The sequence below is a fragment of the Drosophila teissieri genome, chromosome 3L, assembly GCF_016746235.2.
Source record: "Drosophila teissieri strain GT53w chromosome 3L, Prin_Dtei_1.1, whole genome shotgun sequence".
In the NCBI taxonomy this organism is placed as follows: Eukaryota; Metazoa; Arthropoda; class Insecta; order Diptera; family Drosophilidae; genus Drosophila; species Drosophila teissieri.
In genome coordinates, this window is record NC_053031.1 from 12310147 (window position 1) to 12585172 (window position 275026).

Here is a 275026-nt window from a genome sequence, read left to right on the forward strand (position 1 = left end):
GATTGTTGGGTTTCCTTATCGCACAAATGATGTCCGCACCAGACTTGTGAACCCCGTCTAATTTGGCATTTTTCTTGCATTTTTTGTATGTTGCAGCTATGGCATGGATTTGAATGGGGCCAGAAGGAAGAACGCCACCCGCGAAACCACCTCCACATTGAAGGCCTGGTTGAATGAGCACAAGAAGAACCCGTATCCCACCAAGGGCGAGAAAATAATGCTGGCCATTATCACCAAGATGACGCTGACGCAGGTGTCCACGTGGTTCGCCAACGCGAGAAGAAGACTGAAAAAGGAGAACAAGATGACCTGGGAGCCCAGGAATCGCGTCGACGACGATGACGCCAATATCGACGATGACGACGATAAGAACACCGAGGATAACGATCTGCTAGGTAAGAGAAGAACTGGATTTCAAGTGTATCATATAAGCAATGCGACTGAAATCGCTGAAAAATGAGATTCAAATTGCACATAGGACTTTTAACCCCTACATTAAAAATCCCAAATATAAGCCATTTACTTTGAATACATAAGAAGTCTCTTAAAGACATTCAATTAACTATTTGCTAAATATCCAATTTTAAATATTTAGTTTTATTAAAGCGAGTAATGCGTACATGCAGTACTAGTACCATAACATTGCAATTACACTAAATATCCAATAATTTTTAAAAAGCTCCGAATTTTTTGTACAGGCCCTAGTAAGTAGGCAACGTTTTTTGTCAACAAGTTACTAGATAGCAAAGCATTTCTGGTACCATTGTTTTGTTAGTCTAAGGTTTCCATAATTATTATTCAGCTATCTTGATATGGTTTTAATGTACCCCTACCCTCTCCACTCTTTGCAGACGCCAAGGACTCCGGCGTGGGTTCCACGGACGACAAGGACCGTTCCGGTCGCCTGGGCGACATGATGGCCGACCGTCCCGGCGAAAGCAACAACAGCGAGTGGTCCGAGTCGCGGCCAGGATCGCCCAATGGATCGCCGGACCTGTACGACCGCCCTGGCAGCATGCCGCCGGGCGCCCACCCCCTCTTCCATCCCGCCGCCCTGCACCACCACTTCCGGCCACCGGCGGGATCCCCGCCAGACATCGCCGCCTACCATCACCACCAGCAGCAGCTGCTGCAGCAGCACCAGCAGGCGCAGCAGAACTCGCTGCAGACCGCAGTGGGCGGCACCGCGAAACCGAGGATCTGGTCGCTGGCCGACATGGCCTCCAAGGACAGCAAGGACTCGAGCTCCGGGCCCAAGGATAACCACCCAGAGCTACCGCCTGCGCATCCCGGCTTCTATGGCCACCCCGGTCAGCAGCCCTCGCCCGGCAAGATTCTATCGCCCCTGGCGGCCAGGATTCCCAACTATTCGCCCTACGTGCGTCCGGATTTGTATCGCGGATTCTACGGACCAGCTGCAGCGCATCTGAGCGCTCCCACGCAGGAGTTCCTCGAGCATCAGCGCACTTTCGGTGCCAGCTTGGCGGCCCACAATGGACCGCTCGGCATGAATCCGCTGCTGTGGAAGGCGGCCGTATCCGGAGCCGCCAACGGGCCCCACTTTGCGCCGCTCAGTCTGACCACCACGGGCGGATCGAGTGGGGCACAGCAGGTGGCACCGCCGCCGGTGGCCTCGCCCTCCGCCTCCAGTTCGTCCTCGTCGATGGGCTGCGATGTGGTGCACATACCCACGAGCAGCGGCCAATCGGCTGCGCAGCACATGATGGGACCAATATCCAGCAACTCCACCGCCTCGTCATCCAGTTCGCACTCCGGCAAGATATCGCCCGGCGTGAATGTGACCTCGCTGAGTGCAAAGCCATGACATCCATCGGCGGCATCTCCGGATCCGGAACTGGGTGCGGCCCCAGTTGCCTCGCCCATCTCCGCCTTCCGCTCGCTGATCGCCTTCCGGGAGCAGCAGAAGCTCACGCTCCTGCGGCCGTAGTCACTCCCAGTTTCGAGTCCCATTTCGATTTCAATATCGATTCCGATTTCGATTCCGATTCAGATGCAGATGCAGATTTCGAGGCCCGGGCTTGAAAGGTATAATTACACTTTCGGACAATAATTTACAATGTGATTATTCGGTATTTTGATTAACGCCGCTTATACCAAATAGCAAGCAAACGACAAACAAATAACCAGCTGAAACGCAGCGGTTCCTTCGGCATGGGCCCCCCAAAAAAAGAACAAAAATTTGATTAAAGACACTGCAAACAAAACTAAAAGAAAAAGGGAAATACAAAAAAAGGCAAATTCGACAAGAACAAAAAATGAAACACACCCAACCGCTGCCCCAGACGTTGTGCAATTTTGTGGAGAAGATAATCCAAAAACCATTCGAAGATACGTTAATTTAATTACATACAACTTATGCAATCAGAGCTTATAGGATGTAAATTGGAAGATATATAGCAGGGCGACATCAATGAATACATATACATACATACCCACGACCACTAACATATAACCAAGAGATGGCAGATGGCAGATGACAGGTGGCAACTGGCAGATCCGAAAAACCCAAAACTAAATTATAGAAGCACAATTCCTGGCAGCTAGGTCCACTTCTATCCTGTAGATTACGATTACGTCATTGCTTTTTTGATCGATTTGAGTTCGAAACTAGCGGAACCAGAACCCTGAAAGGCCCTGTGGCAGGACCCCCAAAAACATATCAACCCAAGTCTGCTGAACCCAATCCTTTACCATCCATATCCATATCCAAATCCTCATCCAAATCCTTGATCATTTCCCGAACGAGCGAGCCCAAACCCAAGCCAAATGTACACGAGCAATCATTGATTTAGCTGTTATTGTTTTTATCGTCTTAAGTTACCAATTTGTTCCTGTCGTTTATAAATTTAATTTATTTTACTTCGTATGTACCATAATTTTCTACGTGTGTAATTATTTCCTAAACTAGAGATCCATGTACGAGTATTGCTGTACTTTATGCACAAGTTGTAAGTATGTAAGCTCGCGTAATTGTAGCGCCCTAAGCGTAGTGTAAATTAGTAAAACTGTATATACTTATAATAAAAGAACGATAATGAGACACATTAAACAAAAGCCACAATTATTGGTATAAATAAAACGAAGAAACTGCTTTTTTCTTGCATTTGAGGGAGCATTTTTGGGGTTTCGTTGAAGGAAATAAAAATGTAGTTCGCTGATCTTGTATGTTTACTCATTTATTAGCAACAAAAAAGAAACAAATATGTCTAGACATTATTTAATGGGACAGCTTACCAGTGCGTTTCGTTTTCTTTTTTCAATATCAAATGAATTCGAAGTGCAAATAAACGAACCTAAACAAAAATTTGAAGTTTCCACTAAAAAATGAGAATGATGAGCTTTGTATTTGCTACCCATCACTGCAATGTCCATAAGTGAAAGAAAATACTTTAAAGCTCGAGGCAAAAAATTCGCATTTAAAAAAGTGCAAACAACAGCTATAACAATTGCATCGAAGAATATATAAATCGAAAAAACAAAGAGGTGTTAATAAAGTGGAACACAAATGAGAACCGACTTTCGTTCGCCTCGTTTCCTTTCGCAAAACCAAAGTGCAGTCTTATTTTTATTGGTGTTTATCATAGACAGTGGTTCGAGTTCGAAGTTGTGGTGATTTAAGGGCTCGTTGGTAAGCGATGGTGTACGATAAGGCCGAAAACAAAAGCAAAAACAAAAGCAATATTTTGCTATAAACGTGTTTTCCTGTGTGTCGCTGACCGGAAACGCATTCGCCGACATAAACAGAACAAGAGCAAAGTGAGCAGAAAACTTATGAATGGAGTTAACAAAAGGCGGTATATATGTATACACATATGGCCAGAGTGGAAACTTGACTGGAGTGAGCCGGGGGGTTAATAAACCCCACCAGTTATTTATGGTCTTCCATTATCGACTATCGAAGCGCGATTTGCTTGAGCTCATCCGCGGTTAAGTGAGATATCGCTGCAAGAGAAGTGGACTCCCTTTTGAGCTCAGCAAAGGGATAGCAAATGGCTGGGATGATTCTTAGTATTTCAATATTATTAAGCATTCCCTGTAACACTGCAGCTTCTTTTACTGCGTACTTTTCCAACTGAAATTGCATAATTTCCCCATGTAACACCATGGCAAATCACCTCCCACGAAAACGATCAAACATTTTAATGTAGTTGTTCGACAAATGTGAATATTATGAATAGAGCCCATTTATGAACACTGCATTCCTGTTTGGATTTCTTTATTTTTTGGATCCAACTCAATACGAGTAGCGTAATCTGGGCTATTGAATAGACTGGAGCAAAAACCAAAACCAGTAGCACACACAAAAGCGGTGCCCGAAATTTTAAGCTGACATCTGTTTTTATGGCGTAGATTATTAATTCACGGGTCGAGCACTTTGTTGCATTGTGCCCGTGATCGTGGACAAAAGCCTTACTCAAAAGTATCAAATCCATATTGTCAGCGCCGTTAAGACTCAATCGTCATTCGAAATTGGAACGGATTTGGCTTGTCAGCTTAAATCAATCGTGTATCTTCTTATAGTTTTTAGAGGCGGAATGATTTAATTATTGTGAAGCGCTGCGCATAATTTCCATCACAAAGCACCAACTTTCCACCCAACAAATTGTTTATTCCCTCAGCCAGCTTAGGGAAATTCCAATGTTATTGGAAGTAGTGACTCCATTTGGACCACGCACCTCTAATCGGTTTACAGCATTCTAAAAAACCCGATCAATAGGTGATGTATATATACCCACGACTTATGCGGCAACTGTCGACATTCGAAAAGTCACGGCCTTTATGCTTTGCCAGCTTAAGCGTGTTCTCCATTGTATAACTAAATTTGTTTAAGCTTACACTGGTCTCGCAAATTAGGATTGGGATCATTGGGAAATACATGCTGAACTTTATAGGGAAAAGGTACTTCAGGTGTCCTTCGGGGTACACATCAAAATAGAATGCATTTGAGGTCGAAAGTTATATATAATATTATATGTATATGCTTATATCATGAATAGAGGTAGGGTGGATTATGAATATTATTAATAATACTTGAACTTTGAAATGAAACCAGAAATATATTGATATAGTGCACAGTCGTAACTGATTATTATGTTGACTATAAATATTATTTACAGAACCTGAGTGAATGATTATAGGTGTCTGTAGGTCTCACTTGATATCTCTTGATACTTTCGCGAAATCCACAATTATGCTAATTTCGGCAGACACACTTAACATAAGAACATGTGTTTCGAGCATTTAGCACATTGCCTTTTTACCTTCTGCACACTACCAAATATGTATATACTGGCCATAATATCTGGCTGGCTGGAGATTCGCGGCTTGATCCCGTGAAAGAGCTGAGCTGGCAAACAAATAAAATGATAATAACATGTTATTATGCAGACAACGATCACACTGAAACTGAAACTCAAACCTGGATCCAAAACAATGATGGGACTGAAACGGAGTGCAGCAGACGGGTTGTTTGGGTTATTTTGGTTGTTTGGGGCTTTTTCCAGTCGATAGGTGATGTGCAGCCTTCGCGAAGAGGTAAAACCCACATTTCCGCATTTAGCCATGTGGAACTGCGACTTAAAAACATGTCCAGCTCTCTCAACCATCTCAGCCAAAGACAGTTCATTGTTTTTCGAAATTAAATTTGCCAACATCTCCATCAAATGGATGCATGTGTGTATGTTTTGGGCAACCCAAAACAAAAAAACCAAAAAACTAAAACAGCAGAGTGATAAATAAATTAGCCCAGCAAATTGTACGCATAACTAATTTTGGGTCAGGAAAACAATTAGCTTGGCTCGGCGTTGAGATGATTTATTTAGTTCGCAAGCGCACGACTACAAAGTAGTTTTTATCAGGAAATCCCATTTGTTTTACATGGGGGGAAACGTGGGTGTGTCATCTACCTCTGCCGTATGGTAATTATATTGCACTCTTTCAACAATAATTTCGTTAATGCTGTCGCAAATATTGTGACACGTGGCCGTATTCCAACACTTCAGCGGCCTCCCTTTGATTTAAACTGTATTTTTGCGGAAAATTATGAGATCAAAGCGCTTCCTGACACATGCAACCGGCTCTTCTGCCTCACCTCAGATATGTACATTCCCACATCTGTATCTGTATCTTTATCTGTATCTGTAGCTATGAAGTGCGCTCTATAGGAACCAATACAGCGCCTTATTGGGGCAGGAAAATCTTTCGAATAGGGGTGACCAGTAGGTAGGACACACCCCAAAATATAAATTGCAAATGCAGAATAATCGAGAATTATACCTATAGAAGGAATGAGTATACTCAAATGTGTTAAAGTGATGATTTTCTTGAAAATCATAAGTGAATAAAGAAGAAAGTCTTTAGAAGTCGTTAAAGCATGATGATGTTATGATGATTTTACCCATTAATTAATCCTAAAGATAATCCAATGATGAATTGTTATAACTATATTATATAACTCCTTAAAGCATTTTTTGATGCTGATATGATGATTTTATCTATTAAACAATCCTATAGATAATCTAATGAAGAATTGTCATAACTATATTATACAACATCTTAAACCATTTCTTTTCTCCTGCTGTATATTTACCACTTTTTGTTGCAGAATTGACAAACAGCTCCCACAGTACCGCCTCCGCGGGAATGGGTGCACCTGGGTCTGGAGCCAGGATTCAGTGGCCATTTCGGGGAGATGAGTGGCAAGGAGCAAGGAGCAAGGAGTCGATCGCCTGATCGTCTGAACAACATGAGCTCTTGTTTACTCGCATGTGGGTGGAGTGCCTGGTGGTTCAGGCTGTGACTTGGTGATTGTGCTGCTGATGGTACTCGTACTCGAACTCGAACTCAAACTCAAACTGAAACTCAAACTTAAACTACCAAGTGGTGCTGGCGAGGAGTCGAGGTTCATTCAACGAGACTGCCACATTTCAATGGCAAGCGAGATCGCTGTCGCAGATACCACAATTCGGATGTTCCTTATTGCATGTCGTGATTGCGTCAGCTTGTCTCCAGTGCCTGGAGCTGCTGCTCCTCCGGCTCCACCAGCTCCTCCAGCTCCTTTGGCTCCTCCAGCTTCTCCAGCTTCTCCGACTCCACCAGTTCCTCTGGCCGATGCGAAAAATTAAGCGGCAACCAATCATTGTTGTGTGTAATGCTCGGCCCAATGTTCAAATTGAAAAGTTGTAAATTATCGAGCAGCACCATCGGAACGGTTCATTCCAATTAAATTTGAATCCACATCCACTGTGGTGACAGCCCATCGTGACCCCATGGAGCCCACCTCTTCCTGGTTAACTTCACACCTAGGGCTTTGCCTTCGACAGGAACCACCTTTCAAAGATCAAGTGCAGTTACAATTAGATTGCTATACTTCTGTTGCAGTTCCGAAATATAAAACTAAAGGCAATAACTACAGAAATAATATCATTGTAAATACCACTTACCAAGAGTAGTAATATTAGTGTATCTTCGCTTTCCCTATACAATTATCGCACTTTGAATTGCAAACGGCGAGTGAGATTTGTTTCTACTTAAAGTTAATTGAAAGACACATTTTGTTTTTTTGTGGCCAGCACGTTTGATTAGGCCATGTTCGGATTGTTCGGATGAACACTTTGGGGCACATGGCTGGGGCGATAGCTGGGATAGCAAATTGTTTTACGCTCGAATAAGTGGTACATGCGGCTACAAGTTCCTCATGGGGATTTGAGCTGTTGTCAGCGTGATCGCGCCACATGAACACGATGGTTCTGTTGATGTGGATGATCTTAATCAGTATCCTCATCCACTTCCACATTCACAGCCACATCCACTGGCCTCGCTAAGTGGATGCATACCCATATCATCGCATTGTCGTTGTCGGATCGCAGTTCCTCTGCTCGTATGTATCTAGAGGGGCAGGGACAGGGCCAGTGGCAGGGTATCTAAGGGATCGGCAATCCGTAGAGGTGTGCGTCAGATGCTTAATTTAAATTACCCGAGGGGCGGGACGAGCGAGTCTTCGCGAGCAGCGCACAGCATGAGTAGCTGCGATTTGACACCTCGACTGACAGCTGGAATTGGGGAAAATTATTGAGCGCACTGGAACACAAGGGGCGCCCATTAGATGAAGATGACTTGGCCGTAAGAAGCGAAAAAAAAAATGGAAAAACAGATCGTCTCAGTGCTAAAGACCTGGCACAGTTGGAAGTTGTGAACGGGAGAGCTCGCAGCAGAGCACTAATTTATTCCACATAAATTAGGCGTATAATTAAAATGTTTAAACAAGCCTGGGCCTACCATATATAAATTGCATCCACAAGGCGATAATCAAATATTTTGTAACTCAATCCGCCCATCATTTCGAGGCGGTAATGCCATTCCCATCCAATTGACTGAAACTCAAGCTTTTTAATTATTATTATGCGCACTCTGTCGTTATACGGCTTTATAAATATCTCCTAAATCGGAGGGCTGCGTTTTTCTTTCAGTCGTATCCAGTATGTAGTTTTGACCAGTATATAACCATTAATAATTTCGAAATCATGTCTTTTGTCGCCAAAACATTTACCGCATCGAAATGAACATAAAACTGTCATATATTTGATGACTTTATATTTATGAAGGCCAAAAATGTTGATCGCCAGCAAAAAACCAGTTGTTTTTACGACTGCGAATTATGATGAATTCATATTCCCCAATGCTGAACGATGAAAGATGGACAAGGAGTTCGATTGAAGTTGGAATTGGAGTTGGAGCTGGAGTTCCTGGAGTCCCAGAAATATGAACGTCGGACTGTCGGAACACACAGGCGGTACGTGCTTTACATTTGAAATGATGTCAAGTCAGGCGCACTAATTGATCGCTTTTGGAGCGTGGAATCCTTGGTCCGCGGATCGCGGGTCGCGATGTTTGGACCTGTGCCCATGTCCCTTGTCAAAGAACTAGATTACCGCGTCCTGTCCACCCGTCCACTTGTCCACCCGTCCATCGTCCAGCTGTCCAAAATGAGCAAACATCCCGACTTTTGCCGATCGGATTGCCCATCACTGCCTGTCCGGGAGTAATTTTGATGCTCCACTCTCCGATCTGCGCTCCACATTTAGCTTTTCCAATACCCTTCTGTTCCTTCTGCTCTTCCCCATTCACTTAAGATTTATTAATTTATGTTACTTTCGGTCTGGTCCTCTTAAGCCCGCTCTCGTACTCATAATAATAACGATGTCGCTGTAGGAACTGAAAGCTACAATAAAAAAATAAACAGAAAACGATCAAACAAACAAACAAACCAACTAAAAAAATATGAACAATAAAACACGAGTAGAAACATGCGAACATCCCAGGTCGAACGCATGAGAATATTTATTGTCTTCCACCAAAGTACAACTTGTACAAATGTATATGAATTCCATTGTTTTAAATTATAAACGGGTTCCGCCAAATGAATTGGTATAAATATGAGCATCTGACAGAATGGCTTGTTAATGCTTGTTATTTTGTGGAAAGAAAAACATACTCACCATTAAGTATCTCTCTATCTTGCCTTGAAAATCTTGGATTGTGTCTCCTTAATAAAGAAAAATGATTCAAATGCGTTCTATGAGCATCCGGTCGTTTAATTTGATATTTCTTTTTTTTGCACGAATTTTCACTCGTATTTATCAGCAGCAAAAACTGCGATAGCCACAATGGAATCGAATAAACGTTTGTTCTTCCTAGTATAGAAATACATATATTACAAAATATTTTATAAAAATAAGTAATAATGTCTTATTTATAAATCGTTTATGGGTATTTATTGCCCCTTATACTAACTATGTTTATTGAGCATCCAAATATACATAGTTCATTAGGCATTATAATTTTATAAAAATTATATGATTTATATATGTGATTATATAAATCATTATTTGTACAAAAAAACTGCCCAGCTAGATCCAAAAATACTTTGGCCGACGTTAAGAACACAAATCACAGGCTGTACAAAAAATAAAAAAATAAATAACATGCGGCAAACGTTTTTGCTGATCGCCCAGAATTCAAGCGTAATGTCAACACCGCTGTTGTCGTTGCTTACCGCTTAGCCCGTACCGCTGCCCGTACCGCTCCCCGCACCGCTCACCTGTACCGCTCACCTGGACGGACTAGGACGTCTCTGGTTTCCAGACTGGCCCTGCTCCCGTTCGCTGTCGCCGAAATCCGAGTAATCCCAGAGTGCTGAGTGCTGACCAGCGGATTTGGGCTTTGGCTGCTTTACACCGAATTCCGGTACATTTTCTCGGAACACATTTTTCCCAAGCATTTTTGCATTTTGCAAACGCGCCACGGACTCTCCCCTCTCGAATGATATCAATTTATATGTTTTTCACTGCCTCGGAATACCTCAATTGTTGGGGCGAAAAATAATGCTATCAGGTGGAATAAAATATGAGCGGCTAACATGGGGTATATATTATTGCTTCCTGCAGGAGTTACGCCCAAAGAATTGAATTTGTGATGAGGTTAGGTGTTAAAGTGCGGTAAATGCGCCGAAACATGGCCAGAATTCGAAAGTATTCTGCACTGCATGGTGTTGAAGATGATGATGGTGATGAGGATGATGATGATCAATAATGCGCACTCTGTGAATGGGTTCACACAACCCCATCGCCCCACTAAACTTGCTATATTGAATATGTATATGGGTATGGGTATGGATTCGGTTCTCGAGAAAGTGGCAAGGCACTTATGATTACTTTGATTATGGCGGGCCGAAGCCATTTGTAGCACGTGCTGCTGTCACAATCAATTTCACTACCCTTTCCCCCCGCCGACGAGCTGCAAAGTTTTAACACTGTTCTACATTGATTACCAAAACAGTGGCTGTAGTGGGTGGCGGCAGCTTCTTGGGCCCCTTCTTGGCCGTTATACTGCCTCAATGATTTGAAAGCGGCAGCACACATCGGCGTACACTGAGCGAAACGAAGAAAGCACACATCGGCGTACACTGAGCGAAACGAAGGAAGAGTTTGTTGCTTTCAGATAATAATGGAAGTGATAGGAATCGAGCTCGCACCTTTTGAGTATTTTGTTATAATTGAAACTAGACTTTAAGCACTAGAAGAAAAGCACATTAAAGAAAATTACCTATTTATTACATCATTATATTTTATATAATTTACTTTACATTTAATAATATTTACTGTACAACATAAGTATACAATAAGTATACAATATAAGTATATAAAATATAATGTGTACCTATTTCACATTTATAACTTATTCCATGCAAATGTTTACTCATATTAACATATATTCCCACAGGACAATATACTATTTTTTTTATTTTTTTCTCCTTATAAACCTTTCTTGCTTGCAGTGTACTCCGCACTAAACGCATACACTTGTGCAGCTGAGTAAAGGATTGTTGCGAACCGTTGTAGCCACGCTTTCGGGGAAATGTCGAAGCGAAACAATCTGCTACATTGTGTAAAATGTTCAGACAACCGCCATCCGCTGGCTTCGTCAGGGAAATCTACGAAACACGCCCCTCGAAAGCGCCCCCAAACGTTAAACATCCAAACACACAAACATACAAACTTACATACATCCAAACATTCGGAGCAGCCAAACAGGCAAACAGCCAAACATTCAAACAGCCAAACATTCAAACATCCAAACATTGAAACATTCAAACATTGTCGTGTTGTCGACTGAAACGGAAAACAGAAAACGGCGAGTGAAACGACAAAGGACAAACGACAAGCGAACAATGTCGACAAGCGAAAGGGCCCACAACTGGAGGCCCAGGAGTAAATGGCTTAAAAGTGTAATGATTATTGACGCTCTTTATGTTTTATGTTTTAATAATGTGTCAGATGGATATATTCTTATTTATATATTATTTAAGGGTTAAATGGGCCACCCACGTCACAAGCACTCGTCGCGTTCGGCGCAATAAAACTTTGAAATTCGTTTTAAAATGTCGCCGGCTGTTCTAAATTTATGGCATCCATTCTCGGGCGACAGGCGTCGGTCGGATACATTTTACAAAAGTACACTCTTAATATGTCTGAATAATAACATAATAATAAGCAACCCTCCGGAAAAGCAAAGGGTTAGGCCATATTTTTCACTTCCCTTTCAATCACCTTCCAAATTTTCCCGCTTTCCCTGCACATTAATGGGGGGTTAATAAAGTCGTGACGCAGTTTTGAAGTTTATGAAGTGCAAATGGGCTATACTCGTATATTCCATCCAGTACGGCTGGTCATCAGCTTGACCACAAATGTGGGGACCCTTGTTAGTGGCTAATTGAATTTCATGGTCCTTCCTATGGGCTTGCATATGAATTGGTATAATATACCTATAATTCCAAACGCTTTTCTATCATTTTGGTATACTAATTTAAAGTCTAAACTTATCACTTATTTAAGTAGAACTATGTAATCGTAAAATGTCTGGCAAATACCAGCATGTAGAAGGACAATGAATATATTGAACATTTTATCTATTTCTCATCAATCAAATAAATTTCCCAATAATTCAGTGTTAATCAAAACATTACCCTATTTATTTTAAACATTTAACTATGGTCGTCCAGCTGACTAGTGTCAAATGATTCTTACACTATTTATATATTTTTGTTCTATATTTTTATATATATTGCATTTATTTCTCATCAATCAAACTCGTTGCCCATAAAACTCTATTACTTAAAACATTACCCTTTCATTCAAAATTTTAGTCATGGTCATCAGCGCGTCCAGCAAAAGTGGTGACCCTTTATTGGTGGACCATAAAAATTTCACGGACAATTCTGTGGCCAGTCATTTGTTTTAGTGACTAAAAGCCTGGTTCATAAATGCCCAAAACAAACATAATGAAATGCTGTTGCCCAGAAGTCGAGGGGGACACGGTGTGGCGTTTTTAATTCATGTTCTTATAAGCCGAGCAGAGGAAAGCAAATACATTTGTCATTTGTCGCCAGGAACTGGCCGTGATGGACCACCCGTGGCCGTGGCCGAGGAGCACACATCCTGTCCTGATTGGCGGCCACCCGGCCACTGGACGGACCAGCACTGTGGTCCAGCACTAAATTCTGGTTTTCCTGTCCAAATCGCCACAATATCCTCTGCGACAATGAGCCGAATGAGCAGAAGGCAGCCAGCAGGATGCCGTGATAGTGTGGTGTCCTTGCAAAATGGATACGGGGACCCACACAATGCCCGGCCCATTTATCACTTTGGCATATTGTCCCACTCTGACTCCGACTCCGGCTTCGAGTCCAAGATTGGCATCGCATTGAACCCATTTCCCGCTTCAGTGCCACATCTTCATTTGGATGGCCTGGCCATCAGTTCAACCTCCTTTCGCACTATCATAATAAATAAATACCATGCCTGGCTGGCAGGCTGCTCGGCTATTCGGCTGCTCAGATTCGATTGAATGGGATGACCTTTTCGCTGTCATTTAATTTCGAGCATTGTCTACTCGCATTTGGGAACGGAAACCCCTAATCTGGCCATGATGTTATTCGAAGTGGTATCATTAGGGCCGTTCGACAGTTCAGTTTACTTCGATTCAAGGGATGAAACTGGAATCGAATGAAGGAGAGTCCAAGTCTGAGTCCGAGTACGTTTGTCTTATTTTGTTTGCTTTTCCCGTTCAGGAAAAACGCATTTGGAGTCAAAATATTTACTGTCAGCATTTTTCTTCTGCCTGCGAAACCTTTGCGTTTCTCGTAAGTAACCCTTGGAGGTGGAACACAGCTTCATTACATTTATATTAACGAATGCCTGGATTCATCATTATTTATGACATGCGTTCCTTAATCCCGAGACTTAATTAATTGTCAAGACGTCGGGTTATAAGTAATGTAATTCCAGGGGTAATACTTCCCACCATATACGTCATTATTGCGCAAAGGAATATTTTGGTGTGCTTATTAGATTCCTTGCTGTTTAATAACACACACTTAAGGATGATTAAGTTGTGGTCCAGCATTTAGTTGTTTTTTTTTGTATTGGCATTACCTTAAAGCTAATGGGAAAACAGGAAAACCAGTCATTTTATAGTCGAGAGGCACTCAAAGTTGGGAGTCGCACATCTTGTCGTTGTGGTTTTACAAAGCCATTGTTCCTGGTGGAGGTGGGAGTTCCTGGAGTTGTCGGGTTAGGAGTGATTATGCCCGGTTGGACAGGGACTTCGTGACCTTTCGCCGCTGCTGGGGATAATCAAAATTATAATTTGATAATTTGACTGATTACCCAAGCATGCCTCTCAATGCACACGCATGAATTGGCAACTCGCATAAGCCGACGTACGAACGGCTTCGTTCTAACACACATTATGTTTACGTGTATGCCCACGAAACCGTGCCAAATGCATAGTTACTCGACTAACTGATACCCTGCAGACTCACTTATTAGTTGGTATCAATCTATATATTTACTGAGCGCTTAACTAATTGTTTGAATACGTTTTTTTTAATTTTTTATTTTTATAAACCTATTTATTATAATAGAACTATAACGATTCTGCGTATTAAATCACTCCTCAACCCTCTACCCTACAACTAAATGACATGACATTTTTGTTTTTTTTTGTGTTCTGCGCATCTGACATTTTAAGGGGTTGATTTCGCTTTTTCCCAATCCATCCATCATCATTCGCTGTTCTTGTTCAAATTTACTTACCATATACGAAATGCGAAAGTAACAACCTCTTTATTTATCGTAAAAAGCTAAGTAATAAGTAGCTGTAAATGAAATTATAAACTATAAGGTTTCAAGATTTTAAATATAGAATTTAATGCAAAAGATGTAAGCTAACTTAGTAATACAACTGTAGGCATGTCAGGACTTCAAAGCCACGATTATATTTAATGGTAACACATAAAGACAAACAAGGCGAAAAACATGATTTGCATTTAGGGCAAATTAGCCCTGTGTTTGGTAATAAAAACAACTAATATCCGTCACAAATATCGGGCCATAGAATTATTCGGGTACTTGCGCCGAAAACGTGTCCAAATTCTGTCGGCACGTGCTATTCGAGCCCAAAATGTGTAGCTTATTATGCAAGCCATGCCCTACAGCCGGTTGCTGTTTTTGCAAATTGTGTGTTTGTGCTGGAAAATACGTTTTCCTAGCTAATTAGTACATTTTGTGCGGTTCGATTAGGCCGTGGTGGACACGTGACGTCAGATAATCCCCTTTTCGCCTGGCCAACTAACTTCTGTAGTTGGCCGGAAGTTGCCATCCAGCGGCATCCACTGGCATCCAGTGGCATCGTGTGGCATCCAGCTGAATCCTCACCAGACGGTAACCAAATTCGGCGCCCTGTGACACATTCACATTCGCAATCTCATTGTTATGGCCGCAGCCCAATGATGTTACATCCTCGGTTGCCGCGGGCCATTCGAAAAAAGCGCTGGGTGTGGGCAACTTTGCGACTGGCGCACAGAGTCGCCGCCCCGGGGATAATACAAAACATGTGTTGACGTTGCCGCAAATACTCCCAGCCCATGGAACCAGGATCCTGCACCACCGACAGGTTTGCACCGAGAAGTGGGTGCGGGGTGGGTGGAGTCTGTGGATGGGATGCACCTCAGTGATGCCAGGGACTCCAAGCCAAAAGCCAGACACAGCACATTAAACTTACAGCTCTATAAGATCTATAAGAACTTTATAAGATCAGCATATATCTGTTTCTTATTTGGTAATTTTTCATTATTTAACTAATGATTTAGGACTTTCCATTACTGGCATGTGTGTGCTTTAGTTATGCATCTACTTGATTACTTTTCAAATTATAAACACCTGCCTTTCTAATCTTTATAAATTTGTTTCTATGAAGAGTCACAGATTTGGCTTAAGCTAGTATAAGAAACATATATAAGTTGGTTATAACTTATGCTAAAGGGACACTCCCTGAGCTGTCTGGAAAAAAGCCAGCTTGGCATCTCTGGATGCACATGCACATGTGGCCGCGGGACATTCGGGTTCATAATACTCACAATTTGGCCGGTCGACAGGCTGAAGGCTCATTAAGGCGATCGGTGGCTGTGGCGGTGGCGAAGGCGGGAACCGCGATTCGGTTGCAATTTCCATATGGAAATTGAATTTCCACCGGCCTTGATGTGGTTAGCCCCAATGATGTGGGGGGGCGTGGCCGGTGGCCGGAGGCGCGCACTTTTACGTGGGCAAACAGAAGCGGCTGAAACGATGTTTTAATGCCCCGCTAGGCACTGTTGACACTTTGCAGGACTCACTGTCCGCTGTCCGCTGGATTAAATGGCAAAGAGAGGAGAGAAGACGGCATAATTTAATTAAAATTGTAAAATATTTGTCGGATTTAGCATAAGCTTGTAAAATCCCATTAATTCACAGAGCAACCCATTGTTGACCGCAACACAATCAAAATATGCAAATTTATCGCATTAACTCGAGAAACTCCAAATGGCCGTCGCCGCCAAATGGGATAGACAGTCGACAGTCGACGGTCGGCGAAGAAATCGCGAAAACCCAGGACTCCATTTAATTGGGAAATGAGCATCCGCCTATATATTTAAATACCTTCCCCTTTCCCAAAGGATCTGGGTTTCGAAGGAAGAGTGCGAATGGCGGTTGGCGGAAGGATAATGGAGATGGGCTCAGTTGGCGGTTCTAAGGTCGCTTGTTTCAGCCGCCATGATTTGCATTTTTAATACCTCCAACCGAGGAGTCGGTGGAAAGGCATTGGACACACCAAGATGAATCCGGGAGTGGCGATTCACTTTATTTATATTATGTAGTACACATTTAGGCGTATCAAATGGCCGGCTTAAACTGTCGAAGGACTCTCCTTTGATTGCCACATTAAAAGCAATGCGGAATTGCGTACATTACATTATCAAACGTATTCTTGTGGTGGCCATAAGAAAGCCAACGGCTCAAGTTCCGGTTATTTATGCTGGCCAATATGTCACTGCAAATCCTCTTTGACCGTCTACACGACATGGCTGGGAAAGGTGTGATTGACCTAATCTTCAGCAAAGCGTAAGGATATCACCACCGTGCACTAATAAGCACATCAAAAATCCGCACACACACGCCCCGAATAAAAAGTCAATCCTGTTTAAAATTTTCCATGCTTCACGGAATTCAATGAGAAGTAAAAAGGAGCATTGTCGTGTAAAATCCCAACAACCACTCAAACCCATTTATATATATACATCAGTTTATGTATATCCTTTTTCAGCAGGACGTGTGTGTAACGCCTCATGTGTGAATCCTTAGCTCTTAAGGCAAACCTACGGCCACAATAAGTGAATGTTCCCATTCTTCGCCGAAGTGTTTTCCTTATTGTTACTTATACGTTGCCATAAAATGGACAATGGTTTTGTACGGCAGCTCGCATTTCATCGATTTATTTAGAGTCCCGAAAACATATTTTTGCTACTTTATGACAGATCCATTTGAAAAACACGTGTGCGCACGCATACATTTGCAATACATGAGGTGTGTAATACCTTCCATAAACTAAGCTCTTACATTTCCTTTCTTTAAAGTAATAAAGTTGCGTACTATAATATCTTGGATAAATATTTTAGATACCAATTTATGGTATAGTATATAGACCTTCATCTAGAGCCATTCTTCTGCGTAACGTAAGAGTTACATTTTACTTTGAAGATCATATTGCAGCCCTACGATTTATGGCAGCTGCAGAAGTTGTAGAAGTTGTTCTGAATCAGATTTCTGAATTGCCCACTTATGAGTGACAAACCTTTGTTAGCAATTAACATTTGACGGACATGTTAGCATGGGGATAGTAATTCCTGATTCCTGATTCCGCAGGTGACACGCGTCACTCCCAAGTCCCCAAGGTCTATCCAAACTTCCCGACTACGAGTACATATCCCTTCGGTTCTTCATAGTTAGGGAGAGTGCCAAGTATGGCATAAAGTAGAAACACTTGTAAACTAAGCCCTCTGTCTGAGTGAGGAGAGACGTGTATTTGTCAGAACCACATGTTCGCATTTTCAATGGCACATTTCTGTATATTCAGAGTGCTATAGCTGTAGCTGTAGCTGAAGTTGAAGCTGTTGGTATGGGGCTTACAGAATGCGTGATATAATGTAAATGTAATGAGAAAGCATCATCAATTTCGAGCGAAAAGAAAATCCCCTTTAAAGCACACGACGACAAATGAAATTGTCTAGTTGGCCCTTCCGAAGCTCTACTTCCATCGCCTAGACTAATCCTTCAGTACATATAAATGAAATCAAATCCGAAAATTGGATTGCAAGGCAACGCCCACACATCCGCCGTTTTCACATTTCCATTTCCACATCTACAGCCCGAGTTTTTCCAACCCCCGGAAAACTGTGCGGACACTTAATGTGGCAGCCAAATGTTCAATTGCGGTGTCGCAGGACATGCCGAAGTGAGCGGAGTGCGGGATTTCGATCCTCCGCCTCCATCTCCTCCTTCTCCTCCTCCACGACTCCTTTGTGTTGCCGGCAAAGTGGCGATGCTGCTGGTGCCGAAAGTGTAAACAGAGCCAAATGGAGATCCAATTACTTAAACGGTTAGTCCATTGTGGAATACTCGTACACCAGCATTTGCATATTTCTTATTTGTTTGTTGGTTTAGGCGCTTCCCTGAAGGCCGCCAAGAAGTGCCAGCACCTTCTGCTGCTTCAAATGCTGAGATTTATCGACGCGTACTCGCCTTAAATTATTGGACAATAAATGTGGTTTAAAAATACTTGAGAAATATTCACTATCTCACAGGCTTATCGCAAAGACCTATCTGAAGTATATAGTATCATATTCGCACGCTCAGCCAGAATTTCTTCCATATAAAGTGAGGAAAGTTATTGTTGCGTTAAGGATTTTTAGATTGCCAAGTCCACCAAACAATTGACATTCTACGAGCTCTAAAAAGAGAGCATTCCGGACTACCTACTTACAAGCAAACGTGACACTTGAAGTGATTTCACCCGGACACCCAGAGAAAGTCAAATGGGGACACAAGTATTTGTTACATCTTTCACATTATTCCAGAAAGGCTGTTTGTTTGCCACAAACAGTAATGATAAAAAAAAAAGAAAAAAGAAAACGAGCTGTCGAAAATGAGTTGGCAATAATTCTTCGGGTCATTCAGGAAACATGTGTGGCAGTTGTCCCCGAAGGATCTACATCCATCCTGGTGGTCGTGCACCCAAAATATTGACTCTTACAAGCGTTATTACATTTCATGCCATTCACAATACTCCATACGCTGTAGACCATAAGTGGTCTTTAGAAATCACTTTCCATTCAGATCACTCCGAGTGTAAACTGTCACGCGGAGAATGGAGTTCGCACCGATTCTCAATTCTCAATTCCCGATTGTTGATTGCTGATTGCTGATCCCCCATATTGCAATTTATTTATTTATTCCACAGTCGCTTTTCACTCGTGCGAGCAGAAAAGGAAGTATTTCGCACTTTGTAAACGAGTGCGTGAATGCGTTGCTCATCGGAATCAGCAGGCAGTGTGCACTGGAAGAAAAGCCAGGTACCTAATGTAATTATAAGATAAATAGGAAGGAAACTGTAATACATAACCATCTACTTTAATATTATACTTTGCTCAAAATGAAGTTACATTTCGACCAGTGTATGTACGAAGTAAGTCGCTACAACTTAGTACTTCGTCAAAAGGAACGCTCGAACGTATCTGTAGGAAGCATGTATCTGAGCTGAGCAAGTCCAGTTCGGAGGAGGATGCGCCTCCGAGGCTCCACTGCCCAGGGGGTCCGCGTCCGCTGGTCGAGGATGCGAACTAATGCCCCTGGCGAGAAGCCAAAAGCGCGATGCAACCCTCTTGTCAAGACCATTGTTTGGATGTTTGGATGTTTGGCTGTTTTGATGTTCGGATGTTTGGCTGTTCGGATGTTTGGACTTGCTCTGGCGAAACAATCCCGAGCCACAGCAAAGCAAACTAAAACTAAAACCAAAACCAAACCAAACCAAACCGAGCCGATGGCCGCAATGGAACAAGAAATGAGACAACGACAAACTGGCAGCATTCGCTGTAGATTAGCCCGCCTGATCGCCGCAAATAAACAAGTTCACAAATAAGCAAGTCGAGAGCAAAGAGCATTGTGTTATGTCCGCGGACCAGATCTCTGCTGATTCCGAGGATGAGGATGAGTATGAGGATGCGCCGGGTTGGGAACTCAGCACTCAGAACGCGAACCCATAATCCGCAATCCGCAATCCACAATCCGCGAACCAAAAGTCAACTAGCGCCCGCTGTGCCATCGGAACTTCGACTTCGACTTCGGTTTTCCTGCTCTGCACGATACTGGATCAGAATCGGTCCCAGCTCAGCCTATTACAATTGCAGAAACAATAAATAATTATTATGTTTATGCCGCGGCCTTTTGTTTGCCTTATTAAAACATTTTTCACGCAGCGCCCAAATCTCCCAGGGAACTGAGGAGTTGGGGGGCTCAGGCACATCACAGTCATTCGATTCTTTATCTCACTAAATATATTGTTTGGTAAAATAATACAAAACTACACACATTTTTAAACATTTTATATTAAGCTAATGAAGAATGCACACGTGATTACTCTATCATAATAATTAAATAAGTTAAAACTCAATCCGTGCAAATTAAAGTACATTTGCATTAGGGGGTGAATATAATCCTAAAGGTGCCATATTTTATTGCATACCTTGGGGGATTATCGAGGATTTTGATTAGGAACACCCCTTATTTTATAGCAGTATTATTCCTTGAGCACTTAAAACTCTGTTTATTATTTATTATTATATATAGCACGATATGAGTAAGGTTTCACTACTTAATATGCTGCCCGACTGTTTTGAAAGATATGCGAACATAAAATCAAATATTATTGTGCCCATGCCCCAGAGTTCGCCACTCGGATGCGTTGAAAGGGTTCGAGGTGCCAGTTTCAACTCGGGGAAGTTATGAATAGCCCTGCTGGAGAGCCCTGAAACACGTGCCGCTTGCCATATTGTTACCGTTGCAGCCCAAGGCAACTGGCCGAGGTTGAGGAGGTGGACAGGATACCCATCCACCCATCCACCCATTGGGGTGTTAACACAATCATCGTCTGTCTGGTGGCCACCACCCCCGAAAGGAAGCGTTCGATGCTGCAGTGCTGCAAATGATGAGTTGTGCCTAATTCATAACCACATCGAACGAATTAACTCGCAGCATGGAACCGCCCGAAAGATTTCGAAGGGATGTGCGGATGCCTGTGGGACACAACCATATACGAGTATACGAATATACATTCATCTATAGGATGTGGGATCGGATCGGTGCGTGTTTATAGTGAATCCGGCTTCTGCTGATACACGTGTCGCAATTCGTCTGGGCGAGATATTTACAAGCGAACCGGGGGCTTGAAAGTGAAATTAATTACGGTAACGAAGGGTAAGTGTCACCAACCGGATGCGTACCAAATGGATGGCAGAAGGACGAGCTCCGTCTTAGTATATTTCGCCTTTTGCCTTTCGCCAGATAAGTATCTCTGCCCAATGGCTGTTCCACACAATAGAGGCCAGCCTTTTGTAAACACCCATTAAACATCGTCGCTCTGTTCGTGTCGTTAAAAAAAGAAGATACTTTTGCATCTGAAGGTTGCACAATCAGAGGTTGAATTTAATTTATTGTGGGAGCTAAACTCATTTGGGATGAGCTTCAATCTTCAATCTTGCTATCTTAACTTTTCAGCGGGCTATTATCAACACAACTTCTTGAAACAATTATGATAATAATTAAATTATAATTTAATCATATTCAAATCTCTCTGTGTTGTTTAAATCTGAAGGAGATGTGTCTTTTAAGGTAAGCCTTCAATTGGCTTACCCTAACCTTTCAATATTTAACTTTGTAGTAAAATATAACACAAAAATGTTTAATATTTAAAAACCTTTTCTGCATTATTTGCTGCACTATTGTATCATTACTTTGGGGTCAGCTTCATGCTGCAATTATGATGTATTAACAAATAGTGCGTATTTTTGCATATCCCTACACATTTGTAGGATCAAAGGCATCAAATGCGAGCAGTGGATGTTTATTTGCCAGCAGTCGAGGGCACGAATATTCATTAAGTTTAAATGGCGGACAACCCGAGCCGGAACGAGTGTTTACATAAGTCTTGAGTTTTAACTGAAAACATCATTTTCCGTCTGAGGGCGCCGTGAAATCAAGTGGCTCCCGTGTCGCCGTGCTCCGCATTCAAAACTCGGATTGCTGGACGTGGATGCCCGGATGGCTGGCCGTGAGTGAGTTTCCGTGCAGCTGGCAGCTGGTAGTATTTGCGAACGAAACGCTAATTAATTTAATGAAACCTGTCTGTTGCCACAAGCTCAAAAGAGTCCTTCGCAGCCCTGTATTTGCCCTCGTATTTACATGTGCACATCGTGCTTGTTCACTCGATGTGTAAAATATATAGGAGCACTTGTGAAAAAGCTAAAAATGAGGATGCATATAATAAGCTGAAATTAATTAGCTGCTTTTTAGTGATGTTTGCTGTTGAACGTAAAAGGTTTTTATTTTGAACTGTGCAAAAGTGTTGACAGTAGTTTCTAAAAAACCAGTGTCTGAATTGTGGATAAAAATATACATTATATATTATATAGAAGGAATAACCTGCATTTGTGTGGACTTTTTAAATGTTCAAATTTCTATAAAAAGTATATACGAACATAATTTAATTAAAGCCCTCAATTGAGCCATCGGCAGCACGAAGGGTTGGCCAAACATCAAGGCTACGAGTTGCTGAAGCTATCAAAATAGTATCGCTTTTATTTGAATTGCACCTTATCGCAATGTTAAAACGCGCCACGTGCGCCGCTGAAATGTCTCTGTTCGAGTTAAAAACAAATCCATGAATATATTACAGAAATAATTAACATTATCGCCAGTGAGAACGGGCAATAGTCGAACGCGTGCGCAAACTGCGCTATAATCATCGTTATCTAATAAGGGCACCACGAACCGTGGCTCCAGTTCAAATATTTGCCTACTTCAATCCGTCATTTGGAAGTCACATGCGTGAGAATGGTAAACAGAGCGCTGAGGGAGGAGTTGGCACCCAACACCCTAACCCTCTAGAGGAACACCACCACCCTTAGTGGAAGAACGAACATCGAAATCGATGCACGGAGGCTGACTCAATTTTACGTTCAAAGATCTGGGCCGAATCCATTGGCCACCCGGAAAAGTCAACCGAGAAGGACAAAAAGTTACACAGCATTTTGGGCGATTCGGCTGTGTGGCTGTGCATTTGGACGGACGGTCCTCATCCGCAGCACGTGTCCTTCCAGATACGCAGTGTACACAGAGTGAGTCCCACAAGGCTCACATGGAAAGCAATAAACTAAAATTAAGTCGGAAAACGTGTCAAAGTCAGTGCCCACTGCACTCACTGTACTGACAGTGATGCAAAGACAAACATAAACAGCGAGCGTTGGTCCTTGTTTACCTTAATAAAGCCGGTTTCGATTCTAGTCAGTTCAGTTCGGCTGGGTTGGCAGTACACTGCTAAGTACGGTTTGTCCGGGAACCGACTTATATCGCAACGGTGGGTGCGCTGCGATTCTTTGCTCTATGGATATGCCCTGCTGCGAATTATCCTGCGATTGAGTTATGACACCAACTTAAAATAACACCGTCAGCACAGGGAAACATTTTTCAAACGGGGGAGCTTCCAGGGTACAGTGGGATTTATTTGCCTGATATGTTGTGAATTTATTGTAATCCTAATATTGTAATATATAAATATTAATTATGATCCATACATATAATATTTATGATAGATTATTTTATATACCTATTATATGCGAAAGGGAGGACTTTTTTTATGCATTTTAGGGAAGGATATCCAGGATAAGGTTCCTTCCACAATATATTTTTTTTATTAATTCCATGGCAAGGTGCTTACCACCGAATTAGTATGATTTTAGAAAGACAAGCGATTTTTCCCAGTGTGAGCTGTTAACAAAAAAGTGCCCATAAATGCGGTGGCCTGACATTTTGGAATTAGAGATCGAATAAAAAGTTAGACATAGTTTAATTAAGTTGTAAAGAAATGATGAAATAATATAAGATATCTCAACTGAAGATATCTGGTTATCTGCAGTGCGAGATCAAAGAGAGAGAGGGGGGCAAATATCATTAAAAGATAATAAGTATGGCCGAAAGGACATACTACAATCATTTATTATTCCAAGTAAACAAAGATTTATATCGCAGATCGAGCATTGAAACTCAGTGTTTGTATCCAGGTCTAGACAAACACTGTAGCGCATTCCACTTCAGTTTCAGTCGACTGCAGGAGGTGGATACTTGACAAAGGCACTGTGTGGCTTAAGTGCAAACATTTGTTTGTCTGACATTATGTCAAAATTAATTTGGTTGTACCCAGTGGATTTTATTTTCTCCTATCTTAAGCAGATGCTTATCTTGTTAATTTTGCGATTCATTTTATGGCAAAAGTTGCTGTCCAATGCGGAGCGCGGCCCTTTTTGTTTTATAATTTATTTTGATCAAGCCGCGGCATGCATTTTCGATTGATATTGATGGTTCCTTCTGCAGGAACATGTTTTGCTCATCAATGAATTGGCTCTGAACCTGTTTTGCCCTGCCTCATTTAGTCTAAGGACCTTAAGCAAAGACAAGGAGGCGATACAAACTTTCACATGCGTATAATACAGGCACTAAATTACGAATCGGCTTTGTTTCATGCCGAAGCATCATTATTTAACTGCATAGTTAAATGAAAGTCTTTTGGAATGTCCATTACCTTTTTCGATAAAATGTACATCGCACTAATTTGATGTTGTGATTTATATTCTTACACAGTATGTCACTTCAGCGAATGATTCTTAAGTTTTGGGTCACAAAAGAGAACTCCATGTTTTTAGTGATTTAAATAAAAGTCTAAAATACACAGTTCCTGCCTATATTTTTCTATTATTTGAATGTAAAATAACATATCGCCTTGCAGCTCTATCTGAAAAGTATTCCATTTATACAACTATGCAATTTTCAACACTCAATTCACTTACAGTGGGTAAACATTTCGAAATGTAGTGAGTGAAAATCGACTAATAATATTTACTATAGTATGATTGCTGATCTGCGATCGCCTGCGTATATAAAAGATAATATTTATTACAATTTATAATCCAAAAATGTGTTTACCGCAGCTCACGAGCCATTGAATGAGTTCTAGCCTCAACCATTAAAATCAGCCAATCGATTGCATTGGACTTGGAAATCTTCAATGTTGTTTGAGGATAATAAAATCGAAAGGCCGCATTCATCGACGGTCTTTAAAACATACAGAACACCGGATCGATGGGCTTTTTCAATTCAAAAGAAGTCATATGTTCTAAGAATAGTTGGTTATTTAGCGAATTAAAAAATATTAGAGCCCAAGTACCTCCGCTTTTTTTTACAAGGAAATTCTTTTTCAAAGAGCATAAGCAATATGAATTGAGTATTGCTAAAAGCAAAAGTATGAACAAATATATTATTGGCCGGATGTTAAGATGTTAAGAAATGTATTTAAATATAATTTAAATGTATTTGAGCGCCGGTAACAAGATGCTTCCAAATAATTTCCCATTATTTTAGTAACCCTTATTTCCGCAGGGTGTAAATTTACAGCCAAGTACTTTCAACCCTTTTTTTGGGGTGACTGAATTTTCGCTAATGGATTTAATTAGATTATCGTGATTTCATGACTTACTACATCCATCATATAAACTCGATGTTCCTTCGGCACAAACTTTTTCCTTATCTGCCTGAATGCAAATCGAATGTAGCAGTGGCATCGCTAGATAAATGGGTACTGAGTAGAGTAATCCGAATGGAATATACGAATATATAATTCAAAAGAAATGGATAAAGTAATCGAAAATATAATAAAATAATAGAATAATATTTAGATGTAATGCATATTTATCTTAAGAGATTAGGAGAACTTGATTTTTGCTTAAGTCATCTTGAGATATTTCATCGGCGGAACATCCTGCAATTTTATTTCTTAGTATCGGCACTAATGGATGCTGATTGATTTCATTTTGCACAAATGCAAAGCTTCATTTGTAATACAAATTTTGTATCCATATGAATCTAAATCCAGTTTACGAGCGTTCTGAGATGAAATATGTTTGCTGCCTCTATAATAATATTTTGACACTTTAGATAAATTGAAAAACAATGAAAGTAATGCACTCAAAAACAAAAGCAAGGGAAGTACAAATAGCAATAAAGCGTCGTGTTTGATGTGATAGTACTTTTTCAAGTCATCGCCTTCCATTGATTACAGCGCAGTTTTCTTCATTTTAATAGACATTCATCAAGTTCTGCTAAACTGCAAAAATTACTGTTATATATTTCTTTACCAATTGATAACCAGAACCATAGGAGGTCTTCACGAGCACTGAGGTTTTATTAGTTTTTCATTGCATAAAATAGCAACTCGATCCGGCAGAGCATCGGCTTCCTCGATTTGATAGGTTCTTAGTATCACAGTACGACACTGTTTTTAGGATTCCGTCCAAAACATTCCTCTTTGATTTTCAAGATTTAAAATTGATAAATAAATGGCGCCAAACTCTTAGCGAGCATCCGAACCCGAGCACCGATAACTGATCGGAACCAGTTCCACAAGCTTTCATTTCAATCTATTATCGGAACCGGTTCAACCCGCCTTTGCACATTTTATTTAATTTACTTTCATTAACTTTAAAATGTTTAATTTTAAGCTGCACTTACCTTTAATATAAATATGGTTGAAATATTATTCAATATCAGAATCAAGAAAGTTGATATAAACCATAAGAGGTAGCGAAAGAGTCTGCAACATTCATTAAATCCACTTGTTTTTTGCTCTTTTCCCTTTTCATGTGCTGTAATTACCAAATAAATGTACAAAAGATCAAAAAATACATGTTTAAATGGTATGTTTGAACAATTTGAATATTTTTGAGTTTGGCTGCCACAGATTGGTCGTTTGTGTGCAATGGAAGTACTTTTGGAGGAGTTTCTTTGGCTATGGCTTCCAATAAGTCACTAAAAGTAGAAAGACATAAAACAATATAGATGTATAAATCCGTTTTTACAAACTTTCAATCATCTTTAATTATAATTTAAAGGCGGGAATCTTCATTAAAATTGTTGCCAAGTAAACACATTTCTCCTGAGCTACCACACAAAGTGATTTTTAACAATATATGTACATATTCAGTTGGAGTTCCTTAACAAACTGAAGACATTTGTCAGTTGTTCGAACATAAATGCATATATTATGGAATTATCCAAAGAATATTTGTATTCTATATTTATCGAATATTGTTTATTAGATGTAGCTGTTACAAAAATTAACGTCGGCCTGTAGCTCGGCCCCTTCCGCGACCCCTTGGGCCACCTCGTCCGCGGGCGCCTCTGCCCCTGCCGCGATTTCCCACGCGGCCGCTGTCCTTCTTTTTTGTCTTCGACTTCGGGGTGTCGTCGATGAGAAGCGTCTCCAGCGGCAGGCTGTCCGGCAGTATGAAGTATCTGATGTTGTTGCCGCGAATGCTCAGCGTCTCCAGGTGGACGGGATCCCGGTTCTTGATCGTCATCCGAACGCTCTTCAGGTGAGTGTTCATGGCCACATCCACGCCGGTGATGGTGCCGTGGATCTGGGTGCCGTTCTTCAGTTCGATGGTCACAGTCTCGTGACTTAGCTTCATAAGGAATCTGCAATGTATAAACGGGGAGATATTAAAGTATATATCGTTACTATGTCTTAAAGAAGCTCCCTGTTGCATACACTTTTTCAGATTATGGGACAAATTAAACATCTTATTGGGCGATTGGAAAACGGGATATGAGGACGCGTAAGGAATCTTCTTCTGTAAAGCTATAGTTACACTTGGTATAATGCCTTTACTTCTAACAGATGAGGAGATCCTTAATGAAATGGTGGCCGTAGATTATAATATTTATTCGAAATGCTACTTGAAGTGTATGCATTGAAGCCAGATACATGCATACAATGGTAGACCAGTATAATAACAAATTAATACAACAATCTTATTGAATTAAATATTGTGTGCAAATACAACAAATGGGAGCATCGCTTTTGCATGCATACATGTGTACACTTGCACGACTCTAAAACTGAATGAAACTATGAAGCACACGATTGCTAACAGGTTCGGCGATGCAATAAGTAAATGAAACATAGCATACCTCACTAATTTCATGTTTTTATGTGTTTTTTGGTAATTTTCTGCAAAAAAACGCGCACAAACAATGCCGGCTAGTTTACTTGGGATTTGGTGGTTGCGGTGAAATGTTGTATCGTGTGCTAAGATAGCAGCGCTCAATGAAACAGAAAAATATATCGGCTACCAAACGGAATTGAAACACTAGTGAAAATAATATAATAAATTAATTAAAGCATTCAATAAATATATAATATAAATTTGCAGCCACTTACTTTATTGTGCTCTTCGTGCTACCCCATAATTATATACTTTTTATTCCTCAGAAAAAGAGTCTAAGTTCATATTTCAATTCTGTTGTTCCAAATCGCTTGGTTACCAGAGCCAAGGGTACATATTCGACTGACTTATCGATATCGCCGCATATCGCGAAAAAAAAACAATCCAGTGTTAAGAAAATAACGATTAACTCTTCTTCGCGGTCGCCGTCTATTAACTGGTTTTTTTTATAAAACACATTTTTCGGTGTTTTGTAGTTGCCGCGACATTAGCTTAACGCAGAAGACCTTTTTTACTCAACGCAGACATCGAATATAATTTTTGACATATGTATTTATCCGGCTCGGAGTGAGAAATTAGCAAGCCATGGCGTTACTCTACCGACGCATGTCGATGCTTTTAAATATAATCCTTGCATATATTTTCCTTTGTGCGATATGTGTGCAAGGAACTGTGAAACAAGGTAATGTTTCAATAGGAGTTTCTTGCATTTTAAGGCTGAAACCCAGACGAACAGCATAAGTGGTACATGCATACGTACATCGATGACCGTTTTGTGGGTGTCAACAAATTGCAATGTCTCATTTTTGTTGTGTTGTTTTTGCAAATGTGAATGAAGTGTTGTACATTAAGTTTGGAACTAGAATTATCAATTGAAATGTTGTAAAACCAGGCGATTGCATAGTTTTCAGATACAGTAGCACTCGAACTATGTCGGTAACGCCCAAAGATTACGCCGATGGGGTGAGATTTCAATTGGGGCTAAACAAAAGTAGTCGCGCATACATATGTACACACTTCCCGGCACATACATACGTATCGTGTCTCTGCGTACATACTTATATACGTATGTGCATCACTCCGATTTATCTGAAATATATACACGTATATCTATTTGTAATATTTGTGCAGCTAAATACGTGTTGATTCCGAAATTACCGCGGATTACTAATGCGAATGTTATGGCCCATATTGTGGGTGGAGTTTTAAATTTATGTCTGGCTTTGCCGCCCACCAAATCCCCAAAAAATACCCTCTTTCCATTATAAATTCTTTAATTGACCAGGAAGCAGTGAGGTAATACGAATTTTCTTTCAATTTAGTTCAAATTTAAATGTACTATTTGCTCTCTACTAAGAACTTATAAAACCCGGAAGCTATAATCAGATTTATATGCAAAAGCATTAATGAAACATAGGAAAATATACTATAAATCTAACATATTTTTAGGCTGAGACATACATATCGCTACTGGATCAGTGCAATTTCTATAATTATGTCTATATACAAAACTGAATTACAATAAATCTGAAATTTATTTACAGAGTGGGCAGAAATAGGTAAAAACGTATCTTTAGAGTGCACATCTGAAAACGAGCCAGTAGCATGGAAACTGGGAAACCAAACTATTGATAAGAATCATACAAGGTAAGCAACTCATTCCACAAATATCTAAAAACATTTTTACCCCAATCATGATTGAATAATTAAATAATCTAATCAATTTTCGACATTTTCAGATATAAAATTAGAACTGAACCATTGAATTCCAACGACGATGGCAGTGGAAACAACGAAAATCAAGATTTCGTCAAGTACAAGAATGTCCTCACGCTTCTCGATGTCAATATAAAGGACTCGGGGAACTACACCTGCACCACCCAAACGGGGCAAAACCATTCGACTGAGTTCCAAGTTAAGCCATACCTTCCATCCAAAGTCCTGCAAAGTACCCCCGCCAAGATCAAGAGAAAAATCAAGCAGGATGTCGTGCTGTATTGCTTGATTGAGATGTACCCGCAAAATGAGACGACGAATAGAAACCTCAAGTGGCTGAAGGACGGCAGCCAGTTTGAGTTCCTGGACACCTTCTCGTCCATTTCGAAGCTGAACGATACACACTTGAACTTCACCTTGGAATTCACAGAGGTATACAAGAAAGAGAATGGAACCTACAAGTGCACCGTCTTCGATGACACCGGAGTTGAGATTACCTCCAAAGAGGTGACTCTCTTCGTAATGGAAGTGCCACAAGTTAGCATTGATTTCGCCAAGGCAGTCGGTGCTAATAAAATATACCTAAACTGGACCGTGAACGACGGCAACGATCCAATTCAGAAATTCTTCATCACTCTGCAGGAGGCTGGAACGCCGACTTTTACTTACCATAAGGACTTTATCAACGGCAGCCATACATCGTCTATTTTGGACCATTTTAAACCGAACACAACCTATTTTTTAAGAATCGTCGGAAAAAACTCGATTGGCAATGGCCAGCCCACCCAGTATCAACATGGAATCACCACGCTTAGTTATGATCCCATTTTTATACCGAAAGTCGAGACCACCGGCAGCACTGCGTCCACGATAACGATTGGCTGGAATCCCCCGCCGCCGGATCTCATTGATTATATTCAATACTACGAACTGATTGTCTCCGAATCGGGCGACGTGCCCAAAGTGATCGAAGAAGCCATTTACCAACAGAATTCCCGAAACTTGCCATACATGTTTGATAAGCTTAAGACCGCCACAGACTACGAATTTAGGGTAAGGGCATGCAGTGATCTAACCAAGACTTGCGGACCATGGTCCGAGAACGTGAACGGCACCACAATGGACGGCGTGGCGACAAAACCCACCAACTTGAGCATACAATGTCATCATGACAACGTCACAAGAGGCAACTCCATCTCCATTAACTGGGACGTTCCCAAGACGCCAAACGGCAAGGTTATGTCATACTTAATTCACTTGCTGGGCAACCCCATGAGCACAGTGGAAAGGGAGATGTGGGGACCGAAGATTCGAAGGATCGATGAGCCCCATCACAAGACCCTTTACGAAAGTGTTAGCCCAAACACAAACTACACAGTGACGGTGTCCGCCATAACGCGGCACAAGAAGAACGGCGAACCGGCCACCGGAAGTTGTCTAATGCCCGTCTCTACGCCGGATACCATTGGCCGGACCATGTGGTCGAAGGTGAACCTGGACTCCAAGTACGTTCTCAAGTTGTATCTACCCAAGATCAGCGAACGAAATGGGCCCATATGCTGCTATAGATTATATCTAGTTAGAATTAACAACGACAACAAGGAATTGCCGGATCCAGAGAAGTTAAACATCGCCACATATCAGGAAGTTCACAGCGATAATGTCACTAGAAGTAGTGCATACATAGCGGAGATGATCAGTAGCAAGTACTTTAGGCCGGAAATATTTTTGGGCGATGCGAAGAGATTCAGTGAAAACAACGATATAATCCGCGACAATGACGAAATTTGCCGCAAATGCTTGGAGGGTACTCCATTTTTGAGGAAACCCGAGCTCACCCACATACCCCCACTAGTTTCACTCTCAAGTAATGTATATCAACTTTAGTTGTATATATTAAACTAATGTACTTTTCTGTAGATTCCGATTCTGAACTGCCCATTTTGGCTGAAAAGGACAACTTGATCAAAGGAGCAAACTTAACAGAGCATGCTCTTAAAATCTTAGAAAGTAAGTTACGAGATAAAAGAAACGCGGTGACCAGCGATGAGAATCCAATTCTAAGCGCCGTCAACCCAAATGTGCCACTCCACGATTCTAGTCGAGATGTTTTCGATGGTGAGATAGATATTAACTCCAATTACACCGGATTCCTAGAGATTATAGGTAAGTAATGCATAATCTTTAATTGCAAAGCAAATGTTAAAATCATTTTACAAATCTTCAGTTCGTGATCGAAACAATGCCCTGATGGCATATAGCAAATACTTTGATATAATTACTCCGGCGACAGAAGCTGAACCTATCCAATCCTTGAATAATATGGACTACTACCTAAGTATTGGGGTCAAGGCTGGAGCCGTACTACTTGGTGTCCTACTTGTTTTTATTGTGCTGTGGGTTTTCCATCACAAGAAAACCAAAAACGAATTGCAGGGCGAAGACACTTTAACACTGAGAGATTCCCTGAGGTAACTAGTAATTGTTAAATCCTTTTTATGAGTTTTAAATTAATATTCAACTGTTTCTTACTTTCATCAAGCAGGGCTTTGTTCGGTCGCCGAAATCACAACCATAGTCATTTTATTACGTCCGGGAACCACAAAGGATTCGACGCTGGCCCCATTCACAGATTAGATTTAGAAAACGCCTATAAGAACCGCCATAAGGACACCGATTACGGATTTCTTCGGGAATACGAGATGCTGCCAAATCGCTTTAGCGATCGGACAACCAAGAATAGTGATTTAAAGGAGAACGCCTGCAAGAACAGGTATCCTGATATTAAGGCATACGATCAAACGCGCGTGAAGTTGGCGGTCATAAATGGCCTACAAACTGCGGATTACATTAATGCAAACTTTGTAATTGGATACAAGGAGAGAAAGAAGTTTATCTGTGCACAGGGTCCAATGGAGAGTACCATCGACGATTTTTGGCGAATGATTTGGGAACAACATCTAGAAATAATTGTGATGCTTACAAATTTGGAGGAATATAACAAGGCCAAGTGTGCGAAGTATTGGCCAGAAAAAGTATTTGATACAAAACAGTTCGGAGATATTTTAGTGAAATTTGCACAAGAACGTAAGACTGGTGATTATATTGAACGAACCCTGAACGTTTCCAAGAACAAAGCCAATGTCGGCGAGGAGGAGGACCGCAGGCAAATCACCCAATACCACTACTTAACGTGGAAGGACTTTATGGCACCAGAGCATCCACATGGCATCATCAAATTCATACGTCAAATCAATTCCGTCTACTCCCTGCAAAGGGGTCCAATTTTAGTGCATTGCAGTGCTGGCGTGGGTAGAACCGGAACTCTGGTGGCTTTAGATTCCCTAATCCAACAACTGGAGGAAGAAGACTCGGTGTCCATTTACAACACAGTGTGTGATTTACGACACCAACGAAATTTTTTAGTCCAATCTCTGGTGGGTAGATATGGAAAAGCAACTTGTAGCTGTAATAACCTTCCTTTTTCTTGCAGAAACAATACATCTTTCTTTATCGGGCTTTATTAGATACCGGAACTTTTGGAAATACGGATATTTGCATTGATACAATGACCTCTGCAATTGAATCTCTCAAGCGCAAACCCAATGAGGGTAAATGCAAATTGGAAATGGAATTCGAGGTACATATAGTGTGATATCTACTTGCCGACGGTTTACTCATTATGTTTATTTCAGAAACTACTGGTCACAGCGGATGAGATAAGTAAATCATGTAGTGTGGGCGAAAACGAGGAAAATAACATGAAGAACAGAAGTCAAGAGATTATACCCTACGATCGTAACAGAGTAAGTAATAGGGGCCAAATTTTATACAAACTGTGATTAATGCTCGTGAATATTTGAATGCTTTTAAAGGTAATACTGACTCCACTTCCAATGCGGGAAAACTCAACCTATATTAACGCATCATTCATAGAGGGCTATGATAATAGCGAAACCTTTATTATTGCCCAGGATCCACTTGAGAACACTATAGGAGACTTCTGGAGAATGATCTCGGAACAGAGTGTTACCACCCTCGTCATGATATCCGAAGTGAGTATTGTCTTTAATCCTTAACCTGTTTCCCATTTAACTGAGTGCTTCAATTGACTTACAGATCGGAGATGGTCCCAGAAAATGCCCGCGATACTGGGCGGATGATGAGGTTCAATATGACCACATACTCGTGAAATACGTGCACAGCGAAAGTTGTCCATACTATACTCGCCGCGAATTTTACGTTACGAATTGCAAAATAGATGATACGCTGAAAGTCACACAGTTTCAATACAATGGTTGGCCAACCGTGGACGGAGAAGTTCCTGAAGTCTGCCGTGGGATTATCGAACTTGTAGATCAAGCGTACAACCATTATAAGAACAACAAAAATTCTGGTTGTCGATCTCCACTCACAGTTCATTGCAGGTATGTAGCGATGTTGTGATTCATTTGACGGCTCAATCAATCAATCAATTAAACCCTTGCAGCATGGGAACCGATCGAAGTTCTATTTTCGTCGCAATGTGCATTTTAGTCCAGCATCTCAGGCTGGAGAAGTGTGTCGACATCTGTGCCACAACAAGGAAATTACGATCTCAGCGAACGGGACTTATCAACTCATACGTGAGTACATATTGGTATATCTCATTTTCAAAGTATTAATTGAACGTAAAATAATCTTTTTAGGCACAATACGAGTTCCTACATCGCGCAATAATTAATTATTCAGACTTACATCACATAGCCGAGTCAACATTGGATTAAGTTAGATATGTATATACTTATACGAGTACATAATGCATGTGTTGAAACATCAATGCATCAAATGTGCTATGATAAATTATTTGTATATTTAAAAAATCTTTTAATAAAGTATTTACAAGGGCAAGCGTAATTTTTTTAACGAATTATGTTTGCCCGAAACATAATATACATACAAATATAAATGTAGTGTATACGTATCGTATTGATAAAACTACCAAAGGAAAATAAGTAACATATTTTATAAGATACAATGTAATAAAAACTGAGAATAAGAATTGTACTTTTTATGAGCCTGAGTGTGGCTGCCATTCTATTTGGTTGTGTGGATAAATGGGTTTTGTATTTTCGAGAGGTGTGGTTGAAAACGCCGTATAGTAATAATAGTTATTAATATTCAATTTTTCAGTTTGTAAATTTTTATTATAGTATTTAATATTTCACTTTGTAAAAATGGGACAAAAATCGATAAAATGACTTTTGTAAGAGCTACAACAATGTTAATATTTTTTTTTTTATCAATTATCATTTGTCCTTTTTTGTATACCACAGTTATAAACAACATATTCTTTTTTATAAAATAAAAAAAGATTTGAATTGTTTCACATTCCATTGTTTCAAATCAATAAAAATTTGTGACACTACCCTGACATAAGAACAAAAATCAATTTCGTATTTTATTATGATTTCATATTAGTTTTCAGATTAGTAGACATTGCTAAAATTTAATACACACAAATTCGTTGCATTTTTTAAATTGGAAGTCTTTTCACCATGGAAGTTTCTACGCAGTTATCGATAGTACAATAAACGTTTTACCATCCCTACCGGACTTATTGTTTATTATTATTTTGGCAAAACAAGAAGCCCCATTTGCCGTTTGCCGAAGATGCCGAGTAAACTAGATAGCTTATATCGGCGCATGCTGATAACGAGGTTCTTCGAAAAGGGATGGGGAAAGCCGGAAAATCTGCGCAAGTAAGTGTTTTATTTAAAATAGAGAATGGCATAAACTAAGTGCTCTCCATACTGATTCTTTACGTAATACTATTATGATTTCAATTTGCTCTAGGTTATTCCAATTGGCGTTAAAGTTCAAATTAAAAGGCTTTTCATCGGTTGGGAAACTCTTACTTATATGTTTAGTTACCAAGATCGTTTTAGTTAAATCAAACACTCCAAGTTTTCTTTATCCGGTGGGCTTTCTTTTCAACAAGTGCAATTGGATAATAATACAATATATATTAGCATATTAATAAAGTATATACACATTTTCATTCCCCAAAGTCTTGTAGATATGCATGTCCCTACTCAGGGCTTTACTAATTTATTGCCAAAATATATAAAAATGTAATTTCACTTATTGTAAAGGTCATCTTAATATAGGGCTATCTTACTACATGCTCTATGTTATCACTAATTCCTCCCAATCACAAATTACCATCCGATAAATAACCAAATTCATCTCACAACATTATAGTCTTATTAATTTGGCAACGTATTGAACTTCAGGTCAACATGTTCTGTTATATTATCGAGAAATTAATTTATGTTCCAAAAAAAGATGTGGTTCTTAAGTTAATTCAGTTTATTGTTTGAAACTTGAGTTTTTCAGAAACCTAAGTATGTAGATTATTTATTTTTATCGTTTTACGATGCCATTGATTTACATTGCAGTGCCCTTCCGCCAGTGGACACTGGATATGACCAGGTTAGTGGTAAATAGAACCTGAGCGAGTGAGGATCATACCAATAGATATTGTTTATCGTTCAGATTTTTAAATTGCCAAGTCGCTTTCAATAACTAAAGCTTTAAAAGTATGAATTATCCCTGAAGTTCAATCAATCACATTTAACTTATTTTGTTTCTCCCAAAAATGCTCATCATATTTTTTTAGTTGCGCAACATAATTTTATTACTTGTACAATTAAAGTGCGTACCCAAATTAATTGTCTCTGCCCACCGACCATTATTTCAGAGTATTTCAGTTCCGAAAGGTGATATCCAGTAGGGAGTCATGTTTCAAGCTAGTGCCCCGCGATTATCCGGTGGAGATTACGAAAAAAGAAATAGGTGCGGAGAGTACGCTGATAGAAGGCAAATTTAAGACCCCCATGGAGCTGCACATGCCCGGAGTTGTGCCAGAAGAGTCCCAGCAGGCGCACTTTCAGTTGTTGATCCCGAATAAGTGGAAAAACGAAAAGCACAAGCCCATATGCATTCATCTGGCCGGAACTGGTGACCATGTGAGTACCATCGCTAGATCCGTGGTCCAACTTCCGAGATTAATGTCTGTTTACTTTCAATAGAGGCCAGACGCCAGGCGACCGGCCTATCAGCATTTAGCTCAAAGTGGGTCCCACCAAAATAGATATTGTTTATTATTACGAAGCCAGTTTTAGAGCCCAGCCTTATCTTTACAATTGATTTGATTTCCCTAATGTTTAAACTCATCTGGTCACAGCTAGCTTAACCCTTTTCGATTCCCACATAGAAACCATTTTGTTTGGGACCATTTTCAGCCATAATTTCATATTATATACCAAATCGAACATATATAAATTGCATAACTTTAAAATATTGCAGTTCTTTTGGCGTAGACGAAATTTTATAGCGAAACCGCTTCTGAAGGACGCCAACATAGGATCCATAATACTTGAGAATCCCTTTTATGGCTCGAGGAAACCAAACAATCAAACGTAAGTCTATTTGGTTATAATGTGTTGTAGGAAATAATGTAAATGTTTTATTTTAGGCGATCCAACCTGCATAATGTGTCTGATATCTTTGTGATGGGTGGTTGCCTCATCCTGGAATGCCTGGTACTCTTTCACTGGTGCGAAAGGAATGGCTTTGGTCCACTGGGCGTCACAGGATTGTCAATGGGCGGTCATGTAAGCTAGTAGCTGTGAAAACCACTAAGAAAGTTCTAAACAATAATCTGTTCTTTTAGATGGCATCACTAGCTGCAACAAATTGGCCGAAACCGCTGGTTCTTGTGCCATGTCTATCTTGGTCCACCGCATCCGCTGTTTTTACAACTGTACGTGCTGCTGTAGTATTGCAAGAATATCGAATTAACATTTATTTATTCCATGTGTTTTAGGGAGTAATGAGCCAGTCCATCAACTGGGATATGTTGGAAACGCAGTACTTCTCTGACGGGCAGTACAGAGAACGGCTATCCAAAATGGTTACTGTGATAGACGATGCATTTTCCGCGGGCCAAAGCTTCATACAGAACTTTAATCAATCTCTGCAAGAGCTGAAGGAGGACATCAGCGATACGAGAAAGATCCACGAAACTGAAAACAGTAACACCTGTGGGGATAAGTACGAGACGCGGGGCATCTGTCCCCAAGAAGACAGTTCCATATTTCTATCCAAGTCTTTGAAGAACACCAAACTTGACTCCGAGAACCTGACCATAGATGCGAAGGATACGCTCAGTCAAAAGGTGGTCATTGAAACGGAAGAACCAACCAAGGATTCGGGCTCGACGTTGACAAACCTCATGAAATTCATTCTGCCCCTGTCTGCGCAAAGCAAATCCGATAAAATAGACATAACCAAGACGAACTGGTGGGAACGGGAGGCGTTGCAGTTCATGCGCGGCATGATGGATGAGTGCACCCACCTGAAGAACTTCTCGGTGCCCTTCGACACCTCCCTGATTATTGCGGTCTGTGCCAAAGATGATGCCTATGTGCCTCGGGAAGGGTGTTCCAGCCTCGAGGACATTTGGCCCGGAGCAGAGGTACGATACTTGGATGCTGGTCATGTGAGCGCCTACGTTCTGCACCAGAAACTATTCAGGTGGGCATACAGTTTTCTCCATATTCCTAAATCGAATTCTAAGCTATTTCTTCTCTTTTAGATCCTGCATTATTGAGGCTTTTGAGAGGGCGAAGGAAATCTATGAAAAGGACGTGGGCGAAGGCCTTAAATGTGATATAACCTACGAGCAGTTGATAAAGACATATGACAAAAATATTCAGTAAATATAAGCTAGAATTAAAAACATTAAAACATAATGATGAATATGTTGCCATTTAAAGAAAAAGTCTAGTAAATTTTACAAAAATGTAGTACTTTATTGGGGGGTAAAGAGTTTTTTGAGTTTGTATACAAAATATTCGAAATAAATTTAATGAATAAATATATAATATAATGTAAATAAATATAAGCGCCATCAAGTTGCGCTAGTAAGCTATCTCAAAAATTGAATTTTCTTCTTTCGCACTACTAATAGCTGAGTAAGGGGTATCCTAAAGTCGAGGAACTCGGATATAGCGTTTCCACCTTTTTAATATATATGTAAATTATTAAAAAAAAACATTTAAAAAAAGTGCCGGTAAAATAAGGCTAAGCTTTTTCATTAGAAGTGAAGAACTTTTCGTTTTCGAAGCTTGGTCACACTGGTTGCTAGCTTTTGTTTTTGTTGACTGAATTAAATAAAGAAATTGCAATATAATGGATCCAGTAGTACTTGTTTTATCCTATGGAGCAGTGCCTCCACTGGAAATAGTCGAAAGTATGTTTAGTTAATCAAATAAGTACCGAAAGTTCAACACGCTCCTTAATTTTGCATTTTGACGTTGACAGCTTTGTTTATTAGCGTTCAAGCCGAGACTTTAAATTTATGAGTAATACATGCTAATTAAATGTTTCCATTTGGTTGACATGAACAGTACGAGTTTATAAAAGTATGAGAGATGGCTTTTGAAAGACTAGATCCCTTATAAGTACTACCAGTTCCAATCTATAAACTTATCTAATGTTCGTTACAGACATTTTATCCGAAGTGAACCAATCGAAGGAGTCAACTTCAACGGAGTGCTCACTGGATTGCTATAAATGCATCATTAAAACCAAGTATTATGACACTTCTATCAACTTAATTCCATTTTCCGGAAAACTGGAAGGTGTTCCCGAGAAAATTCTCCAAGCAACCGAGGCGTTAATCATTTACTTTGACTCAAAAGATGTGAGTGTTTCATTAAAGCAATTATAATAGTATTAGAATATAGAGCATTATTATTTTACCATTACTTGCAGACTTCCTTTATCGACACTATTCCCAAGACGTTAGCGAAGAACGAACAGATTCAGTTGGGGTTTCTGCTAACGTCCTCCACTTCAGATGAAGGTGGATTGTCCTTCGGGGAAATAAAGGAGAAAACGAACTTCTTCTTCGACATCATCACATTGAAAAGCAACGCTGAGAGTGATCCAGATGAACCTGAAAAGGACTACGAGGAAGTTGTAGAGGGCTTAAAGAACGTAGTTTGGTCCAATGTCAAGTTTGGATCTGGTAGGTGTACCCTATGATTTGGATTGAGAAGCCAATAATCCTTTTCGACTTATTGATTTTCAGAGCACAAAGAAGAAATTAATGCGGACGAGCTGGACAGTCAGCTGAAGGACTTTGAAAACTTACTCCTTACTGCGCAAAACCTACGTAACGATACGAGCCTCACTCGAGAACAATTTCTGGATCGAGCTGAGCAGTTTGCCGGTATAGTTTCCTCTATTCTAAACGACAATGATAGCGACTAACTGATACCCAAACTAAGTGTACTGTTTGTTATCATACATAAAAGTAAATAAATTGTAAATTTTAATGTTTGGTCCGTATTATTTGTTTAGTTTCGAAGTTCTAGCCAGTCTAAATACAAACAGGTTTATGTTAAATATATTTGGTTTATTATTAAAAGCGGTACATATTTTTTTTGCCGAAATAACAAGGTATAAAACGTTGTTTATTTGCTAATGTATGCTTGAGAGCTTATGTATATTAAGGAATGAATAAATAAAGTGTGTGTTTGCTGTTAACTTTCAATCATAAACTTAAAGATTCCGTTGTGGGCGATGAACAAATAATATTTTTATGGTTTCGCATTCTTCTGCAACGTGAAATGGTAAGATTAGTAAACTGCACTGAAGTCTTTAGAATTCACAGCTCACCTCCTCGGAGAAGTCCATATCCTCCTTGATTGCCTTCGATCGTCGCTTTTCGTTTGACGTTAGCAGTTGTGAGACCTTCGTTTGTTTAGCTAGATCGTAGGCTTCTTTTTTACTCCGCATTGCACAGTCTTCCAGGGTTTCGGCTGCTTCAAACATGCCTTGACGTCGGTAAAGTGCTCCCAGATTTTTTAGAGTGGTTGTGACTGTGGGCGAATCCACTTTAGCGGCCTTATGCCATCCGCCGTACTCGCCATATGGAGTGTTCTCCCTGTTATCAAATTTGTGCTCTTCACGCTCTTCAGCCACCTGAAAATAATAGTAAGAAATGCTACTTTATAGTAGTTACCAAACAGAGCAGCATAACGCAATATTACCTGCCAAATGGGCTTGTTTTTACTGTCGATGGCGCCAAACTCACGTTCGTGGGCTCGCGTCAAGACCTGCTTATAGAGGATCTCAGCTTCGGTGTATCTTCCTTGCTTCAGATAGCAGCCGGCCAGATTATTTTTTGTCTTGGCCACGTTGGGATCATCGGGACCCAGTTTTGATTCGTAGATGTCGAGAGCTCGCTGGTAGTACTTCTCAACCTCGTCGTATTTGCCCTGATTCTGGCAGAGCAAGGCGAGATTGTTGAGTTGCTTGGCAACATCGGGATGATCCTTTCCCAGGACCTTCTCTCGGATCTCCAAGGCACGCTTGCACAGTGGCTCGGCATCTTTGTACTTGCCACGTTTGCCATAGAGGACGGCCAAGTTGTTCAACGTGGCCGCCACGGCTGGATGGTTCTCGCCCAGAGTTTTGCCTCGAATCGACAGAGCGTCGTTGAGTAAATTGGCGGCCTCCTTATACTTGTTCTGAATGGCATGAGATGTTGTTAATTAATGATTGCATAAATTAAGTTAATCAAAGCGTAGACGCACCTGATCGCGGTACACGAGAGCCAAAATGTTCAGCATGGTTGCTACATCGGGATGGTCGTGGCCGCTTGTCTTTTCGAGATCTTCCAACGCTTGTTTGCAGAGGGGAACGGCTACCTCGTACCTGCAAATACATTAAATTATTGCAATAAAAGTAGAGTTTGTACATGTAGACAACTATGTTGTGGGTAAGGAGTTTTTCTTTTTATGGATGTTGACTTACCTGCCCTGCGATGCATACTGAATGACCAGGTTGTGCAGAGTGCGGAGACGTGCTGGAATCTCGTAGCCGGAAGTCTGGTTGGCAAACTGGCTGGGCGGAGTGGGCGACATGTTGTGTCTATCCTCGTTTTCCTCGTCCGGGAATAGCTCCACCACGGGATCGGTGCGGGACTTATCGCAAGCGTCGTCCTGCTCCTGATTCTCGTCGTACTTCTTCACGGACGCCATGAACTCCAGGTGCTTCTTCTCCTCCTCCAGTTGGGCCACAAGCTGCTCGGATGCCTGGAACTTCTGCTGAGTGTTGGCCAGCTCGTCGCGCAGCCAGGCGTTCTCCTGGTGGAGGCGACGCACCTGTGTCTTAAGCTTGTGCTTCTCGGCCTCGATGTTCTGCAGATGGGATGTCAGGGCCATCATCACCTGGGCCTCGCTGAGGCCCAGTTCGATGTTCTCGATGTTCTTGCGCAGCATGTCCGACTTCTCATTGTCTTTCTGGACCTCGGCGATTCCGTTCATAATCGAAACATGCTCCACTCGCAAGGCTTCGAGGCCTTGAAGGACTGTTTTCGTATTGGTTATTATTTCGTCCTGCGACATTTGCGTCATTTTGCCGATTTTCTCGATTTTCTGTCTGCAAAACACATACGAAATACAGATTAATAGGTGCTTACTACCCGTTGGCTTCTTAGTGTGTAACAATATGAATGAAATTCAAATTAAAAGGTGTTTATCGAGGTATTTGATGTGTTTTACAGCCTGTATGATTTTATAGCTTTGGAGACAATCATTTTAACCGTATATAAAACGATTCAAGCTGCGTTAATCAATACGATGAAAAAGAAAATTCTGAGTGCGCATGTGCGCTGAAAAAGGTGGTTGAAAATCGGAAATGCCGCTTTATTATATTCGCTTTAACGATAACTTTTGGAAACTAACAAAATTATAAAAAGCAAGGAATTAACTTTTCCGATTAGCTTAATTTAAGTATTAGGATGCTTTAGGCTAATCAGAATCTCAGCTCAACAAAATCCAATTGAGTTAGAACGACTTTCCAATTGGAAAATAAGGATTCAAGTGTATTCGATTTATATCGAATGCGGTGCTTGCAAGCCTTTCACTTATTTATTATTTATCAACATAGCCGGTGGAATTTACATAAACATGACACAGGGTTAAAGAGTTTAAAGCGTTTACCATAGTTTTAATTATGGGCGAAAGTTAATTACACTTGGCGTCATGCAATAAGCAAAAAACGAATTGCAAAAGTAGCTGCTTACATCAACTTGCAGAAATTATAGTTTTTCTGCAGACCGCAGCTCTTAGTACCCTAATATAGTATTGTATTTCGTCATTTGCCTTTCGAATTGGAAGTCTAGATTGCGTAAAATAAGATTGTGAGTTGAATTTGAGTGGATTGCTCGATTCTTTATCAAGATCAACAAATGTTGTGATTTCTTTGGTCGGTCAAATGATCGAAAATATTGGGAAATGGTCGGATAGTCAAAGCATTAATATTGCACATGGGGTTACAACACCCCAGCTCACTTATTCCAGTGTATTAAAAAGTGAGTCACTTTATGTACATTATATCCGTGAACACTTAAACATAATAGTTCGTTGCATTAGAGATTGAATTCCGTATTTATCAGGCTATGCGATTACTTCTGACGATGAAATCACCCTTTATTTGTGTCGATTTCTGCCACACGAGATGCCGCCGAGCACTTATCCAACTAGACTTGATTATTTATGTAAAATGGCTCATATTTTCCAGCACAAAACTTTTCTTCAAGTGACAGTCACTTATATTTATGTGCAACATACACACATAAGCACAAGTAGAATTGTTTGTGTGTGCGTGGTTGGAAATTGTCTTTCGAAAGCCAGTTGGAAATGGTTATGCAAGTTATCGCGGAGTGCATTCAATTATTGTAACTTATTACCAGCTGTTTTGCTCTGCAAACTCCTCAAATAATCGAAATAGAGCGTAGATTTTCTATCAAAAATATCTTACACTGCAAAACTTCTAAAATAAAACTGAATGTGACCGTAGCCTGGGCGTTGAGTTTTCTTCGACACGATTAGGTATTCTTGAGCTTTGCAGTAGTGGTTACACTGTCGGGAGCAGAACGCAGTGGAAACGGAACACTATCCAAAAAATGAAAATTCCTTAACAAACGGATAGATTTATAACAATAAGACTTAGTATATTAGTTAAAATGTAGTTTAATTTAGTATAAATATAGTAGAAGTTCAAAAGTAAATTTGAGCAACATGCTGCTTGTAGGCATCAATAAAATGTTTGAAGAGGACAAACAAACATACTTTGGTGGAACAGGTATTGATTTAGTTCAATAATACATAAAATTACAATTTTGAAAACGAATTAAAAGTTTATTTTGAAGTAAATACACAAAAGTATATTAATTAATTTGTTATAAACTTAATGGGTTTGAAAACATCGTTATTATATTAGCAAGCTGGCATATTTTTGTATTCAAGATACGGTCGCACTATTCTTTTTGTAATAAATTTTGCAAGACTTTTTCAAGTCTCTGTTTTTGTTCTATATTTTAATTTTTACCGTATAAAACTGAACAAAAGAGTATGCCACCCCCAAGACCGAAGGGGATAGGATTTAATACAGGAGCTACCCAACCCAGATCGAACTCAAACACGCCAATGTCGGAGAGGCAGCAAATGGCTTTGCTCATCCAAATGACAGCCAACTCGTCGACAGGTAAATATGCAAAAGAATTAAGTAAATACCTAGTTTCCATATGTTTTAAGCAGGGCCTATGGCTTAGTTACATTTACACACACTTGCAAAGCTAAGGACTTTCGCTCTTCGGCTCGAATTGCAATTCATACTGGGGTGCTTCCCTGCATACATATTTACATACGTATACGTACATACATCTAAGAATGTACATATCTACATAAATGTATCTGAGAGCCAGGAATAATGTAAAGTATCCAAAAAACTGGTTTAGCAAAAAACGAAGTGAAAGAAGATTAAGAGATCTAGTAAAAGATGTCTACAAATGCTTACTCATTTAACTAAGCTTAAGTTACTTAAGTTACTTTTCGGTTGTGTTTCCTACAAAGAAAACTAAGAACACCACCGAAAAGATATCATTTTCCTCTCCTACAAGATCTTCCAAACTAAATCACACAGCCGTCAAATGTATTGTATAAGATTCTCGTTCTTGCAGATTCATCCCGCACCAATTTAAAGAAGAATGAATGCAAGAAAGGAGACACAGAGACTGATGAGGGCAGCCTGAATGAGAAGCAAGAGGTCCTGGACACGAAAGACAAATCTTCAGCGGAGGAAAGCAGTAACGATGGTAAAACCAGCGATACCAATCATCAGGGAACTTCGGGTGCCAAGCGCTGTTACTCAGACATAGAGGAGGACTACGAGGAATCTGGCGAGGACGTGAAGAAAAAGAAACGTAAGGACTCGGAGCATGGAAAGGAAGTGAAGGGTGCTTCCCTAAAACTCACCTCTCGCGTCGAGAAAAGTTCCAAGCTAGCTGCAACGAAGGGATCTCCATCAGCAAACAAAAGCAGTGCCTCTAATGCCGAAAAGGAGCAGGCGGAGACTAGTAAGAATGTAGACATTGAGAACGAAACAGAGTGCAGCGATGATTACAAGAGTAACGACAGCCTGTACAACGGAGGACTGAAAGTACCGCCATTGAAAATTGTGATTCCGCAACAGAACTGCTCAATCGACACCGAGGGCAATGTGCTTAGAACTGGCAAGGTGACAGCCTCCCGCAATGCCGCCCTGCCGTATGTGGTCAGCTCCAATAGCGATTCCATTGACACCGTCATAACCAATCAATCTATTAGCCCGCACGAAAGTCCACAGAAGAGCAACAGCATTTGCTCCACAGCCCTGGATGACAAGAATATAAAGCTCTTCAATGACGAAAAGAATCTGAGGGTCCTGCGAAGCTCTCATCGCACTGGAGTGACCAGTGTGGAGCGCAGTTCCAATAACTCCTCCCCGCAAATGCAGAGCAGCTCTCCATCACCAGCGTCATCCAATCATGCCAACGATCCTGCAGATGTAAAGCTCTCCTATAGCAACATGACTTCTAGTCCGATCCCACAAGGCCACCAGTTTGACCAGGAGGCAATCACCAATGTTCCGAGCCCGTCAACGTCGTCGACTTCGTCGTCCAAAGACATAAATCCCTCGAACGTGGAACTCCATCCGCGAAAGCGAAAGATTCGGCCCAAAAACACCGACGACAGTTCGAAGAACTCAAATGCGGCGGATTCCGGTGTCAACTCCGAAGAATCTCACCCCCATGACCATCCCTTCACCAATGGCTTCCAAATGTTCTTAAGCATCCGTCGTCAGATCGAAAAGAAGTGGAAAAGCTTGTATCCGGTGAAGCCAAGACCTCCGCAGGGATACAATGAGTATCTGCTGACAAAGAAATCGTACTTATTAAGGCGCAATGCTGCGATCTCAGTTCCGGACATTCCACGCACTGTTCCACAGGCCATGGAGAGGATCTATCAGGATCAGGAGAAGGCGAGACGGGACTTGATCGAAGCGCACACCGTGGAGAGGGAAAAACTATGCATGAACGTTGAGCAGGAGATAATACGGGTCCACTCGAAGGCGGCCAGGAGCATATCTGGACAGCCGGCGCCCTATTCCGTTTGCACATACTTGAAGGACGACGAGGTCTACAACATGATCACACCGGAGCAGGACGAAAAGGAAAAGAGTGCTCGGTGCCGCTTTAATGGGCGATTGTTACTTAGCTGGTTGCAAGACGTCGATGATAAATGGGAAAAAATCAAGGTTGCTCACCAAAACAAAAACATATTCTTTGCGTATTTTAATTGTTATTTTCTTTCAAGGAATCAATGGTGTTGCGGCATCATAACGAGGCGGAAAGTTTGCATGCCGTGCAGGTGATGGATTGGAATATATTCGCAAAACGAAATAGGCTATGTGACAACCCGATTGAAGTTAATTTGGAGCACGTTCCGATCGTTTCAGTTGGAGACGATTTTGACACATTGCCAACATAACTGACGTATTGAAATTAATGAATTGTTACAAAATTATAAATTTGTAAACTAGAGATACTGTCAAAGCCCTTTTTATTTAACCTATCATTTATGTACGTGAAAAATCGATTTGTTTTTAATGTTAATGTGCACTTAAGTTGTCCACAATATTTCTTGCATAATTAACCATGTCCTGTAAATAAAGTAGGTATGAAATTTGATACATAGCCATAGATATATAAAATAATCTTACTTCACACGTTTCCGACTGTTTGTTTTTGGAAATAATTTGTTCAAGCTTCGACAGGATTTCCTCTCGTTTCTCCGTAGAGAGTTTTAGCTCCGATTCCCGGGAAAGAGACGAAAGTGCAAAAAGAGTAGTTTCTTGCTTGATGTCAAAGTCTTCCACGGGCTTAAGGTTTTCCACTAGCACAGGAAACACGTCTTCCTTAACAAAATCATCTGTTGCGAATGGAAAATTACAGATTATATGTGCTGGCTTATAAATGCTATTTCTAAGTACCTCTGACAGACTTCTCGATTGAAGTTAACGATGCAATAAGAAATGCTGTCTTCACGTAGACATTTAAGTTTGTGGATTTTAGACAGGGTATCAAGGACCTGATACCCTGTATGCGTTTGAACTCTTCATAGCCAGGCTGAAAGTTCCTTATCAGCGATGATATCGCATACAAGGAGCACCGCACGGTGCTCGGATTTGAATGGCTCAAATTCTTTGCAAGTGCAGGGAGGATCTTGTCACTTATGAGGGCGTTCTGGCAAAACACATTATTCTGCGACACTTCAGCGACAGTATTGAGTGCCGATTCCCTAACTTCGTTATCTGAATGCGTTATGTAGCGAAGTAGAGTTGCGGTTCCGCCGAGCTTCACCAGCGTTATGGCATTGTCGATGTCATCGATGTGGCTCCTTATTACATCCAAACTTTCGATTTGGTCGTCCGTGCTGGCCTCCTCGCTATTTAAGATCACTAAAGCTGCTTTCAGAGCCGCCGCAGCATCCACCGTCATGGCATTTAGGGCATTGGCCAAAAACTGAGCCCTCTGAAAGATAAAAGATTTGTAAGTTTACATAGTTCCAAGTTACTATAGTCAATAATTATATTAATATGTACAAAAATAGGTTTCTTATACGTTGTAGAATCGAGGTGCCATAAAAGCACATATATTCCAATTAAATTTGAGTTTTAATTTGAACCTCATTCGGAGGAGCACATGGTCAAATAGGTTCTAGATGATTCGATTGACTCACAACGTAGGACACACTTTTGGAGTATATCTAGTTGAGGTGCTTTGGAAGATGAAGCTTAACACAAAAATGTTTCCAAATATTCTTTAAATACTCTAAATTTTTTGTGTTTACATACCTCAGGATCGTCTGTTTCCGACTTTGGGGCTGCATCTGGATTTGGATCGTGGTGCTGCACCGTATATTTCAGTACATTCTGAGGAATAGTTACATTTTATTGGACTTTTAGAAAAAAAAGTATATCAAAATTACTTACCTGCAAGCTTAAGGCTCCCCTGGGTGCGTTTGGATCGGTCATTTTAGAAATAGTCTCTGTTGCAATCACAATATAATTTTTTGTTTTTGACAATAATTAGTGATGGAATTTCCAGACTATCGCACAAGCCCGATACAATACTTATCAATCAGAAAGCATCATACATACATATTTCAAACATAAATAACACTCACGCCCTACGCAAATAAGACTAATTTATATTAAATTTGTTAATGAAATAAATAAACCTATGAAACCACCTGTTTATTCAACCACAATCCATTTCCACAACCTGTTCCGATTCCAATGGTTCCATTTGTGACTCGGCAATATTTATGCGGTGTAGATAGTCCCCAATCATATGTTTATAGTTTTGGTGTTAGGGAATGAATTAAAAACAAATATTTAATAGGATTAGCGTCAGTGGTTAATAAACAAGCATGTTACGAGACCTGATAACGTGGGTGCTGAATACGTATCTGGGAAAGTATCTGGAGAACTTGAATTCTGCCCAATTGTCGGTGGCCCTGCTTTCGGGTAATGTGATATAATTGTTTATCTTTATTCCGCATCGCATAAACAATATTTTCTCCTGCAGGCGAAGTTGAGCTCGAGAACATACCCATACGCAAAGATGCCCTCCGCTCGTTCAATTTGCCGGTCGAAGTCACCGCCGGCACAATCCGCAAAATCAAACTCGAGATTCCCGTCCGCCAGTTTAGGACCTCGCCATGGTGCATCTCCATCGAAGGCCTGTTCTGCATTATCTGTCCAAAGAACCTGGACAACTGGGACTACGAGAAGGAGAAGGTGCAGGATCTGGAGTACAAGCTGGCCGTTCTGGACACAGCAGAAGCGGGCTGGCGGTCCGAAAAGGGCAAGCAAATGGAGTCCTACTACTTCTCGTCCTACAACAACTGGCTGAAGTACGGCACCAACATGGCCACCAACATCATTGACAACATTGAACTCAAGATATCCGATGTCCACTTTCGCTTTGAGGACATCGTGGACACCGGCAAGAGCAAGATATGCACGGGGATCAAGATCGGATCTCTGACCGCCCAGAGCTGCGACTGTGATTGGACCAATGGGTCTTATAAAATGACCAATAACGAAATGAACTACAAGCTGGTGGAGCTCAAAGAGCTCTCGGTCTACTGGGATCTGTTGCACGAGGACATCAAATGTCAGTCGTACTCCAACCAGGAGATCCTCGAAAAAATGCACTCTACCTGCGAGCTGAGAGCCCACAACTTCATCATCAAACCCATTTGTGCAACGGCCAGGTGGAAGCGCGATAAATGCCAGCAAGTGATACGTACCAAAGACAAACCCAGGGTTTCCTGTGAACTCCTGGTTCCCGAGGTGGTCATAGACATCTCCAAGGTAACTAAACCCAACTTAAACGCACAAAAACATGAATGAGACGTTATTTACTGAGGTCCAAAGTTCATGACGGTTATGTACATATATTTTTACCAACCAAGCCCTAAAATCAACGTGTACACCAATAAACATAGTTGTACTTTCATGACGCTGTTGTTATCATTAAGTTAATTATGCTTATTATATGTTCTGATAAATTATTGTAATATTTCCAGGTCCAGCGACTCCAAATGTTAGATAAGCTCTCAGAAATCCGTCAAGTTAAGGAAGTTCGACAATACAGGCTAAAGCGACCCACTTGCACCGTAGAAAGTAATCCAACCTCATGGTGGAAATACGCCACCATTTGCCATGGATATGACTTTAAGAAAAATGAGGAAAAGTGGTTAATGCTCAAGGAAAATCTTCGTTACATGCTGCTATACAAATCAATTATATTAAATCCAAACGAAAATCTATCCGCTGCAGATAAAGAGTTTAAAGCCTACATCGAGAGCGATAGAAAGATCTCGGATTTAACCATAATGAGAAGGATATGCTTTGAGAAAGTGTTTACGAAAGGTTTTGCCTTTGAATCACAGAACGAGCAGGGAAAGAATATGCTCTTTCATTGGTTTCCAAATTGGATGGGTTGGTATGCAAACAGTCCAAGTACCCCAAATAATGAACAGGATGAATCCCTGAAACATTTGGAAGATGATATTCTCGTTGCGTTGGAAAACTCACTTCAGAACTCTTCTGATTTAAAAAGCGATGCTGTCTTCGGACACTTTTCAATCAAGCTCCTCAAAGGACTGGTTATCCTTCAGACCGAAGATAAATTAAATGATGGCAGAAATAAGTCTATGGAAATGCAATTCAATAACTTCTCCGCCTACCTTCAACTCAGCCCACAGTTAACTTCTTACACTGTGGGCATATCCCTGCAAGAAGTATACTTGATAGACAAAACCAGTAGTGATACGATGCACAATTATTTAATTAAGCCACAAACAGGGAATACAGCTACACCAAACCAAGTAGTAAAGAATGGTCTCCAGGAGGATACCCTTTTTCAATTACAATACGAAAATTGTAATCACTTACGCTTTCAGCTGAACATTAAATCAAAAGGTTTGGATCTTATCTATAATGAGGATGCGATCCAGTGGCTTTTAGATTTCCTGGCCGATTCAAATTCCTATAAATACTCACCGCGCAATAGAGCCACGGAGAAAACTGACTTTATGAAGAACTGGAATCAAATGTTTAGTGGAAATGAGGTGAGCCAGTCATTTTAAATTTTTAAATCCTTAGCTAACTCTTGTTTTTTTTCAGGTAAATCGAAAAATTTGGATGTTTGAAATTGAAATTTTCGCGCCTCGAATAATATTCCTGGAGAACTACAAAGTTAGCAATTCGCTTATGGTTTTGCTGGATTTCGGAAAACTGGAAATGAGGAAAATGGAGGTTAAGAGAGTTATACCTGTGATAGAGTCGGCTGCAACGGAAAACACAAGCGATGACGATGAAACCTATTTGACTCCATGTTCGACTCCGCCTGCATCGGAAAAAAGTGGTTCTGACTCTCCCACGCTGCTTGAAAATCCACAAACGGAGAGCTTTCTGAACAAAAATGTTCAATTGGAGTACGTTTTGCACAATAAGATTTACGATAAATACTTGATCAACTTTACAAACCTTCAAGTGCTGGTTTGCAAATACGAAGAAAGGTGGCAAGCTTGCTTAAAAACATCGTCGAATTTTCATCTGATTGATAAGTTTAATATTAACCTAACGCTCGAGCAAAGGAATATCTTCACCGTCGATCCGGAATATCCATCATTTATGCTCTTTGGCACCTGCCCAACCATATTAATTCACGGGAACGAGGAACTCATAAACAATTGTTGCAACATTATAAAACCCATCATAAAGGCTTCAAAGGAAATGGAGAACATTTACCGAGGAGGCAACACGATTTACGCAAGCGAAAGAATTAAAAACCTTGCGGAAGACGATAGAAGCCGAGTCGTCATAGAGTTCGTAATGGACCAACTGGTGATCGAGATGCAATCGACCGAAAGGAGTATTGCTGAGCTCCAAATTATTGGCGCACGAGCTGGACTAACAAAAGAACCGCATGAGACGAATATTTCCATGTCGGTTCACGGATTACTCTTAGTAGATGCCATTCAGTCTTTCGGTCCCGATTTCGAACTTTTGGTGGCTAGTCATCGTCATGTCGGGTATGTACATATTTGGAATCCATGCCAAATGCTTGATAGAATGCTTTTCTTTTCGCCCCTTCGCTTAACAAAGATAATTCTTATTTCGTTATTTAATATTATTTATTATACCGACTTTAAATATTTTTGTCTGTATGCATCTTGTCTGTGCCTTGCACGCCAAATTGTTAAATTTTAATGGTCTCGAACTATTTATGCATTTTATAGAATGGATAGTTTATCTGGCAGCCTAAAACATAGTGCAATTGTTTCGCCAACTTCGCCTGGATCGCCAAATTTTTTTGATAGGGCTACTAGTCCGCACATGATTACAAAAGCAGTTCAAAATATTAAAATGGGTATGTACTATGTAAGAAGAGAAACCCTTTTTCATTTCCATTGCGCGCTAACTGCATACTAGCAATCCCAGATTGCTATTTAAAAGCCTTGCTTTAAGCTAGTTCCTAATAATACATTTGATTATGAACATTTCTAGGAGATAGATCCACAGAATTCTGCGACGATGAGGACTCAACAGCGCTCATCTCGGTTGACATCAAAATTGTTCCACCCAACGAAAGCAATTCAATGCAACAGCACACCACAAACATCACATTCAACAGCTTGGACATAATTGGTAGGTGTAATGCACAATATTATAACCCAAGACCTATAACTATTTCCAACGTATTTATTTCAGCCAATCAGGACACTATTCTTGAAATTCTAAACTTCGCTAAAAGAACCCTTCTAGCACAAAATATCTTTCCAAGCGAAAGTCCTGAACCACCACAGGAAGCAACTGAAGCACCAGTTGATGTGGTTGACCAAGTTGATCATAGGAATCATAACGAGATATTCTTTGATTTCTTCCGACTAAATATTCTGCTTTTGTACACCATCAAGAGGGACAAATTTAATGTTGGTCGAAAAGTTGGAACTGTTACGCTGACGGAAGCTAAAATCAATGCATCGTTTCAATCGGACTTAAAAATTCTCGGATCCCTTGGTGGAATACAAGTTATCGACATTACTTCTGAAGCGTTTTGCCATCCAAGAATTCTTTCTGTTGGCCGCGATCAAATTTTGAGAGCTTCCGACACAAATAAGCAAACTGTTCTTAGTCAGCTTTCCAATGAAATATACTCAAATAATTACAACGAGGAAAAGAGCGACGAAAGTGATGCAATAGGTTTTCAAAGCCACTGGAGTGACAAGACTACTTGCACTTTCCAAATGCGAATGGCATCGGCTTCATATACTCATTGTCCCAGGTTTTTGCGGGATGTAAATGCGTGCATAACGTATTTTAAGAGGAGCTTGCGGTGAGTAAATGTATGCGTTTAAAATACATCTTAAGCCTTTTCAATATTTACAGAGAATTCGCCACCTCCATTGGTAATAAAGCTACAGATATGGCCAAGGAGTTTGTGCAACAGGTTAGGGCAGTCGAGCAAATTGGACCAGTTTACCCACAGCGAAATCGCCAGGACAATTGGTAATAATAATAATAATAATAAGCTCAAAATCAACCAATTCAAACCATAATTTGTTTATTCCAGGCTTGATATAATAATCAGTAGTCCCATAATCATTCTGCCCATTTCGAACACAAGTACAAATGTTTTGATAGCCAATTTGGGAAAGATAAGTTGCTCCAATGCAGTCAAATGCGATTCGGATGACTTTAACGAGTCCTACACAATTGAAATTAAAAACACATACGTATACTCCTTGAACATTGATGAAGGGGAGTATAGTTTCAATGTTCACCCTGCCAAAAATAAGGACGCAATTCCCATATTGCATGACACAGCAATTACCTTGCATCTTTATGCCGGATACAGTGACGACAATGATGAAGACAAACAACTAAATAGATTCTCAGTATGTAATAATTACAATATTTAAAATTTTCTAATTTTAAACAACTTTTATGTCTTTAAATCACAGATAAAAGGAAGTATGGTTGAGGCCCTAAAAGTATCGCTTAACCGGAAACAATATGAGTTACTTTTGGAATCCATTCGGTACGCAACTAATTTCTCAAATGAGGTTTTAAATGAATCGGAAGATCTGGACCAAAACGGAGATATTGAACCCACTTCGAATAGTGATGACGAATCCATTATAAGCACAACTATTCAGTTCTCAGTTCCCGTATTTCAAATTAACCTGCAGAATGAATATCACAATGATTTGATAAATTTAACATTTAAAGACTTTAATGTAAAACATGTTTCGAAAGGATTTGACAAGGATGTGGAAGTCGTATTGAAGTCGGTGCTAATGGAGGATCTAAAGTCGGATTTAACATCACCGTTTAGAAATATGGTGACTTCTGTGGATCTTGAACAGAAGATTAAGAAAAATGAAATGACATCCTCTTCGTGTCCTGACCTACCGAGCTATTGTAACTCACTAAAAAACCGATCCAGCTCCGTTCCTTCCTGCTTCTACAATCACATGCAGGTTAAAGTCTTTGGCGGAGACAAAAAGCATACATCGTGCAACAAAAATGAGCTGGGCAGAAAAAAAGAAAGTCAAACTTTGGTGATTTACAAATCCCATACCGGAAGACCCGCTCAAAATGGTAAACTGGAGCAAACAAGTTCCATTCAATTTAATTGCTTGAATTTGGCCATTTGCGTTGAGCGTTGGTATACTATATTCGACTTCTTTGGACTTGTTTCCGTTGAAAACTTCAATGAAAAGTACCCGGAGGAGAAGAAACTCGTTGAAAAACGTGAGTGCTGATGGGAAAAATTGATTATAATTATAACAAATATTATTTATTGTAGATATTGACAAACTTTGTAGTAAGCTGAAGGTGTCTATAAGGAGCTTCAACTTTACATTGATTCGGAATGAGTCCCTCTTATCCAGAGTCAATGTGTCCAATGCTGTATTCATGATTCTTCAGGACCCCTTCTCCAAAATCGTTGAAGGCTGCTTGGGATCCGTGTCTGTTAATGATCTTACCAAATACGGAAACATTTATAAACAGAAGTTTAGTACGAGTGGCACGGAAGCTTTGAACTTTGTTTATAAAAAGTAAGGCTAAATGAAACACTTGATTCCTCCCAAATAAATTATTTCTTTCTTTGTCCTGTCAGAAAACTCGTCGATCTGGATGCATTAAAGACTTTGGACACCGACTCAACCCTGAGAATTAACATGTCTGCAGTACATTATATACACACAAAGCGTTTTTCAACTGAACTACATGTTTTTGTTAAAGATCTACTGCAATTGCAAACGGTAATATCCAGATACTTTTATGTGGTCTCTATCTTTTTAATTCATTTTTTAATCTTTTAGCCTGTTATAAGAAAACTGAAGAAACATGGAGGTGAACAGAATATGCGTCCATCGAAAATGAAGCTAGTGATTCAAGCAGACTCTCCAGTTATAGTGCTTCCATCGTCCTATAACAGAAATGAAGTTATAATCGCATACCTTGGACAGTTTTCTCTGAAAAATAGTTTCCATTTTGCCAGTGACAACAATATAATAAGCAAAACGAGTGCACCGCAAAGCAAAGATGAAATCCTGGATGTAATGCGCATCGACCTGGTCAATATAAACCTATTCTCCGGAGAAAGAAGCTCAATGAAGGCTAAAGCTGATCAGGAGAAAAATCGAATTATTATCGCTGATATGAACTTTCTACGATTGGGTCAGCCGTTCTTTAATGAGTCGTGCTTCCTTCACCTGCAGTTGGAGAGAAACCTTTCGGCAGATGTTCATCGCGTCTGTCCAGACATCAGTGTTCAAGGAACCTTCTCCAAATTGAGCGGCATCATCAATATTCAGCAATACAAACTGATTCGAAGTTTTTTGAACAACAATATTGGAGAACAAACCGATGATATTTACATGAACTACCACAATAACAGTTGCACATCTATTGAACGTCTCTCTACCATTAACCTTTTACCAAAAACTGAAGTGTCTAAAATAGTGTCCATTCTAATTTCGATTCGAATTTTACTGGAAGACGTGTCACTGCTCCTGGCTTTGAATACTTCACAAAGTTCTGCTCTAGAACCTTTGGCATGTATCCACTTTTTGAAATCCACTCTGGAAATCGACTTGTTCAGCGACGGTTCACAGGATATAGATCTAATATCGAGCAACATTCTGATTGTTGACGAAAGGAATGAAAGCGACAAGAGCAACGGAAATGTGTTCAAAAACATATTAGAGCCGTCCAAAAAAGAGGTGCGTGTCGAGAATTCCGTGCAGGTCGAAATCCATTGCAGGAAAAAAGCCAACTTCTCCAAGTACACAATAATGCTCAATAACATGAGAGTGTTTGCTCTCTTCAGTTTTCTGGATCAGTTAAAATCATATTTGCAAGAAGACTCACCGGCACCAGTAGTAAATAATGTGGCAAATCAGATAACTCAAAAGCCTCCGACCGACACTAGCATTTCCACAGAATACGTGGTAAATATTACAGATTCGGAGATTATATTCGCAGAGGAATGCAGTCGCCTGGACTCGAATGCAATCATTTTGAAAAGTACAACTGTCATTTGTTATAAGCCGAATAGCAATATTGTGCCTCTATCCTTGGACATTAACCACTTGGAAATATTTTCCTGCACCCTGGACGCCGAAGAGGAAAGTGCTTTGTCCATAATCGATCCCTTCACGTTGATTATAGAACTGCGGAGTAATTGCTTGCACATACTAATTCAAAAACATCTAAATATTCGACTTTCTTATGTGGATGTTAAATTGTTTTCGAGAATGGCGCAACTGCTGCCCACACAAACATCGCGATCGAAGAACGTTATATCCAAGGCTGATTCGGATCTGGAGAAGGTGGCCCCGCTCGTGGCGATGGGCTTCGAGCTTTCCGACTGCCTGTACGCCATGCAGGTAAATAATTGGAGGATCAACGACGCTGCCATTTGGCTGTCCCAGCAAAAACAGAACACCCACCGAAATCCCGCTCTGGAAATGAAAACCGCTGTGGTGGACGCCAGTCTCATATCGGTGTTCATAATTGATGATTGCATGGACGCAGATGTGCCACTGCTAGAGGTTTCGCTCTCGAAGTTCCTGCTCAACTTTACTTTCCAAACCCAGGATCCCAATCCCAAGGAGACAAATATTCGACACTATAGCTTGGGTAATATCGACACAGAAGTGTCCGTGAACTATTATAATCGTCGTCTGAGTGGATGGGAGCCAGTGGCAGAGACGTGGGAGTCCAATTTGAAATGGAAGTACACCAAGGGTCACCTGGATAACAAAAAGCGATTTGAGATTGGCGTTTCCAGCAAGCAGATGCTTAAGTTGAATGTGACATCCACATTTATCGAACTGTTTCACATGGTTCGGAACAACTGGACAAACGATTTCAATGACAATGCAGCTAAGAACTTTAGACAACGTTCGCCATTTATTCCCTTCGCCCTTCAAAACCTCAGCGGAACACCACTTCTATTTAAACCGATTTACGCCCCACTTGGCGATTTGACGTGCTCCGACTTACAGCAGTTTGAATTGATTAAGAACTGGTACTCCGTGCAGCCCAACGAAACCAAAACATTTGATTTCAGCCAGAAAAGTAAACTCAGACACGTGCACTCTCACCAATTGAATCTACACCAGATTTTCGTACAAATCCACGGCTGGACATTGATCGGACCCATATCGGTGGACAAAGTGGGCATGTTTTTCCGAACCACAAAATTGGACTCGCAGTTTTTAACGAAAAGCCGGATAGTTTTCGATATATCCTTGATTGGATCTGCCCAGAAGCTCATCAAAGTGAAGTCATCGTTGGGCGTGATAAACAAAATGGATCGGAATGTATTCCTGAAAATGTCCTTGAAGGGCACTCACAGCGATGGACTGAGTTCAATAAGTGTTATAAAACCCAATGACGAACTATCTGTGCCGCTCAAGTTTATCGATGCCTCATTATATGTGGCACATAATACGAGTGAGAGCGACGCCTATGATGACACTGGTTTTAGCAATGAGGAAATCTTGTGGAAAGCCTGCGCAAAGGAGGACACTCGGCAGCTTCTGTTTGGCTACGATAATAACAAGAGTGTAGTGTACACTTTGGTGAACATAAGCAGGGAAATATCTCACCTTAAGGAACAGAATCTACCGGGTCACAAGATTACGCTTCTGCCACCACTAAAGATAAACAATATGCTCTGCTGTGACCTGATGTTCAAGATCCATGAGCATGCCACCGGCAGAATAAACTCATCGGAAAGTGTTAACATCTACAACGTCAATATTTACCAGTCCCTGAACCTGAGCATCACACTGGACAACTTTCAGCTTTCTGGCCAACTTAAGATACCCGTGAACCACAAGGGCGTTATAGAACCGAAATTGAAATTGTTTGACATTAAAAAGAGGGAGCTGCACTTGCGCGTCTCCATACAATCGGTGCAAGGCAAGGGAATGGAACTTTATATCAGTGCTCCTGTTTGGATAATCAACAAAACAGGACTTCCCCTCATTTATAAACAAGAAGGAACCAATCATACAGCAGCTGGGCAATTCGAGGAGCACGAAACTGCGCGGCAAGTGGCACCTCTAATGTTCTCATTTTCGGACCAGGAAGGATCTCCGGCACTGGTGCTGCGATTGGGAAATGCTTATGGCTCCAACAATTTGGTATGCCTAAATCTAGCTTAATATTATTTTCATTTAACTCTGTATTATTAATTTATTATTCAGTGGTGCAAAAGTTTTAGTACGCACAAGGATTTAGCCGACAGGGATTTGCGTGCAGAAAACACAAGGGGAAGCTATGCGATTGGTATCAGCGTCAGGAGGGGCAGAGGACTCTATGCTTGTACCACCTTTGTGACGCTGTCTCCCAGATTCCATCTGCACAATCGCAGTGGCTTTAAGCTGGAGTTTATGCAACTCTGCGACATTGCTAACTATGTGAGTTGTAAAATTACCACGAAAATCAAGCTAATGTCATGTATAATATTATTCCAGGACCGTCCGGATCCGCGTAAGATTATATCAGCACCTATCGATTGCAACTTCGCTTTCCATTGGCCCAACTGGGATCAGGAGCAGATTATTTGCGTACGAATTCCGGAGATCGAGTGCTGCTGTTGGTCAAAGGGAATTCCCATTAGGGATGTGCAAAGCTTGTACATCAATGTGCGAAATGAGTGGGGAGAAATGTTTTTCCTTCGATTGGAAATCATCTCAAAGGATGCTACTTTCATACTTTTATTCACCGACGCACGAACCTTACCACCACCGATTCGAATTGATAATTGTTCGGAAGTTGTCATCAATTTCTCACAGCTGCGATCGAAGCCCGTTTGGATTACGCCAGTTAGGCCGCAATCCTCCTTATCCTATGTCATGGATGATCCATTGGGTGAACAGATTTTGCTTATGGAGGCACCTGGAGGAAACATGATAGAGTTCCCGATCAACAACAAAAACAACACTAAGCATACATTAACGTACACCAACTTCATTTACATCGCATTTCAAGGAACTTTTGAGCGATCGAATGAGGAGGAAAACACGCACAGGCAATTGGTGTTGGGCGTACGTGGTAAGAAGGTTGTGATAGTTGAGAAAAACTCGGGCGATCGCTCGCAATTGTGGCTGATGAACTCGAATGGCCAATTGGAGCATGAAGGATCCACTCCACCGATTCAAACGAATGATGCGAATGCAGTGCGACTTGTACTGGATTTGGAGAAGGCACCGAATCCCATGGAGTTCACCAACTTGGTGGTCCGAACACCCAACAAGCAACGAGTTACAACGCAGACATGGAGATTTGAGAATGGCCGATTAATGTGCCACGCCAACATGTGTGTTCAGGTAAGGATTTGCTTCAGTTTATTGAAAGGGTATTTGTACGCAACATTGTTTACTTTTTAGTCTCGTTTTGGGGAGAGCGGTCTGAAGCCGAACTACGATGCAGTTGTGGGCCGAACGGAAAATAAATCAAGCTCCAGTAAGCAAATACCGATCGGGCAACACATTGTGGCACAGAAACTAAGGCCTGGATCGGGTCAGCTGGAGCTTTCAACGAGAATGGATGGACCCATATCCACGATCGAAATATGTGATATTAAAATTAAACAAAATTCAGTATTCTTAACACCCGACTTACTATGGATGCATGCGTCTCTGAATAATAGGCAAATTACGGATAACGGAAAAGTATCATTTGTGCATGAGTATCTGGTGAGTAAAACTATTAAAATTTCTAAAGTATAAAAATCTAAGGTTTATAACGTTGTAGATCAATGTGGAGCTCGTTAAGGGAATCGGTATATCCATCATAGCTCGTAAGCCTTGTGAAGAAATTATGTTTATCAGCCTCGATAAAATAAACTGCGATATAGTGCAGAGTGCTTTGGAAAATTCCTTAGATCTGAACATTGCCTATATACAAATCGATAATCAATTGCTGGATGCAGCAAGTCCAATTGCGTTGCACACGCAAACTTCGAATGAATACGATGCAATTCAAAATGCTGTGGTTCTCAAACTGAAAATGTTACCTTCCCCCAATAAGAACGCAATCATTTTCAAGTACTTAACCCTGGATTTGAAGCCCTCAACTGCGAGTCTGGAGGAGAAACTGATACTTAAAGTGGCTTCATTCCTGGGTTATGGCAAGATCAACCGCCAGAACTTAAGTGTACAATACCAATTTGAGAACACAGATGATAAACCTATTCTGCAGGATATGAAGAGATACTATTTTGAAAGTTTATGTATTGGCCCCACACAGGTAATTTTGTAAGATGGAATATTAAAGGTCTTATAAAACTCAAATATCTCTTTAAAGGTTCGTGTTTCAGCATTCACGTCTTCAAAGTTGCCGGTGGAATTGCATGAAACCAAAAAGGCACTTGGACTCACTCTTATAAAATTCGAAGATGCCTTGATTGAGCTGGACAGGTATTCGGATAGATTGCACTTTCAGACAATGGACGTTTATCTGAAGGAAATGAAGAAACACTACGTCAACCAAGTCAAATGGCATGCGGCTGCAATACTGGGCAGTGTCGATTTTCTTGGAAATCCATTGGGATTTGCCAACGATCTTTCTGAAGGTGTATCTGGACTGATTTTTGAGGGCTCTGTCAAGAGTTTGGTGAAAAATGTTACGCATGGCATATCGAATTCGACGGCGAAGCTAACAGAAACGCTGTCCGATAGCCTGGGAAAGGTTGTGCTGAATGATCACGACAATGAGACGAGGCAACGCATTCTGGAACTGCAGTCCAATACATCCGGAGGTCACCTTGCAGCGGGTCTGAAGGGACTGGGATTTGGATTGTTGGGCGGAGTGACGAGTATTGTCCGACACACTTACGATGGTGCCCAGGCCGATGGCGTTCCTGGCTTCCTCAGTGGACTGGGAAAGGGCTTAGTGGGCACTGTCACCAAACCAATCATTGGAGTATTGGATCTGGCTTCGGAAACTGCAAGTGCGGTTCGAGAAACAAGCCGAGATAGTCACAGAAATGCTCCAGAAAGGAAAAGACTTCCCAGATGTGTGACTGGTGCTCCTGGCGGTCTTTTGCCATTGTATTCCAATCGCCAAAGCAAGGGACAACAGTATCTGTACCTTATCAATCAAAAAAACTTTTCGGAAAAGATCATTTCATACGAACCCAATCTGTGGAGCGACAAGCAGGCTAGATTGCGCTTACTAGTTTCTACCGAATACGTACGAATATTTTCACTAAGCGACAGCAACCCAACCATTGTGCTTGAATGCCACGTTAGTGAGATCCTTTCGTGCCATCCACTGGTTACTAATGCCGGCACAACGCCATCTACGAGTAGCAGGGCGTCAGCGAGTCACTACATCGAGATATCCACCAATCTTCCAAAAATTACCAGGCCGAGGATTCGGTGTCGTTCTGAGGAATGTGCCGAGGCAGCATCAAGATGCGTAAGTAAAAATCTTTATTTAATTATTTATTTTGATCTAAGCTCTAAAATTTCGTTTATCGTATAATTTATTTAATTTTATAAATTTTGAAATGATTATCACATACTTGTTATTTTTTTTAGATAAACTACGCTAAGAGTGTCTTTGATGAACGTGAACATGCCGTTTTATAAAATGCAATAAGCCGGTTCGTGATAATAAACAAAAACCTTTTGACAACAAATGTTACATTTTATTTTCTTTGGCAATTAGTGCTATTTTATTTTCAAGTAGTAAGTAAAATAAACATTTACGAAATAATGAATATTCTATGGTGTAATATAAATCAAGGATCAAAAAGTGATCAAAACGGAATACTTTAAACATATAGTATTACGTTCATTCATTGTAGGATAAAATGACCGTAGTGTAAATATTGTGTGCATATTATTAGATATTATTTGTCATGACGGGCATTAATACAAAAAAGAATGTTTGTAAAGTTAGTAACATTAATAAATATGGTATTTAATAATCGGCGTTCTTGTAATGCTCCTTACGAAACGCTGAGAGTTTTAGTCGTTGCATTTGGAGAGCTTGTTCGGTTTCGAGTACTTTAACATGGATTTCCATTTCCATCGTTTTTATCTGTGATGGCGTAAGCTTTGCCAGCTCTATTTCACTTTGCTGCTCCAGTTGCGAGTTGCAATCCTTGACGGTGGCCACAAGAGTTCCTGTTGCCTGCGTTACGCTTCGGGAGGCTTTCGTTAAGTCGGATAACTTTTGACTATTACGTTCAGCCTTGACTTTGCTCGCAATAACCATTTGCGTCGTGCAGGCAGCAATTTCCTGGGCAGCCACAATGAGCTCAAAGTTTTTACCAGATTCACTTTCAATAGCCTTGTTTGCGGCTTCCACCAGATAGTTGGCTGCCTTTGCCACACTTTTCGAGGCGGATATCAAGCCATCTGACCACTGACTATTCCGCCTATAAAACTCATTAGCACTTGCATTTCCTGAAATAGTAAAAACTGATCAGTAAACTTCTTCAAATACCATAATATATAGCTACCTTTTTGGGAAGCCACAATTTCGTGTTGCAGAAGACGAGATTTTTGGATTAGAGCTTTGACACATTCCATCAAGGTGGTACACGCATCCACAATTTTTCCGTTCACCTCTAGATTTGTTTGGTTGTCCTTCTCTCGAGCCTTTGCAAGTAAATCTGTAATTTTGGAGGCTGCATCATCAATAGCAGCATCCATTTCGCGAAGCTCGATTTCGAGAAGCTTATCCAAATCAATCTTTTGTTCAAAGGAGGCCTTTATTTTCTCAATTAACTTTCCAATATCTCTCAGCTTTGTTTGTATATCAGTTACGATTTTCTGTTTTTCGTATTCCTTTGTTTCATTAATTAATAGGTATTGAAACAATTGACAGACATCTGTACATATCAGATTGGTTTTGGTGAAAATCTCTAAAAATAAAAGTAATACAAAATTAGTTTTCTGTCTGTGGTAGTCTTCAGCGTTATCAACTTACCCTGACCTGTCTCAATTGCAGTGGTTGTTTTGTAGATAACATCACATTGGTCGTATAGTTTAATGAATATGTAACCCAAATACATAACATCTTGCATTCCTTCTGTTGAAGCGACATAGCTTACAGCAGATGCGTTATTGAACTTATTCAAAATGATTTCCATTTCGTGTATTATGCTTGGCACCGCATCCAAAGGCTGTTGTTCCGAACCGCTTAACTTGGAGTTGCATATTTCCTTTACGGTTTTTATCACCAATTTTCTGAGTTCACTTAAATCAGTACTACAGATTTGGTACGAACTTGTCACCGAATCAATTTGCTGTGCTGCTTGCGTAAGTTTTTCCTCAGCAATCGAGAGTTTGCTTTGCAAATCCTCGTTGCGCTGACCCGCTGAAGTATTTTCCTGCTTAAGTTGATTGACAATTTCCTGGGTTTGCTAAAGAAAAAATAGTGGTTACGATATTGTTCTTGTTTAAATTTCTTTTTATTTTACCTGCAATGCACTCTCCTTTTGCTCCAAGTTGTTTAAAGTTTGCTGCAATTGAGCACTTTGTGCATCACTGTTGTTTTTATGCTCTACACGTAACTGCTCTATTTTAGTTAATAGCAATGCCTTTTCCGCCTCAAACGCTTTCAAATTGTTTTCAATTTCTATTGTCTTTGAACTAACTTGGCTTTCTGCGGTAGACAGCTGAAGCTTTACTTCATTGAATTCTTTATCCTTTTGCTCCAAGTTATTAATTGTTTGTTGCAATTGAGCGTTCTGAGCCTCACTGCTGCTTTTACTTTCAACATTTTGTTGTTCAATCTTCGTTAAGAGCAATGCCTTTTCCGCTTCAAAAGTTTTCAACATTTTCTCGATTTCCTCGGTTTTTTCATTTATTTGGCTTTCGGCGTTCGCCAGCTTTTCCAGGGTGTCGTTGAGGTTTCCATTGAGTTCCTCGACTTTTAGGCAATTTAACCTTAGGTTTTCGGAAGTGGAATTAATATCTAGTGCCTGAATCTCCTTTTGTTTAACAACATCATCGAATTTTTCCTTTATTTCGTTCCTGACTGCTTCAAGTTGTGTCATTTTCTCCTTGTGCTCTTCTATTTGCTTTTGCAGAGTTAAATTAGCTTTCTCTTTTTCCTCCACGTTTACTTTAATTTTGGAAATTTCATTGGTAAGCTCTTTAGTTTCCAACAATAGCTGTGAGTTTACTTGTTTCTCTTTATTTAAAGACTTGTTGCAATCACTTTGCTAATATTAATGTAAATAAGTGGTTATTAGTATAGGAAATCGAAAAATATAGTTTTGGCATACCTCTCTCAGCAGCTGAATGTGCTCATCCCGAATTTTTGTGTATAGGGTTTTGAGTTTATTAAATTTTTCCGATGATAACTTATGCTTTTCTTCTTCCTCCATTGCTTTTTCTGAAATATAACATATTTTGATATGACTTCAATACGTTTAATATGCATTTAATTACGTAAAAGAATAGGATTCTGATTCAGTTGCATCTCAAGATCGTCGTTTTGCATCCGGAAGGTGGCACACATTTCTCTCGCCAAGACCAGATCATTTGATAGCACAGTATTGTTCTGTTGCAGCTCCTGAACGTCGTGTCTGTAGCTCTGTCGCAGTTCATCGAAATTTTTTTGCATGGCGTCCAATTTAAATGACAGCTCCTCAATGCTAGCCTCTTTCTCGCTGATTATGCCCTCCAACATGGTTAACTGCTGTTGGGCTTGACTAAAGGCTTCCAGTTCGTGATTGTTGGTATCCACAAGGTCTTCAACAACCGGATCGGGCTCCTGTGGAACATGGACCACTGGCGGTACATAACTGGTGAAATCGTTTTGGGACTTGAAGTTCGGACTTGAGTCGGGCAATTCTGGGATTGTTATTAAGTCCTTGAAATACTGAAGCGGTCGCACGTTGTTGTAAAAACTCTTCAACTTTAAAAACAGACCGTGAAACCGATCTCTGTGTCCGGAAACAACGTCGTATGGTACACCATCATGTAGTTTAAACATCAACCGAACACTTAAATCGTACAACGCATTGGAATCCTGGATAAGGCAAACTATTGGCGCTAATCTACATTGTCCCTGCGGTGTCATCGACGACATTCTGTACTTTTCCATAGATGAAAATATCGTTAGCTGCAGAGCAATTATATCCTCCAGGTAGTCGAAAATTTCCACGCACAGTTGAAAACTGGAATCAAACGCTTTGTCTTAGTAGTTTGAAAGTTATAATTTGCAGACCCTTACTTACCAATAATTTAAGTCCCGATCCACTGCAATGAAGAGTTCGGTGAACGAAATGTTCAGAGTGCCGGGAAACATTCGATTTTTGTCGTGGAAATTTAGTTTTGTGGCCAGAAGCTTACTGTACGCCTGGATACAGCATCCAATGTCATCCTGCAGTAGGCCCCACATTTTCCCCACTTCCAGGATCATCTTCTTGTGGCTCTGCGAGTGCCTGATGGCACTTTCATGACCCTCCCGTAGAACCTTGTGCAGCAGATGCGAAAACTTCCAGGCGGTAAATCTGTTCTGCATCAAAGGCTGCCGGGAAATGATCATCCAGAAGGTTTTGGCCTCCTTGGCCTTGTGTATCATAATAATAATGGAGCGGGCATGTTTGGTCTTGAGTGGCGCTTCCAGGCCATTTAAAGCTTTGGATACGCTGACGTTCTGAAATGGAATGTATACATTGCAGTTTGAAAAGCTTTTCAACTTAATGTTTTCTGATATGAATTATCTAGAGCCATGTTTGGTTTTTACAATTTCGAAGAAATGACTGACTCAGCTTATAAGATATGGACGGATTTTGGAGGACGATATCTATACTAACTTTTAGTGGAATTCGTTTTAAAGGGTGTGACTCAGTGATAGACTATTTAGCTTGGCCTTTGAAAGTCAACAAAACATTTCGATTCCAAGCACAAACATTGTGTTTGATATGAATTAATCATTACCGAAGTTAATCTAAATACAAGTTTTGACTTCTTATCGTGCTGAATTCGGGTCGGTAATCACAAAATTTGAAAGGCCTTTGTTTGCAGATTGAACAATTGATAAAAGTGTATGTAGTCCACATATCATTCATTGCAGTTTCTAATTTTCTGGGTCATTCGAAGCGGAGAAACTTGGGATTAGCATGTTGTGTAGTCTCTGTGGTGTTGCAAAGCGTGTGAAAAGTGGATGATATTTAAAGCTGTTCCATATAATCTGGTTCAAGGCTGACTTCTTAAGCGAAATGTTTATGCAAATTTGAGCGGCGCGCCTGTAGTAGTTGTGTGCATAAACATTTAGTTATTTACACTATGCACATGATTTGGCAACACCCGTGCCTATAGTCTGCCGTGGATATTCTTGGCGGTTGGAATTCCTTGGGCTTACGTACCAGGTGGTAGAATTCCTTCTCGGCGTGGGTTGCCATTGTTTACTGACAATTCTTGGCGTACTTGCTGAACAAATTGGAATCATTCGCAGCGCGATATGTGTGCATTAGAGCAAAGACAGCAAAGACATTGGAAACGGGAGTTATCTTATCTTATCAACAATGTTGGCCATTGTTTTCGTATTGGCCGCACTCGTATTCATTCGGCTTGAGGTCGTGTGCGTGTATGAAACAATGAGTGTAAGAGTAAATTAGTCATATAAACAAATGTTGTTTTCCTTTATCGATAAAAGTTTATAGAGCTGGGCGGTGTACCGATAGGCGGGCTTTTTCCTATCGATGTTTTTTTAGTGCCGATAGTTGTCAACTTTTTGCATCACTATTCTGAGCGCGAAAAGAATTTAAAGCAATTTGAACTTTTTTCAATTATAATAAAGGCAATATATCATTAAATACGAACAAAAATATACAAATGTGGAATGTTTTTAATAGGACTTCAGCTTAGTTAATAGTATCTTCAAGCAGTTTCATTTGAGTTTTAAACGAGAGTTTTTAAAGCTCCACTTATTTTTCAAAAATGTTTAATTAAGCCATTGATAAGAAATGATTGTTTTGATACAATATATAACTCTGCTAACATATCTTTCTCATATATCTGATACTATACTATATTATCTTCGAAAACAAAAACCTTTTCAAGAACAATTTTGATATTTTTAAAAAATAATTTAATGTATTTTTTTATAACTATTGAGATTAAATTTGATATTCCGACTGATCATAGTAATCCGAATTTAAATTTTCCTGTGTCCAGAACATCGAGAGTTGATTTTGCATCTCAGCTGGGTATTGGTTCTGTGGTGGAATATAACGCCGGTTAGGATCTGGAACGGATGCCATCATCTGTGGCGGATGACATTGATTGCCATATGGACAAACTTGCTGTCTAAAAGTGGGGTGAAGAAATTGCGACTCTAGTGGAAATTCCGGTGGCTGAAAGTTGGAATCCATTCGTGCTATGTTATACTTGTTTACGGTGCGATCATAGAATCCATCTGGAAGCATTCTAATGTTCTCTTTCAGTTGTGGATAGTGGCCAGGGTTTCTGGGCTGAAAGGAACTTTGTGGATGATGTACCGATTCCTGAAAGTGATGGAGGGATCTAGGTTTGGGCTGATATGGTTCCTTCATTAGATAAGATTGCTGCATGGTTGGTGCGGAAGCTGGTGATTTATTGGTCATCCACTGATCTCGTGGATCTATAAGGAATTCTTCATCGAAAGGAGGGACATTTTGTGGTGCACTCACAGAGATCTGCGGCTGTAGCATATGATCCGGAGGCTTGATAAATCCTTGATGGTGACTTGGAGGAAGACCCGTGTAATGGTGAGGACAAGAGTTGCAGGGCGGTCGTCCACAGGTCTGGAGAAGATTCTCTCTGTTGCAGGGAGTTCTAGTCTCAATGAGAACGGTGTTCTCATTGCTATTAGCCTGGTTTCTGATTCCAGCACTTTCGCAACTTCGAAGTTTTCGTGGTTGCATCAGAGTCACCGTTTGCAGTGTTTCCACGTCAGTCGATCTCTCGGTGGCATTTGAATTGTGGAAAGCTACTAATTGGGAATTCGGAGCTGGATCTGTCCAAGTTAAGACAGTAGGTATTGATGGGATTTCAGAATAGCCAGAAGCTCCAGCTTCTGAGTTATGTATCCCTGTTTCAAACTGATGATTATATAGTTGACTTTGGTCACTTCTGTAATCTGATTGCCTATAGCGATTTCCGGATTCATCTTGTCGGAATTGATTTTCGTTATACACATTTAGTTGCTCAGAATGTTGGTTGCTAACCGAAATAAATCTTTCGCTATTCGAATTGTTTGAATCATTCTTTTGAATACCTCTGAGTTCTACGTAAGATGTCTTTCTTGGGGCTTTAGACCTATTTTCTGAGGATATATTACGTCGTGAAGAAGGATAAGCGCTGCTCAAAGAATCTGAATTGCCTGTTTGATTTATATTCTGCAGATTCCTATTTCTCCTTTCAATGGATGGCTCTTCGGTATTCGTCCTTGTAGGTGGAGAAGAATCTGGAACGTATACACTGTCCATCTGACCAACAGAAGAATTTGAATTTGCATTCTTGGTCCTTTTGGGTCTATTGGTTGGTAGTGCAACGTGATTTGTATTTGCAGGAGCCATTTGGAATTGGTTGCCATTAGGCATTGTGAATTTTAGACCCATCTCTCTCCTGAAATATGTTTTGATTAATATAAAGGATCATAATTGTCAGAAGTGAAGTAAACTCACCATTGTTTTGGTTGGAAAATGCCCAATTCTTCCGTGCCGCTCATTCGAAAAGGCACTTGCACCATTGGTGGTTTTTCCCTGGAATTAATGAGGTTTAAAACTATATTATTTATTTATATTATTATTTTGTTATACCTTTCCTGGTCCTGTTGTGAAATGTTAAGATCGTTCGGTTGTTGACTGTCAACAAGGATAAAGGTTCTTTGGCTTTGTGTGGGACTAATCGAGCTTTCCTCCTTCCTAAGCTGATTTATAATACTTGCATTTATGCTGTAGTCCGGAGTTTCGCATTGACCACAGTTCGCATTTAAGGTCTCATTTTCTGTTGAGAAATCATTGCATCTGACGAGTTCGTAGTCATCTGAATCGCTTTCGCAAGTTTCGTCCTGGAGTACAAGTACGTTTTCTGGACAACTCTGACTTCCTCGGCAATTTTCCGGTGAGTAAAGGTGTGATTTTTCCGATCTATTTGCTGGTTTCCTTTGGGGGAACTGAAGTATCCAGCATTCTGGTGCTGATTGTGAGCGCTGCTTGAAAGATACTCCTCGATTTCTATTGCCACTTTGAATTAAAGTTTTTGGATAAGACTCGAAGTTATTTCTTTGATTCGAGTTTCTACTGCAGATTAATTCCTTTGAACTGTCAGCTTTTTGTTCATTGTTTTGCTGCAAACTTGCTTTTCGGGTGTTTCTTTCAGAAATTAAATGGTCTGAAGTTTCTTGACATTGTTTCAAAGCTTTTGAAAAACTGTTTTTGGATGTGTTTGGAGTGTGTGCTTCAGCCTCCTCAGAGAATTCATCATGACCACAATCTATGGAGTCCTCTGGAAAAGTTTCGCCCCCAGAACTTATACGTTTCCTAAGTCGCCGTTTCCGTTTATTTCCAGTTTGATTTTGTGGCAATTCTTGACTTTTATTTTTGAATGGATTAACTTCGTTTTGTTCGGAAGATTTATTTGTTTTTGAATTACTCCTAAGTGAACTCGTACGAGATGTTTTTCTAGATGATGCAAGGGATTCGTTGCTGTTGATATTTAAGTTCATTTCTGGAGAAGAATCCTTTGGGCTTTCACTATTTAATCCTTCAAAATGACTTTCCCTTTCACTGAAATTAGTACTTGTTACAGTATAGCTTCTATTTGATCCACTCACAACAGAGGTATTATCAGAACTATTACTTTTCACGCTGTTTGAGGATCTAAAGTCGCTATTTGAGGATCTATCCACATAGTCACAATCCGTATCGGTTCTGCTGGAAGCATAGGATTCATTACAATGATACTGGGGACATTTATTTGCAGGTAATTCGATTTCAGTTGATTGGCTGTAAGTGGATACGCATTCCCTAAAGCAAATGTTCTTATTTTGGGTTCTATCTGCGAATCTTTGATTGGGCTGTCCAGATTCTCGTTTCATAATAGACCGTTGGCCCGTTAATATTGCGTTTTCACAATGACTTAAACAAGACATTGAATTACTATGGTTGCTCTTTTTTTGCAATTGCACTTGTTTATCCTTCATAGATGCAGTTTTAGAAGGTATTAGGTTTTGGTTTCCTTGTGTGTGGATACACTGGCAACGATGTTGACTTTGCCATCTCGGCATTCGACATCCATTCATAAAATGAGGCTGGCACACTGATCTGGGCATCATAACTCTTGTAAATTTTGGAATAACCCTTGGAAGCCTGCACATACAAATATATGGTTTTAGAATAGGTTTAGGGACATTTACGAAAACCGTTTCTTCATCCTTTGGTTTCTTCAAGTCCCCCTCCTCAGGATTTAAATTAGTTTCCTCTTTTTTTTTTGACTCTTTTAGAGCTTCATAAGATTTCATGTTAGATTTTGACTGAGTTTTGGATGACGTACTTTTCTTTTCCATATTGTTGGTCTTTGATTTAGGCTGCGGTAATACGTTTGAAGAATTCCTTGGTGAACTTTTCTTGAAACTTCCCAATGATGTTGCTTTTTGGGGATCAGAGGGCTTTAAATTCTCACTTTTATCATCATCTTTTCCTGGATCAATGGCTTCATTTGGAGATGACTGGTTTAATGTTTCCACACCAGCTTCATTTCTTTCGTTCTGAATACTCCCTACATTTGTAGATTTCTCGGCAAAACAGCGTGATACGTTTTTTTCTTGACTTTCAGGAGTTTTGCTGGCCAGTTGATTTCTGATTTGTTCAAGACAGCACAAAACAGGATCGCATTCTTCTTCGATTGTTTGCGTAGATGTTTCGCAGGGAAATGTTTTTCTTCCACGTCTAAGTCCCTTTTTCTTTGGGAATGTTATTGCTTTGCTGGATGAATTGATAGATTCCAAATCTGCAGGTGGAAGAGCTGGACGCATTGAGAAGTTTAAAGGCCGCTCTAGCTTACTATCCTTCTGTAACCTTCCTTCTGGGACAAGGGCTTTAAGGATCTGATAGTTGCTATTGCCTGGAAATAGCTGGGAACCAAATAGATTCTTCATGCTAATAGGAAAGGGAATATTTACTCGAAAGGGCACATTGCATTCAAACCTATTTACGATTCGTGTTTAAACAAAGGTTAAGCCACAAAAACCCTACTCACCATATACCATCGTCATCAAAGGGTTGTTCAATATTTCCAGCTGTTGACCTCTTAGGTGTCTTTTTACCTCTTCTACGTTTGGGTTTGATCTTAACGAGAGCTTTTTGATCCTGTTCAAAATTTGGATTTGACTTCTGAGTTTGGATTCCTTGCCTTGCCAAGGATTTACTTATGGATCCAACTTTAGTTAATAAGGGTTTTCCTTTGAAATCTTAAGTATTAAAATTAAGACTTAACATCTTCAATAGTTATTTACCAGTTAATAGATTTCGGGTAGAGTTATCTTTGCACTGAGCTTCTTGGCCTTTTGGCTTGCTAAATTTACATGGAAAAGTGACACCAATCTTTGGGGTTCTTGGGGCTTCTTGCCCAGACTTCCGGATACCCTCTTGTAAAGCCGTTCCAACTGATCCACCCAACTTATATCCTTTTCCCAGCATGGCTTTATTTCTTTCAGAATTGCAAGGATGCATTTTTTGACAGCAGCATGAGTTGTGATTCCTCTGAAAACCGCCGTACATTTGGCTTAAATTACAAATTCTTGAATTAAAACAAATGCAGTGGGGATGTCCCCTCCTCTGATTATATATTTAATAACAAAAATCTGTAATTTTAACAAAATGTGGCGTGCAGTTCTGATCCTTTCTTCTCGCTGTCTAAAGTTTAAAAAACTGTGAATTTAAAATGTGCTAAACCGAAATTTAAAGAGTTGACAAAAAACTCAAATATAAGGCTCTAAAATCCAAACTTTATTCGAGGCATTTCCTCCATTTGAATCAATTTTAAACGGAAGAATTGCACAACCTTCTGTTGAAAGTGTCATTTGTAAGGTATCTTAACTTGAAGAAACATTTAAATTGACTGTTCAAGGTAAGTTACGTCACAAATATAGGACTTTTCGAAATCCTTAGCGCAGCCAACACCGGGGCATCATGAATCGCATTTGGGCATACCGCTGGCAACAACAACTGGGACAAAATTGTGGGGTATGAGAACACTTATTGGACTGGGCTGGTTGACCAGATCTCATGGGCTGCTGCTGTTGCTGACAGGATAATCGCTGCAGCGGTTTCTGCTGGCAAGGAGGCGGCATTTTGGGCGGGCAAGGTGGTCCTGCTCTACAGGACTGAATCTGTGGACAATGCGTCATTTGTTGCTGTTGGGGCTGCTGAAAGGGAGTCATTTGGCAAGGAAGCTGTTGAGCATTCTGCTGGAAGTAGTTGTTCTGACCAGGCATCGGTAGTGGCACAGGATACAGACCAAACTGCACCTCTTGCTGTGACGACTGAGGAGCTGATGGCATGGCCCAAATCGTCTCCGACCTGGCGGACCCAATGGCTTGGCACGGAAAGCTAGCTGGAAATGATTGCTGATCCAATTGCGCGTCAAATACATGATCCTCTTCGACGGGCTGTATTGTTTCATCCGGCGGAGCATCGCCCACGTCCTGTTCCTCTGCCATAACGTCCATGAACTGAGTTTCTGGCGCCCAACGAGGGACCTCAGTGGCATTCTGGGATAGCACATGCATCTGTCGAACTCTCGTGGCTCCACAGGCACTATTCAACTGCAGTTGCACTTGGGCAATCTGCGCCTGAGCCTCGAGCATTTGCTTTCTCAGCTCCTCGGCCAGCATTTCGGTCAGGCCATAGTTGTTCTCCTCGATGCCATGCTGTTGCATCTGTGGCTGCAACTGCATTTGCTGTTCCATTTGATCACTGGCATTCACTTGCTGTAACTGCTGACAAGGATACATATTCTGCATCTGGGGAAGAACTGGCTGCTGCATCGACTGCTGCAGATTGTATGCAAATGCTTTGCTGGATTGCTGCTGATCCTGACACTTGCGACATCCCCTTGGTTTCGGATTGGGACAGGGTGCACTGCGTCCACAATTTCGTTGCTGTTGCTGGAAGCTGGATGGTTGCTGCTGGAAGCAAGGTTGTTGCTGTTGGAAGCAGGGTTGTGGCTGCTGATGACAAGATCGTTGCTGTCCAAACCAATTCCCATTCCCGTTCTGTTGCTGTGGACAGCCCTTGCACTTAGTGCACCTCGAAAGCGCTGGCGGTTCGTTGTTCATGATATCATCTTGACAATCCAGGCTCAGGAAATGTGCCTCGGTGACCTCGCAGGCGGTGACGATTTCCGCTTCACCCATCACTTGCTGCTCCTCATCGCAGATGGTCACGATATTGCCGCAATTGGGGAGCTCGGACTGGAACCATTGGCAAGTACCAGGACGATGTCGTGTGGGATACTCCCCTCGAAAGCAGGGAATTATCTTCGAGTTCGATGGCTTCGGTGGTTTTGGTTCCGTTTCTGGTATATTCACTGTGGGCTTCTCTTCCTCTAGACTTGGCTTTGAGTTCTCGGAGCTAATAGTCTGTAAATTATGCTGGCTAATCATTTTAAAATTTAACTGCAGTTCTGGTATTACGCTCTCCTGTGATTCCGGGATTGAACTATCTATGTTTTTCTCTTCTGTTTGCTTGTTCTCTTCGGTCAAACTGGAAACCCTGGAAGGTATCCTTTCGAACTCTTTTTCTCTGGCTTTGGCGACGGACGCCTCGCTTACCATCTCTGGTATCCTATTGAGCTCCTCCTCCCTGATTTTTGCCTTGACCGCCGGGGATTCATTACGTCGTTTAACTGAGGCCATCATGGACTGGCCAAGAGCCTTTGAGTTGGGTGGATCTCCGCCCAGCACATGTTTCACCGGCATGCCCGCCTTCAATCGAATTGTTGCCTTGGACTTAGCCTGCGATATCAGGGGCACCGACTCGGGAGTACCCATCGATCTGCAGACACTGGCCTGCCGGCGCCGACGAGGTGTGGGTGGGCAGGAAGATCGGGAGCGCATGGATTCCTGGCCAGAAGCTAAGCTCTGCGTCAGGGTTCGTAGCAGCTGCTGTCCGACTCGATTGGTGGTTTGCTCCGGTGATAAATTGAACTTGGGTGTGGTTGTCCTCGACGGAGGACTTGCATGACGCCAATAGGGACTGGGCCTGGTTGACTTGACCTCGCCATTGGGCATTTCTTCCTTTTCCCCAGATACAATTTTCTGTCTCAATTATACAATGCTTCCGTTTAAATTTGTTTTTGGCGTGACAAAGAATTTTGTAATGTCATTTTTTTGACCAAAACTTAAAAGAGCGTTTTGGTCGACAGCAATTATAAGCTAAACAAACCGGGGAAGACTTTCTGTCCACAAGGACTCCTTATTTTATATTAATTTCATATCACAAACTATAACACTGATTATAAGATGGTAGCAGCTCTTAAGCAAAGATCAGATCCAAATCAGATCTTGCAATTTTTTGAACCGAATAGTCTTAGTTTAGGACATCAAAAGTAATTTGTACAACTGCTACTTTTTTATTATTTTGACTACCGATGTTATGTTTGTGAATTCTTCGTAATTGACCATGAGTGAAGGTGGACTTTTACACAGAAGCAGGAGTTGTAGGTAACGCTTAAAGTTTAAAAATGTGCGATCCATGTCGATGTCTAAGGAGGTGCATGAGCTGCAATGGCGTGTAAGTATAAGAAAATAGTATGTATTCTCAATCCAATTACATTACTTGTCATCTGCAGAAGCTGTCCTCGACCAAGTGGCTGTGCCCGACCAAGTTGCTGTACTCGGCCAAGTTGCTGTCCCCGACCAAGTTGCTGCGAGCGATCATGTTCCCTGAATACGAGGAATTGTCGCGTCGTGTTTCCCGGGGAGTTCCAAAAGTTCTCGGACATGGTGCCACCCAGTTTTCTTCAAAAGTCGCCCAAGAGCCCAAAGAAACGGAAACGGTCGAAAAGTTGCTCAGCCTGTGAGGACAAATGTAAGGATGCGTGCTCAAAGGATGCATGTGTGGAGAGTTGTATGGATAGTTGTATGGAGAGATGTTTGGAGACATGTGAGGAAGGGAATGGAAATACGCAGCGGAATCCTGAAGATTGCGAACCAGAGGATGTAGCTAGGACTGGAGCCTACGGAACAGGATTGCAAAACTTTGCAGGAACAGGCTTTGGTTTCCAGCCGGGACAACCTACTATAATTCCGTGTTATGGAACCTACGGACCGACTGGCAATGCAATGATTTTTGGCATTCCGCCACCGACTCAATATGGAAACTTTGGTGTCCCAGGTCCCATGGTCTTACCAGTGGCTCAACCTACCTCAGTGGGTCAGGGAGATCCAAGATCTATTCCAGCAGCGGGTCTACCCACACAGTACACAAGTAAGTTCAATCCGTGCACCGGAGAGGTTTACCAATGCGGAGATCAGCAAATGCCAGCTGTAAGACCACAAGGAGCCGGGCAAGTACCTGCCTATGAGCAATTCATTCACAGTACAGGCATGGGTTTTGGCCCCAATAGTCAATGTAATCAATTTAATGTGACCCAAGGAACATTCCAACCACATCCAATAAGTCAAAGGCCAGTCACTCAAAGTAATCCCTCAGCTGGAAACGCACCAGCCTATAGCAGGAAAAATCCAGCCACGAACTGTGAGCCCAACAATCGGAATTATACCAATAATGTTCCCCAGTCAACAAATCAAGTGCGTTCAGGTGTTTCCAGATCGGAAGTTACGAACCAGCAGAGGCAAGTCACAATTTCAAGGCAAGTTCCTCAATTGCAGGCATCAAGGGAACAACTGCCTCAAGGTGCCACCAGATCAAAGTCTCTAAACCAACGAAGCCAATCCAGGGCAGATCATTCAGGCAGAGCTCCTAATCCAGCCAATAACATTGGAGCTAGCCATCTGAACCATCAGGTTAGTCCAAGTGCTCAGAGGTCCAAGTCGCTCAATCGCCGCAACGAGTCGAGAGAAGATCGTTCGGTTCGTTCACAAACCAGTAGAGCCCCATCTTCCCATCATTCTAATAATGATGGAGCAAGAAATGGAGATCCTAAGTCCATGCCCAAGTCAATGGCATCCGCGGCTGAAGTGCGTGCACGTAATAACAGGTCGCACAATTCAAGAAATCGCAATAAATCTGTAGGAGCTCCTTGCAATAGTCCTGTAGGTGCTCCTTCCAATAGTCCTGTAGGTGCTCCTTCCAATAGACCACCTGTACTTTATGGCCAGCAAAATGTGGGCATGGGCATCGACCCCTCCAATCAGTATTATCCCTATAATGATTGTGCTCCACTTAATGCCACATTTGTGCAAGACGGTAATCCTTTTTATGATCAGCCAGGTCAAGGTATAAATAGACCGAAATCCGCTAGAGCAGCAAACTTATCAAAGGAAGGACCCAAAAAGGATACAATTTCCCTCAAAGTTCCATCAAGCATGAAACCATCGAATAACAAATCCATTCAATGCTACTGCACTCGCTTTGATCCCAACAATCAATATTATCCTTATTACGTTTCCGAAGAATCAAATTGTCCACCGGGTGAAAACGCGAGCTCTGGAAAAAAGAAGACGCAGGAGAAGAGCTGCTCGGAGCTTCTCAGTCGGTGAGTTTAATGTCAGAGTTCGTGAGCTATTTCAGCTTTCGGATTAGGCTTACACAATCCATCATTCGGCACACATCTTTACCCGAACACAAAGTACTCTAAAGAGCTGTAATGTCTTCCGTATCCATTGCAGCATCACCGAGTCCTGTCCTCCGTGTGATCTGCAGAAGTGGTGTCACCTCCTGATGCCGAAGGACAAGGCCAAAAAGCAAACGAAACCGGCTGCCAAGAAGAATAAAAAATCGAATGGCTCCAGGGCCAAGAACAAGATGAGCGAGCACAGCGCCAAGGAAATAGAAGATACCGAAACTTCAGCACCAGAACCTCCAGGAGACGAGGATGCCGATTGTGTGCAGTCACACGACTGCAAGAAACCATGTCCGTCGCCTCCGACAAAACCAGAAATGCGCAACTGCAGCTGCTCCGCCAATTTGCCTGAGTAGGTATCCACTTCTGTTGAGAATCACATCAATGTCTAATGCATTCCGCAGGGAAAACGAACCATCTCCACCAGCAGGCTGCAATCCTGCTCCTGCTCCAGCTCCAGTGAATACCGGCTGCATGCCCTGCTCGAACCAATGCCCTTGGTCGTGGTACTATAATCCCTGCACCGGCTGTTACTACTACTGCGCGAATTGCTGCAATGGCTGTCGTAATTGCTGCAATTACTGCTGTAGTCCGTGCGGTCGCTGTTGCAGCAACTCCCCTGCTGCTCAGCTGGAGAAGATTCCTCCAAAGCCGAAGCAAAAGGAAAAGTCGCCAACCATCTCCTCTAGCTTGCGAAATTCCGGCGGCGCAGCTGTGACTCCAGGCAGCTGTGGTCCGCCTCCTGCGTTTGCACCCTGGAACTGTCCAAGGCAAGTGATCTCAACCATTCCAGGTTATTGTCCGACTGCCTCGCCACAGTTCAGTTCCCCATACAGTGGGCGGTGGGAGGCTGGCAGCGTGGACATTCATCGAAACAATCACCGGAATAACCAAGGTCCTTTCCGCATCAGCTGCGTGCGCCATCTCTAAATTATACGTTGAATATTTTTTACATTTTCACACAAGCCTATCTCTAAATAAAGATTTTTAAAATGTAAATGGGATTTCCGCTTTAATAATTGATAACAGGGAGATTTCTACGATTTTCCTTAGTACTTTTTATTAGTTCAAATCGGTATTTTGTTTCGTTTTCATTTTATACACTCTTTTATGTGTTTCTCTCTTTTGTATACCATATACATATATAGATTTTTTCGAAAGTTTTGTGGGCTTTGCTTGTAGAAAAACTTAAAAAGTTTATTTAAAATATAAATTTCTTGTCATAAAATTAAATACCTCTTTAAAGTTGTTTTAGAAAAGACCTAACTAAAAACTATGAACATAGCACATTGTAAACATGTTTGTGTAGTGCAGCCATAAATATTGTATGGTATGTTTATAATACTAGGTGTTGGAATTAATTCGTAGCGTTTCGAATTAATTCCAATACCTAGAAGAATAGGGGAATATTAGATTGTTAAATAAGAAAGTAGGCTTTAAAACTACGGAGAAATTCTAGCACATGATATATGGATCTGGGTTCTCCCGCTTCTTCCTTTAAACATAGATTTAAACTGAGTTTGGCTTGCATATTGCCCTTTACGTTATGTAATGTGGTTTGCTTGGTTAGCTTTCGTGTTGTACATATATATGTTAACATATATATAATATTATGGTTATCTTACGACTATATGGACTCTTATCTGCCCTTATTCTTGTTGCATCTGCACTCGTTATAAGCTTTAACAATTATGGTTGCCGCGCGGGCTAAAAATTATATAGAAAAACAAAAACTACATACATCTGCATAGCTCAAACTATTTACATTGGACTGTTTGTTTTTGGGGAACTTTGAACGCCAGAAATTAGGTGTGGGTGGTTTTTAAATTATTTGTCGGTATGTCTATGTATGGATAGTGTAGTTTTTGTTTCAATCACATGTTTGCACTCCCAACGAAAATGGTGAATAACTTAAGGAAATGTTGTTGATGTTGTGAAGATTGCCGGTGCTTCATGGTTGGAATAAAGCTCTTTCTGCCCAAGTAATTAAGCATTCTCATCCGTCATGTATATGTAGCCATGCTGCTGCAATATGCTCAATCGCTTCTCAACGGCATCGCGATCTATTTGAATATTAGTAATTATTAAGTAATTCATTATACTTTCTTTAGTTATTAAGAAGTGACTTACATTTGTTTAGCAGCATTTTGTCCTGCGGATGATTGCACTTTTGCACCAACGAATGAAGCAGAATATGTGCCGTGTTGTAACGCTCAAAGCAATTCTTGGTATTCTTCAGTAGCTCATCCAAAGCAGCCGCCTGGCACTGAAAAGAGTTAACAAATCATTAGTTAAAAGGTAACTATGTAGCAAAGAATTTCTTACCATATCCAGTGCGTAGTCATAGAGAATCTTGTCCGCCGTTATGTTAAATGCATTCGCCTTCTGCAATAGTCCGCTGCCATTGAGTCGTTTCGATTCGAACAGCATGCTCCGGTATTTGGCGTTCATTGTGAGCAAAGCTAAGGGTCAACCAAATACATTAAAGGGGATGTGGCTGCAATAAGCTAATCGTCTGACTCACCATTTTTCACATTGGACGACGGCTTTAGCTGGCCGTTGCTCAGCTGCTGAGAAGCCAGATTCATCCCGGACGAGAGGAGCTGGAGTCCGCGGACGAGCAGCACCAGGCGCTCGGCCCGTTTGCAGTGCTCAGGTGCGTGCGGCGGTATCTGCTGGGCATCCGCTGACGCCGCTTGCGCCGCCGACTGACTGCCGGCCACCATGAACGTGGAGAGCGGTGCGCATCGCGAATCGGCCACTTCCTGGATGCAATCGGTGAGTGCCAGCACAAAGTTCAGCTTGGACAGTGTCTCGTTGTGCTCGCGATCCATCAGCGTCTCTTCGGAGAGCTCTGGGGCCTGGAATGCATGTGGTTCCCCACCACCGCCGGCTCCTGTGTCCAGCAGACTATGTAGCCCACCAGTGGCCCCCAGTTCGGGCAGCGTAAAAGCTCGCGGTCCCAGCATGTGATGCTGGTTATTGTTCTCCGACCCCCTGCCCGCCGATCCAATCGAGCCCAATGATCCCGGCGCCACCAGCATTGTGGGACTGCCCAAAGTGGGCAACTTGGTAAGCGCTGCGGACGGCAGAACTGGGGAGCTATTGCCACTTCGGCGCAACGGCGATTGCGAGTGTCCTGGCGACACCTGCCATGTGCTCGGAGCGTGCGGCGGCGGTGTCTCCGACAGCGATCCTCCCGAGGCAGAACGCATCCGCGTAGGTGGCGTTCCAATCGCAAACTGCACCGCCGGCGGTGAGATCGAGTTAATGTCACTGCTCACACTGCTCTTGCGCTGATCCGGTCGCGGTTGCTTCACGCTAATTGGCTGCGATCGGGGTATCTGCTGGCCACCCAGAGTGGCTACCGTTAGCGGTCCGGGTCTGGCCACCTGGCGGCGTGCGGGTGCTGGCACTGGTTTGGGTTCAGAGATGGGCAGACTGCTGGGACGTGGCGGACTGGATTGATTTTGTTGCTGCTGTGGACGTTGGCCACCGGAAGCGGGCTGGGCTTGGACTTGGGCCTGTGCCAGACCCTGGCGCTGGTCCTCCGGAAGGTTCTTGGGCACCAGCACAAAGTCATCGGAGTCCTCGTGGGAGCTGCACGATCCGCTGTTGTTCTCGCTGTCGCACAGGACACCCACGTTGGTGATGGTGGCACAAATAGCCGGATTGGCCACCACGGACACTAAAAACGTAAAATAAGAAGCATTAAATTCAGAGCTCATTTTAAATGGTTCCTATTATTCATTTTCAATGATTAATTGCTTTTGTCGTAAGCAACTAGTTTGACTAAACTTAATGCTTAACATGGCACACTTTTTCGCTTTATTGAGCCTCTCTTAAAATTAACACAATGTTGATAAATAAAGCCAAAGTGTTAATTTCTGTATTTCCCCGAAGAGTTATCACCTGCTTTCAAGTTAAGTGAGTTTTTGTTAACAGGAGGCGGTTTGTGTAATGAGCCCATTGTGATTGACAATTGCGCTTGTTAAGTGAACCCTGATTGAGGAGACCGAATGTAACACCTACCCGTGTTCTCGTCCTCCTGGGCCTCCTGCTCCTCGCGCTCTTTCTGCTGCTGCTCGGCCAGCTTGACCAGCTTCAGTTCCTGCTCCAGCTGCTGCTGCAAGGGGCTCTTGGCCTTGGCAGGCGGTGTTCCGCCCAGCGGTGGCATGTCAACTGCAAGAACACCACTCTTAGAGACTCGTCGTCGCAGGTTGGCTGCTTGACTAGGCTCACCTGGCGACGCGGCCGCCTTCTTGCCCTGAAGGAAGCGGTGCACAAAGAAGCTCTCGTACGAGATGCGATCCTTGGAGTTGCGGCGCAACAGGCACAGCAGCAGATCCCTCAGATCCGGCGACACGCCACTTGGAATTCTTCAGAGAAAGAGGGTTAACAGTCTTCTTGGGTTTTAGCCAATATAGGGGATCTTACTTTGGTGCCAGGTTAGCATTCTGCTCGTAGTAGGATTTCAGTTCGTTGGGCGTTTGTGCATAGAATGGCGCCTTGCCAGTCAAACACTGGTAGACAATCGTTCCCAGCGACCAGAGATCCGCCTTCGAGTCGTACTGCAGCGACATGATCACCTCGGGCGCCTTTGGAAGTTAATACATCATATTATATTTAATATTTCGATTGTTGTGCGTTTTTTAATTACCATATACATGGGGGAGCCGCACAGAGTGGCTGCCATGGCGCCCTCGTTCAGAAAACGCGCAAACCCAAAATCGGCTGTAATAATAAAAAGTGGAAGATTGTATAAATATTTGGATATATCAAGATTTCCTAGAATAACCAGTTTTGTACATATAAACTTTCATCAGAGGTAAAATCTTCTTTTAGGTTGATATGTACTTTTGTTTAATGCACAACTTACCAATTTTCAGGGTTATTTTCGATGGAGCTGGCAATGTTTTGCCATAATTGTGCGAAAGCAAAATGTTTTGTGGCTTGAGATCACGGTGCACAATTCCTTTGGTATAAAGTGCCTTCATAGCACCAGCTGGAATTCGGGGAAACAAAAGAAAGTTGTATTATAGCTTGTGATTATGATATCAAAGAGGAAAAAGTTGAATGTAATTAGTTCTTAGGTTAATTCTTTAATTTCCACTGAAATCATTATTATTGTCGATGATTTAGAGATATTAGTTAGGACTACGCCTTATATGGCATGTTCGAATCTTACCTAATTGCACGAGGAAGAGTCTAACGGTATCCTCGCTCAGCGTCCCCTTGACACTCAGATAATCCGCCAAGTCGCCGCCATTGCAGTACTGTAAAGAGAAAGTCACAAGGAGAAAGAGCGTGAGTGGAGCTGATTGGAAAATCAAATTAAGAGAGACCCCCACGCCAAGCACGAGGCAAGAGTTCAGCGCGCATATAAATCTTCTGGGACCCCAAAGACCTCAAAAGCAGAATGCAACCCATGCAAACGAATTAAGTCCAATCAGTGCGAAAATCAAGAGCCCCGAGATTTGATTCAGTCGGTCTTTCCATCTTTCCAGCTTTCAGCTGCTCGACTTTTGTGCAAGTCCCAGACAATCACAGAAAACGTCAAGGTCAAAGCGAATATGATTTACGGCAATTTTCTGAATCAAGAACTGGAATTAGGGAAATATGTTTATGGATCAGCCAGCCAGCTGCTTTTCTTTTGTCGGTTGCCCAACAAAGGTTCAGTTCCGGTTTATGTCAGCAGATGCGGAGAAAGAGTTGGGGTAAAAGTATCCTATAGAATTTGTACTTTGTTAGGGGAATTTACACTTGGAAATTTTTAAAACACTTGCATCTTATATTACTTTGAAATGCCAACAGTTCGTTTACTCCAGTGAATTTTTCCTAATTTACGAATATTGATAATGGGGTTCAAAAAATAATAAACTTTAGAGTATTCAAAGTTTCCTAAAATTCGAAAAAAGCAAAAAGAAAATGTTGGAAAAGGGAAATAGAATTTCCAGATACTGCGGAATTTGAAAAGCAGCCCTCGCTAAAATGTTAATGAAGAGAACCCCTGTCTCTCCAAAATGCCGTTATTTTTTTGGCCTGAGCAAGTTGCCAAAAAGGATTTGCGATATTTGACCTTGAGGCCGCCAATCAAAGACATGACTATAGAATTCCTCGCGAACACACCACCAAAAACCAACAACGTAATGTGCGCGGCGAACATTTCTATCCATTTTTATGGACTTTTTGTTTTCCATGAGAAACTATATGGACCACTTACAGTTTAATGAGCAAACAAAGCAACATTAGGCAATTAAACAGCCAAATTGAAATGACAAAAGATTTCACTGCACTCGCGTTTTGTGAAATCGCTAAAATCGCCGAAGAGAAGCGAAGAGAAAAGAACATTAAACAACAAGTCATTGACATGCAAAGTACGCAAACATAAAAGTAAAAGTTGGAAAGAAATGGGGGGAACACTCGCTGGGACGAGGGCTGTTCCTCTAGGGCTTTTAACAATTTTTAATTTATTTTTTATTTATGCAATGCCAATTATTTCCCGGCAACAAGTGCCCATGAGTAAGCGATTTATTGGAAAATGCACTTGCGTAATTAATGGGCTTCTCTGGTTTTTTTCTTTTCTAAATATTATTTTGAAGAATCAAGTATGCAGAGAGAGGGCTTTGGAAGCTAAGAGAAGACTCTCCACAGTCGCTCTCTCAACATTTGATTTTGAGCTCGCTGCTTCTGCGGTTTCGTTCGCAGCTCATTCTGAAATCGACGGTGGCATGAATCGCACGTTATCGCGCGACAACAAAAAGCCAAGTTAGCAAATCCTGAAGGGAAATTTCAACGCGATACTCTCCATTCAGTAAAGTTCAATGAGAAAACTCCCCAGTGTAATACCCAATTTAGTACATATATTATCGGACGAATATCAGAAAGCGACGCGAGTCATTCGAAGTAAGCGCAGTGGACTAAAGGTCAACATATTGTAGGCGATAAAAACAACGCTCGCTATACATTGTTCATCGCAATCACAACACAAAGACCTAGAAACGGAATTAAAACAAGAGTTTAACTTAGTACTCGGTGAATTAAATATTCAAACAAACTTATCACTCAAATCACGTCCAATTGAATCGGTATGAATCAGCCCAGTGTTTCACATTTTTCCAGCAAATTATGTAAATAAACTGCGAAAGGTTCCCTTTTCTCATATCAAAAGGCAAGCCGACCGACTTGTAAGTCAAATCCAAAGCAAAGTTCACTACGATCGGCATTAATTCTAATCGGACAAGTGTGTAATTAATTTTATTATTATTGCAAGCCGGCTTAAAGAGTTATTTGTATTTCCAATTATTTTAAAAATATGGCAAGTGACTTTCCTATCGTCTGAAATTTAAATTAATAATGTGATGTAATGTTTATTAATTAAAATAAGATTACCCAAGCGATTAGGTTGCATTTACGGCGATTCAAATTAGAGTCTGACAATGAAGTATGCACTTTAAGTTTTCAATGAAAGTTATTGATATAATTAATATAATATATAAACTATTAATAGTGAAGCCTTAATACATCGATTAATAAGTCAAAAGTTGGTTAAAAGCTAAGTAGAAATCGCGAGGGGATGAGCACAGCAATTAAATATTAAAAACTGATAAGATAACCACCGCTAAACATTAAACTTAACATGAGAGAGAGTTGGGGAAAGAGAGAGATAAAGGGAGCGAGATAATATTTGTCGCTCTTTGGAGCTCTCACACACACACAACACACACCTGTTCAGTCCGTCGTACGGAATGGGAATTGTTGGCGAATTTTTTGCTCATTTGAGAAACGGCAGCGAGTGGAAAAGTTTGTGCGAGCGGAGTGAAAAAGAATTATTTAACTTTGGGCAAAAGTAAGCCGGCAAATGTAAATGGGTATTAATCACCGTTGAAGCTGTAATTTTAAAGCAAAACAGATGAACATTAAAAGTGCAAAGTGAAAGCAGAAAACGCTGCAAATATAGACCCCTAACACCTTATAAAATCTATTTTCAGCTTGAAAATTTCCACATCAAGTTTGGCAAAAGCGACGAAAATGCAATGAAAACCGTGAAATAAACACAAATATTAACGCCCTGAGGACGCAGTGAAAACAAAGCTAAACAAATATCAAAATATCAAAACAAATAATTCGAAATAATGCACGTGTACTACAAGTTTGGATTACTGCTGATATTTTTGCTAAGCGTGAGGTAAAAATCCAATTGCAATAAATATTTACAGATCTCGATATGCGAAGAAACCACATTTGTTATTCTTATCGGGCTGGAAAAGTAATCCATTTATTTATAGAAATCAGTAAACCCCTTTGCCAAAGACGAAACAGCAGAGACACGGGGCAAAGTTTCCGTTTAGCAACATTCGCAGTGATTAATTCCCACTCAAATCGAAATAACGACAGGTGAACCCGAGTAACGGGACTTTGACCCGCCCACAACTGAGATATCAATGCCAAATGGAATACTCACGCATGGGGTTATAAAAAAAAAAAACAGCAACTTTTTATTGATAGGCCACGGCAACCGCTCTTAATTGCCGCCTTTAATATATATAGGGTGCACGAATTTACACTCTACTTAATCATATCGCATAATCTGATAAAAATAATAACAATTCCCCGGTTGTCCGATAATTTATACCGTTACTCCTTATCAAATTGTTTGCTCAGCGTTTCGTATTTCTTAGCCAATATCGAAGCAATATTGCAAATGACATTGAAATTTACCACTGTCTCGGTTTTCCGTTAATTTAATTAAATTTATAGTTTCGATGTGCTTTAGTCATTTCGTACTTTGTAAATTACACATACAAAATATATTTATTGATGTAATAATAAATATATAAGATTATGTTCTTGCCATAGGCAATGCTTTTTGAACACTACTCTCTTTGAAAACTTAGTTTCTTTAAAAGTTTGTATTGATTTATTTTTGCAGTGCATTTATGCCCATTTCCCTATTGATTTTCGGGCCTTTACGAGCCGTTTCAGCCCCTCAAAATCAAATGTCAAAGTAGAGTGCTTTCAAGTGCGCCGCTTCCAATTTTAGTCACTTCATTCAAGTAGTCAAGGGAATTACTTCGACTAGGTCGTCATGCTTAGTAACAGTTTAGAGATCTTTCGTAATAGCCATTAACTTAACTCGGGCGAGCAGCTGAAGCTTGAAGGCAATTCGCAACGTTCGATAAATACATCTTTATTATCCGGTAGGAGTATATATCAATTAATGGTGCCATATCAGCACTTGTGGTTCAAGCATTCGACCCTCTAAAGTAGTTCGTTCTGTTCATTTAGGCACTTTTACGGATTGACAAGGCTCCTCAACCTCAACATCCATTGAAACTTCACTCAGAAGTCACGCAATTGAAGAGAACTCTAAATGGCAGTCCAAAGACTCACTTGAACTACTCTACCAGCCAATTTCCACCTTTTTCTAAATAAAAACCGCCACTAGAACTGACTTCGTCGAATGCAAGGATAACGAACGATTTAGAATCAGGCGAGCCAGTCGCAAAAAATGAAGAGGGTTACAAATGGCAGCAAAAAAATAAAACAAAACACTAAAAGTGAGAGTGAACGAAATCGTAAACTTAAACCGGTCGAGTTGTCTCTTTTGCCATGAAGTAAACTGGTTTTATCTGTGCTTTTTACTCAATAGCTACAGTACGTATCGGCAATGTAAGGCCTGTCAATGGAAACAAGAAACAGACAATAAAGAAATGTGTGGTTTCTAAATTTTCCTTACCTCGAAGAGCATTTCCTAATAGCGCTTTCTATTAAATTCTACTTTATTCCAAAAAACCCAAGGCAATCCATGTTTTTCAATAATTATATATTGCAATATATTTAATTTTAAAGTCGTGTATCATCAACTCAAGGGCTATCGTTGTGCCCACAACTGTAGGAAGAAATACTTTGTATATTTGCTCGCACATGTGAGTATATTCATTCATGCTCTTTCGTGGAGCAAACATAAACAATAGCCGTATAATGATAGTGGGGAAAACGAATGTTTCTGTGTGGCTATGGCGTGGTCATAACAAAATGGGTCAAGAGCGTTTTCAGGACAAATTAGCTGGGTGTGTTCGCCTTCAAGACGTGAGTGATGTAACCACATTCGGCTTAGAACCCAGCGACAATCTAAAGCCAAATATTGACAATTTTTGGCATTTGGTAAAACAACTTTACGTATTTGTCAAGCAATTGCTCTATCAGAAATGCGCATTCGTTTGAATTCTGTTGTAATTGCCCTGCGTTTTTCTTCATAAGCAATGAGACTTCGTTTAAAAACGTTAAACGCTTTATAAGTCGAGGAAAAAACCAAATTGGTGTACTATTGGTTTATTCAGTCGAGACAAGCATTAATTTACTGATTATTCTTACAGCATCAGCCACACAAATGCCGCTCCAGCGGGCAGTGAGGAGGCGAATCCCCTCGAGGATTACAGCGATGATGACTACAGTGAGACAACGACAGGCGAGGAATCGCCGGAGACAGCAGAAAATAGACTGATGCCACAATCATCCTCCACATCGACAACCACCACATTTCGACCAATATTTAGTGAGTACAAGCGTATGTTTATTTAGAAATCAAAAGGCTAAGGAAGACTATTTTTACAGACATACCACGACGCAGCAACCATGTCCTGGAGCCCAGTTGCCCGCGCAACTGCCTCTGCCTGGAGGACTTCAAGTTCGTTCAGTGTGCCAATGCCCATTTAACCCATGTGCCCCTGGACATGCCCAAAACGGCGGCCATCATCGATCTGAGCCACAATGTGATTGCCGAACTGAGGCCGGAGGACTTTGCCAATCTGTCCAGGGCGGTGGAAATCAATTTGAATCACAATTTGATCAGCAGCATAGACAAGGATGTAAGTGCACAAATAATTTGTATTGAAATTATGTATTTAAGGTATTCTATTGTATCTATTGTAGGTCTTTCAGGGATCAGAGCGTTTGAAGCGCCTACGGCTGGCCAACAACCGTCTAACCAAAATCGATCCCAACACCTTTGCGGCGGCCAAGGAACTGACGCTACTCGATTTGAGCAACAACACCATAGTACAGCGACTGGATGGATCCTTTTTGAATCAGCCCGACTTGGTGGAGTTCAGTTGCGTCAACTGCAGCTGGACGGAGCTGCCGGAGCAAACGTTCCAGAACATGAGCGGCCTGGAGGTGCTGCGCTTGAACAAGAACGATTTCAAACAGGTGAGAATCGCGCGCCAAAAGTGCGATAGCACATTGGTATCTGAGCTATCGCTCTATCGATAGTTGGCGCAGCTGCAGCCAAAACAGCTGTGTTTGCCCACAGTATCGTACTATACCAGTACTATATAGCCGTCCCGCTCTCGCTTTTCCATTCCGACAGCAAATCAATACGAAAGCTTTCACGCCGCTAACAAAAATAATTAAACTGAAGCTGCCGGAACTGGAGCAACAGAACATCGAGGAGCTGTGCGGCCTGCTGACCTCCATCGATACGATTAGCTTCCTCCACTTCGACATCAGCTGCTACGAGTTCGTGCTGGGCACCCCCTTCAACGGCAGCCTCATCTATCCCACGGAGCCGCCACTCAAGGGGACTTCTGAGCCGCCTAGTACTGCGCGGCCAGTTACCTCCACACCCGCACCGCCCAGAAGTGGTAAGCTATTTCCCATGACTCGTAGTTTATCATCTTGCTAACGTGGCTATTACTCTTGCCTATTATTCGCAATTAGCCAATCGCAATAGGGCCAAAATGGACAACAGCACGGAGTTGGTCAAAGCCGGAATCCTTAGCTCCGAGACCAGCACCAGCGGAGTAAGCGTGGAGCCGCCTGCCGAGCCCCAGACCAACCAGGTGCAGATCTCCCAGGAGGCCATCAACACGCTGCTCATCTGTGAGTACAACTCGAGGTCTAGGTTTTATAACTCCAACTACCATACGCCTCATTACCAAACCAAATGAAATGGTTAGAGCAGTTCTCGCTATTTCCCAGTTATTTTAAGCAGTGAGTCTCTACGCAAATTACATATCATTATATTTAAGTGTATGGTGGTTTGAATTATATACCTTTTACTGCGATAGAAAACCTCACTAATTGTTCGATTTTACCCACACCAGGCATCATGGTTTTGGCCGTGATTGGCATCGTGATCGGACTCATTTGCCGCCAGGATATTGGCGGCATCAAAACCAAATGCTGCCGCACTAGCAAACCAGAGCCAAAGGATCAGGTCCATCCCACTGAGGAGATACCACTGAATAAGCTAGCTTAAGAAAACTTTCCAAAAAACCAAACCAAACGAACGAAGATGAAGAGGGAATCCTATCTTCCTCCAGTTTCGAAAACTATTTCCATTTCCATTTTGCCGGCATTTTTGATAGATTATAAATAGATATATGTCACATACGTATATGGCTAATTAGTTAACTACTTTGACTTGGTATCTAGACTAACTATATTCTCGCCTACTTTGTTTCCCGCACGACAACTGACCCGAATCCGTTGTTAGATTCTAGTTGTTAGTCGGAGTAGGTTAAGTTTAGCTTAGGTTAGCCTTCTGTTCTTTAGGGAAACTCGGTAGATGGGATCCCGCACCAAAACTCCTGGCACTGTTCTAGTTTTAGATGCAAAATCAATTTCCATCGCAACACTTAAATTAATGTAACCCCTAGATACTCTAGTTTTTAGCTTTAGACTTTTGCCAAAATACAATAAAAGTAATTATTGTACATAGTAAAAAAGGAAACGCGTGTTTTGAATCATCAACTACAGCCTAAGCTTCCTGAAAGATAACACCTGATAGCCTTGGTTATCCACCCACCAACCCCCTCTTCATATCACATTCCTATCTCCAGACAACGAAATTAAGCACCAAATAAACACATCATAATATATTGGCAAGATAAATAAACAAATCTGATGAACGAATGGTAGCCAAAATGGTGGGAACGGCGGCATGGGATAACACGTGGCCGCGGAACAAATAAATATTCACCAACCACACGAAAACGAACTGATTACAATCCCTCTGCCTCTCCGGTGGCAAACACATTAGAATACAAAGCAAACAAGGCGAATGAGGCCAAAGTCAGGCGATCGAATGTGTACCAACTACTACAATACCCACCAGATGAAACGAAACACTCCCTTCCTATCGCTCTTACACCCCGCCAGCTCTATTCTGCTCCACCTATGGTGATGACATGCAATCGTGTGGCCACAACAATGTGGCGTTTTAAGGCAAACTCACAACAAAAGAGAAGCCCACAGTTTTCGTTTCGATTATAACTATTTTGGAAACACGCTAACTTGAATTCAAAGTTTTCTGTAAATACGCTAAACGTAGGTAAAACAACGGTTCTAAAAACAAATTAAACACCCATTACTTTATTAAAATGCTAATTTTAAAAATAAAACCATTTGAATATCAGATAGTGATCAACAAGCACTTGGAACCCATTACTGTGTCTTTTATAATGTAACATCATAGCATTAACTTTATATTTATTATAATAAACCCAACTAACTCCAGGTCTCCTCCTGGTCTTTTTAGAACTAGGGTATTTGAAGAAAACAACCCTATCCAATCTTATCAGTGACAAAACTCGCCAAAAAGAAGCTAATTCTCGTGCCGCGAGCATTTGACCTAATTTCAAGATAATAGATTGTTTATAAACAGTGCGCGCCAAAAGCATGCGAACACCTGTAACCCAAATTGAGTTGAACAAACTTGAGGTCGAGTGTAGGCTGTTGTCTTCAATCAAAGTAAATAAACTGCGTATTAAACATTAACCATTCGTAAAACAAAAAAGTAACAGTGAAAACAAAATTATATAGACAAAATATAGCACATATGGGATAAACTGTCTGCTTATTAATATACAAATAATCTAATAAATCTAATTCCACAGGATTTTGGATCTATAAGCCTGTTTCGTCTAATTAAGATTTCCATTATAATTTTACCTTAATTTCCTAAGCTAAGCATTTCCATCGTGTGCATTATTAAGTGGCAGACAATCGACGCAAATCGCTTTTACCATTCTATTCTCACTTTATTTCTGTTTACGAATTCATTTCGCAACTTCCGCAATTAATGGCGTAGCATTCTGGCCAAGAAGAGGAGGTCTAAAGGGGGAGGGACATGACGTGGAACTGGTCGACGTGCACTTTGCTTTGCAATTCCCCCACACGATACCATGTGTAGTGAATCACACACGTTTTAGCCATAAAAGCATTAAATATTTATAAATTTCTCGCTTCGCTATGCGGGTTAAAATTGTGTTTCTGGCAAAACTCACCTCCATGACCAGGCTGACGCAATCCTGGGACTCCTTGCAGTCCAGCAGAGCCACCACATTCTCATGGTGCAGCTCGGTGAGCTCCTTCAGGATCTTGATCTCCTTGCCGAGCAGATTCTGCGTCTTCAGTTGTCCCTTCTTCGTGATGCACTTGATGGCCACCGGCATGTGTTTCTGTAACAGCGAATGAAATGCACTTCATTAATATTTGATCGAGAGTTACTCACAACAAAGTCATTGAACGGCTATAGCCCAATTACGAATCAAAGTCAGCGCAATGACTCAATTTATTCGCATGGGAATTTAATTGACACAAAACTGGCAAAACAGAATGCGAAAGGGATTAACATTTTCCATTTCGCATTTGATCTGAAATGCACCACAAAGTAATGGCGCTCAAGATGATAATAACAATTTCATTAGCAAAATAACAAAACTGTTTATCGGTCAATTACCCTAAAGCCAAGTTTAGAAGCTTTGTGTATAAAGTTAGCAGCTCTAAATTTATTTATTATATGCCTACATTCAAAATTATAAACATTTTTTATTAGATTTCTTTGGCTGACTTAAATGAGAAACGTATACTTGATTTTTAATGATACCTTCATCATTAATTGCCACGAAACTATTAACTCAACACATGATTTGTGTCATTAGTAGTAAATCAATGCTAGTGTAAAATGCTTGATTTGCTCAGGTATCCAGATCACTAACCTTTGTCTTGGTGAGCAGCACTATATTCCCATGGAGTTCATCTGCCCATATCTAAAAGCCATAATCTTTGCATACAGCTGCGGCCATAAATTTGCCTTCCAAATGTTTACATTCTCCTTGAGCAAATGTCTTTGGCCTGCTTCAATTAGCAGGCACACCGAAACAAGGAAATGCGGCAAATGCAAATTCCCGGAGGCAAATTCCCGATGGCGAGGGCCCCAACACATTGGAGGGTCTCGCTCGGTTAAATGTTATTATTAGATACGCAAAAACGCATTCAACCGGCGGGAGGACAAAAGACGGCGGGAGGCAGGGGTCTAATTGCGGTGAATAAGACTGTTTACTCGGCCGCCGGAGTGACGAACTTGGCCGGGAATGGGAATGGCGGGTAAGCCAAGTTAACCGGTTGAATCGCCCCACTGATAAGGCCGACGTCGTTGACTGCACCTTCCGATTCATGCGACTCGTTTCGAGTTGCCCTGGATGTGGTCGCCTTATTTGCTTTCAACTTAGCAGGTGACAATGACTCTTTGTCTGGGTTTGCTCTTTCCGCCGTCCGTCCCTGGCCAAAACTCATTACAAAAGACGAAAGTGTAAACTTAAACAAGTTTGCCTACTACAAGGAAGCACACACATCAGATAGTGGTTGGTCTGGTAGCGAAGTGTCGACTGGAAGTTATCCTCTGCCCACCATGAAGTGTGCGGAGCTCAGTTTTCAAGATCATTAAAAAAGTTATGATGCTCTAAAGTTGGATTGGTAGTATAAATAGCATTAAAGTCCGGTTTGGACTTCTTGTTGTGTGTTATTTTGTTTATAATTTTAATGGCTAATAACTCCACCATTAAACTAACCAGTAAATAAAATTTATTTGAGTACGCGGCTGATAGTGCTGCTGTAAATTTGATTACTAGTCGCAATGCCCTTGCAACTTACAAACCACTGGGTGTAGATATGACCAGACATTCTATAGGTTTCCCCCTTAGAATATCGAATCACCTCAGGCGACGTACACGAGTTGTTTGAATGGCAAATGATAATCGATATGTTCCCTCCACGCGCACTTAATCTTTCACTGTGCACTCGCAGATGTATTTATACAATTTGCATTTTTATTTATTTCAGTTAACTGCAATGAATCAAGCGATTCCTACAGCTTCAGACCGATAATAAGGCTCCTGCACTTTTGTTTGTTTGAGCCTATCTTCAAGTGCTTCGAGTTCAACTGCACTTGTTGCCAACCATCTGGCAGTGTTTAATGGGGTACAGCCTCTGACTTCTGGCGAGATTACCAGAGGCAATTGGATCAGGTCAGTGAGAAAAGATTGTGTTATCAACAGATGAAACCATTTAGCTTTCTTTACTTAAACATGTAGAAGATACCTAGGAAGATACGTGTACCTAAGCTAGATTTTCTGAGAGTCGCATAGAATGGGGATAAGCCAACTTTTATTCCCCTTTAAGACGCTTAATGCGTATAATTCCATAATAAATGAACTAATTATTTGACGAAGACATTTGACGAACACATTTTTCAAAATGACTAATTATTGACCAGTTTTCATAAATTTGATTAAATATATTGGGCTCTTTACGTCACTGCCTTGTATTCTGTTTACCTTCTAGTCCAAGAAAATAAGACCGAACCAGATTAGATTACCCATTAAGACCATTGGGGTCTGCGTACAGCGGAAACCGAGCAGTTCTTGACCCAATCACCTCAATCAACGAAGCGCAAGCGAAAACTGTGTCAAAAGCGAATGGGAAAGTTGATCCACCACACCTGGTCGGTGAAAAACGGAAAATTGAAGAGGCGAGACCTCCGATCCCAGGGATTTCTGCAATTCTTCAAAGTCCTCCAGTCATGCAGCAGCATCAGGTTAAGCATTTTGCCAAAAACGCACACCCAACAACAAAAAATGGTTCAACGAACTGGGGAGGCTCGATAAGGCAAGTCAAATTGGCTGTTTTGCTGGGGGGCTTAGGTGCAATGGCCCCTCAACTAACAGCAAAAAAAAGGAAAACATTTCTTTTTGCCGAAAATAGCTGGCTGAATGTGATAATAATTGCGCAGAAAATGCGAGAAAGAGTGAAGCCAGAGACAAAAGCGAGTGAAAAATGAAGTGCAGCACATCATCAACGGAGGCCAGGCCAAAGTATCTGATGGATACAGGCAACTTCAACTGGTTTGGCGGGTGAAAATGTATCTGCTCATTGCCGCAAAGCTTCGCAAGCAGCACGCGGAAATTCTCGAATTTTTTTTGCGACGCAAAACATTTACTTCAATACCGCATAATTCACGCCCGATCGGATGACAAGTCAGCCGGCTAATTTATATAGAATACCATCGAACTGGAGCTAAACAGAACAAGACAAACTAGTTTCTCGTGAGAAATGCCTAGGTTAATGTATTATGATATGATGGCTAGATGTCTGGCGGCTTTTGCTGAATATAAAAAGCGTTAATTTCGATTTGTTTTGGTCTGCACGTGTTTAGCCTGTTGTTCCCACCATCACAAATGGGAAAGGTGATTTCGATTTAATAGAGTGGGTTTCTCTTCGAACTTGTTGCCTAACATTGGACTTCCGTATATTTCAACTGTGAATAAAACACAATCAGATCAGTTTAATAAAACTGGAGAAATCGTGTTACTTCGCCACTGATTTCTGATCAATGGATGAATGTAGACAGTCATCAAATAGGAAAAAAAAAAAACAATTTACACGTTTTTTATAGATCTACATATACTACTACTCTTATCATTTCTATAAGGGGCTTGCCCAGGAGCTATATTATACAACGATTTAAAGGGCTAACTATAGTATTTTGACATCTCGGCGATTAGATGCAACCCTAATCACGCTTTATAGGTTTAAACTTTGTCAAGACGCATTTTCGCAGCCAAATGCAACAAATGCAGTGGAAGAGCGGCGACAAAATCAAATGCAAATTGCCATTGCATTTCAGCTTTATGGACAAACAAAACGTATGAATATGCAAAATGCACATTGCGCAATGTTAGAAGCGGAGGGTTCCGAATAATACACAATAAACATTACACGCTTAGAACGTAATTTTTGCATGATCCGCCGTCGACAACTTATACAATTGGCGATAAAACGGATCGTTCGGTCGCTTCGGTGAATTATGGAAACACGTGTCGTCTGGCTTTCCACATGCCAGCGTATCCGCCAGATAAAGATTGATGGATTCATTCATGGCGATGCAATGAAAACTACCAGACGATTCTTGGCACTGCAGCTGTTTGCCGACGTTTATTTTTGGAATCGGATTCGAATGGAGTAGATGCAGATCCTCCGAGGAGGATTTCCTTTTCTGTCCGCAAGTACGAGTATCTTTCGGTGTGTATCTTCTAAAGCAGCACATGCTTGACTATTTTTAGCGCCTTTTCCGAGCACGTGTAGACAAAAGATACTCTTTTGGAGACACAAGCGACAGGCACTCCGCGATACCTTGTCCTTCGAGCGGCTTAAGTAACCCACGTGATTACGGCAGCGTTAAGTCGTGGAAAAAATCGAAAACTGCCGGACCACGAAACCAGTTACTTAAAATGGCCATAAAAGGAAAGGTGCGGGAAGTAAACTCAGCGCAGCGCAGCATTCCCACTGTCGTCGAAAAAATGTGAGCTCAAGTGGATTGAAACATCATAAATGATATATGTACATATGAGTGGATATAGGAGTATACATCTAAATATATATTCAGATTACATATAACAAAGAAAAAGAGGTAGCATAGCTTACAGGAAATACCATAGTTTATCAAATGACGCATACTATTTGCTTCAGGAAATTTTAAGTTACTGTTAAGGCTAATTATTTACAGATCATTTTAGGGATTTCAATTAAATGATTAACGATCGGTAGCGCGAAAGAAATGAGTTAAATAGAAATAAAAAATCGTTACCAAAAGAAAGATGGAGAAGCCATTAATGACAAATCCAAAATGTAGGAAAGAGAGGGTCCGACAACAATAGAAAGAGACGAGACGAATGTCTGGATTACGTGTGAACCGATTGTCCCATTGTTATTGTAACGCCATTGTAGTTGTTGTCACACTGCATGTGCAATTAATAATGTGATTTCATTTACTGACGAGACGAACTTGAGCAATTTAGAAAAGAAAACAAAACAACTCAGTAGTTGATAAGAGGTATTTATTTTGTATTTCGCTTTGTTGCACTAACAAAAACAAGAAAACAAGAAAAATTCAAGAAAAACACACTGAGCGACATGCATGAGATACAACTGGTCGACATAACAGCATATGGGTAATATTAATGTTATATATTGGCGTTAAGAAGATAAACACTTGGGGTGTGTAGGTGCGTGTTTTTAATGGATACAGAAATCAGCTGATGCAATAACTGGCAGCTGTTTCGAAAAACTTTTCGCTTCGAGCTTTTCACTTTGCGTGTTTTCAGTTGTTTTGGTTTGTTTTGTTTTGCTTTTTATACTGAATGAAATCCAAGCAAAACACAGCACTAATGCTAATGACCAGCAATTTAGGATTTTGATTTTTTGTGTTGACTATTTTTGACCAGTTTCGGTGGTTTTTTATTAAAATAGAATTAATTAAAGTTGCTTGACCTGCAGCATTTAAATTGCATATTAAAAGATCCTATTATGGCGTTTAAATAAGCATGATTTATGTGTAAATACTTATATTAATATTTAAATACTCGCAATAAATTCTACTGATTATTTGGAAATTAATCAAAGGTATTGAGCAGTTTATAGTTCAAACAAGTAGGCGATCTGCAACTAATTCAGTGTCTACATATTCATACTGTTTAATTTGTTTACGTTGTAATGCCAGAGGAATTTCACAGCCCTTCTGCTGCCCAACACGCGCCATTATTTCTATTATTTCTCCAATGGCCCTGAAGTAGTTCAACACACTCTTACCGCGCATAAGTATACTTATATACATGTATATAAATTCTATGTACGCTTGTATGTTTATCATACGCAGTGGTGTTTACGTATTTTATTTGTATCGCCAAAATAAATCGCACGTGCGTGTGGCTCCCAAATTTTGCTTAGAAATCTGAGGGCATCGAAAGGAAACAATGGAGAATAAACAAAAGCAAAACGCAAATTATTTTAAAGAAAACAAAAATGGAGCCATGCCTGAAAGCCCCCGAAAAAAAGGGCTGTGATTTTGCTTGGCAATTTTATTAGGCTCAGTACAGTGGGTCGGAATTAAATTTACTAAGCTAAATTATAAAGAAAACGTGGGATAAATAAATGAGTAAACAAAATGGAATTACCCAAGAATAAAATATATAAAAACAATTTATTCTGAATCTGTTTTAAAAGTATTCTATTTTATAATGCGAAGTGTCTACGTCAAGTGTCGGTTGTTTTCTCGAAAACTAAGTCATAAATGTTTCAACAGGTAAAATGTTCTTGAAACTAGTAATAAACAATATTTTGAAAATACAGGTAGACGATTTTTAGAATAGTAAAATAGGAAAGGTTATAAATTTTTCGAAATTTATGTTTTTTCCCTTAAAAGGAGTTTTTCTCACTTTCAATCACTATAGGGGTTTAATTTCGCTCTGTGTACTTAATATTTTCACCTGCACTGTGATCAGCTGATTTCTCGTTATATTTTGAGACACTTAGTTCTTTGGCTCTTGGGGCTTTCTGCGTGTTTACCTTTGACAATGGCGCATTGTTAATAACTTTGGGGCTTGTTATTGTATTATTTACAAATGCGACCAAGCCCCGCATTAAAATGAAAACAATAACAACGAATTAGACGTTGGGGAAAACAGGTTACTAACATGACGGAATTGTTTAGGATTTACATACATACATAAATATACCGTATGTATGGAAGATATTTATTTGTTTGGGAGAGTAGCTTTGCTTACCTTGCGATGACGTCCTTTGTAGACGACGGCAAAGGCGCCGTGGCCCAGCATATCCTTGGAGCTATATTCATATTCCCCGACAATATTCATTGCATGCGAAAAAGGAGGAGGATGCGACGCCTGGAAGTGCTGCTCTCTCCCACACTCTCTCTCTCGTACACCCCCTCGCGCTCCACACTCTCGCTCGCTCGTGCACGCACACTTGCTCTCCCCTTTTCTTTTCTTCTCTCTTCTGCTTTGCTTTTGCTTCCAATTGCAATTGTGGAAAATGGAAAATCAATTTCTTTCCCTCTTGGCCAGCCACTAAATGTGATTCTCTGGCCCTCGACGATCTCCGGAATTTTCACGTAACACCACCGCCGACTTTTCCGTCCACCTGGCCAGTTGACAATTATCGGGCACTCACTCTAATTTCACTTGTAATTGAATTAAACTGTTCTTTTCCGTGTGCGATTGTGTCGGTTTTCAGTGTGGTATTGCTTTTAATTTGCGGCCCCACACTCGCGTACAAGACACACACTTGCAGGATCGATGGCACACACTCTCTCACATACACACACACGCACACACGTATGATCAGCACAATTTCCTTTTGGTTCTTGGAAAATGTAGCTTTTTGGTCCCAGCGAAAAACTTTGCAAAACTGATTTTTCCAACTACTTCGCGAGAGAGACTAGTGGAAAAAGGCAAGACGAAAACACAACTAAGCGAGGTGGTGGGTTGGCCAGTGTGGCCGCAGGTGGGGCCAGCCAATACGCCCCCGCTCGAAAAATACGAAATTCTTAAAAATACCAATGGATTTTAATATTTTGCCGTTTTTCTTTTTGTGTTACTTTTGCGTCCAAGTTTTCAAAGACAATATATTAATAAATTTATACATTTATACATTTATCTAGTTTAATATTTTTTGTTAAAAACAATTATAAATATTTTATGATTCTTTCATTTCAAATAACATGTTTAATGCGTAAACCATAATTGAAAACTACCAATTAAATAAGTTGAATATATGATTAATATAATTAATTTGTTGGTTCAAATCTATTTTTTAGTATATTCCAGCGCTTGTTGAATACCGCCTGGTAACACTAAAATTATTGTATTGCAAATCAAAACAAAACGAAAATCAGTTTATTCAAACGAAGGCGCGTTTTAATTTGTAAACAAGTTTAGTTAGGACGAAGGAAATGTTTAAAATTAACTTAAAAACTTGTAACTCTAATTTATATTTAAGTTGGCCATTATTATTGGCCAAAATTTACGTGGATCAAACATCTGATTCGAAATTGTTGATAATGGGTGCTTCCAAAAAGGGAGGCCTAAAATCCGGTATGATGACTATATTTTTAAAAGTTTCAGTTTATTTACAAGTTATTAATGTTCTAGGAAAAAAATCAAAGCCTTTAAAAGGCGCAACGAGTTTCAAAGGACAAAGAAGTTCATCTATAAATACAAAATGTAAATCAGATAAAAATAATCTTACACAATAACTATGGAAATAACATCGCAAAAAAGAAGTTCAGTTAAGAAAAGTACAGAAATGAACAACCAAACAACTAAAAAGAGACGTTCCGCTAAGGATCAAGGTGATATGGCTACAAAAAAACCAAGAACCGATTGAAATATAACTTATAGCGAAGAAAAGTAGTTTGTCAAAAACTTAATTGGAAAGCAAGAACGCCTGCTTATAACGAGTTCCTAGATTATTGAGTAGAAGAAAAAAGACTCCAGATTCTAAAAGAAAAGGGAATTAAGACAGCAAGTATGTCTAGCATTCTTGACAAATCGTATACCAATGCATTCAGAGCCTTTCAAGATTTGTATAATCTGTGGCTGGATGGAAATGGAGATAAATCACATTATATAACAACTTTGGAAGATCGAGGCATCAATCTGTCGAATATGTCCAGTATTTTAAGTGGTTCAGGATCAAATGCTGCCAATTCTTTTAAAGATCTGTATGATCAGTGGTTTGACCATACAGGAAATAAAACAATATATCTGAAAGCGCTAGAAGACGAAGGTATTCAAAACATGTCTAGTATCGTCAGTAAAGCAGAACCAAAGGAGTGAATCTAACGAATATGTCAAGTATTCTGAGTGGAGCAGGAGTCAACGCTCCTAAGTCCTTCAATGATTTATATGATGCTCTTTTTAATGAACGAGGAAAGAAAAAACGAAATAAACGAATAAAATTAATATTCTGTATTTTATGTAAATACTTCTTCTAGTACTAAAAAAGAAATATGAATTTCATTTTAAAAAAGAACATTATCCGAAAATACCGTTTTCAGCGGATAGAAAATACATTTGGTATTTTCTCACATAGTTTATTTTAGTCTTTTTTTATGAACACCTATCGTTTAGTATTTCAGAGCGATAGTGAAGAATCCTTAATGTTCTAGATCTGGTAACACTTCTAAATCGAGCCTTGTGAAAAAAAGAGAGGAAAAACAAGGGAAACTTCTCTAATTCATAGAAAGCGCGGTAGAAAAAAATATTAACTTTGATTTGTTGCGCTTAAAGAGTGCTCCCAAATAGCATAAAAGGCAAGTTTATCTAACAAAAAGATCAAAGTACAGCCTTTCTCGGACTGTTTTCGTGTGCGTGCTTGTGGAGAGAATTTGTGGATACATAGTGCGCATTGATAAGAAGAGAAAGAGAGGGTGGTGGAGAGGAGGCGAAAAGCATGTGAAACGTGGAATAGAAGTCTGATGCCAAAATTGTTGTGTCTTCTAGAATATCACAAATCAAAGCTGGAACAATGAGTGCGCCAAGTGAAGGCGGCGCGGGAGGAGGAACGGTGGGCGGTGGAAGTACAGCTACAGGGCCATCAGGTAAGTTCGCCGATATCCAAGTGGAATTTTTATATATTTATCCACATACGTATATACGTATTAGCATTGTGCTCGTGTATGCGTGTGTATACATAACATTTGTGCACCTCTCTTTTGCTCTCCCATACGCGCACTGTTTGTTTCCTATTCCTCCTTGTGCTTCACCTTCGCAGCAACGGCTGCTCTCCTCTCTGTGAGTGTGTATGTCTTTGTTTTGTTGTTACTGTGCATTCGTGGCAGGGTTGCCAACGGCCCTGAAATTGTTCTTATTTTGTTGGAACTAAAAGATAATCTATTTCCAGTTATTTATCTAATAAATTGATTTGTTTGGTTTTTAAAAAAGGTCAGCTTTATATTTTGTTCATTTTTGATATTCATATATTATAATAACTATACAAAAAAATAAGTTTAAAGACCAAACAAATTAACTATTGTCGCTATATGTAGCACCCCAATTTCACTTGTCCGTCCATTGGTGTTCCATGTGGAGCTTTTAACCGAAATCTCACAGTAGCCACCCACTGCCACCCGCACAGCCCCCCTGAAAACCATTAAGATACGCACCCAACAACTGCACACCCATGCAGTGCCATCGTTGTCATTGCTGCCATCTATATATCCATCATCATCATCATCTCTGGCAGCCACTGGATCTTTATCCGCATCTGCATCCGCATCCTTGGTATCGCACTCACATCCGCCCCTGCAGCTGCGCGGCGTCATAAACAAGTACTCATTGCCATCCCATTTGCCATCCTCTGCAGCGCACCCGGCGGTGGCCGCCAAGATCACCCACGTGAAATCCGACGGCGGCGGTGGGATATCCATTGCAGGCACACCGATCCTCAGCGGAGGCACAATAAAGGTGGCGGCGACCAATTCAGTTCAGCAAACTTCCCTGGGAGGAACTCCAATTGCTCTGAATGCAGGACAAGCGACCACGGCGGCATCGATCCGTGCCATTGGCGCTGGTGGTCAGTCCACTCAGGTCCGGGTGGTGATGCCAATGATCAAGCAGCTAGAGAATGTTACGGCCACCGGAAGGACCCAGATTACAGCCATACCAGCTGCACCGGCGAGGAGTGGGGCAAATGCATCGATCACGGTTACCAGGCCCGTAAGCCAGACCTACTTGCCGCGAGCCAGTGTGACGGCCACCCAGATGGGAGGCGTTGGTGTTGGAGTCGGCCAGCGGCTAGTGACGCCATTGAGAGCCACATCATCGGCCACAGTAACGCCCACAGCCCCAACAGTACTGAGCTCAACCGGAGGATTTGTACGCGGAGCAACAGCATCGGTGAGCAGAAGTGGAGTGGCGCTTTCATCGCAACCATCGTCGGCTGTGATCTCGTCCAGCAACAGTGGTGCATGGATGCAGAGTCAGGGGCAGGTGCAACTGATCCGAACGATTCATCAGCCACGCCAGAGGATTATTACGACATCCGCGGGGGTGTCGAATGCCAGTGTGGTGACCACCACTCCAGTGCAGGCTCCAACAGGTACGTTGTATCTTTTCTAACGCTGCAACAGCATTCTAATTGTGTTTGCACATAGCTCTTTCCGTTTCCACTGGCCAGCCCTTGACGACACAACAGGCGACGGGACCGGGAGGAGGTCCTCAGGCCTATGTGGCCACTGTGTTGCCACAGAGGCAGCATCAGGCTACACTAGTTTACTCCTCCAATGTGTCTGCGCCCAATGCAAGTCAGAATCCCGGCCAGCAATTTAATCCGCGCTTTGCTGTGGCCACGCCCACAGGTGGAGTAACGACCACGACTCCCGGCGGAACGACAGTAACACCTCGACAGGTGCGACCAATTCCGCTGGGCAAGAGTTTTCCAACCGCAAAGCTGAACACCACCAGCATAAGTATCAGGGCACCAAGCATCCCGCAGCTGAATACCAGCGTCACGGCTTCTCCAACGGCCGTCAGTGTTTCCGGTGGAGCAACTGTGGCGCCCGGGCGGGGTCCCGGTGCCGGAGGAACTGCCTTGACGGCCACTAATATGCCCACCACACGGATCATCCAGCTGCAGCAGCCTGCGACGGGAACCACTCAGCAGATCATCGGATCTGGAGCTCGTCTGGCCGGCAATGTGATGTTGCAGCCATTCTTGATGAGCACTACCGCGGCGGCTAAGATGGGTAAGTTTATACTGATAGTTGGTCTACTCCAATCTGCTTACGAAAGAGCAAGTCATCGCATTTAGCAATCTGTAAAGCAATACTCGTAGATTATTCTACAACACTATATATTTACATTTGTATAAGACTGAAGAATCTGCTGTTAAAATTGAAACTATCGATAAACCACTGTCACTGTCATTCAGACAGCATAAAATCTAGTGTCATTTTGAAGCAGAACAAAAATCTCAGTTTCCTGAAATCCTACGAAGCTCTTGCCTCATCAACTACCTACAAACTATTCTTCGATTCAGTCTACATCTAACATCTTGGTTCTTAAATGGTAATCTGAACCCTTAACCGAATGCGAAAAAGTTTCGCAAAAAGGACCGTCAAAGCTCCATACCCATTGACGCTCAAAATTCCCGACTTGCTAGCACCCAAGCTTTGCGTATTTCATCCTGTGAAATGGCCAAACTCTCCGGATCAACAGCCATGAACAGCGTGCTGACATTGGAGAAACAGCTCAAGGAGAAGAATAGATATCTGGATCTAATCATAAATGAGTGCCAGAATAAGCCCATGGTCAAAACGAGTCTGTTTTTAAAGCAGCGTTGCGACTCCCAGGAGCAAGAGGATGACCCTATACTGGCCCTGCAACAACAAGTCAATTCCATCCGCAATCTAACTATCCATTGTCCTGCAGTCCAGTCTCTTGAAATCGAAATTGAAACCCAAGACAAAAATGGGATAAAAAAGGAAATCACACCACCGGTCTTAGAAATTGGCAAAAAGCGACGTTTTTGGAGCTCCACATATTTGAGGGACGACTATGTCGAGCAATTTAGGCGTAGGGTGGCTCAAAGAACCGAAATAAACATGAAACACTTAAATGAGGCATATCAGGTGTTTCTCAGAGCCAAAAATAGGCGCATTGCCTACGAAGGCGGTATATACAAGGCGCTTCTCTTAGAGGAATTCATGCCTAAGTCCCTCCATGCCATAGAGGAGGTACAAATCAGCAGCGAGTTAATTCCGCTGACCAAAGTGCAGCAGGATCGGCTGATGGAATTGTCTGAGGGTCCGCTGGAGCAGGTAATTGTTACCAAGTTCAAGTTGGACATCCATCGCAGCGAAATCAAAATCCTGACTGAAGGCGCCTGGCTGAACGACGTTATAATCAACTTCTACATGAACCTACTGGCCGAGCGCTCCGAGAAGCGTCCTGGTCAAGTGCCCAGCGTGTACGCCATGAACACTTTCTTCGTGCCCCGCCTGCTGCAGAGTGGTTTCGATGGCGTCAAACGCTGGACTCGCAAGGTGGATCTGTTTAGCAAGGACATCATACTTGTGCCTGTTCACCACAGCGGCGTTCACTGGTGCCTGGTCGTAATCGATTTGCGTGCAAAAACAATGCTATACTACAATTCAAAAGGCGGCGGCAATCCAAAGGTGATGCGAGCACTTAAAATATACCTGCGAATGGAGTCGTTAGACAAGCGACAGAAACCTCTGGACACCAACGACTTTCGCATCGAGCATGCCCAAAATGTGCCGCAACAGGACAACATGGACGATTGCGGCGTTTTCACCTGCATGTTCGCGGAATACCTAACGCGGGATGCTTTAATAACGTTCTGCAAAGATGACATGAACTATTTTCGCATTAAGATGGTTTTGGAGATAGCCGACGGCGAGCTGTGGAAGTAGGCGTTTAGACTTTATTTCTTACTTAACTTTTTAGTTTTTAGCTTACTTATAAATAAGTTGAGCGTGCTATACAATAAACTAAAATGAAAAACAGCGTTGTGTGATTTACTTTTAGCAATTTTCAGGATTGTTTTGTGGCTTGCTCTTTTGTAAGTGGACTGAAAAGAATTTTGTAATCCCCATCCTTTTTTATTGCCATAATAATCTATATGTTTAAAACATTCATTCGACAGGCATTCGTCCACCGGTCACCATGACCGCCAAAGTCCAGCCATCGCTGACTATCACACAGCTTAACCCAATCGGAAAATTATCAACTGGCGGAGGAAGTGGCGGACCAACGATGACACCACAGGGCGTGGCCAGCATCCAGGCGGTACCGGTGCCGAATGTCTCTGCCAGTGTGGTCAATCCAAGTTCGGTGGCGGGTGCCACTTCGGCGGCCGGCGGTGCCACTGTCCTGCCACTGACCATCAGCGGTAGGGGAGCGGGAGTGGGACCAGGCGGTAATATCCTAACGGGAACTCTGACGCCCATCAAGAACGCCAGCGGCATCACATTGGGCAAGATGATGATGGCTCCAGCCTCCTCGGCGCCTGGAGCAGATGGTTCCAGTGCTAGCGGGGCAACAGTGACGGGCTTTCAACGCACCTGGAATCCGGTAGTCGCTTCACAGAGCCAGTTGATGAAGGTAGGTTCAAACTATCTACACGATGTTGTTATAAACTACTAAACATAAATCTTAATAGATCGATGAGAAGGGAAGTGCTGCCACAATCTACTACGAGTCTATGCCAGCCTCCGCCTCCACAGGCGTTCTATCATTGACTACGACCACGGTGACGCAGAGCACCCAGGCCCAGGCACAATTGGTTAGCAGCGCTGGTGGCAGCTTGTCTGTGTCTTCGCTACCCTTTGCAAGTCACGCGACTGCTGGAGCGGGATCAGGTGGAGGCGGATCGCAGGCTACGTTTACGGTACTGCCCTCGGGTGCTGGTGGAACAGCTACCCGGACCATTGGTCACCAGCAATTGATAATACCAGCAGGACCAAATAGTGCGCCGCCGCAGCACATGGTTATTCCGCTGCATACGTCCGTGAAGGTGACAACGGGAGCGGGCAATCCGCAACAAGTAGCAGGAGGTGGAGCACTGGTGTCCAGCTTTATGCGCAAGCGGGATGCGGACGGTTCGCCCATACGGGCGGCTAAAAATCTAGGACCCACTTTGCTCTCAATGGCTAGCAATACCAGTGGACAAAATATGCCGCCGGCTCCGGGCACCACCTTCAATATTCAACCAGTATCCGTTACAGTGCCTCAATCAGTCGCTTCCGGACTGACTGTTGAGGCGCTGGCCAAGAAGGAACGAGAGCGAGTCACCCATGGTGTAGCAAGTAGCGCGGCCAGTGTGCCAGCCACAGTTGGCCCCGTAAACGCAACGAGCACGAGAAATTCGCGGGCGGACTCGCCGGCTTCGTCGGACGGCTCAACTACAGTGTCGGCGAATTCCTCACCTGGTGTGGATCAGCAATTACAGGACAGAATTGGCGATCCGCCAGCCACTGGAAGCTCTGGGGGACGCGATAATTCCATGCATTTTAATCCTATCAATGAGGTGGGTACAGAAAAATATATGCTTAACTTTTGCTTTAATGTTTGTTCCTCAAAAGATGTACTCTTCGCACCAATCGATGCAGCAGAACCTTGGTCACTCGTCCCTGGGAGCTCGCAGCGGTGGCAGTGCCTTTGTGGATGTGCAAGCACCAACGCCACAGCAGCAGCAGCCTCAGCAAGTGCCTCATTTGGTGGGATCGACGCAAATGCAGCAGGGTACGCGCATGAATGGTACTGGTAATAGCTCCAGCTCCAGCTATGACTGCTCCTCTAGGAAAAAGCCGCGACGATCAACGTGAGTTAATTGAGTAGTAGTTTTATATGCAATTAATTAATCCATTAATGTATTTGGCAGCAATGACAGCCAGCACTCCACGCAGAGTCAAGCATCGCTATCGCTGCCTCCTCCAAGCTCGGAACCAACGACTACGGCTGGCGCATCCTACATGCAGAAGCACAACAATGGAGGACTGCTAGTGACGGCTGCGACCCCGGGTGTTGTTCCTAATAGTGCGCCAGGCGATGCCAACCACCGGAACAGCACACCAGCTGTGACGGGCAACAAGGAGAACGCCAATCCCGTGGACTTTGTGATTCGTCGTCCGCGCAATTGTGCTTTGCTCAATGTAAGTTTATTGTTCAGCTCATTTTGGTAGTAGTTAACACATGCTTCCGTTGATCCACAGACGTATAAGCCCACACATAAGTTGGCCAACAATCATTTCCATCGGTACACTGATGTGAAGCCAAGGGAAGAGCGGCGGGCTACAGTTATTGACTTAGCCAATCAGCCAAATGTGCAGGGCAAAATTAATGGATGGAAAATATATCATTTACGCTCGCAAATGGAGGACTTGGTAAGCACTGCGCATGGAAATGTTGGTAACACATTGACTAAACTGATTTTTTCCAGAATGAATCCGAAGTTTTTAGCCTGGGCAGACTGGAGACCATGCTGCAGGATCTCGAGAAGGACAAGGAGAAGCACAGCGAAATTGAGCGGGTCACTGAACTGCTAAAGGTGCGCTCTTATACATCCATTATGTTTAAATTTTAACCTCAAACCAATTTACTTTGCAGGGCAATATTCAACGCAGCAAGATTATTACCGATGGCATCAATGAGGCACAGAATCAGTTAATGAAGATCTTCGAGCATAAGCCACACGTTTCTGATATAATCACCCGATGTGCTTCGAAGAGGAATTTCAAGAAGCGCGAAAAGCTCTAAAAGCAATTGACAAATGGAAGCCCAGCCAAGTGTATTGATAAGTTGTACATTACCTAGTGTAAGCATAAAGTATAGATTTAAGCTAATTACCTTATACGCGATCGATTTGTAAGTCGTACAGTTACAAAGAAAACCAGCAATATTTTTTCAATTTCCTAAGCTAGAAAGAAAAATACAAAGACCGTCGAGTTGTATTAAGTAGAAAATTGTTTATTCTTTGATTTGAATGACTGAATGTTTCTTTTCCCCATGTTTTTGGTCTTTAAGTAGAACCTTGTAAGGTCTTGAAGGAATCTCAGAAACAAAGTAGTTGAATTAGTTATTTGAAAGCATGGGCGGCGGTGGAGGAACGCCATTGAACATGGGATGCATAGCAGGACGTGGCGGTCCCGGCATGGGGAATCCGCCCGGAGGACCCAGTGCCCTATGTAGATTCGGCGGTGGTGGCGGCAGGATCTTTGGCTCGAACTTGAAGGCGAACTGAAGGAAGAACTGCTTAGTGTCACGGTTCCAGTGCGTCCAGAACTTGCCCTCGCTCTTCTCCACTTCTCGAGACGGCACCTTGAATCCTATGGTCTCGTACGGCTCGGCGGCAAAGAGAAGGTACTGCCACTTGCGGTCTGGCGGCTCGATCTTCTGCTCGTAGGCGGACATGAAGCGGTGACGCGGAACAATGGACTCCGTGATTTCCGGGTAGTCCACTTGAAAGAGCAACGACTGCTGGCCGTTGCTGAGCTCACGCTGCTTGGTCACCCGGTAGCCGGGTCGTCCGATCTTGACAAACTTCTTGGGCTCCACGCGGGGCTTCTCCGGCGCCAGCAGCGATGAGGGTGCCTCCTTAGCCTCCTTGGCGGCTCTTCTGGCCAGATTATCCTGATGCTTTTTGCCCTGCGTGTGGGCCAAATAACTGCCCTCGTTATTATGCAGCGTCAGACACAGTTTGCACTCGTAGGAACCCAGATGGTTCTTCATGAAGTACGGATCCTTGTTCAGATCGATTGTCTCCAGGGCCAGTTGACGCAGTCGCTCCTTGCGGTCGCGGTTCGTCTCCGACCAGGAGGCCACGCCTCCGCTGCCGGTCTTGCCGCCGGCGCGGTTCTGGAAGTCCATGCTGTAAGTTTTATCTTAGTTTTTACCAGTGAGAAGGAAAAACGTTTTGCGTTGGTAAAATCTCACGAAAATTTGTTGTACAGACCAGGGTTGTCACAAAACGCCGTTTCGGTTAGCGATGGGAGTTACTCAAAGCCAATCGATAGTTATGGTGCAGGATAAAATTAATTAGTAAATAAAAAATTGCAAGTCTATTAATGAATACAAATTCTTTGTTAAGTTTGTAATTCTGTCGCAACTGGATCTTGTTACTTTACGTGAAATAAATATACAGAAATGTATATATATGCTTTCTAGCTTTTACGATATATACTGATGACCTGCTTGTCTGTTTTGGTATATTTTTCAGAAGCTTACGGAATAATATACTTCGGTAAAGTGGTCATACTATTAATTCGAGTTGCACATGCTTGATCTTTTTTAGAATTTAAAAAGTGAAAAATGTCTAGACAGCGATCTAAAATAAAGTAAAATTAGTTCTGGTGGCCAGTATTAGACATCGAAAAGCGGGTTTTATGCGTGGATAACGTCGGATAAGAGAAAAATCAAGGCAACGAAAGGCGTGCAAACCAAACGAGTGTGAAAGAATTTCGACTTCTGTCGTCATTCTCATGAAATAGCTGTGCCAGTCTTACGGGAATTTTCAAGTAACCACGAAATGGATGACTCCAAAAGGCAGGTCATCATGGGTCCACCGGCGGCAGTGACCACCACTTTCAACCAACCGAAGCCCGGTAATCCCAGCATTGCCCCTCCTCAACAAGCCACCAAAAGTTCTACAGCTCCGCCCAAGCGGATAATTAAGAAGATTCAGCTGGATTTCAACAAGCTCAAGGAGGCTGGACTCGACAGGCAGCTGGCCGAGGTCCTCAGGAAGCAGAAGTTGGATGCCAAGGGGGTGGCCCACACATCGTCCAACACTCTTTCCACCTCTGCCGCAGCGCAGTCGACGACAACTGCGGCAGAGAGCAAATTGCAGTCGGCACAACAACAATTGCGTCAGCCTGGTAAAAATACACAAATATTTGCTTTTTAATCCTGTGGACCGCTTAAAAAACCGTTATATATTCGGGGGTTTTCCCAAGTGCTTCCAAAATCTTCTAAATCCATCTGTGAGTTTCGGACACTGAGTCAAAAACCAAAACGATGGCGCAACTGATTAAGATGTCGGCAGATTGTCAAAGAGTTAGTTTTTGCGATAATTGTTTCTGAGTTCATCTCACAGCGAGTGCCTCACCATCTCATCTCTTCTTCTTTAATTCCCGAAATATTTTATTTTTATTGTTTTTGTCATTCTAGTATATGTATAGTACATATTGCAACCGTTGACCGGTTTAAATTCAGGTTTTATATAACTAAGAAAAGGATATTTTTTTGGACTATTTTGTAGGTTAGTTAAGTTATTAAGCCAGCTTTTCAGCATATATATTTATTTATTTTCACTTGGGAAAGAAGACGTTAATTAATTTCAAAATAAATACAAAATAATTCATATATAAAGTGAATATTTATTTTATTATCAGTTATCATTCATTATCAAACATGGTATTTTAAAATTTAAAACATGGTATTTTAATAAAGCGTGAGAAACGTAATTCTTTCGGTAAAACCTTATTTAATTCAATTAAAAAAAATTTAATTTGTAAGCAAAATAACTTTGGTACTTTTCAATAATGCAAAATACTGCTAATACCAAAACCCTTAAAACGGGTTTTTCGAATAAATTTGGTTTGTTATAATTAAAACGTGAGAGCTTTTAAAGAAAACTTAATTCTAAATTTTAACAATTGAATTAATTATTAATTTTTTGTGTTAGTTTGGCTTCAGCCTTGAACCATTAATTAATAAAAATGGTTGCTTAAAAAGCAAAAAACGTACCACTAAAATACCAAATATGCCTAGTAAGCTCTTAATTCATAAATATAATACCCGTGCAAGGGTATATATTTTTTTTGAATACTTATCCGCCAAACTAGATTCAAGACCCACTCTTGCCACCACAGTTCGTATTCTTTCGGTGGTTCAACCGTCAAGTGCGCGCTCAAAATGAGGTTAGGGACGAAGCGTCGATGCGAGGCAACATAATTCCCTTTTTGGCCCGGGTTCAAATCCCGGTGCGGTCAAACTGCCGTTTGTGTGTGCGATTGTTTTTGCTATTATATGCTCTATCGGGTTTTATTTACTGTTTGCTTCAACAATGAGTTGCACATTTGGTGGAAAAGATGGCTCATTTCCCTTTTAAAATGATGCTACTTTATCTTTATCAGTAAATTGTATAATTTTGTAGCTTGCTTCAGAGACCACAAATTTGTTTATAACTACCATTGTACATTAAATATTGTATTTTTTCAATTTACAGCACCTCAGCAGTTGGTAAAGCGTATTATGATCTCGGAACATATCGAGAAGGTGGTGCCCATCCAGCCGATCCCAAACCCATCGGATGGTGACCGTTCCAAGCAAGTGAAGGCGCTATTAAAGAACAGGATATTAAACAAGAGCTTGGTCATGAACACGCAGGCCCAGCATAAGCCAACAACATCCAAAGCAGCAATCAAGATGCCACCTGTCTGCCACGATTCAGCTCCTCGCAGTGGCGGCATTTCCCCAGCTCCTGTGGCCTTTTCCTTGCCCATTGCCAAGGCGGACTTGACTGTCCGACCAAAGCAGCCCCCACTTTTGCTCAATTTGGTAAATCAGCTGCCCAAACATCGAGCCATGTGCATATCGAGTAACAGTCCGTTGGTTAACCAGCATGGGACTACTGAACAGTTTTCAGTACATCATGTTTCACCAAGTCCACAGAGAATGTCAGTACAGCAAACTCCGCATGTTTCCAGCCAACTTCATCCAGCACCAGAGATTTCTACAGCTCGAGCAGCGCCTGCTGTTTCCACACAACTTCATAGGACCCCATCACCGCCGCTAATTGTGCTGGAGAACAAGGTGTTGGCACCCAACGAGAAGATCGATTTGAGTGGGCTTCGCCTGCCAAATGCTCCGGGGGAAGCTACGAATTCTCCGGATACTGCTGCTACACCAAATATTCAATCTAAAGTGATCAAGGGCAAGGTTATTATGAACGCCAATAAGTTCAAGGTATCGCGGGAAAAACTGGCAGAGATGGCCAAAGAGATTCGTAATCAGGTGGATCAGGTGAAACAACCTCAAGCTATGAAAACACTTAATTCAATAGAAGTTAATGCCAAAGTGGAAACTCCTTTCACTACTAACACAATACTTCAACCAAAACGAACTTCGCCTTTCTCTTCACCAACTCTAAAAGGAAATATTACTCCAAACCTAAATAAAACATCAGACTTTTCAGCTGGCTCACGATTTGGTTTGAAATCATTACCAATAGAATCTACAAAACAAACTATGGAATTGAATGAGTCTACTGAAGAGAAGGCAATAGATTTCCCTACATCAGTGCCTACAACACCTGGAGATCTAATTACTCCTGATTCAACAATTTCAGAAACGGAAGGAATCAAGACTGTTGCAAACCCTCTTGACTTTCCTGTATATATTCCGTCAACTCCTGAGCCAAAATCAGTCACGACCACAGAGGCAAGCCCTCTAAAATCTATTGCTGAATTGATAGATTATCCGGAAGGAAATGCGTTTGAATCAAGTACTCCTGTTTATATTCCATTAACTTCGGAAAGAGGTAATTTAACAGCAGAGGTTTACACAGAATTAAACGCGGTTGATTTGCCCAACTCAAATAACATGCCCAAAGAAGTAAAGACGGATTTGGTTACCTCTGTACCCTCAACATCCAAATCGAATAATAAGACAAACGCAGAAATAAGTGATTTGGATTCTCAAGCGGACACATCAGCAGTTGATAACGAACAATCGAGTTCGCCTGGGGCTTCATCACCAGTGCATAAAATCCAATCCGCTGTAGATTTCATAGCTCAACTGACAGCTGAAAATCCGCTGGATGAAAGCAGCTTTATGGATCTTTCACCGGAGGAACAAAGGTTAAGTGCTCTATTTGGATTCGGAGGATGCTCGTTTTCTAGTGCGCCAATTGAGCAACCCGTGGAGGAGCTGCCCATCGGAAAGATTGTCAAAATGGACGATATGAATATATTGCACGCTACTTTGGATATAAACAGCGACAGTACAAACGTACTGCGGATCAGTCCAAACGCAGTGAGAATGCAAAGCAGTGTGTCAGCAATGGATAAATCATTGGTCGAGTTAGATGTGACAGACTTAGCACGGGAGGAGACGAATATACATATAAACTTCCCAACACCAGAAGATACTACTGACACCGAATCAAAAATAGAAGAAACCAAAGAAGTAACCACTGTTATCCCAACTTTGGCAGAAAAATCGGACGAAAAATCACAAGTGCCTTTGGAAGAGGTCAAGACAGTGTCAGATCCAGAACCATTAAAGGAGGTCAATCCTCCCGTGAAAAGGGCACCTATTAGATCAAAAAAAGCGAAAATTAATCTAGTGCAACGCACTAAAAGACCAAGTATCCCCAAGCCGATGGAAGTGAAGAAAACCAAGTTAGATTTTGAAGAGACAGACGAGCAGGCGTTGGCTATCGATCACAGCCTGATGGAGGATCGATACGGAGTTCCTGGAATCGAGGTAATTGACCATTCAGCTAGCTCAAGCTCAGACCAAATAAATCATAATTTATCTAGTGTTAAAAACCATCCAAAGGTGCCAGCAGATGAGAAGCAGTGTAAAGAAGAAATCAGTCCAGTTCAAGAAGAGGATTCAGCGGAAATCCAAGCCAATGAAGACAAAGACGATGGGAGTGAAATAAATTCGCAGAAAGTAGATCAAATTCAGTCGAAATCAGCATCAGAACGAGACCTAACCCAGTTGTATCACCCACCCAAAATGCCCAAAAATAAACCAACACACCAGACCAGTAGTCAAGACACCTTTGAGGATGCACAAGCCGCATCGTCAAGCAGTAATGTCTCTCTAATGGATGTCCTCTCACAGGAACCACCAGCCCCACAGGGCGAGCCCCAGTTACCATTTCGAAAGGACTCCAAGGAGTTAAATACCAGTGCAAATAGCTCGGTTGATGTCACAGGAATACAGAATTTAATTGGCCACTTGACTGCCGAGAAGGTGGTGCCACAAACCAAAAAGCTATCGCCAATTGCTAAATCAGAAGAAGCATCTAAAGTGCCACCCCGCAAGAAGCTTGTTAAGACACGTCCTGTTCTCAGCAAGAGATCGACAAAAGCTGCCCAGAAAAACCCGACGGAGAAGTCCGTGCATTTTGAATTTCTTCATCCAGTTAGCGCGAATGCGGGAAATCGGGTTCCTACTTCCAGCACTAGTGATGACGATAGCTCTATATTTCTGGGATTCGATGATAACGAAGGAAAACGTTCTAAGACTCCAGTAAGAAGCAAGCGAGTGAAACAAATGAAGATCAATGAAACGGACATCAGCGATGATGCTACACCCGATTACGATGAGACCGAGGAGGAGCAGCCGTCTATAGAGATACAGCAACCAGTGAAGAACTCTGAGGCTGATTCTCAGTTTACTTTCAACCATCACAAGGTTGTGGAAGCTTCTTCTGATGATTCAGATAGCAGTATTGCTGGTCCTTCTAGTCCAATGGATTTTGGAGGTAACATGTCGATAGATGACAGCAGAACAAGTGAAGAATGTCCAAAGAGGGATGAAACTGCATGGGAAGAATTGGTAAATGAAAAGCCAGTTGCCGGTGAAGGAATTTCCCCCTCGAAATCCGCTGTTGAATCAACAGTAGATTGTTCGAGAATTGATGACTCGCCGGAAATGGATTTGGATGCCAATTCATCTAATCATAGAGTAGAATCATCTTTCTGTGCTTCCAACGAAAATGAGGACCAACTATCTCAGAGAGTCATAGATGAAAAACTGCTAGAACCTGTGATAAACGAAAAGGATTCCATAACTATTGACAGCAAATCACAAAACAGCGGGAGAACGCCAACAAAATCAATTTCAATAGCAGTAACGGAAACTCCTGATGAAGATGATAAAGATAGTTCAATTGCTAGTAAGGTCAACGAAAAGCGACTTACTAGAAGTCCTTTAAAAACTCCGGAAACTTTGGAAAATACCGGCATGATTAAATTAAAGGAAAAGCAGGAAGAAGTATCGACTGAGAAACCAGTCTCATCCTTAAGATCTAGGGCAAATAGAAAGACTGGAAATTATAACAAAAAAAGCGATGATCCTCAAGAAGTTTATAATTCAGAACTAACATCTGAAAAAGCAAGTTGCACGAAAAAAGACGAAGAAACTGCAGAAAAACGATTGGAAGATCGTGAACAATTAACGGCAGGAAGAACAGAAAACACAGATGCAATGGGAAATCTAAAAGACAGAATCTCCGTGGAAAACTCTGATACTAGAGGAAAACGAAAATCCCGTTTTATAGCTCTTAAAGATTCTAAGAAAGAAGGGGAAGATATTAAAACACCAGAGGACGATGTGAAATCTTCAAAAGACGATTTATCTTCACCTATAGTGAAGAATACAAATTCAGCTGAGAATCCAGAAGACCAAAAGCCCGTTGACGTTCCGGAGGAGTCCGTAAAATCAAAAAGAAATCGAAAATCGCTTTGGGCAACACCAAAAAATCAAGTGCCACCTGTTATTCAGCCTGAACCAGTATCAAAACCCGTATCATCTTCAGAAAATGCGGCATCTAGGATGGACGTTGTTGTGTCAGAGGAGAATGAGGCCCAGAATAAGCGAAAAACTCGAAGTAAATCTCCAAAAACAAAGGGTTCATCAACTAATAAGCAGATTGCAAGTGTAGAAAGTTATGCAATTAATGATTCAAATGCTCCAAGTATAACTGAAAGTTCGACGAGACCCACTAGACAAAGGCAATCTCGTTACAGTAAAGCTAAATCTGATTCCAAAACTACGACTGATTCTGAACCTGAAAAACTAACCGATACTGGCATATCAAGTATTACTCAAGATGCTGTTGCGGCAAAAGCTGTTGCTTCAGAGAGTCCAAGCGGAGACGTACACCCTAAACTTACGAAGGATTCCTGTGAAGAACAAAAAACCAGAAAAAAACGGCAATCCCAAAGCGGAACATCAAAAGTAATAGTTCCAACAGTAACTCAGTCAAACTCGGATTTAAATCCGGAGAAATTACCTACAGAGAATAAAGCTGATAGTGTTGGAGCCACAAAAGAACAGATTGAGCCGACAACGTCTAAAAATTCGAGGGGAACACGACAGTCTCGATCAATAGCATCTTCAAATACTCCAGCCATTATGGTTGCCACACCTCCAGAGGATCCTCAGCCGGCTAAAAGTGATTCTGTTGTGGTCCACGTCAAACGAAGGACTTCGTCTCGAAAAGAATCAGTTCCAACAGACACGGCGACACCTTCAATTAACGTTCCAGAAGAAAGTGCGGTTCCAGAATCGGCTCCCAAAAAAGGCAGAAGGAGTAATATCGCTAGAGTAACAGCTGACACCTCAACCCCGAAATCAAGTAAATCTGGTCCTTTAAATGCTAGTGAGATGATCCCGCCAACATGTGAAGAACCGAAGGTTCCCGCAAAAAGGGGAAGAAAGCGCGCTCCTCCTTCTGATATAGAATCTCAACCAGCCAAAAAGTTAAAGACTGAGGAAAGTTCGGAAACCGAAAGTGTAGCTCACTTTAATCTTCGTCTTCTGCTCATAAGAAAGCGGGATCAGTTGGACACAGACGAAGTTTTAACCGATGATGGAAAAGGGCAGGGTCCTCTGCATTGTGGCTTGTGTATGGCGCGCAGCGATAAGAACAATTGGCAGCGCCATTTAGGAGAGCATTATGGCGTTGGCTGGCTTGTGGGAGAAACACCCAAGGTAGGTTTGCTTACACAAACTGTAATTCAGATCTCAACCTTAACTTTCTTTATAGAATATCACGCGTGCTGGTATAATGACAATGATGAAGAACTATCTTCAGAAAAACGGAGGAAAACTAACTTGCCGCCTTTGTAATCATCAATTGGGATCGTACTTGGGCATGATGCTCCATCTGGAGGGATGTGGCAATAAGCAGCGTTTTCAGTGCGATTTCTGCCAGCGCTCCTATACAAAACTCTCACTTCCGGTCCATATAAGGACTTGTCCAAAGCGCCTAGCGCCCCAGGTCACTGAAGATCCAGAAGACGCGGATGGAGATGGCAAAGAAACCGTTTTTAGTAATGCTGGCCGTGCCAAGCGGAAGTCTACTATAAAGTAAGTAGATAGTTATTGATTCGTTTTTCAATTTAACAAATCTTTTTTAATACAATTCATCACCTTCAGAGCTGAAACCAAATTAAAGAAAATTGGAGAAGCCCTGACAACTCAAAAGTCAGGAGAGGGGACTTCCGCAAAGAACGATTTCGATGGCGACTCATCAGACTATGATATGACCAAGGACAAGGAGTCTTCTGAGGAGTACGATTCGGAAGGAGTGGATTCCAACGAGGACTGCATTAGCAGCGAAGGTGAGGGCAGTCTTGGCGACAATTTCTCCACATCCAAGCAGTCGAAAGCAAACCGACGAGGAGACATTGACAGGAAACGAAAATACAAACGACCAGTGAATGTGGGAGAGTGTCAGCAGAAGCCTTGTAAGTAATTGAAAATCACTGGCAATACTCATATTTAACGTAATTTCTACACTACAGTACTGTCGCGTTATCATCACTTGGAGGCTAGAGCGACCCATAAATGGAATGAATTGTAAGCCAACCCAGAATTATTCAATTTGGTTTTATTTTTTATTTATTTGTATTCTTTAGCGTGCAACGCAATTATGGAACTGGTGCCTTATTCACCCAACTGCTGCCCAGCTATTCAAATATCTCTAAAAAGAATGCTGATGTCTTGTTGCCCCCCAAAAACACACCGTCTATGCGCTATGCTTACGGTAAAGTTATGAACGAAAACGATTGGAAACAATTGGCACCGTTTGAGGGCTTCAACAAAGAAGGTAAATAAACAGAAGTTATTTAAAACAAACCAAAAATTAATGTATCTTTTTCGACAGGTGAATATGTAGGCTATCTGGGCAGTTCGATTAAGAAGCTTGAATGGGTGCCCCTTCCTCCGAAAGCTGCGAGTCAATACCTTCTATGTTCCGTGCGCTCAAAGATGAAAACCTTTGCAAGACATACAAAATTAAAGGATGATGATGGTTTATTGATGTTACTGAAGTGTAATGCCAAGAATACGGGCAAATCATGGTCCCTAAAACCAGAATTTCATTATGCAGTTCATGTACCCAATGGACCTGTTCATAGTTTTTCATTTTTGCCCAGTGGTGGCTATGAAAAGTCTTCAAATCGATTAGGCGTATTGGCTGTGGCGAATACGTTGAGTAGTGTTCAAATCTATGCCCTTCCATTAGAGCTGACCAATGATGAAAGTGCCGACGACAAGGTGGTCATTCAACTGGATACATTGATTACGCTTACATTGGATATTAACAATCCTGTGCAGGATCAGTGCACAAAAATTTGTTGGTCGCTGGTAAGTTTAATGCTAAAATTTGTATGCTGAAATAAAATAAATAAAATAAAATTCTTGTTCAGTCTTCCGGACACAATTTTCTAGCAACAGGCTACAGCAGCGGTCACTTTGCATTATGGGACATTGACAATGAGGACAATTTGAATTGTTTCAACAAAAATAATCAGTCGTATTTTGTGCCTGTAAATTTTGTCTACATAGGAGAGCGGAATGTCCAATGTAAGTTTCTTTGGTATAACTTTTTCCCTAAGAGTTTTGAACTTACCTTTGAATTTTTTCCTTAGATATGGATCTGCATTATGACAATAATGGTCCACGCTGGCTTGCAGTTGGTACTTCCATACGTCAATTTAAAATTTATGATATTGCGAACTGGTCGAACCCATATATACTGACACAAGACACCATTTCCAGTCTTTATATGGCTAATTTAACCTGGTCTCCTATTTGTGAGACCCTAGTAGTCAGTAGTTCACGTAAGTCTCAGAGATCCTCAACTGTTGCACATGCCGACTAATGATAGCTTTTCTTTGCAGACTTTTTTCGTACTATAGCAGTTAGTCCCTCGGGTATACAATTCGAGCACAGGACCCTTGATGGAACCCTAACAACGACACGGGAAATGCACACGAATTGCCAGCAGAATCACATGGTGTTCGTAACTGACAACGGCGACTTGGTATTCCTGGATGTGCGGGATCTTAACTGTGGCCCTGCTCTGCTGAAGTCAACGGTCAACTCACGTGCCGTATCCACCTCCGAATTGCACCACTTGGGCTCATCTGCTCCTAAGGCCACGGATCCCATCACCCCCGATGACTTCCTCCAGGACTATGGGTTGCAAATCAATCCACTGGTCCCCGAGCCCCACAAACGCAAGTCGACATACCTGAGCGCTAAACGTAGACCGCAAAACATACACTCTCTGGCAATGACCAGATTCAATTGCGTTCGTTGCAATTGGAATTCGTCCAGCCATACTTGGGTGGCAATGGGCGCAGAACATGGCTTGTTGCGAATCCTTAACTTCGATCGAGATAAATTCTTTTAAAGGATTTTCTGAAAACACTGGTAACTGAAAATCTTCTGAACAAGCACTATCTGAGATTATAACTTATTGTTTTACCATATAAGATGATTAGTTTTACAACTCGTAAAGAGGCAATTAAAATAATGTGCAGAAATTGTTTAATTGTAATTTATTTATAGCTGTTGTAAAAATATATATATTATATATTTTATATGGAGTTACTGTAGTTTATAAAAAATATATTTACCAGCTTTGCAAGCAAAGATTGCAACTTAAAAACGTGAAATTTGTTATTTAGTTGATGGGCAAAGTTTATAATTTAAATGGTAAACTCTTGACGTCTTTAAAGGACCTTAAAACCATTGAGGAGGTAAAAAAAATAACACAGTCGGTTACAACATATTAAATATATTGATATATTTTTATTTTCATCGGTAGTTTAAATTTTTCCATAAATACTATATGCAAGTTTAACAATGATAGACGGGATTTCTTTATAGCTTTCAGCGATTATAAAATTAAATTCAAATATCGGTTGGAATATTATTTAAAAATGCGTATATTTTGGTTTTACTAAATAAAATATAAACATCTTTCTCTCGCTAACTTGGCATAAATAAATATATTGGCAAATGGCGTGGCTTATAACTTAAACGAGCTATGCTAAGTGAATCGACTGAATGCTTTTTGAAATTTAGACCCAAACAGCTACACATACATAAAGTTCATATACATAGACATACAATATAGTACAATTAGATTAAGAATTATCGAACAAATGCTTGCAAACACCTTAAAAATCCGAACAAATGCAAGTATGCCTTAAAATTTTGTAAAACAGATTTCGTTGGTTGAATGAATAACACTAAATAAGCATACATACATTATATGGATATATATAGGTATATATGTTTTTTCTTAAATTGCTGTTGTCTTTTCTATGGCTGCAAAAAAATAAAATATCGCGGCTTTTCTGCAGTTGACCTTCAGTCTTCGCTCTTAGTTATAGTTTCCTGCAATTCTCTTCATCTTTATCTGAATCTTGCTATACTTAACCGAAAATCTATGCGGATATTAAATTCTATAAACAAATTCATCCATCGAAAACGCCAAAAGACTTGCACTAAACGCGAACTTAAATCGAACGTATATTAACAGCAAGTTAACAGTGATTTCCGGTCCGTCTTTCGCCTTCTGGTTTGCCAATTGCGATTTCTGTTTCTGGCTCCACAGGTGGATATTGTTCCTTTACTTTTCCGCGGGAATAGCTTCAGGAGTCGACCGGTTGCCAGCCAGCTCCTGCTGAATCTCATTCAGACTCTTGCCCTTCGTTTCCGGCACGGCGAAGAAAACGAATATCACTCCCAGAACAGTCAGACCAGCGAAGAGCCAGAAGGTTCCGCCAATGCCCATGCCTTCGTTCAAGTTCACAAACGTCTTGGTGACCACGAAGGCCAAAAGCCAGTTGGAGGTTCCGGCCAGCGATCCAGCGAATCCCTTAATATCGGTGGCAAAGAGCTCTCCCATCATCAGCCATGGCACCGGTCCATAGCCAATCGAGAACATGATGATGAACAGACACAAGCTGCCCACTGGGAGCCAGCCCAGATTCTCCACTTGATCTTCGTCCTGACTCTGGAGGTAGAAGTACACTCCGATGGCGGTGGTGGAAATGGCCATGGCAATTCCTGAAGCCAACAGAAGGATGCGACGGCCCAGTTTATCCACTACCAGGGTGGAGACAAAGGTGGCCACCACCTGCATGATGCCGATAATGATGGTTGCCCACTGGGGTCCGATGCCAGTATTGGCTTCCTGAAACGGGGGAAGGAGACAAATTTGTTATGTATTTCTGATGGAATTTAAAAAAATAATTATATTCCCACTCACCTTGAAGATCCTCGAAGAGTAGAAAATAACAGCGTTGATTCCGCAAACCTGCTGGAAGAACATAAGACCCATGCTGATGGCCAAAGCCTTCCGGGTGACGGGACGGTTGAGGGCAGCCCACACATTCACCTTGTTGGCCTTGGTTTCCCGATCGATTTCACGCAGCTCCGCCAGCTCTGGCTCGTAGTCGTAATCCTTGCCACGCAGCCATTGAATGGACTTGATGGCGTTCTCCGACCGATCTTTGGAAACCTGTCGATGGGGATTTGGACATAAGACATGTTGAATTACACTTGAAAAGGAATATCTGGTGTTGATGGCAAACTCGTGGTGGTTTCGTATCTCTTAGATATACAAGGTGGGGTTGCCCAAGGTTTAATCTTGATTGACTGGCAGATTATATCTGACCAATGGATTTTTTCTACAGCGCGCCATTTAAGATATTCATTTTACAGGGTGCTTTTTTTGAACGAAATATTTCTAATTTATATACGAATGAAAATTTGTTTGCAGGTGAAAAGAGAAAGTATTTGAAACGAGTTTATTTAATTTATAGCAATTTTGACTTCTCTTAAGCTTTTAGTTGGAATCGAACTAAATCATACTTTAAAAACAGGAAAAATTTCTTTAAAGTTTGTTTGATTGAACTGAAAATCTAAACTCTAAAACAACTTACCAAGTAGGTGGGCGATTCTGGCATGAAGAAGAAGATGGCGCCAAACACGAGGGGCAATAGGCCACAAATGACGCTCAACCAGAATATGCTCACACCAGCTCCGACGGCATAGACGAACAGGATACCAATGGTTATCATCAGCTGGAAGAAGCTGCCCAGCGTGCCGCGAATTTCCTTCTGGGCAATCTCACCCGTGTACATGGGAGCGGTCACACAGAAGGCTCCACCGGCGATACCGAGGATGAAGCGCGCAGCATACAGCATACCCAAATTGGACGCCCAGATGAGCATGGCCCAACCGAGGATGAAGGGCAGCACCAGAAACAGCATGGTCCACTTTCGGCCAATCATATTGATCAGGATGCCAATGGGAATGCACACACAGGCGGCACCCAGCGTCATGGCCGATCCCACCCACGAAAACTGATCTGAGTCAACGGAGAAATCGTATCCTTCCTTATCCTCCACGATCACCGTTTCGGCCGGCGATGTCCAACCCAGGACGGTACCGGCGGCGAAGGCGCCACCAGCTGCAGCCAATGCGGCGACATATTGCGGCCACTTCTTGGCGTCATTTGAAGTCGACGTGTGCACCATGTTGTCGAGTAGATTCTCCTGATCCTGCAATGGACGAAGGCTTTGATAAGTACATGTTGAATTTAATTGTAAAATTGTAGATACTGGCTTAAAGTAAAAGTATTGCGTATTATGAAAACAATATTATAAGGAGTGGGCATGATTTTTGATTTGTGTAGTTAATAGGGCAACAGGATAAACCGATCCAGTATGCAAATTGAAGTAAATATACATTTATCCTTATTTTACAAAATACGTTACTTTTCACTTTTAATTAGATCTTTCTGCTCTGACCAACTGACTTAGACTGGGGGCCAGCAATTAGCTACCTACAAGTATTATCATGCCACGGTTCTTGATAAGGTCAGAACCCCCAGCTCAGTGATTAGGACATTTATTGGAGGTCCGATAGTGGGCACTTCGTCAAATGCCTGTGCCCCAAAATTTATTGCACTCTCCCGGCCCCAAAAAATATCAAAACTATGGGCCACGCCTATGCTCTTCCCGTTCCCATTCCGATTGTGTTCAAGTGCTTCATTATTTCATTGTACCAGTCACATAAACAAAAGTAGCACCCAAATTAAGCCAAGTTCGAGCGCACTCGCCACTTAATATCATTCATATGCCGAGTGGTTCGTATCTGAACGCTTTGGACAGAAAAATCCCATAAGACCACCGGGGAATCGGTGGGAATATTTGAAGTTGGGGATGCCTCATGGGAACTTAGAAAGTTGAGACGCAAAGTACTATTATTATGTCCATGTGTTTCCACTTGAATGTTTTTAAGACCGGCACTTGATCAATGAAACTTCTTGTACTTAAGCTGATAGAGTTGCTTAGATAAGGCGATTAAGTAAATGGAAATTACCTAATTAAAAGTTTCATATATAGAGCTCTAATGTACATACGTTTGCCATAATTCAAACCGCATTAAAGATAATCATCATGCCCAAATAACCCATTAGTATTAGCCACTCACTTCGATTCCATTCTACTTATAGGTATTTCTTAGGATTAAAAACATTCCCCTGTTTTTTTAGCCCCCTTTCAAGGTGCTAAGATCAGTCAAGCAGCACCAATTAACTACTCATATAATGTTTGACCACATTGTTAACCACACTCATTGACTTCCGTTCGTTGGCCATAAATTACTGTGGAATCGGCATATATATACGTAAACATGGCTTAGGTTATCGCGTGCCTAATCAGTAAGTTGCCCAAATTCCATCCATGAACGTGTTAAAGAATCTTGCAGACCGGCTATATCACAGCTTTTTTTATCGAAAGCTTTTTAAAGATATTTCCATGTTTATAAACAAAACAGAGTCATCGTCTTCGACATGTGAGTTGTGCTTTGTTTTCTGTGCTTAAAAGGGGTGTGTTTCGACGTATTTTTTTCCTAAATGAATAGATTTCATTTTGGTTAAACTTGACCTATGACACGGTATTCTTAACACTTAATTAATAGATATACAAATATTTTATAGTTGTTCCAAAGAATTTATGAATATACAAAATTAGCTAAATAGTTAATAAACCTAAATAGCGTATATTCATATTACATATCCTCTTACGTTGCACTTGGCACGTGCTATACGTGATTTGTACATTTTTGTACGAAGAAAAGGGGCCTGTTTGAATTGTTTTCAACAAATTCGAAGCTAGTTTTTACATTGGCCACATTTACACAATATATTTTGTTGTTCTGTAGCAAGGCGTAAATTCCATATGTTTCTAAATGGATTCTTTTACAGATTCTAGCTACAATAGTGTTCATTATCATAATATTTTCGCTCATTGCATTCACATCTTAGAGACCAGTGTAAAAGCCATTTCGCCTGGTGCATATGGGTAATTGATGGCCATTTTATCGTCGCCTATAACTTGCTTCATACCATGTGTCGCCGCCCACTCACAAATCCCACTCATAGTGCCATTGCCAATCTCGACCCACGCGAAACGAAGGAGCAGAGAACAAATCACTTCCGCGAAAATGCAGGCCGGGATTTGCAGCTGGAAAAAGGAGAAGAAGGAGAAGGCCATGTGGACACAGGGCGTATACGCCCACATATTAACTGTCACTTTGCTCTGGTCGACTGGGGACACACCTCCAGATTGCCAAGTGGAGAGTAAACGAAGCGTTGAAATCGCGTCTGAATCGTCTGAAATCGATATCTGTCCACGATTCTGTGCCTTGGTTCGTTTGAGTTCCGTCTGCGGCTAATGTGGTCAATCCATTGGCTGTCTGTTGTTCTGTATCTAAATTTAGCATTACTGCCAGTTAAAGGCAGCTCTAGGAACCCAAGTCTCCCCCCCTTTTTTTGGGTGCTATAGTCCCCCCAACACGTTGATGATACTGGCTAAATGTGGAGGTCCAAGTTCGTTTCAATGTCAGTGGCAGGCGCAACAGTGCGCGTCATAAGTAAGAATGGTAATTTAATATGGCTTATAGCATGCCACTAAACTGGTTAACTGTAGAGCATAAGCAAATTCCGCTTAAATACTCCATAATTATTTAGCGGTCTAGGTTAATATATGCACAATAATCCCGGGCTATTGACCATAAAATTTGCATATAAGTAGTTTGAAAAATTCCTACCGCATTTCAACAGAACTGTTTTCATTTGCAGGAATTTAATGGAAATAATTTCCATATGCTAAGCATTTTCTTTAAATAATTCCGCTAAACCCTAGGCCTTGAGTATTCCGTGGCACTTTTAATATTAAATCCAAAAATATTAAAAGCTGTTTTATAATAGCTTAATTTGGTGGCTATTACGATGACAATGAAAGTGAAAACGGTGATGGCTTTATAACCATCATAACGAACCATTTAGGGCAACTCATTGATATTCGAAAAATGTCCCACACTTTGTTATCGAACTGGTCGAGTTTTTATAATTTTGTGGGTCGCATTTTAAAACGTATTCAAATGCTACTCATAAAACCATTCCAGTGTCTGTATAAGTTAAATTTTTAGAGTTTTCGAAGAGGTGGCACATTTAAATCGTGTGTTATTCGTACTAAAATAAACACCCACAAAATTGTTGACTCATTTTGGGAATTCGGGGAACGAGTTTCAATTGAATTGTCAGAGAAAATTATCATTAATGTTTGGGGGTATTCCAAAGCAAATCCATATTGTGACTATTGTTATTTCTAATTTCTACCTTCGGGGAATAGGGGATACGCCCCTATTTTTGAAGTGCTCACTTATCACATTATTCTGTGAAAGGCAAAATGGCTTTCCTATAGGTAATGATTTGTATTTCATAGTCTTCTCTCGGCTATTGTGACCTTGTCCAACATAAAACCAAACAAAAATAGAAAGTTTCCACATTGTTTTTGGAACGGAACTCATTAGTTTGATAAGCTGTGCGATCCATCAATGAACGCTTAGCTCCCTGAACGCAGGAAAATGTACTGGATTTAAGATAAAGTCCACTGAAAAACACGATTGTGTTTTTTTTGTTTATCGCTGAAAATATGTGCAGTGCTAGCATGTAAGTTATTGGTACTCGTGCGGTTTCAGAAAAGCAAATTATACTCTATTTTCTGTGTTTGTGCTCGGTTGATAGAGATAGCTTTTGGAATTGGAAAAATACTCATTTCGGCCTGATAATTGCCTGGTAAACTATTTATATCTCGTATCTTTTTGCGGCAACATCTTTCTGCTTTCTGCTCCGCATTTACTCTTCCAACAACCAAGATTGTTTGCCTATTTTGAGCAAATATTCGTAGCTACAACGCAGATTTTGAATGCCCTTACTTTGAAAAGGCATCACAACTTGATTATTTCATATGGAGCGCATCTGTATTTTGTTGCTTAAGCAACTTTATTTCCTGTCTTGTTTTTCGCACTTCGTTAATTGGACTTTCGCCGTGGTCTCAGCCAAGGTCAACATCAAAAGATGCATTATAACTTGGCTGGCCAGCTGGTCAGCGTTAATTTACTTAAGTTAAGCAGGCACTGAGAAAAATAACACTGAATAGAGCATAAGGAAGAATACATGATTTAAGCGAACGATTTAGCTCTTAGGCGTTCCATTGTATAAATTTGTCTTTTTAAACAGAAGCTAAATTATTTATAATTAGCACATTTTTAAGCTGATGATATGTGCAATTTTTCTCAGTGCTTGTATCTATGAAATCATGCGAATTTTTGCGTACATGTGGGGTGGAGCTGGTGCGTCCATTATCGCTGGCTTTGACGATTTTGACCGGCTGCCTGGAGCCGTACTTGGCTCCATTTTCGGCGGATTCCAGCAGGTGGGAGCTCTCCTCGTTGTTGGAGCCGGCCTTCTTGTTGGGCTCCTCGCCGCTGGAGTTGCTCGAAGATGCGGTGGACATGGCGAAGGGATTATGTAAACTTCGGTAGGATTGCACAGTTACGTTGGGGGATATGTATTACAATATTCTTCGACGATAATCCGTTAGTTTCGAAACGCTTTTCTCACTTGGAACTGCACTTTAGCTGGCGATATGATAATGTTGAGCAATGCGTCAACGTCTGAGAAATGTCCTTTGGCTTGCGTTTTTGTCCTTTAACACGTCGGCCACCCACGTAGCATGGAATACTTTAAGGCGCATGCGCATCAACAATCAAACATGTTGCTGGCCAAAAATGTAATTTTTTTGTTGGCCCTTCTTTGCCCTTCTAATTAGCCAGTGAACTGGGTGATATGACGCGAGTTTCGTTTTAGATATTTGGATATTTTCGGATATGTATCGGTTGATTCATCGATGTTTCCGCCGTGGCACTCGCGAGTATCTTATTTGTGCGCCGAGAGTATCTTTGTATCTTTAACCGCACGCAACGAATGTTGGCTAGCAAATGGCGCGCCAAACATTAAAAAGGCCTCCGCCGGGCTCTGCTATGTGGACTCGCCGCTCTCCCAGTTCCCCGGATTCTCTTGCTGGCTGGCTGGCTCTCTTTCGGTTTGGTCTTGGGCCTCGGGAAACTGGTCTGGTACCGCTCTCCAGCGACCATACATTGGGGTGAAGACTATATCCATAGGAGGCTATTGACTCTTGGCGGCAAAATCCAAACTGGAATTGCAGGCGCCTTCGTTGCTCAGATTTTTTGATTTTATTTAGGATCGTTCTGCATTCAACGCGGCACTGATGTAGCTGTAAATGTGCATGTGGATGCAACCTTTGATGCACTACCCAGCTCATGGGGTGCATCTCCTGGGTTTCCGCTTGTTGCATCTTTCTCTCCATTAAGTCAAGGCAATGCAGATTTATGCATATGCAATTGATGCGAATTGTCAAAGGACTATTTCCTAATTTGCGCTGATTGAGAACTTTGATATGAAGAAAAGCTATTGATTTCAACTTTTTAAAAATTTTATTAAAAAAAACAATCGCTCTTTGTAGTATTAACACCATAAGAGATAATGAATAATTTTGTAGAATTTATTGTATAATATTATTAAAACATTAAATAACACAACGAGTACATCTCTTTTATACTAAAGATTATAAGGTTTATATAAGATATACATTTTAATTAAAAAACTCCAAAATAATATTAGCTTTTAATGAATATATAAGTATATATTCACAGATAAAGAAAAGGGTTAACTTGCAACTAAACTATATAAAAGTATGTAGATGGCCATGTGTCTTTCTGTTTACTGAGCTTCCGTATGCACAGAAAGATTATATAGACACAAAGCCAGCCGAGCAAATGCACTCCCTCTCCTTCCACCAACAGAAATGGGGGTATACATGGATCTATAGATATATCTTTGTGCACACTCGATGCTTGTTCAAATTGTAGAATTTCCATTATCATTTCCAATTCCATTTGGCCAGGCGGGGAGTACTATTTGCCTAGCTGCGAGTGGGTACGTTCAATGGATCACGTTTGTCGTGTGGCCGGAAAACGCGGTTGCCACTGAGCATAATAGATGGCCGCTTTTCGTGGGTGAAAATAAGCATTTTCACGCTTTGTCCCTTTTTTATAAACAAACATGACACTGCTCCAAGTGTTCCATAAATGGGTCAGATAGTGTGAGTACACTTTTCATATCGAAATGTTTAAGGCCAGAATCAAATTGATTCTTAGTGAGAACTTATGGAAATTTTCTGCATACAAATGCTCTTTAAATAAGCACGTGAAATTATTTTTAAGTTACAGGAATTTTTATTGGACTTCTGAGGCATTAAAATGTGTGCACATGTATGTACATACATATGTAGGTAGGTGAAATGCATTAGGCATTTTATAATTTATTCAGGCACATGGGATTTTTAAATTATATACTTAAGAATGCTTTTGCGCAGAAATTAAAATGTTATTAAAATGTGATATATATTTATGTTATGTGCTGTTCGATAATAAAATAAATAAAATTCAAAAATAAATTAAATAATAATATTAAGATACAATATTTGAAAATATCTTCAAAGAGATCATCAAAGTAGCAGGGACAATATTGTTTAAAAATAACACTTCAGATAACTTTGCCATAAAGTGGTTAATAAAACACATAATAATAAATGAATATCTTTTGAATACATCATTTTTTCTGACTGTACGCACTTTAAAAGTACGTTACAATGAGCTTGTTCTAACGCAACCCCGTTATCGTTTTGCAAACGGGCTTGGCGAGCACCCTTAACCTTGTCCTTGTGCCCGCTCCCATTAACCCCCCGCTGGTGGCAGGGGGCGTTAACGCGCAGCTTGTGGCGGGACTCGAAACACAACCAAACATTTGGCACGCTCCACGATGGGAACAGGCTCGCAGAGCGCCTAAAAGCAGGCTCACCTGCTGCGAAAGCGTTTGCGTAGATACAGAAAGTATCTGCATCTACTGAAAGTATCTGTATCTGTATCTACACCCAGCGCACGCAGCACAACACTATACATACTAATTACACGGTGGAAAAGGCCAAAAGGGTGAAACGATAAAATTCAACCGGCGTTATGCAACAGAAAGCTCATTAGCAGTGGGCCAAGTTGACATAGGCTCTGCATTTTGTTGGCCATTTCATTGAAACTACGTCAGCAGCAGCTACGTCACGCATTCGTGTTGATGTATGTATCTGTTAGATATATCACTGTTTAGAGGGGCGTGCGCCGCGTGACGTCACGGAAGCCAAGCCCCAAAAATCTGAACCAATCAGAATCGGCTACATCGTAAAACGAGCCCCTTTCGCTTGCCAAAGAAAACTAAATAAATATGTATCATACTTGTACGTCTCTTTGTCTGTGGGCAAATGTAAATATTTCTCTGCACTTGCTTACGAAAATCATTCGTTGGCCCACGAAAATCACGCGATTTGGCTGTCTGTTGGTTCAAGTGCAGCCACCAAATATTTCCGCTGACCCACCATAAACACCCACCACCCACAAGTCAAATCCATTTTTGTTTCTTTTAAGTACGACCTACATTTGAACTTGTGACAGGGCCAACATGATGTAAACAGCACCGAATTTGATAAATTCAGCTTAGCCACCCGCCAGCAGGGTCCAAAATCAATACTTTTTCCTCGACGACGACCTCAAGGTGAATGTATCTATGGATATACATATACTTTGGGCCACAAGCGCCGGTGCCTTGTCCTTGGCAAAGTAAATGCGAGCAAAAACATGCAATTTCTTCATAAACTGGTGAAATTTGTTTAAAAATCTGTGCGCTTTATGCGACTTTTATTCATGTTTATTTAAATTAAAGGTCTTTGTTGCTGTAAATGTGTCTCTTAATTGTGGGTCAATGTCTAGCTGACGTAGTATAAATTAAAATGTTTATATTATAGTTAAATGCATGTTCTTTGTTTACTCACAGTCAACGATCACAGCTTGAGAATTTTAACTGCAGTTCCTGACATGAAAAATTGAAATTCCCAAGTGATAATGAGGTTAACAATGCAATTTTTAAAAATGTAAAAATTTAATCTATACCCTCTTAGTAAATTTAACACTGTTATCAGATGTCCACGTTCATATTCGAATTGAAGTGTACACTATGAATATATTCTACATATTTATAATTATTAAAGATAACAAATTAAAATATTATATACAAAAATCAATTTATACTTATATTTTTAAATGTTTGTTGTTTATTATAAATAATAAATACGTTTTTAGATAGTGTCATTTCGAATTTTGGGTTTTCTAACGGACAAAAAGCTCTGTCCATGCGAAAGCTTTCCTGTACAAAAAAGTTTTATTCCTATATTTCCACTTGTAACAATGGCTCTCAAACTGTGTATTTGAGTTGTGGACCGAAGAAGTGTAGAAATGAATAAAACAATAGGAGATATTTTGCCGGGTAAATAAGTAATTCAAATAATATGTGTACTATCGTAGGGATGTTCCAGAAACACCTGTGACTTTTTCGCTTGTCTTGTTTTTCTGGAAATGAATCATTGTCCAGCTTTAAGAGCTCTACAAAATATATTTAATGTAAAAAATTCAAAAATAAAGTACGTAGACCTTTAATTTGGAGTATGTCAAGTATTGGTAGCCTTCTGAATAATAATTAAATAATAAACTTTATAGGCTTTGCATCCAATAAATGTATTTAAATGGCTCTTAACGCTATCCTGATAAGCGTTGGAACACCTTAACCCATGAATATTTGACAAGGCACAGTTTATCACAACAATGTACAGGTCTTATCTGCACCCAAAACACATTACCAATTTATTGCCAAAAAAGTATTAGATGGCTACAACCATCGATCAAATTGTTTTGTTAGTCAGACAGTCAGGCAGACAGAAGAAAGAAGGCTGCATTTTGGCATGTAGGATGTGCTATTATCGCATGTCCTTATCACCATGAAGCTACAGCGTGGTATATTATTATTATTAGATATTAGATCCACTTCCCACAGGGGGTATTTTGGCATCGGCAATTGGGCTTATCGCACGACCTTATCGCAGGCTTGTCACCCCCAGTGTATTTTGGCTGCCAAATCGGTTTACGAACCAATAGATTTCCATATAGCACCATTTCAGATATGGTTCACGTTAAGTATTCGTAATATTTATGTGCAGCCACAAATCGCAGGTCGAGTGCATTATGTGATCGGTCAATCGGGGCCTGCGACTATGAGTACCGGGCTCCAAAAACCTTTGATTGACAGCTCGTAGAACTATAAATATGACAAGAGACACCATAAAATGCTACGAATATAGAGAAGAACTGGCGCCGAACACACCCCCACATCATCATCATCATCGTAGCAATAGTCACACGCAGCGCGGCCTTAACTAGAGATTTCCTTATTAAATTCAGTGAAAAGCGAACATATTTTAAATATCTGGGCATCATCGGTCTACCTAGCTGGGAATTTATTAGTGCCAATTGAGCGCACTTTACTTTGATTAAAAGAAATCTTTATGATCTGCTAGCGCTCAGATAAAATAAAAGCATTCTGAGGAAAGTCATTCAAAGTGTACTGCTTAATGCGATAAGATTTGACAGTAAAATGGATAACACACATGGGGGGTGAGTAATAGGAGATACAACTTGTGGGGCCAAAAGTTTTTTAATCTTCCAGCTCAGGATTTTAAAGGTATAAAACGAGCAATAGCTTGTTTACAGAAAGCTGAGAAATCCCTTATATTTAAGTACTTATAATAAGATCTTTTGTAATTGGTTTTTTAATCATTGATCTCTCCTGCTCAAATTTGAAATTTTGTGCTATTCTTAGTCAGCACTTCAAAATATAAGTTGTAGCTTATCAACTTTCACTGCGTTGAGTTCGTACAGATCGTCGCTATCAGTTTTTGCGAACACTTTGAAATTCGCGCGATCAATCTTTGAACTCTATTAAAATCAACACTACTTGAAATTCCTTTCATTCGGAGTTTATTTCAAGCACGACATAATTGCAATAACTATGAGGCTACTTTGTGGCTTAAAATTAGATTGCCCCATGGACGGTATGAGTACTGAGCTATGGCTCAATAAAAATATGCCGATGGGCATTGATCAACCGTGAAGTCGGCCGGCCAATGAGCCCTGTTCGTGGAAGGTACAAGTTCAAAGTCTTTGCCATTGATTTGCGTAATGAGCGACTATCGCCAATGTACTGCCATTGTTATTTAGCCGCTGTTGACATACTCTGATTATCACATTATTTATAGGCGCCAAATGTGGGCTCGTATTGACGCAGGCTGGATCTTGGGGACGAGCCCCAAAAGATGGCGGTAAGGCAGATTATATGTGATATTGAGGCGAGTGCATTTGCCCGGAGTTCACTGGGTTTATCAGCCCATGTGGAACGGCGTCTGGTGGTCGCTGGCGATCTCAGTAAATACACATTATTAATTTATAATTGAACACAATATTACAGCTGGGTGGGCACATTTTCATCTCGTTCGCCGACTGTTTGTGCTGCGATCCTAGTGGCTGGAAAATGTATAAAGCTCTACCGATTGCGAATCGCAGTCCCAAGGTCCGTATAATCCCAAGTGCCTCTGTGTGGAGGGATGACGGGTTAAACAGTAGCTGCAGTTGATTAATGCCCAACTCAAATAGAGATGATAAGACAAGCCGAGATCCTCATTAGATTTAATGTGTCGCACAAGTATTTTATTAGATTTCCATGCATTATTAGCACTTGAGTCACTTCAGACCCTTATCATCACCAAGTTGCACTTGAGCTTGCTAGTTTACAAGGCTCTCCTATAAAGTGGCCCAATTCGTGTCATTATCGTATTGAGTTTCAAGATTCAAAGCCGTTTTCCCACATTTACAAGCTGTTATCACTCGTGTTCAACTTATCTGCGAAGGATAACGCCAGTATCGTTAATATATCTTATATTTACTTGATTAATTGTCCAATTGCACAATCCAACAGGCTACTATCAACTGTAACGATGGATAAACAAGATAGCATTCATGGTAAATGTTTTCGATTATGCCCGGCAAATATTTGCCCCACTTGAGAGCCCTTCAATCATTTAATCGCATGTTATTACATTTCTAAAGCTGTAATTTCACTGTTCCCTCTGAAATGGGAAATGCTTTAGTGAAAAATTAGGGAAATTTGATTCGAAATGGAAATTATAGACGTGCTCTTTTGATTTACTATCTTTTGCTTGGCGCGTGTGGATGGAATTTTCTTTGACAGTTTGTCATGTGTTTTCTTAGCCTGATAACAGAAATATCGCCATTTCTATGGCAAATACGAGTCTTTTGAGTCAAAAGTCAAACAAAAATTTTAAATAAAACACTGATAAGAAATTAAGACCACACAGAAGGCTCGTCGTATTATTCCAATGTATTATTTATAATTGTATTAAATATTTCACGCCTCCTCTCATAAAAATCCCCAATAACATTGAACCCAAGTACAAGGTTAAATCTAATAGTTTTGTTTTGACACTTTTTGTCTCCGAGCTGAAATCTTCAAGTACAAATTGAATCGATCCCTGAAATAACCGAATTTTTATGTAATCTCGCTTATCAGTGATTTCCGCAATTCACTTAATTTAGAAGGCAGCGCGAAAAGAACAAAGAACCTTTTTCAAATAAGCCGACACAAATAACCAGTTTAGCTGCAACGATAATGAGCCAGGCCCGTTACGAAATCTCCAAGAAAACAGATGGAAATTTATAAATACATCCAAAACGAATGTAATGTCGTTTTAAGAAAACTTAAATATGGAGAGAGCCAAGGAGAATTTATATAAGTTGCCTGCTGTTATTCGATAACGAGAACAAAGGTTTGCAGCTAAATTTAAAAGGAGTCATAACAAATTGGTTTCGTGGAAATGGAAAGTTAACGTATTCATGATAAATATTTGATTTTATCAGGTTTCTATAGCAACTCCTATTGCATAAACCATACAATTTCCTTTGCAGATTAGGTAAAACCAAATAGTTTAGCTCAAAGTTGAAGTGACATTTATAACGGGAAATTAACAGTTCTAATTTGCACTTATTTTGCACCCGCTAATCTGGCATTTAATGATCCATTTCCGTTTGCTAAATTAAAAGCCCAGTACTACAGGTAATCTGATACATGTCAGTGCGTAACTCGGCAGATCCATATAAAAAGTGAATTGAAAAGTAGTCATCAGCGTCACTGCAGTTGATTGACTGATTGTTTCAGTGCATGGATGTTACAGGTGCGGGGTGTGAATATTATTTGTTGATTTGCCGAGTCTGGCTGCGATCTGATTAGTATTCGCACAGAATTCGCGGAAAAACCCAAAACTTCCGTAGATGGAGCAGCTGGTGGGAAGAGGAACTACATTTTAACAAAATTTCACAGAGTGAATAAAGTAAATGGTATATTAAATAACACATTATAGTACGTGATGCTGCCGGTTAAATTATAATTGTTTACATGTTTAGCACATAAGCAAAACCAGAAACTCTGTAAACAAAGTCCGAAATGTAAAACGAGATTATCTCAAAAATACCCAGCAACATTTAAATGCGTGCGGCTTTTCATTCATATTTTAAGATGATTTTAATTTTTGAAACGTGAAGCGTGTTTAAGTAATGCACTTAACAACAGAGAACATTGATCCAAGCGGCGTAAAACAGTGGAAAGGTTATGAACTTTTAAAGCCAAGAACGGTTTTGAGCTCTTTCCATCTTTGCTAAGAGTAAGAATGTGGCATTTCTATTAATTAATGAAGGGGCTCGGTTTTTAATAGGTAAAAGATATTTCATGAAAGAGAAAATCTATGGATGATATTGATGCGTATACCAGCCAAAGGTCTATAAATATTTCTAGCAATAAATTGTCCAACGTTTTCCTCTCCGCCGAGAATTTTTCATCTCGTTTGGGTGCAGGAAAATATCTCACATTTTCGCAGCCAAAGTGTGGGTGTCGCCAACAGTTTATGCGCCTTTGATTTCCCAACTTGACGTCACAGAAATTTCTTACGCATTATTTTTAGCAACTTGTAGCCAGTGCGGTGATTTAAATGCAAAAAGATACATATCAAAAGATTAGGATATATGTGGGAACAGGCAAAATTAGCCACATGAACTTGACAAAGAAATGGGTTATTTCACTTTCGTTATGCAAATAGTTGTCGACACCTTTCATTGATTAAAAGCCAATCACACAAATGAGTCAACATGGCCAAGGCCAGCGGAATGTATCTGTATCTTGTAATCGCATCTATGTGTGGGTCACTGCAGTTTGTTTACATTTCGCAGGTGAAACGCCCGAGTTCCCTGACGTCACAATGCTTCGATTCAATTACAACCACCCACCGCCCCCTACACCCATTCCGCCCCCTTGTCAATTACCTGTCGCGACACGTGATGTTAATTTCTCCCATTACGGCTTTTAATTCTGGTGCATTGTGGCTGGGGAAAATCTCACATGCCCCGCCACTAATTTTCCTATATGCAAATCTAGGGATAGCATCTCAATTTCACCCAAAAAATCCCCGTTTTTGTTGCTAGATAATTCAGTGGAAAATAGTTGGCTTGCCCTTGAACCAGACCGAGTTAATTGGATTTGGTTTTTGCTATGTGCAACTGCACAAAGTGTTGTTTTTAGTGGATAAGCACCGAACTCGTAAAAAAATGTAAATGAATTGACTGACTTCAATCAACAGACCGAGTTTGGTTACGAGTAAATGAAAATCGGAGAAAGGGCGTGAGGTGTAAACAAAGTCTGACTAATGTTTACATCTTATTTATTTTTCATTCCTAAACTATATCGACAAAATAACATGGCATATTCTTGGAATACCTAGCAAGCCTTAGGTATTTATGGACAGGGTTTGTTAAGCAAGGTTTTGAAGTTTAGAAATTCCAGTATTAATTGAATATCTCGGTTTTATAGTCTAAAAACCCCAGAACTTTGATAAATATTATAAATTTCTTTTGAACTTTACCGTCACTTTCTTTTTGGATCAGGGTCTACAATTTGAAGTGCACATAAAGCCCATTCAATCGATTTCAGTTACTTATCAGCAATGAAGTTGTTTCCAAGGCAATCGCATGGGTTTCTATAAACTTATCAATTGATCTACAAAAACAAAACTTTAATAAAAGGAGATTGTTTTTATTTCGAGCAGAAAAACTTGCAAATTTCTCACAAATACCCAAAGTACGTGATTCTTTTCCAGTTTTAAAACGCCCCATTCCCATTGAATATAAAATCGAATTTTGACTATAACTTATTCAGAAAGGTTTGCCCACGGGGGTTTTTCAGATAGCTTTTTCAGGCAGATACCTGGAAGTACTTTGCGGTTGGGAAAAGTTATGTTCGGGAATTTAAAGCGAGCAGAGTGGGATCATGCCATAAATAAGTGTGTAGATCGTGTATTTAATGAATCGAATTTGTTTACAGCCCATGTGGACATTTGGCACGTTCCAGTGTCTCATCAAGTTTACGCTTAACTCAGCACAAAGCTTTTCCCCAATCGAAGGCGGAATAACATGTTCCCCACTCGACTCTATAGACATAGTTCAGTTCCGAAACGCATGTCAGTCCCTAATTAATCATTGTTTACTGTCGAAACATTCAAATGGCAAGTGCTAAACTAGGGAGCTCCAACCCCTACCATTTTTCTACTCAACAAATGCCTGCCTCTATTTATAATGAGGGAATGCACTGATTAACTGAGTGCACCACTTTCAATTTTACCCATTGACATAGCATAGAAATCAAAAGCCGCTTAGAAATGCTTCACTTTTCCCTTTTTCTTCGTATATATATGTCTTCCCCACACAATTTATTTTACCGCTTATAATCCCTATCTGAAAAGTGTACTATTTAACACAAGTGTACTTTTTATCTGCAAACATATATTTTTTGTTGACGCTTGTTTTCAAATTTCATTTCCTTTAATTTAATCTTTGACGTCCAAATATTTATTTCCCTATGCTCCACAAGTTTTCGGAATGCTTTTATATACTGATGGTAATCTGTGTTAATTATTTACTGCATGGTTTTCCATATCCCGTGACAAGAAATCCCTATATAATATTAATAGGGGTTTGTTCTAAATTATTATTGTGAAACTTAAACACATTTTTTTAAATTCCCAAAATGTTTAGACAATTGTTTAGAAATTTCAAGTTCAAATATTGAAACTTCTAAGAATAGATAATCATAACAAAGTCATTAGTGCAAGATAACATCGCATAATCAGATGAATTCTTTTTTCAATATTTTGAAATTAGTGGAAAATTTTGAAAATATAAAACTGATATTTTCACACAGATTTCGCATTAATATGGGTACATATATTTGTATTAAAAATTAACTCAAGTTGTTTCGGGTTTCTGCATTTATTTTCAAATATTTTTCTGCTTTTCCCTCTAGCCGGTAATTTATCACTTTGTCCGGCATTTTGGTATAAATTTTCGTGTTCTGCGTTTTTTGTCGCTGTTTCAAAACTGCCAGTGGCTTCCAAACTGCGTTCAAAAGACCGGGTGAAAATCGAACTTACCCGCCTAAAAAACAAACACACGTGTTTTGTTGTTGCCCCTGCAGCTTCCCACTCGAAGACGTGAACTTGAATTGTCCTTTGAAGAGCAGAACTTTCCCTTCTCTCCTTTTTCCGATTTCTTCCGTTCTTATTTTGCACAAAGAAAGTGCACGTAATTATATTAAAATATACAGCGGCGGACAAAATTACAGTTCACATTCACGCACATAAGAAACACCGTTACTTGGACATGTACGACAAAATCAGTGCTTTATTCCAATGGAATCCTGTTGCGGGTTTCTGGAACAGAACCGCGCGCCTCGAATTCGCAAAAACGACTGATAGCATTGATATAGACGGGCCTCCCTCGTCGACGTCGTCGTTCGCCGCGGCAGAAAAACACTCCAAATACACCCATACACAGAGACAAAATACGTGCTCTATATGATTATTCAATTCATGTTAATTATAGAAATATATTCTCTTACCATTAAAAGTCTTATTATTATTTTTATAAAAAAGCTAAAAGCCAAAGATAAAAGTTTTATAAATAAAATGTGTAAATATTTAAACACTATTTCGATATATTTAGATATGTTTTAATATGTTCAGATTTTATTTATTTTGTTAAAAAAATATTCTAAAAAAATATGCTAGGTCAACGGAAAACCATTAGCAAAAAACCATATACGAATTCCCCATGAACTTTAAACCATACCGATTTTGTTTAGTGTAGCATAGTACTTTGTTTTTGCTTTGGGAAATTTGCGCTCATGTTCTTATTCTCTCTTTCATCTCCCTTCCTCTGCTTATGTACTTATTGTTGTACTTTCATCTCAGTAATTTTGTTGTTGCGGTTACGGCTTATGCTAAATTTCCAAGCGCGCTTAAAATACGATAAACGTTTCGTTGACGTCACAAATATTGGGTAAACTCAAAGGTAGAGTATGGAATTTCATCACGTCATTGAAATATGTGGGAGGACGGGGAGGTAAAGGGGCCAAAAGACACGGGGAGGCAGGATGCTGTTGGCATTGTCCTTGGCAGAGGACGCGCAGCTTCTTTTCGCGCACTCTGTAGCGGCTTACGCCACCAACGTAAGCTCTTTACGTAATGTTTGGGAGTTACATATATGTATGTACATATGTATGTACATATATACATATGCAGGATAATAACAGATTTCATCATATTGTGTGTAATAACAGATTTCATCAAGTCCATTAACTATTGCTTAGGTAGAAGCTGAAAATTCTTTAGAATTTATTATTTTTATAATTCCACTGTGGACAAAATATTATATGAAATTGGTATAATAATAGAATATTTAAATTTCTTTTAATGTATTGAAAAACAAATAAAAATGAATTTTAATGTAATTGGACAGCGTGATCGGTTTCAATTAACGAATCATGTAAAGTTTGTGAATCAGGAAGCTCACAACTGATAACACTTAAATTGAGTTTAATTTCATTTCAATTACACAGCACAAAAAATAAATTTTAAAAATAAATATGGAAATGCCGAAATATTACCATCACATTTAAACATTTACAAATTTTAATTCCCTTTTTTAATGTTAAGAGAGCTGGCGTAAAGATGTTTATCCGATTCAAATAAAAGAGAACTTTTTGTAGTTAAGCATAAAATTTATTTGGTTCCATTCTTTCGCTTCCGTTCAACAAAAGCAACGCGACTTTCCGCCTCTCAGCTTATTTAAAATATTGATGTATATATATTTTGTATATATTGAATTCATTTAGCTTAAGTGTATACATATTCTTTAGGTTGAGTTATTTAAATAATTGAAACGGTAGTTAGTTTGTGGTGTCTTTCTTCCGATAGAGTTAACTTCGAGTACTTGTCCTTAAACCTGCAACTGGTCTCAATAAGTTGTGATTTCATCGAAAAACTAGCGTCTTTCCTTTGGTTAACATTTCACTTTTCTCCGCTTACTCTCTACTCATTATGATATAGTTGTAAGATAATTAAAGCATTTAATTGTCATCTTATTCGAGTCTACATTCCGCATTCTTCACCTCACTTTGACTCCGCCTGAGATTCAGTTGTTTCGCTGAAGCCACAGAATCTCCACTTCTCCTTTTCCGGCTTGAAGAGATTTGTGTACTTTCCGAGTATATTGGCTAGATCATCATGGTTACTGGGGGCAGCATTGTTGCGCAGCATTTCGCTTAAGTAACTGGCTATGTTGGCGATTTCAACGCCATGGGGATGCAGCACCAGATAGGCCGAGGCAAGAGCAATTATCTTGGCCTCTGACAAAACTAGGGACTTGAAAGTCACCTACAATAAAGAAAATGGATTAGAAATATACAGGGGAGTATCTGAAATTCATAATATACATGTTATAATGGGTGTAAACTGCAAAATTATTTAGATAAATTAACTTATTACGTATTCAGTTATGATGTATATTCTTACATAAATATTTCTTATTACTAACCTCTTCCGCGGCCAATGATGGGGTTTGCTCCTTGCTGCTTTTATTTATAGTCTCCTCATTATTTGACTTTGAAATATTTTCCATAATTGACTCATTTTCTTTGCTTTCCGCAGAATCCTTAGCGGGCTCCTGCTTTTCATCGTCCTCGATTTCATGTATCTCCACCACACCGCTTTGATGCTCTATGATGCGCACATCATCATCCACTTTATCGATATCAATTATTTCCGGTTCTGTCTGTGGCCGGATAATCTCTGTGCCTTCCCGGCTACACGAATCCCCACTGCTGTAGTCGAGATTTGAGGCGTTGGATGCATTTGAGGCTACAGCGCTGTTTGCCTCCTTGTCCTTTAACTTGTCCACTGTTTCCTTGATCTTGGTCTTCAACAGAAGTTGCTTAACGCCGGCATCCTTAAGATTTCGCTCCAGCTGCTCAATAGTCTTGTTGTCCTTTTGTTCGCGTAGCTTCGTCTGCAGCAGCTGTGTCTGCATGTTGCGAATGGTTTCTTGGAGTACCTTTATTTGCTTCTCCCGCTGGACGTAATCACTGCGCTCCAGCGTCATCTCATGTCGAATGGCCTCCAGTTGACAGCGCAGAGAGTCGTTCTCATCCTGATGAAGTTAAAAGAATCATTATATTTTAAGATACATTGACAACAATTTGAGAAATATACCTTTAAGCCATCACTGTCGTAGCGAATTCGCTTGGCGCTGTGTCCGCGTCTATCGTAGTCACGCTCATCGTCGGAAATTTCCATTTCATCATCATCCGTGATCTGGACAGTTCGAAGTTCCTGCGTGGCATGCGAAAGGAACTTTAATTAATTACCCATTGCTACTAGTTGGATAGGTTTCGTTTGGTTTCAGTACCATTGCTTACGATATTATAAATCTATAACCTAGCTATAAAATTTGTGTATTTAAAGAATGCATCAAATTTGTTTCCTTTCTTACGACTCTGTTCTGGTCCGCTTACTTACCTCGCCACATTTTCAAAAAGTTTTAGAATTTGTTTTGATTAATTTCTTTTTGCTATTAAAAATTATTTTGTATTTGTTGCACAAATTATGTATCACAGCAGCAATGATTTTAGTTCTTCTTTTTGCTATTTACCACAACCAATCGATTTGACTGAGTGACCACCAAACCTTCATCTTATTCTATAATTTTTCATTTCCAAGAGAAACTTGAACGTTTGTGGACACTCGGCTAAGGTTTACGTTTAGTTCAATGTATTTAAAGCGTATCGGAAATGTTATGCAAATGCTTAGTTATAAATAGAGATAGTACATCAACAAATGATACTTGAAAGCCAAGAAAAGATAGACTAAAGCATTACAGATCGAGAGCGAAAGCTATAGGTGTAAAAAGACCTCATATATAGGCACTTATGAGTGATTATGATCAGGAAACTGTTTAAAAAACATCTTTTTAAACTTGGTAAATTTCATTTTATAAAAGAAATATAATGCACTAGTTTTTAAACAGTTTCCGTTAAGATACTCTTAATTATATATCTAAATCTACATAATTTAAATAATAATACATTTAAAGCTTGCAAATTACATTATTATTATGAATTTTTTTTAATTGACATCACAACTGATATGGGAATTTCGTTAATCGTAAACACAAACAGCTAAAAAGAGTGTTAATGCACGGGACAAATATGAGAAATTAACAATTAATAATAAGCAATTAGCAGCTATAAGCGTCACCAATGGAATAGTACCATATGATTATATGGGACGGGTAAATGGGCGACATGCTGAATGATAACACAAAATTGCGTTAGTAAACTGGTTAGACATCTACGGCAACACCACAACAATGATAACAACATCAACATAAACGGATACAACATTATGAAACCGAGAGTAACAACAGCGTATCGAAATTATTGGACAATAAATGACATTTGACATTTGTATTTTGGTTTACACAATTTGCAACATCTTTGAAATTGTTCGTATTTGATTATTTGAACATTTTAGTACGTACCGTGGCTAATTTCTTCCATTGATCGATGTTTTTTCTTTGGGCTTTGGTGAAATGGTCCCAAACCTTCTTGTGACTAGCGGCATTGAACACTTTTTCAATCTGAGTGACTGAACAATAATGCAATAATATATAATAATATTAAGGGAGGACAGAGGGTATTTTTTTTTGATTGTTTATCTGGATTGGTTTTCAGTTTTGCTCTTCACCTTTGTCAAACTAGACTTGTTCGTTTGCGAATCAAATGAGTGAGAAATAAAAAATTAAGTTAAACTACAGGAGAAACCCTCGCATAGCAATTATTTATTTAAAGTAGTTACGGTTATTTAAGGTTGATATATTAGGTACAATCTAGAGAGAATACAACAGCGTGATTACCTATCTTTTCGTTTGTCCGAGTCTGAGATTATCTGAGATGCTCTACAAGGACTTTAATCCTTTACTGTACCAATTGCTTGAATTTGCTCTCTGCCTTGCGGCTTACAAACCTTTGGGCCAAATAAGACTTAAGACTTTTGTGGTATGTTGTCGAGAAACAGTGAAAGTGAGTGAGGATCAGCCGCACAGTGGAACGAATCAGTGAAAGGGGCGACCAACTTTTCAGATAAATATGATCGAATTAGAAATGATGTCTCATTCTTTGAAATGCTTTGATTCATTCTCGATTCTCGATCAGGGATTCAAACTGTTTGTTAAATGATTCTGCGACATGTAGTTTTATAGTTTTACGGTTAGACATTAATATTAATTATCGAAATAATTGATAATTTAAGCGGTTTTTATATTAATTCTTATTAGCGGTAGTTAATTGGCTGTAATAATTAATTAAAACTCATTAAAAGACTGAACTTCCTAGTAAATATATTAAACTTTAAAATACCAAAGCATGTGCTAAGGTTTATTTCCTGTTGTATTATTTCATTCTAAGAACATTTTAAAGGTAATCCCGATTGTCGCCTCATCCACTGACTTTTGCTGTGCGTCGGCCTTGGACTTGGTCTTTTTCGGCTGGTCTTTACCTGATCCTGCTTGGATTCATTGGGCTTGCTCCTGCGACTTTTGGCGAGCAAATTTTAGACGGTAGATTCTTATGTGGAGTTTGGCATTTAATAATTCGATGACTAGATTTGCTAAATAGTGTGTTGGATGGGTATGGTGTGTTTTGAGTGTAGGTTTGGTATGGTTGTGTAGTACGCTGGTAGATTGTTCAGATATACAGACGCTAAAAGGCTAACCCGGGCGCAACGAAAACAGAAAAATAGGATTTCAAAGTGGGAGCGGCGCCTAGTTTCCCGTCTAGACTAAAGCTAAGAAAGCTTATCTTCCGACTAAATGGCCGGAATACTTACATTGCGTGGACATGGTGCCCATTTGGTTGCGATAGCTGTCTCTGGCCTTCTTCAAGTCCTCCTCCAGTTGCAGTTTGTCCGCATGGAGTCTTCGTACATGGGCATGTGTGCTCTGGATCATTGAATAGAAGACATTGGCATTCCGCTTAGTGCAATCTCCCCGCTCCAACCACACGGTAATCGTTTGAATGGCCTTGACGAAAGTCTCGTTGGTGCGAAGGTGCTCCGCCACAGACGTCGCCTCGTGATCCGTGTAGTGCGGTATTGGTGGCGGCGATTGCGATCGCATCCTGTCCATCGACATGCGCTCACGATGACGCTGTTCCCTCTGATGCTGCCTCTGCCGACACTCGTAATCATACTGATCATCCCGCGCCTGTGCATAGTCCACATGCAGGCGTCCAAAGTTGGGAGGTTCATTAAGCGCTGATATACGCAATCTGTAGCCGGATAGGTAGATTGCCCTGTCTATGGCACCCTCCTGACGGTAGCGAATATGGCAAAAGTTCTTTTTGGACATGCGCAACGTGGTAATCTCTCCGCACGACTCAAAGATCTCCCGGATCACTTCTTCGGTTATGTTTTCCGGCAGTCCACCCACAAACACTGTCCTGCAGCCTGGGGGCCGTTCCCTTATTGTGGGAGGAGGGGCATTTGGATTAGGTGGAAACAGGATGCAGTTCTTCGTCTTGATCACCTCCTTGAGACCAGCCGCTGCTACGCCATCTAAGGGTTTTTTTATTAGAATGGAGATCTAGAATGGATTTGGTTTCATTACCCGCATTAAGTGTGGCTTCTAGTCCAGCTCCTGCTTCTGTGGTCATTCCTGCTGCTGCTGCCGCTGCATAGTGCATCTGTTGCATTTGCTGCATCGCCGCCGCCATCATGGCCGTAGGATCCATTAGCATTTGAGCATTGGCGGTGCTGTTAGCTGAAGCTGCCGGCGTGGAACCCCCTCCAGCCGAGGATGTATTTCCGGGAGCAAGAGCACCGCCCGCTTGTGTGGTCGGAAAGTACAGATATCCAGGTGGCGTGTGCACCAAACCATTTAGGTATAGTTGCGTCGAATCGGGCAGAGTTAGCGAGGAGGGTGAGGTCTGCAATTTGGCTTCCTTGTGCACCGTCGAGGAGCTCACATCCGCAGAGTGTTCGTTCTCATTCTCCAGATCCATGGGCGCACTGCCCTGTGTCTGCTGTTGTGGTTTTGCCATCTTATTCTGGACCTGTTTGGGTGGCGAAGAGGGAGTTCCCACGACCGATGTGCTCGAGGCCGCCGTGGAAATTGCAGCTGCCAGTTGGTTGAGGAAATTCGGGTGATTTGGCAAACTGACGCCATTCGGCATGGTCCCAAAGAGCGGTACTGCAAAATGTATACAGATTCAAATTGTCTTTAAACTTGTTTAAAGATAAAAACTTCAACGAAGCCGGTAGCAAAACAAAATAAACAATCAGCTGAGCACCTCAATTTCGATAGATAAAAAAAAGAAAGGGCTAAAAGCTGGGGGGTGGCAGGTGCCCAAAATGGCGTAAGTCCCCCGCTGATAAAAGTCAAATTTACCGCAAATACTATTGTTTCTTAATGTCGCAGGGCTTTTTATTTATTCCATTTGCTTTGCTACACATTTTGTGGGCTTTTTTAACTCATTATCTTATCACTTACGCATATCAACGCCCCAGTAATTGTACGACAGGTAGTGTAAAAAAAAAATAATTATATTTAGAGATGAGCGGCTGCTCAACTGGTCACCCTAAGAATAGTATCGATATCCGATAATTTCGGCGTTGCCATACTTTTCACTATGAATCATCAGCTGTCGTCAGTTTTCTAGAAAAACAAATCGTAGTTGTGTGAAATTTGTGCAAATTTTTGTGGTTTCAAAACAGTTGAAAAAGTAAAGGGACATGTCGGTTAATACGGCTCACGCCAACAATGGCGTGCTCATCCATGCTGGAGAGTAGTAAGTTGCCGGAAAAGTCCTTAGATTAGCACTGAAAATGCTGGATATCCTGACGTCATAAATGTAAACACTGACGTGTGGCTGGCTATTAAAAAGGAAATCAGCCTATATTCCAGCGATAAGAAAGAAATCCGGCATGTATCCTAATTCCTTTTTTACTTCCAGCATACTGCTCCACAGCGACAGTGTCTCCATGGAGTTCTCCGGTCAGGACAATCCCATTTTCAAGGGCTCCAAACCGGGCAGGATTTACCTCACCTCCCACAGGATGATCTTCAATAGCAAGAAGTCCTCGGATTCGATGCAGTCCTTCAGTGCCCCCTTTGTTGCTCTTTCGGATGTGGAAATCGAACAGCCGGTTTTTGGGGCCAACTACATCAAGGGAAAGGTGCGCGCTCAGCCAAATGGAAACTACGTGGGCGAGGTCAAGTTCAAGCTGCATTTCAAGGCAGGCGGCGCAATTGAGTAAGTGCATTGTATACCTCAATGGAAACTAACTAGACAAACCCAGGCGGTCTGAGTAATGCATAGATTCAAGAGGATAACTTGATTAACAAGACAACTTCTTATAGATATGGTCAAGCTCTACTGCGCTCCGCCAAGACGGCGATGAACAACTACCACCGCGGTGGCTTGGCTGGTGATGATCCGCCACCCTATCAGCCGGCTGGAGCCTGGAATGAGGCGCCACCACCGGCTTATCAGCCACCACCTGGCTACTACGGCTGGCTGCCGCAGCATGATGCCTTCAGTGGCCCTGCGCCGAATACGGTCTTTATGAGCGACAATCCGCCGCCCTATCCGGGTATCGGTAAGTTCAACATGCGTAAACTTTACCCGATCAATACTCGGCTTTTGTTCCGTCACTGCTACGCGAATTGGCAATCTCGCTAACCCACAAAATTCACGCAACGCACTCGCTTCGTTTAACCCAATGGGGCACTACTCTCTTTCTCGTCATAGCACCACCTGCGCACCAACCAGCACCGCAACAGCCGCAGGCGCCGTCGTCGAATGACCCCAATTGGTATGGTTTTTCAGCACCGCCACCGCAGCAGCAACAACAGCAGCCGGGCTACGGGCCACAAGGATGGGCCGGTGGCTATGTCCAGCCTCCGCCGTACGCCTCATGTGCGCCGAATTGTCCTCCACAACCGCCGTACGCCACACCGGCGCAGACGTACAATGGTCCACAGCCATATGGCGGATACGGCAATGTGCCCGGCGGATTCAACACGCCCGGATTCCAGCAACCGAACGGATATCCAAATGGCTATCCAGGTGGACCACCGCCTCCCGGACAACAAGCAGCAGGAGCAGCCGGAGGAGCCGCCGCATCTGGAGCCAGCTTTATGGGCTTCAGCTTGCCCCCTGGAAGTGAGTAGAACTCATCAACCTAGTAGTTGAACTCCACATTACTTAACATTCCCTTCCCACAATGCACTTTTCTAAATTGGTTTTATTTTAGCAGAAGAAAAAATATAAGCAAAGAGACAAGAAAATTATGAGAAAATACATCTTTAAGCAAAACAACTAAACATCTAAAATGTTATCAAGAATTTAAAATGAATATGAAAAACCTTCTGCCGCGTAAAAAAATCAAGAAAGGTCTTATATGATTGAAATGTATGCAATATATTTTCCTCAGTTCGTTATGTTTGTTTCCCTGGCTTACAAAATTATTAAATGTGTTTGGAAGTTAACATAATAAATGGTTTGCTACCCATAATATATTTTAAGGTGTAAGCTTCCTCTTTTAGTACTGTTTTTGTATGATTTCTTTCCCCATTTAAATTCTTTGATCAGGTTTCTCACCTATTATACAAATAACAATTAACCTATTACTAAACAAAAGAAAATTATTTTCCGTATCTAAAAGAAAGCATTTATCTTTTGCCCTATTTTACAGTGTAATTAAAAGCAAGCTATTGTACCTCAAATAGCCATCCCGACAAGTAAGATTTATTGTTTCAATGTAACCCAAAGCAAATACTAACAAAAGCCGAGTCTTCTAGTAGTTTAGTCTACCTCTTTTGGTTTAGTGACTTTTTTAATGGTTTCTTCTTTAACTTTTTCTTTACTACCCACCATATGCGAACCAATAGTAGCAAGATTTGGCAGCACGCATCATTATTTCTATCCAATTCAAAGACCTATGTGTGTTGTGCTGGTTCCAGCTCTGATACCGTAAACCAAAATTGTAAGAGGTGAATCGTAATGGTGTAATTTTGATGCTGTACATATGGAGCTCGAGAATATATATAACCAAAATGGATAGTAATTTACCTTGTTTTCTATTTTAACAGATTCCAAAGAAGCAGAAGCTGCAGCTAGTGCATATAACACACCCTACAACCAAGGCGGACCCAGTGGATCAGGCAACAATGATTTACCACCTTCTTATAATGTAAGTAATACGGATGATTTTGTTTAGAAATGCCTTATAATTTTTTCTGTTTATATCTCTAGAACTTGCCACCCAGTTATGATGATGCATCGAAAAAAAATCACTAAAAGAAGCTGCATACTATATTCCCTTACGAAGAAATGCAAAATAACTAAGTAATTACAGCCCATTCCGTTAAGGATACTCGAAAAGGAACTAATCTATTTTTGTTGTTTTTTCGGGCATTTAAAATATGCTTGATTTTTGCTTACTAAGCTGCATAAGCTGCATATTGTTCATATGCTTTAATTTCTGGTCCCAAAATTGGATTTTCGCTCTTTCGGCTTGAAAAATTGTATTATTTTATATATGAACATAAAATTAATCAACTTGTTACATGAGAAGAGCAGTACTATTTAATCCGTTATAATATAAAAAGAATTTATTATATAAATTTATCAAACTTGATTATCTGTACTTAATGTGCAACATGAAATTTCAGAAAATGTATTAGGAATCCGACAGAATTCATTGGGCTCCTCGATATCAGAACCGTCATCTGATGGTTCGTAACAAAATTCATCATCGAAATCATCGAATGTAGGACGCTTTTTAATTCTAATGATCATGTACGATTCATCGACGTAGTATTGCTGCCAAAAAAAAAAGGAACTATAATGTAATCTAAGAGCTACTGATAGTTAATTACCTGTTTTAGGGAAAGGCAGTACAGGCTGTCAAAAAACAGCTGAAGGGGCTTCTGTTCCTCGTGATTTCGAACCGTTTTTAAAGCATCCATACACTGACCTATAAATTCAGTATTTATATTGTCATTGCTTTCTACGAAATGAATCTCTCTCAGTTTTCGGCAGTTTCTAATGATCTCCAAAACTCGATTGACTTCAAAAACATTATTTGTAATTTCCAGAATTTCAAGATCTGTTTTCTTTGCGAGCAGCTCAAAGCCCTTGAGATCGGTAAATCCAATCTTTAAATTCCTTAGAGATCTAATTTGTATTAGCAGTTCAGTGGAGTGCTTTCTTAAAAGTTTGTTTCTTAGCTCAAAGGAGCGGAGCACATGTGAATCCTTGGCGATCAATGCAGTTAGGAGAGGCGTAATGGTAACTTCGTGCGGACAGTGCAGGATCAGTTCGGTTAAGTTTAAGAGGGCCAAGCACTCGATATCACATGAATTGTTAATTAAACAGTCGAGGCATTTTAGAGAAGTCATCAATGCCAAGCTGTGAAAATCGTATCGTGCCAAGGATCTATTATTGATGACCAGCTTCCTGAGAGTTTGTCTTTCCTTGTGGGCCCATAAGGCCAGAGGATTTCGATGGATAATGCTAATGTCTTCTATGACCAACTCCTCTAGCAATGGCACATGTTCAAGGATTCCTATATCTCTAGCGTTCTGCAAGCTGCAGTGGAGTGTCCTCAGTGTATGTATTCCCATTATGGCTTTGACTTCGCTGGTGGTCAAACGGCTTCTCCAAACAATCAGGCGATGGAAGTAAGTGATAAGCTGAAGAGCCTTGAATAGATACTCCAATGAACCACTCTGATACGATGTAATGTGCAATTCCTCAATCATAGAGTGGACACTTAGCAGGTTTAGAGACCATTCATCGGAGGGGTTTTCAAGGGCGCATCTCAAACGCCGCAGGGAATTGATCCTGGCAAGCTCTACTAGTTCTGCAGGCACCACGCTGACCCGCAGGATGGACAGGGTTTCGAGTTGTGAGGCTGGTATCCGTACAGCCAGGTCATGGAAGAGATGTTCCAATGCCCCCTGCGGATGGTCTGTGATGCAAAGCCATTTCAGGTGGTGCAAACGTGCCAGGAGCTCTATTTTCTCTGGCTGGAGAAAGCCAATGGTTATTTTTGTAAGCAAGTTCATGTTGGCCACAATTGGTAACTCGTTGACCCTGAGCATTCCTACGTGCAACACGTGCACTAGGTTGTGATGGAGTACTCCCTTAAGGAGGACTTTTAGTTTACCTGCGGTGGGTCGTCCACTTATTCGTAGATTTTTGATAGTACCCAGCCTTCCAAGCAGCGAGCACAAGGCGGCGTTGGCTTCCTTCTTCTTAAAGGTCACAATAAGACGGCCTTCGGGTTGATAGTATCCTACATCGCAGCCTCGAAATCTGACCTGTGCTTCCTTTCGGCAGCGGACTAAAAATCTGAGGAGATGCTTAGACGTTTCGTGGGCGTAGTAATCTCTTTGCTCTACAGATATGTAGGCATAGTCCAAATTGGGAAGACATCGAATATGTTTGAGGCTCTTAACTTCTTTAAATCGGCAGGTCAGATATTTGAGGGACTTTATTTTTGAAAGACTCTCGCTTTCCATGTCATCTAACTCGCCATTGGATAGGACAAAGTACTCTAGAGTGGGTTCCCTTTTTGAGGCCAGGGCTTCAAATAGTGGCTTCATAGAGTTTTTGGGCAAGCCAGGAAGGCAGATCTCTCTCGGTTCTGCGGGATGCGATAACAGCTCAGTATTCGATGCCTTCCCAAACTCACACTCTAGTACTTTTAAAGTTTTTATGGAAGCCAGTGCAGCGGTTTCCTCGCTGGTTAGGAAGTAGCTATTCGAAATGATTACCTCCTGCAACTTTGTGGATTCACCGGCACCGAATCCACGAAAGAGACCCGCAAGGGAGCCACTCAGATGTGATCCTCGTATGGTAAGATATCTGACATCCTGAAGTTCCGCAAGCAAAGTCAGCACATTCATATCGATGGGATCATGATATGGTAGATAAACAGAGAGTCGCTGCGGCTGCGGCTGCCACTCCATTCGGAACTGAACGGCTCTCTGTCTCACTTGGATAATAATTTTTCCGTTGCACCTCCTGAAGATTTCTACCACTTGTCTTCCGATATCGGCATTCAGTTCAGTAGTTATAGTCAAGGTACATAGATTATCCAATTTGGTTAGTAGTCCAATGGTCTGGAAATCGCTAAATCCACACGTCAGTGCCTTGAGCGAGTAAATCAAAGCTAGTTCCAATACTTCCTCCAAACTAAGATCTGCGTTATGGAGGTGCAGAGTCGAAAGGATGCCTTTTCTGGCTGCCAGCTTTAAAAATGGCGCCATGCTGCCCGGCTTATGCTGACCAATCATATGGAAATGTTTTAGTTTCGGAAACGCGATCAACCCGGTGACATCGTGTCCCTCTTTTATATTGATCGACATTTTAAAATGGTATTGGCAATACGGCTGAATATTAGTTTCAAAGATGTTCAAAGATCTTAAGTCCTGAAAAATTGTATATCTCTTGACCCCATTGGGTACAGAAGTATTCACGTTTATTGGTTTGCTCATGTTGAATTATTATTTTAAGCCAAAAAAATATGTAAATGTAATAAAATGTACCAAAAAAAAGTGAACTGATGTATTTTTCAAGGCTACGAATGTAATAAAATGTACCAAAAAAAAGTGAACTGATGTAGTTTTCAAGGCTGCGAAATTTGCTGAAATATAAGGAATTCTTGTAATGTGAAAATCTACTTTGGCTATAAATTTTCCCCTTTGGATTTGTAGCCACCTCGAATTCGGTCATGCTGCCAAGCAAAGAAGAAGCTGTTCATTCAGAAGTAGACTTCAATTCCAGTTAGCCGACTAAACAACAACAGGCTGATTTGGTCAGTTGTAGAAAATCAATCATACGCCACATGCGCAGTGGCGGGCGTGGTGAGAACTGTGCCAGGACTTTGACAGGCAACGAATGGCAAGCAGATGCCTCTTGAAAAGCGGTTAAAATAAATCCATTAAATAGTGAATGTGCTAAAGCTGAATTCAATTCAAAGGCGTAACCACCTAATCAGATGATAGTTGGTCATATATGAATGACAAGTGGCTAATTGCGCAGACAGTTGTGTCTGTTTTTTTTTGTTTATCGATTTGTGTATAACGACGAACTTGCACCCTATATGTAAGTACCGCAGGCAAAACAACCGAGCAGCCCTCACGCCCACCAAGTGGCTAAACTGGAAAATAATGCCAAGGTCCAAGAACCACAGGCAGTAATAAACTAGGATTCGGCAGCGGAAACCGTCGCGTAAACAAGAGTACAATATCATGGATGTTGGTGGCCAGGATACCACCTATGAGCCGCTGGACGGACGTGGTTCCGGGCGGTCGAGGAGCAGTCACTCGACAGCCGGATCGGGACTGAGACGTCCAGGCAGCATGGACAGCCCGGAGTTCGATACCCGCGCACCCAAGGATCAGAGGCACTCCGTCTACCTGGCTCTGCTGGCGGCGGGCATTGGTTTTGTTTTGCCCTACAATAGGTGAGCAGTATGTCCGAGATGAGCTCAGGAATTAGTAAGAGCTTTGTTAAATCTTCGAAATAAATACTTTATATTTATAAAAAACATATAGCCATATCTTTAAATTCCATGATTAAAGAGCATTTTTTTTACACAACGAATATTCTTTCTAGCTATCGCAAAGATCATTTAACACTTGAGCACTAATTTGCGTATCTTGCTGCCTTGCAGTTTCATCATAGCGGCGGACTACTGGCAGGCACGATTCCCGGGTCGTCCAGTGGCCCTGGACATGTCGATGACGTACATCTTCGTGGCCTTCGGCACCGTGCTGATGAACAACATAGTGCTATCGGTGGCGCCGTTCCAGTCGCGGGTGCTCTTCGGTTACATGATATCCTTCACCACACTGATCTTCGTGGCGGTGTGCGAGGTGGCCTGGCACATGTTCGCCACCAATACCGCCTATCTGGTGAATATGTCTGCGGTGGCGCTAACCGCCATCGGATGCACCGTGCAGCAGTCCAGCTTCTATGGATTCGCCTCCATGCTGCCCAAGCAGTACACCCAGGCGGTGATGGCCGGCGAGAGTATCGCCGGCTTTCTGGTGTCTTCCAATCGAGTCGTTACCAAACTGCTGATCAACAACGATCGCGTGTCCACGGTGATCTTCTTTCTGACCTCCACGCTCTACATACTCTTCAGCTACCTGTTGCACGTGGCCACCATTAACTCGCCGTTTGTGCGGTTCCATGTGGAGGCCTGCTCCAAGATCGTTTTGCGGCCGGATGAGGTGAGTGTGCTATCCAAAACGTGAAATAATAAATAAATATAAGAAAATAAAGAGCTTTTATTTTTTGATTCATTGTTATCTGAGGTTGATCAACGTGATAATAGCTAGGGTAGAAAAATGCTATGCAGATGAGTTAATAATTATTAAGATTAAACTATTAGTTGATAATAAAGAACGGGAAAGAATATTAAAATATTCGAATACAACTTTCAAATTAAAATACACATTTTTGCTGTGCAATTTAGCAGGAGATTGATGGAGTTCCAAGTAGCACTCGATATGGGGTGCTCTCGATGGACGGAACCCACACCACGACCACTTCGGTGGGACCTCCGGGCACTGGAAATACCCTTAGTTTTAGCAATCCCGTCTACGAGCTATCCAATCCATCTGCCGGCGAGAGCAGCATTGAAGCCCTCGGACAGCTGCCCGAGCTTCCGGCCACGCCCCCCGCTCAGGAGCCCACAACGCCCACGACGGTGGCCTTCAAGGTGCAGTTTTAATGTTAAAAATAAGACGACAATTGACTAATGCGATTTTCCAGGTGGAACACGTCATCACCCCACGTCGTTGCCGGCCCAGTAAGTTGGGTGACATCCGCGAGGGATTCGTGACCCGATGGCGGGTGGCCCAGGTGATCTACCCGCACATGGTGTGCATCGCATTGGCTTACTGCGTGACCCTCTCGTTGTATCCGGGAATCGAGGTTGAAGTGCAATCCTGTGCCCTTCGCTCCTGGATGCCCGTGCTGCTGATGTTCTGCTTTAACACGTCGGACGTGGTGGGCAAGATCCTGGCCGCCAGTCCCTATCCATGGTCGCGCCGCCAATTGATCCTGCTGTCGGGTCTAAGGATTGTGCTGGTGCCGCTTCTGCTCCTCTGCTGTGCTCCCCGCCAGCGTCCCGTGATCTCCGGCGAAACGGCGCCCTTTGTCTTCACCATCGCCTTGGGCATCACGAATGGACTGGCGGGCAGCCTGCCCATGATGTTGGCGCCGGCAAAGGTGCCAGGAACACTCAAGGAGGTCACTGGCAACATAATGACCTTGTCGTATAATGTTGGTCTCACTGTGGGTTCTCTGATTGGATACGTTTTCGAGAGCATGCTGGGACCGCAGCTGGTGAATCCATGTCCCACATATCCCTACGTGCCCGCCTCGATGCTGGAACAGTTCCATGGCCACGGGCATGGACATGGCCATCTTCCGCATCCTCTGCCGCTGACTAGCACCAGTACGATGAGTCCACCAACCACTGGGGCAACCACGCTGGCACCACTTCTGCTCAACACCACGCTGGCTACCCTTAGTAGCTCCAGTTCCACCACCAGCACAGCCAGTCCGGCCCTGGCCACCGTGATCACCACCACAGCTCTGGCGCTCTACAGCACGGTGGCCAGCGGAAGTGCCGAGGTGATCAACGCCACCATATCATCAATCCTGTCCACGGTAAGCAGCTCGGTGGGCGACATCAGCGACGAGATGACCACAGATCCTCAGACGCCGGACGCACTGCTCGAAAATATCTAAGCGATTTTTGAACTTGAATACTTGAAGACTTGAATAGAGTCCATGCGACATTCTACACAGCCATATCTACATTAACATGATTCCGGTTACTTCAATTCCAAATCTTGATATTTAAATAGATTGCTGGAGGAGTTTTCGGTACGATGGGAAAAGTGTGAAAAATTTCGTATTTGAATAATGGTTGCTCAAAAGAAGAGCATCCACACTTATCAACTTCACTGTTCGCCTTTTCTTGTCTGCGAACAATAACTTTCACTAGGTACTAGACTAATAAAAACATATTATATTTTCGCCGAAGAATGGTACATTGGCTAGTTAATGAATAAAACCAACTAAAAGTCTTAGCAAAACCGTTTAAAGCAAATAAAGTAATGCATATTTCATGATGATCCATTTTCTAGCTCATTGATGTGGCTAATAAAATACGTAAAATGTCATATTTTCCGAATATATATTTAAAGCTCAAGAAATAAACATGTGAACGATGATTCCAATTAGTAGCAAGCGCAAATTCTAACTATAGGCAATACTACTCCTGTGTACTAATTACTATATATCTATAACTATAAACTGTATAGGGTACTTGTGATTTCGGTTTGATTTCAGCTGTTCTAGGGCCTTAAGTCTAGAAACCAAATATTAATCTCCGAATACTCGTATATACTCAAAACAAGTGCTATGGATTTCAAATTGCAAACCTGTTGACTTAGATCATATGCTTAGTGTGAATGGATGGAAAAATGCCTGTTTATTTTTGTAAGAGTGAGAATTGATAGTTGCATACATATGCAGAGAGTCATAATAAATTTACAAAATGAAACCACATCTGTGGGGGAGTAAGAAATAATATTTTAATTTCTTGGTAAATGAGTATGTGCGTCAAATGAATGTCGGATACCATAAGTGTTGTAAGCATTATAAGCCATCAAGTGCAAAAGCTGGTCTAAACATAATTTTTTGCTCTCACCTTTATTAATTTGGCTGAATTGATAGAAAGGTAATGAAAACCCCTGTGTACCATTTAGAAAAAAATTATAAAATGGAAACATTAAATACATGTTAAATTGGACATATTTAAATATATTTCTTATGTGTTTTATTCCTTAAAAACCGGATTTCTATAAATATGTTCCAAGCAAACTTAAAATCGTTAAAATCTGTTTTGATATTCAGATTAATTTCGTTGAGAGGAACCCGCTTCAGTAATTATTAACCGAATGATTATTTTGAAACGTTTTACATTAATTAAAATGCCTTGGCATTTGGGGTCACAACAACAACATAAAGGTACTTTTTATCAATAGTAAGTGGCGCCATCATGCGATATATTTTGCAAAGATATCCTTTTTAAAGGACATATGTGGCGCCACCTGTGCGGATTAGGATTGTAGGATTGTTTTAATGGTGCCTATGCATTCCAATGCATTGGCATCACTCTACCGGAATTTGTAGTTTATAGCATCATCGTATATCGTAAAAAGGAACCATAAAAACAATCCCACAATCCAAAAAAATACACAGGTGTCGCCACATATGTCCTATAAAAAGGATATTTTTGCAAAAGATACCTCAAGATGGCGCCACTTACTATACCATTAGCATCACTCTACCGGAATTTTTGTTTATAGAACCCATTAAAACAATCCCACAATCCTAAAAAATACACAGGTTGCGCCACATATGTCCTTTAAAAAGGATATTTAAGTGTGGATGCAAACAATGATCAATGATTTCTATTCAAGTCTTCAAATATTCAAGTTCAAAAATCGCTTAGATACTTTCGATATTTTCGTCCGGCGTCTGAGGATCTGTGGTCATCTCGTCGCTTTTACTCTACGAGTAACGGGTATAAAAAGGGAAAGAAGTATACATACATATATGCGTTCTGCAGTGGCTAACAAAAGATATATCAGATTATATAGGGAGTTTATAAATTGTCAATGTGCTTCAGTCGCCATCAGTCGCCATCATCACTGCTTTGATAGCTACCATCCTGCCGCCTCAATTCCATAAACTCATCATTATAACAGGACAACTAAAAAAAGAGGATTAATACAAAAATCATATATTTATATCATATCATATCATATTTATATCATACATTCATATATATAAAACTCACCTGGTTGAATCTTTTGAAATCAGACCACACTCCACGTAGTTTGAAAGGCGGATGCTCGTAGGGATTCCGATACAGCTTTATATAATTAAGTATTCCGTTGACATAATCCTTTTTCAGAAAATCGTAGAAGCGATAAAGAGATATTGATCTAATATTTTTGCACTTAATTAGAAATGAATACAGAAAGTTGCTTTCATTTTCCTCTGCGTAATGGGTCGATGTAATTTCCAAGACTTCGAGATTTTCCAATAGAATCAGCAGAAAGATGAACTTTTTCTTGGCCAGGCCGAGTCGTAATTGTTTCAGCCAGCTTAGTTTCGTTACTTCAACAAGCTCTAAGAATTCCAGATTGGAATTATCCAGAAGTAAGCACTGCAGATTCTCTAAAACGGGCAGTTCCTTGAGAAGCTCCCACAAGGATATGCCAAGAGGATTTTCTATCTGTAAGTCGGTAAGATTTCTGAGCTGACATATATAGTCGATATCTCTCATATGGGTAACGACGCATTCGAGAGATTGCAAATCCTTGAACAGGGACACCAGCCTAAGGTCCTGCGATGAAAATGCGAGGGTTCTTAATTTTTGAGGGTACTGCAAAGCAATGGTGTTTAATAGGTTCACCACAGCCGGTGTATTGTAATCAAAATATATTTTTAATTCCTCTAACTTTGGCATAGTGGCCAGGAGTCCCAAGTTCGTGTTGCGGTAGAACTCCGTTAAAAAATGAAGCTGAGCATCCAGGACCTCTTCATCTGCCGCAGTTGTCAATGTGTGAAGGTCAGTTTGATGAGTTTGGTATTTATCTGTATATGCACAGAAAGGCAGTCGGCACTCTTGACAATAATATATGGCTCCGTTACTTTTTGTATCGTTTGTTTGCTGTTCCCAATATTTCACTTCGGGCAGACCGAGCTGAAGGCTTTCCAAGGATCTTATGCTAGCCAGGTGTCCAACTTCTTCGGAAGTAAGTTTTGTTTTCTGAATAACGAGTCTTTTGAGTACTTGAGGCTTCTTGGAGGCCAGGAGACGGAACAACTCTATCAGAGATCCCTCCGGAAGAACGGTAAGGGTAAGCACCTCAAGTTGATCTAAGTTGGCTATTTCACTAATATATCTGTAACAGAAGAAGCCACTTTTAAGGATCCTCAAGCTCTGGATCTTTACCACCTCTTTGAGTTCTTCTGGATCCAGGAATGCAGTTTCTAATTCCTCCAGTGTGTGTTTTTCCAAAGCGCTGAAAGCTTTAAAGAGCTCCACCAATGATCCGCTTATAATTTTGCCCTTTATCTGCAGGCGTTTCAAATTTCGCAAATTGGCAAGAGGAGCAAGGATTCCCCCATAACTCAGGATGCATTGCTCGAGGAAGTCCAGTACGAGGGTCACAGATTCGTGGCTATGGACGAAACGAATCGTGCAAAATTTGGTTTCAATTTTATCCACTCGGTTTACAGTATCTGTAATCGCCTCAAGTTGCTGGAGCTTAACGGCGATTATCTGATCTATTTGAATGAATGAACATCGGATGGTGGTAAGTGTCGGTATGGAAGCCAGTACGGCGAGTTCCGCTTCGGAAATCGCTACTTTCTTATTGAGGACAACCCTCGCGATGGAGACCGAAAATTGTTCTGCTGAAGCTTGCATTGTAGCGGGTAGAACCTTGGCATCATACCAGCCCACACAATGCAGACGATGTGCATGCAAGTAATCTTCGTCGAAGGCCAATTGCAATAGCTTTGGATCTTTGGTCTGCCAGTATCGATAATACGCCTGGGTGGCGCACATTGGTCTGTGTGCCCGATAAGTCACTTTGAGGAAATCCTCCTCCTTCTCATTGTAATACGGATTGTATGGATCATATTGCGGGGGGTGACCCAGAATGTAGATATCAGTAAGTTTTCCGCTTAAAGGTAAGTCCGAATATATCGATTTATTACGCAAACAGCACTTGAGCGAAGTCAAGGAGCTAATGGATGCCAGCGCTATGGCCTCTGCATCACTGACATACGTATCTGGGATACATATGCTCTGGATCTGCTGGTGTCCTTGGAAACCACTGAAGAGCTTCTCCAGCGATCCCTCCTGATGCTCGCCACAGAGAATTAGTGACTTCAGTCGCGGCAGATTGGCGAGTTCTCCGTACTTGGATGCATCTACGTCATTCATCACAAAGCTCAGGTGTTCCAATTGATTGCAATAGGGCACAATATTCGACAATTTGCCAATTATATCAGGATTATTTAGTGTGAGTCTGCGTAAGTTTGGATTCAGTTTAAGCAACTCGACTAGGATACTGTCCTGCATTCGGACATTTAGATGCAGTGTTTCCAGATGGGTGATCTGCGGCAAGATCTCAAGGCTGTATCCTGAAAGCAATAAGGATCTGAATGTTAAGGAAAATTTATAAAAATGTACTTACCTTGTACGTTCACAAGGAGCTCCCTCAGTTTAGTCTTGTCCTTAAGCGATTTTATGAGGTCCTCGAACCTTTCTGAGTATTCAGGCCAGTGACGTTCTGGTTCATAGATAAGCTTTACCGATTCCAGATGTTCGTTGTCCTCAATCTGATTTATGAAAGTAGTCCAGAATATTTTCTTTTCATTGACTGGCAACACAAGCATGTAGTAATGCAGGCTTGAGAAATTAATCTCTACGCATAGGGAGCTATTTAGGAATTCGTTTTCAATACAGAGCTCCTTATAAAGAGTAGGACTCCATTTTCTAAACGCCTTGTTGAATTTCTCACAGCAAATTGCAAAACGTATAAGATCACTGTACTTAAATAAAGCATCACTGCTGTGCTTGGATGCACAGTTTCTTTTAATCTGGCGAAATATTTCATTTAAACAGTAAGAGTTCAAGTTGAAAATCGGTGTTTTTTCTTCCAAAACCAAATATTCCTCCATCGCACCAAGTTGGTCTCGCCCATCGGACAGCTAATGCTCACTGACTAACAGCAAATGAAAAAAGGTTTATTTTGGGTATTCGGTTATCTTGAACGATAAGCTGTCGTTCAAATGCAATAAAAAGCCAATTCTCTGGAAGCCCAAGTATTTTGTGTACTCTTTGATAAGACAGCACATATTATTTCAATGTTATTACTAACATTCTCTAAATCAAACCAAATTTACCGTAAAACTGAAAGAAAGCTATAGTCGAGTTCCCCGACTATCTGATACCCATTACTCAGCTAGTGGAAGTGCGAAGGAGAAATTTAATGGAACCTGATCAAGAATATATATACTTTATTCCTTCTACCTGTACATACTTTTCAACGAATCTAGAATACCTTTTTACTCTACATGTAATGTGTATAATAAGCGTTGTTTCTTTTTACTATCACTATAATTATCGTACTAAGACAGATTGCAAAATAAATAAATAGAAAAAAAAAAAAAAAAAAACTATAATTATCGTGGCCACCATTAATCGTTCGCAAAAACAAGGATTTGTCATCAAATTTAATTTAGAAATAAATAAGGGGGGACTTCCCGCTAAATGAACGACTGGTGAATTGGTTATAGTAAATTTGATAATGGGAAATACTTTATCCGTAGCTGTGAATACCGAATCAAAGGAACTTTTTCCAGCAGGACCTTCGTCCTTTCAATTCCCGCATGATGGCGTCACTTACAGACAAAAAGCTGAAATGTACAATACTCTTGTATGCGATATAAAAATTAATTTATTTACATTGACAGCGTAATATAGGGAAATATGGAACAAGTAATACGTTTCATTAAACTTATTTGTTTAAAAAGTTTTGGATATTTGTGGCTCGCTTTCACTTTCTGAGGGTATACGTCTTTGTGTTTCCTCCAGTTTTTTCTGATAAGTTTTTAGATTCATTATTGTAGCAGCTTGATTGTTTAATTGATCATCCTTTTCCTTCGTTTTACATTTTTCCAAGCCTAGATCCAGCATCAAAAAGGTTCTTTGGTCATCTATTTCCTTGATCTCAGCCTTAAGACTTGTTATAAGTTTTATGTTTTTACAATTTAATTGATCTTTTTCATTTATTTGAGCCTTGAGTGAAGATATAAGAACTTTATTTTTTTCCAGTGATTCAGTGCTTTGCTTCATTTGATTTTGGAGGGAAGCTATTTGAGACTGAATAATTTTTGAGTTCTCTTTATCCTTTTTAGCGTTCTCTTTAATCTGAGCTTCGAGGTGAGCTATAACTAATTGCTTTTCTTTTAGACCTTCTTTAAGAAAAACAATGGTGGATTTAAGCTTGGTATCTGATGAATTATTCGTGTTTGTCTCAAGTTCCTGGCTTCTATCTATCTTTTCTTGCCTTAAGGTGGACACTTCCTCCTCTAGTTTTTTAACGATTCGGTTGGTTACGTTGTTAGACTGTTTGAAGGCCTCAATTATCTCGTTCTTGTCCTTAATTTTGTCGTCGTATATAGCCAATTTTTCGGTGGCAATTGCCAATTCCGATTCCGTCTCTCTTAGCTTATTTTCAAGCTCCAGCATTTTTGAATACATTATATTATCGAAATCGTGACTGGCCTGAAAAAATAAAAGTTTGCAATAGGATTAATGTTCTATGCATAAATATTGCATACCTTCAAAGCGGATTTTAAAGCGCTTTTACTTCTTGTATTCATTGCGACAACCGCATTGGTTGGTGGGAAAAAACAAACTAAATGGTATATTTACGCTGTTGCGTTGATAATCTAACAAATATTAGACCACTTAAAGGTCATCGGACTTTGTATACCCTTTCTATAAAAGTTATTGCAAAAGTGCGCAAGTGCCCGGAATACTCGCAGGCAGCACGATCGCAGATAACACTAGTGGCCAAAATAATACGCACGGGCCCGGTTTTTTAACTTAAATAATAACTGTCTTTTAAATTATACATCTGTTCTCCGTGAACTTAAATCTAATACCTGAAAATATCAATCCGATGTTCTTCGTGAACAGGCTACTTTAGTAATAACATATTGAATTGTGATTCTTCACAATTATCTAATCAGAAGTTTGATTAAATATTTCCAAATTGATAAGGTACTGCCTCAAAATCACTCAATTTTTTGCCCTGCACTCCTACGGCTTTGGCACAATTTTGTCATATAAATGTAAATTACTTAATATCAGAATTTTGGATTTTCATTAATTACGCACCCAGCGAAGGGGAAACATGCAAAATGAATACAAATTGAATCAATTAGACGGAATCCGCCTGGAAATTAAAACCCAGAGATAAAGTCTGGGAAAACGGGGGCGAATGCTTCGGCCAAATGCGAATTTATTTATTCTTTTCCATGTTCTTTTCGGCAGTTCGCCGCTGTAAAATCAATGGGCGGCATTTTCCATTTCGCTGGCGGGAGAAAATGGCAGGGAAACAGGTTAAGTCGAGAGGACAACCAGGTTCAACAACAACAAGATAGGCAATTAAATTTATTTTATTTCTCCTTCCCGTTTCGCCTTTAAGGGTCCTGAGGAAGTGGTAGTGGTAATGGAAAACGCCGACAACACTTGCGTTTCAGGACGAAGCGGAAGCGATAGGCAAACTTTGCTGCACCAGGACACCCAGCCCCCAAAGGACCCGCCCACTGCGCCTTCTCGAATCCTTTTCTTAGCATAGATAGCGGAAGTGCTTGGCCCTGTTTTCGGGCCCGCCCGATTGCATATGCAGCTACTTTTATCGATTGGCTGAAGTTCGCACTCCTTGCCTATATATTTAGGCCTCATCCTGTCGGCTTCTGGGTCCTCCTCCGACGCAATGTCATTGTCCCTGGGCGACTATTACCCCTTCTGCAGCGATGACTACGGGGCAAGTATCCTTGGTAATATTAAATGATCTATATCCGCGGCCAATGACCCAGAGTCGAGTGACTAAGCCGCAGAAGTTAACATTCGAAAGAACCTAACTAGGAAACAGTTGCTTTTTTAAAGTATTGCTCATAAAAACCTTTAAATATTACTAATTTTTCGGCTATTGCCTTTAAACAAAAAAACTGCTTATTAAATATTATTAAATTATTATAAAATATTTACGAAATAGTTGATCATTTCTATAAGGAAATTGGTTTATTGATTCATATATGTATTTTACAGTCTAATATTTTTTGAAGAACAGACTCCGCTTATTAGGAGTTTCATATTTAACAGTAATGCACAAAGTCTCTCATAATATTAACACAATTTGCTTTACATTCTAGAATTATCTTTAAATTGAATTGTAAATAAAAAGTAGTGATTGCGACTTCAGTTCACCCTTGAGAACTTTCCCTTAAGGACAACTATTTGCCGACTTCTAACGACAAGTTAGTCTCTCCTTGCTAGTCGAATTTTGCACCACATTCACTATTTTGGGGGACTTCCGCCACATAAATTTCCTTCGAAAGGGGGCCATTCCATGGAAGTGGAGAGGAAGGCTCCTGCGGCAAAAGGACGAAGCACGATTCGCTGGGGCAACAAAAACAAGAGTGGAGCCAAGCAGAAGAGCAGCAGCAGCAAACTACTTCTAATAACGACAATCAACGCTCTTCGGGTTGTTTGGGTGCTGTGTAATTACATGACAGCAACAGCAACAGACAACAACGACAGCAACAGCAACTACAACAACAACAACAGCAGCAGCAGCAGCAGCAACAACAGCAGCAACAACGAACAGGAACAACTACAGCAGCAACATTACGAATTACGATAATAATTTCCATTTCTAATTTCCTTGCCACGCAAAAGGCCTTTGCACTTGCCGAGGCTGCCAAGCTGCCGAGCTCAACTGCAACCCCCACCCATCCAGCATAGAACATCACCCACCACCCACAAGCTGACAGCACCACCCACAACCACCACCCACCCAATGCCAACCCCCCTTCTTCTAACAACAACAGGCTAAACAGACGGCCAAAAAACACTTGAATTAAAAATAGGATAACAGAAAATTAAGGACAACATTTCTTTGAAGAAGTTTGGGAATATTATTTTTAAGAAAATTTCGAATTAAAGAGTATTTAAAATATTTAATGAAAGCAAGTATAACTTCTTAGGAAAGTAATATGCAGAACCAAAATAAAGTTAAATAAGCTTAGTAAAGAGTTAAATACTGGTATGCACTACAATGTCAATGTACAATATCAATACAATGTACAAAGTAAACTAACTTTTTTCTTACATAAAATATATTTGTTAAATTAATCCTTGCTTTACAATACCTTTTTGTTAGCTATTTTTAACAACATAACTTTAAAAGGAAGCTACGTTTTGTTTCAGTGTACGCAACTGGATGGCCCTGGAGGGGAGGTGATGGCGGTGGAGCCAGGGCCAGACGTTGGCATAATTTCGATGCAGAAATCTAACAGAATGCAAATGCAATCATTGACTTTTTAGCTTATAACGAAATAAGCGTCGTGTTTATTGGTTGGCTGAACGAGCACCAGGCTCGAATCCAGCGCCTGGAAAAGTGAGGAAAATGTGAGGAAAAGTGTGGAAAATAGGAGAACATTGCCGGAACTGTGGGGAGTGCACTTATAAATTCAAAGCCTCGGTGGGGCTACTAAGTGGGTGGTAACAACGGGTGGTTACCGAGCAGCCGCAACTAAGAATCTCACACAATCTAAGCCTAAGTTGGCTGAAGTGCACCGACCAGATGCACAGAAATTTGCTGTTGTTCCTGGACAATAAGTGGTAGAACTTATTTGCCAGATACTGAAATGCTATTATTATCAATGAAATGTTAAAGCTATAAAACTAAATTCAAATTCAAGTTTACGGTACATGAACCTCTAGACTTCAAGTTATTTAAGGTGAGTTGGAAAATAAAGGAAAGCTAGACTTAAAGGTTTATTTAAAGGAGGTGTTGTAGAAGTTCTTGATAGAAATTCAAAGCGAAATAAATAAATAAGTTAAAACGGCAATTGACAAGGCTCCTGCGGCGCTCTACTTAAATCTCTGTGCTTTTCCTAAATCCAGTGAATTATCTGGTCTGAATCTGCTGAGACGCATAATCCAAGTACGAGTATATCTGGCCTCACACTCGGGCGCTATCTGCTCGACTTGAATGGGCTGAGCTTTCCACATGGCAGTGCCAGGATATCGAGGATATGCGTTGTCTGTTGACTGTTGTCATCGGGCAGGTGGAAGTTTCATCCTTTCTTTTGTTTTGCTTTCGTTTCGCAGCCCAGCAACCGCAGGAGCCGCAGAGCGAAATTTCCTTTTATGCCGCCACGCCCAGGATCTCCAAGGATGTTGCCTTTGTTTTTGTAATTTGATAATGCATTTGATTAAGAAAATGAAATTTTTATTAAGGCTGTTTGCTCATTCGCGTCGCTGGCATCGCGCCTTTCTTTTATGATTTCCACCCCACACATTCCATGTGTGCGTGCTGCCTTTTGGCCTTTTTCCTTTCGCATTTTCCCCAATTTCCACTTTTCCCCCTTTTCCCCCTTTTCCTGCGAATTTTCCCTAACACGGCAGTTTTGTTTTCGCATAATTTCTTTGAGTGCGGTTTGGATCTGGGCACTTTTACGATGCGCCAGAAAAATGGGCGGCATGCTACCTGGTTCCGCCGCTTTCCCTTCTATTATTCGCTCCGAAAATTTGCATTGCAATGGTTAAATATATAATTTAGTTTTTCCCCGCACCATTCCGTGGGCCATTGTGTTTTTTTGGCTATGACTTTGTTATCCTTTGTCTCCCGAATTCCCGCAGGTGAGTGCAGGTGTGGGTGTGCTTAGTTAATGTGTTGATGGACAGATTGACGGAACATAAATAATGAGTGTACACCGGAGAATCGTAAATAATATAAATGTGGGCATTGTAATTGCATTTTCCCCACCGCGACGAATAACAAGCCGCACAAAAATGATTGTGTTTGGTGTTCCACATTTTCCCCAGCGGACGCGAAAATTTATCACATTTCTTTTTTGTTTTTCCGCGGCCTGGGACATGTCACGATACGAGGGGAATGGGGAGGAAGGGGCGGAAAATCCTGAGGAGGACTTTTCACTGGCAGAGAGTGCAATGGAATTCACATTCAACACCATGGAAAACCCTTCGTGCGCTAACTAAGTGCGCTCATTCAACTCCAAAAAAAAAAGAAAACAACAAACTTTTGCTATTGTTATTACACTTTTTCACATTTTGTTTTTGGCCAACAGAGGGCGGGCGTGGGAAATCCTCGGCTGGTCATTGACTTTTCAGCCACTTTCCTCTTGACATTTAACGAGCATGTTAAGTGTTAGAATGAAGCCTACTTTTGTGCGTTTGCCACCCACAGCCACCCATTTTGGGCCCTCTGTTTACATTGTTTTGTTGTTTGTTGCCAAAAACCCCACAGACATTGTCCTCGGACAACAAAAGTTGTGTTGCCGTTATTCATCGCTTCTTAAAGCGGCTAAAAACTTTGCGGCTGTTAGCCGAAATCTGTTAGACTTAAGCCGGGCCGAGGATTTTCATTTTCCCCATTTCCCCATTTTCACCACTGCAACACAGCGGAATGTGGGTCATTGGCTGTAATGTTGTTTTAAAGAGGTGGCCGCATTTATTATTAAAATTTAATCAAGCTGAATTGTTTGTTAAGAAAACCAGATCGATGTGGAGGCCAGGAAAACATTTTGGTGGTGAGATGGTTAAGTATATTCGGTTTTTTTAAATATATTTGGCAGCTTGCATTTAAAGAGCATTTAAGTAGAAGCGATGAACTAAATTTTCTTAAATTTATTTATTTTTTGTTATTTGCAAGGCTGAGCTTTAATCACTATCTTACCTTAACTCTCGTTGCTTTAACTACTTTTATTTAATTATAAAAACTATTGTGATTTAATGTACTTGGTATTGTTATGATTTAAGAATTTAAGTTTAATTATTTGTACCTTAAATTTAATTGTTTAAATCATGACAGTTTCGATTGAAGTCTTGCAACATTGTATTTCCAGGAATGAAGTTGGCAACAACTTGTGTGAAGGGGTAAGCTTAACAGGCCCAGGAAGAAGGACATTGTGCTGTAAGGACAATACTGGTTGTGCACTCCTATCGAGCATGTGGGCCACCTCCCCTGCAACTCAAGCAAGTTGCAACACTGCCACGTCTGGCTCAAACACGTTTGAAGCAAGTGCATTGAAAGCCAGGCAGCAACTGTTCCCATTCAATTTCAATACGATGAGTTTCAATGAAAGGAGTTTCGCAAATTTCGGCGATTTCAAAGAAAGAGTCCAGGGGTGTGTTCGCAATGGACCTACCTCAAAGCCAGTCATTTGGAATAGACATTGGGCCGCAATTACAGGCACGCCGTTCCGTTTAAAATTTTTGCTGGCCAGCTTCGGGGTTTCAAGGGTTAAGGGTTAAGGGTTGCGGGTAAAGGGTTAAGGGTGCCCTCCACAGCAAACACACATGCGTGCGTGAAAAGTTTACTGCGTTCGGTTCGGAGGGGGAGAGGGGCAGGAACTCTTTCTCATTGTCCCCTACAACGCCAAAGGATATGCGCGATGGAAAAGCGACCGGAAACGGGATCGCCATGCGGCGGATATGGGAAATTATTCACCCTTTGCCGCAGCTACAAGCCGGAAATGGTGCTATCCATGGATTGGGAATCGCTTTCAGCTCGACTCGCAATGCGGTTGTCCTCCTGCCAACTGGCCAACTTTGCAGTCACCTGGACTTTGGACTTTGCCAATGGCATTGCCAACTAAGCGATTTATAAACGATTTGCCAAAACTTCGTTTCGACCTTTTCGGGTTTTTGCGGCTTTACGGCTGCTGTCTTTCGTCCTTCGTCCTTCTGGTCGTCCTTCCCATTCACCTGCGGCCAGGTGTTAAGTGTTTTTTTTCTCCAGCCATCCATTATTCAGCTGGGCGTGGCTGCGAGTAGGCCAAATATTTGCTAATGAGTTCTGCCATTCTATTTATATATGCCAGCCGGGCGAGCATTTGCGACCTTTTTTTGTGGGCGAAGCAAAATATATATAATATTACCTATGCAAATGGGAATTTTCGGTCTGCTAGGTCGACATGTATTGATTTTTAAACATTGTTTGGTATGGGGTATTTTAAAAAGTGATACGAAATTTAATTTAGAAACTTAACTCATATCAAATTTTGTACATTTTCCCTCAAAGTTTTAAAATTAAAATGTTGGAATACTTTGAAAACTTTTTAATTGGGGTGGATCTCATTTCGGCTATTAAAAGTTAGGCCAAAACATTTATTAATCAATTGTAGTTAAACAAAAAGTTTATATTAGGTGTATTGTTTTAAAATGGCAAACTTGTATCATAGAGTCTACTTTAAGAGCGCTGTGCTTTTAATGTGTGTAAAACGAAAAGATAATTGCTGCTTCGAATAACTGCCTGTAATCGCAGTTGTTGGTGAACAGTTTTTGCTTTTTCTGTTTTGATTGGCATTGGGCTCTGTGATTGTTTCCGTCCGAGCGACAAAACACGAATTGCAAATTTGAGCCACGCATCATTGATAGCTCGTCATTGGAATTCAATTTGCATTGTTCATGGGTGCTGGCCGATCCGAGGACAAACGGCCACAATGCTGGCCAGGATGGGGGACGAGGGTCGTCAGGAGCAGGAGGAGATGGAGGTCCTGTATATGCAGCCGTGGCTTTCGTCTCTTGGCCTGTTTGCGGTTCTGTTTGCGGTTTTATCGGTGACCTATGGCTATCAATTTCCATCAACGATAATATATCTACATATTAATTTACATGTCTATACGTATATTTCCTTAATGTGACTGCAACAGATTTCATTTCATTTATATGCATTTGATAATATGTTGGGCAATTAATTAAATTCACTGCACATTAACAGCTCCGCCTCACGGTTTTTACTGGTAGCTCTATCTTTTTCGATTTTATCGCTTTGTTAAAACTTGAAATAGTTATTGCTATTTATTTTAGTTAATTATGTTGGCTAGCCGCCATGACAGCTCATATTTAACTTTGTATTTATATTTTGATAATTTAGATAACAGCAGATGGTTAATGCAAATGAGCAAACTAGGTCATATAGCTATATTATGTAATTAAATAAGGCTAAAATCAATCGCAACTTTTCAATTGCTTCATTTCAAAGTATTTCCCTATTACAACAACCATAAACATATATGGATTTCATTTTAAAAACATAATTACTTATGTCACGTTGCAAAATAAATTCTTAATAGGTTTTTTGCCATGTCTGTCAGAGTTGAATACTTTTTGCCCTGAAATCCAATTGATCCTGAGGCCTTTTCGGTCACAGAAAATTGAATTCCCACGAAGGCATTGCAAATTGATTTTTAATACAATTCAACCGCAGGCGAATAAACTGCACGCATTGGGAGCCAGACGAATCTTTTACATAAAAGTGTTTTTAAGTATGTATACATATATATCTGCTGTTCTCCATGGGACCACCCATTCCACCCACTCAGTATTTGGGTGTTGTGTTTCCGAGGATTTATCGCACTTGGTCTGCTGGCCGCCTGGCCAACGCTTTGTTTGCGGCTCAGCTTTGGACTGACATGAAAATCCAGGCAACGCCATTGTCCAAGCCGAATAAAACGAAAAAAATACCAAAAAAAAGATTGGAATAGAAGGAAAAAACTGCAGCCACATGTTGGTGCTGTCACAGCCGCCCCCCAATCCCCCTTTGTGGCCATGTTTCTAACATGGCTTTGTGGCCACCTTTTTGCCCAGACCCTGAAAGCGTTCAAGTCCCTTTGAAGCTACTCCCACACTTGTATACTAATTTTTTGTTTTTGGGGGCATATCCTTTGCCTCCGGCTAACTGCTTGTTTTAATTGCATTTCTGTTGGGCTTGAAAATTGCATGTCATTTGTCACGACGGCCATTTGCATTTGGCTAAGCCAAATAAATGAGTTGGCCATTCAAAGCGATGAGTTTCGTTGCGGAAATGCAGTTCAAGTTGCTCATTATGCGGATCACATTAGGTCCGCCGACGCACAATGACAATGGTTTTCGAAGGACTAAGGACGAAGGACGTAGGATGAGGGCTGAATGAGAATCAATGCTGCCATTACCCAATCTGCAGTGCTATTTAAGTGGTTTTCGTAATTCAATTAACACAAATGCGTCTGCATGCTTTTGATTAATTGAGTGTCAAACAATTTCGTTTTCAAGTAAACCATTAGAATTCGAATTTTTGGACATGAAACCAAGCTTTAAGAACACATTTAAAGAATTATCAGTAAATGTCTATGCTTTGTTTTTTGTAAAATAAACAGCATCTTAAAGCTGTAGTTTAAAGTTAAGGAATACATTTGATTTTAAGCGTTTAAGAGAAATGCATATGCTTTTTAAATAAAACGGGTATTCTAGTAATATCACCCACTTATCTCGCTGAACAAAGATTAGGTTCTTAAATAAATGTCTCCTTTTTAATTTATCATCGTTTGCTGCCTAAGCTCAGCTTATCCAAGTCTAAACAGCCACCGAGAATCAGCGAAATGCGAAAAAAGAAGGGACAACAAAACGAATGCCAATCCATGGAGCTGGGAGCTGGGCAAACGCTACCGCATTGCGGGACCAACAAATAATTAAATTTATTTCAACTTTTGTCGCTGCCAACAGAAGGAGACCAAAGTCCGCGGTCCGCCGACAAAATTTGTAATTTGCATGAGCCAAAAAAAAAGGAGCAGCAAATAAAAAAGAGGAGCGACAACAACTGAACCGTGGGAATTGCAGGATTAGGGCCAACCAGGATCCTTCCTCCTTGGTGTCCTGGTCCACTTCCATCGCCGTCGTCGAGTGGCAATTAATCAGTTTGTCCAAGTGGACGACACTCGAGTGCAGCGGGCGTCAGAATTTGTCCAACTTAAGTTATATGTACTTTATACATTCTTTTGCCACATCCACAACCACATCCGCTCTGCGGGCTCATTTATATGGCTTCGATTTTTATGGCCCTTCGGAAGTGGCAAGAATGTTCCCCTTTAGTTTATGGCGGTCAGCTTTCACCCCATCGATTTGGCTGTGGCATAAAAATATTTGAGGCCATAAATATGGTGCACGGAATTGGCCTAATTGAGTGTATTATGTACATGTTGGCCAACCAAATCGGCGTGTAGCATTTCAAGTGGAATAGTTTGTGGACCGCTCGGGGCGCAACTTATTTATTTATTTTTCATTGCCGCATGCTGGCTTGATTTGTAAGAGCGTATAAATTCGGCTTAGTGCCAACTTTTATGTTTTTCCTACATTTATTTTAAGGCCTGTTTTGCAAACCGATTGATTGATTTCCCAAGAATTTTTCCCTAGCTTATTGAAATTTCTTTAGCACTAGTAAAATTCCTTCATTTTTTTGTGAAATACAGCTCGCTTTCTTAGCCCCTTGGGGTTTTTACTTTTGACCAACAGTTTGCTGGCCACGTATTTACCCAATTTTGTTTTGTGTTCCTTAACTTGGACAAGTAATAAATGAATATTGACAGGAGGCGGTGCTGGCATCAAAACTTTCAGCCTACCCACATAAAAACTTAACTAATCGCCCAGTTATCGACTTAATGCTCGATTTTCCTTGTCCTGCTCTCGTGCTGAAAAAGTAGAGAAAATACCCCATTGAAAGGACCTCTTGACAGGCGTACACACACACACATGGGTCTAAGTGGCACTTGACAGAACAAGGCGGTGGTGGTGTTGGTGGCGCTGACCTCGAAACGGAATCAGGAGTAGGAATCGTCCAGCCTTTGAACTGCAAGCCAAGTCAAATGAAAAACCAACCGGAGGCGGAGACGGAGGCAAATGGCAAATGCCTGCCCCTTGGCCGAACCTAAAAAAAAGGGACTATAAATAAAAATGTGCCCGCTATTGATTTTTTGGTCCAAGAGCAGAAAGCAGCAGACGCAAGTGAAAAGCCACTCATGAGTTTTTGTCTTTTGCTTTCGTTTTGTTTTGTTTCGATTCTCGATTCTTGCTTCTTGATGTCTTTGGTGCTCCCAACTTGCTGCCACGTAGTCCTGCGTATCCTGCGAGTCCTGCGAGTCGTCTGCGCCCTGCCCTCCGTTTAATGGAGAGAAATTGCCTTTTAATGAGTTGGGAATTTCATCTGCGCCTTGCTTTTCAGCTTTGACAAGCTTCAATTAATTTACTTTTTTTCTCGCTGCATTGCTGTTTTCTTTTTTAATATTTGTTAATTAAATGTTATTATTTTATGCTAGACAGTGCACGAGCACTCTTAACTTTAATGAGAATATAATTGCTTATAAATATATAATTATTTAAGAGACTTTGATTTTGGATATATCAACAGACTCGGGGAAGGTGTTATGGATTGGAATCCTTGCACATCAGAGTTCTTCATAATCCTTATGTAAACCTTAAAATAGGGAACATATAAACAGCTATGTTTGCGGTTTAAATCCAAATCGAATCTAAGGTTTATTTTCAAAGCTTGGAAAATGTAAACCTCTAAGCCGAATCGCACGATATAAAATGGTAGTTAGTTCGGCTCACTTGTACGATGAAATCTTTCGATTCCCGTGTCCGCCCATTTAAGTGGGCGTGGCGGGTGCATCATAAATATGGTTGCATATGCATGCAAGGGCTACCGGAAACGGAGCGTCTGTGTATGTGTGTGTCCGCTCCATTTGCTTTACGACTCCATTTTGTGAGCTTTTCATTTCCATCTCTCTCTCGCTTTTTGTTTAGCTTACTGCATTTTTTGTAGTAGTCCTTGGTCCCTGGTCCCCTTTCAATTTGTTTTACTTTGCTTGCCATGTTTGAGCGATTTATGGAGCCTGGACAACTGGAAAAGTTACGAAAAATGTGTGGGAAAAAAACAAACCATTGAAATGTGTGTTTCGCTTGCTGCGATAGATAAACGTCTTTACTGCCGGCCTACAAATTGGTTTCCCAATCGATGCGCCCCTAAACTTTAAAGTGTTCAAGGTCGTCAAGTGGGGGAGTATATGAAATCCATTAGTGGGTAACCCGCATAGTGGGTAAACATACATATATACTTACGCAGACGACTGGCAGCCCTGGAAATCTGCTGCTCTAAGCGCAGAGTTGAAAGTTCATTAGTAAGCCATAAAGTAGGCTATAAATTCCTGCGGCCCACACAGAACACATATGTGATAAGTATCCGCCCACTTACACCCACACACACATACGTGCGGAATGGCTCATTATCAACACGCACACATGGAAAGATAAAGGCAGAGAGCGATTCTGCTAAGCTCTGAGCACAAGGATCTAGCAGCTGGTGCCCGCAACAACACTTTGAGTGGCTGTTTCCTTTCGCCAACTAGCGCTGATGTCCAGCACTGAGAAAAAATAAAGATTTAGGGCTTAAGAAAACTAAAAAAAATAGTTTATAAGCTAAACATTCGAATACAATGTAGAATAGGCAGATACAGTGGCAAGTGAAAACAAAACAAAATCTAATAAATATATAAAAGTATTTATACAAAGTTTTTAAAATTTTTCTGAGTGCATTGGTGTGGGTGCGGCAGATCTCCAGGCGCTAAGCAAACCGCACACTCACATTTAAATTATGCAAGTCCTTGTCTAGGCTGTTCCATTACATCTGTCTGTGAGTCGGTTTGTTTGCTTAGCCGCCCGTGTCTTTGACCCAGAATCACACATTTCGCGTTTTATGTTCCGCTCTATATGTACATATACACTCACTTCTATTTGGGTGTATCTATATATGTGTGTGTGTGTGTACCTTGAATGGGCACACGGGCGCACACATTTGGAATGGCTCAGGTTTTTTGTGTTTGTCAATTTGGGCAATGCCTGCAAACGATTTTTATTTGGGTCTGCTGCTGTTTATTTGTTTAAATTTAACGCATCAACGTGCCCAACTCCTGGGGCTCGCTTTTTATTCGCTCTTCTATTATTTTCGTACTAGGCTTTTGTGTGTTGGGCTTCTGTAGGGCAAAAACAGATTAAATTAGTTGGCTGCGCCCTGATGTATGCAGCACTTTTTTGCCCAACTTAAAGTATACATAAGCATAGGTAGAAATTGAACCTGTAATCAAATAGTTTTAAAGATATGTGTATTTGGTTTGTTTACATTGGAAAAGTCTATGCCAGATTTAGCTTGTTTTGATTACTTAATTAAATTCAAAGTTATTCACATATCAAGGACTTATTTCTGTTTCTTTGACAGAAATTTCATTCACTTTTCGCTAATCATCAACGTGTATTCATTCACGAATTTTTCATTTCAGCTCTGATTTTCCACTGGTCGGTCTATTTGGGATTATTTTCTTTTGCAGTTTCGGTTCATTTAATTTCAACGTTTACCAAATATTTTCGTACACGGCTTTGCCTTTCTTCTACCCGCGTTCAATTTCGCTTTTCTTTATATTTTTTGTGGGCACTGCTCTAGCTCCGCTCTCAATTTTCATTCAATGTTATCGTGTCGTGCCACAAAGTTTGCTCCTTTTTTTTTGTAGACAATTTTCTATTTTCCTTCTACACGCTTTATTTTTGAGGGGTTTTTTTTTGGACGTCTCAACCCCTCGGGGTCTGCGTTGCGTGAAATCGCATCAATTGTACAAACTTTAGGCGCGTTATTTAATTTGCCATTGAGGCAGTTCGCTCCATTTATTCGCCTGTCCGTCCAGTTTGTCTCGCTTCGCTTTGGCTTCTTAATTGTTTGGCCAGGGAAATATTGGCAAGCATTGGCAAGGATTTTGGTAAGAAAATTTAATTACAGTGGAATACGAAAGCCCGAAATCATTCCGACCTTGTCGAAATTCAATTCAATCAGCAGAATCTCATTTCTTGAGACTCTGCCGACTCCGCCTGTCCCTGTTTCCCTGTGTCCCTGGGCACTTTGCTGGGGTTCGAGCAGTTCGACATCATGACCCAGTTCGATGCTGTTTGAATAATTGATCAGTTGGCGCTGCTCTGCTGCTGCTGCCTTACTTGTGTTTTCACCCAACGTCAACGGCCTGGCCTGCAAGCCTTATTTTTCCACATTTTTCCTTTTTATTTTTTTGGCTTGTAATTGAGCCGGCGGCTTGCTATTGAACCCAAGATGCCGAGATGTGTGAGGCTGCGAAATCGGAAAAATGTCACGCAGCTTTAATTATTTTCTTTAAGTAATTGATAGTCTGCTCTGAAAATAATGCCATTCGCCGGAGCAGTTGGCTACAAATCAAAATGATGAAGAGTGATCTGACTATTAAATATGGAAAGAAACGAACTTCAAATGAGTTTCGTTCTCAAGATGTGAAAAATAAATACTTTACCACATAGATTACAAGCTATTGTTGAAATTACCCTTTTAGTGTATAGGGATTTCTCTTAATTTACTTAAGAAACTGTGTGACCTCCAGTGCCTCTCTTGCATGCCACTTGACCTTTAATTAATAACTTGAATTACGCAGGACAAGCATGTAGAGCACTGAAAAACTTTTCGTCAAGTACACACTTGGGCAAAAACCAACTTAATTTAGTTGCGAAACACCCGTTGAACTTTGGCCAAGTTCTTAAAAGGTACCTCCCTCCTTCGGCTTTTCCGCCGCATATGAGTTGTGATCATTTAGTTAGCTTCAAGGTTGATGAAATTTAAATTTAAATTTCAAACTTTGCTCATTTAATATTGATTTAAGGATGTTGTTCTTGGCTCGAACTTTTCCATCTGAACAGCATGTTTTCATTGAGTTTGCTCGCTTGGCATATTTTTCTTTAGACTAGACATTAAGTAAATAATGAAACGCCAGCATGAAAATACGCTGCTAGTTGGTAAACGATAATTTCTCATTTATTTTTTTATAATTCAAATTGAGACAAATTAGTTTCACCTATGTTTATAAGCTGCATGTATGCGTTTATAGCCACGAAATTTATTAGAAATTCATAGACACCTTTGGGCAGAATTCAGTTATAAGCGATTGAACCCTAAAACTTATTACCATTTAACCCTGAAATGTAGCCAAAAGTTTGGCCTCTATCATTGAATGACCTTTCCTGTTTTGGCAGCAACATAATTTATGGGAAAAACTCTTATCGTTGCCCTTGGCATATGTTTTACCCACAGAAACTCATAAATAATTAATGGGTAAGAAGAACTTAAACCACACAAGTTCAAGACTGGGCCACCAAGTGTGTTGGCTAATTTTGCGGGTTGGACAAACGAAAGGCACTTCCAAAGGTAAAGCCGGGTTAAGTCGGAAAACTAATTTTGGCTAATATTATTTGCTTGCAAGCTTACACAAGTAAATTCCAACAGATTGGTTTTGGCTACCATCATATATAATGATGGGTGTCCCAGAGTCCAGTCCAGAGTACGAAAATCTGAAAAGTACTTAAGCAAAAGAGCGCGAAAAGTGAATCATATTAAATATTTGATATTTTTGTTAATTTTTGTAACCTTATTTTCAATTGGCATACACAACTCGATTCGATGGAAAATCGGGAACTGGGACGAGCCGCAATGTATGCAATGAAGATGTGAAAACACGCGATAATTATGACATTGCGACGGATAATGCTTCGTAACTGTTGCGTTGTTTCCACTCGAATTCGGCGAACAAAAGGCTGCAACACTATCGCTCCTTGTTTGCAACAATTTAAACATTTGTTGTTTCCCAGGCCAGGATGCTAGACTGCTGGAATGGTAGACTGCTGGAATGGTGGAATGGTCTTTAGCACGTTTACATTGAATTAAACGCTGGCGGGTGAGCTGAAACAGCAGATAGCAACTGCAGAGCAGAGCAGAACAGAACAGAACAACAATTTGCCGGCGAACAACAAGTGCAAGTGCAGTGGAACATGGCCAACAGAAAATCAACAGACAGACAATGTTGGGTACGGGATCCAGTACGGGAGAACCCTGTCCAGAATCCCGCGGAGGAGATGGGGCTGGCGGTGCAGATGGAGATGGCGATGGAAATGGAGACCCACGGGCGGAGCCGGAAAGTGAAACAAGCTCAGCTCAAGTGAAAGAAAAACAGACAACAGTCAGCGAAACAATGGCAACAATGCGCTCGAGAAAATTCTGATATTACTACTGGTACTGGTACTTTGTTTCCTCCCATTCTCATTTTATTCAGCGAGTCCCAAGCATATTATTTATTATTATTTTTCGGGGCATCATGTATACATATATAAGTACGTGCACTTCCCCACCGATATGCTAATTGAAATGTTAAAACGAGGATGAAAAATTCTCAAGAATCCTTATCGACCGGAGGGAAACAAAAGCCGCTGTGCTCCAGAAAACTGAATAAAAATGAGCACGGTTTCTCAATAAATTGAATTATTAAGAACTGGGTCTCTCAATGAAATGCATTAACAAGGAAATCACAATGGGTAATTTATTGAGTCACATTGTTGGCTGCTTGGCAGTTTTTGCCGTGGATAAGTAAGTGTAAGGAAACAATAAATAATTTTTCCAGCGAATTAAAAGAGGAACATGTTAATGACAAAACCACGTTCATAGTTATTTGTAAATTTACAAAATAATTCTAAAAGTTCATTTATTATAATATCAAGAAAATAGTTTTCTTACATCTATATTAATTTTCGTGAATCATTTTTTAATTAGTTAATTTCGCAATTTCTCAAGTAATATTCGCAGCACCACGTCATCCAAAAAATTCCCTTTGGAGTTTCTGCGTCCTAAAGAGCCGATGAAGGGGTCATAAATATTTTATCACAACGCGTGTGTCCGCACATTATTCATTAAAATTTGCTTCATCAACAGTGAGGAATGCCACTTGATGAAAAAAAAATTGTGAAAATGCGAAATTGAAGCAAACGAGGCAGCAGTAAAAACTTCCAATTACTCAGGCGCATCCTCGTCCGCTGCAGAATCAAGTGGTGGAATTGGGGCCCATAAAAAGGATACTCCGCGAAGTACATGTGTACATGGGCATGCATGTAGTTGTGCGTATCTGTGTGCTTTTAATATCCTTTTCTTTGAATAATTCATGCACGCAAGGCTGACCAACCCGTTGGCCATGTACCCGTACCCATACCCGTACCCGTACCAGTACGCCGTATCCAAAAGCGAATCCGAATCCCAAACTGTTCAGCGGCAATCAGACAAGCCGAGTTGACGAGGGCTGCCCGGAAGGGTTGCCATTCATTCATACCAAAGGCAAACTTATTAATTGGCACTTGAGCTGTAGTAACCACAGGCTCGTCGTTATCACCCCGATCCCTCCATATGTATGTGTCGTCCAGTGCCCCACATCCCACATCCTATCTCCGCATACTCGCATGTACATATATACCATTTCCCCCACGTCATTCAACTCTTTTTGAGCGGGCATAATTTAACAGCGTTTCAGCCTTTTTTCCTTCGCGTTTGTCAACCGAAAGCTGGCACAAGGACCCCTTTGGATATTGCTGGTAATCCACTTGGACAACATCGCGGGTTTTGACCAGCGGGTCCGAAAAAATGGCCCAAAGGGCCCTGCTGGCCTGAATACCCTGCAGCCGCCTACCTCTGAATTTAAATCACTTTGAGTTCTTAATTATTTGGATAATGGAGAGAGTTCCTTTACCTATACAACATGCAACAAAAAAGTTCCATCACTACATATATTTTTTTAAGATTTTATTGATATTGAATATTTAACAATTTAAAATACCCACAACCATGCTCATTGAAATGCATGCTTTAAAACTTTGTTAAACAAAATTCTAAGGACATTAAAAAAGATGGTGTTATTAAATTATAATATTTTTAAAATGTATTAAATAATTCATGTAATTAAGTCATAATAATTTTAAAATGTATTAAATAATACGATTTATTAGATTAATTACATACATAATTTAAATACAAGTTTCCTATTATGGGAATTACTTTTTGCATAAAATAATAATTTACGCCAAGAACTTTCTTAGCTTGCACATAAAAGCCGCAACTTCTGCTGCAAAACTTGTTCTTCATTTGCATGAAATAAGTTTTAGGCCCGGAAACTATATCTTGGCCCAAAAGACATGAAGTCTGTGGACTTCACTTCCGTGCTGCCCATAGAGTATATGTTCAAATTTGACTGACAGCGCGACACATGAGACAACCTCATATCCTCAGACTCCGGCTCGGCGCCATTGTCACGTTTCAGCATTTAAATTAAAATGTTTCGGTTAAAGGACGGCTGGAAAACTGCGAAAATTTCCTTGCGTTCAGCGGAGAGTAAAACCGCACCGAACAAAAAATCTCAGGCATATCCATTTAAATATGGCCCAGCAGACAAAACAAAAAAAAAACAAGGAAAAAACCAAAAACTGGGGAAAAAGCTTAAAAAATGCCTTGGTTGCGCTTTTCTCGCTGCTCGCTGTCTTTTGCAGTCGGCGGTGCTCGTTTGCCGTTCTGCACTTGAGTGCCGCCTGTTTGTTTGTGTGGTTGTTGTTCTTGTGGGGGCGGTGGTGGAGGTGGTGGAGGGGGTTGGTGGTGTTGGCATCCACATCCCCTGTCCACTTTCAGCGATCCACTATCCGCCATTGCCAGTGGCAGCCTCGTTTTGACCAGCTCCATTGCCGTCGCCAGCACTCGTCTTCATTTATTCAATGCCGGATCGACTTTGGGCCACACGGCGTATGCGTGCACTGCGAAATTCCATACAAGAAACTTTTCCATTTCAAAAAGCGGAAAGAGTCGAAAAAAAAGAAAAAAACAGAGCGCAGCATTGAGGTGGTACAGAACAAGCATGTTTGCCAGTTTACCAACAGCTTGTGCTTAAAGAGTTCAGCTGGATTTATTGTGGATTAAAGTCACTTCATGGGATCAAGATTATTTTGGGGAAGAAGCGAACGCTTATAATATAAAAGTTATGAAGCGTTAAAGCAACATTTTCTATACATTTTCAATGCTTGATCTTTAAGAGTGTACCATTACAGCAGATTTTCAATTCAGCGCCTACGTCAGTGATAAATTTCTGCCCATCTGAGGTGTCACATTTGATAATTAAAACCTTGTGAAATTGCTCAGCAAACTAACCGAAAATCAATAATTTCCTCGGAGCAATCCTTGCGCTAAGCATCTGTCGCCTTGACTGCAGTGACCCTATCGAATTATGCACTTTCATTAACTAACTGCAATCAGGCGAATAAAAATCCTTTCGAGAGCAATCTGTTGGCTTGGCTGGCTGCCTTAACCTTGTGACTGCCTGAGCGTGGCTTAATGCACTTTTAATTGAGCCGAGCATCCTGGGCGAGCGGGAAATTGAAAAGAAGTGTAAATGGAAAATTATAATTAACATTGCCAGATGCTTCTATCAACACCTAACGCCCAACGCCCTTTTCCATCTCTTTAATTGCAATTTTGCAATGGATGCAAGGTGAGCACATCTAATATTGCGCATACGCCATGTGTTTTCCATTAGTTGCCATAAATTATTGAAAATCAGGATTTATGCCCGTATTGTCACGTTCATGAACCAAACTAGCACCTAGCCCAGCATTGTAATTGATTAATGCGAGTCTCCTGTTGGCATTTCCATGCCAGAAAAAAAAGCACCTGCGAATTTGCATATTGGAAATTATGACAATTACACGACATTGTCATTGTGCATATGCCGAATGGAGCAAATAACCTAGTAAATAACATTTATATATACTGCGCAGCTTTAAAGGCTTGGACATTTGATATTTACAAGAAGAAAGATGATATTCCAATGGTCTCATTCTGAAACAAATGTGCAATGGCAAGCAATGTTGTCTTAGTTTAAACAATTGAACAATTTCTGGCTTATAATGAACAACAAACTCATCGTATGCAGTACAGTGCTGATGTGAAGAGTATTTAATTCGATGCTAGCGATTTCTTTGTGACGAATATTTCGTTTTCTATTTGTTTATCTTAAATTTTCGCCTGTACATAATTTGATGGCAACATTGCCATTCAATTCGCATGACATTTGTCTACACATATATTGCATTTCATTGACAGGCCTTCTGTGCGTAGCAGCTGTCAGCTGCGAATGCGAATAAATTGTATTTTTCCTAACCAAATTCAATTACCTAATGATTTGTTTTACATGCAGCTTTTTGTTCGCTTCCGGAGAACAGAAGCAGACATCCAATGGCCAAAGGAATGTCTACTAGGCTGAGCATCATTCGATTGCCGAAATTCACACGCACGAACAGTGCTGCAAATTAGTCAGTGGTCATGTACATACATATATACATATATTTATGTGTATGTATGTGTACTTGGTCTGGCTGACCACTCGGTAGTGGCCATCAGTTGACCCAACATTTATTTGATTTTGTCAGTATGAATGTGGCTGGTCTTGGTCTGCCGTTGATGCTGATTGAGTGCATTTTAGCTTTCAATAACAAATGTTGTTTTAGCCTAATAAGTTAATTTATTTGAAACACACGTGACACGTAAGGATGTGTATCAATCAATCAAAATTTGAATTCCCCCGAAGCTATATTATTTCTGAGGTATATTATTTCTTTTTAATTTCCAGAAATTTTAACCCAAGTTTGATTCAATTAATTGCGCTTTCAACTCATTACCCTTTCATTGATTTTATTATAGGATTTGTATATTAATCCCATATACAATACAATATACAACATCAATTGAAAACTGTTTGCAATTAACTTTATGGTAAATAGATTATGGCTTATTTCGTCTGAGTAATTTCTTCGGTTTATAGGTTAATGAATGGGACGCGATAAGAACTTACTACTATTCACGAACAATAAGTGAAGATAAAGTGGTAGCGAAAAACTTTATAGATGATTTCCTGAAGGGGCATTTCACTGGAAATTAATAAAAATACCATTTTATTTATTCATTAGAAGGGATAAGTCCGTGACTTTTACAATCATAAATTGCTTAAGTTTAAGAAAAATTACTAAATTTCGATGTGATCAGCTTAAGTGGTTTTGCAAAGTTATTGACGTTATCTGCAGCTAAGCATTGATTGTGTTTTTGTTTGGATTCTAATTTTGTGATATTTACGGCTTTATGTTTAATCGGCCCCAATAAAAACTCGTAATCTTATCGACAAGTAGTCCATATAAGAGGGTACTACGCATGTCCCACCTTTGTCATTACGTGCATTGCAACTTAGCGATGTGTAGCAATCGCTGCTCGGTTTTTATCCTGGTGCTGCTGGTCGCCAGCAGTGCGGTGAAAGTGTCCGGAAGATTGCCTCGAATCCTGCCGGAATCCTTAGCCGAAGGCGATGAAGGTGTACCAGTGCGCGGAGATTGTGAATTTAAGGTGAACAGCGATCTAAACGATCCCGCTCCTCTCTTTTCGCGACACAATTCCTACGAAATCATAGTGCCAGATCCCACGGATACAGTGCGGCTTGTGAATGGCGAACTGTTGGATATGTTCTGCCCGGGAGTAGGATTTGCCGCTCCATTCGCAAATCGATCGCAGGTGACAGCCACGTGTCTGCAGAACAAGTACTTCTTGGTTGATGGTCTTATCTATCCGTTTGCCAACTTTTCCTGCACCGCCTGGCCCATATTCACTGCCCTTCGCTCGGGTAGGGATTGCAATGGAGGCACAGATCTCGTCCAGGTGGGCTTCGAGGTGGAGGATGGCGGCTTCCTGCAGAGCTACGAACTGTGCCACGATGCCGAGGCGGAGGCCACGCGATATGTTCACCATGTGCTCTATCCATCGAGCTACGATTATCAGCATGGAGTGGCGCGACCCAGCTTTATCGAACTCGATTTCTATGGCGGAAGGGATGTGAATACCAAGTACACTCAAGTACAGCAGAACATCACTATCAGTAACATACTCGGTCTGGATGCCTCACCTTACTTCAACTTTACTGACAATCGCATCCTGGCCCGGGGACACATGATCGCCAAAACGGATCAGATCTTTGGGGCGGCTCAGCACTCGACGTTCCTGTTCATCAATGTGGCGCCCCAATGGCAGACCTTCAACGGAGGCAACTGGGAGAGGGTGGAGACTAGTGTTCGCAAGTTTGTGGCCGATCGCAATCTCACCACCGATTGTTATACAGGCACATGGGGCGTTTCAACACTTCCCGATGTGGACGGCATTGAGAGGGAGCTCTATCTGGACTTTGATGAGAACAACAATGGCTTGATCCCAGTGCCCAAGATCTATTACCGTGTGGTCATCGATCGGGTGACTCGCGAGGGCATTGTGCTAGTTGGCATTAACAATCCCTATCTAACGCTGGAGCAAATCCAAAAGGACTACATTCTGTGCAACGATATTGGCCATCAGCTGAGTTGGCTGACTTGGTACAAGGAAGATCTGCACGAGGGTTACTCTTATGCTTGTACGGTGGAGGATTTCACCGAAGTGGTTAAGGACTTGCCGCTGGAGGACCTGCACACTAATGGAGTCCTTGGCTTGGATGACGTGACCACTGATGCGCCCTCGACCACCGAGAGTTCCACAACTACTGAAGAGCCGAGCTCAACTACGAGCACCGAAGTCCCATCAACCACTGATCCTGTGACCACACCCAGTTCCAGTACCGCAGAGCCAAGCTCAACTACTGCTTCATCCACCACTGAAGCACCCACCTCTATAGTTACTCCCACAACAGAAGCAAGCTCTTCTACTGCTTCACCCACCACTGATGCACCTACCTCCACAGTTACACCCACAACAGAACCAAGCTCGTCCACCACCCTGGCACCTACTTCAACTACATCATCCTCCACCACATCGGAACCAACTTCATCAACCGAAGAATCTACATCAACATCATCAACGTCTACCACAACTTCAAGTCCTCCAGTGACTACTGCCAGTCCCATTGCCAATCCCTGTCGGTTTAGTACCAATGGTGATCTCAAGGACCCTGCTCCACTGCTAACACCACAAGGAGCTCTCAGCTGGCTGCTTCCCGATGAAAGTGGGTTCTACACCGTGGAAGAAGGATCTTCCATTGATCTGCACTGCACTGGAGCTCTGGTATCACCATTTAATAGGTATACAGCACTGACCGCTCGTTGTGTTGGTGATCAATTGTATGAGGCGGAAGGACAGCGGGTCAATATCCGAGGATTCGTCTGCCAGAGTTGGCCCACCTATGCGGCAGTCCGATCGGGAGAGTCCTGCGAAGGTGGTACGGATCTGGTGCAGATCGGCTTCGATGTGGCTGCCGGTTTTCTTAGCCATGTTGAGCTTTGCTACGATCAGCAGGAGCAGATCTCCAGGTACGCTCGATACGAACTGACTCCGGCCAATGTGGCTTTCCAAAAGGGTGTGGCTCAACCGGGTTATCTCCGAGGTGATTTCTATACCGGCGAAGATGTCAATGTTCTTTATGGTCAGTCCCACCAGCTGGATGCATTTACTACTGCCCTGGGATTGGATGCCAGTCAGTACTTCGACAGCACTAAGGATCTCTACTTGACCAGAGGACAGCTGGCTGCTCGTCTTGATTTCGTGCATAGTTCTGCGCAGAGAGCCACGCACTTCTATATCAACGCAGTTCCTCAATGGAGAAGCATCAATATTGGCAACTGGCTTGCCGTGGAATCCAGTTTGAGGCAATTTGTGGCGGATGAGGCACTAAATGTGAGTGTACATGCCGGCAGCTATGATGTTTCAACTCTACCCAATTCACAAGGTGTCCAGACACCTCTGTATCTGAATGCCGAGACCAAACAACTGCCGGTAGCTAAGATCCTCTATCGCATAGTTATCGATCAGGAAAGTCGCAAGGGAGTGGCTTTAGTTGTGGTTAACAATCCACATATAACTCTGGCGGAGACCCTGGAGGATTATGTGATCTGTGAGGATGTGGGAGCGCAGCTGGATTGGTTGGACTGGGACAAGGCCAATCTGCAGAATGGCTACTCATATGCGTGCTCTGTAGAAGATTTCATCCAAGTGGTAAAGGACTTGCCTACGGACCAACTACAAACAACGGGAATTCTTGGCTTGAATAGTCAAATTTTGGAAAACGAAGTGTGCGGCTTTCAAGTGAACGGTGATCTTAAGGATCCGGCTCCTGTGTTTGCAGTCAGAAGCGAATTGGGACATGCGAGATATTTGGAACCAGACCATGAGGGAATAGTTCAGCTAAAACATGGAGAGGCCCTGGAGTTTCACTGCATCAAGTCCTTCAGTGGACTCTTCTCGGGTTACACCTTCGTGAATGCAACATGCTGGCAGCATCAGAGCTTCCTCGCAATGGGCAGTTTGTATCAGCTGCAGGACTTTGTCTGCACATCCTGGCCAACATACACGGCTCGTCGCTCTGGTCGTCCTTGCAATGGTGGCACTGATCTGCTTGAAGTGGGATTCCAGCTCTCCTCCTCCTCGAGTGATGACTTCCTGCAGACCTATGACGTGTGTCACGATGAACTGGGCGAGGTCACCCGCTATGTGCATCATGTTTTGTATCCCGGGAGTGACCAATACCAGCGATCTGTATCCAGGCCGAGCTTCAAAACTGCCGACTTTTACGGCGGCAAGGATGTGAACACTTTGTACACCCAAGTTCAGCAGAATATAACGATTTCCGAGATTCTGGGCATGGATGCCTCGCCCTACTTTAACACCAGCAGTAATGTCTACCTGGCTCGGGGTCACCTTTCTGCCAAGACCGACTTCGTCTTTGGGGCCGCTCAACAGGCGAGCTTCTTCTTTGTGAACGTGGCACCGCAGTGGCAGACCTTCAATGGCGGCAACTGGGAACGAATTGAGGATAGTGTGCGGAAGTTTGTGGCCGATGAAAATATCACAGTGGATTGCTATACGGGCACCTGGGGAGTGTCCACCCTGCCGGATGTGAATGGCGTTGAAAGGGAGCTCTATTTGGACTTTGATGAGAACAACAATGGTCTGATTCCAGTGCCCAAGCTGTACTTCCGCGTGATCATCGATCGCGAGAGCAGAGCGGGCATTGTGCTACTTGGAGTAAACAATCCGCATGCCAGCATGGAGCAGATCGAAAAGGAGTACATTATCTGCCAGGATATTGGCGCCCAACTGAGTTGGGTCAGTTGGACCAAAGAGGACCTAAACAAGGGCTATTCATATGCCTGTACTGTGGAGGACTTTACTGCGGTAGTGAAAGACCTACCTTTAGAGGATCTGCACGTCGAAGGAGTCCTTGGTGTCTAAGACTAGATTGTGTGCACGCGCACGAAGTCGAAAAATAACGAATTTCTTAATTTAAAACCAATAAAAAAATATGTAGTAGCCAAGTGGTTTTTATGTAAGGGAAACCGCTGGGCAAATGCTTAAAGGCACGTTTAAATTCAGTTCTCATGGGCCATAAAGCACAGAAATCACGTTTCGCTTTTGTTCTCTTTGGATTTTATTGCATGTTGGACATATTGATAAGAGTAAGGTTATCAAATGCTTGGCGTTATCGTTTATGGCCGGGGCAGAGCTATTTATTTACCCAGCCATTGGACTATTTGCTCACGTGCCGCACGTTTTCCAAAGCCTTCATTTTTTTTCCTGCAGTTCCAGTGGCCCGAATCGAAGTCCCCATGGCAGTGACTTTCACATTGCGTATCGCCGCTAAGGAAATACCTTGTATTACCTGTGCGGTTTCTTTTGTTTATCTTATCGCAACACAATCGTCCCAGTCCCAGAACGTATGAAGTATACGCCTGCTTGGTTAATGATTATACTGTAATGGACTTTTCAGGGGGTTAACAAAAGGTAAAAGCCGAAAACGGAGCAGATAGAAACCGACATGCATGTCTTGATTTATATTTGTCGAGTAATCATTCACTCAGGATTGTTGTGGATTCAACAACGCGGTCTATGACTATCAAATTTCGGTTTATCAATCAGTAATATCTATCAAGGTTATACTATTTTGTGTATATTATTTGGTTAGGCTATGTTTATTTATGCCTTGAACTTTGTTAAGTTCAGAGACCATTTAATAGGCATTTGTATTCTGCTTACCTACTGCTTAAATATAAACTCAGTATCTTATTAATCGTGTAAATTTATGTAATGTATATCACTTAAATAGCAATACTTAAAATTTCAATTAGAGCTGTTTAATGAAATTTTATCCATGTTAGAAAGAGTCAGAACATTAATGATTATATTTCGGTGATTTAATTTTGCAAATAATCATTATCGCAACTCATCAGGCGTGAATATTCGAATGATATAAATACGAGTGCTTTTAGGCTAAAGAGTTTAGTTTGTTTCGAAATTTTACAGGAGAAAATGGAACTTTTTGGAATATGTTTAATACTAGCCACTACAGTTTCTGTCCAGGGATACAGGAGTAAGTCAGTGAAACAGGACAAGGGAATAACTCTACAAAATACCCCACTTCCCCACTACCGATACAGAATTTGGTCTTAATTGTGAGGATATAGAGTGTATATCGGGTCAAAAGTGCATTGTATCCAGAGTTCCCTGCGCAAATCCAGATCAGCATGAAGGAGAGCAATGTGGAACCTATCCGGAGTGCCAAACAGGTTCGTATGAGATGGTTTTCTCATCTGCATTCACACTGAAATCTGGCTCTTTTCACTGATCCGTTTCAGATCAGATGGCCAGCGATTTCACCATCGACACCACACAGACCACTGCCAACACCCAAAACGGCATTATCATATTACCAAGCACCACCACAAGTCGCAATCGCAATAATGGGGATAATGACTTCGAACTGCTGACCGATTTCAGTAACCCCGATACATTGGCCACGCATGCAGGGCAACGGCAGGCCAATGTTCTGGTCATTGTTCAAGATGGTTCCCAACAACCTCAACAGCCAAATCCTTGGCTGAATCGAGGCCAAAGTGCTCCCTGTACCGTCAGTGCCCTCTACCCATATTCCTGCAATTATCCCGGTTATCCGAATTCCGGAGCGGGATTACCCACTTATCCGCAGCAGCGATCGGCCAATGTGCCACAGTTAGTTCCTCCCACTCCGCCCTGCTACTATAACTGCTATCCCAGAGTGCGCTCCAGTCCATATGGCCAATATGGATACCCCCTGGCTAGATCAGCCACTCCCTCATCAACTAATAACTATCTAATCTACCTCACATTAGCTGGCTAAACGCCCAGAAGCTTTAGATATGTGCAAATAATAAATATAGGATTTACTATCACTTTTTTTTTTTGTTTTTTGCCTTTTTATATCTTCACCAGTTGTGCACCGCTTCCGGCGAACGCCACAAATGTCCTATCAGCCCATGGGGATGCCAGCTCCACTGCCACCTGGGTATCCACCACCTCGTCCGCCGTTTCCAATGCAGCAGCCGCGTCAGGCTGCACCACAATATGCGATTCCCCCGCAGTCCAGCCCACAGTACGCCATTCAATACCAGGCCAACAGGCAGTACGCCATGCAAGGAGAGCCCAACTGGGCCAATCCTGGGCTCTACTTCTCACCAGGGATGTCCTATCCAACGTATATGAACTATAATGGCCGTTCTGCTGGCGGGAACTCCCCTCCATCCTTTTACAATCCCTATCTGCCCAGTTATAGTACCTATAACTACAATATTAACTTACCCTTCTCGGGTGGATCTTCCTAGAATCCGAAATACTGTTTTAAAACCGATGTTATTTCACACACTATTTCACTGCCTTCACTGCCATTTGTTGTTACCACCGTTAATTGCTATTATTTTTGTCAGCTTCTCTGGGGGAAACGAAGAAGGATCTCGAAATACTCGTAGATTCTGATGCGACCCTCCCACAACTCCACAATCGATCGGCACGACAGCTTCCCATGCCAGGACCAATGCCAATGCCAGGATCCATGTCAATGCCAGGATCAATGCCGTATTATCCTGGTACTGTGCCCATGAATGCGCCAGTTCCGGGGCGTGCATATTATCCATCCTATATGGGTCAATCGTACATGGGACAACAAGCGATGCCTGGACCCATGCCAGCAGCTCCCATGCCCATGATGCCAATGATGCCCCAGGGAGGTGGAGCTATGGGTGGGACCAGCATCATTGTGGAGCCTTTGGTTATCCTGCCAATGGGCACGGGTGCAGGCTTAAATTCCAATCCATATTACGGAGCAAATGGCGCTTATCCCACCTATAATAATTACAATCCCTACAACACATACACTACGGCACGACCCAACTACGATTATAACAACTACAACAACAACAACAATAACTACCCGAATTACAATAACAACAGTGGAAATAATAACAATAACAACGATTACAACTCATACGGCTAACAAATAGTTTGAAAAGCTCAATGTAAATTACAATTAAATGTCCCCCAAAACTATCGATTTGAATTTTTAATGATACGTGAAGCGGTTAATACATACATTGTATTTTGATCGTAAGCCATAGGTCATTCAACAATAGATACTTTTTTCAGTATTGAGTAAGCAAATGTCAAAGATAATCGACTATACAACTGGAGAAATTGTAAGTGCCAAGTTGAGAATAAAATAATTCCGAGAGATATACATATGTATATATGACTTTTCATTTTGGTGTATAAAAAAAGAGGATCGACCTAGACCTGAATTCGTATACTTATATGCCTAAAGAAAGAACTCGGAAGCACTTTTACTCGAATAATACAAATAAACCCAAGAAAATGCCAATGGTATTATCTTTATTCTCGCTGAGATTTTAAACAAAGAAGCAAACAATTAGTCTGGTGTGTGAAAAGCGATGGCTTACCCAAGAGAAAGAGAGAGAGAGAAATGTGGAATTCAAGAGCACAATCTGAGAATATAAAAACAAATTATTCAAGAGCACAAACTGAGAATATAAAAACAACTGTTTACCAAACAAATTATTCAAGAGCACAAACTGAGAATATAAAAACACCTGTTCACCAAACAAATTATTCAGTCGGCGGTTAGATAGCACCAGATACTCACCAGTCGAGTTGCCAAGTTCCCATCAAAATGAAGCTTGAGTTCAGCGGTCTGATTTTGGTGATCGTGATTCTGAGAGAGATTCGGGCACGTGAGGCGGTTGCTCCCATTCCAGATGTGGGTCAGGTAATCAAAGATCTCGATGGACTGCACATTGATGGAGCAACGATTGAGCGAGGTAAGTGAACAGTCAAAAGTTAATAACAATACATTTATCCAAAGAGCAGTTGGAGCTTTGTCTGAGTAGTAGTAGTCTGTAGTAGTCACATTCGGAATAGAACAATGCATAAAAGGCTGCTAATTGTTTCTTCGGATAAGCAAATATAGAAACAGTAACAACTTTAGAAACTTATTTGCAAATAAATGCCACCTGTTTCAACAAACTAAAACAAATTAAAAACAAATAACACCAGAGGCCTAAAAACTACACGTTTTTTAGTAGTATTTAAATAAATATAATATAATAAATAAAATTTATTTAAATTAATATAAATATTATAATGCTATATATTTTATAAAAGTATATTATAAATGTTATATATATTTAAATATTATTTTACTTTATATTATAATTTGTATATATATTTAAATATTATTTTACTTTATATTATAATTTTTATATATATTTAAATATTATTTTACTTTATAAAAGTATATTATATTTTTTATATATAATATATTAAAATATTATTCAATATCATTATGCTGTTTAATTTTGATCTTAGTGCCTAAAAGTATGCCACGATTTTTAACCTTTCTTCCCATTCCAGGTGCTCCCTGCAGAGTGAGTGTGCAAAGGGATCTGCCTCGTTCCGACCAAGTGCAGCCGCTGTACCTGCGCCCCGGCACGGATCTCTACTGGCTGCCCAATGCCGATGGCCAGCTAGAGGTTCACCGCGGCGCCAGCATCGAGCTGCACTGCAGCCATCCTTTCGCGCCCGCGAATGGAGAGTCCTTCGATGCGAAGCTGCGCTCCATTCGGGTGAAGTGTGTGCAGGACACCACCTTCGAGTGGCTGGGGGCCAAAATCCAATTCAGCGACTTTGTCTGCAGTCAGTCCATACCCTACACCGTGGAGCGATTGGACAGGAGTTGTGGCAACGACACTACGAGTTCATCCACCGCGTACTTGTATCGCGTGGGCTATGACACCGGAGATGGCAGATTTGTGGTCACCATGGAGCTGTGCCACGACCCCAATCGCCTGCGCACCCACTACGCCCACCATCAACTGACACCGGCGAGTGTGCACTTTCAGAAAAATGTGAAACGCCTGAAGTTCAGCACCGCCGGCCATTTCACGGGCTTTGACATGGCCAGAATTTATTCGTACAAAAGCCAGGAGAAACTGATGGTGCCCGGCCTCATTGACGTGAAGAGTGGTCTGTTCCTGGCCCGCGGACATCTGACGGCCAAAGCGGATCTAATCTATGCCAGCCAGCAGAGGAGCAGCTTCAACTACATGAACGTGGCGCCTCAGTGGCAGAGCTTCAATGGTGGCCAGTGGGCCGTCCTGGAGGACTCCACCCGACGATATGTGGCCCGTTCGGGCATCGTGGCCAGTGTGTATACGGGCATCTATGGCGAAATGAAGTTGGCTGGCAGCAAAGTCCTCCACCTGACCACCAATGCCAATAACACTGGTGTGGTGGCCGTGCCCCAGCTCTTCTATCGCGTCCTCATCGATGTGGGTCATCCGAGCCGCGGAATCGCTTTGCTGGGTGTCAACAACCCACATGCCACTCTGGCCCAGATCCACGACTCCTATATCATCTGCGATCCCGTGGAGGACCAGGTGCACTGGCTAAGCTGGCTGAACAAAAGCAACGCCAAGGGTAACCTGAAGAAGGGCTATCTGTATGCCTGTTCGGTGGCGGATTTGGCCCGGGCTGTCGCACATTTGCCACGCCCCCTTCTCGAGGTGCATGAGCTGCTCACTTAGATGTGGGCGGTGGCGGTGGCGGTTCGATTACCCATACGTTTACGTGAGTGCAATAAAGACTGAGTGGGTTGTGCGACACAACTGCAGTTTGGTATTAATAAAAATCAATTCATATTACTGAGGTTTTTTTAAGATTTATGATTTAGTGTGCAACAAATGTGCAAGCTCTTGAAATACAATATTTGCAAAACGCATTTGTGCATAAATAGATACAAAACAGTTGCGGTATAAGTTTGCAACTACTTCTTTGAAAATTATAAATTATAAATATAAAATATGGCACTGTTTCCTGTTAATTTCTTAAACGCCATGAGTCTTCAATTTAGCTCGGGCAATTTAAATAAATCTTTAAGAAAACGTCTTCAGGTTTTGTTAGCCTAACAAGCTAATTTCCACGAAGGAGTCGTTCTTGCCCATTCCTTTAGCAGCCATCTGTGCCAGTTTCGTGTGTGTGTGTGTTCAGATTATTAACGCTCGTGTGGGCTTCACGCCATCAAAATCAAATGGGACATCGTGTGTGGTCATGTCGGAGGCGGGGCCACGCCCACGCCATACCCTCGTTATGCGATTGCCTTGTTGGCGAGGGCTCAAAATCGCTGGAAGAAATGGGGATATCAAATACGGCTCGGCTGCATTACCTTCATGCCGTTCACAAAACACAATTTGTTCCACAACATTGATTTAATCCTTTTTCTTCTGGGCCACGCACACACGCACACACACACGGGCATACAAACAACAAAACGCACATAAAATGGCTGTCGTGAAGAATTTTCTTAAATTTTCCGCTGGCTTTTTCATGGCATTTCCCGTCGTGAAGCGGTGTCCTTGGCATTATCATGAATATTTCGCCCCCTCCATTCAGTGCTTTCGATACATTTCCATTTGCTGATTTGAAGCGCACTTTCCACTTCTCCACTCGCCAGCTCCTCACCGCTTTTCCGATTTTCCGTTTTTCCGATTTTCCGTTTTCCGCTCGCTTAGCTCGGTGTGTTCGGGTTCGGAAAGGGGCAAGCCGAAATTATGTTTTTATGCTAGCTTGTGCGGTAAGCAATATTTGCTCAAGTATCCCTCACAGACTGTTGGACAGTAATCATCAAATGGGGCACACGGAGTTTGGAAGTTTCTGCTTGGGGTTTCAAGAAAACGAAAGCGGAAGAATTAATGAGAAATGCTTGAGGGTCTAAAAAAACATACATATTAGATTAGCTTTGTTAGATTTAATATAAAATCTAATATAGATAGTTCAGCACAAAAGGAAATGATATAAAAAGTCTAATATAATTAAAACAAATTCTAGAACAAGCTCCTCTGACATAAATTAAAATGAGTTTGTAAAAACTCATACTACAAAAGTTTTCATAATCTGTGGAACGAAAATAAATTGAAATCTCAACGAAATACGTAAAAAAAGTAACCAATTAAAAACTGATTTCTATGCAAATGAATTCTCCCTACCAGAAACAATCAAACTTTCAACTTGCCTCACATTCCCTGGAAATTAAATGCTTTTTTTCTGTTTTTCTAGCTGCAAAGCACTTGTAGCAATCGTTTACCGCTTAAGGACATGAAATGGTGTACATGGAGTGCAGTACAAGGTCCGAAGTCCAGACGACTTTCCTCAGTGGCCATAACATTTGCCTTAAAATTGTTTACAAGCACGAGGAATACAACAAATTGCTCGGCTGTTGTTTGTCTTGTTTCTTTCGCCGACTTGATGAAAGTTTATCTGTACCATCGAAATTGTGAGGTCAGTGGCCAAAAGGAGCAGCAGCAGGGATGCCAACGACCAAGCGAAAAAAGTCGAATAATTGAACGCACTTCGCGCAGATGTTGTCGGGATTCTTTTTTATGTCATTGCTGCTGCCAGAAGGATATGTTGTGTTCTGTGGCGGCCAGCGGAAATTATAATTTATATTTGGGTTTTCGCTCGGCCTCTGTGTGTGTATTTTAATATTGCCACCTCTTGGTTGGAGGCCAGTTCCAGTGGCCTTCTTTTTTATTTTGATTAAAATGCATATTAAATATTTGGCAAGCAAGCAGCAAGAGAAAAAAATCAAAAAACGTATTATAAAACCAACTGAAATGTATCAAATAAAATGATAAAAAAACAAACAGTGCGGAATACGTAAAAAATATAATATAAATAATTTCCTGCTACCGCCTGAATTTATTTCCCGCTGTGGCTCCTGCTTCCTTCCGTCCTGCCGATAAACTATATACATACACACCCCATATACACCCCTATATACATAAAACATACATATAGATTGAGCTACGACCTGACCCGAACTTACAGCAAATCCTTCGCCACGCATGCAGGGCCATATGAAAATAAACAAACAATGGGAATGTTCCCCTGCCTTTCGGGTTTATTTACATGTTCGTGAGGGCCAATGGGATTGGGAATGGGAACACAGGACCTACAGGACCTTCAGGACCTACAGGACCTACAGGAAGCTGTAAGCGATTTGATTTATATTGAAAATTGAAGATCCTGCGGTCGCCCTTGTTTGGAATCTGTGTTTCTTTAATCGAAATTGCTATGTTTATGTCAGATTAATTCAAAAGTAAATAAATGCCATTCAATTTAGCTGATTTATTGCATCTAATAAGAAATAAAGATTCTTGCATTATTTAAACTCCATCCTTAAAATTGGATTTGTATATCCTCAATTTGAGCAACAATTTCGTTGACTTTGACCAGTTTCCATTTTGGCCTGGCATAAAAAGCGAAACAACAAGCTGAAGTGAATAAACTACGTGCACACAATGCAAATGAAATAAGAGGAAAATATGAAAATTGGAGAATGCAAGGAACGCAAGGAATGTAGAATGAAAAGCGCAGCGTGGAGGAGGAAATTTCGTTTCATTTTACTGGAAATTACAGCGGAGAATGTTCGGAGCAAGACAAGACAACGTTGACATCCAATATCCTTATTGTTGGCCAGCGGAATTTATGGCTAACAAAGTCGTTAAGTAGGCCAAAGTGTGTGGCTTGCCGTGGATGGGATCCTTTGCTCCTTCGCTCGGCGACTGCAACTGCAAGTGAGTGGAAAATGGCCAAGTCAGGGTCCTTCGTAACAAGTCATCATCCGCAACTTGAAGCTAATGAGGTCATCAACGTCCCCATCCCCCTCCATCCTCCAACCAAAAGCCAAATCCCAGCCGTATCTACCAACACCGTTGCGGTTGCGAAATTGAATTTTGAGTACTGCTGAAGTGCGGCCAGGCAGTCCCTCCTGATTGAGGTGTTTGATTAATGGGACTGGGCCCTGTCCTTCCCATAATCCGAATCCGAATCCGAAACTTGTTAGCTGCTCGCATTATGTACCACCACTAACTGGCCAAGCCGAGATCTAATTTCCATTCCGATTACAAGACCAGAACTTCAGTCACAGTTGCGCCAAATTGGAGCAGTACCTTTGGCCCTTCCTATTGAATCTAATTCGAGGTGACACACTTTGTGGGAAGAAGTTTTGTATATTTATATTTGTATCTCTTCTTAAGTTTGAGGCATTTTTCTTTAAATGCTGTTCTTCAGAAGCAATATTATCTTGTTATTAGGAACTGGCCAAAATAAATAATAGTTTTAAAGTTAAAGATAGTTCCTATCCACATCCACACAAGCTCATTTTTAGTTGAGGAATTCAATATTACATGTTCATATTTTGAATTTTATGTGCCATACAGGACCTACGATGTTTGAAGGCTCTGAGCTCCCTGCTCCTAATCTTCTATTATTCCACTGTTTATGACTTGACTTTAAAGGTTGGTCCACTCGACCGAAAGACGCCAGAGGATCAGGAAGTGGCGCCGGAACCGGAAGGGGATGGCCAAATAAATTGGTTTCTGACATAAAGGCATAAAACCATTAGATGCCAGCCCACACACAGAGAGGGGGTGCCCCCAGTCAGGCTCACAGCCTCAATTTGAATGTGTGCGAATATTTATGCACACATACCTCCATCCAAGAACATTTCATAACCCTAACCGTAAAAAGCAACGACAATTTCGTCCTTATTTTGCTGTCGTCGCCAGGTGAGTTCAAAGGGGGTGCCATTGTCCTCGGAAGTGTGAAGTCACATGAAAGTTTATGCGTTTGCTTAAAGTGTGATGCTAATTACGCCAAGGCAACTGAATAAAAGCAAAACACTCTCCAAACTTGTGCATTTTTCAAGACCTTATTTGTTTAGTTGCTAGCTAAAAGCTTTGTTTTATACATATTTACTTATATGTGCTCTGCAAATGGGCAAAAGACCAATGTGCAGGTAAGGTAGAGAGTCCTCTAGAAAACGGTGCAAAACCCTGGCTGTTAAAATATTTAACAAGCCGCAGAACAACAAATGCCAAATGGGTTAACACTCAGTGCTGCTTCCCTGTTCGAGGAGCATTCGCTGCTGCGCTTTTTATCATCTTTCTGGCCCGCCCAAAAGGCCCGCCGTCTTGGCCACAATTGGCATGTTGGTGTGCGGTTGCGGGATGCAGTCTACATGCTGCAGCCATGTGGGCCACAAAAATGCGGTAAAAAGATTACCAAAAGCGTGCAAGACGTCGAAACGAGCAACGAAACGAGAGGTAACAAGCGCTTTTGGCTTCGAAACGACTTTGCCATGCAAACCAAATTGTTATCATTCAGTTTCATTGCTGTGCTGCGCTCCTTCCTGCCAGTGGATAAGTTTAAGGCTTGTGGGCTCTAGGTAATCTGCATTTGAATCAGAGAAATGACGAAGCTCCTCAACTTCACAAGAGGGTATATATTAAATTTTGTGATAGCTGAAGAGTAAGCCTCAAGTAAACCTAGAATTGGACTTGGAGAAATGCAAGCATATAATTTGAATGAGTATTTCGTAAAGAAAGTTTTATTTCTTCCGTAATGAAGGTTTATCTATTTACAATCTCGAAAATACAATTCTTGGAGTGTACATTTTAATTGATTAAATCTCATGAATTATTAAAGCTGTTTGCACAATCCAGTTAATAACGGGAAATTAATCAAATATATATGTAATTGATTTGTTTGTTGCTGGCAATCGGATTAACCCAAAAATGTGCGCCAATAAAATGCCATTCATCTGATAATTCAGTGGGCACAGAGAGGAATTTTAAAGCCAGCCCAAAATGATTTACACTTTGCAGTTCAATGAACTGCGCACATTTTGATTGGTGGAAGGGGGGCATTTGGGCTTTTCGGTTTCCGCAGTGACAAAATAGGAAAAGCATTTGCCCGAGACACTTGAAGTGTAAACTTTATGGCCTCAAGGCGTTCGTACAAGTGCAATCAATGATAAATCTCCACGCAACAATGCGAATGGGGGTTTACACTAGGCCAAGCCACATATAAGCAAACAATATATAAATCTATATGGGTGCTGCGCCCTCCAATTTGATCGCTTTCGTTACTGGAAATCAATTGAATTGAAGGGCTCACAAAGGAGAAGCGGAATGGATACGTTTGTCGGCGCAATCGTGAGGCACGGATATAGGAAGTGAAAGCTCCGGTTTGTTGGGCCCAACAAACACCCTACAATGTCGGTCATTAGAGCACTTTAAGGACCACGCATTGTATATATACAGCGAATACAATGTCTGGGACATCAACATTCACCATTCACTTCCTCACTCTGCCAGATTATCGCCTGGCTGACAAATTGCCGGCCAGACAAGGACTTCTGATAGCGTTAAATCCCCTCTGGAGCAGACTTTAATTCTCAATGAAGTCCTTGTAAAATACAAAAAAAAATCCAGAGTTCTGAGTTCTGAATACTGAGTCCTGAAAGCCCAGAAACATAAAGGCGAAAATGTATTTCAATCTATTTGGCACAGTCTATAGGTGGCGACTGCTGGCCAGCAAAGATTTATGGCCCGCTCTCGTTAAATGCTCTGTCAGGAGACAGCAAACAAAAAGGGTTTAACTGATGGCAGGGATATGGATATTTCACTGAAAACGGCGAAAGCAACAGTTGAATTATTCACGCGAATTCGAGATGGCTATTTAAAGGCTAGCAATTTGAGATGTGTACATTGATTCTCATTTTAAACATGGAAATCTAAGTTTGCATTGAGATAACTCTGAGTAGGTCCTAGGTAGTTAGGTCTTAGTATGATACAAATGTTCTGATTTTAAAACTAATTGTTATAGTAAGGACTTAACGGGATGGTACTTATGCATTCGAAGTATTAAGATCACCTGCTTACAATTGTTGGTGAATGTTTTCCAGAGAAAAAAGTAATTTAAGAAATACGGCTTTCAAGTGAAACGGAGTTCGTATCATAACCATATGTGAATAAATAAATAATATTTAAATAAGCTCTCCAACTTCTAAATACTTGTTATAAATTGAAAAAACTTAGCGGATCCCGGTGGACTTCAAAATAATCCACATTAGCCAGCAGCTCTTTGGGTCAAGTGTTGCCATTTTCCGAACACGAAATCTCACGAATAATGTGTATGTGACTGGCGTATAAATTCGTATTACGGCAACAGAAAGTACGAATTCAGGCAGAACCACGCCCATTCCCGCCTGAGGGGGGGGCGGAAGTATAACGAGCTGTAGTCCCTCCCCTTCTCCACTCCCCACTTCCCTCTCCCCGAGAATGAGACTCTAATGTGACATTTATAAGTGCCGGGCGACGAATGGGCGACGTTGCATGTGCCACGCTGACGAGCTACGAGAATTACAAAGTGCATTTTTCATCATTCTCCCAGAAGGGCGAACAACTTGCACAACTATTTTTGAGATACTCATATCATATTCTTGCTTTGGCACTTGAGTATGCGAAATTTGCGACATACTTTTAAAGTTCTTTGAGCGGCAAAGTGTTCTAGATCTTGAGAAAATTAGGCTCAGCCCAAGGAATAGTGTGCATATGTATAATCTTGCATCACGCCAGATTACAACTTATAACGAAATTCAAAATTAAAACTTAAAACGTTGTAAAACTAGTTAGTTGCAGTCTAAGTAAGTGTAACAAAGGCACATGGGAATGCAGTGTAATAAATCTGCAACTTTTTGATCTATTTTTCAACTACTAACACAACTGGTTCAGATTTTCTCAGGCTTATAGCATCTTTTAGCGACTTTGCATTGACATTGCCCCCTGCAATGCGAAGGAGTTTCAGATCTTTGCATTTTGCAATGATTGGCAGAAGATTATTGGAAACATCCGTTGGGCAGAACATCGAGAGGCAGAGCTCCTCCAGATTGGCCAGACAACCCAGCATCTCCACACAGTCAGTCGTTGAGCAGAAGCCCTTGAAGTGCCTTAAGCTCTGGATGCGGACCAACTGGCATGTCTCCTGCAGAGTAAGACTGCCTCCGTCGATGGACAGATGTGTCAACTGCGATTTGGCAGCCAGTGCTGATAGTAGTGGCTCAAAGGAGCCGCTTCTGCGTATCCCAAAGTACGATAGTTCCCGGAGCTTCGGCAGCCCAGCCAGTTGCAAATACTCTGAAGAATTCGCGGGCATGCCGAACCTGAGCACCTCCAAGTTCTTGCAGTGCGGCACTATGTAGCTCCAATTCTTCTGAATGCAGGCATAGCCGAGATGCAGACTGCGAAGATTGCCACTGGACTTGCAACATTTCAGCAGAGTAAAGAGTGAGATTTTGGGGACGAGAAGCTGCAGGTGTTCGAGATGGCAAAGTTGGCCTAGACGGTCCAAGCTGCAGTCTATATGCATAATTAAAAAATAAGTGTTTTCCGAATTCGACTCATTTGAAAGTAATATTTATTCTTACCGTCTCTAGCACGAATTTCCAATCTTTTGAGCTTCGGCAAATGTCTGACGGCAGTCAATATTTGATCGAAGGGCTTTTCAATGGGTGTAATTAGCATCGATTCCTGCTTGACTACCAAATGCTCTAGCCTTCTCATGCCGGCCAAAGTCTGGCATAGAATTTGAAAACAGTTTTCTGGAGTTACACATCCATAGGTTCTATAACACCGGGCCGTATCAAAGTGATCCAGATCAATGGTCAAGGACTCGACCGTCTCGCGACAAATACAAAATTGTATCAGCTCAAGTCTGGAACTGTCCTTATCGAGGGTATACACACGGAATTTAGCAGCACATTGATTTATAAATAGCTGACGAAATCTGTGGCATACTAGGGCGAAAATAATGCGATCTTCAGTGGGCAAAAAGGCAAGTATATGGTACAGAGAGTCGTCATAGAGCTCTTCTATATTTGCGAGACCCATTTCGAAAAGAATCGAAACACAACTGAAATAAAAATTCCCATTCTAATCAATCCCAACCCCAACCCACGTCGCAACTGTATATTATGAGTAATATTGTCATTTTCCCTCAGATTAGATACGTTCTAGTCCGCAATTGGCCAGACAACCAATTTTGCCGGGTATATTTACAACTGACCTATGACAATCATTCTTTGTTTAGGAAAAATAAAGCTTCATCAGCTGATGCGAAAGTAGGAAGCTTTGTGTTGGGTGGCGCCATCAAGCGGATGGATCGGTTAGCTGGAAAAGCTGTTCTTAACTAGTTATTAGTAATATATAATTATCATTACTAATAATTACCAAACTAACTAACATATTGATTATATTCCCTGATTTGTATTCTCACACAGTTTGGTTTGGTGCATGGAATTATCCAATTTATTTTCTTACTTATAATTGAATTTAGACAATTTGTTTCGATTCACGGACTACTATCGTTTCACGGACTTCGACATCGGCTGATCCCCAGCTCCAGAGTGATGGGCTTGCTCCTGACTCTTGCGCTTTCTTCGCTTTTTTGCCTGACTATCCAAGTTGGTAGTCTTTGAGATGAAACGAGTCGATTGAAGCCGTAGACAGTTGGTCTTAGCTGGTTGGATGGCTGGTATCATGGATTGGGATGGCAGTGCAAGTTCATGGCCGGTGATGCGTTTCATGGCCATGTACTGACCGCAAATTTGCGGTAGAAAGATCTCCGATTCGTGGACATTACACTCCACGAGCACCACGCTGCCATTCGAGATGAGCTTGAGGGAGAACTGTGGACACCGCGAACCTTCGTCCGCCATTCGTCTGAATGCACCGCCATCCATGGACGCCGCCCAGGGGGCCAGACCAGCGGTCGCCGTTGTGATCCGAGTCTGGATCAGTGGACGCTGGAGGACCACCTGACCATTGTCCTGACCATGGATCGACTCCTCACAGAACTGGAGTTTCGGATTCGGCCGACGATTCCGTATTATGTTCCACAGCACGATGTCATTTTGGTGCATCTGCGGTACAAAGATCTCCGACTCGTGATGCAGGGCGTCCACGAGGACGACATTTTTGTCAGAAATCAATCGAATCTGAAAACTTGTCATAGCTTTTCGCAAATCTCACACAAACATATCAATTTTATAGAGTTTACTTTTTATTTTGAGCATTCAGCAAGTATTGATAAGTTTCTGATAAGTTTCTCGTGGAAATAGTTGTGGAATCGCTAAAGCCGAATAATTTTGTATAGCAAGGCTGTTCTTTATATTCGTATACTTGGAAATTTTCAGGATGTCCTTGAGATATGTCAGCTGGACAAGAATAATAATATTTTGAACATCGGCATCAATCGCAATATCCCCTTCTAGATCTTCAAAACTAACAAAATCGCTAGAGTCAACAAATTTCCGTAGTTCTTCTTCTATATTCAGCTTGATTTTCACCTCCAACTCCTTCAGTCCTCCGATTTCAGTTAAACGGTGTATATTTTGTGTAATAGTTGGAAGCTGCGATTGCAGGGCTTCCAGCAATAACAAATACGCTACTTTTTTGCCACATTCAGAATTATTTCGCATTTGAATCTGCTGCAGAAGATTTTGTTTTTCGAACCATAGTGGGTTGGTTCCGCCTTGTAACATATTATGCCAGTCGTGTAACCTTAACAACACATCTTGGTCAGACTTTTTATGAATTGAAAGCGCAATATGACCCATATTAGACATAATATGTATGCTGTTGTAGTAGAGATTATTGTGTTTCAGAGGTTCCATTCCCAAGTCTAGTGCGCTGATGTTTGGCAACTGAAGTAAAGCAGGAGTATTTCTTAATCGACTTGGCATCAATTCGCAATTTAATCTGTTTACATGCACTTTTGATAACTCCTCGACTTCCGCGGTTCCGAGCTTTGCCTGCCGTATTGAAATGTATTGCAGAACAGTGTCATTCAGTGCCATTGATCCAAATAGCGCATTCAGTGAGCCCTCTCGTGGATACCCAAAAATGTCAAAAATCTTCAATTTCGGCAGTTTGGCCAGTGGACTGTATTCGCTGGCATCCGTTTCCGGTTTCATATGAATCGTCAGCGATTCCAGGTTCCCGCAGTAAGGTGCTATATCAGCCAGTCTACCGTATATATGTGGGCTTGTAAACTCCAAGTTGGTTAGTTTCGGATTCGATTTCACACATTCTATCAGTTCATTAGCTCTCATTGGCACAAAGAGACTGAGACTCTTCAAATTATGAAATTGTTCCAAATGTTCAGGTGAGTAATCTAAAAAATAGATTAATAGATTAAAAATTTTCAACGTTGTGGGCAATTGAATTGATTACTTATCATTTGAAGCGTTACATTACTGAGACTTTTCTTTTCAGAGAATATTTTCATGGTCTTTTCAAATATCTCAATATGATCTGGGCAGTACATATCATATGGCATATAATGCAAAATGCAGCTTGTGACTGTTGTATTTTCTTCAATAAGTGTAAAAAATATATCCCAGAATGTTTTTTTCTCCGCTGAAGTGCATTTCATTTGGCTGACGTGGAGCTCATAAAATTTAACAATAACAAATCTACAGGTCCACAAATTAATTTTTTCTACATCGAGTCGAATGTAGAGCTTTTGATTCCAGCAATGAAATAGTGAATGTATGCGATCATCAGAAATAGCAAACAAAATTAAGTCCCTGTAACGAATTATGTCTGGAATGTCATTTCGATCATATTCACAATTCTTTTTTATTTGCTCAAATATTGCAAACAAACAATATTGATTTAAGTTAAAAATGTATGAGTTGCTCATTTTAGAAAATACCGATTTGTTTAGAAACTGCCTGCTTTGAAGGTTCTGTTAGAACTATTTTCGAAACTATGAATAACCATTACTTTGATTAACCTATCGTTTTATTTAATCACCTCCGATAAGATAAGATAGCAGCTATATGAATTGTAAACTAAAATGCCGTGCAGTCGTGGCCACGCAAAAGCCATTATAAAATACTTATAATTGAAATTCTTATAAATTCACCTTTAGTAATCGTGGTAGCCATGTCCTTGCAGATATCCTGTCCTCTCCTATTTTTTTTACCGACCTTTGGTCATAAACTACCAGCAGTGGAGGAGCTGCGTCTGGAACATTTAATAGTTGGGGTCATAAATTCGCCGGCTGATACAATTAGGGGAAATGTTCGGGCTATTGATTTCTGGTACATCGCTGATAGTCGGTTCGAAGTCTTTTTCTTTGTCTCCTTTTTTTATTGGTCACTTTCGGGAAAGTGGGCGCAAATTGGTAGCATTAAATTCAGCGGGTTAAATGAGAGAACATTATGCGTACTTTATCCTTAAGCCATGTATTTCAGATGGTATGTTCATTATATTTACTACTTACCACGAATAAAAAATGAATGAATTTAGCATCGTGCCATCTTGCTTCTCAGGTGCTCGATAGCATAGGATGTTCTTGATTTTTGCTTACCCCCAAGGATTGATGTAAGTTTGCGCTTCAATGGTCTGTCATCGGCTGACTCCTTGTCCAAAAATGTGTGTAATTTAATCAGACGCAGGGCCAAGAAAGAAAGTAGGCCTAATGTGCGAAAAGATGACAGGCGATGTGTTGGTGGTAGTAGTCAGTCCCAGCCGCAGGGCAGGACCTCTGATATTGTATATGTTTTTATGTTTTATCCTTCCTTTAGCCGTTTGAGTTGTCTCTGCTGCGCAAATGAGATGAGGACATTTGCATAAGTAAGAAAGTGTGAAAGTGACACCGGGTTGCCTCTGTTTTCTTGAAGGCCGTTTTTGCGCTTTTTGACAAATGACTTAAAGCCTTTTGGGGCCAACCAAGGGGCCATGAAAAGGGTTCACGTAATTTGTTGAGACTCTTGAATATTGAATGCGAATGTGAACCACGTGCTGGGCCGAATAAAAATGAAATATCTTTTTGGCGAAGCAATAAACAAGCTGAAAAGAAACTGCGTTAACCGTCATGTCACAAAATGCTTTATGTCCAAATATGCTGAAGTAAAAGGCTTTCTGGAATTTAGGCTTTACGTAATGCCATCAGATGTACCATAAAAATTGCATAACCAATTTAGTCAGATAAGCCTGTGGTTTTTTTTTTCCAAGAACTCTTAAATATATAGAACCCAATTTGATAAAGTAGTTTAATTATTGATTTGTTTAAATGCAAGTGTAGTACACTTGAGAAAAGGTATGTTGTATATTTATTTAATTTAATGTATATTTCTTAGCACTTTAAATGGGATTAGTACAGATGGTCATGCCAAAGACTTAGAATAACTGTGTGACTATTCCTACATGAATCTTGTTATTCCAATGTCTTTGGTCATACGCCTATAATCTGTATGAACGCACATCTGTCTTTCATGTGCGCGATGAAAATCTTCCAAATATGAGCTCAGATTGCCCCATTCGTAGTGCCGCTGCCCGGTTCCATTTCGGTTTTATTGGACCAACTGGCGGCCCAAGGCAATGGCGACGTGGATGGTGTGGGCTTAATCCGGAAACTTATTTATGTATGCCTTTCCGGTCGTTTTCTTTGCCCGACGCATTTCTCGCATGTGTAAGTTCGTTTATTGTCGCACAGACAATCGCACAAACAAGAGTGTTTGCCTGGATGGCCGGAGGATTGGCGGAGTGAACTTGGTTTGGTTATGGGTGGCTGTGGGTGGGAGTGGGTCTATTCCACACTTATGACACGCCCGCGCACACTTTCACTTTACATAAGCTCTCCATGGCCGGAGGTCCTTTAAAGGACCGATGTCGTCGTGCGTGCGTGTGTGTGTGTGTGTGAGTGCTGTGTTGACAACACTTGATAATTCCTTGCATACACGCACTTTGACTGCAAGACACTATTATCCAATGCCCTCCCATACACATGTATCCACAGGATACTCCACTTCCATTGCTGTGCGTACTCCGATGCCCCTGGGCGTCTGGAGGCTGTTCGGCTGCGGCTTTGAATTATTTAAAATCGTTTCCCCACACCGCCCCATTCCCCATTCGTGACATATATTCATCGATGGAATTATGCGAAATATAATATTTGTGCCGGGCCATAAAGTTTGATTTACAGTCCGCCTTGCGGGCTGTCGTTTAGCTTTTAATCGTGCCTCGGGCTAAGTAAGTCAAATCACGGCCCTGATGCGAATTGCGATACTTCTCTGCGGCATGAAAGGCTGCAAATTAAAAGGGTATACTAGATTCGGTGAAAAGTGCGAAACACGTAGAAGAATGTATTCTCGATGTAACCTTATTTGCTGATATTGATATATTTTAAATGTACAAATTGTGAAGTGTAACAAAATACTTGGTATCTAAAATACATACTTTTTATGCTTTCACTTGGACTTCCCATTTCGGAAAACAAATGTTGGTTAATTGTAATTACTTGATTAGAGCCATAAGCTATCAATTACGAAAGCTTACTTAACTAGAAGTAAATATAAATAACAAAATAAAATTTTAAATAAATCTGAAATATTTTGAAAGATATGAATGGTATTTCAAAGGTCTTTTCCAACTGAAATAAACCACCGAGGGCGATTTTGCTTGCACAGAATTCGTTCTACTTTGTAGCTCTAACGAAGTAGAGGGTATTGTCTTGGCTTGTGAAGTTTTTACAACGGTTTTACAACGAGGACATGATATTGAATCGCCGATGAGTTTGGTTTACCTCTATTCTGGCCGCTGCTGCGACCGCGTGCTGTGTTAATTTAATAAACGAGCAAAGCAAAGAAATTACTGGCTGCTCCTCGGCGAATTGTTGAACGGCTGCGGAAAAGTTGAGGGAAAAGGAAAATGCCTGACAGTCAGGCCATAGATCAAAGTACGCCCGCTGAGCCCGGCTTTTCCGCTCTTTCCTCCTTGTGTTTGTATATGTGTTTGTTTCCTATGCGTGTGGCCCGTCAGCATGTGTGTGTGCGCTGATGTGTTGATGTGTGTGTGCGTTGGTGTGTGTGTGCTGAGCCTCCTCGGTGTTAAATAAAGTAGGTCAGTAGTAGTGCCGTGCCAATAAAAGTTAATGCTGCCAGGTGAGAGCCAGATGAGAGCCAGGTGAGAGCTTGTGTGTGTGTGTGTCGTGGCCTGTTGATATTTTTTAATATTTATAGAATTTTAAAATGCCTGTTAAGTGTAGATATTAAACATTTAAATTCGAAAAACCAGTTTGTAAGCTTCTCGTGTCTCAGCACTGAATAGTGCAAGTCAAGTGAGTTACAATGCTTGATGAAAATCAGAAGGAGTATTTCCACTATCAGTCAGAATGCAGTTACATTACGAATTCACTGATATCATTTATCTTATCTATTTTTTTGCATTATTACCTTACCGTAAGCTTTTCGGTTAGTCACTCATAGCTGCTTGCCCGCAATGGATGAGCTCAGAATTTTGCAACTAAACGATTATTGCCTAGAGAGAATATTGGATTTCACTGAAGTAAAATCACGAATAAGTTTCGCCCACACATGTTCGAGATTCAGGGATGTTTTTCATGGCTGGTCACGACGTGGATACGCTAATTATCATATGGTTGGTGATGTTGAACCTTGGGAGTTAACATTGCTAAGTCTTATTGCACAAAGTGTTAAATCACTAAACATATTCGCCGATGATCTGGTTAGTTCATTTAATGACAATTACTCTAAAAATAAAAGGAATGATGCTTTTTCAAAATTCTATAACCTGATCCGAAGCATGCAAAATTTAGAGTCCATCCAGATAAGGCAGATATATCCTCACCCGATGACCAAACTCCTACTGAAGGCCATACACGATTTACCAAATATAAGGCAACTGCATATACGCATTCTATGTAAGTGTTAAAATATCGATATTTCCTCTTTGGGTATTTAATTTTTTTAATAGGGCACGAGAATGTTGGAAAAATATTACTGCGAAATTGCCGATCTCTGACTGCACTGAGAATTTTACATATATCGAGGGAAGTGAGCAGTTCAAGTCTACGGAATATACTGAATTTCTTGCCTGAACTACAAGAGCTAAGCTTCAATATAGATCGATCCACTGAGTCGCCATTGCTAGTCTGTTATAGAAATCAAAGAACATCTCTGACGACGATTTTCGATTTCCTGGCCAGCAAGCAGACACTAAGAGTCCTTCGAGTCAAGGGACAAATCACAGCCAACTACGAGGCACAGTCGCTCGCAAATATAAAATCATTAAGGAACCTGGATTGCAGTTTTAATAGCCCTGAATTGGTGATATATCTAACGTCACTCACCTCTTTGCAGAGCTTGCGAATAACGTACCTTCATCATATAGATATATCTGCAACATACCTGGAAGTAATACGGCAGTGCAAAGATCTCCGGTTTCTACGACTATTCGACAGCAATATAAATCCTGACTTTGTCAATAAAGCATCTGAAGTATTATATGAAAATGAGTCAAAGAAGACGTTACAACTACTAATTCACGGACAGCATGATACAGATACGTTAAATGATTTTAAAGCAAAAGCCTCGGCCAGCAATAATCTGATGTTCCGTTCAATTGCAGCCTTTGATCTATTAACATTATAAAAATATACAAAAATATATAAAAAAATGTATAAATAAATTATATAAAAGTATATAATAATTTAAGTGTTATCTTTTGCCATTTAGAAATGCTAAAGCTTAGCTTATCGACCTACTTTTCCAGAAATGAAAATTAAAGCAATCTCTTAGGAGTAAATTGTTTATTTAAATTTTACCTACTCATTTGAATGAGAGCGCCTGCGGGGCTTGAAGCCGAAAAAAGTTGAAAGTAAAAGCATTATTGGGGGTGGAGAGGCATTTCCAATTATGCGAAACTCCGAACTGTTAATGAAATGTGTCAGAAACAATTTGGCATAATTTTTCACTTAAAGCTAAAAACAATTTATAATTAGAAAACACTCTTAGAATGAAAAACGGCAAAAAAAGGACAAAAAACGAAATGATGGCAACTGTTGTGCAGGCGGGGCGATGTCGCTGACTTTCCCCCCATTTTGCAGTGATAGTAAGCAGGACGCAGGACAAACAAACAGTGATTGCGGATAGACAGGGGCAGACAGGGAAAATGAAATGGCAACTGTCGGAGACGGAAGTACGTCAAGTGTGGCGGAAGTGGGATGCGAGAAGACGAACCGGAAGCGGCTATTGTGTTTTGGCGGTGAGAATGGCGGGGTGGCAGCGGAAATGATTGTTTCTATTTTAGATTTCACTGACTGGCTCTCGGTTAAAGTAATATATTTATGACGACCTCCAGCACATCATGTTTTCCTAACGTTGATCAAAAATTCAACTCCATTTTATCATTTTGTTTGCGAGTGCAGCTGCAAAAGTTTAAGTTTCCACAAAAGTGGCAAAAGTTTTTGACACAATTCGTTGAAACAGATTTGTGAGAGAAATACAAGCTTTATTAATAAAACCATTTTCCCTTTAAAGCGAGCTGTTTGGCCATGCATTTAACATAATTAAATTGTATTACAAGTATAGAAAATTGATTGTCTTGTTCCTGCCGTTTGAGAACTTTAGAATGTAATTGCATTGTTTGACAAAGGACCAAACAAAACCGTGTGACCTTATCACTCTTAACAGCCTTAACTTGCAATGCCCTTCGGACAGAAGTCTCAAAGTTTTTGGCAAAATTGTCTTGGCTTGTTGACACTTGAACTAGTCTGACATGGTGCAATGCTCCATCAGACTATTTCGTAATTGGATATTTCGAAACATTTTAAAATGTCGTGCAAATTTTCGATGCCAAACTGCAGAACTTGGTGAAGTGTTTCAATTAAAACTTGCTCAGCTTGTTGACATTTATCGAACACAAAGCCATCAGTGTCGCATCCGCTTGTAACCAGGGGTTTTTGTCAAGCTAAACGCCCATCCACCATCCACCATCCACATCCTGTCTGCCCCTTGACATCCTTGGGGCATCTGCCTCTGCCTGCTCAACATGATGGTAGTTCTTAATGTCATTGTTGAAGGGCTCGTAGTTTGCCGGTAGCAGACATCTCAGATATTTTCCAAGGAAGTGCACTTGCCAAAGGACATTTCGCAGCAATAACCAGAAACAGAGCTCTGCCATCAATGATTGACTTCCATCTATTGGCTCGCAAAGGGTTCAAAGTCGACTGAGTTATACCAAAAGTTTTCTAGTCTCAAATAGCTTACTCTCATTTTATTTTCAAATAAAAACAACAATTTACAGTACTTATTATACAACTAAATCTGGTTATACCCGTTACTCGTAGAGTAAAAGGGTATACTAGATTCGTTGAAAAGTATGTAACAGGCAGAAGGAAGCGTTTCCGACCATATAAAGTATATATATTCTTGATCAGGATCAGTAGCCGAGTCGATCTGGCCATGTCCGTCTGTCCGTCTGTCTGTCCGTCCGTTTGAACGTCGAGATCTCAGGAACTACAAAAGCTAGAAAGTTGAGATTAGGCATACAGACTCCAGGGACATAGACGCAGCGCAAGTTTGTCGATTCATGTTGCCACGCCCACTCTAACGCCCACAAACCGCCTAAAACTGCCACGCCCACACTTTTGAAAAATGTTTTTATATTTTTTCATTTTTGTATTAGTCTTGTAAATTTTTATCGATTTCCAAAAAAAACTTTTTGCCACGCCCACTCTAACGCCCACAAACCGCCAAAAACTCTCCTTTGCACTTCCACTAGCTGAGTAACGGGTATCAGATAGTCGGGGAACTCGACTATAGCGTTCTCTCTTGTTTTATTTCAATTCTTTAAAAACAAATTAAGTTTAATGCATTTTGTAATGTTAAATTTTTTGCGGTTACTATAACTATCCTATTTATCTTATTTATTTAGAACGATTTTTCACCACATGGTTTCGCAAATTAAAAACTCATTGCGTGCACTGAATTTATGTTGAACATTAATAAGTGCAGAAAAAATGATTTAATGTCTCTCATTAACTCAATGGCCTTGTTCGCCGATGCATTTAACAACTGTTTTCAAATTATTTGGAGAAGGAAAACATGAAAGTTAGGAGTGTTTTCAAACCATTAACCTTGCATGGACTGACTATTGTGAGAAAACAAGATCTGAAATTAATGTGGCAGGGCAGATGGGTATATGACAGATTTTGACACGCGTGCAAAGTGATTGCGTTTTGTTGCCATCAAAATACACATAAATAATCCAATTAATTGACAACGGCGACACGAGGCATCCTTCTGGGACCCCGAGTAATTGGTTTACGGCTAAAGGACCTCCACTCGCTCAAAGTGGCGGTTTGAAGTTTCAGAAGCTGTTTCGCAGTTTCAGGTGTATTTGATGGACCCCTCGAGCCCTCGAGACCCGCACAAAATGGCTAATTGGTTGCACAGAAAGGTACATAATTGGCAGGGCGGGTATCGGATGGGCCAATTGGACCCGGAGCGAACTGCTTAATTGAATCTGGCCAGGATGGTTCTTCGTAATAAATAAACCGTCGCCAGGGAACGGCATGTATAGCTAAAAACTAGTTAAAGCTTCTCAAGTCTATGCAACACATTAAAAAACACAAAACATCAGGAATTAACAAATGTGACCGAAATTAATGTTCCAGTTATGATTTATTCCCATAGCGATTTTATTCAGCAAAAAGTTAATTTAGTAAATGTATTAACTGCATCGCTTGAAAGCTTACATTGAAAAATAAATATGAATGAAAAAATGTGACAAATTTGCCATTATCAGTACACATTTTTCACCATATTTTCGCTTTCACAATTTTAAATAATTAACCCAAATAAAGTTCACTTGCCGACTTCAACGGATGAATTGATGCCCAAAGTCAGCGAACCGATAAATACGAGTTCATAATTCCTCGGAATGCATTTTGTAATTAAGTGCACAAATATTTATGCTTGGCTTGAGGGATGATACTTTTTCGCTTTAAATGCATAATTAGCGCTGCTCTTTTGTATAATGTATTTTAATTTTAATAAACTTCCAACGTATGCCTTAAACAAACACCACGCAATGCACTGACCTCCGCAGCCTTGATTAAAATAAATGCGCAACGGGTAAAAGTAGATACATTTTTTGACCAACCTTTCTGTTTCTGCTTTTTGCATCAATATTAATATATTCCAGCACTTTTTTTGCCCGACACTCTTATCGCTGCGTGTCTGTGAATGGAAAACCCGCACTCGAAATGTAAGAATTCATTCAATTGCAATTGCAAATTTGTGTCACTGAACTGTGAAACAATAAAGATTATCCGGGCCGGAGATGAGAATGCAATGTATGACCGGGTTTCGGTTACCAATTTAACTATCAGTTGGGCTGTGCTGACTTGCGAGGGAAGCACAGCAAAATGAATAAATGGATTTATTCCCGGCACGAAAAGTGTTGAAAACATTTTGAGAAAGCAGCGTATGTGGCTAATAAGACTGAAAATAGAGCAAATACATGCATAAGTGTGTATTTAATGCCAGAGCTGAATTAATCGCAAGTGAAAATGCCACAAGGATCTGGTTTTTCAGATGAGTGCCTCACCATCCGTTGACATTCACTGATTAAGAGTGGACCGAAGTGAACTGGCTGATTGGAGAGTTCTTTGTGTTTTCTGGACCAGTGTTTGCATTGGCACGGGCTCAGAGATTGGCAATAGGATTGGCTTTCGAACACAGCCGATTGGCCAAGTTGTGTCTGAAATTGGCTATTTGCATGGCACTCAACTACTTTGCAGAATTTGCTCGCAATGTCTATTTACGTGTATGTGCTGGCATATTTAATTAGCAGCAGTCTCACAAAATTGCTCGACATCTGACAAATTATGCCAATGTGTGGCGTCGTTTGTCCTTTTGTCCTATTGTCCGTGTGTCTGTGCGACAGGACGAAGGGACGAGGGGACGAAAGGAGGACAGGACTCGGCCACTAATGCACTCGGGCTAAATTATTAAACATTCATTGTCTCTCTCCAGCGATGCCTCGGTGCCTGTGTGTTTTCAACGAGTTTTCAGTGCGTAAATAAAACAGAGGCTGTTCTCGGTGCTTAGTTTGCACATCGCCACTCGCATCACACACTGCGTATACGCAATTTGCATTGCATTCGAGAATGACCCATGCACTTTCAACACCGCAACACACGCACAGAGTTGGAAGTGCCAGCTGTTGTCTATTAAACGTCAATTCCAATTTGTATCTGGCTTAAAAATAGCAATTGCCAATCACGAACCCCAAATCCCGAAATACTACAAATATTTTCATTTTCTACTTGCTCATTTCCAATCGGTTTCAGGTAAATGAAATACCCAAAAGTTCGACGTCCCTGCTCAGGCGCAACATTCGATTTCCCCAAGTGTCATTATTTAATTATACCTTAAGCCGCAGCCCAGCTGACAAAATGCCTGCATCATGAAATTCCGCTCAATTGCATTTTCGGAAAATAAACACCTGTCATTCAGGTGGGCGAATGCGAATGGGGGTGGGAATGGGAGTATGTGAGTATGGGAAAGAGCAGCCTCTTTGCAAGAACGCAGTACAAATTATTTCCAGCAGCGGAAAGCTTGTTAAGTTTAATCAAAATGCAAACTTACTTGTAAAGTAAATACTTGTCCTTCCGGTGTGTCAGCAAAATGCCTGCCTGTGTGTGTATGTGTTTAATTTATTTAATTTCATACGTATGGGTTGAAATCCAGTAATGTTGTCGGCAGGTGCAAATTGAATTTATTTAATTGTCGTTCGAGTGTGCTTAGTTTGCTTTTAGGGAAATTTATGACTTGCAAGTGATACAAAGGAATTTACAAATTATTTATTTGGCATATGTGCTTAAAATAATGTATGTCCATAAATAAAACGAAAAGAATTGCCCAGCATTTCGACAATATTTTAAAAAATATTATCACTTTCAATATGCTGTTCAACTGTCAACTTTATGCGTTGAAGTGGCCTTCTAATAAGTTTAAGCTGCAATTATACAATCACACAATATTATTTGGTATAACGTCTTTACTGCGGTGGCTTGCATACCGACCTGTTTGTCAGTTAAATTGTTAACGGCTCTTATCTGGAATCGAATAACTTTAGTGTGGATCTGTGCAATTCTCCGTATACAAACCTTGTTAAATATACTATGTGGCTTTTTAATCCAGAATATGTGAATATCCAAATCCTCTTGAATATCTTGCTTAACTCTGCTTATAGCAACCACATTTTCAAGACTGTTCAAAAGCTTTTTGGTTATTCCATCTACAGGAACTTTTATTCTAAAGGAGCTCAGCTTGGGACAGTTCCTTAAAAGGGGGTCTAGGCATCTCGAAAAGTTAACATTCTTGGGGTGGTGTTCCGATAACACCTCAATATTCCCTAGTTCCTTTAGGCGAGCCAGTGGGAGAATGTAAATCAATTTTTGAAATCCACATGTGATTGTTCTTAAACACTTAAGGGTTGACAGAGCTTCAACCACGTCCTTGTTAAGGTAGTCGATATCGGAATCTCTGTCAGGATATCCGATATATAATTCCTGCAATGTTTCTATGTTGTGTGTGGATAGTTGTTGAAGAAGGTGAGTTGTTGGCATATATAAAGAGATAAGCTCAACGCAGCGCAGATTCGTTGGCATTGAAAAATGAACATCTTTGTAGTAGCCAATTTCGTAGATCACATGAAGTTTCCGCTTCTGAGGATCCAGGACTATTTCGCATGCTTCACTTCTTATGCATACACCTAGCTCCAAGAACTGGGGCAATGTGGATTCCATAGATACGAGCATATCAACAGGCAATATTAGATTTTTAAGGTTTTTCAGTTTCAAAAACGGTTCAAAGTCAACACGCGAAAAAATGTGCGCATTCTCTGTCTGAATATATAGATACCCTCGAGCGTTTAAATACATTTTTGAATCCAAATTTGAGACAGTGACTTGTTTTTCTAGCAAAGCTGCATAATAATCGGTAACTAGTGGACCCTTACTGAGTATGCTTAATCGGTTAAGTGTTGCGTGTCGTACCATATGCCTAATGCTCTTGGGATCACAGAATCCGCACTCCAACATTCGTAGTCCTTTTACATTCACAATAGCCTGTGCCATTTCATCGTCAATGTCAAAACCTATGCGCAATTGAATTAGCGCAGACTTTTTCTTCTCGCTAAAAGCTCTAAGGAGCTGAAGGATGGGAGTGGATGTCCTTAAAGTTGAGACACCTCCAATTAGGGACGCACACTCGGAGGACATTTCTAAAGACTGGTCTTCCTGCCATTCTTCTTCATTTTTATCAGGCAGCAGGAAATTAAGCTTCTTTGGAAGGTTGATCGTGTTGACAATTTCTAATTTTTGAAGCTTATTTAATAGAGAAAGCTTGACGTTATCATTATCCCTTAAATTATCATTCGCTTGAAATTTCAATTGCTTTAAATTTGGGCAGTGGGGAACGATTTGAGTTAGCTTTCCACAGTCAGAAAAGTGAATTGAATTCACTTCCAATGTTACCAATGTGGGGTTTAAACGGCAAAATTCCTCAAGGTCAGACATTTGAATAGATGCAGTTAGGCTGAGCTTGGAAATATTTCGAAAGAGATAAAGATCACTTATTTCGCGATCTGCAACGAAAAATGATGTTATAGAAAAATATATGTGTGTCCATGTAGACAAGAATTCCATTTGCCTGCTATATCAACAATTATCTCCTTGATTTTCGGCATTCTAGCCGAATCCAACGTTATGCGCTTGGCTTTGCCATGCAGTGCCATTACGATTTCATCAAATACACTCGAGTGATCGCTGTTAAAGTCCGGGTTGGTATGGATCAGGGTAATTTTGTGAAGTAGGGGATTCCCCATCAAGGCCTTTATATAAATGTCCATATACTGTTCTCTTTTTTGCTTTGTGGCTCCCTCCAGAGATTTATGAATCTCCGCAAACGCAACGTTGATTGTTTTGTGGGGAACAACAAACAGTAGGTCGATCTCCAGTTCGTGGTACATCGATTTATCCCAGTCCCAAACGATTCGCCGAAATTTCTTGCAAGTGACAGCAAAATTAAAGATATCAGCGTATTTGATGGGCGCCAAAGATTCATTGGCATTCTGTATTTCGCAGTGTTTCTTTAGAATGTCGAGTACAAGAAAGAGATTATAATGACTCATGTCTAATATAGTTTTTTCGTTTTCCATTTTATGGAAACAAGTTCAATAAGGCACGTCTTTGAAGAGAACCCAAAGTACACTGGGGCTTAGCTCGGAAACGTATTCAATGGATGGGCAATATTCACTTACCCTATACTTTTGGGGTGGCTAAGGCTGCCTGATATTTTTATAACTTCCGTTTAAGCTCATTTCATAAAAAAAACCTTGTTTTTTATTTGGTATATAATTCTAGCTGCGGAGTTATAACTATGAGATGTATTATTATTACTAGTGTTAGTGACCATATACCAAACAGGGTATTTCCTTTTCGAGCATCGGTTATATACTTGTGATTATTGCGTTGATAACTGCAGCAAACAAATAAAAGCGCAATCTAAAATAAATAAATGTAAATACATACAGCTGTGTTCATTCAAATAGCAGTGCATGGGAAACTATGAAGTATTAAGGTATTTTTCCATGTCCCTTTTTATATCACTTATTTTTGTAAAATGGACTGTACTTTCCGGAGAATTGCCCATATATATATGTGATTAGGGTGGACCTAAGCAAATTCGAATGTTTTAAAGACTTGATTTTTGCAGCATGGGTACTTGCGTATCCTAGTTTCAAAGTGTGAAGTTTTTTTTATCAGATTGTTTGATAAAACAAGTGCATTGGATGGGGTTTATGCATATAGTGCATATCGCTATGTTAATGTGCCGACGGACATCGTTATTTAAAAGTTGAGGGCGCACTGCAGGGATTTATGATCTCCGCCACGCCTTGTGAATGAAAACTTAAAGCGCAGTTTAAGTTTGTTTAAAGTAGTTGCCGCGGCCAAGTGAAACTGGCAGCTGCACTTAATTTGCAGTCAGCTCATTTGTTTTGCCAACCAACCACACCCCCTCCACCCTCCAAAGCCTCATGAAGCTTGCATTTTTCTCCGCCTGTCCCCCCTTTTTTATATCCCAGTTATCTCGCACTCCTTACGTCTCTATCCCATGGTATGCGGTTAAAAAAAAAGAAGGAAAGAAACTTTAGAAGCCGTTACTTCTGGTTCGTCCTTCCAGCGCCCGGAAAATCCGCCCCGTGGCCGTTGTTGTTGCGGGTGCGTGTAATCTACTCAAAGCAAATAAATTTTTAATGCTGACTAATGTAGAAAATGTGAGCAGAAATTTACCTGGAAAACTATAAGAGACCGCGGCATCAACTTTCGCATTTTATACTCCACCAGCCTTATGCTTCCAGCTACCAGTTTCAAGACTTTAGTCCTTGGTTCTGCGTAATTTGCAACGCAGGATATTACAAATTGAAAACGAAGCCCGGCCGCCTGCATATTTACTTAGAGCTGAGAAATGATTTTAAAAACTTCTTCTTCCACGGTTGCAGTTCATTTGTTAACCTGACAATTTGAGAAGGCATTCAGAGCAGCGCAGAAGTTGACCTAATTGCGAATGTAAGAACTTGACAACATTTTGAGCCATCGATGGCACTTGCAATTATGAAAGGCAACACAACAGCGCAACAAATTGGCGAAAATGGTGAGTCATTAAAACAAACATCACAGAGAAGTTTCGCACCAAAAAACTCGAAGACATTTTAAATGCGAAAATAACTGGGACAATGGCTGGGCGAGAGAGAGGGGGGCGGGGAGAGGGGGGTTGCAGATGAAAATTGCAAGGCAGCAGCAGTCGCAGCAACAAATTGGCAAAATTCATAACGAGGAAAAGAGGAGCATGGACGTGGAAAATCTCAGATCTCTCGGGATCAAATTGTGTAATGAAACTCTATGAAATGCTATTATGTTTAGAAAGTTAAACATATAATTTCAAATATTATTATGTTTAAAAAGTTAGACATACAAATAATATTGTTTTGGTAGTGGTAGTTTGATTTTCTATTTTGCATTACAAAGACTACATTACACTATTAGACTGTCAAAATGATTAATCCACGGAAATATCTCAAAAGCGAGGGTTATTCGTGGGCAGAGCACAGACTACGCCCATGACCAAAAAAAGACGAGAGCAGCGCCCACGAATGACTCGAAACAGTCGCAAGTGACAACGAGCTGAGGACGCCCAAAGGATGCTGGTGTTGCAGTTGCTCCTTTTGCAGTTGTTTCTGTTTCTGTCTCTGTTTCTGTTTGCAGTTGTTTTAGTTGGTAATGAAGGCGACTGATGTCCAGAGGCGGCGGGGGAGATGGCTTTTCGGAAGCTGGCCAAACATTAACCAGCATCAGCGAAAAACTTGCAACTTGCAACTAGCAACTTGCAACTTGCAGACGCCTGCCACTGAATCAAGTTCTGCAGCTGGAAGGGGCAGCATTGCATTGTTTGCAAAATGCTTCGAGTAACTTATGCAGAATGGCTGCTGAACAGCCGAAAGCCAAGGCAACAGCAACAGCAAAAGCAAAAGTTAAGCGCCCAACAAAATGGAATTTACATTGCCTTTCACAACTTGCCCGCCAATGTCTTTGTAGCCATTGTGTGTTGTTGCCTATTTGCGTTGGTTTTTAATAAACTTAATAACTTTGCAATTTGTTGGCTGCAATCAGAGCGCCACGCCAGCTGTTCCCGTCATGCAAATGGCCAAAACGCGGACACTGGACACTACGAAGTTGCCAGAGCCAGCCATGGCGTATACTTAATTTACAAGCGTTATTATGCAGGCCAATTAATAAAGTCAATTCCCAAAACAAAGCTGCAAATTCATAAATTCCAAGAAGGTGGCGTCGGCAATTCCTTTCAATTCACTTAAAAGGTTTTGGTCGTATAAAAAATTAACGCTGCGACATACACTGGGACACTGGGCTCTTTAAGAATGCATGTCCAGTCCCATATCAACCGCTGAGTCCTGAATGGATCCCCCAGAACGGTCCTGGCATCGCAGGAGCACGAAGCAGATGTTGCTGCGGCGGGTCATCGAATAAACAAACATCTGTGGCAAGTGAGGTTGGGACACAAATTGAATTTGCGCCCTAAAAGAGCATAACAAATAGACGACGCGCATACGCCGTGTGGTACGCAAAGCCACAAAACCCACATGCATGTCGCCCATGTCAGATAACCAAGACACCGGACAGCGCAAAAAATCACTCACACATCCAATCGCTCACCCGCAGTGATGGGAACCGACCAGGCATTTTGGTACACACTCCTTTTAGAATCTAAAAATCGCGTATTAATCTTAGGTTTTCAAATTCTTTAAAAAGATTCTAAAAAACAAACATGTACGACTATATACGTTATCTTTAGTATTTGGTAACATATAGGTCCCTAAATATGGTACAGCCTTAACCCACGTCAGCCATATGAAAGTACCTTTACCATCACAACTCACCTTTCAGCCACATGCAGTGAGCCATGCCGCTTAGATATGTTTGGCATGCGTGGCGAGTGACAGGGAATGGCCAAAACAGGTCCGCAACATGGTCGCAGCTGCTCCAGCTCCTGCTCCTGCTCCTGCTCCCAAATCCCAACTACGACACTCACTCACATGGTCATCATCATCATCGCTATAGCATTGGCGTCTGGATAATGGCTGCCCCGGAGATGACAGTTAACAGTTGCCGAACTGGCTGCCCTGCACCAGGTAAATAAATCAAACAAAAATGGCGACCTTTGTCTACGTGACGGGCGAACTGAACTAGCCAAAGAAAAGGTATCCATACTAAGGAAGGCAAAAGTCACGGAGGCTCAATAGCTTGACTGATTATGGGGCGAGTGTATATGGTACCTCCAACTTGGATTTGGATTTGGTTTCGGGCGAACGAAACTCTCGCTGAGATGTGCGTGACACATGGAATACATGGCAGTTCGTTTGGCAGAAATCAATAATGTCTGGTGGAGTGCCCTTAGAAGAGGCAGGAAATGCCATTGAAGAACTGATGTGGTGCGACTGCAAAGGGAATAATTTGTCGTGGCAGAAATGCTTTACAAATAGGGGAAAGTTCTTGGCAAATGCGTTCACAGAATAAATAGTTTTATACTAAAGATCAAATAGTGCTGCATCGAACTTTTATGAGCAGTATCAAATCATTCTAAGAGTCTGCAAAATAGATGTATAATCAAATGCAATAATAGTCGAATGTGGACAGACTTGCTAGCTGTTTTCCTAATTGATTTTAAGATTACTAGCACTTACTGCTGTATTGTGTTATTATATATTATTTATAAATAGCAAATAACTATACTTTTATTTTGATTTTGCCTTAAAGGAAGATTTTCCTTGTATTATTTTGAAGAAACCCCTTCAAAGTGCATTCAACTGTTTGTCGTAAAATAGAATAGCACAATGCATTTTTTAAAGATGTGCATTATTTATGGGCTCTGCCGAGCTGTGTTTCTGCTGTTTACGTGACCTCACCTGACCCACTGAACCTGGTGACCCCGAACGGTGGTGACCCCCACTCCATCTGTGAGTATGAGTGTGCGTGTGAGTGTGAGCGCCACACAATTGAATATATTATGGAATATATATTGCGGCATATATTAGACTACCAATGGATTGCGGTCGGTGGTCCATGCAGCATTGTCCATTCTGCGTGGTGGACACACTATGGTGCTGTTTGCTTTATGGTGATCACTCAATTTGAATTAATTTGCGGCTGTCATGCCAACCTTAAATTAGTTTGCAGCGATTTGCATAAACACAAGTGGAAACTTTGCGGGAGTCTCGGCGTTTGACGTGATTTTGATTGGATTGCCGCTCAGCGGCAGCGAAATGTAAGGCTGCTTATTACGTAGGACACAGAAATCGCCATACCTCAAACTTTTAATACCCCCTCGCTTTCTAATTAAATTAAATTTTTTCTCCTGTAAGCCTGGGCGGGCGTTGTTGCTTCTTTGTATTTTTTACGAGGCACTCAATTTGACTTGAAAGTAACGTCGGAAAGTGAACAGCAGCTGTCCGAGCCTGAAAGCCGTTGAGGTTTTGTGGCTTTTTGGCCAAGAGCAACCCAAGAGCACAACAGCTGGGCACAAAAAAAAGAACAAAAAAAGAAAAGGGAAAAATAAATGTTTTGCCACTCTGCTTTTCACGACTAATTCGGTTTTTGTTTATCTCCACACTCTCGCCTCGCACATGAAGAGATTTTCTCCTTTATTTTTTCGGTTTTTCCGGGGGAAGAGGGGGCCATCTGCATTGCCTTTGTGTGACAGGCTGGTCAAGAGCAAGCTAACTGCAATTTGGCCGCTTTAAGGATACCCGCTGCAGATGCGCCCTAATGCCATGTGAGAATGAAGGATTAACAGCAGCAAGGACTTCTCGTCAGCCACCGTACCGCACCGCACCGCACCGCAATGAGTTGGCATTCTGCTGGCTGCAGATGCTTCTGCTCCTTAAATGTACCGTGCAGAAAACTCTGCAGGATGTCGGTGGTCACAGGACTTGAGTGCATCTATTTTTTACGTTTAGTAGACACTTTAAGCCAACGTGAAGGGAGTTAAACACTCACTCGGTCTATTGCTCAGAGTAGAAATAGATTGTTAAGATATAATAAATATATTTTATTTCATTTAAAAGACATATATTCATTTATTTGGAGCCCTTGAAATGGGTTCTTCCAGTGCAGAGCATGGCTGAAAACAATTTCAGCATTGATCAGTGGAGCTTAACACTTGCCTCTTCGGAAATACATAATTATTTAATAAGCTGACAGCTGATTAAAACGCCACGAGCCGTTTGGGCTGTGTGAAGGAGCTGGAGATTAGGAGCAGGAGATTACATTGCGGAAATGGATGGATGGGGGAGTGGGGGAATGCCCTGCAGGCTTCAGGGTCTGTGGTCTAAGCTGCTCTCCCTGACACACACACATATACACATGCCATCAATACTACAATCGCGTACGAGTGTGTGTGTGTGTGTGTGGCTGGTTGCAGCGTTGCAAAATGCCATGTTAATGACGCTAATTGTATTACAATTTGCTTGAATGCCTGAGTGCTGGCAATGGCAAATCAGAAACCGCTTAGTTTGGGTATATTCCATGGCCAACTGGTCCGGCGGCAGGAGGCACTCCTTTTGAGCTCCGGTGCATTGGCAATTGTTGTATCCCCCCCACCTCCCCCCTCATTCCTTTGTCCCATACAATCCCAATCATGCAATCACGAAATGCAAAGGACTCCGAGGACGATGATGTCGAGGGAGTATTTTGTATAGTGGGCAGGCTTCTCATCCCATAAGAATGCTGGGAATGCTTGGAATTTACTGGGGAATGGCCGGCAGCAGAAAGTGGACTTGATCAATGGAAAAGCTTTAACTTGTTCGGATTGCCTTAAAGGTAATTAAGCCAATGAGTTAGGAGAACAGCTAAGGGGTATAACTATAAGCACAATGAATAGGGAATGAGAATGTGAAGTATTTTACACCTATATGGCTGTTTTGAAAACAAATTTGATGGAATAGAAAGTTCTTTTCAAGTATTTATGCATCAGAAGTCCGGGTTTGAAGCCTACAAACTGGCAGTGTCATACCCAAAAGAAACGTGACAAATTCACAGCAATTGTCCTCTACATATCACTGGTATCTGTGCAGCCCCCAAAAACGTGGCCCCCAACCCCAAAAGTGATCCAATGAACCCGAGCAGAACACTGTCATAGTTTATCACATTCTGTGCAGTGGGAGGAATTTTTTATACCTCCGCTTGGCTACTTGTACGTTTTTGTTCTACCCACAAAAAAACGGAGAGTGTGCCAGGGAATATGTGCAGCATCTTCTACTCCTCCAGCGATTGTGATATACGCCTTGCCATCCCAACTGTCATATTTTGCGACAATGTGCGTTGGAAAATAAGCTGGCCAAGATTGGGTGGCTGGGGAAAAGTGGACGAGGAAGTGGAAGTGGAAGTGGATGCCAAAGAGGCTGCGGCACTCGGAAAGTGCCAGCTCACTAGGATCGTCTGGATTAGCTGGATGTTGTGGTGGCAGGCGGTATGGCAGGCAGAAAAAAAAGCGAAGGCCAAAAGTGTGGGCCAAGAAAGAAATGGAAGAAAAGCTAAATGAAATTCAAGTGTTGCAGTTGCCTCGGGCAGCAGCAGCCACTGCAATTGTCCAAGAAAATATTTATCAAGCTAGAAATTGATTAAAAAAGTGTTGCCTGCATTGGAAAAAGGAGCAAAAACTTGAAAAAAAAATATATATCAAATCAAATCGAATGGCCGACTTGCAAAAAGAGAAAGCAAACATAAAGTGTGCAGCTGGCAAAGAAATATTTAATCTTCCAAAAAAGCTGCAAAAGCTGCTGTAGAGGAGAAAATGTATATTTATCATTGAAATTGTGTGAGTAAATGCAATTAGATATTTATCAAGGTGTAAATTAATTTTTAAGTGATGCCAACAGTAATAAATAAAACATGAAAGCCTTACTCAGTAAACAAAGGCATAACTGCAATGAAATGCTTGGCGTTTCAACATTTAAAGGAATTTGAATGCTTAGCCAAGTTTCGTATACTTTAAAATGCATTCGAGTTAACATTCCAGCTTAAATATTCGACCATCAACCAAAAAGGTATCCCATTTATTTTGGCCTGTAAGCTGACAAAATAATTATCACGAACTGCTTGAGGCGCTTGGTTAAATTAATTATTTATAATTTTGCTGGATACCGCAAACGAGCAAAGTCTCTGACCTCAGGGCATAATTTGGTCATGTGTGCGTCGGCACATTTATCATAACTTGGATAAGCCAAAACTAAAAATATATGGCAACTGATGTTATGATATGTCTAGGACTAGAAAACTTGTATTATCAAATTTAGCTTGTAAGCTAAATATTTCAAATACTTACACTGTATCCACTAGCAAAACTAATTGCTGAATTTTGAAGCACTTGTACATGATAATATGTGCCGAACACGAACTCTTCACACTTCGACATCGATGTTAACCAAAACAAGCAAAATGGCTAAGTGGCCGCAGTGAAGTGTGGCTCAAGTTGAACTTCTGATGGAACAACATTGCTATTAACTCGTTGAACTGAATAATTTGGCAAAAATTTGAGTATCCCAAAATACATCATTATGGTTTTATACCATTAACAGCGTTGTTTTATATTTATAATTGTAAAACGCAGCTTTTAAATTATTCTCCAAGGAGAAGAAACATTTTGCACTTACTATTATTATCGTGCTTAATCATAAACATTCTAAGGTGATTAAATATTAGTTGATCTATATTTAATGCATTTTTAAAATAATTGTAAAGAAAAAAAAAATAATATTTCATGATTACTTACAACCCAAATAAATTGTTTACGCATTACAAAATGTGTCACATGCATGGGCTGAATAAACGCTCGGTAATCAATTGCCAAAAAATAATGTTATTGAATATTGAAATTTTATTTGAAATTTATGGGGCCATTGGGCGTTAACAGTCGATTGTTTCCAAGCCGAGAAAACGCCCAGCTGGATATAAAATTGGACATTAGCACGCATAAATAAATGTGCTGGCTGTTTAAAATTTGAGCACAGCATTTTGCCATTCGAATGGCTGCTCGCATGTTTTTATCACTCGAATTTGGGATCATTTGCATGACTTTTATTGCGCTCGTAATTTTGCAAAAAAAAAAAAGTGAATCAACCAGCACAACCATAACTGCCAGTGAATTCTGTTGGCTGCATTAATGGTGAATTATGGCCCCAAATGCCGAAGAACTTTTCGAATTCATTACATTTTAATTAGTTTACTTTCATGATGGCACTCCAGCCACAGCCTTTGTTCATCCATTTCTTTTTCTTTTTTTTTGTGATTCGAATATGAATCCCAGCCCGTATATACCTGTGGGAAAAAGAGTAGAATGAACTATGCTTTCAATTGTTTACTACGTTGACTTTTATGCGAGCTCCAACCAAGCTGCCCTCTCTCTCTCTGCCCACCGAGGTTCGCCACTAAAGTTCGTCCTGGGAACAGGACGTTGTTTTAGGTCGCTTGATTTGTTTGGGTTGTTCGACCCTCCCATTTGCATAGGCAAGCATTTCCCGTCTGGGGATTCTGCACTTAGTTTGCATATTCGGAACTGGTCCCTACCGTCGATAACGTCCACGATTTCTCCTATCCCCTATCTATTTTATGGTAATTCCGATATTGTCTTCCGGCTCAGGCCAGACAAGTACTGATTTCATAAATAGTTCCTAGGGCTGCAGAATATTAAAAGATTCGCATCGACTGCACCTCGCCATGTTTAATGCATGAGATATTAAAGGGAGAAGGTGTTGTCTGGGGCATTTACTTCTTTGCACAGCTGGGTGAGCCCCTTTAAGTAGGTATTGAATGTGTACAAAAATACAATCTTAAAACGTATACATTTCCATCTAAAGTTTCAGTCAAGTAAGTAATGGTTGAGCCTGAGGAAGCCTGAAGTTTCATACTCGAACCGTGTGACCTACATCCACACATATGAAAACCAAAGTGCGTGTGCTGTGTCCCTTAATTTCCATATAAATCCTTTTACCCACACTAATGCTTGAAGTCTTGAGTTATCTTTAAAGCCTAAAAGATATTTTCCGAACAGCAGGCAGAGAGTTTTATTTTCGGCTAATCCACCTCTAATTCCATTGCAAAAGTCTAACCAATTAAGATGAGTTCCATTTCGGCTTTCGCAAGAGGAAAAATGATATCCGACTTAACCCGAAAAGTCCATTAAAACACATGAAAATACATTTTCGGGCCAGTGTCCTAATGGCCAACGTGCCAAAAACACACACTAGCACACCTGGAGATGCAAAAATGTTTGGGCGAGGCAAGGAAAAATGGAAAAGTGGAAAAATGGAAAAGGTGAGCCAAAGCTCCTCAATTTACACTCGTTCACACACACACACACGCAATAGGCAGAGGTCCGACACGGGAAAAAAACATTCACACGTGCGAAAATGTAACAATTTACAAAAGGATATGCCGAAAGGGACACTGCCACACACACACACACACGCACACTAGTGCTCAAGGATTCGCAAATGGAGGTGGCCGTAAGTCTGTGATTTGATCGAGGAAAACGTTAGAAAGTCACGTCGCACGCAAATTAGTAACTGAAGAAGGTCCTTCCATGTCCTGTCGCCTGCTGACCCAATTTCCAACTCCTGCAAGCCATCAAAAGTGTGAAATTTGAGAAATCTTACCCGGCTTTCGCCGCACTTGTCGTGTGAATTATCGCAGTAGTGTGTTTGTGTCACGGTTTCCAAAGGCCCAAAGTCGTGACTCTATTCACATCCCTAATGCAGATGCGTTTCAGCCCTGCTGAATCTCATTCGCCTGCTTTTTATTTTTGTTTCTATTTTACTTCTGTATGTAAATGTTTGAACTGTCTGCACGAGTGCCACGACGATGAACAACTGCAGAAACAACAGTGGAAATTGCAAAAGGGGTCAGCAGTTCACACACAAAAACATAATACTCGTACTCCCGAGCCCAAACCAGCAGTACACCCATGTATACCCACGTATACGCAATATGCCTGCATTAATATGCAAATATTTGAGAGAGCAGCACAATTTTGACTTGGCTGAAAACCCGCTTGCATCCGTTCCCCTTCCTTTACTTTGGTTGGGTTATTTGAGGGGATTCCCCTTTGGTTTGCTTAGGGATTTTCCCCCACTTAGCCTTTTGTTTTGCTGGGGCGAATCTTTTCTGATTAGCCAAATTCAAATTTGCATTCACTCAATTTAGATAGCTCGAGTGGAGCTGGGAAAGTTTCTGGTATGGTAAAGGCATTGATTTGTTGTGAATCTAATACCAATGAAAAGCCTAAGGTCATGAAAGTAATATTATATATTTGGATAACCGACAAACTTGTCTGGCTTTGAAATTCAAAATTATTTCAGGCAAAATCTGTTGGATTATAAAATAAAGAAGGATAACGTTTTAAGTAGCTAGTTTGAATAGATTTATAAATAGTTTATTACTTAGCAAAACAGTCCAATTATAAATATTATCTGCAGAATATTTCAAATGACTGGCACTTTGCATATTTCCATAAAAAAAAGACAATCATGGCTCTCATTTCTTCCTGTTGCAAGCATTTTTGAAAATCCACAACACCCTTCGTAATTTACGACTTCCGATTGAACTGTGCGAATTTTCCATTACTTAGCACTTTGGGGTGACCCCATTTCTGAGACTCCGCCAGCCATGCAGCTGGGGCATACACGAAAAAGGTGTTGCTAATCAAGCAACAAAGTTGGTCCCGGGGACAAAGTAAGCCGGAGGCAGCAAGGAGCCGGTGGCAATTGAGTCGAGTGTGCATTAGAGGACGTGGATTTAATGCACTCAAGCGGACCGTGTTCGACTCCTGGCCAAGGTTCCAACTTGTAGCCCTACTATGTAGCCAAACCGACCAAGCCCAGCTGAAACCCAGGAGGTCAGGTCAGGTGGCAGCAACAAAAGCTGGCAGAACCCCAAAGGCACGTCTGGCGGTCTGTTTGAAGCGTGAAATCGATCAGCCCCCATGACCCCCCTCGATCCCCCCTTTCCACCCATCGCGGGCCTTGTTTTGGCAGCATCCGTGTCAGTGGCAATTGAATTTGCTTTCCCGCCCACCGTAAAACCTTACCGCCCCCAATGGAGGGGGTGGGGGGAGGGGGTTGCCGTTTTGATGGCGCTTAAGTCGCAAGTCGCTGCGCTCCACTTTGCTGCTAACTGCACATTAAACGACTCGATGGCAAAAGCTTCACTCAGGCGAAAGCTCCTCGAGCTCACTCACACTGTAATCAATGGGCACCAACACCACCACCATCACCATCACCACCAGCCCTTGATTTTCCAGTTTTCCCGGCTTTCCTTTCGTAGCAGCTTTGTTTGCTGTTTATTTTCTTCTGCTGCACTGTTTTCTTCATTTGTTTCCGTTTGTGCTTCTTTGTTGTCTTCTACATGGCCAAATGTAATTATCGTGGGAAATAATTTTGGTTTCCTTTTTTTCTCCTGCCTCACTTTCTTTTGTTGTGTCCACAATTGAACAGGCAATTGATTGGAGTTTTCTTGTTCGGCATCAAATTAGATAAGCCATTGTTTTCGATGAAAGGGAAAATAGGGAAATTAAAAAGATTGAATATTGTTTTTACACTAGTGCATGTACTATATACATATGTAGGGTACATAATAAAACATGTACAAAGATTTCACCGAAATAAATGACATCGAAATGGTTGGCTTAAAATTGAATTTTTGATTAAATTAATTCAGAAACACCTCTTTAAAGTCAACGGAAGTAACACAGTTTATTAAACTAATATGCAAACGTGTTTTGTTACTTAATTTTCAAATTGTCCTCAAATGTGTCACAATGTCTCCATTTTCGGTACTCAAAGAAGCCTAAATTGACAGAGTTTAGCTCGGGGAAGAAGTGGGCATCACTTATGGTTGAACAGAGCAGTAAACAACTTGTCTGTGGTCCTGCAGGGAGTACCAAATATGGCCCAAAAGGAAAAACTCACTTATATCTTGCTTAGCGCAATACTCTGTTTTCTATGTGCCCCTTCGAAGATTTACATTCCCACACTTGTCGCTCATAACTTTATGGAAATGCAATTTGCGTGGCAAGGTGCAAAAAAAAGTGGCCAACAAAAACCAGTAACAGAAAATACTTCTTTTCCCTCTTAGCCACTTTTCTTCCGACTGCTTTTTTCAGACTACCATTTCGTAGTTTTTTCGTTTCGTTTTTTTTTGTTTTGTGGCTGGGTCAAATGCAATTTGAACGGTGAAATTTTGTGCGAGCTAAAAGAAAATGCCTTGGAATGTGCTGAAAAGGAGGAAAAGGCGACGAGCGGCAAAAGAAGAACGGAACCGCATTTGAGCCCTTTTTATCGAGCAGAAAGTGGAACAGGCACACAAAGTGCGAGAGCGAGAGCGAGATGGCGTGGATTGTGGAAGAGGGATGGGTAGACAGGGCGCAGAGCTGGGTAAAATTTATATAGCCATGGAGATAGTTGGAATGAAGATGGTAGTGGCTGCAGTTTTTCGGCGTTGCTGTCGTTGCTGTTGTACAAAGTGGAAAATGTGGTTAAAAACCGCAATACGAAATAAATTACTTTTTCTGCTTTGAGCTGCAGTCCGAGACTCTATGCTTTCTGCCTTCGTCCTGGTCGTCCTTGTCGTCCTCTTCGGCCTCTTCGGCCTTGTCGCCCCGATCCTGTTCCTGGGCCACTTGCCTGCGACTTGCTCTCTCTCTCCACTGCAGCTTGAAATTGAAAGCTTCCGTTTTGGGCCGGGCCCAATGGAAAGGCCATTTAGCCATCCGCCCACCACGCCCACACGCCCAATGCGCTGTACATTAGGCCGCAGTTCGCCATTGCTCGCTTCCGTTTTCCGCCAGACGCGCACCCATTGTCCTCCATATCTCCATTCTCCAGCACGGCCTGGTAACTGCCCCCATCGCCCCCATTTGGCGACCAACATTTTGGTCGGTTTAAAGCCCGCTTAAAGGCAACTAGTGCCCCAGCCTATTTGCCAGATGACTAATTTGAATTATGGCCATCAAAGAGTGATTAAACTTGTTTGCTTTGCTGGCCGAATGCCCGAAGTCTGGCCCAAGTCGCTTTCTTGGCACACACATATGCTATACTTGCTGAAAAGTGGCAAGGTTATTTGGCTAACGCAGCCTTTTGTCTGGCTGTCGAAGTTTTCCTGGGTTTTGGGCGAAAGTTTACATGTAGCCAAGTTGGCATGAGATTAAGGAACTTGAATTTCTCAGAACATTTACAAATCTCTTTAAAGCAGCCTTTACCTGGAAAAATAATATTCTTACAAGTAATTATTTAATTAAAATTATTTCTAAAAATTTCCTCTAGCTCAGAATGAGTTTTAACGTCTTGCACATTATTAAAACTAAGCCACGTTCACTTAAGTCCTTTTAAGAAAAGCGCCAAGTGAAATACCTCTACCATTCACCTTAAGCTATTGTTTAAAAAAACAATTTAATGTTAGATGAAAATAGTTTTCGAACACATTTCAAAGGGCAACAATGGTGTTTGTGTAAGGCTAACGAAAAGTCGCATTACGGCAAAGGAGCGCTAAGTGGCCAACTACATACAATTACAATTACAGTGCCCCGCCAACGACCTTTCAACCCTCTGACTCGAAGCCCAACGCTGTTGAGTCGACAGTTTTCTATGACAATTGTTGGCTGGTCAGCCATTGTTGGGCGAAATGCTGGAAAGGAGCAGCCGGAGCAGGAGCTGGAGGAGGAGCCGGAGGATGGGGCCACAAGTTGCGTCAGTTGCCATTTATTTGCCGTTTGCATTCAACGAGTCTGATGAATGGCCATTTGAAGTAAGCGCAGCGCTCGCCGAGATTACCTTAAGTATGCGGCAATTGCACAAGCAGCTTAAGGACATCGTCGTTTGCCAGCTGGAGGAGATGTAAAAAGGATGCGGAGTGGAAGTGGAAGTAGCAGTAGAAGTAGAAGTCGCATTGCCATTGCTGATGGTGATAAAATAAAGCAAGCCTCACGCACCCCACGCCCATAATTTATGCAGTTGGTCGAGCTGAATTTATGGCCTACAAACAAAAGACAGCTGCCCGGGAAAAGCTAAGAAAACTATGCAGACCAGTTCCCACCCATCCCAGCAGGCTACTAAATAAACGCCAATTGATGATGCGTGAAAAAGCCAAGTTGACAATTTTAAACTGTATCGAAAGCGGGAGTGGGGCAATGGGGAGCCATTGGGGCGTTTGGCTAGGAAACTAAGACAAAAGTTATCAATATAGGGTTTTTCCCACTTCGCCAGTCACATTTATCATCATCGAAAATTTGCTAAGCAGACAGATGGGCAGAAGGAAAGCAGGGAGGAAAGCCAAAGGATGGGCACGAATATGCCCTCGGGCCACCATTTGTTTCCATTTTGTGCCAGCGTCAGCAGGTCGATGGCTCTGGAACAATGGAGACACGGATTCCGAATCCAAAACCCCGATTCCGAAACCAAAACCCAATCTGGATATCGGCAGGCAAAGTTGTGAAAGTAGGCAGCGGAAGTGCAAGTGCCGTTGCATTGACATTTCCGCTTCGCAGCGCTTTTTGGCCACACTGCATCGTCATGGCAGTGGAAATGGGTGTATGGATGGGTATCAGGATGTGATGAAGCGAGGGCAACTTGCGAAAAACTTTTGCTCCACTCCGCACTTTTCTCGCACCAGGAGCCTCAGTAAAAATCCGCAAAAAAAGCACAACTTTTGGTGGCTTAACGTATTAATGCCGGCTCATTTGATAAGGGGCTTCCGCTGAATTACATACGAGAAGCTTTTAAGAAACTGAAATTAAACCTGCATATTATCTCTTGATTACGCTTGTGTTAAGTTGTCAACAATATGAGTTTATGGCACTTAAATACAGTTATCTTTATAAGATAAGATATAAGAATTCAGAGACAAATGAATAAAAAAAGACTAAATTTCCAAAAATTAAAAATTAGGGACTAACCATCTTTAGGAAAACCATGCGTCGTCGGATGTTTTCTGTTGAGTGAAGTGTACAGTGAACTACAATTTTCATGCAATTTGTAAAGTTCTTGTTTCAACTATTACTACGCCAAATTGCCTTAAAATGGCAGAATGGCTTAAAAAAGCAACAGACCAAAAGTTTTTCTTCACTGGCGGACGGCAGAAACATGAACAACATCAAATGAATTTTCATTGTTTGACTTTATAGAGACGAAGGCGGCGTTTGTGCAACTACTTACAGCTGGCAATGATTGTTGTTCGAGCTGAGCAGTGAGATTGAGACTGGGGATTATAGAGTTATTCTACAGGACAATGACAGGGATGGGCGGGCATTATCTGGCGCGTTTGTGTCCCCAGACATTCGAGTCGGTATTTGTGCTGCAACTGCAGCTGCATCTGCATCTTCAGCAGTGCGATGGCATTGCCCCAGCTGAATCCGCACAGCATTCGAATCAGAAGCAGAATCTGGACCTAAATGGTCCAGTGCTGTTGGTTCTGCTCTTGACCACCAGCTTGGTTGCCCGGTTGACCGGTTGTTTGTGAGTTTTCGCATCACGTGGCACTGACAAAACAATGGGGCCAACGACAGCAGCCAAGTAGCCAAATGGCAGCTGTCTGCAGACCCACACTTTCATTGTCGTCATTTTGTTGGCAAAAAACTCCATAGCTCGCCCATTCTCATTCTCATTCATTTCGTCAGAAATTTTAGCTTTTCCACTTGGCGACAGGGTTTTGTTGTTGCCTTTTGCAGTATTGCTGTTTGTCTGCGCTCGCGTTGCTTAATTAAAAAGTCATCATAATTTTCGTGCTGCAGCTGCTGACGTCGACTCTGTTGTAATTTTCTAAAGCTAATAAAATTGCTTTGTAGCTGAAGTGGAAATAAAGCATTTTAAGTGCTTGGGCTTGGGCGCTTATCGCCGACGAAGCAGTTTCCAAAATTGAACCCAATGCACTTAGGCACACACCCAGCCCAGCCCAGCCCCGAGTGAAAGTTAAAAAGGACTTGTTGAAAATTTTATGACATTTTAAAACTTGGCACCGAACGGGCACACGCCGGGCACGCCGGGCCATTAAAATGTTATAAAGCAACATTTAGGCACTCAACTTGATATCTCTCCCAATCTCTAGATCTTCATCTATGCGAACAAAGCCTGGAAGTCGCGGCGAAAGTCATTACAGCCATGGCCATATATTAAACACGGCAAACTCTCTTGTTTGCATTTCTTGGCTTTGGCAAATTAACAATTAACGAACTTGACGGAATCCGATGTAAGCCGGGCCTCGAACTTTCTGAAAATTGTTCAATTGTCTGTGCACGATGATGGTACTTTAATAAAGTCGTTAGCTTAAGGGTCGTAAACATGGGAAGAGCCAATAAACGCATTTGACTTATGAGACAGGTAATCGCTGATTTCAGGAGGGATAATATAGTCGTTAAGCGAGCCATATTACCTCTAAGGAAAGTGCTTTGGAATCGCTTAATAAATAGTACATTTCTATGCATAAATATATATTACATAATCTCTCATAAAGCATACAATCTTGCTAAATTACTTTTGATTAATAAGAAATGCTTAATTATTGAACAGACACTTCTTTCCACTTTATGTAAAGTAGCATAATTACCCATTATGTAAAGCATTTCCTATCCACTGCCAGCAACTTTGGTGGTAATGAAGACACGCGCTCGATATTTTCTTTGAAAGAAATTCACAAAAATTGAATTATAAGCAAAAGTTGGTACCTAGTTGGTACCCGTGTGCAGGCCCCCGTGGGCCATGCATTACATGAAAAATGTGCTGCGAAATGAAATTGAAGTTATTGCACTGGCAAAGCAACAACCGCAGTCAAAATGGGTGCAGGATGTGCTGCTGCTGCTGCTGCTGCTGCTGGTAGAGGGAAACTTTCAGCCGGCACATGGCAGGTATGCAGCCCACCTGGCGTATGCGTAATAATATTTTGCAGCTCCCCACGTATTTTGCATAATTTCCACTTGCGAAACTTTCACCACACACAAACAAAGGAGCAACGAGAATGCAAGCGCTGGTACTAAAAAAAATACAGTAAAGTAAAGTCAACTCAACTCAACTCAGCAAACAGAAAATTAAATTTCAACTAATATACATTTTTTGAGCACCCGCCAATTGCAACAAATTACGTTGGCGAGAATAGGGAGCCTGGCAGAACTTGAAGTCCAAAGACATTTGGCACTTGAGCAGCTTTCAGCGGTGGCATTGTTTCAGCTGAATGTCACTTTGGCCCCACCCTGCCTCCCGCGTCCCAGCCACATGTTGACTGGCATAAAAATTGTGTCACACACAGGGTCCCCAACTTCCATCGCAAACCGCCCAGCGGGGGGTGGCATTCGGGTGGTTTTGGGGTGCCTTCGGGGTGGCTTCGGGGTGACTCCTGAAGTGGTTAGGAGGTGCGCCACGCGTACCATGAAATTTGCATAAATTAAAGAGCGCACAGTCAGCACTGCCAACAGCTCTAGTCGAGAAAGTAAACGCGGGGAAAAAAGAGAAACCGCAATAAGTTGTTTAATTTTCCGTAACGATTTTATAGCCCTTGGTTACTTGTTGCATCGCGGAGTCTTAGTCCTGATTATATAGTGCTCCCTTCGAAATGGAAAGTTGTTGCCTAAGTGGTATTGCTTTCAATGCTCCTCTTCAGCAAAATACCTTAGAATGGTAGCATATTTCTTGAACTGACCTATTCAATTTAAGTTTTCTTCAATGTTTGCCTAGTTTTATTTCCAATCGCTTTAACAAGTAAAAGTTTCTTTCACAAACTTAACAGTCTCCACAATAAACTTTACCTGCGATTCCGGTAAACAACATGGAGCATGAAATATGAACTCAAAAAAATCGGAATGAAATATGTGATTTCCCAAATTTATCCGCGCGTTAAGCGTTTTACCTAAACCAATTGAATTATGAAAAGCAACAGGCAAAATCGTGAATAAATGTAATATGGGGAATGCCAATGTATGAAACAAAATTTGTTGTCCCAGAATTAAGTTATGTATTGTTAATTCTTGTGAAAATATAATTTATTTGAATGCACATACAAATGTTTTTTTTTTTGTTCAAATTTGCAAGAAAAATTGATTGATTTTATCTTAACAAAGTCGTAAAATCTACATACATGTGTGTATACGTCAGTATTTATTTAAAATTTATAAATATATCAATTTTTGAAAAAGCCAGCCCATGAAAAATATAAAGAAAACCTGCTGTAGTAAAAACAAGAATGTATAGTTTTTCTCTCGAATTTCGTTAATTAAGTTATATGATACCTATATTGCTTTATAATTCGTCACTCAAACAGACGAAACTTTTTACCGAAAGCGTTTTAATGCAATTAGTGTAAAAAATTGTGCGAATGAATTCCCAAACAAATCTTTACAAACGGTGAAATGGAATATTTAAAATCACCATAATCAGATTTACGACAAATAACGGCCAAACGCACCAAATGTTCCCCACGTGCAGCGGGGCGTATGCGTAATTTTCAATTAAAATCTAGGAAACCAACCAACGCCCAAAATGCATTTGCGATGACAGTTTCAGTTTCGGTGCCATTGTCGTGTTTTTCTCAAATGACGGAAAACAATATTTTGAATTTGCGTGAGCGGAAAATGGCCGAGCAATAAGAGTGGAAATGATGGCTCAAAGAGAACGACAAGGGTTTTCGCAGTGGGAAAGTGGAAAAGTGGGAAAGGCACGCATCGCAGCGTTGATAAACTGTGCATAATTTTGCATATCAAAAGCAAAAGCAGCAATTAAGCCTACATGCACTAGATGCACGAGAGCGGCATCATACAACAATTGCTTTTGATAGATAATTGCTGCAGATGTGTGGGTGTGTGCGTGGAATGCTTGTCCCTTTCACACATGCACATATACACACACACACACGTATGCGTATCCTGATTTGTGCGACACAAAAACGCTCCACACTCCGGTAATTTTCATAAAACTAAAGCCACAGCCGATTCACGAGGGCAGGACAATGCATAAAAGCAACTTAATTTAGTAATTTCTTTCAAATGAGAGATAAACATAAAAGTGCATTTTGTTGAAAATTAAATAAATAAATGTAGGTATCTATAACTCAAGCTATAACTTAAGTATAATCTATAAGTATAATATATAAGTATAAGTATAATATAAGTATAATAATATATAATTAATCTTTAATTATTTTTAGGTCCGTATAAAATAAAAGTAGCTCACTTTTTTTGATTATGTTACCTTTTTTAAATCATGATTCCTCTTTTGCCAAAATTCCACACCTCGCTTCAACGCTTTATTTCGTCGATTTCTGTTTATGTATGCATCACATTTTCCACGCATAAAATAATTATAATTTCGTGCGTGCTTTGATTTTGTGCCACTTGACAATTTTCCATTGAGTTTCCTGTAAATATCAAATTGCAAACGAGCGCAGAACGAGTCCCTTATTATTTAGCCCACATATATGTATATATATATATAATGAATATGTTTGTCACAAACGGAAAAGCTTCTGCTGGGGCATATTATCACCAATAGCAACAGTTAATAAGTGTGGGAAATCCGCGTCCTTTTTGATGAATTTGATTAAAGGGAAAATTTTGCTGGGTTCAGTGGAGAAACAGACGTTGCAAAAGCTATCAAAAATGGGTTTCCTGGAATGGAATTTTGATGAGCAATAAAACACCTGCTAGTGCTATTTCCACATACTTCGATTTTATATATAACCTATTTCAGTTAATAGCTTTTAAACGTGAATTGCCAGCATTTAAAGTTAATGTTTTTTTTTCTTATTACCTCTAATCCTTACGTATCCCATCTAGACACTGTGTAATATTTTCTTTCCATAGACTGGTAATTGCCATTATTTTGTGATTTCCCTTTTGTTCCCTTGGGAAAACACCATAGTTTTAATTAGTTTTTTAATTAATTGGAGCAAGTTAGGCATGAGGTTGCTTCATTCCATTACTTTCCCCTGATTATTAACGTGTTTTTAGAGTTTCTGGATGAGGTGCACCTAGAATGCGTGAGCTTTGTTTATTTACTATGAAGTACTTGCGTAGCTGATATTAAAAATTCATTGCCTTCGAAACCAATTAAATTTCTCATTAATATGCATGCGAAGTGCAGAAGAACACCTGCTCTCACATGTTATGTCACCGAAATCGAGTCTTTGATCTTAAACGTTTCCAAGCACCTGTGTTGATTACACAAAAAACGCAACTATGTGCTGACGTCACACAACTCTTGACCTTTGGCCTGAGCCAATAGTTTGAAGGTGGAGATGGGGCATAAAATAATCATGCAGCAGCTTTTAGCCAATTTGTGGCTCATTCATTAAAACCCGCTTAGCTGGCGAAAAACCAGTGGAAAAGCTGTGAAACGAGCAGAGAGTGTAACCCACATCATGCGGGTTGTTGACATAAAAATTACGCGCATGAAAGTCAACAGGGAAAATGAGTTAAGTCAACATCATAAGCTAGCGTCATTTGCGGAGTGGAAAACGCTGGCGAGGAAAACAGGAGGGAAAACTAAAAAAAGAAAAAGGCGCAGCGAAATTAAATTAGTTGCACAAAATGCTGCCGAGGCTTTATTCCATTTATGTGGGTCCACTTAAATAGTGCCAGCTCAGAGTGAAAAGACGCTTTTCACATCTATGCAAACAATACGAAATGCCTTTTTAAATGGGTTAAATTAAGTTCATAAGTGTAAGTACTTACTTATGGAAGGATATTCACGCTTCGCCTTTCAGTTTCTGGCTTTCGTTATGAGCCAAGTCAATTATTGACATAAAGCGGTAGGAAAACTGAAGTGCAAGTAAAGTAAACATATTGAAATGGAAGCGGTTTATTTAATCAGTTAATGAGCGTGAATCAAACAGACGATCATAATCAAAAGACGTTAAATGGACGCATATGTTTATAAAGAAAGTTACAGCATTAAAGCACTAGTAAATGTTTAATTACAAGAAATTAAAAATAAACCAAATTTAGAAAGATTTTACAATTTCTAAAAACGAGTTGAGTAATAACTCAACTCTTAAAGTTAAAATAAGTAACCGCATCCAAAACTATTTCTGGAATACCACCTGCCTTTACTTAAAGAAACTTTCTATTTATTTTCAGTGTGTTTCAAATTCAGAGAAAAAGAGAGAAATGGACAAATAAACATTTTTCAAGGGGGAAACAGAAAAAAAGTGTTGGTTTGGGATTCGGCTAAAACGCTAAGCTCTTAAGCGTACTTTTATTTATTTATATAAATCGCTTTTTATGACGGTTTGTTTGCAATGCATATTGAGAACAAACTCGCCCATCGCGCACAGTCATATTTATATACAGTTCTGTGCATATTTTTGCTAATATTTTAAGCTGATTTCCGCATGGAATTGAACGATAACAAAACAAGATATGCGGCCACCATTATAAGCCGGATTTTTTTTTTTCTATTTTTTGAATAACCATAAACCAGGCTTATGGGCAAAAAAAAACTAGCTAAATGTAGCCAAACAATGAATAATATTTATGCAATGGCCACAAGGATTTAGCAAAGTGATTGCAAAGCTACAAAAGCATTAAAATTATAATGCGAAAATGAATTTTAATTGCGAGTGATGAATAAATACTTTACTAGATCTTTTGCATTCATTTTTGGTTTTATTCGGATTTGAGCGCAGATGACCCAGCATTCAATTGAAGGAATAATTGCGCACATAAATCAATTCTTGGCATTCGAAAATGCCAAATTTAAATATTGCACAAATATTATGGCCCAAAAAACAGTACAACTAATTGGACCACCTGCCAGTTGTCAAGTCATAAAACGGAGTAAAGCGTATATTGAATAAATATATAATAAATAAATAAAATATGGTCGAAAAGTGAGCACAGGTGAATATTGCCAATATATAAAAAATAACCACGCACACAATAGTAATCCAAAAACCATTGAAATTCTTCTCCATCTGTGTGAGGAAAATACACAAATCAAGACTCGTTCCTGATATAAAAATATTTTGTGCCCATTTTTTGGAACAGTGATGTGCACAGCAGCCGTTCTCGATTTATTCATATTTGAGCCAAATGGATGAGAAGCAAATTTAGGGCCAAAAATGGTTTACCATCTTTTTCCATTCTGTAAACATCGTATTGATGGACACCGTTTCTGATTTGTTGATTGTGTCAATTTAAAATGGCGTAAAAAATGTTTGCCCCATTTTATTGATTGCCCCGTGGACCATATGTTCTATTTTGCGGTATATGAAGCTGTTATTTTTTTTTATTTTAGTATTATTGATTGGCCACTAAGCCGAAATGAATATACATTTCTATGAGCGGACACATTCACTTGGAATAGAACAGCCACGTAAAGCCAATCAGATGAGCACAACAAATACGTGTAGAAATATCTAATCGAATTTCTATTTAATCCTCGTCGTTTAATCTGTAGTATTGACTTGCTTAATTACTTTTTTGCTATATTGTTGGTAATTATGCCAAGCGCAACATGTAAACCAATTAAAACTGATAATATCAACATTACCATAATTCCTGTTTAGACGCGACAATGAAAATGATATGCATTAATTTGTTTTGTAAAACGGTTAGAGCAAAAATAGTCAAGGTTCATTAATAAATTTAAGTTCTAAGCTCGCATTATAAGTAATTATTTAATTGTAATAATAGTTAGTCCATAAGTTCATTGACTCACACTAATGACCAAAAATGAGACTTTCAATTAACAATCAGCCAATTAACGATATCAATTACACAGGAATAATCAATATGCTTTATAGCAATTATGCCACTCGAATTGATTTTGAAACCGAACGTTGGATTGGCACTTCCGTTTCCGTTCTATTAACACACATTTCCGGTGCATTCATATGCAAGCATGTGAAATTTCGAAACCCACAAAATTCAATGTTCAATAGTTTGTTTTCTTTTATATTTGGTCTTTTCCCCTTTTTTGTTGTCGATGCTGCAGCACTAGGAAAGGAAAAATGGAGCGAGTTGCCACTGGCGAAAAAGTCTGTAAATTAGTATGTGATATTTCGGATAGTTTGCCCTTTGGCCAAGCTAAACCGGAAACGAAAGTTGCGGCAGGGAAATGGAGGGAAATGGTGGAAAGGGCTGGGTAGGAAATGGAAGGTGGAAGTGGAAAGTGGAAAGTGGGACAGTTTTGTGCTACATGACGACGGTCAAACCAATCCAACCGCAACAAAACCAAAAACGCAAAAGCAAAGCGCAAACTCCAATTGCAACTAATTTCTGTTTTATGGCCCCTCACACGCACACACGCGCACGCACTCACACACACATGCTTGCGTGCTTTCACAAATACCCTCATGCACAACACACTCGAACACGCACACATTCATAGAGGGAAAACTTTTGTTTGCAGCGTTTGCCGCAATGGCCGCGTGGTTGGATTTTCGATACGCTTTCAATTTCCTTGCGGGCTCAGATCACAGCAGCGAAAACAAAAATGCTCAATGAATCCGAACAAACGAACGCAAAAAAAAGAGCGAATAACATATTCGATATCTGGTTTTGTGTGCCAAAGAATGAAGTTCGGGATTTTTGGTTCGCCATTAAAAGAAATTCAAAGCCAAACTCGGTCAAAGCGTACATAAAAAAATTGCAATTAAATGCCTGAATGATTTTAATGCTCCATTATTCTGCATTTCATAATATATATCACTGTTATCAATTTGTTCTTAAATATTCAGTTAATTCTCAAATCATTTAAATAACAGTATTGGTTGTATATACAAAAGTCATTCATTTGATTTAGTTCTAGTAAAATTTGATTGTCTATCTGTTTTAATCAATTTGTTGAGAGATTGATTGAATTAAACAGCATTTGATGCTTCTTTATTTGCTTCTACCTTAAAGTTTTAGTAGATCCACATAAAATATATGTTTTAAAGTTTTATTCCAACTGCAAGATAAGTTTTTTAAACATTTAGCACTCAATGTTCAACTTTTGGATCATAAACTGCACTTTATAGTTATTGCAATGATAAATGTGGCACATCATATTTCAATTGTGAAGTGTAGACCATTAAGTGTGGCAAATGAAGAACAGTAGGACATTAATTAGATAGTAAAAGAATCCATCCTTCCCTCCGCGTCGCAATGCGCCAGTAAACGAGCGATTAAGTGAATGATGCAGAGCTACGGCAACACTCGGCGTATAATTAATTTTAAATGAGAACGGCACTACCACGTCCTGTCACATCCGTCCACCCCACTCCTCTCCCCGTCTCCTTGCCCCCTCATCCCCTCGTCCTGCAGCCCCATATGGGTTGCCTTGTTGTCCTGTTTATCCCACATATCCTTAACTGTCCAACTCTGATGTGTCTGCATGAGCGTGTGCTCTGTTTGTAGCTTTCCCTCTTTGCCTCCAGACGTTGACAGTTTTATAAATTTGCCATTTGTTTTATTTACAACATTTTCGCATTGCCATATTTATTATTTAATTATACTGCGAGCTTTAAAATTAATCAGCTTTTTCAGACTGTCCCAGTAATTAACCGTATTGGTTAATCATTCGTTGGTAGTACGGTAATTATTTCGGTCGAAACATGTTAAACCATTGAAATAATTTACAAATATTTGTACATTGCCGTCACAAGAACGTAAACTTAAATAATATTCTTCACAATATAACTTGAAATCAACTTTTTCATATTTTTATTTTACTACTATTTTTATACTATTCATAAATATTATTATTATTTTATTTTACTACTATTTTTATATTATTTATACATATCATTATTATTTTATTTTACTACTATTTTTATGCTATTCATGCATATTATTATTATCTTATTTTACTACTATTCATTAATTATATTAAATTTAATAATATGTATATTAAAGTTTTTTGCAATTATTCATTCTTTTACAAATTGAACTAGTAAAATACGTTTTATAGCTATATTTGTAAACCGAAATTGGCATTACTTATTGGCTTTCAATAAGATGTAAATGTTATTATGGCAGGTGATTTAAATGGATTTTTTCTATATCTATTTTTAACTGACTCAATCGAGCTTGCAGTTGTCAGAAACAATGCCTTCAAAATATTTTTGCAGTTGCTCGAATATTTTTCATATTTCGCATTTCGGCAACCCTTGACCTGTTCCAAAATAAATGTGTGTGTAACGACCAAAAAGCCTTTTTGACTATTTTCGTCAGCATGTAAATATTATTTTTATACTTTTATATACCAAGGGAACAAGAACACACACACACACGCCCACGCACACACACTGGCATGTCAAAAAAGTTTACACTGTGCAAAGAGTTGGGAGCACACACAAACACGCACACTTTGGTGTTGCCTGTTTATTCAATCAACAACAGGGGATGGGATGTCATGGGAGGGGCATGTACTTTTTTGAGGAGGGGCGGCAAACTCAATGCCACAATGCAGGAGGACATGACAAACGCAAGATGACAGTTGCCATGTTGGAAAGTGTCACAGATACACACAGGCACTAGCCCACTACATACTATCAGCTGAACTCACATGCATTCTTGTTCCCATGCCAGAGTGACTGCAAAGTTTTTCTACTATTTAAATCATGACAGTTTATCTAAGCAAAAAGTATACCCATCCCACACCACTTTGACTTCATCTCCGACGGACGGAAGCCGCAACAGTTGCCACACCTTTTTGCAAAACAGCCAACACCACTCGTGCCTCAAATAGGGACTATCTCCACCAACCACCACCCAACATCCACCACCCACCACCCACCGCCACATGGACCACAGGAATTTTCTCGCTGTTTTTGGCATCTTGTCAAGTTCCCGTCAGTTGGCCGCAATTTTCTTGTTTCTTTTCCATTTTACCAGCCTGTTTCCTTTCCATTTTAACTAAAACTTTGCCATTTCCATTGCGTGAGTGGCGTCAATATAACATTTCTTTTGCCTTTTCTTCTTCTACCTCATAACTAAGAAGTTTGTAAAAAGCTCCCAACATCAGCATAAAAATCAAAAATATTTAAGTGTATTAAGTTCGCCTAAGCGTAATCAAAGGAAAATGTTAATTTGCCGTATCAAACTGAGGAGGTCGTAAATTAACAACCTACGTAAATGACTCCAATACTGTATACTATACTTATATAGTATACTTGGAAAACTTTCCTTCACACCTGCGACCCCATTAACCCGATAGAGTTGGAGCCCGCGAGAAAACCAACCAACTTGGCTAATCAAATTAGCGGCTGTTGTGATTTATAGACCGCGCCCTCGAATTTCCATCAGGCCACAGCTAACTTTTAATTTATGCAACTTAATTGAAATGCCATAAAAAAAATCGGGCAAAACGAAAGCGAAGGAAAACGTGTAACTAAATTTATGCATCCTTCATCATTTTATTGGGTTAGTTTGGCCAACTAGGATTTGCAGGGTAACAAAGGGTGGCTATAAGCCCAGGGAAATGGGAAATTAAGTGATTGATTTAATTAGTGAAAAGTGATTTTAGTTCGAGTATTTCGCAGTCCAACCACAAGTTGTGCAGCTATATTTTGGGTAATTTTCATTTCATAAATACCATCTATCTTGGGCATCAACTTTTCTACTATGGGAGGAATAAAGCTTCGAATTTTTGCTTTGATGCGTGTTAGAAACTTTTGTGCGGTGCGTCGTGTTAATGAACTTGACTGTGAGGGGCAAAATCGATTAGCCAATTTGGCCTCCTGGGACTAGTTGAAGTTTTCAGCTGAATCTAGCCGCGTCGTATTTCGAATTAATTAAAAACATGTCAGGAGCAGCAAGTGTGTAGAGCGCACCAAAATGGAAAATGCCCCGCATAGGTGCAAGTCAAGCAAATTATATACATTAAGTATACGCATTGTGTACAAGATAATTCTGATGCCGGAAATTACCAGGTGAGTCAACAATTCTTCACATTTTTTTCTGGTTTCCTCTGTTGAGGGGTTACCATTTTTTTGTATTTTTTTTTTTTTGCCCCCGAACGGTCGCGTATCAAGGCAACCTTTTTGAAACGCATAACAATAACGAAAATTTGAAAGAGATAAAAGACTTGAACGTGGGCCGGAAAACGGAAATGATTATTTCAGCTCCTCCGCCATCTCATCTTTCTTTCGCCAAATGGTCGAATTGGGGGTCGGTGGGCGTGGCCAAGAAGGCGTTGCCCATTGTTGTCATTGCGCCATTGTTCCATTACTGAATTTTGTGCCGTTGATGCTGATGCTGCTGCTGCTGCAATTTCATCTGCCCCGGCCTTCTTTTTTCATTTCATTTTTTTTTTTTCATCTTGGCCGTTATCAGTGACAAACGGCCGGGGTCAGGTCGTAAACAGGAGGGTGGGGGGAAATTGGGGGCTCTACGGTTAGTCGGAGTATTCGGAGCGGACAGGCACACAATTTACACATTTAAAATTCATATAAAGTCATTTGCATGCAGACGAAATGAGCGGTTCGGCCATCTGGACACTGTCGCAACATATGCGACGCCGTCTGACCTTTGAACTCGACCCCTCGCCTCAGTGGATCTTTGTTTTTGCACATTTGTCATCATTAGTGACCCGACCTGGCTGGCAAAAACAAGAAACAAGAAAAGTGCGCCCAAAACATAAAGGTAGGCCAACGGTTTTGCCGTGCAAAGTGGCTAAATGAGACGACGGCCAGAACTGGCTTAGCAAAGTGGATTTTCTGTTGGAGTTCGGCAAGGGAGCGCCAAAGGAAAGTTGCTATATTATTATACAAATTTAGGAGGAGCGACTAAAAAATCTATATAAGGTTTGCAGAGGTCCCAGCAGAAGTTTACTTAGGTTATCCTACTCTACAAAAGATTAACACTACACCAGTAAGATGTTTAAACTTAATGCTCTGGTTTTATAAGGAACCCAATTTTGCAACGTACCAATTGAATATTTTCCGTATCAATTGATTTGTTACTGGCATTAAATTGAAACGAAAAACTAAGCTGTCCGATCAATGTATTGACAGGCTTCTCAAGCTATTTCAGAGTTCGCCACTAATCCAGACAAACTCGGCTTAATTACTTACAAGCAAATTGAAACCATAAATAAATAAAATGCGTTGAAACAAAAACTTCAACGGCGGAGGAAAAAAAATACATATATATATACATATATATGGAGCGGAGCTGAGAGGTAAAAACCGGCCTAATACCCATATTGATAACTTAAGCCAAATGATTTACGGCCTGGTCAATCAACAAGGAGCGGCGAATGCGGCCATAGTCCTTGGCTAAGTCCTATCGATTTGACTTTTGATTGATATTTGTATTGGGCTTACCGGGTATTTGGATGGGATTTCAGGCCAGGTTTGCCGGCATCAGGCATCAGGCATAAATCCTTTAAATGAAGTTAGAAAGTTGCTGCTGCCGGAGCTTAAGAGTATCAATTTTAATAAATTTCCGCATGTTCCGCCATTAATTTCAGTTAATTTGCCATTTTTCATGCTTTGCCACACGACACATTCGGCACGCTACTGCCATTTGGCCAGGACCTTTGCATACAGGACCTTCGCCCGTACATCAATGACACACGGCGAAGAGGCACCGTAAATATCCTCGCAGCCAGCCAACCAATATGTTTACACGCACAGGCAACTGGCAACTGGGTACTTGTGCTCTTCCCCTCGGCCAAGAGATTTCCGTTTCCGGTGGCAGGCAGCCTGCCTGCTCAATGGATCATAAATTTCACAATGCATCGTAATTCTTTGCCAGGTTGAAGCGGCTTTCCAAAAAGAGAAAGTATGAGAGAGAGAGAGCTACAAGTTGGCCATTTGTTGGCGCTTTGGCTAATAGTTTGCAAAAGTTTTCGACTACCCATTCTGTGCCGAAATGAAGGACATCACAGCGACTGGTGGAATAAATATTGAAATTGCCAGAAAAGAAAACTTTCAAGGCACTCCACTCTCTCAATATGCTACAAAGCAAAAACTTTTTCAAGACAGACGGCACTTGCGATTTTGAAGTTTCTGCGCCTGACCAGAGCTAATTTTCCCCGCCGGTTAATTATTCAAATGGATAAGTAATCTCCCATTTGGTTGGTAGTCTTTCGGAGTTATGCGGCTCTGAAGATTACTGCGAAGAGGTGGATGGAGTTTCAAGCACCTATTTGCCAGAGAATTTTACCTATCCACCTTGGCAATTCCCCCAGAGGAGTTGGCTTGAAACAAAGGCAGGGCCAAACACAGAGTTCGATGTTCTGTTTTTGGTACTTAACATTGAAGTGCTTTCCGGTGCAATTGTTTCGCAAATGCGTGGATGCTGAACTTTTGCGGTCCTTGGCCATTGACCAGATGCTGCTCTATCGATTTTATTCCCTTTATGATGGGCTCTTAGCTGCCAGGGATTATGGATGGCTCTTTGGCCGGAACTTAATGGAGATGAAACCAAATTGTATGTGGAGTTCCTTAATTGGTGGCCTGAATACATAATGTTGAATATAAGCATTGTTTTTAAATTGTGGATAGTCATACGATAATAATTATAAGCAGTTAATAAGACCATATAAATATATATGCTTCACTTTTGTTTAATTGCTCCATTACGCTTACTTATTTTATTTATATTCAGTTTTGTAGCTTCTCTGATAAACAAAGCCAACATAAATGGAGCAAACAATATTGTTGAGGTGTCACAAACAACCGGCGGCGTTAACAAAAAATCAAAAACCCAAAAACACACAAAATTATGCGCAGGAAAATATTTTGATAGAGTCATTAAACTCAGTGCCGCAGAGATAGAGCAAAAAGTGAAATCGAAACGCCGGAGGGCGTATAAAATGCACACAACTCGCACTGCAAAACATACTCGTTTATCATACGAATTATTCAATTGAAGCAAAAGCAACTGCTGCATTTGGCAGCCGAGCGGGTTTTTCAGGTGGCTCCTGTTTTCCCACTTTTCCACCCGACTTTTCCTCCCCTCTTTGTTACCCCGGAACCTTTCGATCTTTCGGCGGCGTGCCAAATGTGGAGAACCCGATAATGACGCGGATGATGAACGCCTGCCACAGCCACATTTCCCATCAGCAGCGGTTTTCGCATTCAAGTGGCCTTGGCGGTGATTTAACTGCTCAGCGACCGAGTGAAATGTAAAATCAACTTCGACTTGCCATGGCAGCAAAGGGGATCGAATCGGAAACTGGCATTGGAAAATCCATTGACCAATCCACTCTGAAAGAAGAACCGCGAGTGTAATTAATGTTGAATGAAGTAGCACTGCATCCGTTCATCGCACTGTAAATCTAGCACAATGTGTGCAGTTTCGCCTTGACAGATGCTCATTGAAAAAATATATATTGAGCTCTTACCAGATAACTACAGTAAGAGATATCATATTTCAAGTTGAAGCATGAAGCAGTATTATCGGTAGCTTACTTTTCAATGACCTACAGTAACCTAAGGATACTTATAAAAGTTTAAATTCTTATAAAATCAGCGCCACAATGGCTGTAGTGCCATCATACCCATCAAAACGTGCCAAATTGACCGCAGCCACAGTTAATTCTGCACTCTTTCTGCTCCTTTTGCTCATGCGGTTTCTAATTAAGTGTTGCCGATACTCAGAAAGTGCAATTTCACACACGCCGAAGCACACACACACACACTAATGCTCAATGGGCTAACCAGCTCCAACGCCAGATGGCGCTAATGAACTTCCGCTGTCAAATGAAACGCTTGCCATGCAAATCGCACCATTTTCAATAATTGAAGACGCCTGCCACCGCATTGTTATTATCATTTTCATTTTGTGCTTCCGCCACTCGACTGTTTTTTACTTTTCCTTGGCTCATTCGATTTTTTTTTTCTTTTTTGTCATTCTTTTTGTGCTGGGGAGTTCCGCACATGATTCACATCCGTTTAACGCCATTTTCTTCTCGATGGCCCCGGAAAGTAGGCAACAGTTTTTTATTCGGTACGCCAGTGCTGACGTTCATTTGCTTCTGCTTCTTTCGGTTGAAGCCGGCAAATTGCTCGCATTTAAATGCAAAAATTGTCGGCACGTCTAGGTGTTCATGATGTCCCACCTGCCCCAACACCTTTGACCCCCCCCAGCACGAATTTCTTCCCCTCCCCTTGGCCAACGGAAAATTTACTGCTGCGCGTGCGTTTTCATTTGCTTTTACTGTCTTCGGTCTATCTTTCATTTTGCTTTACGTTCTCTCGCGTTTTTTTTATTTTATTTATTTGCCCAAGATTTATGTCACATGCAGGAAGACAGGCCTGTCGTAATATTTTCGCACGAACACACACACCTGTGGGTCACATACGCAACCGAGAGGTGTTTGTGTACGTGCGCGTTATGAATATGTATGTGTTCATTATGAAACGAGTGGATGGGGTGGGTTGCTGGGCGGAGTTTTTTACCGGAACACCGGAAATGTTCCACAACTTTGGACTGGCATATGAATTAAATTTTAATCATCCAGTGAGATTCTGTCGGCGTTTTCACATTTGCATTGCAAAGGCTAAAAAAAGGGGGCAGAAATCTAAGTTTTGGAGTTTATTGAACTCTGGGTATGATGATGGGGTAGACAAAGAAAAAGCCTTTTTTCAATAAAATAAATACTACCTAACAGATATTTTAATTACTGTTTTGTATTTGTATAATATATATATGGCGCGAATATCCAAAGCAGGATACAAAAAGAAATGCAAACAAATGACCAAATTTCAGAAACAATTTCATTTGATGATAATCAAAAGTCCACTAACAATTTAAATATGAAAGTACGCTAATGAATTGCAGTTAAGTAGTTGATATTTAATGGCAGAGCCAAATGATTTTGCATATGGAAAGTGTCATACAATTTGCCAAATGAAATGTTGAAATTGGAAAATTTACGCCAAACTGCACTTGCAAATTGTGAATTGCCAGTGGCCGGCACTCAATTGCCTTGTGTATCGCAGTAAAGTAAAGTGCTTTGGGCCCGGCCTCATTTGCCAGCGGGTCCTGTCACATTTTCAGCGAGTTTCCCATGGCCAATTCCAGGCCGCTTGTGCTATGCGTTACGTACGATTTAATCTGCCGTCGGAGTCCCAACAACATGGCCAACAATTAAGCCGTGCGTGCAAATTCGGTGCAAATTTCCTATTTATCGGTGCCTTTGGTGCATTGCCAGTCATTGTTGCTCGATGGCGAAAAGGGCTCGCTGCATTTGGTCATTTGGTCCTTTTTCCGAACCGCAGACATCCGAAAGTATAGAATCGATGCCGCTCATGGGTCGCCATAGCTTTTAATTCAAAATACCAGTGTGTGCTAATTTGCTTTCGATGTTTCGCAGCAATAATGTCTAATTACTAAGCCCCTACAAAGTGGCACAAATTTTGCATCTATGAGCGGGTCATTGGCTCATTGGTTTCATCCCTAATCTCTTCCATTTCCTGATTGAAGTCAAATGGCAAGCGCAGTAAGCGAACTTAATGAAATGCCAGCAGTACTCGTAAACGAACAAGCAAACTGGGGTGGGGAAACATGTGAGCAGGAAAAGCGCATTTGGCCAGTGAAGCAGAAGAAAAAAGCAAAAAAGTGTGCTGAATGAAGCAAAGGGAAAAGCGTTTTTCTTTCAGGGTTCTTGAAGTAGGTTTCTTATGAATAGCTCACCTGTTGTATAAATTTACTCGTAGTAGGGAAAATCTTAATGAATTGAGCATGTTTATGGTCCGCACACATACAAGTTTCCTAATCTTCTTTAAAATACTACATTTACACATAAATCTTTAGATCAAGCCACATTCAAAACCGGATAACAATATATTACCACTTGCCTTAACGGAAATGATGGCATTCCGAAATATTCTTAAGCAATATATCAATTAGTTTTATTAAGGAATTCGTCGTAACAGCAAAACTGCAATAAATCATTACACTAAACCCACAAAATAAATTATAACTGCCTTATTGGACAATAATAATAGCCACCGGAAATATCAAGAAGATTCCAAATATCTTCCATTGCATTTCATTTTTCCCTCACAGCTTTTGAACATTTCGGCTGGGATCAAATTGTAATTAGCAAGTCATGAAAACATTGAAACATACGCGAAAACATAAATTCCTCTAAAAAGTTGTAATTAATTTGCGTGCTGTGTTTCGGCATTCTGGGGTAATATATCACAACAAATGGGAAAGAGTGATAAAGTTTTCTGACAATCAACGATTCCCCCTTTTATTTGTATTATAATTGGGTTATTAAATATGTGTGGTAAAAAAAAAACTATTGTACAAAGTTCCTACACTCAGATTACCTTTAAAACATTTCCAATCATCAGTTCCCTTCAGTTAAACCCTAACCAACTTCCCAGCAAGCTGACCTCTCTGACATCACAAATTGCAGCTCATCGTCGTTGTTGGCCATGGCTGACTGACTTTTAAACCAATATGGAAAGAAAAATACAAATGAAAATAAAGTAACGAACTTGTAGCATGCAGTACAAACAAGTGAACAATAAAACCACTTAAAAGGCAAGCAGCAGAAAATTTCCCTCAAAACCCGAGAGCCATACAGACACCCACATATAAAAACTAACACGCAGAACAGTGAAAGCAGGAGAAGGACTGGCAGGATACTGTGAAGTAGTTAGAGCAACAAACAGGAGTAGTCAGAGTGTCTGTCCTATATATAAAAGCAAAATAATTGGCGTGTCAGACATTTTGTTACGCCCAATTTAAGTGCTTCCTTGTTGGACACTAAAAAAACGCCTTTTTTGTAGGAAGTACGATTCTGAACTCAATCTCCTTAAAACAAATGCTTACCAGTAACTGTAGGCATTAAATAAAAATGTACTTTAAGCATAACATATAATTTAACAGTATAACATTTATCTCAGAAATATTCGAATAAATAATCCCTTTCGTATACCTCAGAGCTTATACTATCGGTTCGGGAATAAGCCGAAGAACCTGTACCGGAATATCCTGCAGAACTCGTGGTGTATCCTGTGGCGGATTCTGCAGTGGAATCGGGATGGGAGTCGGCATTGGAATCTTCAACGGATTCCCATTCGGAATCGCCCGCAAAACATGTGGAGGAGTCCGCGAAAAATCTTTCACTGGAATCTGCAGGGGAATCTGCAAGTAAAATTCCAGGTGAATCTGCAGGGGAATTTGCAGATAAATTTACAGAGGAATCTTCTGGAGAATCTGCTGTAGAATCTGCTGGAGAATCTGCTGGAGAATCTGCTGGAGAATCTGCTGGAGAATCTGCTGGAGAATCTGCTGGAGAATCTGCTGGAGAATCTGCTGTGGAATCTGCTGGAGAATCTGCTGGGGAATCTGCTACAGTACTGTGAACAAACTCTTTCTCGCAGTCCGTAAGGGAATCTGTCGACGAGGTTGTTGAGGAGGTTGTAGAGGAATTCTGAGATCGATCATCATTACCATCCGAATAAGAATCAGATTCGATATTAAAGTTAGCAATTCCACCGGCAGACAATCTATAAAAGATCTTTTCCCTTGCCAAAAAGGTATTATATTCCGATTTTGTTTCATCTTTAACGAAATCAAAATCTTCGAGAGAGTCTGTACCTTCCGTAGCAAAGTTATCTTCTCCGGCAATGCTTCGCGTTCTGGACTTGCTAGTCTTAGTGCCACTGTAATAACTATCATCACTTTTGGTTGATTCCATGTCTTCAGGGTAGAAATCGTCGTATTCGGCATTTGTAGATATCTCAGAGTCCAGATGGGGTTGCTCCTCCAAATCATCTGTGTACGTTTTCGTTGTGGATGGTTCGTTAATCGTCATTTCATCACCATCACCGTCTTCTTCCGAAAACACATTCTCAGCATGTTCCATAGATTCCAGTAATATCAATCGAGCTATAAAACCATCAGGCGAGTTTTGGATTCGCTGCAGATAGCTGATAAATACTTTTGGGGAGAGATGGATGCATTGGTTTGCATTGAGCGAGTCTGCATAAGGACACTTTGGATCCATAATCCATCTGCGATTGTCGCTTCCCAAATATTGTGACCTGAAGATGTCCATATAATATTCCTGCTGGCGCAGCATAGCATTGTGTAGATGGTGGCATAGGAAATCCGAAAGTTCTGGTCGCAGATCTTTGAGAATTTTCGTCCATTTAAGAAGAAATGCGGACGGCATCATATGGAATCTTACCAATCCGAAGACACGGGGAATGTACTTTTTGCGTATCTGATAGTTTGATATTAGCCAGAGCAGAGCTGAATAAAAAATCTGTATTAGATAGATACATTAGATAGATAAAATATAATACAAATAATGCTAATTGAGAAAAATTTAAGGAAATATTAACGAAAGTTTCACGCAATTGAAACCAATTCAAGACAAAATAGTTTAAAAATATTTAATAACAATTCTTCACAACCAAAAATTAAAAATAATAATGACGTGCACTACGTTTTTAAATAGGTTCATATAATAGGTTTTTAAATATTTACTCAAGTGTAATAGGTCTGCTAAATAAAATAAAGATTCAGTACCTTTCATACCTCAATCTCGTTTTGCACAGCCAAAAAGCTGGAACTCAGCAGAGTGCACGCGCTTTCGATATCCAGCTGGAGGAACTGTCCATTGGACACCAGGACGAGGAAGGACTTGCTCACCCTGGACAGCATCATACCGGCCATTTGGGTAATACCCATGTCTCTGGCCTTCAAAAAGCAACTAAATGAGGCCAACTCGGAGTGGATTCTATGGTCGTTAAGTTTCTCAAAGACGCGCTTGATCAAGGGAATGCAGTGCAAAAAACTTGCGGCGCCTAGGAAATCCAGCAGCTTATCTCGTGGACAATGCACCTCATTACTAGTCATCCAGGCATAGGCCAATTCAAAGAATTCATTGCTCAGTGCGCCATCGGGAAACTTGACTACATCACCCTTTTTAAGGTTCTTGAATAACCCCTTGCAGTAGATGCGGAATACGAGCACCTGGCACTTGTAGACGGTATCGCCAACTATTATGTGGGCATGAGGACCGATATTTCTTTCGAGGGCGAGCTTCAGTTTCATCTGCAGGGGAACCTTCCTGTAAAGCACAATATGTCTGAAGCGCATGTGTGGCATATAATGCCTCCACCTATCAGACATGAACTGGGCCTGAAATGACGTGTGCTCCTCTTCGCAATCCTTCTCTATTGTTGGGCCAACTGGCTCGGGTATATCCATTATGTGGAGTAACGGTTTAATTCTAGAAAATATACAAAATCATAGCAACAAAATGTAATGCTGAAATACTTGAAAGTGTTAGAAAGGGAGAACTGATGACTTTTAAAACTCCCGAAATTGATTAAGTGCTTAACAGTAACATAATATAAACAGTTTAACATTGGCATTAATATCTGTATTATTTACAACAATTAGAGAACAGATTTAATATCAGTCGCTTAGTGGTTATCCGTTTATGAAATATTGAATTATATGAATATTTTAACAATGTCAATGACATGCCATCAATACTCATAGGGGCGACTAAAGAATTCTTACAAATTAATCAAGTGCATTCAGTTGGCATATTGACAATGTCCCTGCCTTTATTTTCGTTCACTAAATGCTGCCGTGCGGTCGCTGCTCGATTAAATTAAAATTCATTAATTTGCCATATTAAAATGGCATTAATTAAATACCAAAACGGACGACTGGTGAGTTGGTGCATTTATATGTTAATAGTCATTCGATGTGGAGTAATAAATGCAAGTCACCCGAACAACAAAACCTCGACGTAAATCCCCATTCTTGCATGCTTAATTTAATCAGCAATTCATTCGCAATCAATCTTTTATTGAAATAAAAAGCCCGCGCATTAAACGAATAATAACAGGTATTTCTTTCATTTCCAGGGTAATCTTTTTGGCCCGAATGGTTTTTAACACATTTTTTAAGTAGCGAAACAGTTTCTAATATTTGCCTAAACCTCATTTAACCTCGTTCGAAAAACAAACTAGCCGCTTGGTAAGAGCCGCTTTGCATGTCTCCGCAACATTTAGCATACTCTGGCATATAATTACACACTCACACACACACATACGAAAACACAATATGTCGCTGCAACTCTGCGCACTTCCGCTTAAAACCTTTTACTTCCGGCTGACAGGAGTCGAAAAAACGTACACAACTAGCCCGAAATAGCCAAACTTTATCCGCACATTGCATGTGCCACGCAAATGCAAATTTTATATACCCACTTGCAATCGTCTTTTTTTGCAAAGGCTCTTCTCGATTTAAATTTTGTTAATATTAAATGGCATGAAAGTGTGCCACACAGACACTAAAGCCGACTGCCTCAGTTGCGGATCGTGGCATCAGTGGGGCATTATCGTCGTGTAAGTTATGGCGTCAAAAAGCAATCAATTTTTAATTTTGCGTTTAATTAAAAATGCAGCCGGGTCGCAATTAAAATTATCCCCTGCATTAAACATACGCCGCGGCGTAGTCAGGACAGGGAGCACGATAGAGGCTCGATTTGGGTGTTGGCCAACTCGAAAGTTAGTCGACGCTTAAATGACAGTAACCAAAATCTGGTTTTGTTGCAATCAATCATGGCCGTGTCGGTGGGTTGGTGGATTGGTGGGTCGGCGGGTCGGTGGGTTTTGTGGCTCGGTGGATTGGTGGGTCGATGTTTCATTGGTGCTCGCTCAGCATCATCGGTAATTGGAAATAGGTGGCATCGTCATCGTGATTGCGCGGTCATCGTATCCGCAGCAGCATAGACACGACCAGACACTCACTACTGATACAGCACTTTTTATATTGCGGTCAAAATAATATGAGTATCACTTGTAGATGTTTGAAAAAGTAAAAATGTACTAAGACAGTAAGTTAACCTTGTATACCAATCATGTGTTTTTACTATAAAGTGATAAAAAAAAGTAAAGCAATATTTTTTTTAAGTATTAATATTCATACTATATTCGTATTAGGTTATTCAATTTATATTTGCCAATCGCATTGGAGTGAATTTCGTTTTGATCAAAGTTATTGCGCATTTGCGTATAAAAAATGTGCAGTTGACACTATTTTAATGACCTCCGCTGTACATATCAACATTTATCACTGGCATACAAGCAAATGTTGCAACTGCGTCGCGGTTGCGTCCCTAAAAGTTCGCTGCGGACATGGAGCGTTCATTTCAATGGGTTTATTAGCATGCCACTGTGGCGTATGAGTGATATTTCAATAATGAGCATTCAATAAATTGACAATAATTATCGCCGGACATCATATGACCAATTTGTGTCGCTTCCGAACAACCGACAATTGCCGCATGGCGTATATTCGATAAACAGTAGGCATCACATATATTCAAAAGCAATTACCTTTCACATAAAGACCACGCACTAAAGCAATTATAATACGGAGCAATGGAATAAAATTATTTTAATATTTTTCTGAAATTTTACAACATACACATTTGAAGTGGTAGAACTTGCACGCTTCAGGAAATGTACAATTCAATCAGTTGAAGTAGTATCCACTGTACGAGCTTGTAAAATCGACGAGTTTTTTAACCTGATTAACCCGTCAAGATAGATTGACAAGCATTATTCAATTGATAGATAAAGTCCGCCGTTGACAGCCGTTTGGATTTGCGTTTAGCCTGCAGGTCAAAGGTGTTGACTTAGCCTTTTGTCAAATCACTTTCCATTAATTTTGTCGGCCGGGGCGGCTTGGGAAAAAATTTGATTACCCAAAGCGGTGGGCACGTCTGCTGGCTAGAAATTACATGGACATGAAATTTAATCATTCTAATTTGTGGAATTTATGAAGTTTATTGCTCTCGCTTAATAGACACAAATGCTAACAGATTTTTCGAGCAGCAAGTGCTGACGTTATTTCAAGTTGGCCGTGGCTAAAAAAGAAAACCATCCCATTACCCCACTTTTATGGCATAACGCAGAATTTGTAATGCTCTTTAGCTACATTTTCCACAAATATTTCTTATGCCAGTTAACATATAAATGAAGATATACGTACGCTTTTACAATGTGTTTATCTTAAATTTTATCTTAAATCTACACGGACAGCCTTAAAAAGGAGAGCATATCGTATTCCATTATATTGTATTTTAGTTTTTCTTTTTTGCTGAAAACCCACTAACATTATTTCCTCTCCGTCGCATTTTTTGACGTTTTCCGCAGTCGTGGTTTTTCCTCTTTGACTTGCCTTAGCTTTTGTTTTCCAGCCGGGCATTATGGAGCACATGGAGCACATGGAGCTTAGGCTGGCTACCAACTACGTGCGGAAATGTGTCTAAATTGTGTGTAAAAATTTCACCATCCCGTTTTTATTACATTTTTTGCGCCCCATGGCCGCAAGTTGGGGTGACACCATATGGCCTCAGCAGATAAGGCTAAGTAATTGATGGACAACGGACTCCAGACTCGCTATTGTAAGTGGGTTTACTCAGCAGGGGCAATGGCATATTGAAAATTAATCTATGGCTGGAGTTTTTGGGGGACTTTAAAATGAAAGCGGTCTTAAAGCTGTGATTATAAGAATTAAGTTAGTCAAGTTAGGTATGAAACTCCATATTTAAAAGCAACTTTTCCTTTGATTGCCAAAAAGTTCTCCCCTTTAAAACAATATGACTCAAGAACACCACCGTTTAAATGTAACGAAGCATTTCCCCCGAATTGCCCCAAGACAAGATTGTTACCATGTAGTCTATAACTTTTAAACGGTTCCAAACCAAAGCCAATTATGTGCTACCTTTCCCCCGACCACAGCATAGCTAACCCCCCACCAATATCACATAACATTTTCAATTACCATTTTGGGTGATTCGGCCAAGACCGAATCCACTCCCCACTCGACCACCGAAATTGGACCAAGTTTAGCTACGAAATTGAGACATGTTGTTTGAGTACATTTTGTGGTTTGGTCTCTGGCAGCAGGGCTGTGGGAATTTTCGTGTTTTGTGTATGCAATTTTAAATGCACATCGCAGCTCAGCTCAGCCCAGTTCAGTTCAGCCCAGCCCAGTTTGGTTTGTTTTGGTTCGCCCGACCAATTCCCAAGACCCATGTTGCTGTAACGAGCCGCCTTTGTTTGCTAAAAACTTATCAAGGCTATGGTCAGGACTTGGAGTCGGAGGAGGAGTTTGGGGAGCAGAATTTGGTGCAGAACCCAGGGCAAACACACAAAGCAAGTGCCTGCAATGATGATCCTGCAGTTGAATCCTGTGGCCTAGTCAATTTTTATACAGACTGTCGATTTTGTGAGTCCCTCTGGCCAGAGGACCAGAAATCTCTATTCCTTTGGCCATTGTCATGGGCACTGGGTCGTGTGTACTTTAAAGGTCTTGGCAGTCACTTCCACATGATTGGGCAATTCACAATCTTTTTCATATGGCCACCCCTGCTGTTGTCTAAGCTGATGACTCAATTAACTGGCAAACGTGCTTTTGTAAGCTGTCAGCTGGAAAGGCTTAGTAAAACTAAAGATGACCGATTACAATTAGGCCATATAATCGCTGGAATGAGCAAAAATGCTGTTAGCGTTGGGATTAGGGTTTTAGTTTCTACGAAATAAATTGGCTTGTCGATAAAAACTTAATCTCTTCTTTTAACAGAGAAAGCTCTGACTGCTAGAATTTTAATACTAAAACTTTGGCCTATATAAGGGGATTTTCTCTAGGAAAGTCTCTACTAAAAAATAGTAGTTGTTGTCTGTTGAAATGTTATAAAGTAGACTTATAACCACACCATGTTATTTTTCCGTAAAAATGAAATATTAAATTTTTACGACTGCAAAAATATGAATTTTGCCGCAACGCATTTTAAATATTAAAACTTTAATCGAGGGAAGCGCCGGCATTAAATGGAACGTGCAAAATCCATGGCCAGCAAAAAGCTGTCATCGAAGGCAGGACAATAAATATGCGCTGCTCATGATTAATGATTTGCACGCACAAACGCACCAACTAACCGAAAAACAGCAAAATTCTTGGCCAACTTGACGGGGCCAGAACCAAAAAAAAACCTAAAAAAAAGCCAACAGCGACTGGGCGGTATTTCAGTTTGTTTGGCTTTGCGAGCAGCGTAGCGTGTATTAAGGGAATTAAAATGTTATTATATATAAAACAAGGACAAGGGTCCCTAGCAAGCTGAAGAATGAGGAGGTGGTGTGCAAAATGCGATGGTAACGCTGTTGCCACTGATCCAGGATAACGACGTGATAATCACACTCATCTCAGCCACTCACAGTACCAAGGACGACCATTCCCCTCGACTGAAGAAACCAGCCAGGTGACTTGTACATAATTCCCGCAATTTTTGCAAAGAACTTAATTTTACGCTCCTGTATTTCACAACGAAAAACTGGACATAACTCCCGAAAACCCACGACCCCGACAACCTTTGTCTGGCTTTAATAAGTTTGCTTAGGTTCAGCCAGAAAAGCACCGAAGCGGGCACTCAGTTGGCTTCCTTCTTATATCCTTGCATATCCTTCCATATCCGTGCAACCCGAGGTTTTTGTCTTTTCTGGCTTCTTTTGTTTGGCATTGTTGTGCAGCGAGTGCGAAAAAGTTAATGGGTCAACTGTGTGGGTTTTCTCACAAATTTGAGGAATTTCTAATTAGCCTTGGGCAAAGCTGTCTGTACATACAGGAATCCATTTTGTTAGCACTTTTAAACATGTCAAGCCATAATATTTCATGCAGGAATTTAACAAATATAATAACAGTTTTAAATTAAGCCTTCAAATTTCAATAATTGTACTTAATGTATTTGGAATTTCGTTATTTTGATTAAGTAAAATCACTCATTGAAATACAAACAAGAAAAACCAGTGTTCATTTTTTTAAATATTTTTATTAATATCTTTTCAGAGCTAGCCCCTTTAATAATGCACTTTTCTAATTTTCTAATATTAATAATTGATCTACAAACTAAGTTCAGCACTACGACATTCACATTTCTACTATTATGAGAGCTATACTCTTTTTAAGTTGCACTTTTTCCCTTTTTATTTCAAGGAGCGCACACAGGTAAACATTTGATATGAAAACTTCAAAGTCTGAAAGTCAATAAATTAATTTAGGAATTTTAGCCGTGTTGGTAAAGAAAACTCACTGCCATATAGGTAGTAATGGATACTGGTGCCAGCTTGTAGGTTCTCCACATATAAGGTTTTGTAGCACGCATCATCAGGATGAGAAGCATCCTTCGATAAGCAAGATCGCCCTCATACCAATTGTTATAAAAGGCTGCCGGCAATACTTTGCCACTCTGAAATATGTAATAGATACATATATATAATTCCGCATACCAAAGATATTAGGGTAGCTAGACTTAAGATACTGGGTTATAAAATATACTCTTTCATATTTTTCAAGAATAACTTATGTAAATCTCGCCACAGTTGATTGGGACGCACTGTCAAAAACTTACCTTTAAAATCAAGTGCGTACCACTGCGGCACATTAAAAAATTGTATATGATGAATAGTAAAATTCCGAGCAAATGTTTTAGGGACGTGCCAATGTCGAACATGGTCATGGAAATAGCCAGGAAACATGTGGATATCATCGATACCGAGAGACTTATGAAAAACGTGAAGTTAAAGGATCGATTCACTCTCTCCGCCAGATTCAGCAATTTTGTATGATAAACTATCAGATACTTTAACTGATCCTTGGCATTGGGATGACGGGCATCGAGGGTCTCCAGCTGCCGGGCCAAACCATCGAAGTGAATTTCTAGCTGGATACCAAAAAAGTTGACCAGAAACGGGATAAACATGTTGACGCACATATTGATAATGCACGAAGACATTTGACAGACGACCGCAACAATAAATCCAGGAATTGATCCCTGAATCGGCCAGGGATACCAGGTGCTACTCTGAATCCTATAGTTCATCTGCTGTGGGTTCGACAAATGTTCTCGAATCAAGAGTACAACGGGTAGTGAGTTGTAGTAGACAACAGCAGTGCTATGGAAAACTACCGCATTTCTTATATGACGCGTATACTCCTCGTGATAGTGCTGTGTGCGATACGACCCGTGTTTGGTTAATTGAAATAATTCCTCGAATTCATTCAGTAGGTTCTCAAAATGGGACTTAAGGCTGAGCATCTTCCACAAGTTGAGGCTGCCCACAATGGTAAATCCAAGCATGCTGCCCACAGATGCCAGTTCTGCTAAGTACTCAATCGAATCTTCTTTTCTGCAGTCAACGAAATATCCGAACATCACGCATCCAAAATTGTGATACAGCAAATTTATGGCCCCAATCCAGAAGATAATGCGTTTGGCCAAGTTCGGTTTGACTTCCAAGGATCGTCTGCCATTCCACCAGTATCTGGGAAGTTGGGCAGCTTGACACACGAGGTCCTGGTACCGCATAAAGTCCTCCAACTGCATCTGGTCCTGCTTTTTGACTGGATTACTGGATTATGCCACCGTCATCCCAACTGTATAAATATAATTGGTTGGCCAATTCGTGGTGAGAACTGCCAACTGCTGCAGCTGGTAACTGCAGGATTTTTGAAAGTCTTTTGGTTTAAAATTCATTATGGGAAGCACTTTGTCGGAGTAATTTGTAAGCAAATTGTTTGAATATCTAAGCACCAATCAGATCCTTACCAAGGTGAAAGATTTTCCATAAACTATCGATTTTAAAACAAAATTATAATATATAACAAGAGGGAGATCACTTTAGTCGTTGACTATCAGAAATTATATACAAATAAAATATGCTTGGTCTCAACTTTCTAGCATTTATAGTTCCCGAGTTACCTATTTCCTCTTAATTGATGGAAATATGTTTAAAAGCTCCCTCAAATTTCAAAATGAATATGATATTAATACATACAAGTATTTTACGATGAAAACTTACCGCTAATGTGAACTCAGTGCCCAAAAAGCAGATAACAAAATTGTAGACGATAAAAGCAATTAGACCATTTATGCACTTGACTGCAGACTGCAAATCGAGAAGCAAAATGGCCACACTTGTCATGCAAAGTGCAGTTGTGGAAAAGAACAAGCCGCCGAGAAAAGAAAAGTTCATTATTTCATTAAAACTATCTGCAATCTGTATAACATGACTATGGTATGCGATGAGCCGTCTCAATTCCTGATTGGCGCCAGGATGACGGGAATCCAGTTTGAGTAATTGATTGGATATAGCGTCAAAGTGCAACTTCAATTGATAGGTCATGATGCAGATGATATTGTGAGTGCCCAAGGAAAAAGCCACGCCCTCGATTGAGGAGATAAATGTGGCGAAGTGTCCAACACCATATCCGATTGCTGAACCATAGACTTTCCAAGGGTACCAAGTGTTAATCTGGGTCTTATATCTCATTTCCATGCCATCCACTAGATATTCGTACATCATAACCACAAGTGGAGCAGTGTTGTAGTATAGGGTGAACATCCAGAAGTATATAAACTCGAATTTCATAAATCCATTTGCCATTCCAAAATAGTACTGCTGGCGGTAATTTCTATCTCTGGGTCTTGGATATAGTTCCCGTAGGTCCGTAAGCAAAATCTCAATCTCAGGACGACGATTCGAGAGGACACATATATTGAAAAATCCAACTGCGACGAGCATCAGTGCACCTGTAGCCTCTGAGATTTCAGCAACGTAACTTTGGGTATCCGCTGCCTTCCGTCCAAATAAGCACCAATCTATAACTACTCCAATACATTGGTAAGCCAGGCAAATGGTTGCCAGTAAAAAGAATGCCCTTCTGAACGTTGGGTACACATCTTCCTCGGCTGCCCTTTGAGTCCACCTAAATCGTGGAACCTGTGCCAGCCGCAAACTCTTGTCAAAGTACTTAAAATAGTCATCAAATTCCATCCTGCTCTAAACCGTGACTGTCATAATTGCGCCATACCACCGACTTTTATACGCTTGCCTGCAACCATCGAGTTGAGTAATTTGTAATCATCTATATTAGGGTTCCTGAGAAAATGGCAACTGCTCTACGATTATCATATATTATAGTGTGACATCATCCGCATTGTTGACCGTTGATTGTCGACTGTTCAGTTGATAGATCAAATTCGCAGTCTTAGGAAAAGACAACTGCCTTTTGATAGTACATACAGAATAGGAATAAAAACTATCTACTATCTTTGATAGTACATACAGTATAGGAATAAAAACTATCTACATAATAAGTAAGCCTAAAGGTTTCATTAGTAAGAGTTGCAGAAAACAGACAACTATTTACCATTTGGTATAGTTATAAATAGTATAGTAATAAATATCTTTGACACATTTGCATACTCACAGCTGAAGAGACCTCGGTTCCCATGTAGCAGATGACGAAGTTGTAAAGGACGAATGCCACTAGGCCACTGACATACTTGCAGGCAGATGCAAAGTCCAGTAGCAGAATGGAAATACTAGACATACAAATAGCGATAGTAGCACCGACCAGGCTGGAGCCGAATACAAAATTCAAGATGCTATTGACTTGGTCGCCCAGCTGAAGGATGCGGCAGTGGTAGGCGATCAGAATCCTCAGCTCCTGATGGGCACCGGGCTGACGGCAATCGAGGGATACTAGCTGACTGGATATTCCATCGTAGTGCAATTTCAGTTGAAAGGAGAACAGGCAGACAAGATTCTGGGTGACAATGCTGAAGCCCACGCCAACAAACGAACCCAGGGTTATGCTTAGTACAGCCATGGCAAATCCAAGTGTTGACCCATGGACTTTCCATGGAAACCAAGTGTTCGTCTGCGTCTTGTAACTAAGATCATAGCCCTCGTGCAAGTGTTCCCAAAGGAGCAACAGTACGGGCGCACTGTTGTAGTACACGTAGAAGAACATGTAGAAAAGGAACTCAATTCTCATTATTGCCATGGCCAGGTCAAAGTAGTGCCGACAGCGATAGTGATTGTTCCTGGATCTCGGATACAACTCCTGAAGCTCCTCGAGCAAAGTTTCGATCTGTTTGCGGTTTACCGAGAGCGCATATACGTTACAGAATCCCACAAATGTTAGGGTAAACGAACTGCACATTTCCGACAATTGTGCCACAAAGGTGCCCGTATCCTTGGCCATCCGGCCATTGCACCACCAATAGATCAGCACACCAGCAATCTGGAATATCTGGCAAATGGTTCCGAGTAGGAACACGATCCTTTGCTCCGAGGCGTACAACATTCTTTCAGTCGGACGTCCTTTCCATTGATATCTGGGTATACATGCCATCTTGCAGCCCATGTCTAAATATTTCATATGGTCGTGCAACTGCATCCTGCTTTCAAATATGACTGAATGGCCCCAGACGGAAAGTAGGTTCTTTTGGTGGCCAGATTTCTAAACCTAATTGAGCAATATTAAATCAATTCTTGGGAAAACCAACGGCTGGTATAACAAGACATCAGTGATGCCTATCTAGTGGAAAAGCGACAAATGTGTGTTTTATTTAGAAATTTATTGGAAAATAAGCTAGGCACAAATTAAACCAAAAAGCTTATTAAAAGCTATGACACATTTTCAAGCAGACATTTCCCGTGAACTCAGCTCGCACATTATTTGTTTATTTATTCAGTTTATATTCGTGTCAAGCTCGTAATGATGATGCCTTTGAGCTGGTTAGCAGGCTTTTATGCGCTCGTCTATGGCTGCTGATATCAGCAGACAAGTGCTGCTCGTTCTGCACTCCATTTCCGCCGGAAGTCCACCCAAGGAGACATTTTTATGTACCGCCATATATGCTGTGTGTCTATGTGTATATGTGTATATGTGCTGTGCCTGCATGTTTGAGCTTGTGTGTATTGTGCTTGGCGCTTGTTTACTTCTTTGTTTATGGGCATCCTTGTGGCACCCGCTCTTTTACGAGTCCATCCTATTGCCAGTTTTTATTGTTGCCTTTATTCTGCGGTCTACTTGGTTGCGCCTCATGTGCTCCATGCTCCATGCTAGATGCTCCCTGTTCCCTGCCGCAGGCTCCAAGATCCTGGATATGTTCGAATATGCCACTCCCCTTGTCCAGGAGCGTTTTTGTTTGCTATTGATTTATGGTTTGGTGATTTCGCTTCTTGTGCGGGGATTTTCTGTTTACTGTCGACGTCTCATCAGCGTTTTGTTGCGGTAATTAAACTCTGATTGGTTTTCAATTGTTTTTATTGATTGGCACTGCCGGTTGAATTCTTTCTTTCCTTTTTTTTTTGCTTTAATCGAGCTTCTGTTGATTCGCAATTAACAAGCAAAGTCCCCGCGCGTCATCATCACGAACGAACAAACTGACTTAAATTCAGTTGAAATTTCCGTTGAACGTAAAATTTATGAAGACAAACAAAAGCAGGAAAACTTGGCAGGACTCGCGGGCGCGAAACCCGGCCAATTGCCAAAGGACTCAAATCGAGCGGCAGCTGCGCGTAATGGACAATTTGAATTATCCGTCCGTCTGCCCGTTGGCCGATGGCGGAGGAGTGTGAGTAATAGTTTTGGCAGCCAGCGCCATTTTGGCCAGGAATTTATGGAGATCCATGGGCCAAGGGCCACTACATCGACTCCGGAGCTCTTGGCAGAAGCCTCTGCAATTCATCTCCTTCGTCCTGGCCGCTGACAAGTGCAAAAGTATAGCAAACTTATACGCCACCGACTCGGACAACTCGGTACTCTAGCAACTCGGAACTCGCAACTGTTGGACTTATCGATCCGCCGGATCGGGCCTTTTAAACTAATTAAGTCCCAGTGAAGCAAACAACACATGCTACTAATTTGCGAAATTAACGTGTTTGTTTTGGCCGCTCTCTAAATAAATTACCCCCAAAAAATACAGAAAAAAACGGCAGGCCAAAGGTAAAGGGAATGGCCATAAATTCGCATCGAAAGCGAATTGCGAGCTGCAACTTTGGGTTGGCCCTTGTTTACTGCCCACAAAAGAGAATCCCCTTTCGCAATCCCATGGCCAGAAATTACAGCCAAGTGGAAAATTTATGTGCAGCTCCATGGAAATTAAACGCTCCGGGCCTTTAGCATTGGAGCAGCTGCTCGGACTTCCGGTTTCCTGAGGCGCTTTCCTATTTTGACAAGGATCTATGAAAATAGTGTGAAAAATTATTGTTCAACTCCCCATTCGCTCCTCGCTGGGCATTCTAAACTGCTAAATTAAGATAAATGAGCGCATTTAGCCGAAGGAATTTATTTGTTTTGATAAGCGGGTAACGAGTCTGCTCGGATTCGCATTTGTCCAAAAAAAGGGATGTGACGTATAAATCCTTTTTAAAGAACATGTGTCAGAGCAGCGCCCGTACTTTAATTAGAAAATAAAGAAACAGTTTTGTACAGTTTTTTGGCATCATCAAGTTATTGATTTCTGCTTAAAAAGTGAAAAAGTGAAACTAAAAGCCAACCGAAAGTCAGCCGTAAAAAACCAAGTTGTAGTATTATGATTTTGCCACTTGGCAACTTTTTTAATACGCCCGTAAAGATCAACAGCAAAAGTGGACTCGGGCCCAAATGACTTTTGGTTAATAAATAAAGTTTTGCGTTTTGCGATGCTCAGGTAAACACTTGGCATGACCCACAAAAAAAAGTTTGCGCCCAAATAAACAGAAAGCAGGAGGGAGAGAGTAGCCAAATCAGTAATAAGAGTGCTCCCAAACTCGAGGAAAGTATTTGGGCCAGAAATTGTTTGCTGATGTGGCTTAGATTTTTCCTGCAATTAGTTAAGCCATAAAGAGAAAGTGTTGCATATGAAATATATGACCACAAAATGCCAACAAATTGCCCGGAGGCCAGAAACCGAAAATTTATGAGGTGCCACAGAAAAGCATTATAGGCAAACGGAATACTGTGTAATTTGGGGGTAACCATATTTCTGCGGAAAGGAAATAACATATTCTATAGATTCGCATGCTAAACAACAATAAAATTAATATTTCATGTCATCCGCTTATGATTGTTCTCCAATCCTGAAATGCCATATGATTTCCACACGTAATGATTTGGAAAGCCACTTAACTGAGACACCTTTTTTCGGGACCCATGTTTTGTTATTTGGAAATACACTTTTCTGGACAACATGTTGCCCGAAATGCCTGGGCTTAATTTATATGTTGTCAGACTGGGTGGCAGCAACAAATGCAGCACGGCAATACTCGTAGTGGCATTACTCACATACACACTTGGCCCATCCGAAACTTGGCCAGGTGAACTGCTGGCGAAAGTGAAACTGGGTCGCAAGAAAGTTTTCGGGCCACCCACTTTCTTTTTTGGCAATTGGGGGGACAACAAGATAAAATGGACACACACACCCAATGTGTTTTTCGTTTTTACTCAGATTAGATTAAGTTGTCCAATAAGGGTAATAGTACGCTAGTCCAAATAAACAATTTCGTTATAGAAAAAAAAAAAAAAAAAAAAAAAAAAAAAAAAAGTTTTTCGTTTTACTGGGCGGTTGTGAAATAAAGTGAGGAAAATTGCTGCCTACTTTTGGGGGCCACACATGGCCAGGATGTTGGGGTTATCGGGGGAAGGGGGGGCTAAAGATGGCCAAGCAATTTGTTAGCAGGTCGAGCAGAGAGCGTCTCAGTGCAAATGTAATTTACTGCCGCACGATATACGCCGGTCCACAGAAATATTTTGGCCGGAATTTATTTGCGGCCATTTAAACAGAAATAAAACCAAATGAATTTAAAGATCCTCCTACACAATGCTTACCCAATTACCTTGAATATATTTCAGTAAATGTAACCATTCAAGCTTTCTTTGTCTTTCCTTGCCATTAAAGTATGATTAATAGAAGCTTGCTCCTTTATTAATTCGTAGATACTAAAGTAACAAATATTTTATGGCAAAGCCGCTGGAAGGGGTGACTGTGATTGTGCTTTCAAAAAAGTTCTGGCAAAATTGACACCCTCATCGGCGTTCTGTCTTAGAACAGGTAGTAGCTTTTCCAAAGCCTCCTTCTCGTAGTCACTCATCTGGGGAAGTGGTATATAGCCCTTGATGCCATCCTTTCCCAACTCCAATGGACTGGCGAAGAATGGGGCATCGGTTAACTCGGAGGCGACAAAGGCACACTCGACGAGGCCCTCCTGTCCACGAATTCCACGCAGCAGGGAGTCCACGAAAGTAGCCCCAGCAAAAGCCATCGATAAGGTGGCAGATCCATTACCAGCTTTGGCATTGACCACCTCTGTGCCCGCCTCCTGAATGCGATGAGTCAGTTTGTGTATCTCCTGGGGATCACATCTATACCGCGGCTGACACTGCGAGATGAGGGGTAGAATTGTGATCCCGGCATGGCCACCAATAACTGGAATGTTAACTTCATCCGGAGATATGTTCATAGAGTCGCCAATGAACTTTTTCGACCGAACAACATCCAAAGTGGTAACACCAAAGAGTCGCCGAGGATCAAAAGTTCCATAGGCCTTTAGAACCTCCGCTGCTGTGGGCACAATCATGTTGACGGGATTGGTGATGAAGGCCAGAAGAGCTCGTGGAGAGGCATTGCTAACGGCGGTGGCCACTTTCACAGCAACATTTCCATTGGCGGCCATCAGGTGATCCCTTTGCATTCCTGGCAGACGAGGCATTCCTGCGGCCACGACCACCACATCAGCTCCACTCACCGCCGGCTCCAGTTCCTGTTCACCGCTAAAACCTAGCACCTTTCCCGTTTGGCTGACATGGGACAGATCTGCAGCGATTCCCTTCATGTCGCTGATATCGTGCAGAGCCAGTTCATCGATTCCAGGACAGCGACGGAGCAAAAGCGATAGCGGTTGTCCAATTCCACCTCCGGCGCCCACAACGGCGACCTTTAAAGTGCGCACCACAACGCGCCATGTGGCAAGTTTTGTCTGGCTTTTAAGACTCGTCAGTAAAACCATTTTGCTCGGAATATAGTCAAAATTGTATAAAATTCCAACTCATGAGTTTTTAAGCAAAGGCCTACTAATCAGATTGGAAATTTTATACATTTTTGTAAGCTTATAAGTTGTCTTTTCGTTACACTTCTTGTATCGAAATCCTGCTCATTTAAAACTAAAATTATAAAATGTTTGTTGCCTCTCGATTGTTAGCCCATGTGGGCAAACTGCCTCCCATGGTCCAGCCGCTTGCATGCATCAACCGCGGTCTCAAAGTCACCGTTGTGGGTTCGGTGGGTGGCATTGGCCAGCCGCTGTCCCTTCTTCTCAAGCTGAATCCGGACGTATCGACCCTCTCGCTGTACGACATAAAGAATACAACCGGAGTGGGGGTAGATCTATCCCATATCAACACCCGTGCTACGGTGTGCCCGTTCGAGGGTAAGGATGGCTTGAAAAAAGCTATGGACAAGTCTGATATAGTGGTGATACCGGCGGGTTTGCCACGTAAGCCCGGAATGAAGCGCGAGGATTTGGTGGACGTGAATGCCAGCGTTGCCTGCGAAGTGGCTTTTGCGGCCAGTGCCGTCTGTCCCGGCGCCATGCTGGCCTTCATCACGAATCCCATCAATGTGATAGTGCCCATCGTGGCCACGATTCTCAAGGCAAAGGGTACCTACGATCCGAATCGACTCTTCGGTGTCACCAGTCTGGATGTGGTACGTGCCCAGACCTTTGTGGCGAACATCATCAACTCCGATCCCCTGAAAGTGAATATACCCGTGATCGGTGGCCATACTGGTCGCACCATCCTGCCCATCCTGTCGCAGTGCGATCCCCCCTTCAAGGGCACTGATGAGGAGCGCGAGGCGTTGATACAACGCGTCCAAAACGCGGGCACCGAGGTGGTTAATGCCAAGGATGGCCTGGGATCGGCCACCCTATCGATGGCCTTTGCAGCCGCTCAGTTTATAAACTCACTGATAAAGGGTATCAAGGGTTCGGAGGACGAGTGCGTTGTGGAGTGCGCCTATGTGGAGTCCGATGTCACCGAGGCCCAGTTCTTCGCCACACCCCTGAAACTGGGACCCCAGGGTATCGCGGAAAATAAGGGTTTGCCCGACTTGGACGATGAGGAGAGGAAAGCTTTAGACTGCATGCTGCCCATTTTGAAGGAGAGCATCGAAAAGGGCATCAAATTGGGCGAGGGTATGCTGACCAGTTGCGCATAACAATGCAAATATATAGTTTATTTCGAATTTGGTTAAATGTGCCTAATAAATTATTTGGTTATTTTGTTACAAAGTCTATCTGATGATAGGAAATATTTGATGCACTCTTGAAAAGGCCGGAAAATGGATTTAAATTATGAGACTGTTCTATTGTTAGACCACAAGTTTTATGGCCGTAATGCTGGTAAGCTAAGGAAACCCTCAGTTTGTAACTTTTTGTGTTTTTTTTTTGGCATAATGTCGGGGATTCGGGCGCGAAAGCCACTGACACAGCTGGAACTCGGCTCCAAACAGTTTCAGATTGCCATGCCATCGGCAACTCAGCGGAGCCGCAAATCTTTGCGGTCTCCTCTTAATGGCAAAGAAATTGTGATTTATGTCTCGAGATTTGTACATTTAGGCTGCTTGACACACAAGCGTATGTATATATGTATGTATACACTTTAATATTTGAGATGATTCACACGACTTAGTTTTCTTGGTGAGCCTAAGTAGTTTGGCAAGCAAACTTTGAAGAAGTTAGCATGATACTCCTGTATCCGGATCTCTCATTACTTAATTAGTCGCAATTTCATTTTTCAGTCAGCCAAAGGTGGCCAAATTAGTTTTCCTGTTCAACAGAATTACATTAATTGAATTTGGGTCTCGACATCTTTTGGGTTTCGTTTTTTCGGGGGGGGAGGAGGTTAAGAGCCCAAGAAGACTTCTTGCGGAAAAGTGTCTGAGTCGACAGTTTTATTGCTGTCGGCATGAGAACTTTACACATTTTGGCTTGTAAGCCCCTAAAAGGCTTATAATGTAATTAGATTTGTCGTCGCCTTGTTTGTTATGGCTCGACCAATGCTATTATTTTGTCACTCGCCGCCACAAAGGTCACCGATTTGGAAATCTTGATCATGGATTTAATTAATTAAAGTACCGCATAGTAAAGCTACTGTTTAAATGTTATATAGATATTTAAAAATGTATATTCAAGAATATATATGTACATATGCTGCAGCTGAATAGATTAAATGCTAAACAAAAAGTATTTTAGCTTATAAAAATATATGAGCTGGGCTTTACCTCTGAGCTTGAGAACTCCTTAAAGCCTTTAACAATACCCGTTTTGGCCACTTTATTGCTACCAACCAGTTTGTTGCATAGGTAGGCAATAATTTACAGAAATTATACATGACCACTTAAGTTGTCATTAACGTTAACGACCGCCAAACCGAAAGGAACATTATGAAATGTTTAAGAGCCTCGCAGAGCCTGAAGAACGCCTTTTGCCAGTGTATGTGCACTTTTTGTCGATGGTGGCCTCCTTTCGACAACTCCTGCAGCTGGAGCTGGAGCTGAAGTGGAGCAATGTGGGAATGGAGCAGTGGAGCTAGTGGTCCTGGGTCCGGGTAATCCAAAATTAATGGCCTGTCAGTCATACTCGTGCTACGATTTTAGCCCACTTTGGGCCTGAGACGCTGCTGCAGCCACAGCCACAGCTACAGCTGCGATTCCTTCTTATTGCCGTTCGTGTGCTACATCCTTTCTTTGTGTAAATTTCCGCTTTCCGTTTTCGGCAAAGTAGACCAAGAACGGGCTTAATCGAAAACGTATGAATGCAGCCCAGATCTAAAAGGCCTTCCTAGTGGTGATGTCTTGGTAACTAATGAACTCACGAGGTATAAAATGTTTTATGATTTGCTCGCAATAAATAAGCAGAGCAGTAGAAAATAATAATTTATTTTTGCTGCCATAATTTTAAAAATACAAGACATCATTTTATTAAATATTTAATATAGCAAAATAAATAATAAATCTATGTCTGCGAATTGGTTAAAAAAAACTCCTTTTCTGTGAGCAGCAAATCACAAAAGAGTTAAAGTATTCACAAGCAAATGTCTTTGGTTAAACTTGAACTTATATTTACGTGATTTTCATGGCTTGATGGACTCTCCTTACCCATCCCTAATCCAAAGCCACAGCACTTAAGCGCCTTTCGTGTTGCGCTTTTTGGCCCTCTTTTTTGCCCTCTCTTTTTGGCCAGACTGTGGTTAGAGCCAGCCAGCCAAGTTATTACAAGCGCAAAAATATTTTCACTTAAGTAGCTGCCACCATTTTGCTCAATTTATTTCCAACATCAAGCTCCCTCGTTCCCTTTTTTAATTTAACACACAATTTTCGTGTAATGTTTGGCTTTCAGCCCGCTGCTCCTTTGAGCGAAAACATTTCACAATCTTCAAAGGGGGGGAGCAAAATAAAAACCGCTACGTAATATTTAATTGAATGTTTTTTCTGTTAAATGTTGCACCGGCATTTCTCCTCGGGCCGTGACCGTATACAAAATAAGCCATATATTCATCGTCCGCTGCCATTGGTGCCCCAAAACCAGAGGCATATGAAATTTCGGATGCAAAAATCTGTGCAAATTTGTTGGACACTTGAATGCTGCTCGTACATGGATTTGTTTACTGTGGGTGAATGCACCTTTTTTCATGCCATTCACAGGTCAACTGAGCGGAGGTTTTCTCTTTGTCAGAGGGGGCCATCCGAAAATATGCCACTTCTGGGTATACTCGTAAATGAAATTCAGAACAACATTTTTTTGACATCGTTTTGCCAAATATATGCACGCATTTTCTGTGCATTTGGGCATTTAACGATGTGTAAAAGCGTTTGCAATTTCAGTTAATTGAATTGTTCCTTTATGCAATTTTATGATATCTGTCGGGAGTACTGTGAACTCAATGGGAATGTATAATATTGCAAATAGGACATTTAGAATGCACTAACACGGTTTTTGTTATTTGAATGTAATGTTAAGGAAATGTATTACTTTCCGTCTGCAGTTAAAAAAGTTAAGAAACTTATATACATTTTCGACATTTAACCTTGATCTACATTTTATTAAACCAGCTATTCTGTAGTTTATTCGAATTTCTGTATCAACACATATGTATTCTATGAAAGATTTTTTTCTTTTACCACTAGTTGCTAGCGTAAACAATATTGAACATAAGTACCGTCAAGAGAAAGTGTTTAAGAACAGAGAGACGCCATCCACGAGCTCTGATTATCTGTAAATCAAATGTAATGAGATACAGTTTGAGCTGGGATTACACTTACACGACTCATGCGAGACTCATCCCGAGGGAAAAAGAGCTGAAGGAGCGGTTATTTTTACGGCCTCAGCGGAATACGAAGTGCGAGCTGCGCTAGAAATCGGCTCCCAGGACATTCCCGGGATTTAGGGTCGACGGCTAAGCAAGTGACCCATAAAATATCACGTATACGCAGGCCACATGGCCGCAGGAGGGCGCATGATGATGAACTAACACGGACAAACATATGTTCGTGTGTGGATGCGTTTTTATGATTTGTGGCATAAGGCCCGAATACCAGCTGATTGTAAATCTATGCGGGCTTCAAGAACCGCCAACCCTCCATCCGCAAAACTTCCATTGCGGTTACTCAAGCAGAGAGAAGGATAGAAATCGTTTAAAATTATGTGTATGTGAAATGGGGCTAGGATGGATTATATTCGCCAGGGTCAAAGCCTCTGCGGTTTTGCAAGCTGTCGCCTTCATCTTTAAACTTTAATGGCCAGCCAAAAGTTTTTGGGCCGTGTCTAAGCTTTAGTCAACAAAGACTTGGGCACGTCGTGGCCACAGCCAGATGCCTCTGTTCTAGCAGAAAATGTCGTCCTTATCCCCACTCCCCTGTCCCTGGTTAATTCCCAGTACGTGTCCTGTTAGCGAAACGTTTTCCAAATATTTATTTATTATTTACTTGCGTCCACCTTCTGGTTTCGGCCTTAAAAAAGTCCAGATAGGCGAAATAACAATAAACAAACTAAAAATGTTGCGGGCTGAATTTGATTTAGCTGCTCTTTGACATCGGGTCTTAGTGGCTCTATTTATCTACGTGACGTTTTCGAGGCTCTTTAGACAGATAACAACTGAAAGCTGTCAAACACGACGTATACTTAATATTAATTACTGCATGCGACAAAAAATTGAACCGATAAATTTGTACGTTGAAAGTTTAAGTATGTGCCCAATCGATAAGTATTGCTACAATAATAAATTCTTTGCACTTGTGGAAAAAAATGATTTCCATCATTTCTGTGGATTTGCGTTTGTGAGCCACAAGCAAAGTTGAGTAATTGTCTAATTAAGTCATTAACTAAATTGCCTGAGTCCCTTTTTGCTGAATAATGTTCGAATCGTATTCCAAACTAAGCTAATTACGTGTTATATGCCAAAAAATCCTAATTGAGGGCTGTTGGTGCTGAAGGTGATTGATGTTTAGGGAAAACGTTTTTTTCTGACCCAGTAAAAAACGCTTTAATAGCTTTTACATATGCCTTAATAGTAAACCAGAGTACATATGTGACATTTCTCTTTCTGTTGCTAATTAATTATTCAGTATTTATACTTTCTTCCCATTTTCTCGCAGTGCCAACACTTTCATTTCATGTAAGTGAAGGCCCAGACAAAAATCTAGGAATTCTTCACATGCATTGAGAGCGTAAACCATTCCCAACCACTTGCAATTAACACTAAAATTAATTCATATTAATTAAGGCTCGGGGCCGGGACCAAATGAGAACACACTTAATGCCCGGGGCTGTTAGCTTTTATGGGACTCAAATAGAATGAGGGCGGGGCAGCAGCACTCCAAACTCCAGACTCCAGACTCTAGTCGAACAAATACTGACCTCAACAAGGCAAATGGTAATAAATAAGAGAAAGACGCAACAAATTGGTTTTGGGGGTAAATGGGCAAACCCTGACCAGACATAACAACATTCATTAATAAGCACAAACGAAATTGCTGCCCAGCTGGATATGGCTAGAAACCCAGAAAAAAGGAGAACAGGACCAAAAAAAAAGAAAGTGAAAGCAACAAAGCGTAACGAAAGCACGCATAATATTAATAACATTTAATAAGTTGCGGGAATTAGTAGGAAAATGTAGGTAGGGAAATGGCCAAAAATGATTTGGTAATTATGATGGATTCTTTAAACGTCTCATATTTAAGTCAACATATTCAAAGCAGACCCTTATGAATACAATCTCAATTAGGCGAAATCCCTGCCATTAAACTAATTATGCAACATTTAAAATATATATGTACCAGCACACAAACTGCATGGAAATTCCTTGGTATAAATAAGGGTAAACATTTTGTGCCGCAACATTAACTATATACAATTTCACACCTTTTTTGGCGTCAACTTGCTTTGGAATTTCCCTTTGTTTCCGTTTGTTTCGCTGACAGTTGAACAGTTGTTACTGATGTCAAGTTGACATAAAGTTTTTCATAAAATGTTGCCAGAAAATTGCTGAACTGGGCTTTCGGCACATCAAAAGTGGTGGCAGTAAAAGTTTATGAGATTTGAGGGAAGTAATATATTGGAAAACAAAAAAGGGCGACCTCATTTTAAGGAACTTTGCAGTAGAACAAACTTACCAACCACAATTATATTACAATATTTAAACCTACATATATAATATTCAAATAATTCTATAAGCGATTCTAAGCGACTCTATCTTGTATACAAAGGCATTTCAAATTCCACAAGAGCAGTCCCCAAAATATATATAATATCCTTGTTCAAAGTTACTCCTCAAATAGTTACTCCTTGAGCGAACAATATCTTAATGCTGCTGCATTCAGGAATATTGTAAGCATGGCACACATTTCAGGGCGTAAATTTCAATCAAAGCGACTAATGTGGGTGGTTTTCCCTTTGTTCGAGTGACTCCCACACACATTCCCTATAAATACAACCACCCACCTTCTGTGATATGTAGATGCCTATATTCGGCGGTAGTTCTTAGGCTCTGAAGGCACAGGTGTTGGCAACTACACGATGCCTGATTGCCAACTGTGAGCAGACAGCCAGGAATACATTAATGATAATGCTCCAATGCTCCTTTGCCGGCGGGCAAAATTGAGCAGCCAGCCACCAAGTGACATCATTAAACTAACTGCCAAAGTAAATCATATATGTATGAAACTTTGGGCATCAGTTTTGGGTACAACAATAATCTTTTGTTAGGTGGGAGAACCCATCCAAATAAATTTATGGCAGTTGAACTCTTGGCAAAGTCTGCGTAAGGATTACGCATATAATTCAGAAGCAGTCAATCAAATTAGGTTTAATTAGTGAGTGCCATACTCAGCAGCCAACTAGGCTTCCCTAAGTAGATTGTACTTTTCTTTTGAAGACCAGAGCAACACAATTTCACATCTTGGTTTTACAGCTTAGTTATTTTTGGTATAAACTAAAGGTACTATGATTTTAAGTTCTCTAACTGCTTTGAATGTCAAAAGTATAGGTATACGAAATATTCGTAAAAACATTGCAAATTAGCATGAATTAAATTTTATTAGGGTTAAACCTAATTTGCAGTTCTCTTAAATAATACATTTCCTTTGTATATATACACTTGAGCTTACGTTGCACCCAAGTTCGCACATGGCCAATTTCCATGATGAATTTTGGCACAAATGCAGAACCATCGATAAAGGGGAAAACCCGCGTAATGCGGCAGTGGCAGCAGAATATTTTCACGCACAGGAAAAACCGGGGCAGTGCGATACAGATTTTCCAGATTCCCGCAACAATTGTGCGAACCAAGGAATGGCACAGTCATGAATCATGAGCCAGGCGGAAGATGAAGGAAAAGTCCGAGGCAAAGCCGGAAAAAATCACACAAGGCAAACCTTTGCAAAACGGCAGCAGAAAACGCCCAAAAGAGGAAGGTAACATTGTAAAAGAGAGCTAAGAAAAAAAAAAAAATTACTTATCTGCGAGCCAAAATGATTTATTGGCCCAAATGGCAAGCAAATAGCATTAAAAGCATGCTGGGGCCACGACCGAAGGGTTTCCTTGCATAAATTACCCCAGCAGAGAGATGGCGAGATGGGGATTCAAAAGTCCTGCACTTCTCTGCTCTTCTCTTCTCTCCGATATTGGGGCGGGCCAGTGGGGCGTGGCAGGGCGTGTCTTGACCGGGCTAGTAAACTATGCAAACAAATAGCCAACTTATTTTTGGGGGTTTCGGAAGTAAATTGTACAGAGCAGCGCAGAATTCGTGCTGCAAAGCAACAGCTGTCGGAAAACTCAAAGTGGTCTGTAAAATATAAGGGAAAACGCACCGCTCTCGTAATGCGTAGTCATCTTATTCAAGACGTGGCGAAATCAAATGGAAAATTTCAAAGCAATAATTGTGATGCACAAAATTACTTGACAGGGATTACTTACTATAAGATTGGGGGTAAAAATATCTTTTACTTTACATGCCACTTTAAATTTCTACTCGGCCAAAGGGAAAATACAAATCCTCCGAATTTCGTTATCATTTTTCCAGCATTTTCAGCTGGTTGGCTTTCGGCCACCTCCATGCAAATAAAGCGTAATGCACTCTGGTTGGGGAGAGATCTCAATTAAATCCGCTTATCTAGTATTTACACTAGCCAATTTCTGGTATTGTTTCATCTCCACCGCTCGTCGTTTTTTGTTAAGTTGCCATACAAAAGCGATTTATTGTGTGTTGTTTTAGGCAAAGGGCAAATATTTTGACTCGCCCGCCAACAAAGCGTACTATATGACCCATATATACATGTACTATCCATGGTAATCCACTTATATAGTGAATAAAATAGTTATTTTTCCCAGGCAACATGTTGCTCGTTCGCTTGGCAAGATTTTCGGGCTTTGTTGATGTTCAATCAACCGTATTCGTTAGTTCGTTAAAAAATAATAGTTTTCAGTTGAGCAACAGCCAGGACAGGGAGCCGTAAATATTAAAACAAGAC

General features: G+C 40.9%; 40 protein-coding genes across 75 annotated transcripts in view; 19 read left to right on the plus strand and 21 right to left on the minus strand.

The window, feature by feature from the left end:
* Positions 1-1962, plus strand: part of LOC122615927 (homeobox protein caupolican) — a 15765-nt gene extending 13803 nt beyond the window's left edge. The window contains exons 4-5 of the mRNA XM_043791112.1: positions 97-395; positions 852-1962. Coding sequence (XP_043647047.1) covers positions 97-395; positions 852-1825 — 1273 coding nt within the window. The 3' untranslated portion in view covers positions 1826-1962. The remainder of the gene's footprint in view (positions 1-96; positions 396-851) is intronic.
* A 25376-nt stretch (positions 1963-27338) lies between these two features.
* Positions 27339-28403, minus strand: LOC122617404 (probable small nuclear ribonucleoprotein Sm D1). Its single transcript, XM_043793254.1, has 2 exons — positions 28248-28403; positions 27339-27752 (listed from the first exon to the last, which is right to left on the minus strand). The coding sequence occupies exons 1-2, from the start codon at positions 28259-28261 to the stop codon at positions 27392-27394; spliced, it is 375 nt and encodes a 124-aa protein (XP_043649189.1). The 5' UTR covers positions 28262-28403; the 3' UTR covers positions 27339-27391.
* Positions 28404-28680: 277 nt separating this feature from the next.
* Positions 28681-35005, plus strand: LOC122618657 (tyrosine-protein phosphatase 69D). 2 transcript variants are annotated; one of them, XM_043795241.1, is made up of 12 exons: positions 28681-28964; positions 29827-29929; positions 30022-31865; positions 31919-32164; positions 32226-32469; positions 32544-33435; positions 33492-33638; positions 33694-33804; positions 33874-34053; positions 34118-34425; positions 34488-34623; positions 34687-35005. In XM_043795241.1, exons 1-12 carry the CDS (start codon positions 28868-28870, stop codon positions 34762-34764), a joined length of 4386 nt encoding a protein of 1461 aa, XP_043651176.1. In that variant the 5' UTR covers positions 28681-28867; the 3' UTR covers positions 34765-35005. The 2 variants fall into 2 exon arrangements, with proteins under 2 accessions (XP_043651176.1, XP_043651175.1); XM_043795240.1 differs by having other exon boundaries at positions 32541-33435; positions 34687-35004.
* Positions 35006-35450: 445 nt separating this feature from the next.
* On the plus strand, positions 35451-38840 carry LOC122616801 (protein ABHD18). Its single transcript, XM_043792365.1, has 7 exons — positions 35451-35739; positions 36741-37008; positions 37349-37461; positions 37518-37656; positions 37716-37805; positions 37869-38578; positions 38640-38840. The coding sequence occupies exons 1-7, from the start codon at positions 35651-35653 to the stop codon at positions 38761-38763; spliced, it is 1533 nt and encodes a 510-aa protein (XP_043648300.1). The 5' UTR covers positions 35451-35650; the 3' UTR covers positions 38764-38840.
* Positions 38841-39156: 316 nt separating this feature from the next.
* LOC122616240 lies at positions 39157-40386 on the plus strand. Its single transcript, XM_043791626.1, has 4 exons — positions 39157-39296; positions 39553-39749; positions 39821-40076; positions 40140-40386. The coding sequence occupies exons 1-4, from the start codon at positions 39236-39238 to the stop codon at positions 40319-40321; spliced, it is 696 nt and encodes a 231-aa protein (XP_043647561.1). The 5' UTR covers positions 39157-39235; the 3' UTR covers positions 40322-40386.
* Positions 40387-40449: 63 nt separating this feature from the next.
* LOC122616239 (kinesin light chain) lies at positions 40450-43942 on the minus strand. Its single transcript, XM_043791625.1, has 6 exons — positions 43809-43942; positions 41870-42496; positions 41650-41770; positions 41104-41583; positions 40730-41035; positions 40450-40668 (listed from the first exon to the last, which is right to left on the minus strand). Exons 2-6 carry the CDS (start codon positions 42469-42471, stop codon positions 40651-40653), a joined length of 1527 nt encoding a protein of 508 aa, XP_043647560.1. The 5' UTR covers positions 42472-42496; positions 43809-43942; the 3' UTR covers positions 40450-40650.
* Positions 43943-44370: 428 nt separating this feature from the next.
* LOC122617558 (ankyrin repeat domain-containing protein 11) lies at positions 44371-46982 on the plus strand. Its single transcript, XM_043793465.1, has 3 exons — positions 44371-44605; positions 45081-46696; positions 46756-46982. Exons 1-3 carry the CDS (start codon positions 44473-44475, stop codon positions 46927-46929), a joined length of 1923 nt encoding a protein of 640 aa, XP_043649400.1. The 5' UTR covers positions 44371-44472; the 3' UTR covers positions 46930-46982.
* A 2-nt stretch (positions 46983-46984) lies between these two features.
* Positions 46985-48583, minus strand: LOC122617560 (hsp70 nucleotide exchange factor fes1). The gene is made up of 5 exons (XM_043793466.1): positions 48434-48583; positions 48296-48373; positions 47432-47972; positions 47162-47370; positions 46985-47101 (listed from the first exon to the last, which is right to left on the minus strand). The coding sequence occupies exons 1-5, from the start codon at positions 48473-48475 to the stop codon at positions 47051-47053; spliced, it is 921 nt and encodes a 306-aa protein (XP_043649401.1). The 5' UTR covers positions 48476-48583; the 3' UTR covers positions 46985-47050.
* Positions 48584-48679: 96 nt separating this feature from the next.
* LOC122617556 (vacuolar protein sorting-associated protein 13D) lies at positions 48680-62192 on the plus strand. Of its 2 annotated transcripts, XM_043793462.1 has the most exons (19): positions 48681-48970; positions 49032-49822; positions 50038-51084; positions 51140-52050; positions 52258-52388; positions 52526-52666; positions 52730-53354; positions 53408-53527; positions 53592-53916; positions 53983-54775; positions 54831-55083; positions 55146-55290; positions 55351-58686; positions 58750-58962; positions 59020-59874; positions 59935-60243; positions 60302-60796; positions 60854-61969; positions 62092-62192. In XM_043793462.1, the coding sequence occupies exons 1-19, from the start codon at positions 48874-48876 to the stop codon at positions 62140-62142; spliced, it is 11754 nt and encodes a 3917-aa protein (XP_043649397.1). In that variant the 5' UTR covers positions 48681-48873; the 3' UTR covers positions 62143-62192. The 2 variants fall into 2 exon arrangements, with proteins under 2 accessions (XP_043649396.1, XP_043649397.1); XM_043793461.1 differs by having other exon boundaries at positions 48680-48970; positions 52526-53354.
* A 250-nt stretch (positions 62193-62442) lies between these two features.
* LOC122617557 (huntingtin-interacting protein 1) lies at positions 62443-67166 on the minus strand. The gene is made up of 8 exons (XM_043793463.1): positions 66885-67166; positions 65751-66172; positions 64960-65690; positions 64794-64903; positions 63984-64730; positions 63491-63926; positions 63021-63425; positions 62443-62964 (listed from the first exon to the last, which is right to left on the minus strand). Exons 1-8 carry the CDS (start codon positions 66918-66920, stop codon positions 62477-62479), a joined length of 3375 nt encoding a protein of 1124 aa, XP_043649398.1. The 5' UTR covers positions 66921-67166; the 3' UTR covers positions 62443-62476.
* Positions 67167-67614: 448 nt separating this feature from the next.
* Positions 67615-72465, minus strand: LOC122617274. Of its 4 annotated transcripts, none has more exons than XM_043793059.1 (5): positions 72017-72465; positions 71761-71971; positions 69321-71660; positions 69186-69263; positions 67615-69126 (listed from the first exon to the last, which is right to left on the minus strand). In XM_043793059.1, the coding sequence occupies exons 1-5, from the start codon at positions 72279-72281 to the stop codon at positions 67638-67640; spliced, it is 4383 nt and encodes a 1460-aa protein (XP_043648994.1). In that variant the 5' UTR covers positions 72282-72465; the 3' UTR covers positions 67615-67637. The 4 variants fall into 4 exon arrangements, with proteins under 4 accessions (XP_043648994.1, XP_043648992.1, XP_043648995.1 ...); XM_043793057.1 differs by having other exon boundaries at positions 67616-69126; positions 69321-71708; positions 72017-72464; XM_043793060.1 differs by having other exon boundaries at positions 67616-69126; positions 71761-71962; positions 72017-72463.
* A 51-nt stretch (positions 72466-72516) lies between these two features.
* LOC122617275 (PAX-interacting protein 1) lies at positions 72517-74904 on the minus strand. Of its 2 annotated transcripts, XM_043793063.1 has the most exons (2): positions 74198-74904; positions 72517-74143 (listed from the first exon to the last, which is right to left on the minus strand). In XM_043793063.1, exons 1-2 carry the CDS (start codon positions 74792-74794, stop codon positions 72668-72670), a joined length of 2073 nt encoding a protein of 690 aa, XP_043648998.1. In that variant the 5' UTR covers positions 74795-74904; the 3' UTR covers positions 72517-72667. The 2 variants fall into 2 exon arrangements, with proteins under 2 accessions (XP_043648998.1, XP_043648996.1); XM_043793061.1 differs by having other exon boundaries at positions 72517-74904.
* A 200-nt stretch (positions 74905-75104) lies between these two features.
* On the plus strand, positions 75105-78309 carry LOC122616607. Its single transcript, XM_043792129.1, has 4 exons — positions 75105-75296; positions 75355-77223; positions 77357-77662; positions 77715-78309. The coding sequence occupies exons 1-4, from the start codon at positions 75247-75249 to the stop codon at positions 78238-78240; spliced, it is 2751 nt and encodes a 916-aa protein (XP_043648064.1). The 5' UTR covers positions 75105-75246; the 3' UTR covers positions 78241-78309.
* A 177-nt stretch (positions 78310-78486) lies between these two features.
* Positions 78487-98926, minus strand: LOC122615799 (serine/threonine-protein kinase unc-51). Of its 2 annotated transcripts, XM_043790919.1 has the most exons (12): positions 98217-98925; positions 91602-91775; positions 82499-82586; positions 82190-82315; positions 81971-82044; positions 81748-81908; positions 81553-81689; positions 81343-81492; positions 79835-80998; positions 79636-79772; positions 79441-79576; positions 78487-79373 (listed from the first exon to the last, which is right to left on the minus strand). In XM_043790919.1, exons 1-12 carry the CDS (start codon positions 98304-98306, stop codon positions 79297-79299), a joined length of 2514 nt encoding a protein of 837 aa, XP_043646854.1. In that variant the 5' UTR covers positions 98307-98925; the 3' UTR covers positions 78487-79296. The 2 variants fall into 2 exon arrangements, with proteins under 2 accessions (XP_043646854.1, XP_043646853.1); XM_043790918.1 differs by having other exon boundaries at positions 81343-81689; positions 98217-98926.
* On the plus strand, positions 84038-90046 carry LOC122615800. 6 transcript variants are annotated; one of them, XM_043790920.1, is made up of 8 exons: positions 84038-84497; positions 85302-85498; positions 87690-87868; positions 87928-88181; positions 88246-88521; positions 88682-88955; positions 89032-89193; positions 89418-90046. In XM_043790920.1, the coding sequence occupies exons 2-8, from the start codon at positions 85446-85448 to the stop codon at positions 89570-89572; spliced, it is 1353 nt and encodes a 450-aa protein (XP_043646855.1). In that variant the 5' UTR covers positions 84038-84497; positions 85302-85445; the 3' UTR covers positions 89573-90046. The 6 variants fall into 6 exon arrangements, with proteins under 6 accessions (XP_043646855.1, XP_043646856.1, XP_043646858.1 ...); XM_043790921.1 differs by having other exon boundaries at positions 84038-84398; XM_043790923.1 differs by having other exon boundaries at positions 84038-84216.
* A 1707-nt stretch (positions 98927-100633) lies between the features above and the next one.
* Positions 100634-107938, plus strand: LOC122616358 (pneumococcal serine-rich repeat protein). Of its 3 annotated transcripts, none has more exons than XM_043791788.1 (11): positions 100634-100765; positions 100956-101053; positions 101590-102552; positions 102608-103198; positions 105121-105578; positions 105637-106503; positions 106559-106797; positions 106858-107128; positions 107189-107359; positions 107416-107523; positions 107583-107938. In XM_043791788.1, exons 2-11 carry the CDS (start codon positions 100981-100983, stop codon positions 107730-107732), a joined length of 3891 nt encoding a protein of 1296 aa, XP_043647723.1. In that variant the 5' UTR covers positions 100634-100765; positions 100956-100980; the 3' UTR covers positions 107733-107938. The 3 variants fall into 3 exon arrangements, with proteins under 3 accessions (XP_043647723.1, XP_043647724.1, XP_043647725.1); XM_043791789.1 differs by having other exon boundaries at positions 101698-102552; XM_043791790.1 differs by having other exon boundaries at positions 101818-102552.
* LOC122616360 (sentrin-specific protease 1) lies at positions 103372-104981 on the plus strand. Its single transcript, XM_043791791.1, has one exon. The coding sequence runs from the start codon at positions 103646-103648 to the stop codon at positions 104885-104887; it is 1242 nt and encodes a 413-aa protein (XP_043647726.1). The 5' UTR covers positions 103372-103645; the 3' UTR covers positions 104888-104981.
* Positions 107919-108944, minus strand: LOC122616361 (splicing factor 3A subunit 2). Its single transcript, XM_043791792.1, has one exon. It carries the CDS (start codon positions 108840-108842, stop codon positions 108048-108050), a length of 795 nt encoding a protein of 264 aa, XP_043647727.1. The 5' UTR covers positions 108843-108944; the 3' UTR covers positions 107919-108047.
* A 302-nt stretch (positions 108945-109246) lies between these two features.
* Positions 109247-119815, plus strand: LOC122617646 (mucin-17). Of its 2 annotated transcripts, XM_043793573.1 has the most exons (11): positions 109247-109849; positions 111202-113462; positions 113538-116708; positions 116764-117086; positions 117156-117466; positions 117524-117578; positions 117638-117828; positions 117886-118367; positions 118430-118586; positions 118652-118843; positions 118904-119815. In XM_043793573.1, exons 1-11 carry the CDS (start codon positions 109501-109503, stop codon positions 119416-119418), a joined length of 8007 nt encoding a protein of 2668 aa, XP_043649508.1. In that variant the 5' UTR covers positions 109247-109500; the 3' UTR covers positions 119419-119815. The 2 variants fall into 2 exon arrangements, with proteins under 2 accessions (XP_043649508.1, XP_043649506.1); XM_043793571.1 differs by having other exon boundaries at positions 111202-116708.
* A 123-nt stretch (positions 119816-119938) lies between these two features.
* Positions 119939-138247, minus strand: LOC122617647 (facilitated trehalose transporter Tret1-2 homolog). The gene is made up of 4 exons (XM_043793574.1): positions 137936-138247; positions 121964-122584; positions 121288-121539; positions 119939-121212 (listed from the first exon to the last, which is right to left on the minus strand). Exons 2-4 carry the CDS (start codon positions 122558-122560, stop codon positions 120646-120648), a joined length of 1416 nt encoding a protein of 471 aa, XP_043649509.1. The 5' UTR covers positions 122561-122584; positions 137936-138247; the 3' UTR covers positions 119939-120645.
* Positions 138248-139644: 1397 nt separating this feature from the next.
* LOC122618048 (ecto-NOX disulfide-thiol exchanger 2) lies at positions 139645-145487 on the minus strand. 2 transcript variants are annotated; one of them, XM_043794171.1, is made up of 7 exons: positions 145386-145487; positions 144504-145085; positions 143726-144451; positions 142380-142486; positions 141053-141172; positions 140379-140990; positions 139645-140218 (listed from the first exon to the last, which is right to left on the minus strand). In XM_043794171.1, exons 1-7 carry the CDS (start codon positions 145387-145389, stop codon positions 139955-139957), a joined length of 2415 nt encoding a protein of 804 aa, XP_043650106.1. In that variant the 5' UTR covers positions 145390-145487; the 3' UTR covers positions 139645-139954. The 2 variants fall into 2 exon arrangements, with proteins under 2 accessions (XP_043650106.1, XP_043650107.1); XM_043794172.1 differs by lacking the exons at positions 139645-140218; positions 140379-140990; positions 142380-142486.
* A 35-nt stretch (positions 145488-145522) lies between these two features.
* Positions 145523-148432, plus strand: LOC122618050 (WW domain-binding protein 2). Of its 8 annotated transcripts, XR_006325991.1 has the most exons (7): positions 145524-145683; positions 145849-146148; positions 146256-146494; positions 146647-147060; positions 147593-147638; positions 147990-148090; positions 148153-148172. XR_006325991.1 is itself a non-coding variant. In XM_043794176.1 (6 exons), the coding sequence occupies exons 1-6, from the start codon at positions 145628-145630 to the stop codon at positions 148195-148197; spliced, it is 1077 nt and encodes a 358-aa protein (XP_043650111.1). In that variant the 5' UTR covers positions 145523-145627; the 3' UTR covers positions 148198-148432. The 8 variants fall into 8 exon arrangements, 6 of the variants coding, with proteins under 6 accessions (XP_043650111.1, XP_043650116.1, XP_043650110.1 ...); XR_006325992.1 differs by lacking the exons at positions 146647-147060; positions 147593-147638 and adding an exon at positions 147789-147890 and having other exon boundaries at positions 145523-145683; positions 148153-148168; XM_043794176.1 differs by lacking the exon at positions 147593-147638 and having other exon boundaries at positions 145523-145683; positions 146725-147060; positions 148153-148432.
* Positions 148433-148484: 52 nt separating this feature from the next.
* On the minus strand, positions 148485-151500 carry LOC122618047. Its single transcript, XM_043794170.1, has 2 exons — positions 148779-151500; positions 148485-148722 (listed from the first exon to the last, which is right to left on the minus strand). The coding sequence occupies exons 1-2, from the start codon at positions 151401-151403 to the stop codon at positions 148528-148530; spliced, it is 2820 nt and encodes a 939-aa protein (XP_043650105.1). The 5' UTR covers positions 151404-151500; the 3' UTR covers positions 148485-148527.
* Positions 151501-151630: 130 nt separating this feature from the next.
* Positions 151631-155753, plus strand: LOC122618049 (equilibrative nucleoside transporter 4). Of its 2 annotated transcripts, none has more exons than XM_043794173.1 (4): positions 151631-152374; positions 152585-153146; positions 153392-153637; positions 153691-155753. In XM_043794173.1, exons 1-4 carry the CDS (start codon positions 152160-152162, stop codon positions 154672-154674), a joined length of 2007 nt encoding a protein of 668 aa, XP_043650108.1. In that variant the 5' UTR covers positions 151631-152159; the 3' UTR covers positions 154675-155753. The 2 variants fall into 2 exon arrangements, with proteins under 2 accessions (XP_043650108.1, XP_043650109.1); XM_043794174.1 differs by having other exon boundaries at positions 153395-153637.
* Positions 155754-155889: 136 nt separating this feature from the next.
* On the minus strand, positions 155890-159726 carry LOC122618046. 2 transcript variants are annotated; one of them, XM_043794167.1, is made up of 3 exons: positions 159213-159726; positions 156797-159159; positions 155890-156709 (listed from the first exon to the last, which is right to left on the minus strand). In XM_043794167.1, exons 1-3 carry the CDS (start codon positions 159697-159699, stop codon positions 156632-156634), a joined length of 2928 nt encoding a protein of 975 aa, XP_043650102.1. In that variant the 5' UTR covers positions 159700-159726; the 3' UTR covers positions 155890-156631. The 2 variants fall into 2 exon arrangements, with proteins under 2 accessions (XP_043650102.1, XP_043650103.1); XM_043794168.1 differs by having other exon boundaries at positions 156797-159152; positions 159213-159348.
* A 734-nt stretch (positions 159727-160460) lies between these two features.
* Positions 160461-161449, minus strand: LOC122617590 (CAP-Gly domain-containing linker protein 1). The gene is made up of 2 exons (XM_043793507.1): positions 161365-161449; positions 160461-161308 (listed from the first exon to the last, which is right to left on the minus strand). Exons 1-2 carry the CDS (start codon positions 161404-161406, stop codon positions 160547-160549), a joined length of 804 nt encoding a protein of 267 aa, XP_043649442.1. The 5' UTR covers positions 161407-161449; the 3' UTR covers positions 160461-160546.
* A 20308-nt stretch (positions 161450-181757) lies between these two features.
* On the plus strand, positions 181758-185779 carry LOC122616210. The gene has a single exon (XM_043791581.1). It carries the CDS (start codon positions 181758-181760, stop codon positions 185763-185765), a length of 4008 nt encoding a protein of 1335 aa, XP_043647516.1. The 3' UTR covers positions 185766-185779.
* A 1033-nt stretch (positions 185780-186812) lies between these two features.
* Positions 186813-188167, plus strand: LOC122617820. 2 transcript variants are annotated; one of them, XM_043793810.1, is made up of 3 exons: positions 186813-186900; positions 186968-187096; positions 187166-187686. In XM_043793810.1, the coding sequence occupies exons 1-3, from the start codon at positions 186840-186842 to the stop codon at positions 187684-187686; spliced, it is 711 nt and encodes a 236-aa protein (XP_043649745.1). In that variant the 5' UTR covers positions 186813-186839. The 2 variants fall into 2 exon arrangements, with proteins under 2 accessions (XP_043649745.1, XP_043649744.1); XM_043793809.1 differs by lacking the exon at positions 187166-187686 and adding an exon at positions 187779-188167 and having other exon boundaries at positions 186840-186900.
* A 209-nt stretch (positions 188168-188376) lies between these two features.
* LOC122616638 (putative uncharacterized protein DDB_G0277255) lies at positions 188377-188835 on the plus strand. The gene has a single exon (XM_043792170.1). The coding sequence runs from the start codon at positions 188377-188379 to the stop codon at positions 188833-188835; it is 459 nt and encodes a 152-aa protein (XP_043648105.1).
* A 640-nt stretch (positions 188836-189475) lies between these two features.
* LOC122616821 lies at positions 189476-191663 on the plus strand. Its single transcript, XM_043792391.1, has 2 exons — positions 189476-189673; positions 190266-191663. Exons 1-2 carry the CDS (start codon positions 189526-189528, stop codon positions 191435-191437), a joined length of 1320 nt encoding a protein of 439 aa, XP_043648326.1. The 5' UTR covers positions 189476-189525; the 3' UTR covers positions 191438-191663.
* Positions 191664-198455: 6792 nt separating this feature from the next.
* Positions 198456-199642, minus strand: LOC122616644. Its single transcript, XM_043792177.1, has 2 exons — positions 199180-199642; positions 198456-199111 (listed from the first exon to the last, which is right to left on the minus strand). The coding sequence occupies exons 1-2, from the start codon at positions 199640-199642 to the stop codon at positions 198456-198458; spliced, it is 1119 nt and encodes a 372-aa protein (XP_043648112.1).
* Positions 199643-200031: 389 nt separating this feature from the next.
* On the minus strand, positions 200032-200913 carry LOC122616776. Its single transcript, XM_043792335.1, has one exon. It carries the CDS (start codon positions 200761-200763, stop codon positions 200113-200115), a length of 651 nt encoding a protein of 216 aa, XP_043648270.1. The 5' UTR covers positions 200764-200913; the 3' UTR covers positions 200032-200112.
* Positions 200827-202505, minus strand: LOC122616775. Of its 4 annotated transcripts, none has more exons than XM_043792334.1 (3): positions 202470-202505; positions 201986-202341; positions 200827-201926 (listed from the first exon to the last, which is right to left on the minus strand). In XM_043792334.1, the coding sequence occupies exons 2-3, from the start codon at positions 202185-202187 to the stop codon at positions 200827-200829; spliced, it is 1302 nt and encodes a 433-aa protein (XP_043648269.1). In that variant the 5' UTR covers positions 202188-202341; positions 202470-202505. The 4 variants fall into 4 exon arrangements, with proteins under 4 accessions (XP_043648269.1, XP_043648268.1, XP_043648267.1 ...); XM_043792333.1 differs by lacking the exon at positions 202470-202505 and having other exon boundaries at positions 200827-201456; positions 201520-201926; positions 201986-202454; XM_043792332.1 differs by lacking the exon at positions 202470-202505 and having other exon boundaries at positions 202010-202453.
* Positions 202506-206033: 3528 nt separating this feature from the next.
* LOC122617283 lies at positions 206034-207213 on the plus strand. The gene is made up of 3 exons (XM_043793080.1): positions 206034-206287; positions 206365-206483; positions 206537-207213. The coding sequence occupies exons 1-3, from the start codon at positions 206280-206282 to the stop codon at positions 207211-207213; spliced, it is 804 nt and encodes a 267-aa protein (XP_043649015.1). The 5' UTR covers positions 206034-206279.
* A 5156-nt stretch (positions 207214-212369) lies between these two features.
* On the minus strand, positions 212370-214822 carry LOC122617135. Of its 2 annotated transcripts, XM_043792851.1 has the most exons (4): positions 214285-214822; positions 212739-214219; positions 212655-212687; positions 212370-212587 (listed from the first exon to the last, which is right to left on the minus strand). In XM_043792851.1, the coding sequence occupies exons 1-4, from the start codon at positions 214790-214792 to the stop codon at positions 212510-212512; spliced, it is 2100 nt and encodes a 699-aa protein (XP_043648786.1). In that variant the 5' UTR covers positions 214793-214822; the 3' UTR covers positions 212370-212509. The 2 variants fall into 2 exon arrangements, with proteins under 2 accessions (XP_043648786.1, XP_043648785.1); XM_043792850.1 differs by having other exon boundaries at positions 212655-214219.
* A 34142-nt stretch (positions 214823-248964) lies between these two features.
* Positions 248965-251439, minus strand: LOC122616963 (surface protein). 6 transcript variants are annotated; one of them, XM_043792563.1, is made up of 3 exons: positions 250678-251439; positions 249586-250402; positions 248965-249528 (listed from the first exon to the last, which is right to left on the minus strand). In XM_043792563.1, the coding sequence occupies exons 1-3, from the start codon at positions 251350-251352 to the stop codon at positions 249032-249034; spliced, it is 1989 nt and encodes a 662-aa protein (XP_043648498.1). In that variant the 5' UTR covers positions 251353-251439; the 3' UTR covers positions 248965-249031. The 6 variants fall into 6 exon arrangements, 5 of the variants coding, with proteins under 5 accessions (XP_043648498.1, XP_043648499.1, XP_043648497.1 ...); XM_043792564.1 differs by having other exon boundaries at positions 248965-250266; positions 250325-250402; positions 250669-250801; XM_043792566.1 differs by lacking the exon at positions 248965-249528 and having other exon boundaries at positions 249876-250266; positions 250325-250402.
* A 5711-nt stretch (positions 251440-257150) lies between these two features.
* LOC122617439 (putative odorant receptor 69a) lies at positions 257151-258550 on the minus strand. The gene is made up of 3 exons (XM_043793295.1): positions 257576-258550; positions 257258-257413; positions 257151-257201 (listed from the first exon to the last, which is right to left on the minus strand). Exons 1-3 carry the CDS (start codon positions 258548-258550, stop codon positions 257151-257153), a joined length of 1182 nt encoding a protein of 393 aa, XP_043649230.1.
* A 22-nt stretch (positions 258551-258572) lies between these two features.
* LOC122616648 (putative odorant receptor 69a) lies at positions 258573-261411 on the minus strand. Its single transcript, XM_043792183.1, has 3 exons — positions 260437-261411; positions 259026-259802; positions 258573-258662 (listed from the first exon to the last, which is right to left on the minus strand). Exons 1-3 carry the CDS (start codon positions 261409-261411, stop codon positions 258573-258575), a joined length of 1842 nt encoding a protein of 613 aa, XP_043648118.1.
* Positions 261412-264923: 3512 nt separating this feature from the next.
* On the minus strand, positions 264924-266052 carry LOC122616990 (malate dehydrogenase, mitochondrial). Its single transcript, XM_043792617.1, has one exon. It carries the CDS (start codon positions 266004-266006, stop codon positions 264957-264959), a length of 1050 nt encoding a protein of 349 aa, XP_043648552.1. The 5' UTR covers positions 266007-266052; the 3' UTR covers positions 264924-264956.
* A 54-nt stretch (positions 266053-266106) lies between these two features.
* LOC122616991 (malate dehydrogenase 1, mitochondrial) lies at positions 266107-267290 on the plus strand. The gene has a single exon (XM_043792618.1). The coding sequence runs from the start codon at positions 266174-266176 to the stop codon at positions 267215-267217; it is 1044 nt and encodes a 347-aa protein (XP_043648553.1). The 5' UTR covers positions 266107-266173; the 3' UTR covers positions 267218-267290.
* Positions 267291-275026: the final 7736 nt, after the last annotated feature.

What these genes read in the sequence shown, in the direction of transcription:
- LOC122618657 (XM_043795240.1), top strand. Translation starts at nt 28,868, where the DNA reads ATGGCGTTACTCTACCGACGCATGTCGATGCTTTTAAATATAATCCTT. An exon ending in CCCACTAGTTTCACTCTCAA is followed by an intron (nt 31,866 to 31,918) that starts GTAATGTATATC and finishes ACTTTTCTGTAG; the next exon opens with ATTCCGATTCTGAACTGCCC. An exon ending in CCCTCGTCATGATATCCGAA is followed by an intron (nt 34,054 to 34,117) that starts GTGAGTATTGTC and finishes ATTGACTTACAG; the next exon opens with ATCGGAGATGGTCCCAGAAA.
- LOC122616801 (XM_043792365.1), top strand. Translation starts at nt 35,651, where the DNA reads ATGCCGAGTAAACTAGATAGCTTATATCGGCGCATGCTGATAACGAGG. An exon ending in AGGAAACCAAACAATCAAAC is followed by an intron (nt 37,462 to 37,517) that starts GTAAGTCTATTT and finishes GTTTTATTTTAG; the next exon opens with GCGATCCAACCTGCATAATG. An exon ending in GATTGTCAATGGGCGGTCAT is followed by an intron (nt 37,657 to 37,715) that starts GTAAGCTAGTAG and finishes CTGTTCTTTTAG; the next exon opens with ATGGCATCACTAGCTGCAAC.
- LOC122616240 (XM_043791626.1), top strand. Translation starts at nt 39,236, where the DNA reads ATGGATCCAGTAGTACTTGTTTTATCCTATGGAGCAGTGCCTCCACTG. An exon ending in TTTACTTTGACTCAAAAGAT is followed by an intron (nt 39,750 to 39,820) that starts GTGAGTGTTTCA and finishes CATTACTTGCAG; the next exon opens with ACTTCCTTTATCGACACTAT. An exon ending in CAATGTCAAGTTTGGATCTG is followed by an intron (nt 40,077 to 40,139) that starts GTAGGTGTACCC and finishes ATTGATTTTCAG; the next exon opens with AGCACAAAGAAGAAATTAAT.
- LOC122616239 (XM_043791625.1), bottom strand. Translation starts at nt 42,471, where the DNA reads ATGACGCAAATGTCGCAGGACGAAATAATAACCAATACGAAAACAGTC. An exon ending in CAGTATGCATCGCAGGGCAG is followed by an intron (nt 41,771 to 41,869) that starts GTAAGTCAACAT and finishes ATGTATTTGCAG; the next exon opens with GTACGAGGTAGCCGTTCCCC. An exon ending in AAAACAAGCCCATTTGGCAG is followed by an intron (nt 41,036 to 41,103) that starts GTAATATTGCGT and finishes TATTATTTTCAG; the next exon opens with GTGGCTGAAGAGCGTGAAGA.
- LOC122617558 (XM_043793465.1), top strand. Translation starts at nt 44,473, where the DNA reads ATGCCACCCCCAAGACCGAAGGGGATAGGATTTAATACAGGAGCTACC. An exon ending in GACAGCCAACTCGTCGACAG is followed by an intron (nt 44,606 to 45,080) that starts GTAAATATGCAA and finishes TCGTTCTTGCAG; the next exon opens with ATTCATCCCGCACCAATTTA. An exon ending in ATAAATGGGAAAAAATCAAG is followed by an intron (nt 46,697 to 46,755) that starts GTTGCTCACCAA and finishes TTTTCTTTCAAG; the next exon opens with GAATCAATGGTGTTGCGGCA.
- LOC122617560 (XM_043793466.1), bottom strand. Translation starts at nt 48,475, where the DNA reads ATGACCGATCCAAACGCACCCAGGGGAGCCTTAAGCTTGCAG. An exon ending in GGGGAGCCTTAAGCTTGCAG is followed by an intron (nt 48,374 to 48,433) that starts GTAAGTAATTTT and finishes ACTATTCCTCAG; the next exon opens with AATGTACTGAAATATACGGT. An exon ending in CGGAAACAGACGATCCTGAG is followed by an intron (nt 47,973 to 48,295) that starts GTATGTAAACAC and finishes TTTATCTTTCAG; the next exon opens with AGGGCTCAGTTTTTGGCCAA.
- LOC122617556 (XM_043793461.1), top strand. Translation starts at nt 48,874, where the DNA reads ATGTTACGAGACCTGATAACGTGGGTGCTGAATACGTATCTGGGAAAG. An exon ending in AGTTCAAAATATTAAAATGG is followed by an intron (nt 52,389 to 52,525) that starts GTATGTACTATG and finishes GAACATTTCTAG; the next exon opens with GAGATAGATCCACAGAATTC. An exon ending in TATGTATTGGCCCCACACAG is followed by an intron (nt 60,797 to 60,853) that starts GTAATTTTGTAA and finishes ATCTCTTTAAAG; the next exon opens with GTTCGTGTTTCAGCATTCAC.
- LOC122617557 (XM_043793463.1), bottom strand. Translation starts at nt 66,920, where the DNA reads ATGGCAACCCACGCCGAGAAGGAATTCTACCACCTG. An exon ending in GATCGGGACTTAAATTATTG is followed by an intron (nt 65,691 to 65,750) that starts GTAAGTAAGGGT and finishes GTTTGATTCCAG; the next exon opens with TTTTCAACTGTGCGTGGAAA. An exon ending in TCAGAATCCTATTCTTTTAC is followed by an intron (nt 64,904 to 64,959) that starts GTAATTAAATGC and finishes GTTATATTTCAG; the next exon opens with AAAAAGCAATGGAGGAAGAA.
- LOC122617274 (XM_043793057.1), bottom strand. Translation starts at nt 72,281, where the DNA reads ATGTACGGCGGTTTTCAGAGGAATCACAACTCATGCTGCTGTCAAAAA. An exon ending in TACCCGAAATCTATTAACTG is followed by an intron (nt 71,972 to 72,016) that starts GTAAATAACTAT and finishes TTAATACTTAAG; the next exon opens with ATTTCAAAGGAAAACCCTTA. An exon ending in ATTTTCCAACCAAAACAATG is followed by an intron (nt 69,127 to 69,185) that starts GTGAGTTTACTT and finishes AACATATTTCAG; the next exon opens with GAGAGAGATGGGTCTAAAAT.
- LOC122617275 (XM_043793061.1), bottom strand. Translation starts at nt 74,794, where the DNA reads ATGCCCAATGGCGAGGTCAAGTCAACCAGGCCCAGTCCCTATTGGCGT.
- LOC122616607 (XM_043792129.1), top strand. Translation starts at nt 75,247, where the DNA reads ATGTGCGATCCATGTCGATGTCTAAGGAGGTGCATGAGCTGCAATGGC. An exon ending in TGCATGAGCTGCAATGGCGT is followed by an intron (nt 75,297 to 75,354) that starts GTAAGTATAAGA and finishes TGTCATCTGCAG; the next exon opens with AAGCTGTCCTCGACCAAGTG. An exon ending in TGCTCCGCCAATTTGCCTGA is followed by an intron (nt 77,663 to 77,714) that starts GTAGGTATCCAC and finishes TGCATTCCGCAG; the next exon opens with GGAAAACGAACCATCTCCAC.
- LOC122615800 (XM_043790920.1), top strand. Translation starts at nt 85,446, where the DNA reads ATGCACGTGTACTACAAGTTTGGATTACTGCTGATATTTTTGCTAAGC. An exon ending in ATATTTTTGCTAAGCGTGAG is followed by an intron (nt 85,499 to 87,689) that starts GTAAAAATCCAA and finishes TTATTCTTACAG; the next exon opens with CATCAGCCACACAAATGCCG. An exon ending in CATCAACACGCTGCTCATCT is followed by an intron (nt 89,194 to 89,417) that starts GTGAGTACAACT and finishes TACCCACACCAG; the next exon opens with GCATCATGGTTTTGGCCGTG.
- LOC122615799 (XM_043790918.1), bottom strand. Translation starts at nt 98,306, where the DNA reads ATGAATATTGTCGGGGAATATGAATATAGCTCCAAGGATATGCTGGGC. An exon ending in ACAAAGGACGTCATCGCAAG is followed by an intron (nt 91,776 to 98,216) that starts GTAAGCAAAGCT and finishes TCGCTGTTACAG; the next exon opens with AAACACATGCCGGTGGCCAT. An exon ending in ATGACTACGCACTGGATATG is followed by an intron (nt 79,577 to 79,635) that starts GTAAGAAATTCT and finishes AACTCTTTTCAG; the next exon opens with TGCCAGGCGGCTGCTTTGGA.
- LOC122616358 (XM_043791788.1), top strand. Translation starts at nt 100,981, where the DNA reads ATGAGTGCGCCAAGTGAAGGCGGCGCGGGAGGAGGAACGGTGGGCGGT. An exon ending in TCCAGTGCAGGCTCCAACAG is followed by an intron (nt 102,553 to 102,607) that starts GTACGTTGTATC and finishes GTTTGCACATAG; the next exon opens with CTCTTTCCGTTTCCACTGGC. An exon ending in GCAATTGTGCTTTGCTCAAT is followed by an intron (nt 107,129 to 107,188) that starts GTAAGTTTATTG and finishes GTTGATCCACAG; the next exon opens with ACGTATAAGCCCACACATAA.
- LOC122616360 (XM_043791791.1), top strand. Translation starts at nt 103,646, where the DNA reads ATGGCCAAACTCTCCGGATCAACAGCCATGAACAGCGTGCTGACATTG.
- LOC122616361 (XM_043791792.1), bottom strand. Translation starts at nt 108,842, where the DNA reads ATGGACTTCCAGAACCGCGCCGGCGGCAAGACCGGCAGCGGAGGCGTG.
- LOC122617646 (XM_043793571.1), top strand. Translation starts at nt 109,501, where the DNA reads ATGGATGACTCCAAAAGGCAGGTCATCATGGGTCCACCGGCGGCAGTG. An exon ending in ACAACAATTGCGTCAGCCTG is followed by an intron (nt 109,850 to 111,201) that starts GTAAAAATACAC and finishes TTCAATTTACAG; the next exon opens with CACCTCAGCAGTTGGTAAAG. An exon ending in CAAAAATTTGTTGGTCGCTG is followed by an intron (nt 118,368 to 118,429) that starts GTAAGTTTAATG and finishes ATTCTTGTTCAG; the next exon opens with TCTTCCGGACACAATTTTCT.
- LOC122617647 (XM_043793574.1), bottom strand. Translation starts at nt 122,560, where the DNA reads ATGGTGCACACGTCGACTTCAAATGACGCCAAGAAGTGGCCGCAATAT. An exon ending in CAGAATCGCCCACCTACTTG is followed by an intron (nt 121,540 to 121,963) that starts GTAAGTTGTTTT and finishes CCCCATCGACAG; the next exon opens with GTTTCCAAAGATCGGTCGGA. An exon ending in ACTCTTCGAGGATCTTCAAG is followed by an intron (nt 121,213 to 121,287) that starts GTGAGTGGGAAT and finishes CCCCCGTTTCAG; the next exon opens with GAAGCCAATACTGGCATCGG.
- LOC122618048 (XM_043794171.1), bottom strand. An exon ending in GGGCACCATGTCCACGCAAT is followed by an intron (nt 142,487 to 143,725) that starts GTAAGTATTCCG and finishes ATTATTGTTCAG; the next exon opens with TCACTCAGATTGAAAAAGTG. An exon ending in ACGACAGTGATGGCTTAAAG is followed by an intron (nt 140,991 to 141,052) that starts GTATATTTCTCA and finishes TAACTTCATCAG; the next exon opens with GATGAGAACGACTCTCTGCG.
- LOC122618050 (XM_043794175.1), top strand. Translation starts at nt 145,628, where the DNA reads ATGTCGGTTAATACGGCTCACGCCAACAATGGCGTGCTCATCCATGCT. An exon ending in AAGGCAGGCGGCGCAATTGA is followed by an intron (nt 146,149 to 146,255) that starts GTAAGTGCATTG and finishes AACTTCTTATAG; the next exon opens with ATATGGTCAAGCTCTACTGC. An exon ending in CTTCAGCTTGCCCCCTGGAA is followed by an intron (nt 147,061 to 147,989) that starts GTGAGTAGAACT and finishes CTATTTTAACAG; the next exon opens with ATTCCAAAGAAGCAGAAGCT.
- LOC122618047 (XM_043794170.1), bottom strand. Translation starts at nt 151,403, where the DNA reads ATGAGCAAACCAATAAACGTGAATACTTCTGTACCCAATGGGGTCAAG. An exon ending in ACTGCCTTTCCCTAAAACAG is followed by an intron (nt 148,723 to 148,778) that starts GTAATTAACTAT and finishes TTTTTTTGGCAG; the next exon opens with CAATACTACGTCGATGAATC.
- LOC122618049 (XM_043794173.1), top strand. Translation starts at nt 152,160, where the DNA reads ATGGATGTTGGTGGCCAGGATACCACCTATGAGCCGCTGGACGGACGT. An exon ending in TTTGTTTTGCCCTACAATAG is followed by an intron (nt 152,375 to 152,584) that starts GTGAGCAGTATG and finishes GCTGCCTTGCAG; the next exon opens with TTTCATCATAGCGGCGGACT. An exon ending in CCACGACGGTGGCCTTCAAG is followed by an intron (nt 153,638 to 153,690) that starts GTGCAGTTTTAA and finishes GCGATTTTCCAG; the next exon opens with GTGGAACACGTCATCACCCC.
- LOC122618046 (XM_043794167.1), bottom strand. Translation starts at nt 159,699, where the DNA reads ATGGAGGAATATTTGGTTTTGGAAGAAAAAACACCGATTTTCAACTTG. An exon ending in GCTCCTTGTGAACGTACAAG is followed by an intron (nt 159,160 to 159,212) that starts GTAAGTACATTT and finishes TATTGCTTTCAG; the next exon opens with GATACAGCCTTGAGATCTTG. An exon ending in ATTTCAAAAGATTCAACCAG is followed by an intron (nt 156,710 to 156,796) that starts GTGAGTTTTATA and finishes CTCTTTTTTTAG; the next exon opens with TTGTCCTGTTATAATGATGA.
- LOC122617590 (XM_043793507.1), bottom strand. Translation starts at nt 161,406, where the DNA reads ATGAATACAAGAAGTAAAAGCGCTTTAAAATCCGCTTTGAAG. An exon ending in CTTTAAAATCCGCTTTGAAG is followed by an intron (nt 161,309 to 161,364) that starts GTATGCAATATT and finishes TTATTTTTTCAG; the next exon opens with GCCAGTCACGATTTCGATAA.
- LOC122616210 (XM_043791581.1), top strand. Translation starts at nt 181,758, where the DNA reads ATGTGTAGCAATCGCTGCTCGGTTTTTATCCTGGTGCTGCTGGTCGCC.
- LOC122617820 (XM_043793810.1), top strand. Translation starts at nt 186,840, where the DNA reads ATGGAACTTTTTGGAATATGTTTAATACTAGCCACTACAGTTTCTGTC. An exon ending in TTCTGTCCAGGGATACAGGA is followed by an intron (nt 186,901 to 186,967) that starts GTAAGTCAGTGA and finishes CTACCGATACAG; the next exon opens with AATTTGGTCTTAATTGTGAG. An exon ending in CTATCCGGAGTGCCAAACAG is followed by an intron (nt 187,097 to 187,165) that starts GTTCGTATGAGA and finishes GATCCGTTTCAG; the next exon opens with ATCAGATGGCCAGCGATTTC.
- LOC122616638 (XM_043792170.1), top strand. Translation starts at nt 188,377, where the DNA reads ATGCCAATGCCAGGATCCATGTCAATGCCAGGATCAATGCCGTATTAT.
- LOC122616821 (XM_043792391.1), top strand. Translation starts at nt 189,526, where the DNA reads ATGAAGCTTGAGTTCAGCGGTCTGATTTTGGTGATCGTGATTCTGAGA. An exon ending in TGGAGCAACGATTGAGCGAG is followed by an intron (nt 189,674 to 190,265) that starts GTAAGTGAACAG and finishes TTCCCATTCCAG; the next exon opens with GTGCTCCCTGCAGAGTGAGT.
- LOC122616644 (XM_043792177.1), bottom strand. Translation starts at nt 199,642, where the DNA reads ATGGGTCTCGCAAATATAGAAGAGCTCTATGACGACTCTCTGTACCAT. An exon ending in GGAAATTCGTGCTAGAGACG is followed by an intron (nt 199,112 to 199,179) that starts GTAAGAATAAAT and finishes TTATGCATATAG; the next exon opens with ACTGCAGCTTGGACCGTCTA.
- LOC122616776 (XM_043792335.1), bottom strand. Translation starts at nt 200,763, where the DNA reads ATGACAAGTTTTCAGATTCGATTGATTTCTGACAAAAATGTCGTCCTC.
- LOC122616775 (XM_043792334.1), bottom strand. Translation starts at nt 202,187, where the DNA reads ATGAAATGCACTTCAGCGGAGAAAAAAACATTCTGGGATATATTTTTT. An exon ending in TGTAACGCTTCAAATGATAA is followed by an intron (nt 201,927 to 201,985) that starts GTAATCAATTCA and finishes TCTATTTTTTAG; the next exon opens with ATTACTCACCTGAACATTTG.
- LOC122617283 (XM_043793080.1), top strand. An exon ending in ACTGCATATACGCATTCTAT is followed by an intron (nt 206,484 to 206,536) that starts GTAAGTGTTAAA and finishes TTTTTTTAATAG; the next exon opens with GGCACGAGAATGTTGGAAAA.
- LOC122617135 (XM_043792850.1), bottom strand. Translation starts at nt 214,792, where the DNA reads ATGGAAAACGAAAAAACTATATTAGACATGAGTCATTATAATCTCTTT. An exon ending in GATAATTGTTGATATAGCAG is followed by an intron (nt 214,220 to 214,284) that starts GCAAATGGAATT and finishes TTTTCGTTGCAG; the next exon opens with ATCGCGAAATAAGTGATCTT. An exon ending in ACAATTTAACTGACAAACAG is followed by an intron (nt 212,588 to 212,654) that starts GTCGGTATGCAA and finishes GTATAATTGCAG; the next exon opens with CTTAAACTTATTAGAAGGCC.
- LOC122616963 (XM_043792562.1), bottom strand. Translation starts at nt 251,352, where the DNA reads ATGGATATACCCGAGCCAGTTGGCCCAACAATAGAGAAGGATTGCGAA. An exon ending in CTGTGCAAAACGAGATTGAG is followed by an intron (nt 250,403 to 250,677) that starts GTATGAAAGGTA and finishes TATCTAATACAG; the next exon opens with ATTTTTTATTCAGCTCTGCT.
- LOC122617439 (XM_043793295.1), bottom strand. Translation starts at nt 258,550, where the DNA reads ATGCAGTTGGAGGACTTTATGCGGTACCAGGACCTCGTGTGTCAAGCT. An exon ending in GTACGCACTTGATTTTAAAG is followed by an intron (nt 257,414 to 257,575) that starts GTAAGTTTTTGA and finishes TACATATTTCAG; the next exon opens with AGTGGCAAAGTATTGCCGGC. An exon ending in CCATTACTACCTATATGGCA is followed by an intron (nt 257,202 to 257,257) that starts GTGAGTTTTCTT and finishes ATTGACTTTCAG; the next exon opens with ACTTTGAAGTTTTCATATCA.
- LOC122616648 (XM_043792183.1), bottom strand. Translation starts at nt 261,411, where the DNA reads ATGCAGTTGCACGACCATATGAAATATTTAGACATGGGCTGCAAGATG. An exon ending in GAACCGAGGTCTCTTCAGCT is followed by an intron (nt 259,803 to 260,436) that starts GTGAGTATGCAA and finishes TTTGGACGGAAG; the next exon opens with GCAGCGGATACCCAAAGTTA. An exon ending in GCACTGAGTTCACATTAGCG is followed by an intron (nt 258,663 to 259,025) that starts GTAAGTTTTCAT and finishes AAAATCCTGCAG; the next exon opens with TTACCAGCTGCAGCAGTTGG.
- LOC122616990 (XM_043792617.1), bottom strand. Translation starts at nt 266,006, where the DNA reads ATGGTTTTACTGACGAGTCTTAAAAGCCAGACAAAACTTGCCACATGG.
- LOC122616991 (XM_043792618.1), top strand. Translation starts at nt 266,174, where the DNA reads ATGTTTGTTGCCTCTCGATTGTTAGCCCATGTGGGCAAACTGCCTCCC.